Genomic DNA, 257647 nt, shown 5'->3' with positions numbered 1-257647 from the left:
CTAGGGCTCTGAGAAATAACTCGCAAATGTGTTGTACATTATTGCTGTGTGCAACATTCTCTATTCAAGTCTCCTATTGTACGAAGATGGCCAAACCTCCTCTAAATGTGTTTATTTCACTTGCAACACTAAAATGTGTGTAACTAGTAATTCAGAAATCTAAAGTGAAATAATAATTTAAATTTAAAAAACTGAAAATTGAATTGTGTACTTGGTATTGAACTTTTATTGATTTACACTGGATGTGAGCTTTTGAGTACATCAGTGGATGTAATAATAATCACAATCCAAACTGATTGCAACTGCAAAGTTATATGACTGTATGACTTACAATGTCATACCATCTGCCTGTATAAGATCAACTGGAATACTTCAATTAAGCTGCTTTTCTTTAGATAAAGATCTTTGTTAAAGATTTAACAAATTACATTCTCTCCAAAAGAGAGGTGATTGAGACTGTAGTCAGGAGCTGCTGGCTGCTTCATTGTCTAGGCCTTTAATTTCACAAGCAATGACCTTTAATTTGACAGAAAGGGCCTATCAAACTCTCAAAATCATACAGCATGGAAACAGACTCTTCTGTCCAATCATATTCCCAAACTAAACTAGTCCCACCTGCCTGCACTTGGCCCATCTCCCTCCAAACATTTCTTATTCATGAATTTATCCAAATATTTTTGAAATGTTGTGACTGTATCCACATCCACCACTTCCTCTGGAATTTCATTTCACACAGAATCCACACTGTGAAAGATTGCCCCTTTTATATCTTTTAAAATCTCTCTCCTCTCACCTTAAAAATGTGGCCTTAGTCTTGAAATCTCCCACTGTAAGGAAAAGACACCTTCTAATCACCTTATCTATCCCTCATGATTTTATAGACCTCATAATGTCACCCTCAACCTTCTACTCTCATTGAGCGTTGTGTTCCTTTGCTCCTGTTTCACACTTTTTTGTTCTTTTTCTGTTTTCGACTTTTTATACACACCTTTTTTGGTTTTATGTTTCTTTTATATCTTTCCCTTCATTCTCTCCATCTCTTTCTCTTCTGCTCTGCTCAGCATCAGCTTTCCAAAGTGTTGAGGTTTCCATTCCCTTGTCCCAGTCCACCCTGGGCATGAGAATGGCGCAAAACCGCTGTGTCTAGAGTCATTGAACTGCAAGGTGGTTTGGACAAATTAAGATCCACAGCTTCAGTTGGCTTATTTAGAAACTTGAAATTGTTCCACATATAAATAGAAGAGAAGACACAATTGCAGACAGTCCAACCCAAAAATTTTTCAATGGTCTGCCTGGTTTACACTAGAGGAAAAAAAAAGTTGAATGTGTCGTGGAACAACATTAGCTGCTACAAATAGCCAGTTATGTCAAATCTCTAGAGGCCTTCAAGCAAAAAAACACTGAGAAGTTGATTGGAACACAATAGAACCATAAGTGCCTTCAGGGCCAAAATCTATACAACTGTGACACAAAGAGTAGCTGCTTATACTTCTAAATAGGTAAGGTTTAAGTTTCCGTACCACCTGGGGTGTACCTGAACTTGCTGAAACAAATGCCTTGTGATTTTTAGGCATATTACCATGTCCACCAGTATTCTATAAGGTCATAAGGTCATTCTCAGTGCAATGGAGTTTTTCTGTTCACTATCTGTCCGTCTGTCTGTCTCTGTCATGTAACACCAACAGTAAGTAAGCACAGAGAGTTTGTGCATGTACATCACATACAATGTGTAAGTCTGAAATGCCATAATGCTGTAACTGGCTAGTGTTGCTAACAATTTTGTGTGTCTGTATCAACAAGAACCCAGTTTTTGTGGTCCATGTTATGTTAGCTTACAGATAGGGCAGCCCTCAGACTATAAATCATACTGGCAGATGATTGACTCAGAAAGTTGTGTCAGACACTGCTTCCAACAACATTGTACTCCCTTCATATTGTAATCAAGGCCGGAATACGAGTTGAACTCATAATCCTCTGAATCAGAAGTAACAGCCTAGAATTAAATAATCCAGAAATATCAAATTACGTAGAAATTTTAGATAAAGCAAAGATTTAGTGAATCCATACATTATGTAGTTTGATGCTAAATCACTCACATTGAGTATTGATGGCCAGACATTTGTGCTGCTTCAACAACTAAGACTCATGCATCAGGACCATGCAGATCCTGAGACATAGCAGACTCCATGGGAATTGTCTGAGGAAATTCAAGATTCCAATGGGTAATTCCCTCTGAGAGAACCCCTTAACCACAGAATTCAGGTTCCACTTCCATTAAGATGGTGGTTACCCTGCTTGAAGAGGAGGTAGACAATTTTTTAAAAATCTGGGTGATTATTAGGTTGACCTTGTCCAATTTACCACACACATTCACATATCCCAATTACACTTCTCCAACCCCTCTTACTCTCCAAGACTCCTGACCATTTGCCCCACACCCAACAAGATTCCACTGTGCCGCAGAAACTAACACTCACATTCCACTCTTAAAGGACAGAGTGAAATGGAGGCTTAAAGATTTAAGGCCTTATCTGCTAAGTTAACTGGGCAGTAAAATTGACCTCAGCTCAAATGGACCTGGGCTAGGAACCCAAGCTATGGCTCCCATTCCTGTTACCATCTGTGAAATATATTGAAGGACAGGGATTAGGTGCCAATGTTTCACACATTTGGTGATAGATTCCTGACAAATCACATTGGAGTTTGGGAAGTTGGCGAAACACAAAATGTCATTGATACCTGCAGAACCGAAACTCTGCGGATGTCAACACCTTCAGGAAAGGAAGGAAGGGAGAAGGTTCAAAGATGAAGACTGAATGAATGCTTCTCCTAGGTGGCTGTAGGGAACGATACTATAGCTGTAATTCAAAGGGAAGAACTAATAATATGCAGGCATGGATTTAAATACCACCAGCATCTGGAGAATGTGAATTGACAAAATATCTTAATAGTGCTGGTTTCAGTACTTTATTGTTGCAGAATATAGTATATCTAGTTCATTTAGTGCCCTTTTGTAACCTGCTGGTCTGGTCAATATGTGACTTCAGCAACATGCATGACTTTAAATAGTCTTCAGAAATGGCCTAGCAAGCCATTCAGTCATGAACAAGAAATGCTACCTTCTCCAGCAATACTCTCATTCCCCTGAGTGAATAAAGAAAAGGTAAGGGATGATGAGGATAGTAGCAAGCCTCAATTGCTGATCCAAGGCAGGTACATGATGCAAGTTTCCTGCAAGTATGTCCCAGCTAATTCTATTCTTTCTTCCAGTTTTCCCAACACCAGAACCAGAAATAGCCACAACGTCAAGGCATAAAAGTAAGTTTCAACTCAAATGAAGGGCATTAATTAGAACGCAAAGTTCAGAGTCATGCAGCATGGGAACAGACCCTTAAATACAAATAATCCACACTGACTATGATCGCAAACTCAACCAGTCCCATTTACCTATATTTGGCCCATATCCTTCTTTTCTATTTACGTACTTATCTAAATGTCTTTTAAATGTTTTAACTGTATCTACATCTCCACTTCCTCTAACACTTCATTCCACGAACAAACCACACTGTGTAAAAAGGTTGCCGTCATGTCCTTTATAAACCTTTCTCCTCTCATCATAAAAATATACGCCCACTAGTTTTGAATTCCCTCACAGTGGGGGAGAAAGATCCTTCCTATTTATCATGTCCCTCATGATTTTATACACCTCAATAAGGTCAACCCTCAACCTCCTACACTCCAGTGAAAACCATCCCAGCCTATCCTTACAATCCAAGCCCTCCTTTCTTGGCAACATCCTGGTAAATCTTTTCTGAATCCTCTCTAATTGAATGATATCCTTCCTACAGCAGGGTGACCAGAGCAGCGCACAGTCTTCTAGAAGAGGCCTCACCAAAATCCTTTACAGTCTCAGCTTCTTTATTCAAAGGTCTGAGCAATGAAGGCAAGAGTGGTAAACACTTTCTTAACCACCCTATCTACTGTGATGCAAATTTCAAAGATTATGATCTGAACCTCTAGGTCTCTCTGTTCGACGACACTATCCAGGGCCCTACCATTAATTGTATAAGTCCTGCCCTTGTTTGTTTTACTGAAATGCAAAACCTCGCATTTATCCAAATTAAATTTCATCTCCCACTCCTTACCCAATTGATTGAGATTTCTTTGTAATATTAGATAACCTTCCTCACTGCCCAATAACACCAATTTTGGTGTCATCTGTAAACTTACTAACCATGCCTCCAATATTCTCATCCAAATCATTTATTTAAATGACAAACAGAAGTGGTCCCTGCATAGATCCCTGTGGAGCATCGCTGGTCACAGGCCTCCTGTCTGAAAAACAACCCTCTACCACCATCCGAGATAATGGGAACTGCAGATGCTGGAGAATCCAAGATAATAAAATGTGAGGCTGGATGAACACAGCAGGCCATGCAGCATCTCAGGAGCACAAAAGCTGACGTTTCGGGCCTAGACCCTTCATCAGAGAGGGGGATGGGGTGAGGGTTCTGGAATAAATAGGGAGAGAGGGGGAGGCAGACCGAAGATGGAGAGAAAAGAAGATAGGTGGAGAGAGTATAGGTGGGGAGGTAGGGAGGGGATAGGTCAGTCCAGGGAAGACGGACAGGTCAAGGAGGTGGGATGAGGTTAGTAGGTAGATGGGGGTGCGGCTTGGGGTGGGAGGAAGGGATGGGTGAGAGGAAGAACCGGTTAGGGAGGCAGAGACAGGTTGGACTGGTTTTGGGATGCAGTGGGTGGAGGGGAAGAGCTGGGCTGGTTGTGTGGTGCAGTGGGGGGAGGGGACGAACTGGACTGGTTTAGGGATGCGGTGGGGGAAGGGGAGATTTTGAAACTGGTGAAGTCCACATTGATACCATTAGGCTGCAGGGTTCCCAGGCGGAATATGAGTTGCTGTTCCTGCAACCACCATCCTCTGTCTCTTACCGTCAAGCCAGTTTTGTGTCCAATTGGCAAGCTCACCCTGAATCCCATGTGATCTAACTGCACTAATTAGTCTAACATGTGGAACCTTGTCAAAGGCTTTAACTAAACAATGTCTACCACTCTGTCTTCTGGTCATTTCCTCACAAAAACTTAGTCAAGTTTGAGAGATACAATTTCCCTCACGTGAATCCATGTTGACTACTCCTAATCAGTCATTGCCTCTCTCAATGCGTGTAAATCTATCTTTCAGAATCACCTTCAACTTACCCACCATTGATGTCAGTCTCGCAGGTCTATCGTTCCCAGGCTTTTCCTTACAGCCTTTCTTAAATAAAGGCATTAAATAAACATTAACCACGCTCAGTCCTCTGGCACCTCACCTGTGATTACAGAAGATACAAATATTTCTGGTACAAGCTCTGCAATTTCTTCTCTAACTCCCCACAATATCCTGGGATACACTTGATCAGCTCCTGCCAATTTATTCACCTTTATATTTTCTAGGACCTCCAGCACTTCCTCTTATGTAATATGAACTGTTTTCAAAACATCAGTATCTATTTCTCAGAGTTCTCTAGCCTCCATTTCTTAATCCCCAGTAAAAATACACAAAATAATCATTTAGTATCTCTGCCATCACCTGAGGTTCAACACGTAAATCCTCTTTAAGGGCCCTATTCTCTCTCTCTCTCTCTCTATCTATCTCTCTCTCTCTCTCTCTCTCTCTCTATCTCTATCTATCTATCTATCTATCTATCTATCTATCTCGATGCTCTTTTACTCTTAATGTACTTATATATTGTCTTTGCATTATCCTTGACTTCATTGATTTGATTTATTACTGTCACGTCTACCAAGGTACAATGAAAAGTGTTATTGTCTCTGCTTTACATAAGCAAATAAGACAAGGCTATCTCATATCCCCTCTTAAGAATGTCCCTACACTCTATACTTTTCAAGGGATTCATTTGATCCCAGTTGTCTAAATCTAATATGATTCTTTCTTGTTCTTGACTAGAACCTCAGTATCTTTATACATTTATTTATGCACAGCCTTGACCCTATGTCATTCCTACCAATGTGTGCAGCAACTTCTGGCTTTTCACTTTCCCTTTTGACAATGTGCTTCAACCGTTTTGAGATATCCTTCATCCTGGCCCCAGAAAGGCAACATACTATCCTAGATTCACGCTCACAGCCACAGGATCTCCTGTCTGTGCCCCGAAAGGAGAATCCCCTGTAACAGTTATTCTTTTAAGTCTTGTCAAACACCACTTATCTTAAGATTCATCCTTAGTGCCCAAGATCTTACTGCCACTTCTGTTTTCATCTGAGACTATCCCTTCAAAAGTACCCAAAAAGAAATATCTGTTTGAGAGAAGAATAGCCGCAGGAGACTTCTGAATGACCTCATACCTTTCCTTACAGTCACCCATCTAACTGACTGATCCTGCTGTGTAACCACCTCCCTAAATCTAAGGACCATCACACTCTATATCTCTTGAATGCCCTCAGTAACATTAAGCCGAAAAAAAGTTCTTAAAAGCACCACATATAAATTTTAAAAAATTACTCTTCCTTACCCTCAGAGTTTAATCTTAAGCATGCAGAAGGTAAAAAGAATTAAATACTTAAGATCTTGATTTTTAAAAAAAATCAAGTACTTGGCTGTAAGTCTCATCAACTGGGGGGAAAAAAGCTTCCTCTTCAAGTCCTCTATTAGTCAGCTTTCAAATCTCCAGGTAAACAGAAAACAAAAGCTCTCTCCAGAACCATTGAACAAACACGGGGGCAGGACTCTCTCAATCAGTTCCATGTGTAAAACAATCTCTTCTTCTTTGCATGTTTTTTCATTTATATATTTTTTGGACTATATAAGTTTCACACGTAAAAATGTCCCTCTCCCGATCAATACTGGACAAACGTGTGGAGGCCTTTCCCACAAACTGTGAGAAAAATCTCTCCTTCGCATTCTTTTTGTTTCGCTTTATTTTTGACTATACATGTTCCAAAAATGATTTAAAATAAAACTGTTTTGGAGATAGTAGGAACTGCAGATGCTGGAGAATCTGAGACAACTAGGTGTACAGCTGGATGAATACAGCAGGCCAAGCAGCATCAGAGGAGCAGGAAAGCTGAAGAAGGGTCAGCTTTCCTGCTCCTCTGATGCTGCTTGACCTGCTGTGTTCATCCAGCTGTACACCTTGTCATCTAAAATAAAACCGTTCTGCTTCTGCTATATAATAACCATAAGAGATCCACAGAAAAAGCCTATACCTCAGCACCTGCAAGATTCACGCTACTCTTGTTCCACCATTTTGTTTTGGAGAACAGTTAGTCACGTTGACTCTTGCACTGAGAGTTTTTATTGAAGCAGGGGACAGTGTGTTAAGTATGAGCTTATAGACATGATAGCAATTACAAGTATATGTGTCTTCCTTGTAATGATCAGTAAGTGAACACGCCTACAGCATTTTTCAATGAATTCTCAAGGCCTTGGTGTCACGGGCAGACCTATTGCCCACCCTAGAATTTTGCTTAGCTGGTACATTTTCAGTCTTTGAATAATACCCTCGTATTTAACAAATTATAAATGATTTAAAACATAGTGACTTTAATATGCAATATTTTTTAATGCAATCTATCTGACCCTGTGATCTCATGAACACTGAAGCATCCTGTTCTTTGTTATAATTATAATGGTATCACCATTGTTACAATAGTATTATCTCTTCTATCTCCTTGCATTAGAATATAACTAGCTTTTAATGGTAGAAAATCATCTCCTTTTAGCTCTTTCATATATACTTTGCAGTTTGTTTTCCGAAATTGCTTTTGTCATATCACATATTCAGTTTCTTAATTTTAATTTTTAAAATATTGCTATTGTCAGTTTTGCCAATACTTACAATTAATAAATCCTTCAAGAATTTGGCTACATTGTCCTAACATGTAGAATGAATTAGGAAAGAATTGAGATGCAATGTCATGCTCTCGCACTCTCTCAATGAACTGTCCGGACTAATCTAACAATACAAAACTAAAGTTCAATCGCAGATACTACATAATTTTTTTTCCTTTATTCATTAATGGAATGAGGGTATCACTGACCAGACAGTGTTTATTGTCCAGAGGGTATTTCAGAGTAAACCACACTGCTGTGGCTGTGGAGTCACATGTAGGCTAGATGGCAGTTTCCTTCCCTGAAGGACATTAGTGATCCAGATGGGTTTTTCCCAACAATCAATTCATGTCATCATTAGATTTTTAATTTCAGAAATTTTATTAAATTCAGATTCCACTATCTGCCTTGATAAGATTTGAACCCAGGTCCCTAGAATGTTATCTGAGTCCCTAGATTAACAGTCTAGTGATAACACCACTAGGCCATCGCCACCCCCAAATAAATAAATAAGGCTTTTCAAAAAAATTAACTCCAAAAACAAGTGCCTTTTCGAAAAGGATATCCTATTGCTCTTCCTTAGCTGTACTTGTGAGTGTTAGATGAATTTCTCTCCTGAACTAGTGGAGTCCATGCAGTGAACATGCTCCCAGTCTATTGAAATGGAACAATTGGTTCTCTGGTTTTAATTCACCCCTACTTTCCATGAGGAAATGTTTGTTCTCCATTTGCCAACCTGCCAAAAGTGTCACACCTGAAATTGAGAGCATGCTCTGTGGGAATACTATAGTATTCCATCACTTGGTGTGGAAGCACATTGCAGGACTCTAGAGGATGATCCTGAAGCAAACATTGTCCAATTTCCATCCCTCACAGAAGTCCATATTAGGCTACATTACATCTAATATCACCTCTGGTGCAGTCATTGTTTCCCAACTTAATAAAGTCCTCCACTTATTCGTGTATCAACCATGAATATTCATCTCTATTGAAATTTCTGGATTCAGATTAATAAAATTCCTTAAAATAAAACAAAGATGTTGGAAGTCTGAAACAAAAGCAGAAATTGCTGGAGAAACTCAGCAGGTCAGGGAACATCAGTGGAGAGGAAGCAGACTTAACCTTTTCAAGTTCAGTAGCCCTTCAGTTCTGAAGAATTGTCACTGGATTTGAAATGTTAATTTTGCTTTCTCTCCACAGACACTGCCAAACCTGCCGAGTTTCTCCAGCAATTTATGTTTTTAATTAAAATTCTTTGTAGTCACCACTTTCCTTTTTTAATGAATTTTATTTCATTCTCTCTAACATGGAAGGCGTGGTTGCTCACTGGTTACCACTGCTGCCCCATAGCACAAGGGTCCCGGGTTTGAATTCACTTTTGGGCAACTGTCTGTATGGAGACTGCATGTTCTCCCTGTGTCTGTGTTGGTTTCACCTGAGTGTTCTGGTTTCCTTCCAAGTCCAGAGATGTATAGGTTAAGTGGCTTGCCATGATAAATTGCCCATAGTGTGCAGGCTCAGTGGATTAGCCACAGGAAATGTAGTTTACAGAGATAGGCTAGGGTCTCGGGTCTAGGTGGGATGCCGTTCAGAGGGTTGGTATGGACTCAATAGCCAAAATGACCTGCTTCCACTCTGTTAGGATTCTACAATTTCTTCCTATGAACACTGAAACTCTGCTACCTTTCAACAGAAGTATGTTATTTTTTATAACAAATCCCACAAATGCCTAAACTAACTGTTTATGATTTAATTGACTGCCCAACCATCAAAGCCATTTTGTCGAAGCTTTTCACTGTTTATTCAATCAGGACAATTTGCACAAAGTACCAATGTAAAGAGAAACTAACATTTATACTGAATGTGAGGAGGGTGCTGATTGGCTGGCAAGTAGATTGGTGGAGGCATTGCCCTTGAGAATCTAGCAGTATTGTACTAGAGTCCATTTGCCAGCTAGTCAACATTCCCCTTTCATATGGTATAAATGTTTTCCCTTTTACATTGGTACTTCTTGCCAGCTGTCCTAATGAGTGCAAGACAAAAAGCTTCAACAAAATGTGCGTTTCTTCAGCAATGCTCAGGCTCTGTAATAGCAAATGACTATTGACTGGATAACAATAAAGCCACTTGCCCTAGTTAAGACTGAAATGCCTTATTCAGACACACTTTTGAAGGACCCCTTTAATTGTTGACATTTTGTATTTCAGTAATCAAAGAAAGCATAAATTCTATCTTCAAAAGATCAAAGAACAGGTGAAAATCCCACAGTGAATGTGTCAATTCTAAGACCACACATGCCCCAAATTCTCCACAATAACATACATAGAGGCTGCAAGGAAGAATCTCATTGGTGGAGTTTGTGAACATCCTTAAACAGATCTTCGAGGAAGCAATGTATTTTCAAAACAGTCTGTACTGACAGAAATTTTGTATTCAATTTGATTATTCCAGATCTAAAATAATTGATACTTGTACTATAATTGCTATTGTTAAACATAAAAGTGTGTTTAATATACTGATATGGAAGTAAAGATCAAAAATTGAAAACATAAACCTTTTCCATTTGCTTGACTGCTTTGTGCATTGTTCCCTGTGGCACTGAGCAATGAACAACAGGAGGAAATAATGTGCCAGAAATTAAGCCTGTTGAATAGTATCAATTGCACCTCGTTCTGAGCAGAACTATTCTATGATTCAATCCAGTTAGTTATACAACCAGTACCACAATATGACACACACACTGTAGACCTCAGTGTCTATACCTCAATTGAGGCCATGCTGGGAGTGTACTTCCATGGATGTTGGATGAGGGTAGGATTTTGCTCAGCTATGAGTCCACAAAAGTCAAATCATATGCTAAGGCTTCCTGTCCCTGCTGACATTTCATGATTACTTGTTTGAAGTGCTATACATTAGCCAGCGCTCTTTGAACAGTCCACGCTCAAAGTACAGGAAAATTTAAAGGGAGAAAACACGATGCAGACATTTCAATTGCAATTTTGTATATCTACCAGTAGAGGCCATCAGAGTATTTACAAAGTGATAATGGGAGCTGCAGATGCTGGAGAATCCAAGATAACGAAGTGTGGAGCTGGATGAACACAGCAGGACAAGCAGCATCTCAGGCCCAAAATGTCAGCTTTTGTACTCCTGAGATGCTGCTTGTCCTGCTGTGTTCATCCAGCTCCACGCTTTGTTATCGGCGTATTTACGTAGCCTGCTTAGCGCTACTAAGAGCTGTGTAAGTGTGGAAATCATTGTCACAATTTAGGAGTAGAAAGTATTTAGGAATGTTGTGAAGAGATTAGCCACCTGACCAAAATGGTACAGTTTCCCCAGGGATTCAAATACCTCCAGCTGAGACAAGGAAAGGAATTTGAACCAAATTCACTGCTGGGAAAACTCTGGTGATTCAACTGGGTTCTACACACAGCTGAATGGAGAAGTCAATAGACAGCTAAATCACAGAAGGTGTGAAACCAGTATCCAAAGTGATTCAGTCAGTTTCCCAATGTCAGGTTCAGTTAAAATTGCCCCATTACATTCTTTTTGGAAAGGCTGCTGACCAAACTGGAATTGATATGCACCCCCAGAGCGGGAAGGAAGAAAGGTAACCAACATTAATACTTGGAAATGAACAGAGTGGTCTTACTGAAGTGTACAAGATAAATCTGGCTGGTATGTGCTATTCACAAGTTTTGCTGGCCTCTCTTTCTCTTTGACTCCAGCCAGATTGCACTCAACTGCTGTCCTGTTCCCATAGTGTTGAATATGCCACAGACACTTAAGTGTCATAGAATACCTACAGTGTAGAAAGAGGCTACTTGGCCCATCAAGTCTGCAGTGACCCTCCAAAGTGTATCCTACCAGGCTTGGCCCTGTAAATCTGCATTTTGCGTGGCTAACCCACCTAGCCCGTACACTACAAGCCAATTTAGCATGGCTAATTGACCTAACCTGTACATCATTTGACTGCAGGAGGAAACCAGAGCATCCAGAAGAAACCCATGCAGACAAGGAGAGAATGTGCAAATTCCACACAGTCAACTAAAGCTGAATTGAACCCAAGTCCCTGCCACTGTCAGCCCTCCATCCTGGTTCTCATATTAGAATGGTCACTTTGGGAGAAGCCGTTGTCCATTGTGTAAGTATTGTAACATTTCCAGAAGAGGAGATGGAAAATCTTCAATTCAAATACATTTAAGAAGTTAGATAATCAGATGAAGAAGAAAGGAATAGAAGATTATCCTGATAGATTGAGATAAGGAAGAGACTTGATGGGAAGCATGAATGGGCTAGGTCAAATGACCTATTTCAGTGCATCTATGTCATTCTATGAATTCTTACTTCTCCTTAAACTTACACTACGTACATTATCCTGACACACTGACTCCCTGACCATCAGGCCAAATGCTCCTGTAAATTGCCTATTGATTTTGAAGTATTTTGACATTGTTGAGCCTTGGATTGGAACCTTTAAGGATATGAACATTAATTTAATCACCAGAGTGTAACTACATGAAGCAACTGCATTGCAGAGGAGACAGAAGGTGAATGAAGGACAATGCAGAAAATGATTCCTGTCAGGCTGCCATTTATAACAGCTTCTTTAAAATAATAAAACTTAGAGAGCCTGGACATTGAATCAGTATTAATAAGTGTGCAGAGCACACTGCAGAAAATGTTTGCTTATGTTGAATCTTAGGTGAACTGATTTCAAAACCAATTTATAATGAGGTAGTGTTTTTCAGATAATAAACATTGTAAAGTTGCTTACTGGAGATGAGAGGGCAAGAGCAGGAAATGGGAAATGTATTAACTCACATGTCATTCCAATCTCTGTAAGTTCCAAATCATGTTTCTTTCTAAGAACACTGTTCTTCCAACTGGGAAAAACCATTAAAACTGGTGAATGAGACATAGTGGTCCAATGGGTCTTGGATACTTCATAATGATGGTCCAGTCCAACTAGTGCATTACTACTGAGATATTAGGAACTGCAGATGCTGGAGAATCTGAGATAACAAGGTATAGAGCTAGATGGACACAGCAGGCCAAGCAGAATCAGAGGAGCAGGAAAGCTGATGTTTCAGACCTAGACCCTTCTTCAAAAAAATTTTCAGAAAATTAGTTTTGCCAACTTGTTAAACTTTTAAGACAATCCTTTAAAACCTTGCATGGACAGTGTGGTTGTACATGAGGTGTTTAGGAAGGTCTACTACAGCAAGTAAGCCACTGGTGAAAACACTAAACACTCTAGAACATGTTTTTCACAGTTTTCACAATCTTTTAATACAATAATATTAAAACTAGCATTTTCAAAATTAGATAAATGTTTATTTGAAGTGTTCATTCACAATCTGTAGTATGTTTGTGTAAGGGTTTTTTAAAAAAATTCTGGATTTAACAAATTAGGATATCTGCAAAATGGTTCTAGCTAAATTTGTAACAATAATAAAGCACTATTACATTTTAGAATGGATATGGGAATGAGCTGTATTGAAATTATTACCCACAATTTAAAGTCTGTTCAATGAGTTGCTGAATCTGAGGAAAACACCATGGGAGATGCACAATTTATAACAGATAAGTTAAAGTCAATTAGACATTAATTTATGAAACAATACTTAGTTCAAAGTCTCAGAGATAGTAGGAACTACAGATGCTGGCGAATCTGAGATAACAAGGTGAGGAGCTGGATGAACACAACAGGTCAAAGCAGCATCATAGGTGCAGGAGAGCTGACGTTTCGGGCCTAGACACTTCTTCAGAAAATCTTCTGAACATTTTCTGAAGAAGGGCCTAGGCCCGAAACATCAGCTCTCCAGCTCCTATGATGCTGCTAGGCCTGCTGTGTTCAGCTAGCTCGACACCTTGTTATCTTAGTTCAAAGTCTGGCTTTGATCGCATTGCATACTGTGTGATTAGTCTTTCTCATTGACAAAAGTATCACAGAATGGTTTCAGTGCAAAAGGAAGCCATTCAGCCCATTATACCTGTACCGGCTCTCTACAACAGGAACGCAACCAGTCCCACTCTCCTACATTTTCCCTGTCATCCTGCAAATTCTTTTCTTTGGGTAATTATTAAATACCGTTTTGAAAGCCAAGACTGAATCTCATAATACAGAAAAAAAATGTGCAGCATCATATTTTAAGTCAGTCATCATTCCAATGCAAAACATGTTATTTCTAGCACCAGAAGAGTCTCAGTGGGTAGTGAATTTAACTATTGGGTCATAAAATTGTGAGTTCAAGATCCATTCCCAGAGTGTCCCCTAAAAATCAAAACTTGTCAATCCAGTGCATACTGGGCTGTCAGATGTGACATATTTTGAATGACACCTGAAACTTAGGCTCTGTCTGCTGTTGGGTGGATGTGAAATATCGCACGGCACTTCTTGGAGGAAAAGTGACGGAACTGCCCCACAGGCCGTGTCCCGATCCCCCGTGTTATTTGTCAATCAAGATGATAGTCACTGGATTGCTGTTCTGTGGGAATCCTGTTGTGCACAAATTTCTGCTGCATCTCCCACTTCACACCAATTTGCTTCATTTTTAAGAAGGTGCTTCATCAGGTTCCAAGCGATTTAGGGCGTGATGTCAATGCAGCACCTTTTTGTTGCTCATTGCCCATAGCATGGGCTTTCTTACGGGCATCTGTTACTCAAAAATAATGATGACATGGTGGTGCCCATGTTGGACAGGGGCAAAGTCAGAGGTGACACGACACCAGGTTATCACCCAACAGGTTTATCTGAAAGCTTGCAACACGCTACTCCTTCATCAAAAGAAAACTTCACCTAATGGAGGAGCAGTGCACTGAAAGTTTAAGATTTCAGATGAACGTGTTGGATTATAAACTGATGCCATGTGACTTCTGACATGAAAAACAATGATGTAGTCCTTAGGAATGTGTCAATATTTGTTGGGCCGAGCCCGAACAAATGAAGTTTGAAAACCTTATTTCAAGATGGCTCTGTTCTCAGGGCTGTGGGAAACAAATTAACACTGATAATAACTGCTGGATTAACAATTACAATAGTTAATTCTGGAATCTCGTTGAGTTGGGTCACTAATTTGAGTATTTTGGGTTGTACAATGATACAGGCAGGAGGGTGCAGCATTGCTTTAAGGGGCGTGGCCGGGCTGGTTGACGTTAGGCCGGCAGGCGCCGCCATTGTGGGAGGTAGGTGTCAGTTCCAGGCTCCACTGATACTCCGGGGCCTAGGCCTCTCCCTCCCGGTACGGAGCCGCTCCGGGGACCCTCACGGGACATTTGGATTGCCGCCTGAACTTTAGTTCGGTTAGTGCTCTGGGGCCTTTGTGCCAGGGTTAAACCTCAAACCTTAACCTTCTGTCCCCACCCGACACCCACAATCTACCCCATTCCCCACCCCAACAATCATCCTCCCCCCCACCCCCACAATAATACTCCCCCCACCCTCACAATCCTCTCCCCCCCCACAATAATCCTCCCCCCACCCCCACAATAATCCTCCCCCCACCCTCACAATAATCCTCCCCCCACCCTCACAATCCTCTCCCCCCCCCACAATCATCCCTCCCACCCCCACAATCATCCCTCCCACCCCCACAATAATACTCCCCCCACCCCCACAATCTACCCCATTCCCCACCCCTACATTCCTCCCCTCACCCTCACAATAATCATCCCCCCACCCCCACAATCATCCCACCCCCACAATCATCCCACCCCCACAATCATCCCACCCCCACAATCATCCCACCCCCACAATCATCCCACCCCCACAATCATCCCACCCCCACAATCATCGCCCCCCCCCCCAGCCCCACAATCATCGCCCCCCCCCCCCAGCCCCACAATCATCCCCCCCCCCAGCCCCACAATCATCCCCCCCCCCAGCCCCACAATCATCCCCCCCCCCAGCCCCACAATCATCCCCCAGCCCCACAATCCCCCCCGTCACTCTCTTCCCCCCCCGTCACTCTCTTCCCCCCCCCCCGTCACTCTCTTCCCCCCCCCCCGTCACTCTCTTTCCCCCCCCCCGTCACTCTCTTTCCCCCCCCCCGTCACTCTCTTTCCCCCCCCCCGTCACTCTCTTTCCCCCCCCCCGTCACTCTCTTCCCCCCCCCGTCACTCTCTTCCCCCCCCCGTCACTCTCTTCCCCCCCCCCGTCACTCTCTTCCCCCCCCCCGTCACTCTCTTCCCCCCCCCGTCACTCTCTTCCCCCCCCCCGTCACTCTCTTCCCCCCCCCCGTCACTCTCTTCCCCCCCCCCCGTCACTCTCTTCCCCCCCCCCGTCACTCTCTTCCCCCCCCGTCACTCTCTTCCCCCCCCCCGTCACTCTCTTCCCCCCCCCCGTCACTCTCTCCCCCCCCCCGTCACTCTCTCCCCCCCCCGTCACTCTCTCCCCCCCCCCCGTCACTCTCTTCCCCCCCCCCGTCACTCTCTTCCCCCCCCCCGTCACTCTCTTCCCCCCCCCCGTCACTCTCTTCCCCCCCCCCCGTCACTCTCTTCCCCCCCCCCGTCACTCTCTTCCCCCCCCGTCACTCTCTTCCCCCCCCGTCACTCTCTTCCCCCCCCGTCACTCTCTTCCCCCCCCGTCACTCTCTTCCCCCCCCGTCACTCTCTTCCCCCCCCGTCACTCTCTTCCCCCCCCGTCACTCTCTTCCCCCCCGTCACTCTCTTCCCCCCCCGTCACTCTCTTCCCCCCCCGTCACTCTCTTCCCCCCCCGTCACTCTCTTCCCCCCCCGTCACTCTCTTTCCCCCCCCGTCACTCTCTTTCCCCCCCCGTCACTCTCTTTCCCCCCCCGTCACTCTCTTTCCCCCCCCGTCACTCTCTTTCCCCCCCCGTCACTCTCTTTCCCCCCCCGTCACTCTCTTCCCCCCCGTCACTCTCTTCCCCCCCCGTCACTCTCTTCCCCCCCCGTCACTCTCTTCCCCCCCCGTCACTCTCTTCCCCCCCCGTCACTCTCTTGCCCCCCCCGTCACTCTCTTGCCCCCCCCGTCACTCTCTTGCCCCCCCCGTCACTCTCTTGCCCCCCCCGTCACTCTCTTGCCCCCCCCCGTCACTCTCTTGCCCCCCCCGTCACTCTCTTGCCCCCCCGTCACTCTCTTGCCCCCCCCCGTCACTCTCTTGCCCCCCCCGTCACTCTCTTGCCCCCCCCGTCACTCTCTTGCCCCCCCCGTCACTCTCTTGCCCCCCCGCCACTCTCTTCCCCCCCCCGCCACTCTCTTCCCCCCCCCGTCACTCTCTTCCCCCCCCCCCGTCACTCTCTTCCCCCCCCCCGTCACTCTCTTCCCCCCCCCGTCACTCTCTTCCCCCCCCCCGTCACTCTCTTCCCCCCCCCGTCACTCTCTTCCCCCCCCCCCCGTCACTCTCTTCCCCCCCCCGTCACTCTCTTCCCCCCCCCGTCACTCTCTCCTCCCCCCCCCACTCTCTTCTCCCCCCCCCCACTCTCTTCTCCCCCCCCCCACTCTCTTCTCCCCCCCCCCACTCTCTTCTCCCCCCCCCCACTCTCTTCTCCCCCCCCCACTCTCTTCTCCCCCCCCCCACTCTCTTCTCCCCCCCCCACTCTCTTCTCCCCCCCCCACTCTCTTCTCCCCCCCCCACTCTCTTCTCCCCCCCCCACTCTCTTCTCCCCCCCCCACTCTCTTCTCCCCCCCCCACTCTCTTCTCCCCCCCCCCACTCTCTTCTCCCCCCCCCACTCTCTTCTCCCCCCCCCCACTCTCTTCTCCCCCCCCCGTCACTCTCTTCTCCCCCCCCCACTCTCTTTCCCCCCCCGTCACTCTCTTCTCCCCCCCCCGCCACACTCTCCTCTTCTCCCCCACCCCGCCACCCGCTCCTCTTCCTCACCCCCCCGCCACCCCGCCTCCCGCTCCTCCTCCTCACCCCCCCGCCTCTCCCGCTCCTCTTCCTCACTCTCTTCTCCCCCCCCGTCACTCTCTTCTCCCCCCCCCCACTCTCTTCTCCCCCCCCCCACTCTCTTCTCCCCCCCCCACTCTCTTCTCCCCCCCCCACTCTCTTCTCCCCCCCCCACTCTCTTCTCCCCCCCCCACTCTCTTCTCCCCCCCCCCACTCTCTTCTCCCCCCCCCCCACTCTCTTCTCCCCCCCCCCACTCTCTTCTCCCCCCCCGTCACTCTCTTCTCCCCCCCCCCACTCTCTTTCCCCCCCCGTCACTCTCTTCTCCCCCCCCCGCCACACTCTCCTCTTCTCCCCCACCCCGCCACCCGCTCCTCTTCCTCACCCCCCCGCCACCCCGCCTCCCGCTCCTCCTCCTCACCCCCCCGCCTCTCCCGCTCCTCTTCCTCACTCTCTTCTCCCCCCCCGTCACTCTCTTCTCCCCCCCCGTCACTCTCTTCTCCCCCCCCGTCACTCTCTTCTCCCCCCCGCCACACTCTCCTCTTCTCCCCCACCCCGCCACACTCTCCTCTTCTCCCCCCCCCGCCTCTCCCGCTCCTCCTCCTCACCCCCCCGCCTCTCCCGCTCCTCCTCCTCACCCCCCCGCCTCTCCCGCTCCTCCTCCTCACCCCCCCCGCCTCTCCCGCTCCTCCTCCTCACCCCCCCCCGCCTCTCCCGCTCCTCCTCCTCACCCCCCCCGCCTCTCCCGCTCCTCCTCCTCACCCCCCCCGCCTCTCCCGCTCCTCCTCCTCACCCCCCCCGCCTCTCCCGCTCCTCCTCCTCACCCCCCCCGCCTCTCCCGCTCCTCCTCCTCACCCCCCCGCCTCTCCCGCTCCTCCTCCTCACCCCCCCCGCCTCTCCCGCTCCTCCTCCTCACCCCCCCCGCCTCTCCCGCTCCTCCTCCTCACCCCCCCCCGCCTCTCCCGCTCCTCCTCCTCACCCCCCCCGCCTCTCCCGCTCCTCCTCCTCACCCCCCCGCCTCTCCCGCTCCTCCTCCTCACCCCCCCCGCCTCTCCCGCTCCTCCTCCTCACCCCCCCCGCCTCTCCCGCTCCTCCTCCTCACCCCCCCCGCCTCTCCCGCTCCTCCTCCTCACCCCCCCCGCCTCTCCCGCTCCTCCTCCTCACCCCCCCCGCCTCTCCCGCTCCTCCTCCTCACCCCCCCGCCTCTCCCGCTCCTCCTCCTCACCCCCCCCGCCTCTCCCGCTCCTCCTCCTCACCCCCCCCGCCTCTCCCGCTCCTCCTCCTCACCCCCCCCGCCTCTCCCGCTCCTCCTCCTCACCCCCCCGCCTCTCCCGCTCCTCCTCCTCACCCCCCCCGCCTCTCCCGCTCCTCCTCCTCACCCCCCCCGCCTCTCCCGCTCCTCCTCCTCACCCCCCCCCGCCTCTCCCGCTCCTCCTCCTCACCCCCCCCGCCTCTCCCGCTCCTCCTCCTCACCCCCCCCGCCTCTCCCGCTCCTCCTCCTCACCCCCCCCGCCTCTCCCGCTCCTCCTCCTCACCCCCCCGCCTCTCCCGCTCCTCCTCCTCACCCCCCCCGCCTCTCCCGCTCCTCCTCCTCACCCCCCCCGCCTCTCCCGCTCCTCCTCCTCACCCCCCCCGCCTCTCCCGCTCCTCCTCCTCACCCCCCCGCCTCTCCCGCTCCTCCTCCTCACCCCCCCCGCCTCTCCCGCTCCTCCTCCTCACCCCCCCCGCCTCTCCCGCTCCTCCTCCTCACCCCCCCCCGCCTCTCCCGCTCCTCCTCCTCACCCCCCCCGCCTCTCCCGCTCCTCTTCTTCCCAATCTTCTATCCCCCTAGTCTTGCCCCCACCCTCAATATTCGTCCCCAGCCTCCAATCTTGCTTCCGTCAGCCCCTCCATCCTCCTTGCCCCTCGCCCAATCCTCCGCACCTCCAGGATGAGTTGTCATGAGTTGGACTGCTCTACCTGAACTGCTTTCACAGTAACTTCCAGAAGCCTGTTATTGAATGGGATTACTCTGCAGATCTCTGTTGAAATATTGAATATCATCATGCTCGTGCACTGCTGCAGAATTATGCCCCATGCTCAAAAGTCTTGGTGTATCTTTTGTCATCCAAACTTTGCCAGGTCACTCAATTCCTGAATATCTCCATGTGTTAATTTTGTTGTGTTGTGGCAATAAATTGTTTCCTGTGATGACAACACGGGCTTTCTCACAAGCATCTGTTATTTGAAAATAGTGATGTAGTCCTTGGCACTGAGTCAATATTTGTAGGGCCTAACACACACAAGAAAAGTTTGAAACCCTTATTTCAAGATGATTGTTCTCAAGACCTTTAGGAAACAAATTAACATAATAATTGTTGGATTCACAAATATAATTGTTAATTCGGGTGTCTCATAAACTGGGTCACTAATCTGAGTGTTTTGCTATCGGTTTGAACAATTCAACTGGAAATATTCCTATTCGACAGACGGTTTTATTTTGTTTAATGTATCTGAGAGGTGTGTGTGTGTGTGTGTGTGTCTGTGTGAAGACACTCATACAGGGGTATTGTGATGAGTAACTCACTGTGCATGGTTCTCTTTTTAGTTAAAAAGAAAATGTTACAATAGCTGATTGGTGTGTGTATGTTTCATTTTGCGTAAGATTCACATAAACCGAAGTGGTATGTCATCAAAAAACAAGAAGCGTGTCATTTTGCCAACTCGACCTGAGCCTCCCACGATCGAGCAGATTTTGGAGGATGTCACATGTGCCAGACCATCTGATCCAGTATTCACTTCATTAGCTGAAGGCTCTGAGGGTATTGTATTTTATTCCAATAAATTTATAAATTGTTTTATTCTTTTTTGTTTATATTTTAATCATCTGCTGTCTCATATTAGTCATTTCTAATCATCTGTTGTCCTGTGTGAATTTTTTTTATCCTCATGTATTAACAAAGCCAGTCTTTAGAAATAAATGTGCAGTTATAACTTTTTAAATGGCCTGCTCCATTGCTACACTGAAGCATGAGTCTGATTCAAGGTTAGCATGCAGTGTCCTGAAATTTCCTCGTGATTAGTTAACCCAGCAACTAATATTGAGGCAGAAGATCCTGCATTCATATCCCACCTCAGAGGCCCGTGTACAATATCCAGGCTGGCACTCAGGAATTGAAGGAGTGTTGCTCTTTTGGAGATGCTATCTTTTGAAAGGTGGAACATTATGCTCAGGCTCCCTATGCTCTTGGGTGAGCATAAAAGATACCACGGCATTATTTCAAAGAACTATAGGGGAGTTCTCTTGGATATCCTAACCAGTACCAATCCTCAACTTACGTTTAAAACAGACTAACTGTTCATTTATAGTATTGCTGTTTTGAGGGGTCACATTCTGTGCAGATTCGCTGCTAAGTTTACTTGTATTTGAACTATGCCTATACTTCAGAATTATTTCTTTTAACTGTTAAGTGGTTTGGATATCCTAAAATCGTGAACTGCAATCTGTGAATTAAAATTTGTTCCTTAACATTGGAAAGTACAGGTGGGAGTGTTTACTTTCTCCCAAGATTAAAAAGCTTTAAATAGTCATGGACTGCTTGGCCTATCCTGAATTTTAATTTTGAGTCTGTTCAAGTGGTCTCATGTTATTCATCCTACAGCACCTAGGAGTCAGATCACTTTTTTGACTTAGATTATGTTCTAGGCAAAAGTCAAAAGGTAACGTGTATTTGTCACTTGGCAGTATAGCTGCTGCCTCCCCCCGCCCCATGCAACTTAACTATAAGCTATAAAGCGGTTTCTGTTGGTGTTCACCAGATATTTGCACACCTCACTGACCAATCCCCACCTGCACTTGCCTATTGCCATCACACCTCCCTCCTCCAGTCCCTTATCCCCACCTCCTTGACCTGACTGTCTTTTCTCCCACCTATCTGCTCCTCCCATTTCACTGACCAATCCACACCACTACCTACCTGCGTTAACCATCACCAACCCACCTACCTTTCTCAGCCCAACACCCTGCCCATTTATTTCAGAGCCCACTTCCCCTCTCCCATTTCTCAAGAAGGGTCCCGACCCAAAAGGTCAGCTTTCCTGCTCCTCTGATGCTGCCTGGCCTGCTGTGTTCCTCCAGCTCCACACTGTGTTATGTCTGACTCTAGCGTCGGCAGTTCTTACTATCTCTGAAAAAAACTATGAATCCTTATTAGCATGTGAATGTAAAGGCTTCTGTTTGAAGGAAAGTGAGCTGCTGCTACTGGGAAATTTCCACTTCAGTTCCTCATGTAGTTTGGTTTAATACCGAGGTAAAAATAGTAATGTGTTTACACTTGTGGTAAGAATGGGAGTCCACATTGTGGGGCAATAAATAGAAAAAGTTGCATGCTATGTGGAAGTTATGTGAAAGAGGAAGGTGCTTGTAAATTTCTGGCTCCCAACTTGGAATAACTAGTACTAAATTACTTCTCTTCTTCCTTAATATTTTTTAATGTATTCTTAAATGCAACAGATATACTATTTTTATATGAATAGAAGGTGAATGTCTAAATTTATATAAACATCATAAGTCATTTCATATTTTCTGTACTGACATGAAGTCTTCCCATGACATCGTCTTTATAGAGGTGAAGAGTTTTTAAATGTTTTTTCAATCCAACCTTCCACTTGATTCCTTCATATTGCTGTTCTTTGAATTAGCACCAATGTTATTTGTATCCCTTTCTATTAGAACTGAGCACTGTGCATTGTAGAGTCTTAATATAACATCAGTAGAAGTCTGGCTACATTGCTGAACATTTATAAATAGTTCCACCACATTGTCTAAATATTACTGACATTAACAATTATTCTCAGCTGCCTCGGATTCAACTAGTGTTAATTTTTTTCCATTCACTGTGTTCATTTTATTTGTCTGCTGTTCCATCCATATGCAACATTTTGCATTTCTCAGTACCAAATTGCACCATTATACATAATTGATTCAAAACCCCTTGCTAGACTTCAGTTGTTTTTAACTTATAATTGTTCTCTCCTTTTTATGGCTATCTACAAATATAAATTTATTTGAAAGAAATGATCTTGTTTTAAGACACTTTAATTGTAACATTTCTGTATCACTGAGAGACTAACTATGACTGTCCTGATTTTGTTTAGAAAGTTGAAATTTAGGATTCTTAAGTTTACAGATGATCCAACTTTGACTGAACTTCCTCTTTATTTTGGAGTTTTATACCATGGCTAACTACAGAGTTAACTGTTACTTTTCTGTCTGTTGAGATGGATGTTAAAACAGTCTTCCCACACGTTGCGTTTTCCATTTGAGAAAAATGCTCTTGTATCCTTGTCATTCCTGTCATTAGCCACCAGCAGCATCTTAGCCCACTTATTAATCTAGGCCTGCAGCTGAGCAAGTCCATGTACCTAGGAATGATAACAACATAAAAACAGGAGGATGCATTTGACCCCTTGAGCGCATTCCACTATTTAATAAAATCATGACAAGTCTTATTGAACATCAATTGTTATTTGCAGAGGAAGTTCAAAATTTCTACCATTCTTTGTTTGTAAAAGTATTTTCTAATTTATGGACTACACATCATAATACTAGTGTCCCCAACTAGCAATACCAGTTCTTTGTCTGTTCCTCTCGATCTGCATTATCTGTTATCCTTAATATCTTTAAAAACTTTGTTCGAATCACTTAATCTAAATTCTGTGGACTACAACTGCAGTTTGTATAAGTTGACCCTTGAGGTTCCGGTATCCATCTGGTAAATCTATTTAAATATTGCTTTGTATATTCTACCCCTGGCCTTTCTTGTCCTCTGGATCTAATGGCCAGCATTCCATTAGCCTTTTTTGATTATTGTCTATTAGGATTGTAACATTTTAATGATTTATGTACCTGAACCCATGTGGATCTTTGGTTCTCCACTGTTTCCAGCTTTCTTCCATTTACAAAGTATCGTTTTATGTTAGCTTCTAGCCACAAAGTAGGGGATTTCACATTCACCTACATTGAATTGCATTTGCCACTATTTTTCCCACTCAAGTTATCAGTCATTTCTTCGTGTTGTCAGTGGTAGAGAAGTTATTGGAGAAGATTCTTGAATAGTATTTACTCATATTTGGGAAAATAGCATGGCCTTGTGCAGGGAAGGTAATGGCTCTCAAACTTGAATTTTTTGAGGAGGTTATAAAGATAGTTGAGGGCAGGGCAGTAGCTGATATAAAAAGTAAAGTCACAAAGAATCTGTGGTGAGCTGGTAAGATGTATACAGAACTGGCTTAGTCAAAGAGAGCAGAGAGTAGTGGCGGAAGGGAGTTTTTCAGATTAGCAATCTGTAGCCAGTGGTGTTGTGCAGGATCAGTGCTGGGACCCGTGTGTGTGTGTGAGAGAGAGAGAGAGAAGGAGATTTGAAGGAGAATGTAGGTGGCCTGATTAGTAAGTTTGCAGATGACCCAAAGATTGGGGGAGCAGTGGATAAACAGGATGGCCAGAGGATACAAGATAACAAGGTGTAGAGCTGGATGAACACAGCAGGCCAAGCAGTGTCGTAAGAGCAGGAAAGCTAACGTTTCGGGCCAGCTTCCCTGCTCCAATGATGCTGCTTGGCCTTCTCTGTTCATCCAGCTCTACACCTTGTTATCTCAGATTCTCCAGCATCTGCAGTTCCTGCTATGTCTCACCAGAGGATACAGCAGGATGTAGATAAGCTAGAGACTCGGGTGAAGAAATGAAAGGTGGAGTTTAATCTGGGTAAATACAGAGATTTTCTGAAGACGGGTCTAGATCCAAACATCAGCTTTCCTGCTCCTATGATGCTGCTTGGCCTGCTGTGTTCATCCAGCTATACACCTTGTCAAATACAAAGTGATGTATTTTGGGAGATCTAATGCAGGACCTTTTAATAGCATCAACATAAAGAGGGATTTAGGTGTATGGGTCCATTGTTCCTTGAAAATGGCAACACAAGTGGATACATTGGTTAAGAAGATATGGCAATCTTGCCTTCATTGATCTGGGCATAGAATATGAAAATTGGCAAGCTATGTTGCAGCTGTATAGAACTTTAGGCTCCATTTGGAATATTGTGCACACAGTTCAGGTCACTCCACTTTCAAAAGGATGTGGAGGCTTTAGAGAGGTGCAGAAATGATTCACCAGCATGTTGCCTGGCTTGGTAGATATTAGCTGTGAGGAGAGATTGGACAAACTTGATTTGCTTTCAATTGAACTTTAAAGGATAAGGGGCAACTGATAGAAGTTTTTAAAGTTATGAGAGGCATTGATAGAATAGAAAGTCAGAGTCTTTTTACTAGTGTCAATTACTAGGGTACACAGGTTTAAAATAAAAGGGGATAAGTTTAAAGGAGATGTGAGAGGCATGTTTTTATGCAGAGGGTAGTAAGTGCCTGCAGTGCACTGTTGGAGGGTGGTGGAGACTGATAGAGTAGCAAAGTATTAGAGGCATCTTCACAAGTATGTAACTAGATAGAAAAGAGAGAAATGGACAGCGTGAAACTAGAAGGTTTCTTAGTTTAGAAATGCATGATGTGTTGGTGCAGTCTTGGTGGGCCAAAAGGCATTTTCCTGTGCTGTACTGTTTTTTTGTAACATTATGCCATGTCTACAATGCTTACAATGGCACCTACCTTCTGTTATTAACAAATATTATACATTATTAACAACATAGAAGATAGAAAGTAAATACAGTGAGTAACTAAGGGCTCAACATTGATCATTACAATCACTTCTGCCATAACTGTACTCTATCATCTCTATCCTGTCTTTCCTCACTTAGACAATTTATTAACCACGTCAATGATCTGCCTTCAGTTCAATGAAGTTCAACTTGAACTAACAACCTGTGGAAGTTTATTGAACTAGTATTGGCAGACGTTCCCCTCTCCATGACTTAGGCTTCTGTTCAAAAAAACAGATTCCATCAAGTTTTTCAAATTGGACCTGTCCTTTACAAACCCATGCAGCCATCTTCTGGTGGGCTAGAAAATTTCAGACGCTGTATCCTCAATTATAAACATCAGTTTCCCCACAACATATGTCAAGGTGACTTATGTCTGTAACTTAATGTGGCAGAATGCCATGAGCAATTTTCCATTCTAGTCAGTTCAGCCATAAAGTTTTCTGTTTTCTGATGGAGCTGAAATTTGGAAACACTGAGGAGTTGTAGATGTAAAATTATAACCAACCATATGTATTTGGAAGTCCGTATCATTGAGAAATTGAATCATGTTTTTGTGAAGTAGACTTTTAAAAAGATCTTTCATGGGATGTTGGTATCAAAGGCAAGGCCAACATTTGTTGTCCATCCCTAATTGCCTGTGAGCTGAGTGGCCAGCCAGGCTATTTCAGAGAGTAGTGAAATGTGACTATTTCACAGTGGGCCTGGAACTACATGTAGGCCAGACCTGTTTAGGATTAAAGATTTTCTTTCCCGAAGGCAATTAATGAACTAGATTGATTTTGTTTTTATATGAAGTGATAGTTACACCATCACTAATGGTGCCCAGGTCAACTAAGACTAGATTTTAGTTCCAGATTTTGTTATTGAATTTATATTCCACTAGTTGTATGGTGGAATATGAACTCACGGGGTTCCCAGATTATTAGCCTGAGTCTGTGAATTATTAATCCAATGATGTGACCACTGTGCCACTTTCTGCTATGAAAGTTACGAAATCCAACTTATTAATTGGGTCAAATGATCACTTTAATCATAAGAATAAAACAACTTTTTTCTTTAAAATTTATTTTCAGAATTTCTGATTCCAGTGAGAGCAGAAGTGTCGCTGCCGGATGTTGAAACCCAATACCAGCAAAGCAAAGCTTATGTTGAACTGAATAAACGTTTACAAGTGGAGATTCACGAGTTGGCATCACGATCCAAAGAATTGAAGAAAGCAGGGGAACAACTTGATCTGAGTATTTCCGAAATTAAAGATAAGCATTTTCAAAACCAAGCAAATGATAAAGAATAATGATTAGAACTAGATTCTAGCTGATGGAAGTTAAGAAATCAGCTACTTTGACTGGACCGTTTTTGCAGTTTAAGTATGATTTTTCCCTCTGGTTTTGTGAAACAGATGAAGAGGTGGCTTTACATATTTCAGAGATACTGGATCGAAATGGTTATATTGGATTTGTGGAGCACCAAGATCAAATGGCTGGACGACTGATGATAAAAGAAGTAACTAATGTTATCCAGCAAAGTAAAATCACCATCATCATTTTGTCACAAAGTTCCATGGGCAATGGCTGGTGTCGCAGAGTCTCTGAGTGGAACTTGCAGCATTCGATTGAGAAGGGAAGCAAGGTTCTTCCAGTCTACTTTAATATAAAGACAGAACAAATTCCACCAGTTTTTAGACACATTAATGGACTTCATTACGATTCCAAATTTTTTACTAAAAGACTTCTGGATAGCTTGAAATCAATAAAGAAATCAACATACAAATCTGCTAATCAAATGAAAGATTGTTTAGAACAAAGCAAATAAATATCATTGGAGTAGAGTAGAAGCATCAATGATCATTACCTGTGATTTTCATTTGTGATGAATAAGTTGCATTGTTTCAAATTTGTTACTTTAAATTTAGTTGAATTTTTGACTGAATAACAGGAGGAATCAAATCAAGGTTATTGATATTAATTTTATACTTAACATTCCCTCAAGTGTCAATGGAATTTCTAATCAAATTCCATCTTCCTTTCAATCAAGGTTTTATCTCAATATTTCTAGTATGAGAGCATACCTCAGAGACTTACAATCTTTTCATAGCTAAACTAATCTCATCATCACACATGTCTCTGTTCTGAAAGGCAAGTTCAGTACTTTAATATGATAAGGCTGAGTATAAATAAGCAAATGTTATCTTGTAACAGAAACAACTTGCATTTCAAAAGCACCTTTAAAGTAGGGGTGTCCCAAGATGCTTCATGGATAAATAAGGGAAAGAACCTATATACTGTTGAAGAAGCTGATATGATATATTGTTTCAAATATCTGGAATTAAGGAGGAGTGGAAGTTTAGACACATATGCTCTGGGATGGAATCCTAGAACGGAGGATCTTACCCGTTATGTGAATGGGAGTGGAATGCATGAGAAGATGAGGCAGAGATGATGGCCTAGAGAAGTAGTCACAATATGAGTGAGCCAGGTAATGCCCGTGGCAGATGGTGGAATTTGAATCCAGTATGCCTAATGATGACCAATGTTGTAAAAAAAAAACTATCTGTTGCCCTAATGCCCTTTAGCAAAAGAAATTGGCTTCTCTGCCTGCCTGGCATACATATAACCCTATATAACACTACAGAAATATTGACTCAAATGCCCTCTACCCTTGAGCAATCCACTCAATTATATGAATTGCTACAGTCTGAAAATAAAAATGAAAATGGTGGGCAACCTTGGCACCAAAAACAACAAAATGAAACAGCCCTGCTAACCCTGCAAAGTACTCCTTGCTAACATCTGGGGGCTAGTGTCAAAATTGAGAGAGCTAAAGCCCAGACTAATCAAGAAACAGTCTAACACATTGCTTGTATGGTATCATTCTAAAAGAATGAACCAGAAAAGACCATTATTATCCCTGAGTATGTTTACCCCACTGGCAGGGCATTCGTAACAGAGTTGGTACGTTGCTATATTAGGAGGAGAGTTGTTCTGGAAATCTTCAACATTGACTTGCCCCATGGCATTGGGCCACACATGGGCAAGGAAGTACTAAAAGTGGCATGGAGGCAGAATGAAGTCTCCCATCCAGACATTGTCCAAGAGTTCATTGGCATTACCACTACTGGTTGGGACCTAAAGGGCAACTGCTAGACTGGGTCTGTGGCAGATGGTTTGGAGAATCAACAAGAAGAAAACCTTACTTGACCTCACCAGTTTACCAGCTGTAGATAGATCTGTCTATGTCTGTAATCAGTAAGCATGTCTATGCACAGTCTTTGTGGAGAAGTAGTCTCATCCTCATGTTGAGGGTATCATCCGTTACGTTGTATGGCACTATCACTGTACTAAATGGGATACACTCCAAACAAAGTGAGCTCATGTAAACTGGCCACACGTGAGACACTGTGCAGCAGCAGATAGAGGTTGTAAACACTGTGGCTCAGTCTGAGACTTGGCTCTGGGGGCAGGGATATGGATTTTATGATGGGGCCCAAACATGGCTTTGATCTTCCCACTGCTTACCTGGAGGAAATTGCAGTGATTGAATGCAGGTCGGAGATGTGGTCTGACACATAGGGCGGCTCAGTGGTTAGCTCTATTGCCTCACTGTACCAGGGAGCCAGGTTCAATTCCATCCTTGGGCGACTGTCTGTGTGAGTTTCCTCTAGGTGCTCCAATTTCCTCCCACAGTCCAAAGATGTGCAGTCTAGGTGGATTGGCCGTGCTAAATTACCCATAGTGTTCAGGGATGTTTTGTTTAAGTGGGTTAGACATGGAAAGTGCTGAGGTAGGGGAATGGATCTAGGTGGGATGCTCTTTGGAGGGGCAGTGTGGATTTGTTGAGCTAAATGGCCTGTTTCCACCTTTAGGAATTCAATGAAAACTAAAAGGAGGGGATCAGGGCAGGAGTTGGGGAGAGAGAGAGAGTGCCAAATAGGTACATTTCACATGAAAGTCCTATTATTCATTCTTGGGATGTAGGTGTGCTGGCAACATGGATGTTTGCTGTACGTCGCCAATTGCTCTTGTGAAGGCAGCAAACTGTCACCTTGAAGCACTGTAGTATTGGGTAGAGAGGATTTTGATCTCATGTCACTGAAAGTCTGGTGAGATATTCCCAAATCAGGTAGGTATGTTTGGATTACAAGTTTGAAGGTGGTGGCATTCCTGTGTGTCTACAGCAATTGTTTTTCTAGGTAATAGAGGGCTTGGGTTTGAAAGGTGCTGTTGAAAATCCATTGAATATTTGCTGCAGTACATCTGGTACATGGCACATGGTACCACCATTGTACATCAGTGCTGAAGGGAGTAATCATTGGTGCTGTCTTTGCCTGGATGCTACCAACCTTCTTGATTGTTGTTGGGACTGTATTCACCTAACCAAGTAGGGAAGATTCTATTACATATGCTTTTCCTGACGATATTTGTTTTGATGTGGATAATGTGAAGGTACAGAAAATATTCATGGAAATGGTTCCAGATATGAGGTACCTCAGTTACATAGATGCATTGGAAAAACACATGTAAGTGGATAAATCCCCAGGACCTGATAGGTGTGTCCCACAAGTTTGTGGGAAGCCAGGGAAATGAGTGCTGTGATATTTGTATCATCGATGGCCATAGGTGAAATGCTGGAAGATGGGAGGTTAGCTAATGTACTGTCATTATTTAAGAAAGATGGTAAGGAAAAGCCAGGGAACTATGGCCAGGTGAGCCTGATGTCAGTTGTGGGTAAGTTGTCGGAGGGGATTCTGAGGGACAGGATGTACATGCATTTGGAAAGGCAAGGACTGATTAGAAGTAGTCAACGTGGCTTTTTGTGTAGGAGATCATGCCTTGCTAACTTGATACTTTTGAAGAAGTGACAAAGAACATTGTTGAAGGGAAAGTGGGGGACATTCTCTATTAGACTGCAGCACGGCATTCGACAAGCTTCCGCACGGTAGACTAGTTAGCAAGGTTAGATCACCTAGAATTCAGGAATAGCTAACCCTGTGGGTACAAAATTGGCTCGAAGGTAGGAGACAGAGGATAGTGGTGGGGCATTGCTTTTCGGACTAGAGACCTGTGACCAGCAATGTGCCACAAGGATCAGTGGTGGGTCTGCTACTTTTTGTCATTTAAATAAATGATTTGGATGTGAATATAGGAGGTATGGTTATTAAGTTTGCAGATGACACCGAAATCGGTGGTGTAGTGGACAGTGAAGGTTACCACAGAGTACAACAGGACATTGATCAGATTGGCCGATGGGCCGAGGAGTGGCAGATGGAGTTTAATTGAGATAAATGTGAGGTAAGGTGAATCAGGGCAGATTTATACACTTAATGGTAAGGTCCTGGGGAGTGTTGCCAAACAGAGAGACCTTGGGTGCAGATTCGTAGTTGCTTGAAAGTTGAGTCACCAGTAGACAGGGTAATGAAGAAAGCGTTTGGTATGCTTGTTTGTTTTTTTTATTGATCAGTGTTATGCTTATAGGAGTAAGGATGTCACGTTGCAGCTATACAGGACAATGGTAAGGCCACTTTTGAAATCCTGTGTTCAATTCTGGTCTCCCTGCTATAGAAAAGAATGTAAAACATGAAAAGGTTCAGAAAAGATTTACAAGGATGTTGCTGGGGTTGAAGGTTTGAACTGAATAGACTGGGGTGATTTTCCCTGGACCTTCAGATGTTGAGGGGTGACCTTACAGCAGCTTATAAAATCATAAGGGGCATGAATAGGGTAAATAGCCAAAGTCTTTCTCCCAGGGTAGGGGAGTTCAAAACTAGAGGGCGTCGATTTAAGGTGAGAGGGTAAAGTTTTTTAGAAGGGACCTAAGGAGCAACCTTTTCATGCAGAGGGTGGTGTGTATATGGAATGAGCTCCAGAGGAAGTAGTGGAGGTTAGTACATTTGCAACATTTAAAAGGCATCTGGTTGGGGACATGAATAGGAAGGGTTCAGACAGATATGGACAAATGAGACTAGATTAATTTAGGATATCCGGTTGGCATGGACAATTCAGACTGAATGGTCTGTTTCTGTGCTGTATGTTTGTGACTCGATAACTAGGGCTGTTTTTCTTGGAGAAGTGGAGGTACCGAGGAGATTTTAAAGTGATGCACAAAATAATGGTGGTACGGGTTTTAAAGAATAAAGCTGAAAGATTTTTTTTCCCCCAAATGGTCAAATTGAAAACCAAAGACAGTGATTTAAGCTGTTTAGCAGAAGAAGCAATGGTGATGCAAGGACAAACCTCTTCACACAGAGAGTCATTCAGATCTAGAATGCTCTACCTGACGGCTTAGTGAAGGATGATTTGTAGTGATTTTCAAGACACTTGAAGTATTATCTGAAAAGCAAACATTTGTAGAGTTATTGTGAAAGACAGGAAGACAGCACTAGCTGCATATGTCTTGAAGAGGACTGGCATAAACATGATGGGTGGAATGTCCATCTTCTGTGTTGTAATCATTTTATGATTGTTCTGTTATTTGATGCAAACCATGTTTCCTAGCCTGAATTTACTTTGGCTCAGCCTTCAATAATCTAGTTTGTCGATCCACACTAGCACCCCATCTCTCCTTGTGCGTGAAATTTAAAATCTTCCTTCTTTTAAACCCTCCTCTGCTTCCTGCAACGTTTTCCAGTGCATTGTCTGTTGACCCTCTGATTTTGGTTGCTCGTGCACTTCCTGTATTCCTAGGGTCATCCTACTCTTGGTGACTGAGCCTTCAGCCACGTTGCCTGTATTTTTTCATGACTTCCTGAAAACCCCTCTTTCTCTCCCACCAATTTTTAAAAAAACTCTTAAAAGCCTTTTTTTTTGTCATTACTCTCATACATTGGTTTTAGCTCCTTTTCTTGTTTCATTCTGAATATTAAACCAGTCTCTGTTCCTTGTCACTGTTACTATCATTGAATGTTGTAAGGATCCATCTGGTTCAGTAATGTCCTTCAGTAAAGGACATATTCCACACACAACCAAAAACATAAGTTACTGGAAAAGCTTAGCAGGTCTGGTAGAATCTGTGAAGAAAAAAATCAGAGTTAATGTTTCGTGTCCTCAGAACTTCAGGATCCTATTCCATCCTTATCTAGTCTGACCTACATCTGACTCCAGACACATAACAACGTGATTTACTTTTAACTACATTCTGAAATGGTTTGCAAGCCACTCAGTTCAAGGACAATCAGGGATGGTAAAAATAGTGGCCCAGTCAGCGACACCCACATCCATTATACCCTAAGAAGTAGGAACAGGGGTAAGCATTCAGTTTGCTTAAGCCTGCTCTGACATTCTTTGCATCCACTTTCCTGCCTTATCCCCATAACCATTGATTTTCCCCCCTACTGATCAAAAATCTATCTACTCAAGCCTTAAATATAACAAGTACTCTACGTTCACAGCTCTCCATGAGAAGGAATTCCAAAGAAGTCACAACCCTCTGAGAGAAGAAATTTCTCCTCATCTCAGTCTTAAATTGATGCTCCTTTATTCTGAGACTGTCTCTTCTGGTTCTAGACTCTCCCATGAGGGGAAACATCCTCTCAACACTTATATTGTCAAGTCCCTTAAGAATCCTAGATATCCCTTCTAAACTGCAATGAGTAGAGTCCCAACCTGATAGCCTTTGCTCCGAGGATAACCCCTCCATACCAGGGATCATCCGAGTGAGCATTTTCTGAACTGCCTCCAATGAAATTATATCCTTTCTGAAAATAAAGGGACCAAAACTGCTCACAGTATTCCAGGTATGGTCTCACCAACACCTTGCATATTTGCAGTAGTTTTAATACTCCGCTCCCTGAAATGGCCAGCATTCTATTAGTTTTCCTGATTATCTGCTGCACTTGTATGCTAACCTGTGTTTCATGCACAGGTACCCCCCAAGACTCTTTGTGTTGCAGTTTTCCAGAGATTTTCCTCACTAAAATAATGGGGTTGTTTTTAGCAACAAAAAAAATGTTGCTGGAAAAGCCTTTTGTTCCTGATTTACAGCATCCACGGTTCTTTTGGTTTTTATGGGGTTTTTTTGTTAGTCCTAAAATTAACAACTTCATATTTTCCCACGTTATACTCCATTTGCTAACTTTTTGCCCACTTACTTAACCTATCTATATCTCTTTATAAACTGTTTCTAGCCCTTTCACAACCTGCCATTCCGCCTAATTTTATGTTGTCTGTAAAATTGGCTACAGAACATTCATTTCCTTCTTCCAACTCATTACTCTATATTGTAAACAGTTGTGGTCCCAGCAGTGATCCCTGTGGAACCCCACTGGTTACAAATGCCAACATGATAAGCAATCCATGATAGGATAAAGAAAATGTAACTATTCAATAATCACAGGATTTGCTTTCTTCTTTAATAATGTGGGAGAAAACACACAAGTACACAATAATTCAACATCACATTTGTTCATGGCAATGACTCAAAAGTTACACAAGAATCAAGAATTTAGAGAAATATGCATTATTTACATCATTTTTTCTTTCAATTATCCTCGAACTTACTGTTAAAAAAAATTCAATACTTTGATTAAATAAATCAAAAACAACAGCCTAACACAACATTTCAGAAAGATAATGATGCAAAATAATTTACTTCACAGTGTAACACTGTGTAAAGGTTTCTGGGGAGCACCAACTCCAACATAAACAGAAATTTATTGAAACTGTCCATTACAGAAAATTAATTATTCCTGTTATTGAAGTTGCAGATATTATACACAGTTCAATGTATGGAAATATTATACACTGCTTATATGATTTGTTTATTACACTGGACAAATCCATCAAAATAATCAATATTTAGTTACCCTACTCCAAGATTTGAGATGTTCAGGTCTCATTAAGACCAACTTGGCAGATCTGGATGGTAACATAAAACGTGTAGTCCTTGAAAGGTAACATGTTATATTTTAATCTTTTGTGTGTCTGCAGTAAAGTTTAAGAAAAGAAAGCTAACCCCCATCTATCAGGAACTAAGTAATTTTCTTCACAAAAGGTACAGTGACTTATTAAAATTAGTGACCAACATGTTTTGAATAATGATATTACATCTGAGTTTGGAGGGCTGGAGTAATCTGAACCAGAATACTAAGCAATGATTCGGTTACCATTTCAAAATCATACATTCCTGCTTTATTTCAACATTTCTGTTAGAGAACATTTGTATGGAACTGTGGCTATAAATTGTCATGCCTCCACTGGAAGTCCAGTGTAATTACATAAAATCATAGAATTTACAACACAGAAGGAGACCATTCAACCCACTGCCTGTACCGGCTCCCAAAGGAGCCACCTAGCAAGTCTCATTTACCAAAGCTATCTTGCCGAGTTTATGTTGGCAGTTTCTGTTATAAAAGTGGATGCATTAATTTATGCATAATGAAGCACATTGACAAAAAAATTAATTTTTATGTACAACTAAAAAATATCAATGCTTTTCAACAGGGAATTACGATAAGAATAGTCCAGGTGAAGCAAAGTTAGAGGGCAGATTATAATTGGACTAGGAACATGTATATGCCCTCAGGTGCCATTTCAAACCCATACATTCTTCCCTTATTTCCCAAAATTCCAACATTCAGAGTTATAATGGAAGCAGTATATGTAAATGTTTCACACTGTAATTACACCCTCCTGTCAATGGTACTGCTGCAATGGGCCCTCTGGCTAAAGAATGCAACCTCAGAAATGCTTACATAACCAGTTTATAATGAAGATAATTGGCACAAAATTCGCACAGACATAAGATGATTAATATATTAATTATTAATGGATAGAAATTGTGCTGCATGTGATTTTGTTCTTATATATAAAAAGCATTCTTAGTTTAAGTAAATCATGAATATGAAATTAGTGGACCAAAGTGTATTAGTTGGATCATTTGCTACTTAGTATTTACAATCACAGTATTTAGTACTTGGAATCTCAGTGCAGAAAGAAAAATGGCATTTAATACATCACTTAGATACTTTTAATTGCAAACTTAGCTATGAAAATCTAATTTCCTTGCCTTTTGCTTGTAACACCTTTTATTCTTCCTTTTCGTAAACACATAAAAATGGCATGGCTTTTACAGACTTATTCTGTGTCATTTTGAATGTTTGCTTTTACAGGACTGTGTATGATAAAGAGACATTGGATCCTCTATTACTGCGTATTGAAGAATCCCCACCCCATGCTTGAGACATGGTGACCTTCAGGTTGAACCACTACTAATTGTCTTTCTCTCTCTAATGAGAGACCAGCATTGTAGGACTATGGCAACTTTATCTGTACCTTTTATTGAGGAATTTATGTTGGGCAGTTTGAAAGGTATTTTCAGAAATAATAGAATTTCTGTCGTACCTACTGTATCACAGGTAACTATAACATAATAGTAATTCATACACTCATTGAATCGTAGAATCATGCAGTACATAACTGGTCCTTTAGCCCACTGAATCTGTACTGCATTAAGTTTAGCTCAATGTCATTTTTATTCACCTGATATTATATTTCATCTGTGGTCCTAGATATTATGAATTCCGTTTCACAAATTAATGCTTTGACATAGAGCTTAGCATAAGATTTCTGTGGGGAATTCACATGCAGAAACTTGCATGCACTGCAATTTTTATACTCATTATGCCAGAGACGGCTTAGCTTTGTAGTTAAATTCCTGATTCAAAGTCCCATCATGCAGGATTTGGGACAGGAAACATTAATTTGCTAAATGTAGTAAAAGATAGAAGATAACCTTACATTTATACAGTGTTTTACACAAACTCAGTATGTCCCAAAGCTCTTTACAAGAAATGTGTGCAAGGAGATGGAGAAGAAGCAGGCGGTGGTCAGGGGCAAGTGCAGGGAGTCGCTTTCAGAATCCATTCCCCCGAATGCCTACCTTACCAAACCCCAGTGATAGGCAGGTCACCCTGGTTTCTCAGGCATGAAATTAGCCATTTTATTTGCCTTCTGAGGAGGCAGGTAATCAGAAAAGAGGCAACTTAAGGCTCCTACTTGGCCATTCATTAACCACTTAAGGTTTTTAATTGTAAATAAGTTAAGAAAGTTGCCATGGACCTCCTCGCCCAGCATTTAATTGTAGAGGTGGTGAGAAAGGGGTTAGTTTCTCTCCAGGTCCAATTTGCGCAAGTATTTTCCAATTGTCCATGTATCCCGCTACCTCAGGAAAGTAAAAATTCCACCCTATGTGAAAATGAGAATGCAGTGTATAATGGAATGTACATTTAGTGCCAGTCAGCTGAGAGGAGAAAGAAAAATTGCACACTGTCATAATTGCCTAGTTTTGCCAAATGGCAAAGAACCAATATTTGCAAATTTCAGAATTTGTGACAACTGAACTGAAGCACCGACTTCTATGAAACATTGTACCGCAAAATTGTTTCAATTTACAGTATTTATATTGTTTTACTAATTAGACCACAGCTGGAATACTGTGAACAGTCTTGGGCCCTATATCTAAGGATTGGAGTCAGTCGAGAGAAGGTTCACAAGGCTGATACCAGGTATAGGAGTACTGTCTTATAAGGAGAGGTTTTAATAGATTGGGCCTTTTGTGAATAGAGAATGTAGAACAACAAGAGGCAGTCTTATTGACACATGCAGGATTCCTAGAGGATTTGACAGGGTATATGTGGAGAGGTTGTTTCCTGTTCTGGAAGAGTTTAGGGCTAGATGCATGATCTTAAAACAAGGTATTGCGCATTTAAGACAGAAATGAGGAGGAATTTCTTTTCTCAGAGGATAGTGAATCTGTGGCATTCTTTACTGCAGAGTCTTGAGAGGCTTGGTCAGTAAGTATATTCAAGGCAGAATGGACAGATTTTTAATTAGCAAGTGAATCAAGGGTTATGGGAGAGAGGAAGGACAACAAAGTTGAAGATCATCAGATCAGCCATGACCTCATGGAATTGCAGAGCAGACTCAATGGGCTGAATGTTCTACTTCTGTACCTATGTCTTAAAGTCTTATATGTGTATTGAAGTTTGTCATTAGTAAGTTTGCCTGCTCATATTAAAATACAACAGCCACTTTTAATGAGGTCTCAATTACAAACTTATCTTTCAATTCCTGCTGCAATTATAAGTTGTTACAACAGATTATATCTTCTTACACTGTCCAATATATTAATTTCAATCCAGATCTTCTCAAAATTAAGACAAATTATAAGAAATGAGCTCTCAGATGGTTTTGTTATGGTACTGGGCTGATCAAACAAGGGGTTTCCAAGACTCAATCGCTGGTTAAGCAAATTCAGATTGTAATGTAACATCAGAGTTGGATGATATAACTGGGCCTGGACACCTCTGGGTGAGAGACATTGAGAGTACGCTGGGGTGACGGCATAATCCGTCATAATTTGTATTCAGTGCTGAAAAGTATGTGAATGGCAGGTGACAACCAGAAGTGAAGTTGATTGTGATATCTCCATAAGCTGATCAGTCTATCCACATTCATTGCTTTAACTTACAGATGAAAAATTACCAACTGAGTATGAGCATCTGAGATATGCTGAAGAGGAGCATTCTTACAATGGCTGGGAAGTTAGAAATGGATAAATGGGTAGAAAGCATGGCATGATGTTTAAAAAGAATAGTTTCATTATAAATGGAAATGCAGCTTTTATTTTTAAATAGCCATCCCAACAGCATGTTACACTGCAGATCAGCTGAAGAGCTACTTTCCTGTGTGACAATCTGAGCAGAGTGGATAGCCATAGAATTGTTATTACGATAGGACTGATAAGTGAATCAATTTTAGGTGCAAGGTGAAGAACCTGCAATGAAACTGGCAGCAAAGATGCAAGTTATTAATATGCTGCTTTATAAGCATATGTAAACAAATCCTTTTAAAAAATGAACACGCCCATTGAACAAACATCACAAGACATCAACCAAAGTTGGAATAAGTAGGACAGAAGACAAGGTAAATCAATTAATATGAAAAGTTATGCCTTTCAGGATCTAAGTGTTCAGTGATGTGTGCAGTCTTATCAAAGGGAAAGCAAAGAACAGACACTGCATCTCGATTATCCAGCCCTCCCTGAATAGGACAAGTACATTAGCCCTTTAGGGACTGCAATAGTATTTCAAATAAGTAACGCAGATAACATGATTCAACTTACTTTGTCCTTACTTTGATAGCTCCTTCCATTTAAGAAGTTATTTTTCATTCTGCATATTTCACAAAGATAAATTTCTTATAACCGTTGGAAGGCTATTTGATGTCAATGCAAAAGAAAAAAGCATTTGTTGCAGAATCTTCTATAAAATGAATTAATTGAACATTGACTAGTTTGCAACTTTCTTCAATTCCTCAGAGGGTTAATGAATGAACTGAGCAAATATTAATACACATGGGATAAATGGTCTATTCAGTAATAACCACTGAACAAAACTACTTAATGCCAGAAAAGATTTGAAGCTAAAAATAAGAAAACTCAAAGGGATAACGGATGAGAAGCCAGATTGGATTGGCAAGAATTAGGGTGATATGTTAACCGAAGTTTGTGACAACAAAGTTCTGCTTGAATTAAATGCTATGTAAGATGCAGTTTATTTGTAAACGGACAAGGCACTGGAAAGGTTTCATCTATAAATGATGCTTATTTTGGTAGCAGAAGTTAAGTAGCTAAAGAAGAACAGAACACAGATGGTTAATAAGTAAAATTGATGGTAGGTTATATACCTTATTCCTAGTGATGGACACTTTTAGTATCATTAAGTAAGAATGAATTGAGCAAGACATTGCCAATTGTACATCATTGATCATATCTGACTTCTCCATGGCAACAATTGATTATGTCCCCGTACAAGTGAAATGTCCTGTTTCGCAATATTGAGTCCATATTCATCCATTATTATCAACCAAGTAAGTGGGTACATTGTTTTATGGGGAGATCATGTCCTTCAACTGTATGGAAGATTAATTCCAGCTTCCTGTCTAAATACCCATGATCACAACAGACTTGGTATGGAGCATCATAAGCAATTCTCCCTCTTCACACAATCTCAGAAATTATAGGAAATATTTGCAAGAAAAAGATTCCTTCCACTTGAAATGTTGTACAGGACAAATTTGTATGGAACTTGTGCCAATTTTGATGGACACACATTTCCTCTGGGAATGTAGGAGCATTGTAGCTCCCACTTTGAATACCACAAGGATTCAAAAATAGGAAGCACAGCTTTCTTCTAGATGGATTTTCTTAAGCGCTTTCAGACATGTTAACCCATGTCATTGTCCTATTGAGTCCTGCTGAATACAAGAGCTTTTTTTTTAGGAAACTGTTTGATTGAACTGCAGTTGTCAAAATAATATTTAAAAGATTTTTTTCTTTCAATGAAAATAAATAGATTTGAAGTTGCTTAAAGGTGAAAAATAATTGAAGTTTTTCATCTTGTAATCTTCAGACCCAAGACACAAGAAACAGACTTCAATAAAGCAGAGAAGATGGTGTTTATCATTGGCATTGAGATGCATCAATATTAGTTAACTATTAATCTTAATTCTCAGACCAGGCAAGTAGGCTGATTAGATGTTATCATTAGGATGCAGGAAAGATCGGCTAGCTTCCATGACTCCTTTTTTGGTATGAAAAACGTGTAATTCATGTACAACTTCAATTTGCCTGTGTAAAATATGATCTTGTGTACTTATATATGTGGCTTACAGTGCATGCAGATGTATTATACTGCAAGCCCAACTGACGATCCAAAGCTGCTTCCAGTATAACTCTTAGCACCGACGGATTTTTGAATAAGTTATTTCTAATTTTTCTTAGCAAACCCAATTTTACACAATTACACAGAAAAGGCCTTTTTTAATTTAAAAAACAATCATTTTCATTTTTAAAAAAAAGTGATCATGGAGATAACCAATTGTTGCTGCAAATCCTTGGGATAACATAAGCCAATCAGAATCTATCTGCCCTGGCTAAGAATTAAGATTGCGAGTTAAATATTCTTGCTGCATCTCCACATCAAAGACAGCCCAACCAGTCAACAATCACTCCTCATGCCGAATAAAACTGGTGTCCCTTTTGCCAGTCATCTGTCTTAATTCTGATAAGTTCAAGATGAAAAGCTTCAATTTCTTGTCTCCTTTTAGAAATGTTTAAGTTCTGTACTACCAAGAAATGGCTTGCAGTTTTTCAGTTTTTAAATTAAAAACCGAAAGAACTGTGGATGCTGGAAATCAGAACTTCAGTTCTGAGGAGGGGTCACGGAAGCAAGCGCAGATCATTAACTCTGTCCATAAATTTCTCTCCACAGATGCTGCCAGACCTGCTGAGCCTTTCCAGCAATTTCTGTTTCTGTTTCTGCAGTTTTTAAAATGTTATTCAATATATTTCTCTTGTACTATTTTTCAGTTCACAATTAAAAATAAATTCATCCTTCCACAGATATGATACAAAATATTTAAAAATGATACCTTAAAAGTCAGTGTCAAAATGCCTATTGCCCTCTGTGATAGACAAAGAGAAATGAATTGGCTTATTTTTGCAGTTGTCCTTTTATGTTTGTAACAAAAATCTTTAATTTCTTTTCGCCTCTTTTCCCCTTTCGAAATAAAGATGGTTGTGTCCTTCCCCAAATTTTGTTTGGGTGTCCAATTTTAAAATGACCCATAGCAAATTCTTTTGCACTGAAGCAGTATAGGGTTTATTAACACGTTCAAGAGCCCAGGGGGCTGTAATCGTCACACACACACGCAAACATACAAAAAAGAGAAAGGAAAGGAAAATGTTACAACTATAAATTACTTATAAATCAAAAATATTGACATTAATTCACATGAATTAGGATCCAATAAGGTAGTATCCAGGGAGGTCTTTCAGCTGGCTGATCCTCAGGATTCATTTTTCATCAAATTTAGGTGGAGTTAGTTGAGGACACAGTAAAATTAATCTTGTAAACTGGAAATTTGTTCACTCCTCTGGCACAATATTGGTTTCTTCCCAAAAATCCTACTTCAAGAAAGTTTGAGTTTAGTGGTAGGCTTTAGCTTAGCCTGAAGCTGCCATGCTGATTTCTATCCCAATGATATAAAGCACACTCAGGAAAGAAGTCACAGCTATGACATCAACGCTATTCAAATAGAGTTAGAAAGTCACAGTTAACAAAATGGCTTTGATGCTTTTCCGAGATTATTTGTCGGATATTAGCTCCAGCTCAAGCATAATGGGTTGTGATGGCTTTTTTCCAAACCAAACATTATCTCGGGTTTCTTTGCATCTGTTTGACTAGAATGTCAATATGATACAAGGCTGTGACACTCCAAGAGTTTTTTGCATTGCTTTTCTCAAAACAATGTTTATGGACCTCATTCTATGGTTTCTAGTAGCCATGTTGTGACCAGCATATGTGCAGTTCAAAAGAAAAGAGAATATAGTTTAAATAATATTTAGAATCTCTCTTCATGCCTTCTGGCTGTGATGTCCAAAACACAGAAGGATGGGAAACAATTATCAAAGCAGCAATATGTTTGCCGATCTGCCAGCAGGAAGGGGACAGACAAAAGTTAACTTATTTGTCAGTTTAGCAAATTAGTTAACCCAGAGATAAATTTGCAACTAAACTGACATTTTTAGCAAAAATAAATGTTTAAAGTCTGTTAACAATTTGAATTGAAGTTTTTTTAATGAGACAAACATTTAAAATACATGACTGTGTTATAAATAAATACTCCACATTTTTCTGATATGCAAAAGTTCCAATTTGCACATTAGTTCAATAAAACATAAAAATCCTTAAATGAGGCAGTGATAAAATGGCATCGTGTGTTGGCCTGAGGTTTCATTAGCCTCAGTGCTGCCCTCATTAGCCCAACGGCACTGCCTTCATTCTGTCTGCACCACGGTTAAACATATTTTCTGCTGAATTCCAGTGCGTGTTATGCCAAAGAAAACTACACATACTACTTAAACAGCACATAATTACAGAAGTGTCAGTCATGCCTATGTTGAATACTAGATTTTGTCCTTTAAAACCTTGGAGGTTAAAAATAACCAGCAGTGAATATGCTTAACGACATCAGCTCCTTTGCCATTGAAAACAACTGCAGGAACAGGACAGGCCTAGAGTTTCCATGATATCTATGGAGGCCATGTTTTAAATGGTTTCGGAGGCTTAATTTAAGCAATAGCAGTCAAAGATCAAGCATACATGAATATGCTGTTATTGGTTTTTGCTTTTAAAAATGTATTGTTCAATAAACTTTTGACATCTAGCCATTTTTGCACCAGAAGCAGAAATACAAGCTTACAACTGCAATTATTTAAAATTCGACTTGATCCTTTCTAGCATTTGGGAAAGTTAGAAACAGATACAATATTCTGGTGAAAGAGGGTTTGGGAACAGTGGATAATTAGACCATGTCCCATAGACATAATTCAATTGATAAAGGATTTTGTCCATATATATATAACAGGTAGACAATTTTATTTACAATTCAATAGACGTCTGTAATCAGAGATGGAGAATAAAATTTGTTAGAATTAAGGAATTTCTCTGCAGTACAGGATATGGACACAAGAGAGGCATATTTGGGATACAAAACTGTTACTGTTGGAAGAATGTGACACATTTACATAGGCAATTTCCATTATAAATGTGGAGGAAAAAAATTAAAATGAATAATCTGACAACAGAAGTGTAACAAAAATTTAACCACAGGAAGTACAGTTTTATAAACTGAAAGGGCATACAGGTTTTAAAAATTTATGCCAAAGGTAGCAGACAAGTGGAAATATTACTTGACCCCTAAGCTTCCCCTTGTTAAGCAATAGTAAGTATACAGGACTCCATTGTGATGCCCTTCAGATAGAATGGCCTTCAACATTTACGGCCTGGGAAGTGTGATCACTTTGGTAAAGATTCAGAGTGCAGCTGCAGAACCATACTTCAGAAATCAGCAGCAAGTATCGGCAGAAACAGTATTGGAACTAAGTATTCTCTCAATCAACACACCTTACTGAAAAGAAGATAGGACTCTTAAATGTCAGAAAAGGACTGTCTATTCTCTCCTTTCCTGCTTAAAGTGCACCATATAGAGTCATAGAGGTGTACAGCATGGAAATAGAGCCCTCGGTCCAACTCCTCCGTGCTGACCAGAAATCTTAAATTAATCTAATCCAACCTGCCAGCATTGGGTCCATATCCCTCCCAACCCTTCATTTTCTTACCTTCTCACCATTTTCCTCAATCCCTGTCATTTCCACATGATCACAAAATAGCTTTGGTTGAAACACCCTTTAGTTCATTTGTAATCATTCCAACACAGACATCCAGCTGTTTTTCAAACAATCCTTTAAATGCATGTAGCGGCTCCTTGAGCTGAGTCTACCTTTGTGAAGCCATCACGTTAGATCAGCAAAGGTTTAATTTTTTTTCGAAAAGGCTCCACTCAAAATGAATGTAATAGTGACTATTTTTTAATGCTTTCTCACTGCTGTAAATGTAAGCCTGAAATAAAATGCTGCTCATGAAATAAAACATAGAATAATTCTTACAAATCGGATTTCATAGGAGTACTTTTTCTGTGGGATATCTTCTCTAATTCAACGTGTCTTTAACCATATACTTTTCTCCCTATTAAAACATTTACTTTGTTTATGATTACAGTGAAGGATTTCCATTTGAGCATGACATGAACAAAGAGCGTGACTTAGGCAGCTTATTTAGTTTATTCCAGTCGATTAAACTCTGATGCAGAAAATCCTGAAAAAGTTCAGCTTATTATGCTAATACACAATTGTTCTCCTTCCTTTAATTTAAATTTAGTGGAAGTAAATTACATCACCCACTGATGAGCACAGTTAATTGCTTTATGTGTACGTAGCTTTAAAGCTGCTTTCCCTAGACATTTTCTGAAGAAGAGTCCAGGCCCGAAACGTCAGCTTTCCTGCTCCTCTGATGCTGCTTGGCCTGCTGTGTTCATCCAGCTCTACACCTTGTTATCTCTTCCCTAGACAAGATATCACCAGCAGACAATGAGTAGCTTTGAAAGGACAGCATCCCTCTGGTTCTGCAGTATGTTCTTACATAGGGAGCCGCATTTTACAGCACACCTTCAGGAATATTTCTGGTATAGGGTGGTAAGACTCCTGGCTACGGCTTTCCGTAATCTTAACCATTCCCTCCAATATGGTTTGATGATATGATGCCCACTAGGCCATCCACCTGTTAGCCCATTGGCACAGTGAAGCAATTACCTTGCCTGTATGCTCTCAATCTGCCTCCATAATGTGCTAGGCAGTGAAAGGTGTCTGTCTCTGCACCAACTTTAATAAAAGAGCGAGAAGGAGGAGGGTGCCCTTCATGATTGATGTCCCCTGTGCATCACGGGCATCCTCCCAACAATTCTGTCCACCCATGCATTCCCATCTTAGCTTCAAAAGCTCTCACATTCTCCCCTAGTCTCAATGCCAATACGTAACTCTCTCTACAATCTATGTCCTCCTAGTCCTGGAGACTGCCTACAATGACAGGTGGAGCTGCTGGACATTCTGATTGGCCGATCAGCCTCTCTCACGGTTAGGATGTCATTTTACTGATGGTAGGAAGTTCCACTCTCACCTCTACCATGAATGTGTTGTTAGAACTACATTATACATTTTGTGAAGAAGTTAACCTATCTTTGAAATAAATACTAAAATGTCTTACCAAATGGCTGTCAAAAACAGATGACTTCTCTTGAGGATTCGACTGCAGTCAAAGGAAACACTTAGGCAGTGCTATCTTAAAAATCGATCATAATGGGTAATTAAATAGTTCAAGGATTCCAGAATGGTACATTGAATCTTAAAAGGTGTGAAGACTCAGAGCTTTTGTCATGTTGAACAGAGGACAGGAAAAAAGGCTGGACAAGGAATTCCAGAATAACTGACTTTGCCTTGTTGCACAATGATTCATCAAAGTTAACATCTGCAGCCATTTTCTTTGATTGTGATCAAATGTGGCTAAGGATAGAAATTTAGAGAAAAAACATCTGATTCCCACTAGAGAGACATCTTGAAAATTCAGCTGCTTCTCAATGAAGCAACAGGCAAAGGAATCCAGGGCGAGATGAAATCTTCCTTAAGGACTGCTGTACTAAATCGACTACTGAGAGCTGCAATCTGCGAAGCCATAGAAGTGAAACAAACGGTCCTTCACTCACTTCCAGAACTAGTTCTGCTTATTGAATCCATCTAAGACAACAACTTATTTGACTGTGGAGAGCATTGCAGCTGTGGAATCAGACTTCAAGTTTCAACCCCTTCAGAAAGAGAATCTTCCAGCAGTTTAGACCTGAGTGATGCTGGATATTGATCTTATTTTCATCTTCATGTGTAAACTTTATCCCCATTTTAAGTCTTTATATATATTTATGACATATATATTTGTTAATCTAGTATCTTTACAATTTTTACCTAAATAGTTCCCATCAGTAGTTGTGAGGTAAACCTACATTTTAATCTTGCTTGCAATGTAAACCTTTGCTGCTGGTTATTTTCTAAATGGAATCAATCAAACGGGGCTACATATGAACCTATACAAACTCTTATTTCATGGACCACACTGAGGAAATTACCTGTTATCTGGTTGTGACGCTTTGTTGAGGTCGCCTGTAGTACGTGTAGTAGCCGTCTTTAAAACTGGCTGATTTATGACTGACACTTTTTGTGAGAGAACAGCAAGCAGTATATGTACTCCTTTTCCTCCTGCCCCTGTGAAGTTCTGTCCTGTGGCCAAGACACAAGTCTAAAGCCTTCAAGTAGCGCACAAGCTTAAGTTGAGTACAGTTTCATCCTAATGCTTAGGAAGTATAAAGGATTGAGTGAAGGGCTGATTTTACATTGTTGACATCAAACAGATTAAAAGTATGGGGGCTTGGGCGTGGGTGCAGGGTTTATGGTTAACATTGCACGCACGCCCATCTTTTCCCTGCTAGGCTCAAAAGATGCAGAGTGTCTCTTGAACAAGTGTTAGAGAAGCAAAATTAAATTTGCAACTACATGGTATCTTAAGGTGTCTCACACAGAAAATTATTTTCAAGTGCAGTGATTCCTGTCATGGCAAATACAGCAACCAGTTTTCACACTGTGAGGGATGAACATCCGCTTTAGCATTTTTGGCACAATTTGAGTAGCATTGCAGGAAAATTTCCTGTTCTGCTTCTCTCGGTCTTTATACTGTTCACTCAGCTCCAGCAGACAGAGGGAGACTGCTAGCAACTGTGCAACACTTCAGTTGAAATCGCTGTCAGGTAAAAGCATTATTAATAGCACACTAAGTACCAATCTGCTCTCAGTCATTTTTGGACCTAACTCTCTTACTATCAAAGATTACACTACAATGGCAATAATTTTATCAATTCTCAAATAAAACATCAACTTACTCATCATGTATTTTTTGGTAACTTTCCTTCCAACGTATGGTAGATGTTTCTCAATCATTGACTTGTTTTGCAGTTGCACCTCTTGCCAAAGTTCAATAATTATTTTTAAAAGATTTGATATCTTTTGCTAATTTTTTTTGGTGAGGAAATTTTTGGCACAAAACATGAGAACTGAATGATTCCAGGTCAGCTGCAGGTCAGATTAAATACAAAGTGCATCACATTACTCCCCAGCAATTTTAACCCCAAACTGAGCGTTGTGCCCACTTAGTGCGGTATTTCAATTTCCTGTGATAACTATCCTATTGGGCTCTTTAAATGGCAATATCAATTTTTGTGATAATTATACTAAATGCAGGTATAGATGTTGTGAACCACCACAGGCGTCAGCATAAGAGTATTCCTTCTGATCGAATTGTGTTAAAATCTAAACCCCAGATCGGAAAGGATAACATACAGAACGTATTCCCCATATTTATCCTTGCACAGCTCAAGAGTTATCACTGCATATCTCCCTGAACCACTAAGTTATCGAGTGCATTTTTAGATTGTAAGAATTCTGAAAGTTAAACTTTCAGCATTTATCTTTTCTAATAGTTGTCAAAAATTCAGCCAACAGTATTGCCAGCACAATGTCGGGACTGGCAAAAAAAGTCTAATCTATTTAGAACATCTTGAAAAAATGTAACATCAAACAAAAAGGGAAACTTTACATAAAACATTTTGAATTATAAATTTTAAAGATGAAATTTTTATGAAAACATTGAAGCAAGCTTGGTTAGAAAATGACACTACCCTTTCAAAACACTTTTTCTTTTGATTGTAACTCCCAGGTAACACATACATTTCTGCTCCTCAATTACTTTTAATCAATCTTTTGGCTATGTCTGAGACAGGCAGGATATGAACCGAGACCTTCAGGGGCACGGAGATAGGGAAGCTACCACGACACCACAAGACAGCCCATAATTTTAAATGTGTGTTGTGAATTAGGAATAAATTATGAGTGAACTGTTTCAATCTGCTTGTCTGTTTTTACCTTCACTTTACATTGGACATTTGGAAAGTACTGTTTTGTAAAACAAAAGACCTATGTTTGGTCACCAGTGTAAAAGAAATCAACAAATTACACTGCCTACTCTCCTTCTTTCCATTTAAACTGTGATTGCGCGTACTCATGGGACATATTAGCGAGCAGGATGGTGAACATTACTACATTAACCAATACTCCAGTAAGTGTTGTACACATAATTGAGTGCCTTAATTCAGGTTACACGGTCTAACTTCATTATTATTGGAACAAGTATCTAAACTGAGAAACAGGCCCCTTATTGTCACACATTGTAGCTGTCTTTGTAAGTTGAGATATTCATTGAAGTGGCAACCACTGCCAAATTAACTATCAGTTTTATAAATATCAGCTTAGATCCAGCAGAATCTCAGCAAAAACATAACAGTCTTAGCATCTGATTCACCAAATGCATTAACCAGCCAAATATTCTTTGTTCAGTTAAAACCTGCCAAACAACTGACCAAACAGAAACCAAACAAACTCATAAAGTTTGAATGTTACCATTCGTCACTCAGATCTCATTGGAATAATCCCAGTATTTATATGTGTAAATCACCTATGGATCTGTATCACCATTTGTTGTAGTCAGCTCATACATATAAATAAGTGGTACATTAACATTGTTGATATTAGGTGTCTTTGCAGGAAGTACCTCACCTTATTATGTCTTAATTAAAAGATAGTCTCATCATCAGATGGATGGCAGTAGAACTAAATTAAATGATGCATGCATTTTGTACCCCAATTAAGACTGATTGAGGCATATTTATGAATGAACACATTTTCCGCAGATTGTATCACTCAAATGAAAATTGCAAAGCAATAAAGTACTTAAGGTCAAGTAGTCTACTGATCAATTTGACTTTCAACTTTGCACTTTTCCCACTGTCTTCTCATTAATAATAGGCGCTCGTATCTGGGGTGGTTGGAGAGATCCACTGTCTGATCTTATTGTCTTGGGGCTAGGTATGTAGTTGAAAGGGGTCACTCGAGCCGCTCTGCTTGGAGAACCATGTCTACTTGAATTAAAATGCACATGCCCTGGGACAGTCGTATAGTTTTCAGTCTCAGCTGAAGTGGTTGTATTGTTCCTCATCAGCATTATCGTTTCAGGTTCCAGTTCATTGTCTGAATAGACCCTATATGCTGTCTCTGTATTCTTCCCTATAAATGATCTGCTCACGGCACTCCTCGGAATAGCCTGTGCAATGTGAGGGATTAGATCAAGTGTTGGTGATGTGCTTGAATTTGTTTTGGAGATGGGGAAATCTTCAGTTTGCACAAAAGCATCACTGGTTTTAGTTTCCACAGTCCCCACTTTGTTCAACTGCTGTTCAGACTCTGATTTATTTACCAATGCCATTGCTGAAGGTGGAAGAGAGTTACTGAGAAAATAGGGAATGTCTTCATCTTTGATTCTTCTCCATGTTCCTTTCAAACTTGGCTGATTCTTTCTCATCTGTGGTTCTTTTTGGTTTGCAAGCTGTTGTTTAGTTCGAGGCTCATCTTCACTTTTTGCTTTGTCGCTAGATTCTGATGAGGCTGAACGAATGGAGGATGGGCTTCCTGCCTGCTGTAATACATTAATATGTGGAGAAGATGAGTAACGTTTAAAATTATCCTGTTTCCAGGTGGCGCTGTTTTTCACAGGGAGCCTTGAAGGGCTCTCCGAACTTGGCCTCCTTGAAAGCTTCTCAGTTTGGAGTCCATCCTCATTACGCATGGCTTTTCGTTGACTTATGTTCAGGTTGGATGTTGTTTTAACGACTCTTAACTCTTGGCATTGAGAAGAACTTATGAAGGCCTTCTGAAAATCTGACTTGCTTCTTCTTGGTGACACAGACTGAGACAGTGATGAGACTGATTCAGACGAAGAAGCTTCAGACTTCTGTCTCATGAGAAGGCTAGAGGACTCTTTGATAAAGGTCAGCTGTCGCACAAAGCTGGACTTATCAGATTCGCTGCCACTTGATTTTGTTGATGACATTCTCACCAGGTCTAGCCTGTTTGGTGGTATCACCTTCTTAGAACCTTGACTCTTATTCGGTCCAAAAGATTCGTTCCTTTGAAAAGAGGGCATCTTCTTTGCTGGAGTTACCTGTTTAGTTGGTGTCTGAATGTTTGGTGGTTGGGCTGGAGATTTGCGAGGCTGTTTCCCTGAAACTGGAGATTTGATATTTGGAGTAGATGGTGTGGAAGTTGCTTGAGGTCTTGGTTTCTGTTCGAGCTTGTGGGTGCTGGGTTTTTTTGCATGTGGAATCCCTTGCCTATTAGATTGCACAGATGGTGTACCATTCTTTGGGGGCTGTCTGGAAGGTGTGGAATTCCTTGATGGACCTCTTGCCATTCTTGCCGGTGGTGTCACGCTTCTTTTTGGTAAAGTACTGTCAACCTTTTCTGTCATATTTCCAGGCCTGTGCAAGCTTCTAGACCTACACGTCTGGTTGGAATTCTGGGAAGCTGTGGTATTTTTAGGTGCTGCTTTCTTTGAAGCAGGAGTAGCATTTGCAGATTTTTTCCACATATCAGGCATGTAAATCACAGTCCTTCCTCGAAAAACCACAGGTAAGCTCACAGCCCGAGATGGTGGTTTAGATGCATTTGAAAATTTATTGGCAACTGAAGCCTTACTTCCAGTCACCTTACTATTTTCATTCTGTTTCCTTCCATCTTTAGAAACACCTTCTGCGCCCTCAACACTGCGTGTTTGCTCTTTCAGGGTCTTTTTCTTATCTTTTTGCTCGAGAGTGAAATGCAGTGTTGATCCAATGGACAATCCTGACACAAATGATAAAATGGAGTCGGATTCAGAGGAGGGCTCTCTCGAAAGGCAGGCTGCAGCCTGGTGCAAGCTGGTGACTATTGAGTTGGCACCTTCCTGAATAGCTTTCCACTCGATACTTTCCAGATCAGGAGACGTTAAATCTGACAGTGAGCCATAAACATCTTGACTTGTATCCTTCCTGTGGTCCAGGTCATAAGTCATGTTCCTCCCAGTGTTGTTTTGCACATTACTCTTCAGGTTTTGCTTTGCAGACCTCTCAGACTTTCGCTTTGAAGAATGTTTCCTCTTCTTTGGCATTGCTGAGCTGATGCATTTCTGCAAAAGATCATCTTCTGAATCACAGCTCAACGAACTGGGTGAACTATCTCGTCTTGCTGATAAGGATGGGCATCCATTATTAAAAGATTTTGAAGTTGTAGAGACTTGAGACTTTTTCCTTGATTTCACAAATGCTTTCCGTGTTTTCACATGGGTGTCCTCTAATTCCATGTCACTTAGTGAACTTAGTGATGAACTAAGGGAAAAGCAAAGAGGGCTTTCATCTGTTATATTTCGTTCAGTTTTACTAGCCAAATTGGTGGTTCGGAACTTTGCCATCCCTTTATTGTTCTGGTTTGGTTCATTCTTTGCTACTCCATTTTGGTTAATGACTTTTTCCTCATAGTCACTTTTTACTTCAGTTTTTGGGTTCACTGTATCTTTTGCAACAGTAAGCATATCTAAAGAGTCGTTTTCATAAAAGCAGTAAACAGCTTCCTCAGTCGGTGTCGTGTGTCGCATAGATTGAAATGCATAGCTTCCATGAATATATTCTGCACAAGAAATGTCCACTCCTTGCTGTCCTTCTTCTGACCTCTTACAATTGCTCTTCCTTGTGTCCAACTCCAGCACATGTAGTCCTGATGTAGTTTGATCCTTTCTTAAGCTTTTTGCAATCCCACCTGATTGAAAAGCATGGCCTTTCTGGCCGTGATATGACTGTGTTGGGAGGGAATTCTGATTTCTTTTCAGAACATCCTTCTGGTTCAGATTAAGCGAATGCGATTGCACCACCAGCTTTGAATTATTTACATTTAAGTTGTATTTATTTCCTTGTTCAAGACTTCTGTCGTGCATCCTTACAGCTATAGGCACCTCTAAGTCATCAGAATTTTGTCCTTCTGCGGGGAGTAACTCCCTCCTCTCAATCACTTCAGCCTTAATGTTTGTCAATTTGGGTGATTCTTTTTGAGGATACTCTAAGGTCTCATCGCTGAGTGAAGCTGAACTGGAAAAATTGACCGGAGTTCCGTCAACAGAATCTGAGTATGAGGAATCTTCTTTGAAAGTGTCATTTTTTGAGGAGCTGTGCCCAGATGTCTCTACCTGAGAGTGAGCTGGCAGTAGCATATAAACAGGCAGCTGAAGAGGCTTCTTAGCTTGCAGGACCTGAGTGGGCAAACTGGGTATAGCAGAGGTTTTCACTTTCCTGAATTTGTTTGGCATTGCAGAATTGATGCATTCTTTCAGGATCTCAATGTCATCATCAGAGTTTTCCAGGATGCTGTCCAGCTTATCAACTTTTTCCATTCCGTCTCCATTCCGTTCCTCTCTGAAGTCTTCTGCTTGCGCACGGCAATTAAAGCAGCTCTTCTCTTGTAGGAGTGGCATTAACTTTAACTCAATATCCTTCTGAATATATGGCTCATGAAGGGTGAGGGCACTCAGACTTGAAGCACATGAAAAGTTTTCATTGGGTTTCTCTAAGGTGAAATACAGCATAGTGTCAATATCTGGAGGGAGGTGAAACCGTTCCTTAAAATCATTGATATCCATGTGTTTTTTCATGTCACCATCCCAATGGTTATTGCCTTGACTGGCATCTTTGTCTCGTTGGTCAAGCAATGGTGTTTTACTACGGCTGGGGGGCATAGTTTGACCAGGGCTGTCGGGCAAGTCACTGGGACTGATGGTACCACTAATCATTTCACTGCAAGGGTCACTTTGAATAGAGCTTACAATTGACGGGCTTTCAAAACTTCCAAGTGAACTGACTGAACTGCATCTACTTAAGACCAATGGGGTTTCTTGCAAATAGGTTTCTGATGGACTTGATGGACTGGAATCCACATTTCTAGAAGATAACTTTTTCCTTATCAGAAACTTTTCATGCTTTGGGCAAGGTATTTCTATAGGTTGAGATGCACAGCTAAATGGATGATCCCTGGACTTGATCTGTATATCCTCTGAGGCAAAGGATTCATCATTTATTGTCTTCTCAATGGGCAGTGGTGATTCTTTCTCTACGCCAATGATTTCCAGAGAAGAGTCACTATCGACCTCATTTTCACTACCAATTTGGACATCTGATATGTTTTCTGCAGATGAGAGTGATGAGAGTGAACTACATCTTGAGAAGCAAATTGGAGTGTCTTCCACACAGTAGGTTTGCAAAGTTTCCTGGTCATTGGAAATTGGTGTAGAAGTAGATGTGCTAGGCACACCTGGATTTACATTTCTGCTACTCTGTGAATATCCAGAATGGACCCATGCTTGCTTTCTGCCACTCAAACTCTGAGGTGTCAGAGAAGCTCCTGGACTCGGGCTTTGACTGCTTCCCGTAGTAACTGAAGCCATGTGGATCTTTTCATAAAAAGGTGAGAATCGTTTCTTACTTATTTCATCTGGTTTTCTTAGCCCCCAGGCTTCATTCAATGTAATTCTAGATTCTCTGGAACTCGGTTGTCCATCGGGATCTTTTCCATCTCTCTGATTGTTCTCCCCATTCTTTAAATCTAAGTTGGTCGGCCTTTTCTGATAAATAGGATGCTCGCCTTTTGGGTCTGCAACTGAGGATTCCTTTGCGTGGCCTTTTGTGTCACATTCGCCAGCATTATTAACACCGTCCAGACTATCACTTGATAAGTTTGAGTAGTCTGTTCTTGCACCCAAAAACGTGTGCACTTTGCTACAATTTTCACGTTTGCCTGAATTAGCAACATCAGTTGGATGACAGGGCGATGAAGACTTTGTCCTGGTTTCATTCAAGGCATCTAATGCACACTGCCAGTCAATGCATTGATCTTCAGAACTAAGACTGAAACTGTCTTCTGAGGATGTGTGCATGTTAGACATATCTTCCACAATTTTGTCAATTCTGGCTACTGTTGTAGAGATCTGGTTTACCAACCTCTCTGCTGCAACAGATACATTATCAGTGGCAGGATTGAATTTTTGAAGATTTCCATCGAGATCTTTCTCTGATTCGGAGCATCTTCCACTACTACGACACCTGGACATGCCTTGTCCTTGAAGAAAGGAAGAGTTCAGGTACATGGAGAGCACGCTTAAGCCTCCTGTTTCTAACCCAGTTGATATATTGGGACCCTCATCGTCATCAAAGCAGCCAGAGTCAGAAGCATAGTCTTTGGCCAGGTTTTCAATGTGCCTGAGGGGTTTGTTGATATTGGGATGCTTGGGGCTAAGTTTTTCAATGCTGTCAAATGTCTCTGTTAAATGTTTAGCATCCAGTTCAGCTTCCAGAGCTTTCTGCTTCCTCATATATAGAGAAGGCATGCAAGAACCTGGGGACACCATGCTAGTGTCTTTGTACTTGGCTGGCCGGTTTGTCAAAAGGTTCCTCAGGGCAGCTGCACTCCCCATTGCTATCATCTTGTGCTTGGAATGAATCAGGTTCCTCAACATGCTGATGGCTCCCAGGTCCCACAGTAGTTCCTGGTCCTTTGAACTGCGTGCTGAGAGATTCCACAAAGTTCCACAAGCATTGCTGACAATAGTCAAACTATGGGACTTCAGGTGCTGCAACAAGGTCTGCAGGCAATTGTAGTCACGTAGAATTTGCCTAAAAGAGAAATGAGGCTATTAAATCAGGCACTTATCTTTTTTAAATAGAGGAAGAAAAAGATCCAAACTTGAGGATTTTTCAAGGGTAGATTTGACATTACAGGAATGGTTGATATTATTTAAATATTGTGAATTAATCATCTGTGTATTCATAATTTGAAATTAATAAATATTGTACAATATATGAGACAAGATAGAATTAAAAAGAACTCACAGGGTTGTTATACAGTCATTCAGTTCTCAAGAAATTCCATTGTTCTCCCTCCTTGCTTTGCTCCATTTAGAAGTTAGCCACATATGTATCAACCCCAGAACAATTAAACATTAAAAAAAACAAATACCTGACCTGATAAAGGTCACTGAATTGAAAAATTAACGCCGTTTCCATCTCCAGAAATGCTGTCAAATCCACACGGTATTTCCAGCATTTTGTTTTTATTTCAGATTTCTGACTGACTCCAGTTGGCCCAGACAGTTGTGAAAATCCATCAAACGTATACCTTTTTTGAAGGAGGTAAGTGCTGTACATTATCAGAATTCATGACAAAACATGCTCCTCTCACACTGGCTGTAGGAATACAGTGGTTGCAACTTGTGAAACGTGAGCGCTGAACCAAAGCAGCACCAACTCGCTATTTCTATAGCCTTCAGTATGTCTTTCACAACTTCAGGATGTCCTAAAGTATTTTACAGCCAAATAAGTAATTTTGAAGTCATCACTATGACATGTAGAAAGTGCTAGAGCCAATTTACCCACAGCAAGCTCCCATGGGCAGAAATATTGGCAGAATCAGTTTATTTGTTTCTTTGTTAATAAGATGTTGAGAGATAAATACTGGATAGGTCACCAGGAAGAAAATAAGAAATCTGACAACAGACCTTCCCCTGCCCCACCACTCCTCTCTGATTTATTTCAGAGCTCCCTATCCCCTCACCCATTTCTGAAGAGGGGTCCCAAGCCGAAACGTCAGCTGCCTGGCCTGCTGTATTCATCCAGCTCCCCACTGTGTTACCTCTGACTCCAGCATTGGCAGTTCTTACTGTCTCTGAACAATAGTAAGTCATTTTGGCCTTTGTGCCTGTTGCACTATTTGATGAGATCATGGGTGAGCTTTTACTTCAACACCATTCTCTTCCACTATCTTCACGCTCCTTGATATTTTCAATTTGTAGAATCTTATCAATCTCAATATAGGAGATTTAAATATACTTAACAATTGAGCCTCCATAGCCCTTTGGGACAGAGAATTCCAAAGATTCATCACCTTCTTCCTTCATGCTGCAGACCCAAAAGGATTTCCCCTTATTCTGAGACTATGTCCCCTGGTCCCAGGTCTCCAGCCAGAGTAAATATCCTTCATGTATCCACACTGTCAATCTCTGTAAGAGTTTGCATATGTTTGAATGAGATCAGCTCTTGTGCTTCTGAAGTCCAGAGAACATAAGCCTAGTCTGTATAATGTTTTTCAGAGGACAATCCCTCCACATCCCACAAGGGAAAACAACCTCTTCACATCTACTCTGTCCAGTCCTTAAGAATTTTGTATGCGTCGATAAGGTCACCTCATATTCTTCTAAACTTCATTGAGTACAGGCCCATCTTACTCACCCTCTCCTCTGAGTCCCTCTATATCTGGTATCAGCCAAGTGAACCTTCTTTGAACTGCCTCCTTTGCCAGTATAACGTTCCTTAGGGAAGTTCCCTAAGGAGGGCCAAAACTGTTCATGGTATTCCAACAATAATCTGATTAGTGCTGTGTATAGTTTTAGTAAGACCCTCTCTACTTTTATACTCCATTCCTTTTATTGCACTCCCTCCATTGTGAGTATATATTTCCTTGGATAAGGAGACCAAAACTTTAGGCAGCACTCCAAATGTGGGTTCAGCAAGGCTCTATATAATCTCAGTAAGATATCTTTGCTACAATTTTCAATTCCTCTTATGGTAACAACCAGCATTATAGTTCTTTTTCTTAAGTTCTTGCTTTGGCTGCACATTTACTACTGTTAACTCATGAACAAGAACCAAAGTCCCTTTGAAATTCAACAATTCCCAGCTTCTCATTATTTATGAATGCACTGTAGTTCTGTTTTTGCAACCTAATATTTCTCAACATTGTATTCCACTGGCTAAAGTTTTGCTTCCTCACTTAGCCTCACTAAATTCCCCATCTTTGAAACTTCCTCACAACTCAGAAGTTTTCAGTTGTCTGAAAACTTGAAAATATTACAGTAACTCCCACATACACATCATTGATATATATTGTGAATAACTGCGGCCCAAGTACTTATCCTTCATGGTTCACCACTATTTATAGGCTGCCAACCTTAATATGTCTCATTTATTCCCACTACTTGCTTCTTGTCCATTAACCAGTTCTTAATCAAAACCAGTATATTCCCTCTAATCCCATGTGCTCAAATTGCAATTCCCAAGAACTTCCCTGGCGTTCTTCAAAATAGTATTAGGAATCTTTAAATTCCACCTGAGAGGGAAAAAAACCTTGCTTTAATGTGTCATCTGAGAAGTAGCCCCTCTGACAGTGCAGCACTCCCTCAATATTGCCTTGGTTTTGTACTGGTCTTGAACATATGACTGTCTGACTCAGAGGCGAGACGGCTGCCAACATACTTAGACAATGCTTGTGGCGATTACTGAGTAACATTCTTTTAAAAGATGCTAATAATTTCTGTACCTGTACTCCTCATTTGTTGCAATGAGACTGGAAACATTTCGCAAAATACCTCCTCCGCTCTCAATGATGGCAAGTGAATTGCTCTGACACTTGTAGGTCAGGGTTCCCACGAGGAAGACCAGAGCCCCTTCAACAGAGCAGATGGCCACCTTGTTCTCTGTGCTGTGAGCTGACAGGTTCCAAAGAGCACTCAGCAGGCTTTTCAGTGTCGACTCCTTGAGAGGAACACAAAAATGCAAAGCAAAAAGATGAGTCTAGATGACAGCAGACATTCAATTCCCTTTATCTCATCCTACTGAAAAGACAGAAGAACTGCAATCCCTTTGTCACATCACTCTATAATCTCTTGGATGAATGAGGTCCTTCTGGAGTTCTGCTCCCAATCTTCATATTCAATTTGTAAATAAATTAGTCCCAGCTTCAGACCTAAATTTAATTCTACATTTAAAGAAGAGACTGACAGGTTTTTAACTGGCAATAGATTGAAGGGTTATGGGCAGCAGGCAGGAAAGTGGAGCTGAGAACAACCATGATTGTATCACAGAATGAACATTTTTATTTACAAATTTTTGTTTTTTGTTATCTACTTTTTGTCATATTTCTGTATAAACATTTCTGTCAAAATTCCAAGCCAGTGTTTAACTTGTCCGTAAACTTATCACATTGTAATTACACATATTGACAATAGGACATAGCCACAGCTTTTGGCTACTCAAATTGTAAAGTGAAAGTATAATTAACTGTTCGTATCTGCACCCAGATTGTCAAACATTTTCAACATTAAATAATATAATTAGAGCTTTACAACAAAATATACCTATACAGCATCCGAACATGATAAACTATACCAAGGAGTTTCATAGGACCATGACAGAGCAAAGTGCAACTGAGCCACATCGGCTGCTATCGGGCCAGTTTGCCAAACCTCAGTCAAAGCAATAGGTTTTTAAGCAGCGTCTTTCAGGGTGGAAAGGCAACGTAGGGAGATAGAGAGGTTTAGGGAAGCAAATGCAGGGGTAAGGCCCGAGCTAGCTGAGACATGAACAACAATGGCAGAGTGATCGAAGTCAGGATACACAAGGCGCAAAAACTGGGTGAGTGTAAAGATCTCAGAGGGTTGTGAGACTGAATAAGATTTCACAGACAGGGGAGGATGAGACCTGAGAGGGATTTGAAAACAAAGATGAATATTTTAAAATTGATGTTTGACTGGGAACTAAAGGGACGCAAGAGGCAACTTTTTCAAGCACGTATGGAGTGAATTGCCAGAGGAAGTGGTGGAGGCTGATACGATTACAATTACAACAATTACATGTAATTGTATACGCTGGATGAGTATATGAATAGGAAAGGTTCAGACCAATATGGGCCAAATGCTGACAAATGGGTCTAGATTAATTTAGAATATCTGCTCAACACGGATGAGTTGGTCAGAAAGGCCTGTTTCTGTGCAGTACAACTCTATCAATCTATAATGTGGGCCAGTGGGTCCAAGAACAGTGGGTGAGAGGGATTTGGTGTATGTCATGGCATGGACAGTAAAGTTCCGGGTTAGCGTAAGTTAATGGATTTTATGTAAAAGCATAGACAAGATGCACAATTTTTAAAGCTGGATAGTCAGGTCCACTTATCACCCAAGAAGGGTATTACATAGAACTTTACAGCACAGATACTGACCCTTTGGTCTCTGTTATTGTTTATACTGCACAAAAGCCTCCTCCTTTCACTTCATCCTGTCAAATATATCAAGACAATTTTAAGCGAGATGAGACGATGCTGTAACATTACGATCAAATTGGATTGTGTCTTTCATTTATGGACACAATGTTATTCTTGATAGATTGTCAACTGGTCCCATTTTTTCTGCTCCCCTTGTACTGGCTACATTTTAATAGTAATATTCTTCTCTTGAATCTTGGGTTAACCAAGGATTGTGAGTCAGTTAGTCAGGAACGCACCTTTTTGGCCTTCAGAGCACACTGCATCAATGCGCTTACACTTCTGACTTCCCGTAGAATCCTCTTGCTGTTGACATCAGCTCTCCATGAAAGATTCCTCAGAATGCTAGCCACAACCTGGAACATACAAGCATATTAAGGCCTGAACCCATTCAGCAAACCAGTCCTTAACTACGTCTAGAAGGTGCTGGTAGGAAACTGGCACACAGTAGTATGTTCAGGTTCATGGTTGTTTCAGCTGCGACCTGATTTCCAGCTCAAGGTTTAAAAATCAGTCTCATTCTCCAAGTCTTTCCCCATCAAGGCAACTAATGCACTGCACTAAGGCTACTTTGAAAGCACATTCCAAACTAACAATCTCTACCATCTAGAAGGACATGGACTGTGGACGGATGGGAGTACCAGCCACAATGAGTGTCCCTACACCAAAAGAACTGCAGTGCTTCAGGGAGGAAGCTCACCACTACCTTCACCAGGGGCAATTATAGTTGGGTAGCAAATTGCCAGTGATGCCCACATCTGATGAATGAATGAAGCAATACAATTATTTCAAGTTTGACAACTATATTATCAGACATACAGACATTATTACTTCAGTTCCACATTCATACATGGTCAGACATGCATTAATGTGATATGTTTCAATAACTGAGTTTCATTGTAAGTAAGAGTAACACTATGAACGCTTCCCATGTATGCAAGAATAACCCTTGCCATTATTGAAATGATTTTGAATTTGTCCTGGTTGGAATCCACTGAGTGAACTTTTGGGTCTTGATGGCAGCAGGCAAGGAACGAGCGACCACTGAATTTTGTGCCACCAACCAGTTCGCTGACTCCATCCTGCTCCTGTGCTACTTTCCCAGAGACTGGAGAAGGGTAGGGAACACTCATTAATGGTCTTTTGTCAGAGGCTGACTGGAATATTCCTGGTTCCACTCTTGTGGAATAGTCAAAGTTGTTGAGTGTCTTATTATTTTTGTTTTCAGGCAGCAAAATATCTGCTCTCGGCATATGTTTTATTTCTCTGTTTCTTTTCTTGCCCCATCACTATTCTTTTGGCTCTGTAGGACCAACTTTTCAATCATTCAATCTTTCCTGTCTTCCACTCTATCACAAACACTCTTAGCTTGTCTCGTCCAGCCCTTGCTCAAAACCTCTTACATTTCTAACTTTTCCAGGCTGATTAAAAGCCACAAACCAAAAATGCTGGTTGTTTCTTTCTTTACAGATGTCGTACAACCTGCCAAACATTTCCAACATTTTCTGTTTAATATTTGATTTCCAGAACCCCCCATTCTGCTTTGCAATTTGAAACAAAGTTTTTTTTACTTTAAAGTTGGCACCTCCGATTGGAAAAACTGAAGGTTAGTCTTTTTTTCTCAAGTTGTAAACTGTTTTATATATAAACAAGGGATATTATTTGGTAATAAGGTAGACAGGGTGGTTATGAAGGCACTTAGCATGCTTGCTTTCATTGTCCATGCCACTGAGGTTTAGGAGTTGGGACGTCAAGGTGAGGTTGCACAGGTCATTAAAGAGGCCTCTTTCGGAGTACTGCGAATGGTTCTGGTCATCCTGCTATTGGAAGGATACTATTAAATTGGAGAGGGTTCAGAGGAGATTTGCCAGAATGCTGCCAGGACTGGAGGGTTTGGGGAGAGGCTGGACAGGCTGGGACTTTTTTCACTGGAGGTTGAAGGGTGACCTTACAGAGGTTTATAAAACCATGTGAGGCACAGATAAGATAAATAGCAAAGGTTTTTTACCTAGAGTGGGGGTGTTCAAAACTATGGGTCATATTTCTAAGGGAAGAGAAGAAAGACTTAAACGGGTCCTGAAGGGCAACATTTTCACACAGAGGGTTCTTCAAATGTGGAATGAACTGCCAGAGGAAGTGGTAGATACAACATTTAAAAGACATTTGAACAGATACGTGAATATGAATAGTTTAGAAGCATATGGGCCAAACAAAGGCAAGTGTAACTAGTTTAGTTTGGGAACCTTGGTTGGCATGGTTGAGTTGGACCAAGGGATCTGTTTACCCTCTGTATGACTCTATGGGTCTACTTCTGTGAAATATTTTTGAATGATTATATTCCTTAAAACTTTTACCAAGTAGTGTGAGCTTACCTGCAACAAAATATTTTACCTGATGCAATAATGGTCATGTTATCTCTCGTAACATAATAATCTGGGTGTGGATATTGTGGTATTGAAGAATTCAACAGACATTGACACAACAATTGTATATTAACATTATATTCTTCAGGCACATAAGTGTCTTGACAAACCTAAAACTATTAGGTTACTCAGAGCAGCATGCTTCTAGTAGAATGCTATGGTTCAAGTGATCTCAGGTAAGATGGAGTATGAGACCTTTACGCACATGGGTCACATGCTATGATAAGTGATATGTCTCATAAAGACATACGGACACATTGACTGTGAAACAAAACACAACATCCCACATTTTCCAAAGATTAAAGGTTATACAACACAGTTGTATATGGTTTACATAAGCGCAGAGTTGTCAATGTGTAATTATACAAACAGGCAAACACAGTCTAGAAGATTAACATTTCAAACTTTAATGTCGTACTTTGAAGATTTGACAGCTTGTTGCAATCTGCTGATTTTGCATCTGGAAAACAGTATGTTATTCTCTGCTTCATTTGTTTAACAACCTATTAGTCTTGCTGCTGGTTGCTGTCATTCAATATCACTGTATAATCACCGGCATCAAAATGTTCTTCAATTAGTTTTCCAAATATCTGCCTGCAAGAATACTGGAGTCTTTTGTAGGTGATTACTGCTGCTGCCATAGTGTGAGTTTGACTCAAAATTGGTGATTTATCCAATTCAGCAATGCTTATGGTACACTCCAGAACATTTGAAATTGGACACAGATATCATGGTATTGAAGAATCCAACAATTATTTACAGTTAATACAGTTAAGCGTTTTGTAAGATCATTATATTCTCCAGCCATATAAGTCTCTGGCCAAACGTTAAGCCATTAAATTGCACAGAACATCACACTTCCATTGGAATACTATTCCGCATGTGATTCAAGTTAAGATGGATTATGAAATCTTTACATCCTCAGGTCACACGCTACGATACAGTGATGATATCACGAGCATGTCTTGTAAAGGTATGCAGACACACTGAATGTGAGACTTATCACAACACAAAATGCTTCATAATTCACTAACCTGATGGATATCTTCACTTTCAGACTCTAACTGGGCCACAATACTTTGCATGCAGCCTTTTCTGGAACACAGTGTAGCCTGTAAGAAGAAAAAAGGCACAGAAAGATGAACAACTGAGCACATTTCACTTACTGAACAATCTGATTCTCTCCCTTCTAGCTATTTCTGATCAAAACAAGGGTTCACACCTGTTATCAGCTGGCTTATGGGATATGGTGGTTCTAAAGTAAAGCTGAAAAAACGATTCACTGAAGAAACATCTTAATTCTGCCTATTTTAAATGGACTGGTTTTGTGCTAAGGATTAGGTGGGCTGAATTAGCTGAGCTGAGCTGAGCCATGTATCAGGGCATTATAATTGGAGTCCATGCCCTGATCTCAGAAAGAAGCGAGGACATGCAGCCAGGATTTCCATTCTGATGATATCAATTGGGCCCTGTTGAAAACTTCAACAGCTGTGATATTGTCAAAGGTTTAATAACCTCTTGAAACACGCTAAATACATTCACAAGAGAAATGACCCTTCTGAAGTTCTGGGTGGTGCCAAAATTCAAGGACCAATATCTTGACAAATGTCAGCTTCACAAGGGAAGTTGAGAGATCGGAACGAGAGATCCATGGACGAATACAGCCATTACCCTTGACCAGTTTGTTGCTAGTGATCTATCAGTATCTTTTAGAAAAGGCTGTTCTTGACCTTGAAGATTGTGTTTCCAAATGGATGTCACAGATTAGGTTATCAATTATTTCCAATGTATGCACATCAGTTACTAAACTTAAAAGATTGATCAACATATATTGACAAAATGTAAATGAATTTCATCCACTCTTCAACGGCTAACTACCAAATGGATATAAGAAAATGCTGTGTCGATGAAATTGACCTCTATTCTGTTCATAGCAGCTTCTCATTAGCACTTCCTTTTAAATTAATCTTAGTGTGAACATTGTAATGTAAAAATTGGGTATATTGGGAACTCCCGCTGGACAGCACTAAGTAAATGATAACTTTCCTTCTACACTTCACCACATCACACATTAATTTCTGAAATTCAACAGTTATTACTAACATACACAAATTATGTTAATGTATTGATTTTCAATAACAGCGAACCTTTCAAATTCACAGCAGCATATAGAATATTATATTTACTTGTATGTCCCCTAACAGGACAGGTTAGGCAATATGCACTGAATTTGTACTGCTTACAAAATAGAAGAAATCTATCATCAGTTTAACTACCGATCATACATTGATAATTTGTTCTTGGTGGGGTAGGGGGGTGATGAAGTCATTAACACAAAACATGGAAGCATAGTAAACATGAAGGGGAACAGAATTATATTTCATGAGGATGTAGATAGGCTGTTGGAATGGTGAACACATGACAGGTGAGACTCAGCTCCTTAATGTAATGTCCTTGGCCCAACCACCTTCGGCTTCTTCGTTGATCACATTCGCTCTGTCATCAAGTCTGACGTGGGGACTTTCACCGATGATTGCACAAAGTTCAATACCATTCATATCTCCTCAGATACTGAACAGTGATGTAGCTTTGAAGCAAGACTGAGGCTTGGGCTGAGAAGAGGCAAGTAATGTTTGCAAAATACAAGTGCCAGACAACACAGAATCTAATTAATGGGGTCTGCTAATATTCAATAACATTAACCTCACTGAATCCCCCACTCTGAACATTGTGGGGTTACCACTGACCAGAAAGTGAACCAGATAAATACTGTAGTTCAACAGCACCTAAGTACAGTGAGAAACTCACCAGCTGACTCCTAAAAGCCTTTCCATCATCTACAAGGCACAAGTCAGGACTACGATGGAATACACTCCATTTGTCTGGATAGGCACAGTTTCAACATCACTGACAAAACTTGTCACCATTCAGGACACAGTGGCCTAACTGATACGCATTCCATCCACCATTTCCAACATTCAATATCTTCACCACTAATGCACAGAAGCAGCCGTGTGTAACATCTATATGATGTAATGCAACAGTTCACCAAGGTTCCTCCATTAGCACCTAGAGGAGGCAATGGCCCAGTGGTATTATCACTGGACTGTAGACCCAGAGACCTAGAGAACTTTCTGGGGACCCGGGTTTGAAACCCGCCATGACAGATGGTGAAGTTGAATTGAATAAAAAAAAATGTGGAATTAAGAATCTAATGATGACCATGAATTCACTATCAGGAAAAACCCATCTGGTTCACAAATGTCCTTTAGGGAAGGAAGCAGCCATCCTTACCTGGGCTACATGTGACTCCAGACCCACAGCAATGTGGTTGACTCTGAACTGCTCTCTGGGCAATTAGGGATGGACAATGAATACTGCCTAGCCAGAGATGCCCTCATTCCATTAATGAATAAGGGAAAAAAAATCTTCCAAGCGCACAATGTCTATCGTCTAGGACAAGGCAGCATGAGAACTCCACCAACCAAAGTTCCCCTCCAATTTACACACCATGCTGATATATAGAGTTCAAGAGCCGTGAAGTTAAGCTCCAGCTATACAAAACCCTGGTTCGGCCACATCTGGAGTATTGTGTCCAGTTCTGGTCACCTCATTACAGGAAAGATGCAGAAGCGTTGGAAAAGGTGCAGAGGAGATTTACCAGAATGTTGCCTGGTATGGAGGGAAGGTCTTACAAGGAAAGGTTAAGAGAGCCAGGGCTTTTCTCTTTATAATGATGAAGGATGAAAGGTGACTTGATAGAGATGTACAAAATAATCAGAGGTATAGATAGAGTGGACAGCCACAGACTTTTCCCTCAGGTGGAGGTAGCTATTATGAGGGAGCGTAGTTTTAAAGTGAGTGGAGGTAGATATAGGAGACATCAGAGGTAAGTTCTATACTCAGAGAGTGGTCGGGGTGTGGAATGCATTGCCGGAGAGGGTAGTGGAGTCGGCCTCATTTGGGGCATTTAAGCAGCTATTAGATAGGCATCTGGATGATAGTATAATGTAGGGGGTGGAGGTTAAATAGACCTTAGGTTTAGGGTAAAAGATAAGCACAACATTGTGGGCCGAATGGCCTGTACTGTGCTGTATGGTTCTATGTTCTATCACTGTTCCTTCACTGTTATTGGGTCAAAAATCCTGGAACTCCGTTCCTAACACAGAATTATGGGTGCCCCCACACCTCAACAAATGCAACAGCTCAAGAAAGTTGTTCATCACCACCTTCTCCAGGGAAATTAGGGATGGGCAATAAATGCTGGCAGAGCTAAAGGTGGCCACATCCCATGAAAATTTTTGTTTTAAAAATAGTAGCATGGTGATTCAATTTGTTGGGGAGAACACAGGTTAAATGGTCAGAGAAAATGGGAACTGCAGATGCTGGAGAATCCAAGATAACAAAATGTGAAGCTGGATGAACACACCAGGCCAAGCAGCATCTCAGGAGCACAAAAGCTGACGTTTCGGGCCTAGACCCTTCATCAGAGAGGGGGATGGGGTGAGGGTTTTGGAATAAATAGGGAGAGAGGGGGAGGCGGACCGAAGATGGATAGAGGAGAAGATAGGTGGAGAGGAGAGTATAGGTGGGGAGGTAGGGAAGGGATAGGTCAGTCCGGGGAGGACGGACAGGTCAAGGAGGCGGGATGAGGTTAGTAGGTAGGAGATGGAGGTGCAGCTTGAGGTGGGAGGAGGGGATGGGTGAGAGGAAGAACAGGTTAGGGAGGCGGGGACGAGCTGGGCTGGTTTTGGGATGCAGTGGGGGGAGGGGACGAGCTGGGCTGGTTTTGGGATGCAGTGGGGGAGGGGGAGATTTTGAAGGTTGTGAAGTCCACGTTGATACCATTGGGCTGCAGGGTTCCCAAGCGGAATATGAGTTGCTGTTCCTGCAACCTTCAGGTGGCATCATTGTGGCACTGCAGGAGGCCCATAATGGACATGTCATCTAAGGAATGGGAGGGGGAGTTAAAATAGTTTGCGACTAGGAGGTGCAGTTGTTTATTGCGAACCGAGCGGAGGTGTTTTGCAAAGTGGTTAAATGGTGCAATGTTAAAGCCAATGCTAAAAAATTCTAGGGGATGTTTGCACACAAATTTTTGAAGGTAGCATGACAGGTTAATAAGGCAAAAAAATACATCATATGGGATCCTGAGCCTACATTTCGAAGCAAGCCTTGCAAAACATGGGGGATTATGTTAAAACACTCCGTTTGCCTGAGAAAAGAGCAATGGTCTCTCCAAGCCATATGGCTGTGCAGCTAGTGGGAAGTTCTCTGCATTTGCCAACATATTGCCATAGGAGCTTTCGGAAGATGCTGTTTATCACGGACCTTGAGGGGCTAGTGCAGCAGAATTAATAATTAGAGAGAATGCCGGATGGGAGAATTGTGTCCAATTATAGGTACCACACTTCAGGAAAGATGTGAAAACTCTGGAAAAGGTACAAAAGAGCTTTGCTATAGTCTTGCAGATTTACAAGCACATTGACATACTACGACAGAGGCTCATCTTCTGTGGAACAGAAAAGGACAAGAGGTGTTTTGGTTGAGTGCAATGAGTTAGGCAGGCTAAACAAAGAGAAACTGTTTCGATTTGTTCAAGTGTTGCGAACTAGATGTTACAGATTTAAGTTGATTGAGAAAAGGAACCAGAGGCTACATGAAGGTGCTTTTTTTTCATTTAGATATAGCTGGGATTTGGATTGCCTGGTAGTGATAGCTACACATTGAAAACGGGACCATGAAAATGGAACTAGACAAATACTTGAAAGAGAAAAAAGGTGCATGGACAGCCAGAGACTTTTTCCTAATTTGTGGTTTGCTTTTTGTAAGCATAATACCAACTGGATGGCCTACATGGTCTCTTTCTGTGCTGTACACTTCTGCCAAGGCACCTAAGTTGTTGAATGTTGTTCTCCAGTGCATTGTCACAATACATGTGCCCAATATCCCACTTATGCATAAACATTGTGACACAGAAACAGATGCATCATGAAGACAATAACTACAGCTGTGAACACAGAGTTGGTGTGAATCTAACATACTAACTTTTCAACATGCAAAACAAATTGCTGGAGAAACTCAGCAGATCTGGCAGAATCTGCAGAGAGAGAAACAGAGTTAATGTTTTGAGTCCTGTGACCTTTCTCGCTAAATCTCTACCCATCATCCTTCATAAGTGTCCTTTTGCCCAGTAATTTGTGGGCATGGGCGAGGTATGGTTACTCACTTTGTTGACGACGTCCCCAAAGGTGAGGTTAGTTAATGCCATGCCTGCATAACGACGCAGGGCTGAATTCAGAGGATCATTGGTAGGTCCATACATGTCACAATCAACCTGAAGCAGCTCAGCAACTGCCTGCAAACCTCCTGCATCAAAAATGGGAAGAGAATAAATGCTGTGAGCCCTCCAAAAGTCTTAATAATCAACACAGAAAATGTTTGAAATGCCCAGCAGGTCAGGCAACATGGAACCCCTACAAGTGCAGAAAGAGGTCATTCAGCCCATATGTCTGCACCAACTCTCCAAACAGCATTGCACCCCATCACCGCAACCCTGCATTTCCCGTGGATAGTCTATATAGTCTGCATATCCCTGGACACTCCAGACTATTTAGCATGTCCAATACACCTAACATCTCTAGACTGTGCAAAGAAACCAGAGCACACTGCAGAAACCCATGCAGACACAGGGAGAACAAACAAATTCAACACAGGCAGACAACCAAGGCTGGAATTGAACTCAGGTCCCTGGCACTGTGAGGTAGCAGTGCAAACCACTGAGCCACCATAACATCTGTGGAAAGGGTAAGAGAAATAGAGTTAACTTTTCAGGTTAATCACTTCTCATCAGAACTGAATAAAGGTTAGAGAGCTAAAAATTATAGGTGGGGGCTCAGGGGCACACATTGACCACTTAGAAACAAGCCCCTTCGCCAAAGCACTACTGGTACATTTCCCAAACGCCTAGTGGGACATACGTACCTGTCCGGGAGAAGGTCCCATCTTCAGGAGCTGCTGGTCGATCTGAATAGCCAACAGCTCCAGCAGTCCAGGCAACCCTACAGCTTTGGTGCAGACGCTGCCAAAGACTGCATGTAGCCCCAGGAAGAAAGTCCCATGGATTCCAGAGGCAACTGAGTCCTGCAATTTTCAGTGTTGGGGGACATGTTTCAGCACTTCAGTGAATAGAGCAAGTTGGGTCGAGTTCTGGATTCAATACAAGCACGGGCCAGAGAGAAGAAGAGTGTGGTGGTCTCAGGAAATGCCCCTTTTGGGCAAATAGCACACTCCAAGGATTGCATGCCTTCCTCCTTCCCACTGTTTCAGGCAGTTTGGAAAAGAAAACGGATTGCCCATTCCTGCCTGGCTACTTTTTGTACGGGCAACATGACAATTGGATCACTTGACCCTTAAATCATTTACTTACCATCTTGGCACCCACCCACCCTCTATTGTTTGTGAGTGCAGGGATGGATGGGAAGGTAGTGAGCCAGCCACCTTCCCTAAATTACAAGCCTCTCCATGCTAAACATCTTCGCAGGGGGCAGATATTATCCAGCCTAGGGAAGTAACAATTGAGGTCTTGTGGAGTTAGTTACATTCCAGCAGATGGAATTGCTCCATGCTCTGTTTGAAAATAAGAATGATTCCTTTTTAGAACTTGTGACATCAGCGGCAATGAACAGAATCAAATGAGTTGGAATTGGAATTTGCATTTAGATCTCCATATGTTAACTACGGGTTCAAATTTTTTCATCAATTCCTCTTGAAGTAACAAATTTGTTTGAAATAAAAGTTAGAATCTGACACTGAAATCTAGTAGTTTCCTAATTACACTCCGGAAGCAATTACTTCAAAGGTTTTACATCTAAAACCTCTTGAAGTAAAAGCAGCAGCATAGTTCTAATTGATGATTCACTGCTATAATGTTTTTTAGCTAGGTGTACAGACCAATAGGGTCCTGATAGCAAGACATACTACGTTTGCAAGGCTTTTTGCTTTATTAACATTGACACTGCTTCTCAAGAATAAAATCAATTATGTTGGGTTGTCCACTTAAAATGAAACATTTTTTCCTCAAGTTACTGAGGTGGAAGTTGATTCTATAAATAAATATTTATAGAGAACTACATAGGTACTTGAGGATGAGGAACTTACAAGACCAAGGACGGGAAGCAGAGATACAAAACCAAGCATGACTGGTCTTTCTTAGCGCCAAAAGTACCACAACAGTCCAATGGCCTCATTCTGTAAGCAATGATCCTACAAAGCATCAGGTCCAGTATCCAAATTGAAAAGAGGCTTTTGTTGGCTGGTATTAAATGATTATTTGCATTTCAAGTCAAACCTATAACCATGCTGAAATGAAATTCTGTTTTTTGTCATTAAATGTACTATTTCTCCCAAGATAAGGCAGTAGGAGATTTATACTCATGTCCTAAAATGCCCCTCTGAAGTAGAACAGAAGGAAATGTTAGGTTCCATTTCAGTTCAGTAAATCCAATATCAATCACATTATTGAAGCAAAACTTGTTAGCTATTTGCTCCCCTCCTCCTCTGTAGTCCTTCCACAACCCACCACAACCACCAAATAGCCTCTGATTGCCATACTAGTTCAATCTGAAATTCTCATAGCATTCCCTCTACCTCAGTACATTTCTAATGACCTTCTCAAAACCTAAATTGGTCACGTTGTCTCCTCAATGCATTTCTTAGTGTCCATTCCACCTTACATGAAGCATTTTGGGATAATCTGCTATATTAAGGCACAATGTAAGTACAATCTGTAATTACCACTAGTAACACTTTTCTGGCCAGAGCTGTGGTCTATCCATACAACTATAGCCCGATATAATCTTCTTATATCCGTGTTCTGTGTACTTCTTAACAGGTATTTGGATGACTAAGCTCTAATTTGTACAGGTACAAGCTCAGGTCTTTTACATCTAACCCTCCCTTTGCAAAGACTTGATCTTCGGAAATGCTCCAGAAAATTCAATCTCTAATTCGCTACAACCAGCTAAAATTAAGAATTAACCGGAACATGGAGAAAAAGCCCAAATAATATTTATGAACAATTGCTACAACTTGCCAAGTTCATTCATGGCACGCCGATATTCTTCATCAAAGGACAGCTTCATGATTGCACACATCGCTTGGCAGATCTGGGGCTCAATAGGCAGTGGCACTACAAGGGGAAAGAAGAACAGAAGCACTTAGGTTCAACATTTAACAACAGCCGATTACAGCTTCTGTCCCTAACCATCTCTTTTATCTCCTTTTTTTAAACATTCATTCTTTGAGTGGCAGCAATTAACTCCGAGCTCAGTCAAGGGATTTATTGAGATGAGCTAGGCAATAACAGACTGAGGACCTTCAGCAGGGGAAGCTGGAGGAGGGAAAAGGGCTGACAAATTTATGCTGATAGAGTTAAAGGAAGTAGGCTGGGAGGATTCTTATGTGGAGCTTAAACACTGGCATAGATCAGAATTAGCTGCCTGATCACATCAGGCATGTTGAATATTGACCTCCAAAGCCCCCCAATATGCCGTTGGAATATGGTCAGTGCTGGAGAGTCTCCTGGTCACTCAGAACCCCAGATGTGACAGCTGCAGCACAACAGCCTTTGTGCCTTAAACAGCTCCATGCCTGGGTTCTTGCCACAAGCCATACTCTTGTAACAAACATCCTCTTTGCTTCCAAGTACGAACAAAAGAAGAGGGATAAGAATACGTGTTTCTGTGCTTTAAATTCTGCAAAACCAGGAATCTTCTTGTTGGTATAACTTAATACAACATTGAAAAGTTCCTTCCCCTACAAACTGATTCCTTTAGAGAGTGCACCTTAGACTAAGGGTTATTGATCAGAAAATTGATCAAGTTATTTTTATTTGTTGCCAGAATGTGGGGACATGGGCAAGGTTACATTAGTTGTTCATCCTTCGTTGAATTAAGAAGGTGTTGGTAGACTTTCTCCTGGCTCAATGACTTTACAACTGAAGATCCTACTAGGCCACATCAGTGGCCACTAAGAGTCAACTATACAGTGCTCAAGACACATATTTATATACATTTAACTAGGAGTTTAAAGGAAACTGTGTTAGATATACCAGTGTCCCTGTTGACATAAGATATTTTATGATTTGCGTTGCATGACTGATTCTCACAGAGGGATCCTCATCAAGTTTAATAGATGGCTATAAAGGTTTAAGGAATATAAATGTTTGTTTTCAAAGTGGTGAGGCACTTAATTGAAATGTTTGTTTTTTATAAGAAATTATTTTGAAGAAATTTCATTGTATTGATTTTTTTGTGCTGATGAGTGTGTTTTTAATTTAGTAATACACGACTTTATGTCAGCGTAGTTCCTGAGATTTGTCCATTGTGCATACTGGGTGTGTTTTTATGGAGCGCAAAGGGTAAAAGGTACTATGAGTGGATATAGATTGACAAGAGGTTTTACAAAGCTGGAAAAGGGGTTATGAACAGCCATGGGGAACAGTGGAGGGCACAGCTTTAAATTAGGAGGACTGGCCATTGGGCTTGGGTGCAGGAGCATAGGGTGGCATAAGGACCAAAAAGGACCATGGGGAAGAGTAGAGATCATAGGGTGGCGATGGGGAATATGAGAGACCAATGGTGGGTGGGTAGAGGAATGTAGGGTGGGGAGATAAGGTGACATGGATTAGCATGGGCAGTGTGTCTGAGAGGGAGGGAATATGAGGGTGAGGCCTGTTTTTGGTTTCATTAATATTTTTATTAATCTTCCACTCAGTGTTAGTTCATGGAGCCAGGCCCATGATCCAGTTCACATCAGCAGCCAGCAATCTCTGCTCTCATTCTGGGGTCACTCTGCCCAACTGCAAGGGACCAGCTCCACCCCTGGATGAAAGTCTGACCTCCCGGGCCAGGTTTTCCCAAATTGGGTTTGTGGAAATGTCAGTGCCCTGTTGGGCATTATTTTCCTCACTTCAAGCATTAGGCCAATCAACAAGTGATAGTTTGATTTGATTTTCTATTGTCACATGTACCGAGATACAGTGAAAAATCTTGTTTGGTGTGCTATCCAGACCAATCGTACCTTACATAAATACATCAGGGTAAAAAAACAGAATGACTATAGTGTTACAGCTGCAGAGAAAGATTGACTCTGATATATGACAGGTCCATTCACTAGTCTGATGGCAGCTAGGAAGGAACTGTTCTCGAATCTGTTTGTACAAAGGTTTATATCTTCTGCCTGACAGAAGAGAGTGGGAGAGAGTATAACCAGGGTGGGAGGGGTCTTTGATTACGTTTGCAGCTTTCCTGAGGCAGTGAGAAGTATTGCTGTGGAGGAGATAAAACTCTCTTGGGACCAACCAAAAGCAAACACAAGTAAAATTTCCAACTGAAATCAATGATAAACACATAGGGGTCCACACTAGTCCAGGGGACAAAAGGTCAATTGTAACATCCCCGAAATGACACTTACGGTTGTTATATTCAACATCATTGCTTTGTCTGTTTGTGTCCAACCATTCCCAGCAAGTCTCACAGTACAAGCGCACTTGTTCCAGCACATGCAGGGCACGCATTTCTCTCTTGGCCTGCCCTTCATCAGGCTGGGAGTATATGATGTTGTGGAGGGCCGCACTGGCACGGGCTCGGGCCTCCTTGCTGTTGCTGGCGTTCCTGCTCGGTCCTGAGTCCCTCTCGCTGTCATGCAGGAGCTGAATGAGGAGCGGGAGGCAGCCAGACTTGCGCATGGCCATACAGCTGTCCTGGGAGCTGGACATGGCGAGTAATGTCCTTGACATGTCCTCTTTGTCACGGGTGGCCAGCATGGAAAGCAGCCAGAACACCATCTCCACCTGCAGACACAGAAATTCAGAAAGGCTTCATCTTCTCTTTCTTCAAATATTATTTCGTCTTTATCTCATCTCAATTTTACTGGACTTGTACCAATTCTTAAAATAATTCCATCTGATTTTACCCTCTATATTGAAGGCATTGAGGGTGTTAAAATTTTCCCAAAGAGAAAAGAAAAATGTTGGAAACACTCAGCAGGCCAAGCAGCAACTGCAGAGAGAGAACTAGCCAACATTTCAGGCTGAAGATCCTCCACCTACCTGCTCAATGCACACAGGGAGGCATAACTACAGGTGTGTTGTTGGATCTCTGTACATATAGAGCTAACCGGGGTCAGTTAGCTCAGTCGGGTGGATAGCTGATCTGTAGATCCAGAGTGACACCAACAGTGTGGGTTCAATTCCTGAACTGGCTAAGTTCTCCACAAAGGTCCTGCCTTCACAACCTTCCCCCTCAACTGGGGGGTTCTCAGGTTTAATTTACCACCAGTTGTCTTGCTAACGAGAAAGCTGCCCTCTGAGACCATGGCAACTTTACTACATACTGCTTTCTTGTCTAATAAGGAGAATGCAATTGGTTCTCCAATAAGAAAACAGCCCTCTGGGACTATGGCAATTTTATATATTAAAGTGGCCAGAGCCCAGATGACTATGGGGCTTCACTCTCAGTACAGTGACAACTGGTGGTGGGTTTAACATGAGGGTCACCAGGCCTGAGGCAAGGGTGAAGTTGAGAAGGAGAGTACTTCATGGTAATGTCTGCTTTACAGGGGTCAGTTAACACAGTTGCCGGATGGCTGGTGAATGATGCCAACAGTATGGGTTCAATTCCCACATCGGCTTTATACAGGGCAGTTTTGAATCACAGAATTGCTACAGTGTGGAAACAGACCCTTCGGCCCAACAAGTTCACACCGACCCTTGGAGCATCCCAACCAGACCCATTCCCCCGTAACCCATCTAAGCTACACATGACTGAACACTACGGGCAATTTAGCATGGCCAATCCACCTAACCTGCACATCTTTGGACTGTGGAAGGAAACCGGAGTATCCGGAGGAAACCCATGCAGACACGGTTGAGGAACGGTCACTCACTGGTCAGTTCTTTGAGTATAGGAGTTGGAAAGCAATGTTGAGATTGTACAGGACATTGGTGAGGCATCTTCTGGAATATTGTGTCCCAGACTGGTCATCCAGTTATGGAAAGGATATTAGCAAGCTGGAGAGGGTTCAGAAGAGAGCTACCAGGTTGTTGTCAGGGATGTAAGGTTTGAGTTATAAAGAAAGGCTGGATAGGCTGGGGCTTTTTTCACTAGAGCGTAGGAGTTTGAGAAGTGACCTTACAAAAGTTTATAAAATAATGAGGGGCATGGATAGAGCTAATTGTAGTTCTTTTCCTAAGGATGGGGGATTTCAAGACTAGGCAGCACATTTTTAAGGTGAGAAGAGAAAGATTTTAAAAAGATATGAGGGGCAAATATTTTCCATAGAGGGTGGGTTTGTGTGTAGAATGAACTTCCTGAAGAAGTGGTAGATGTGGGTACAATTTCAATGTTTAAAGCACATTTGGATAAGTGCATGAACAGGAAAGATTTGGAGGTATATGGGCCAGGAGCAGGCAGGTGGGATGAGTTTAGTTTGGGTTTTGTTTGGCCTGGACTGGTTGGACCAAAGGATCTGTTTCAGTGCTGTTTGACTGTATGAATCTTTGACCCAAAACATTAACTCTGATTTCTCTCCACAGATGCTGTCAGACCTTTTGAGCTTTTCCAGTAATTTCAGTTTTTGTTATATAGGGCTGCATTGAATGTGGTTTGAAGTCTTTATATCTTATCTTAAATCTTTAAAATCTTATTCCAAACCATTCTTAAATTATTACACTTACCTTACTGCCCAAGTTGTTCAATCCTTGAGGTAAATTATTCATTGTGCTCTCTGCACCTTGATCATTTAATTTTCCACAGCACTGCAAACACAGCAAATGATTGTCTTTTCAGAAAGAAATGTGACAGTCTTTCTTTATTTAGATTCAGAAAAATGGAGCAGAATTAATTCTTCTCATTTACGTTTCAGTCAATGTTGTGACCATCAAAGGATGGATGATCAAGTCCCACCTTTCTGGAAACATTTGAGATTTTGCTATTTAGGGTGTGATTTCTCCCCTTTCCAGAAGGGAGGAAGAAGGGGAAATAATGGGAAAATTGGCCCTGGAGAGAAAATTTCCCCTCCCTGCCCCCTCCTTAATGAATTGCTGGGCAAGAAGGTACATTGAAGGTTTGATGGTTGAAAGGTCAATTAAAGACCACTTCAGGGTTTCAAACTTTCTGAACCACTGCCTACGTAGGGGGTGAAAAAGGTGGCTGCTTTCCTCACTGAGAAATTATGCCAATCTGCCTGCCAGGTTAGGAGGGGGAAGACTCAAATTGCACTAATTTGGGGAACATGAAGCAATGATGGGAGACAAGATGGTGGCCTCAGTGCTTCCTCTCTCCCTGCAACCTTCACGTCACAAGAAGATGTAAACGCACTTGACTGGATCACCTGAAGAGTCAACTTCGACTGGAGGGCATTAATGACCAGAAATTGTTGCCCCCGAGTGGCCAGCAACATCTGGAGACCCAGGACACTAGTGCTGAGGTCTTTGATAGGGTGCGGTACTCTGCCTCATTTGCACCCTGTTGGTTCTTAATAAGCTGGTTGGTGGGCCATCAGATGAGTGTTATCTTGATGATGACGGTGGGGTGTTAGGTGCCAAGTAACTTCCTTGCCCTGCCCTTAGAAGGAATATGGGAGAATCTCACCATTAATTTCCTTAAATTGACAAGCCTGCTGTGGAACACTGAAGATTTGGGTACTCTGTAGGTTTGAAGAGATCAGCAGTATCATTTAAAGGTTTCTCTAGGCTGTCCATTATATTATCTTTTTGCGTCCAACAGGCAATAAATCCCACCTTGCCATTAATTGCAGAAAAGCAGCCACAGCTTGCCTATAGAGTCTTAGAGTCATAGAATCATACAGCACAGAAACAGGCCCTTCAGCCCAGCCAGTCCACGGCAAATATAATGCCAAACTAAATTAGTCCCACCTGCCTGCGCTTGGCCCATATCCCTCCAAACAATTCTTATTCATCTACTTATCTCAATGTCTTTTAAGCATTGTAACTGTACCTGCATCCACCCCTCCCTCCGAAAATTCATTCCACACACGAACCATTCTCTGTGTAAAAAAAATTGTCCCTCATGTCTGTTTTAAATCTTTCTCCTCCTATCTTAAAAATATGCACCCAGTCATGAAATCCCCATCCTAGGGAAAAGTCACCCACCATTCACATTATCTATACTGTTCATTAATCCCATACCCAAAACCGACACAGGGTAACATATAAAATAATCTGCGTAGACTGTGAGAAACCCTACATGGGCCAAACTGGAAGAAAATTGACTGGATGGATACATGAACACCAACTAGCCACCAAGAGACACAACCGATTCTCACTTGTCTCACTGACAACGAGGGACACTAATTAAACTGGGACAACACATCGATAATTGCAGAAGCAAAACAGAGACTCACTAGGGAATTGCTGGAGGCCTGGTAGTCCAACCAGAACTCCATCAACAAACACCTTGAATTAGACCCTGTGCACAAACCACTGAGAAACAGAACCGGAAATAATACCAACCACCCAACAAACCGAGGCATATAAATAACAAACAGGACAGAACACCAAAGCTTCACTGGAGGCATGCTTACAATGTTACCGAGCAGGGTGATGGAATGTTTGCAATCAAACCCACCTTCTCGGCATGCACGTCGACAACCTCATCCACAACCCAAGCTACACATCTTCTCGAAAAATTTATATACTCCTCATTATTTTACAAATCTCTATAAGGTCACCCCTCAACCTTCTATGCTCCAGTGGAAAACGTCCCAGCCTATCTAGGCGCTCTTTGTACCTCAACCCCTCCATTCCTGGCAACATCCTGGCAAATCTTTTCTGAACCCTCTCCAGCTTCATAATATCCTTCCAGAATATAGGTCAGCTGTGCTTAAAGCAAAACCAAGAAAACCAGACTTAGGGGTTAGGGTGATGGTAGGGGTGGTGGAAAAGCTTTCTGTTTTGAAACTTTACAGTTTCTGGATTTAACATTGAGTTCAAAGACTTCAAACCATAACAATGCCCTCCATTTCATTTCCACTGCTGTGCTTTTCTGATGCTTTAAGTTTTTATTAACTTGAACAGTCATTTTGCAATTTTGCACTTCCAACAACATTAACCATAATGCTGTTATCTCTGTGTAATCCACAAATTTGGATATGTGGCTTTCACCATCCACATCATTAAACAAAACAGTAAATAGATGAATGCCAACACAAATACAGGATGCCATTAGTCATATCCTATCAAATGCAGAAACAGCCCATCATTTCTATCTGACTCCTTCTGCTCCGCTAATACCCTAAATGGAGCAATAATTTTCCCTCAATTCCATAAGATTCACCTTTAGCTAACAATCCCATGCTGGGGTGGGGGAGAAGTGAATTTAATCAACTGCATCTTTAAAGGGGGATTTAATCAACTGCCTTCTTAAAGTTTATAGATAATCAACATCTACAGACATTTCCCTCGTTAACTCTGCTTCAAGAAAATTCAAGCAGATTCATCAGGCATGGCATATCCTTTACAAATCCAGGCTCTTTCTGATAGAATGAACACTTTCAAAGTGGTTTAGCCACCTAATTCTTATCTAAAACCTGTAGATAACAAGGTGTAGAGCTGGATGAACACAACAGTCCAAGCAGCATCAGATGAGCAGGAAAGCTGATGTTTCGGGTCTAGACCCTTCTTCTCAACCCTTCTTTCTGAAGAAGGGTCAAGCCCCAAACTGTCAAACTTTCCTGCTCCTCTGGTGTTGCCTGGCCTGCTGTGTTCATCCAGCTCTACACCCTGTTATCTCAGATTCTCCAGCATCTGCAGTTCATACTATTGCTCTAAAAACTGTAGAAACTTCCTAACAATATGTATCAGGCTAATCAGTCTATAATTCCCTAGTTTTCTTCTCAGCTTTAAATAGTGAGTGGTCAAAGATGTTGGTTTTAACAAGTATCTTACAGGAGGAGAAAGAGGCGGGGAGGGAATTTTAGAGCTCTGAGCCTTAATGTCTAAGTGGCATAGTTCACAATAATGGAACAAACGAAGTGGGAGATACATGAGAGATCAAGATTGAAAAAACGTACAGTTGTTGGAGGGTATTTGTTTCTAATGTTATATAGAAAGATTATGCTAGTGTAAGTTTAAAAATTGCATGAATTCTGATGTTTTGCCTCTTAGGTCCATTCAAGATGCTAGTTGAAGCTTTCATTCACAGATATCAGCACAGCACTTTACAGAGGAGTCAAAGTGGAGCCAAAGCTTTTCTTCGCAAGAGAGGTAAAAATAATAGTCTACTAGGTCTTTTCATGCCTCTCTTACAGGTCAATCTGCAGTCAGTTATAAAAGTACGGAGCTGCTGCTGGGGAGTTTAGAGAACAAAACTTCCTCGACCCGAAATGTCAGCTTTCCTGCTCCTCTGATGCTGCTTGGCCTGCTGTGTTCATCCAGCTCTACACCTTGTTATCTCAGAGTCTCCAGCATTGGCAGTTCCTACTATCTCAGTAAAAACTTTCAGTCTGTTGATTTGAGTTTTTCTATCCACTCTACAGCACGAGGGAGTTGTATGAATTAATGCTAGCTGTGATCCACAAGCAATGACTTCTGCTAGAAACCCACAGTGTCTCCTGAACGGCTATACTTAATAGGACTCCCATGGATCTATTTTTAAAATATATTCTCAAGTTAGATATATTCTTCTATAGACTAATTTAATAATGGGGAAACTGCGACATAGGTTCAAGGGTGTCTCTCTGACAGATAAAACAGCCTAATAGTCCAATAGGATGAAGGGTCTAGGCCCGAAACGTCAGCTTTTGTGCTCCTGAGATGCTGCTTGGCCTGCTGTGTTCATCCAGCCTCACATTTTATTATCTTGGAATCTCCAGCATCTGCAGTTCCCATTATCTCTAATAGTCCATTCCTTGGATTTTTTAACTCCATCGACTTAATGGTCTGAGCCATTCAGTCCCAGCTGCAAAATCAGTTAAAGAGATCCCCCTAACCTTTAAAACTCAGGAACACACAATTTAGGCAATAAATTCAATGTACTCATTCAAATGAAGTTTCATCTCCAACTGCCGTCGAGACATTAACCACCTCAACCTCTCCACCCCTCTCATCCACTCCAACCTCTCCCCCGCAGAACGGGCAGCCCTCCGCTCCCTCCGCTCCAACCCCAACCTCACCATCAAACCCGCAGACAAGGGTGGCGCAGTGGTAGTATGGTGCACTGACCTCTACATCGCCGAGGCCAGACGCCAACTCTCCGACACCACCTCCTACCGCCTCCTCGATCATGACCCCACACCCGAGCACCAAACCATCATCTCCAACACCATTCACGACCTCATCACCTCAGGGGACCTCCCACCCACAGCCTCCAACCTCATTGTTCCCCAACCCCGCACGGCCCGTTTCTACCTCCGTCCCAAAATCCACAAACCTGCCTGCCCTGGTCGACCCATCGTCTCAGCCTGCTCCTGCCCCACCGAACTCATCTCCACCTATCTGGACTCCATTTTCTCCCCTTTGGTCCAGGAACTCCCTACCTACATCCGTGACACCACCCACGCCCTGAACCTCCTCCAGGACTTCCAATTCCCTGGCCCCCAACACCTCATATTCACCGTGGACGTCCAGTCCCTGTACACCTGCATTCCGCATGGAGATGGCCTCAAGGCCCTCCGCTTCTTCCTGTCCCGCAGGCCCGACCAGACCCCCTCCACCGACACTCTCATCCGACTAGCTGAACTCGTCCTCACACTCAACAACTTCTCTTTTGACTCCTCCCACTTCCTACAGACTAAGGGGGTGGCCATGGGCACACGCATGGGCCCCAGCTATGCCTGCCTCTTTGTAGGTTACGTGGAACAGTCCTTCCTCCGCACCTACACAGGCCCCAAACCCCACCTCTTCCTCCGGTACATTGATGACTGTATCGGCGCCGCCTCTTGCTCCCCAGAGGAGCTCAAACAGTTCATCCACTTCACCAACACCTTCCACCCCAACCTTCAGTTCACCTGGGCCATCTCCAGCACATCCCTCACCTTCCTGGACCTCTCAGTCTCCATCTCAGGCAACCAGCTTGTAACTGATGTCCATTTCAAGCCCACCGACTCCCACAGCTACCTAGAATACACCTCCTCCCACCCACCCTCCTGCAAAAATTCCATCCCCTATTCCCAATTCCTCCGCCTCCGCCGCATCTGCTCCCACGATAAGACATTCCACTCCCGCACATCCCAGATGTCCAAGTTCTTTAAGGACCGCAACTTTCCCCCAACAGTGATCGAGAACGCCCTTGACCGCGTCTCCCGTATTTCCCGCAACACATCCCTCACACCCCACCCCCGCCACAACCGCCCCAAGAGGATCCCCCTCGTTCTCACACACCACCCTACCAACCTCCGGATACAACGCATTATCCTCCGACACTTCCGCCATTCACAATCCGACCCCACCACCCAAGACATTTTTCCATCCACACCCCTGTCTGCTTTCCGGAGAGACCACTCTCTCCGTGACTCCTTTGTTCGCTCCACACTGCCCTCCAACCCCACCACACCCGGCACCTTCCCCTGCAACCGCAGGAAATGCTACACTTGTCCCCACACCTCCTCCCTCACCCCCATCCCAGGCCCCAAGATGACATTCCACATTAAGCAGAGGTTCACCTGCACATCTGTCAATGTGGTATACTGCATCCACTGTCCTCGGTGCGGCTTCCTCTACATTGGGGAAACCAAGCGGAGGCTTGGAGACCGCTTTGCAGAACACCGCTCATTTCGCAACAAACAACTGCACCTCCCAGTCGCAAACCATTTCCACTCCCCCTCCCATTCTCTTGATGACATGTCCATCATGGGCCTCCTGCACTGCCACAATGATGCCACCCGAAGGTTGCAGGAACAGCAACTCATATTCCGCCTGGGAACCCTGCAGCCATATGGTATCAATGTGGACTTCACCAGTTTCAAAATCTCCCCTTCCCCTACTGCATCCCTAAACCAGCCTAGTTCGTCCCCTCCCCCCACTGCACCACACAACCAGCCCAGCTCTTCCCCCCCACCCACTGCATCCCAAAACCAGTCCAACCTGTCTCTGCCTCCCTAACCGGTTCTTCTTCTCACCCATCCCTTCCTCCCACCCCAAGCCGCACCCCCAGCTACCTACTAACCTCATCCCACCTCCTTGACCTGTCCGTCTTCCCTGGACTGACCTATCCCCTCCCTACCTCCCCACCTACACTCTCTCCACCTATCTTCTTTACTCTCCATCTTCGGTCCGCCTCCCCCTCTCTCCCTATTTATTCCAGAACGCTCTCCCCATCCCCCTCTCTGATGAAGGGTCTAGGCTCGAAACGTCAGCTTTTGTGCTCCTGAGATGCTGCTTGGCCTGCTGTGTTCATCCAGCCTCACATTTTATTATCTTGGAATTCTCCAGCATCTGCACTTCCCATTATCTCTCTCAAGGGCAACAGAACATCATGTTTCACTTGATGACCATTTTTTCCACATAAAATTAATTGTAAATTTCTGTTTATTTGTTAGATTTATGATTTCCAAGGTAATAGTACCTGTCACAATGTAGAAACTTACAGGATTATTTTACACAATTGAAGAATATTTCCAGCACAAAATGAGGTCATCAGCCCATTCAGTCTATGGCAACACTCTGCAATGGCAGCTTAGCTAATCTCACTCACTGGCCTTTTCTGCATAATCTCGCACACGATATTCTGATCAGATAATTCTCCAATTTTCTTTTGAAGGCTTTAACATAGAACATAGAAAAGTACAGCACAGTACAGGCCCTTTGGCCCATGATGTTGTGCCGTGGAATATTCCTAATCCAAACATAAAATAACCTTACCTACATTCCTCTCAATTCACTGCTGTCCATGTGCATGTCCAGCAGTCGCTTAAATGTCTCGAATGACTCCGCTTCCACGACTACCACTGGTAAACTATTCCATGCGCTCACAACTCTCTGGGTGAAGAAATGGCTTTAATTGAATCAGCCTTCACTGCACTCTCAAACAGGGCATTCCAGATCCTAATCTCTCACAGTGTGAAAATTCTTTCCTCCTTCTGTTGCAATTGCATCTTTTGCCAGTCAACTTAAATTGGTGTTCCTTGGTTCTCAATTGATCCACAACTGGGTAACAGCTTCTCCCTATCTATTTTGTCCAGGCCCAAAATAATTTTAAATATCTCTGTGAAGTCTCCCTTAATTTTCTCTTCTCCAAGTTGTACAGCTCCAGATTCTCCAACCTATCCACGTAAATGAAGTTTCGCAAACCTGGGACTTTTCTCCATTCTGTCCAACATCTTCACTTTCTTCACTTTCTTCCTAAAGCGTCTAGGTCATTAACACAGATGAAGACAAGCAGACATCCAACTCTTGGTAAACACAATCTATGCCCTCCTCCAGCCAGACAAACCACGCACTTGTGCTCCTGAGATGCTGCTTGGCCTGCTGTGTTCATCCAGCTTCACACTTTATTATCTTGGATTCTCCAGCATCTGCAGTTCCCATTATCACTCACACACTAGTACTCTCCAGTTCCAGTCACTCAGTCAATTTCATTTCCTTAAACTTTGCTAAAACGAGGCTGGAAGTTGAAACTTTGCACATTGCACACTTCAGAACGAAGTTGCAAGAAATAGACTTGAAAAAAAGAGATAGTAGGAACTGCCAATGCTGGAGAATCTGAGTTAACACGGTATGAAGCTGGATGAACACAGCAGGCCAAGCAGCATCAGAGGAGCAGGAAAGCTGACATTTCAGGTCGAGACCCAAAACGTCAAACTTTCCTGCTCCTCCGATGCTGCTTGGCGTGCTGTCTTCATCCAGCTTCATACTGTGTTATCTTGAAAAAAAGAGACACCATTTGTAACAGAATGAGAAGAGGAATTAGTTAAGCTATGATTGATAAAGAGGTACAGTATGAACAGCTAACAGTCTCAGACCAGACAGGTAGTTTCTGAATGACCAAGGTGTTACCATGGGGTTGTTGCAAAGTGTGTACAAACTGGCCCATGTAAAACAGGGTCATTTTTTTACATATGTAGCATCTAGCATAGTCAAAGGCATAAAACTATGAACCTGGCTGAAGATCTTAAATTAGCACAGATTTAATTATTTAATAAATGATCTCCGATAGCAGAACCACATCTCATGGTACACGTATTTGTCTAAGGCTTGCAAATATGGCCTGTCTGAGCGTGAGTGCCCTGCTGCCCACTGCGAATGGCCAATGGGACATGTTATTTGATACAGTCTGGCAGCTGTTGGAGTATACAATCTCTTTACCTGGCAACACGCTGACACTGAAACTCATACCTCATCTTTATTTGCATGGTAGGTGAAACATCTTTATGGCTAGATGGCAGCATCCTATCAGTGGAGAAAACTACTCGTATTGTAGCATTGTAGCAGCATAAGACAGCTGGTTTTCACCTTTTATTCAATACTGCACATGCTAGAAGCTAGGTACATAAATGCTTAAGAGGCAAGCAAAAAGAATTTGAACATACATTTCAACTCTATCACAAAAATACCAAGATAAAAAGCTTCAATTCTAGTCTCCTTTTAGCAATATTTAAGTTTCATTATGTTGCTGCTACTGTCCCTTTTATTCCACAAACTCAAATGTTGCTTACAGGCCTATTATGTATCACTTTATAAGATGCTTTTTGAAAGTCCGTGTGTATAACATCACTTACATTACCTTCATCAACTGTCAATGTCACCTCATGGATAAAACATGAGCAAGTTTGTTATACATGATTTATTTTTAAGAAATCTGCACTGGCTAACCTTTCCAAATCCATATTTGTCTACGATAGTTAATTTTGTTATTGTAATCCATCACCAAGTCACTCTCTATTTACTTGTGCTGTGACCAGCCAGCTCTGAACCAGTTCCCTCTACTGAGGAGATTCTAAATCCCCTATTTCTATCAGTCAGCCAGGGCTTCTTGATTGGTGCAGGTTGACAGCCCCAATCAAGGATCTCATATTCAACAAGATCCACCTGGTTTTAATGACTGCAGTCACAAATGATCATTTATCATTTTATTTAAAATTCACTCACAGCATGTGGGCATCACTGGGTGGGCCAGCATTTATTGCCCATCCCTGGTTGCTCTAGAGAAGGTAATGTTGAGCTACCCTATTGAAACACTGAAGTCCATGTGCGGGTTGACCCACAATGCCTTTAGGGAGGGAATTCCAGGATTTTGACCCAGCGACAGTGAAGGAATGGCAATGTATTTTCAAGTCAGGAACAGTGGAGGGGAACTTGCAAGTGATGGTGTTCCCATGTATCTGCTGCCCTTTTCCTTCCAGCTGGAAGAAGACATCTAAGGTGCTTTAGTGAATTTTTGCACCGCATCTTGTGGATAATGAGCACTGGTGCTGGAGGGAGTGATGTTTGTGGATATGGTGCCAATCAAGAAGGCTGCTTTATCCTGGATGGTATTCCGCTTCTTGAGCATTGTTGGAACTGCGCTCTCCAGGCAAGTGGGGAGTATTCCCTCACACTCCTGACTTGTGCCCTGGATAGACTTTAGAGAGTCAGGAGATAAGTTACTCATTGAGAGTTTCTCACCTTTCTCCTGCTCTTGCAGCTACTGAATATAAATGATCAGTCCAGTTTGGTTTCTTATCAATCATAACACCCAGGGTGTTGAAAGTGGGGAGTTCAGGGATGGTAGCACTGTTGAATGTCAAAGGGTAATGGTTAGATTATCTCTCAATGGAGATGGTCATTGCCTGGCATTGGTGTGGTGTAAATGTAACACTGCCCTTCTATCAAAGGAGAGTTGAATGTATTCTGGTCAGTGCTTCTGTAATTTCCACCTTGTTTCTCATAATATCATTGAATGCATCTTATCCACTCCTGATGGCTTGTCAACTTTAAGTATAAGTCAACCCATCTAAATGACCTCTTTATTAATTTTTAGCCCATTTGACATTTCAACTATTTCCTCTTTCAATGTGATTTGGACAGCATCTTCTTTCTTACAAAGGACAGTTGCAAAGTTCTTATTTAGTGGGGCCTTCATGCAATAATGCCCTTTCTCATCCCTATTTGTTCCCTTTTAACACCCTTTCGATTCCTTTCTATGTTAGTTTCCAGTACCTTCTCTTTGCTATTCTTTCTTTGCTTTCCTTGCTTCTTTTCATTTTCCCTCCGAACACTCTATAGTCAGTCTGATCCTCAATTATGCTACTCACCTGATATTTTTGCAGCTTGTATTTGTTCTATCTCTTCCTCTACCAACTTTGCCAATCAGGCAGATCCTGTTTTGTTTGTCTTACCTATTCCCCTCAAGGCAACGTAGCTCGGCAGTGTCTGAATTATCTCCTCTTTGAAGGAATTTCATTGTCCTGGTACAGTTTTGCCTTCCAATCTTTGATTCCAATTTACCTTGTCTCAACTCCATTTAAGTGGGCCTTCCCAAATTATGTTTGTTTTTTTACCTGGATTGCCCTTTTCTATTGCTAATTTAAACCTAATGATAGCACGAGTATAACCTCTAAAGGTTCCCTATTGTCACTTTATCTGCAAGTATGATGTGCAACCCTGACACACCCCTGAATTGCTTTGTCTACTGATTATGTACCTGAGTCCTTCCCAACTCTACCGATATTACAATTCTTTTAGCCTTAGCCTCAGTAGATTTGCTGCTATATGATAGAGGCCTATTATTGTAATATTAATATCTTTACTTGGAGTTTAATTTTGATAAATCTGAGTTACTCCATTTTGGAAAGGCAAATCAAGGCAAGACTTATACACTTAATGGTAAGGTCCTGGGGAGTATTGCTGATCAAAGAGACCTTGGAGTGCAGGTTCATAGTTCCTTGAAAGTGGAGTCCCAGGTAGACAGGATAGTGAAGAAGGTGTTTAGTATGCTTGCCTTTATTGGTCAGTGCATTGAGTATAGGAGTTGGGAGGTCATGTTGCGCCTGTACAGGATGTTGGTTCGGCCACTTTTGGAATACTGCACTCAGTTCTGGTCTCCCTGCTATAGGAAGGATGTCGCGAAATTTGAAAGGGTTCAGAAAAGATTTGCAAGGATGTTGCCAGAGTTGGAGGTTTTGAGCTATAGGGAGAGGTTGAATAGGCTGGGGCTGTTTTTCCTGGAGCTTCAGAGGCTGAGGGATGATCTTATAGCAGTTTATAAAATCATGAGGGGCATGGATAGGGCGAATAGCCAAGGTCTTTTCCCCAAGGAGGGTGAGTCCAAAATTTGAGGGCATAGTTTTAAGGTGAGAGGGGAAGGTTTTCAAAGGGATCTTTTTCACACAGAAGGTGGTGTGTGTATGGAGTGAGCTGCCAGAGGAAGTGGTGGGCATCTGGATGAGTACACAAATAGGAGGGGTTTAGAGGGATATGGGCCAAATGTCGGCAAATGGGAAAAGATTAATTTAGAATATCTGGTCAGCATGGGCTGAAAGTTCTGTTTCCATGCTGTACAGCTCTATGATTCTATGTAATCTATCAGAATGCTCTATAATCAGCAATTCCAGACTCGTATTCAATTAATGAAAACTCGAGCCTCTATTGTTTTACTAAACTTTGGGTGATAGAAGTGCTGTAAACTAGGACTTGAAGGTGCTATCTTTGTGATTCGAATGGAAATGAAAATAAGCAGAGCCCACTGTATGGAACTCAGCAGTACGCTTTTTCCTTTCATTTCTTATGACATTCAGTTATATGTTTCTAGTATCGATGGGCATATTAAAGATATTGGTTGCGAAGATGATGATGGAAAGTAAGCAATTTGAAATTGTAACAAAGAGTTTCTTTGCTCAGTGGGTTGATGGCATATGGAATGTTTAGAGCAGGGTGCCATTGCAGCAGCAAGCAATGTCCCTTTTAAAAAGCAGTTGGATAAATGAAGTGTCTTGCTTTGCAACATCGCTAGATGTCTCTGGAGATCTTGGTACAAACTCTTACAAAATTTAATTATTACATTTCTTCTCTGTTTCATTGTATATTTAAAAGTTATATTATCTCAAACAAATCCATTTCAAATGGATTGTAATTGTTTTACATTGTAAGAGGACATGTGCATGTCGAAATGTAGGGGCCTTGCAACTTGGTGTTTTCTATATCTCATTCCTTGAATTCATGAGATATGGGCATTCCTGTCAAAGCCAAAATTCATCGCCCGTCCCTAACTGTCCTTAGGAAATTGGTTACGAGCAATGTTCTTGAACTGCTGAAGGCAATGGCCAGTGGTATTACTGCTGGACTGTTAATCCAGCGACCTGGATAATATTTTGGGGGCCAGGATTAAAATCCCACCATGGCAGATGGTGGAATGTGAATTCAATAAAATATCCAAAACAGTGAGACAATATAATCAGGTATGTACTACAGCTCTGTTTAATTCTAGACTTTATTTTCCACTGAACAAAATAAAATTTATATGGCCTTTTCAATGCAGAGAGCTCCTTTGATATCATCAACAAGGATGCACCATCATGACACCAAAAATCAAACACACCGTCTTCTAAAAAGGCATTGCAGGAAACATTTGATTAGATGTTCATCAAAGCTAAGCTGAATTCACTCAGAGATAGCAAAAACTGCAGATACTGGAGTCAGAGATAACAGTGTAGAGCTGGAGGAACACAGCAGGGCCAGGCAGCATCAGAGGAGCAAGAAAGTTAATGTTTCAGGTTGGGATCCTTCTTCAGAAATGAGGGAGGGGGGAAGGGAGCTTGGGAATATATAGAGACAGGAAGGGTAGGGTTGGAGAAGATAGTTGGGATGGTGATAAGTGAATGCAAGTAGGGATTGGCGGGGATTATTCAGGGAGGTGGGAGGAGCGGATAGGTGGGAGAGAAGATGGACACGTCAAGGAGGCGGGGATGAGAGGGGCTAAGGAAGATAGGTGGGATGGTGATAGGTGAGTGCAGGCAGGCAGTGGTGGGAATTGGTCAGTGAGGTGGGAGGATTGGATAGGTGGGAGAGAAGATGAACAGGTTGTTTCAGGTCAAGGAGCTGGGGATAAGAGGAAGGATTGGACATGGGATGAAATTTGGGGTGGGGAGATTTTCAAACTAGTAAAATCCATGTTTAGGCCTTTGGGAACAGTTCAATGTTTATTGACCTGGGGCTGGGTAGTGGTTTGGAGTTGGTTAATGCTGTTACCATGTTAATACGAGTCTTTCTGTGATCATCAGTGAAGTGACTGTCAGGCAGCATATGTAGAAAATAGCTCTAATATTAATAATTTATGAACTGCCAGGTTGTGTTAGTGAAACATTTCATAAGCCTTTTTGAAAGGTTATCAGTGATGAGGAACTACACTATTTCTTGTGTGGGATATAAAATTTAACAAGATCCAAACATTTTTGGTGTCTGATGGGATAAGTGCATTTAATGGGAAGGTAGTCCTTGGAAGTACATCTGATATATTGCGTCAGTTCTAACCACTGAATACTTAAGTAAAGATATAATTGATTTGGAAGCAGTTTCAGAGAATGAAGGTCTTATACTGTAGGGAATGGTTAGACAGTTTGGGCCCGTATCCATTTGAGTTTAAAATGAGAGGTGACATCGTTGAAGATATGATTTTGAGAAGACCTGACAGGTTGGATTCTGAGAGAATGTTTTTTCTTATTAGAGGAACTAAGACTAGGGGACATAGTTCATTTGTCTCTCCCCCAAACCAGTGGAGGAAGCTCCATTGAATATTTTTCAGGCTCTTATGGGAGCCAAAAGATATCGGACATAGGCAGGAAAGTGGTGTTGAGTCCACAACCAAATCAGCTATGGTCTCAGATGGTAGGGCAGTCTTGAGGGGCCAAATGGCTTACTCCTGTTCCTAATTCATATGTTTATAAGCATTCCAATTCATAAATTAGGTGTCTAAATAGGTGTATGAACATGGGAAGCTGAGGACAAAGATGCTCAGACCATTAAAAGTAGCAACATGGTTTAATAAGGCCATTTTTTTAAAAATGAAAAATTGGGATTCATTCCTGGCTATCTTAAATTTGTACAGAACATTAGTTAGACTACATTTAGAACACTGTGAAGAGTCTTGTCTTCATATTATAAAAAATGATATAGAGGCACTGATGAAGGTGAAAACAATTATGAGCTGAAATTATATCATAACCAGGAAGTTATCTCTATCAGAAGGATTGATCTGTTCTGAGGAAGGGTCACCGGACCCAAAACGTTAATTCTGATTTTCTCTTCACAGATGCTGCCAGACCTGCTGAGCTTTTCCAACGACTTCTGTTTTTGTTCCTGAGAAAGATTGATCAGCCTGACTGTTTTTTCTCAATAGAAGTGGACACGAGGGGCAATCTGATGCAGCGCTTCAAGATTGAGAGAGTATAATAGTGTAAAAATAGAGAAGGTAGTTCCACTGATAGGTGATGTTAGAGCTAAGTGCTGTATGTATAGTCAATAATAATTCCAATATGGAATTCAGGAGAAACATCTTTATCCAGACAGTGGCTAGAATGTGGAGCTCACTACAACTGGGAGTAGGGGCTGATGTAAGAGATTTGGTCCCTTGAGCCTGTCTCCTATTCAACTAAATCCTAGATGATCTGATGCTTGCACACTCCTGCCCACCCCCAATAATCATTCACCTTCTGTCTTATCTATCTCTGCCTTAATAATAGTCAAGGGCTCTGCTTCCACTACCCCTGGACGATGAGAGTTCCAAAAACGCATGATTCTCAGTGAGAACATTTTTCTTCACATTTCTGTCTTAAATGGGCTAACATATTTTTAAACAGCGACATGTAGCCCTTGGCTTTCATATCCTCTCCATAGGTACCCTGCCAAGATCCTTCAAGATATTACATGTTTCAACCATGTCACCTCTTACTCTTCTAATATCCAGTGGAAACAAGCCTAGCCTATCTAACTTCCCCTCATAAACTAGCTGGCCATTCCAGGTGATAGTCTAGTAAAGCTTGTCTGAAATGCTTGCAATAAGTTTACATCTTCCCTTAAATAAAACAACCAGTAGTGTATACGGCACTCGAGATGTGGTCTTGACAATACCCTGCATAACTGAAATATAACATCCTTGTTGTATTTAATTACCTTCACAAATGATAGTATTCACTTTCCTAATTACTTGTGCTCATGCATACTAACCTTTTATGATCCATGCACTAGGAGTCCCAATCCTTCTGCTTTCAGAGTTCCTCAGTCTCTCACATTTAGCTATATGTTTCTTATTTCATTCTCCAATCCAAAATGTACAATTTCACATTTTCCCACATTTCCCCCACTTGCCAGATCTTTGCACATTCACTTAACTATCAAAATTCTCTTATGGTCCCCTAATGTGCTTTTCACTACATACTTTCCCAGCTATTGCTTGTATCTTCAGCAAATTTAGCAATTATACCTTCAATCCCTTCATTCAAGTCATTGAACAAAAATTTGAGGTCCCAGCAACAACCCCTATGGTAGACCATTTATACATCTTACCAAACATAACATTGTCCATTTATATCTATTATCTGTTTCTGGATGTGAGTATGCTCACTGAGCTGGAAGGTTAGTTTTCAGACGTTTCGTCACCATTCTAGGTGACATCATCAGTGAGCCTCCAACGAAGCGCTGGTGTTACGTCCCGCTTTCTATTTCTCTGGTTAGGTTTCCTTGGGTTGGTGATGTCATTTCCTGCGTTGGTGATGTCATTTCCTGTTCTTTTTCTCAGGAGATGGTAGATTGGCTCCAAATCAATGTGTTTTGATTTGATGATGATGTTAACTAGAATGGTGACGAAACATCTGAAAACCAACCTTCCAGCTCAGCGAGCAAACTCACATCCAGAACCTCAACCTGAGCTACAAATCTTCCCAAAATTATCTGTTTCTTGTTAACTCACTAGCACAGATGCTGGTAAGAGGAAGCTAGACAAAACCTGATAGAAGAACATAACTGAAAGATATGTTAAAAACATCAGATGAGGTGGGGTTAAAGGACTCGAGAAGATTTGTAGCTCGGGTCGTGGCTTGTGCGATTATCGATGTGTTGTCCCAGTCGAATTGTGTCCCTCACTGTCTATGTGTAATGAGACAAGTAAGAATTGGTCATGTCGCTTGGTGGCTAGTTGGTGTTCGTGTATCTGTACAGTCAATTTTCTTCCAGTCTGGCCTATGTAATGTTTCTCACAGTCCTTGCATGAAATTTTGTATATTAGCCCAGTTTTGTTTTTTATGGGTATGGGATCTTTCACATTTGACAGTAGCTGTCAGAGGGTAGTTGTCAGTTTGTGGGCTACTCTGATACCTGGGGGTCTGAGTAATCTTGTGGTCATCTCCAAAATGTCCATGATGTGTGTTAGGGTGGTTAGTGATTCTGGTCGTGTTGGGTCTACCTGTTATGATCTTTTTCGGAGGTAATGGGATTAATGGATGTTTACAGAGCATAAAGGTCAGTATGGACCACTTGGGTTGTTTTTCTTTGTTTATTCATGGGATGTTGACATCGCTGGCTGGCCAGCATTTATTGCCTGTCTCTGGTTGCCCTTGAGAAGGTGGTGGTCAGCTGCCTCCTTGAATCACTGTTGTCTATCTGCTGTAGGTTGACCTACAATACCCTTAGGGTGGGAATTCCAGGATTTTGATCTAGCCACAGTGAAGGACCAGCGATATTTTTCCAAGTCAGGATGGTGAGTGGCTCGGAGGGGAATTTGCAGATCGTGATGTGCGCATTCATTCCCTTGACCACCTAGACGGAATGGTTATGGAGTTTGAAGGAACCTTGTGTATTTTCTACAGTACATCTGTAGATAGTACACATTGCTGCTCCTGTGTGTCAATGGAGGAGCGAATTGATCCTTATGGATGTGGTGCCAATCTGGGTGTGGTGCCTCCAAGGTCTGTTTCTGTGCTGTCTCTGTAACGTCATAAGGCTAGCTCTAATTAAGGGCATACCAATGCCAAATCATTGAATCATAGGAATACAGACATAGAATCCATATTAACAAGGTTCATGCAGATCAGATCACAGAGTAGTTTCTGGGTGAAGGAAATAATATTGATTGCTATATTATGCAGAACTTACAATGCAGAAAAAGGCCAATCAGCTAAAAAGTCCATTACAGTCAACATAAGCTTCTTATTAGCTTACTTCAGCTAACGCTATTAGAAGGTGCTTTATTTTTTTCTTCCTCATATATTTATCTAGCTGCAGTCAGGCAGCCATAGACCATGTCCTATGCCCAGTCCGCCATCTGTGCCACACTGCCCAATGCCCTACAAAACCAGCGGGCCTATGCCCAAACCTTCTAGAGGCAAGTCCTTAACAGCTACGCCCTTTGAAGGTAAGTAACTTTGTGAAAGTAACCAATATCAGTGTGAACAGCAAATGGGAAGGAGAGCGCAACAGTAAACACTGTAAATTCTCTTTCACCCATGTTCAGTTACTGATTCAATAAAATCCCAACGAGGACCACAGCATGTTTACACTTTTATTTTAAAAAAGTTCAACAAACAGGAGAAGGGGCCTGCATTACATGCCCCCACCTGGAGTGTTTTCAGCAGGGGTTGTATGCTAATTAGGGTAAGTGTCCAACTAGGCCTCCTGAGCTCATCCCCATAATAAGAATACTAGGCAGCCCTCCCACCCAGTATAACTAAATGGTAAAGGGTCAACTGAACCTGGCAAAAGTTCAATTAACCCCAATTTTAATCTGGCCATGCCTTAGCATCAGTAATGACATGATTGATATGGACAAAGGGGTGCTATCTGTGGAGGTTGCCATTGCCAACTAGGGACAGCCCACCCTTCCCAGGCAACAGTACCACTCCTGCCTTATATGTACTTTAAAACCCATTCTCTCTGCCTCCGCTGGCCTCAGCCCATAACTGGCAAAACTCTTCCTGCGTACCACCCCTGATATAACTAGGCCAACGGTTCAGTCAGGCCTTCTCTTTGGGCCTGCCTGCAATCCCATCAGTGCCCACTATTGAGTTTTTGCACTGCCAGGGCTGTTGAAGATTGTGGCCAATGTGAGCAAACAGCAGCTTAGGGTGAAGCTCCCTGCCGCTGAGGGTACAGGACATTGGTGGGGCCTCTTCTGTGATACTGTGTCCAGTTCTGGTCACCCAGTTACAGGAAGGATACTATCAAGCTGGAGAGGGTTCAGAAGAGATTTAACAGGATGTTGCCGGGCGTGGAAAGTTTGAGTTAGTAAGAAAGGCTGGATAGGCTGGAACGTTTGTCGCTAGAGCGTAGGAGGTTGAGAGGTGGCATGGTAGAAGTTTACAAAATATCGAGAGGAATAGATAGAGCTGGTAGTAGTTGTCTTTTCCCTAAGATGGGGGATTTCAGGAGTAGGGGTCACATTTTTAAGATGAGAGGAGAGAGATTTAAAAAACAGCATGAGGGAAATTATTTAGACAGAAGATGGCTCACATGTGAAATGAACTTCCTGATGAAGTGGTGGATGTAGGTACAATTACAACGTTTAGAAGAAGTTTGAATAGGAAAGGTTTGGAGGCATATGGAGCAGGCAGGTCAGACTAGTTTAGTTTGGCATGATGTTCGGCGCAGACTGGTTGGACCCAAGGGACTGTTTCCATGCTGTATGACTCTATGAGTGCTGTCCTACTCTGCATGGATTTAGCCAACTTATGGCTCTGGGGTGGGTTTAGAACATAGAACATAGAACAATACAGTGCAGAACAGGCCCTTCGGCCCTTGATGTTGCGCTGAACTGTGAACTAATCTAAGCCCCTCCCCCTACACTATCCCATCATTATCCATATGCTTATCCAAGAACTGTTTAAATGCCCCTAATGTGGCTGAGTTAACTACACTGGCAGGCAGGGCATTCCCCACCCTTAACACTTGTTTGTTGTGTGTCTGTTGGCTCTCTGCCAAATTTTTGATTTTTGCCCTAGATTTCTGAAGTTCCTTTTAGTTTCCCGAACACAATTCACTTTTTTTAAAAATTCATTTACGTGATCGCATTACTGGCTAGGTCAGCATTTATTGCCCATTCCAGAGGGCAGGTAACCTCATTGCCAAGGGTCTGAAGTCATATGTAGGCTAGACCATGTGAGGATGGCAGTTTTCATCCCTAAAGTACACTAATGAACCAGATGGATTTTTTAAAACAATTGACAACGGTTTCAACTTCATCATTAGATCCTTAATTGCATATTTTTTTAAAAAATTCAAATTCCAGGATTTGCCATTGGCAGGATTCAAACCCTGTCCTTAGAGCAATACCTTGTGATCTCCGGATTAACAGTCCAGCGACAATTCCACTAGGCCTCCCCACTTCATCCACTCTATGTGGTAGCAGTTTAACCACTCTCTGGGTCACGCAGAGTCTGGGAAGCTACCTCATCTGGACCCACGGACTATGTGTTTGGTCTGTGGCTCAGAATACAGTCAGCATCAATCTGAGGTTTCTATTTTACACTGCAGTGCCAGGTTAGAGAAAGTCCCACATGTCATTCCGTGATGGCTCTCCAACAGGGGCCATTGAATTCATTGGCAATTTATAAAACCCACAAACGGGGGCCTTTGTTAACGCTGTGAAGTTCACACCTCCACTAACAGTGAGTAACTGTGCTCGCATTCAACTGCAGTTTTCAAGTATTAAAGTGTCTATGACCACTTATCAATGAATCTGGCATTGTCAATTGAAGAAGGGTCACCGAACTCAAAGCATTAACTCTGCTCCTCTCGCCCAAGATACCATCAGACCTGCTGAGTTTCTCTGGCAATTTTTGCTTTTGTTTTAGATTTCCAGCATCCGTAGTTCTTTGTAGTATCTTGTATCATTGTCAACCTGATTCTGGAGCTTCTAGCAATGAATGAATCATTGATGGATAGAATCTTCCATAAAGTCATCAAAGTACACTTGTGTATGGAGCTCACAAGCGGAAAGTTCTTTATTTTCAATTTCTGCATTTGTTCAGAAAGTTTTATTCCAGTTACATTAATCTCCACAATAAACAAATATTTGCCTTCTAGAAAATATACCTTGTTACATGTTAAACATTGTGTTTCTTTACTGGGCCTCTTAAAATGATACCACCTGAAGCCCCACAAATTTATACTTTCACTTCCCAATACAAAGAGGTAACACAGTATTTGAGACCAGAGTCAATCTCTTGAGATGTTTTTGAATAAATCCAATGTTAGCTCAATTCCAAATGTGTCCCTCAAAAATTGTACTTTATGTTTCCAATCAGTTGATCCCGGGTGGTGGGGTGATGCACAGTAAGCCGAGTGACTTATTTAACAATTACTTATATATTGTTTCCTGCTATTGTTGAAAATGCATTTTCTTTCCTCATTTTTTAAATCATTCTTTGAATGTGGGCAGTGCTGACAAGGCCACTTTGTACGCCACTTCAGGGCCATGGATAGAGCTGAACAAAGATGGCAGGCTTCCTCCAATAAAGGACATTATTGAAAACTATGGATTTTGAAGGGCAATCCAACAGCTCCATGGTCATTTTAACCACTACAGTGGGAAATGAATCTCCTCTTGTCTGAACTACTCATCTGGGAATGTGAATCCTAGCCCTACTGTGTGTTGATTGATCTGCTGTTACATGACCCAGGGAAGCATTTTGCTTGAAACCTGGAGACAGTTTCTCTACAATCCTATCGTATAACAGAGGGATACTTGAATTTAAATTTAAACCTATTTCAAGATAATGGGGGAGGATTGACAGAATATTTAGTGAACCACCCAAGACAACTGACAACTCGGTTTCTTAAATGGATTGGTGAAGCTGAGGTTGTTCTCTACAGGGAAGGTAAAGTTGAGGACAGATTGAATAGAAATGCTCAAATGCGTGAGGATTTGGACAGAGTAGATACAGGTATCCGTGACAGGAGGGTCAAGAAGAGAGGTCACTGTTTTAAAGTCATTGGTAAAAGATTAACAACAGGTGACATGAGGAATACTTCTTAATACAGTGGGTGATTAGGATCCAGAATGCACTGGCCAACAGAGTGATGGGGGCAGATCCAAGTATGACTTTCAAAAGGGCCTTGGACAATTATCTGAAGATGAACAATTTTCAGGATGACGAAGGTGAACAAGTAGGATTAGCTTTATAGCTCTGACAAAAGGCTGGCATAGAAACAATGAGCTAAGCAACTCACTTTTGTGCTATAACCATTCCACTATTTTACATTTCTATGATTTTGATTTTAGGCTTTGGAATTTTAATGCAACATGACTTAGCCAAAGATTCCTCCTTAGAAAAATTTAGGAAATGATAAAGAATATAGAAACAATGTGAACATATTGGGGAGAGTGCAGAAGCAAATTACAAGGATTATTTAGGATTGAAAATTTTCAGCTACGAAGATAGATTGAAGAAGAGAGGGCTGTTCTCCTTGGAAAGAAGAAGGCTGACAGGAGATTTGATAGAGATTTTCAAAATCATGAGGGGTCTGGGTAGAGTAGACAGGGAGAAGCTGATCTCACTTGTAAAGGGAACAAAAATAAGAAGGTCTAAGTTTAAAGAAATGTGCAAAAGAAGCAAGAGTGATGTGAGAAAAACAAGTTGCCATTCAGCGAGTAGTCAGGGTATGGTTTGCACTGCCTGGAAACATGGTAGAAGCAGGTGCAAGTGAGGCATTTATGGGGGCATTGGTTGATTATTTGAACAAAAGTACTATGCAAGGGCATGGGGGCAAAGCAGGATATTGGCACGAGGTATTGATGCTCGTTTGAAGAGAAAGGTCAGGCATGATGGGCTGCATGACTCCTTCTACACTATATCCAATTATTCTTTGAATGTGGGGCTGCTTCCCATGGTTTTTCAATGGCCTGATTAGCAAAAAGCACCACATAGAGGAGTGGTGAGCCACAGAGATCAGGAGGACCCTGGACACCTCCCGGTATCTGCAAGACTGGCTATCTTCAGCCAGCTTGTGCCAGGACCACCACAACTGGACACAATGAGCCACTGTGTGGAAAATCAGGCACGGTTCCTTCTCCCAATGGCTAATAAGAGATTTCTGTGGAGTTTGCACATTCTCCTCGTGTCTGCGTGGGTTTCCTCTGGGTGCTCTGGTTTCCTCCCACAGTCCAAAGATGTGCAGGCTAGGTGGATTGGCCATGCTAAATTGCCCATAGTGTTCAGGGGTGTGTGGGTTATAGGGGGATGGGCCTGGGTGGGATGCTTCAAGGGACAGTGTGGACTTGTTGGGCCAAAGGGCCTGTTTCCACACTGTAGGGAATCTAATAATCTAATTAGTGACTTGCGCAGTGTTAGGGTTTGCTGCGAACCTGCTTCACAACCACAGAGTTGGCCAGCCAAGCATGCAAGTTTGTCCATTTTATGTCAGCTCATCTGAGGCGTTTGATAAACTCCTAATGAATGGGGGTTACATTAAGTGCATTTCTCTAATCAGCCTTGAAAGTGCCATGCAATTGTGGAAAAATGAAAATGCTGATTTAAATTGGTCAACCAGTGATGCCTGTGGCTATTGAGAAAACCAGTGACTAACCATTCCATGAGTGTGGAGCCTGTCTGACAAGCTTCACACACAAATCCCCTTGTGAGGACTGAAGGAATGTAAACTTCATTTACTGTGTGGAGTCTGTGTCTACCTGGGATCATATTAAAATGGTTTGAGGTACAAGCGGGTTGAATCTTCGCTCCCCAGGACATGTTTCAAGATGAGAAGGCAAATAATCCGGCACAGGGATAAAGACCTGCTCAAAGCTGTCCATTTTAACAGAGACTGGACAAGGGGCAGAGGATCAATGCACTCACTTGAAGCAGGTTTCACAATGTAAACATAATGTTGTACACATATAATGAGGCTGCTTGCCTTCATTTTAACAGTTGACCTAGTTTTAACTCAGTGTGAGTGGTTTTCCCAGGCACTGGAAAATTCTGCAGGTAGATAGAGGTAGGAAGTGAAGACAGGACTTGTATTTTAGAGATCTCTTGTGGTGTTGTCCCTATCTGAGGGTGAAAAGGCCTGGCTTCAACTCCCACCTGCTCCAGCAGTAAACTTTTTTTTTAAAGTGAGGACTTGCATTTATAAAATGCCTAGCATGACTGACAGAGTTCTCTAAGCGCTTTATGGCCAATGAAGTATTTTTTGAAACGTAGTCACAGTTTTATTGTAGAAAATGCAGCAGCCAAATACAGCAGTCAAATTCCCAAATACAGCATCGTGATGAAAAATCCGATCTGTTCTTTACGATGTTGACAAGATAAAGGTGGGACAAGGCAACAGGGATTACTCCCCTGAACCTCTTTGGAAAAGTGTCATGGAATCTTTTACATTCAACCAGTAGGCAGACTGGGTCTCAGTTCATTACTGCTGCTCAAAGAAACTTTCCCTACACTGAATTGTCAGCTTTAAGGTTTGCATTCAGGTCTTGGAGGTCGATTTAAATCTGAAATCTTCTAATCTAGGGGCAAGAGTGCTGTCAACAGAGCCAAAGCTGACCTACAGGTGGTCTGTATCAGGTAAAGTGCTTTGAAAGCCGAGGTTATGGGCCAGGAGGGTTGCCTCCTAGTTCCATGAAATATTCACGCAACTCCTCCTGGCCAACCAGAACATATCTCTTCCCTTCTGCCTTGTCCTGTGGGTGTAGTATATTCACACACTGAAGGGGGAATGGTAGAACAGTGTTGGTGCAGTACTGAGTCATTGCAATCAGAAAAGGTGCCAAGTCCACATTCCAGTCTGTGATGAGGAGCCTGATCACAGCCAAGGCTCTAACAATTTGTCGCCACACTCCTGAGGTCATAAAAAGGGGAGAAAAATCATTAAGCCTGAAGTTTCTGCTGCTGATCAGTGGAGAGGAGATTGGGTGAGAAAGAGATAATGCTTATCAGTGATAAGCCCATGATTAAATACACTACAGATACTCATTCCCTCATCTCACAAGATTTGTGCGAAGGATCTAATGCCAATTGCCACTGGAATAGACAAAGAGAGAAGAGTGGTTGAGTGGGGAATTAAGGCAACCAGTTCTCCATATAGCGGCCTTCCAATCTCTGATCTCTGCTCTGGCAAGTTGCTACTTGCCTGGAAGGTGTTTCAATTTAATAGCAGGATGGTGGGCACACCCTTGTCAGCAGGTATAACAGGCACTGTGGAGAAAGGCCTGTAGCTTACCTGCCTCCCTGCTCTAGGAATATAGAGGAGGAGTAACAGAAATCAAGAAGCTTCAGTTATAAGAAAGGAAACAGAACAAAGGACAATTCTTTTTAAAGAAGGATTTTATAACTTATGAAATGGCATTTGAAATGGCATTTAAAACTAAGACATTTAAAATACCAGTTGAAATAAAGGCATTAAAATATGAACTGTTGGCAAAAAGGACTTTTTTTTAACAAAAGAGAATTTTTAAAATCTGGATTTGGATCAGATCTGCCTCAAATTTTTGCATTGTACTAGTTATGACTTGTTTGTTTTTCATTAGATATGAGAAAATGTACAGCCACATTAGAAAAATACATTGGTCCATCCTCTAAGATGGTGCTATCACATAAAATACCAGAAGCATGCTGTAGTTGCCAGGCTGTTTTACACAATAGATTAAGAATGAAAAGCCGGAAAGCAAAACAAGAACAGAATGTGAAAACTGTCTGAATTATGCAGCACAGCTATGGTCTGCATCATGAATTCAGTTGAATGGGAACAAATGGAAATTGATCTGGCACACTGACTGAGCCCACATGCAGGCCAAGTCTGTGTGTCTCTGCTGTCTGGCATCTTGGCAATTTTATTGTTGGAAAGAGGAGAGAAGAATGGAAGAGAGGTGGGAAGAGGAAAAAAAATGTCACGACTGCAAAATCCTTTCAACATTAACAACGAGGACACACGCTCGTCTTCATCCATCATGTCCTGAGCCCTTTGCATTTGACTAGATCTTAATGAAAAATAACATTATGCAAGACAAGGTTTCCTCAGGGTTATACTAATATTGTAGGGAGTTTCAAAGCAAAGGTTACTGATAATAACAATTGTTGACAGCAGTGGCATTTAGGAGGGAGATTGGCCAGGAATATAGAACCATGTATGGCTTCCAAGGAAAGGGATCTGGATCTGTTGATGTTTAACAAAGGAAATTGTAAAAATCAGAAAAGCAGACACTGACAAACAGAAAAGCTAACAGCGCTGGTAAAGCACTGCTCATTAGCATGCGACTAAAGCTTCATGTTTAGTACACCCTAGGGGGTTGTGCAATTTAAAATTCCTACCTGACTCCTTTCATGGGAGCACGGGATGGATTCCGACATCCCCTGTCCTAGTTTTCAGCACCATGTGACCCTGTTCCCGTTCCTCTGAGCTTCAGGTCGAACAACTCCCACTGCGCCTTAAAAATCCGTCTACTGGATCAACAGCATATTCCATCCAGACACTCACATTAACCTTCCAACATTAAGAAGAAACAACACACTGGGTCTTGTCAAGAATGAGAATAGCTGTGCCCTCCCTAGCCTCACAGGGAAGAAGTGAGGAACCAAAAAGACACACACAAAGGAGAGGCTGGGTACAAATCTTCACTGATTCCTTTTCACTCGCTCCAGTGCACAGTCCCTCAGCTTCCACACAATTCTGGCACAACCCTTAAGATGACAGCTGAAGAAGAGAGAGGGAGAAAGAGAGAGAGAGAGGGGGGAAGAGAGAAACCATCCACTGCCTGACTGCTACATCCCTGATGTCATCTCCAACACCCAATCACAAAGCAAGCAGTTAATCTTTTCATAACTATCCTTCTTTTCACCCTGGCAACACAGGGCAAAAAGCAAAGGCCTGCAAATTGCAATGACCTAAAAGGTATATTCTTCAATATTTTAATATTTGTTAGGCATGACTGCAATGTGAATGCAGCGGTTCCTTTCATACTCATGACGCTTTAATTCTTTAAAACGTATGTGTGCATTTCCCATCATGGAATTACACTTGGTACCAGCCTGCAATTCTGTTTTGTGAAATATTCAGTGTCTGAAACTTGCATTGAGGGGAACCAGTGCTATTTATTCCCTTGTGAGGAGGGGAGGGAATGCAAAATGTAGTTAGAGCATAATGTTAGATTTAGAAACAGCACTAAATATTTCCAGTCACTGGACATTTCATTGTCTTTCCTTGCAATTTGAAAGATGGATTTTTATTCATTACAATCTGAGAGAAATATTTCTTTGTTACTAATTTGTTTAGCGGCTTCCTAATGAAGGAGAATCAGAAGCAGACAGAAATTCCAACACTAGCGATAAATATTTTGAATTATTTAAATCTCTGTGTCTCCCTCTTTCTCCTTTGGTTTTGGGACAATGGTCCAGAGGGAGCGGTTACTCTCCATTGCAATAATAATGTAGGCACTCTTCAAATATTTGTTTTGTCAGTGAGTGGCAGCAGATTTTGCTACCACAAAAGGCATCACAGCCAGTTACACTGACTTCCCAGGACCTAAATGATTAATTTTCTCCCAAACCATAGGCAAAGTAGTCAACAGAACATAGGAACATTCGGCCACATGGGGCTAGGAATGTACATTAACATCTATCCGGCCAAATCCCAATGGCTCATGAAAGATCCCGTCCTTTAATCCAGGGACAAATCCAGGGATTTCTTTGAACGCAATCTGCAGGACAAAGGGTATGGACTACTTCAGATGGGTCTCTGCCCCTTCTACATTGGCCCAGGAATTTAGGGAAGAAGCTGAGCTGGGATTTCCCTCAATGTGTGCTCGGCCCTTAGTTGAGATGGGGCCCTATAAACTCAAGTTCTAGTTTAAAAATAATGGGGGGGGGGGTGGATCCCCATTTGAGAGATGAGGAAACTTTATTCTTCTCTCTCAAAGTTTTGTGAGTTATGGGGTCCCTTTCCTCAAAAGGCAGTGGATGCTAAGTCCTTGAATTTTTTTTAAGGCAGAGAGAGAAAAGAATCTTAATTACAGAAGGGACAAAAGATTGTCAAGAACATGCAGGAATGAAATCAGATCAGCCACAATCTTAATGAATGTGAAGCAGGCTCGAAGGGCTGAGTGGCCCACTCTTGTCCCTGGTTCTTATGTTCTTGACCTCCTATTCTCCTGGAGGACTGCTGGCATGTTAGAATCACAGCTTTGGGACACAAACTGAAGACCTGTGTTGCACCACTCCCCTTCCTCCCACCCTCCCCATCCTGAAATTTAGGTGCAAATGGGGCCTTAAGGTGCCAGAAGGATCTGGTCCCACAGGCCCAATAGACAACATTAGAGTTCAGCGAATCTCATTGTTCCACCAAGTGCAGCTCTGCCACAGAGAGGCAACAAATCAAACAATATTAACATTCAAAGGCCTGGAGGGCATTGTGGATTTACCCTACAACAAAAGGCAGTTCCAGAAGGAAGCTGACTGCCACCTCCTCAAGGGTTTCTAGGATGGGCAATAAACTCTGACCCATCAGTGATGCCCATATCCAATGAATGAATTAACAATAAAATAGGAACTCTAGTTGCTCTGCAAATCTTGTTTGACAATTCCCTGCAAGAAGGAAAGACTTACATTTGTACAGCACCATGCATGAGTTTTGGACAGTACAAGTAGTTTTGAAATTTGATGCCAGCTGCAGTGGAAATAGTGGGGCAGCCAATTTATCAAACCACTAGCTTCTACAAACCAGCTATGTGGTAATGACCAGATAATCTATTTTAATCTGTTTTTGGTTAAGGGATAAACAGTTGAGTTTAGAACCAGATGTGATCTCATTGAAGCATGCAATATTCTGAAGGGGCTTGATAGGGTGGATAGTGAGAGGTTGTCAGAGAATTTGAAATGTGGGTACACAGTCTGAGAATAAGGGTCCAATCATTTGGGACTGGGATGAGGAGAGACAACATCGCTCAAAATGCTGTGAACCTTCAGAATTCTCTACCTCCGAGAGTTGTGGATGCTTCATCATTGAATACATTTAAATTGGGATTTTGGGGTCTCAGTAGTGAAAGGGATATGGGGACAAAGTGGGAACCTGGAGTTGAAGCCCATGATTAGCTATGATTGCATTGATTGTTGGAGCTGGCTTGATGGGCCTACTGGCTTCTTGCACCTATTTTTGGTGTTCTTACCAAGATACCAGATAAAATAGCCCTTTTCATCTTCAAAATAGTACCATAGGAAATTTTACTTCTAGTTAAGAAAATATCTGATCTGAAAAGTAGCATCTCTGCTTTAGCAAGGTACTGGAACATCAGAGATAGCAAGAACTGCAGTTGTTGGAGTCAGAGACAACACAGTATGGAGGAACACAGCAGGCCAGGCAGCATCAGAGGAGCAGGAAAGTTGACGTTTCGGGACAGGACAAAGAAGGGTCCCGACCCGAAACATCAACCTTCCTGCTCCTCTGATGCTGCCTGTGTTTCTCCAGCTCCATACTGGAACATCAGATTAGGTTTTGTGCTCAAGTGTTTAAATTGGGATTTGAACTTGAAACCAGATGAATCAGAAGCATAAATGTTATTGCTGTACCATAGTGCCACACGTACTGACTCCAGCTAAGGTTATCCAACATAGCAGAGATCAGAGTGGAGTCTGCAATCGTTATGACCCACAGGATAGACATCAATCTACCAAACTTAAGCAGGCTGGTGAATTGTTCCAAAGGACCTGACAAATCATGGGTGATCAACAAATACAGCTGTATAAAGAGCTGGGAGATTTTGAAGGATAAAGTGGGTACAAACTGGTGAGTGGGCGTATAACCAGAAGTCGTAAATATTGATCAATTGGCAAAGTGCAAGAGCAGAAACAAGAAATAATTTCAAAGTTAGTTGTTCCGAACATGCAGAAAAGGCAATAGAATCGGATTCAAGTGAAAATTGCAATGACATTTGGCTATGCATTTAAAGAACAGGGGTGGCTCAGTGGTTAGCACTGTTGCCTCACAGTGCAAGGGACCTGGGTTCAATCCCAGCTTCAGGCAACTGTTCGTGTGGAGTTTGCACATTCTCCCCATGATTGTGCAGGTTTCCTCTAGGTGCTCCAATTTAGTCCCACAGTCCAAAGGTGTGCAGGTTAGGTGGACTGGCCATGCTAAATTACCCCATAGTGACCAGGGATGTGCAGACCCTGGGTGGATTAGCCACGGAAAATGCAGGCATGGGAATGGTGAGGTCAGGGCAGGATGCTCTTCAGAGGGCTGGTGTGAATTTGATGGGCTAAATGGCCTGCTTCCACACTATAGGGATTCTACAAATGCTGTTTTTGCAGGGTTACGTGGTGATTAGGCAGATTCTTCAAAGAGCTGGCACAGGTACAATGGGCCAAATGGCTCTGATCTACATTGTGAGATTTGATCAGAGGTTGGTTAGTGATAAAGAGTGATGTTAACAGCACAGTTTTAATTCCTGTACGAGCTGAGGTCACCATGAAAACATTGCCCTCTCAACCTTGCCCCTTGCCTGATGAGTGCTGATGTTCAGGTTAAACACAACAAATGTGATCTTTTCCTCAATGAGAGAGGGGACAATGGCAAATTTCATTTTGTGAGATCCTTCGATTCAAACCCAAAGAATAACCTACTTTGAATAGAGGACCACAATCAAACCAACTCATTCTAGATGAGGTAATAGTTCAAACAATTTTAGATTTGAGGCTCTCTCTGGCATTTTGGGATGACATTCAGCAATTTAGTTTGCTTCTCTGTTGAAACTGAAAAGCAATGTGCTGAGGTGACCCTTCCTCAGAAGCTTTTCCAGCAACTTCTGTTTTTGTTTCTGATTTACAGCATCTGCGGCTCTTTTGGTTTTTATTTGCTGAGTTGTAAATAACCGTTTCCAGAACAGACAACAGATTGCGTTAACTCTGGCTATACAAAGGCTGTGGCAGAACAATGGATCTAGGGACTGCTAACTCCTTAGTGTGGCTGAGACCCACATATCCGCTGACTCACAGCAAGAGTGACAAGAAAGGAACCACAATGGGGCCTTCACATGCTTACACAAACTGGTTGCTCATAGGGAACCTCAAACTTCACTGTCTCAGGGACTGTGAGACTAGCTGAGTCCTCATAAAGAGCCAGTAATGGGCTGAACTGGTATCCTTGTGTTTTGTTTGATGATACGGTAGTGCCACAGGATGGTCACTAGTGGCACTGGAATCATAGAATCCCTATAAAACAGAAAGAGGCCATTCAGCCTGCAGCAACCCTCTGAACAGCATCCCACCCACACTCAGACCCCTACTTTATCCCTGCATTTCTCATAGCTAACCTACCTAGCCTGCACACCATAGCGTGACTAACCCACCTTAACCTGCACATCTTTGGACTGTGAGAGTAAATTAGAGCACCGCAACACGAACACAGAGAGAAAGTGCAAACTCCACCCAGACAGTCACTAGAGAATGGAATCGAACCTGTGTCCCTAGGTCCCTAGCACTGTGACGGTGCAGTGCTAACCATTGAGCCACTGTGCTGCCACTAGGTCATGTCTGGATTGAAGTCCTCTACCTACACGCTCTTCTGCACTTTTCTCAGAGGCATATCCAACCCACGGCATTAAGATCTCCCTGACGGTTAGGATGAGGAGGGATGTCCTGAATTTGTACCAGAACCCCAAACTGCTGGCACCAGACCAATTGCCATGAGCCATCCAGCCAAATGAGGTAACCAATCCCCCACAAGCATCCAAGTTGTCATGGCGACATACACTTTTACATGCATGTTCTAGACTGGAATTCTGGACTGTGACAATGAGACATCGATTTCTTTCATCATCTGGTTGACCAGGAATCTCTTGTATTCCTCCTGCCCACCATCATTGTAATTATTTTGAAATTGACATGTTTGGATATATTATGACATATTTCCATGGCAGGTGGGGCTTGAACCCAGATTTTTTATTCCAGAGATATGGATATTAGCACTACACCATATGACTCTCCATCTCTGGCGTGCGCTGGGAGAATTTGCAAGTACACACTCAATCTGTTTGGCCACATTATGAATGCACCTTCCTTGGCCAACAGGTCGTGCAGTGGGACTTAAACCCAGGACTTCTGGCTCAGGGGTAGTGACATTACAAAGTGCACCAATTTGAAAAACAAAAGCTTGAAACGATCAGTCCAAAGGTTGTAGCAGCTGATATTTTTGTAGTTAAAGGGAAACAAACAGTGTTTACAGTTTGCCATTTAGTACCTGTTACAGGTCATCATTAACTCTTCACAGATTTCTGAGCTTCAGGAATGTTATTCGGTCTTTCAAGCCTGTTCCACCATTACTTGAGATTTTGGCTGGTCCGTATCCATTCTCCTGCTTTGGCTCCATATCATGTTAAATTTGTCACTACCAAAGAAACAATCTAGATCAGCCATGATCTCATTGAAAAGGTGGAACGGGCTCAAGGGGCAGAATGGCCTACACCTATTTCTATGTTTTCAAATTCCTATTAGGGATGGGAAGCAAATGCCAATTTCAAAAGCTTCCCCAAACTTCAAAGTCATCGCCAGAGGAGCATTCTACTCAGGCTAAGGTGTAACAGGAAGGGTCTGATTTATTTTTATGATTCATTGTGAAGCTGGTTCACTGATAAGGTCAGCATTTGCTGCACATCCCTAATTGCCTGAAAGAAAGTAGTGGTGAACCACTCTCTTGAATGTAACTTAACAGTTGGCTCAGTTGTTCCAGAGTCAATCACATTGCTGTATGTCAGCAGTCACACATAGGCCAATGTTCCTTCACTAAGTGACATGAAGGAAGCACATCGGTTTTGACAATAATCCAGTGGTCACACTGGTGTTATGAGGGTTTCTATTCTAGGTTTTATCTCTTTATTAAACAAAGTTGAATGTTCAAACTATCATGATGGAATTTGAGCTCACGTCACTTAGAGCATTAATCCATTGAAAAGCCACAATCCTATTGTAACCAGCTTGAAATAGCTATGCAGAGTGCAGCAATGGCATGTGAATTGATTCTGCTACATACAGTTAAAAATGAGAATTAAGATCTCTCCTTCTTACCAATAAAGGGAGGCAATGGCCTCGTGGTATTATTGCTGGGCTGTTAATCCAGAGGCCCAGGTAATGTCCCGGGGATCCAAGTTTGAATCCAGCAAAGATGGAATTTGAATTCAATAAAAATATCTAGAATTATGAGTCTAACGATGATCATGAATCCATTGCTGGTCATCAGGAATAAAAACCCATCTGGTTCACTAATGTCCTTTAGGGAAGGAAACTGCCATCCTTACCTGGTCTGGCCCACAGCAATATGGTTGACTCCTAACTGCCCTCTGGGCAATTACAGATGGATAATAAATGCTGACCTAGCCAGCGACACTTATCCTATGAAAGAACATTTTAAAAACTGCAGATATCTAACTGGCAGCAGTGATTTAGTGGCTGATTGAAATGAGCTTAACAATAAAGATGTAGCCATGACATGGAGGTGCTGGTGTTGGACTGGGGTGGACAAAGTCAGGGGCACATGACATCAACAAGTTTATTTGAAATCACAAGCTTTCAGAGTGCAGCCCCTTTATCAGGCTCACCTGATGAAGGAGCAGCGCTCCAAAAGATTGTGATTTCAAATAAACCTGTTACACCATAAACTAGCGTCGTGTGACTTCTGACTCAACACAGACGTAGTGAATTAAATGATATCTGCATGTACATTTAAAGCCAGTAACATTATTTCTTTGAAAGACTGAATTTTCCTGATTATCTTTTACCTGGTACTTTGTGCAGTTCTTTTTGTCAAAATAATCTTTATTATTAACACTAAAATCAGAAAATATTATTTATGTAGTGATGAAGTTAGATTTTAACAGCTGTATCAAGTAGCTTGTCAGCTCTAAAGATTCCTCAAGTTGTGATAGCACTTCTTTGAAAGCACAAATAAATCACTCTCATTCATAATTTCATGACTCAGAAATAATTTCTGTTTAATTTTTATCCCATCATTTTTTCACAATCTTCTCACATTTATTATTCCTACACCACTGCCAAACCAAAAGGATGGAATGAGATTCTGCTTGTATATCTCCGATTTTCTTAATCTCACCCACTATCAGTCATGCCTTTGGCTGCCTTGGCCCTATCCTCTAGAATTTCCTCCCTAAATCTTTCCATCTTTCCACCCTTGGTCATTGCGATAGAAAAGTTTCAATTCTGTCATCTCATTTACTACCTGGGACTTTTCATGGACAAAAATCATTCGAAAATGGGTCAAAAACACTCACATAGAATGATCCACACGTTGACCACATTTCATGAAGCCAACATGAACTAGACATGAACGAGGCAGCACAGTGGCTCAGTTCAGGGCAGCACGCTGGCCTAGCGGTTAGCACTGCTGCTTTGCTGCACCAGGTGCCTGGGTTCTATTCTCCCTTGGATAACTGTCTGTGTGGAGTTTGCACATTCTCCCCATATCTTTACGAGTTTCCACCCACAGTACAAAGATGTGCGTGTTAGGTGGATTGGTCATGCTAAATTACCCAAAGTGTTCAGGGATGTGTCTTTGGGGAATGAGCCTGGGTGGGATGTTCTGAATGTCAGTGTGGACATGTTGGGCCAAAGGGCACATTTCCACACTGTGGGGATTCTACGGAAAGATAAAAACTGGAAGAGCTGTGGATGTTGCAAGTCAGAGGAAAAAAAACAGAAATTGCTGGAAAAGCCCAGCAGGTCTGGGCAGTATCTGTAGAGAGAAATCAGAGTTAATGCTTCAGGACAAGTGACCCTTCCCCATTTCTGTTTTTGTTCATGAACTAGACAAGAGTCAGCCTGAGGTGAAATTAACAATTTTCCCCATGACAATGAAACCAGTCAAACCCTCCATGAAAAGAGTGAAAAGGTCCATGTCCATCATGGGCCTCCTGCAGTGCCACAATGATGCCACCCGGAGGTCACAGGAACAGCAACTCATATTCCGCTTGGGAACGCTGCAGCCCAATGGTATCAATGTGGACTTCACAAGCTTCAAAATCTCCCCTTCCCCCACTGCATCCCAAAACTAGCCGAGTTCTTCCCCTCTCCCCACTGCATCACACAACCAGCCCAGCCTGTCTGCTTCCCTAACCTGTTCCTCCTCTCACCTATCGCTTCCTCCTACCTCAAGCCGCACCTCCATTTCCTACCTACCACCTCATCTCGCCTCCTTGACCTGTCCATCTTCCCTGGACTGACCTATCCCCTCCCTACCTCCTCACCTATACTCTCCTCTCTACCTATCTTGTTTTCTCTCCATCTTCAGTCCGCCTCCCCCTCTCTCCCTATTTATTCCAGTTCCCTCTCCCCATCACCCTCTCTGATGAAGGGTTAGGAAAGCAGAGACAGGCTGGGCTGGTTTTGGGATGCTGTGGGGGGAGGGGACGAGCTGGGCTGGTTTTATGATGCAGTAGGGGGAGGGGAAGAACTGGGCTGGAAGCACTCGATGAAGGGTCTAGGCCCGAAACGTCAGCTTTTGTGCTCCTGAGACGCTGCTTGGCCTGCTGTGTTCATCCAGCTCCACACTTTGTTATCTACAGTGTCAGTTTAACTCATTATTTCTTAAGGACAGCAAAGGGGCTCTAACCTGTGTCTGTATGGGGGAGTGCGCATGTGTGTGTGTGTGTGTGTGTGTGTGTGTGTGTAAGTGTGTACGTGTGTGTGTATGTGTAAGTGTGTCAATGTGCAATTTGTGTGTGGGCATGTCCATGTGCATGCATGTGTGTCTGTGTGAGTGTGTATGTGTACTTGTAGGCTGCATACTTGATATTGCATATTTATTATCTTTCTCACCATTTGCATGTAATAAATTCAATTCATTCAATGAAACTTGCAATTGGCTCCTAACTGCTACATTAAAATAAAACTTAACTGAGAAAAGATATAACCATAAACGTCAGTTGCAACCCAATAGTATAGGTTGAAAGAAGGCGTGCTGATTCACCCATCCTCACCTGAGCACTTCTTTTGAAAGAGCTTCACAAACTTACGGTGACAAACCTTTGGGGATTTAGGAATAGAGGACAGGGTCACAACATCACTAAGATTGCACCCCACGCTGGCACTGAGGCCCAGGCAGCAAAATCTGATACATGGAGCGTAAATGTGATATTTAGGCAATAACCTGGCTTGAACCTTTCAGGTCTTTAATCAAATACTATCCAGGTACATGTAGCTGCTTGTAAGTTAGCAAGGATGAAATAACTAGCTTTCCTTCTCCCTCTTAGGCTACTTTTATGTCTGTAACAAACTGCGGTGTCTGAAGTAATATGAATGCATGTTAGGTATAGGATGTTTAAATATATCCAACAGCTCACCCATGGTTCTTACACAAGGACAATGACATGAAATGTTAACTCTGTCTTCTTCTTGCAGGTGCTGCCTGACCAGCAGTATTTTGTTAAATTTCAGATCTTCTCAGGAATTACTCACAGTGAATAAGAGACTATTGGGTAATAAGAATTCGAGGGTCTTATTGCATGCAATGTCCAATGAATTGTAGGGTCAAAGGGAAAATTTGGTAAAATGTGCATATGAGACATTCTTCAACACACTTCAACTTTTTGTTTGATTTTTGATAACTAAGTAACACATTCTTCAAAATGATAGTGGGTTACAGATCATTCTGACACGCATGTTATAGTGTAGAGCTGTGGCAGTTGTTACAACTTTTTTCTATCATATGGCTGGCCAGGAATCTCTTCCATTCTTGACGCCTGGCTTTCAGTGTTGTATGGAATTGAAGATTGATAATCAACCTGTTTTTTCACGTTACATATGTCAATTTTTTGTCCTATTGAGGTACTGCGGCAGCAGATTCCAGAAATGAAAGCCAATACACTGATATGTCAATCCACTTAGAGGGAACATTGGTCATGAATATACTTGTATTAGCCATCAAGTCCTGGGTTGGGACTCGAAACTAAAGCTCCTGACTCAGAGGCAGGCACATAGCTACATAAGCTCCCTACATTAACAGTAATTAGACATTATTCGAGAAACGTCTCACAAACAGCATATTTGAAAACTTCAGGTCAACAATATAAATGGAAATGGATAAGCATACTTTTCTATCCATTGAGTTTGTCAGCTGTCATTTTACACCTGAGAACAGGTGATGTGCAGTTGAAAATCTCAGGAAAATTTATATCTTTTTTTTAATTATACAATGAAAAGAAAGTGAAGAGTGTGGTTGAACAGACATACCTCAGAATACATATTCCCTAGAATATACATGTACATATTCCCTAGAAATCCAAAGCCTAAGCCATTGAAAAAAGGCCAATAACAGTCTTGACATTATAAATGGGCCACAGAGTAAACAAAATGAAAATATGCTTGATGTATTCTTCCCATAGATGCTGCCAGAATTGAATTTCACCAGAAATTTCTGTCTGTTTCAGATCCCCAGCATCCTGCAGATCTTTGCTTTATTATATTATTATGGAATGAAGAACACCTCAGTATCGAAAGGACGTATTAGCCACAGGAAATGCACAAAGTAATTTCACCCAGGGCTTGTGTCAAGGATGGGAAACTATAATTGTTGAGGAAACACTTGAAACGTAAGCCTCAATTTTGAAATTCTTCTCCTTATTTCCAAATCCCCCCCTGGCCATACCACTCCATTATCGCAGTCCTACTCCCATCCATGATATCTCTGCACAGTTTCAACTCTGGCCTCACTAGCATCCCCAACTTAGGGGCCTGGATAATCCCAGCTCCAATAAAACCCAAGAAGCTCAACACCATCCAGGTCAAAGCAGTCAGTTTGATCAGTACTCCTATCACTATCTTAAACATTCATTCCATCCACCAACAGTGCGGCAGCAGTGTGTACCATCTACAGGATGTACTGCAGTAACTCATGAAGGCCCCCCTCTGGTGGCTGTGCCTTCAGCAGCTTAAGCCCGAATCTCTGGAATTCCCTCCTTAAACCTTCTTCCCTTTGTGAATTTCTCTCCTTTTATGGGCTTCCTTCAAAACCTACCTGGCTTATTATCATCTGTCCTGTTACCTCCTTATGTGGCTTGGAGTCACATTTTATTTCTTTAAAACACCTTTGAATTTTTTGTTTGGATTGTGGTAAAGCCAATACATAAATATAAGCTGTTGTTGCACTTAATGGATCCAGAAATTTGTTATTTACGCTAGAACAGAGGTGGAGATTTGATGAAGAATTTCAATGGATTGCACTGGGAGAAAATATTTGCTCAGATTAGTTGATCTGTATCTGTGCAAAATTTATTAAATGGTCCCAAATTTATTAGTCCAGCCTATCTTAGAGGCCTACAAAAATCATGACATCTGATTTTTAAAATCGTTTTCAGGTATCAAAGTTAAAGCCCAGAAACTTGTATTAGATAGTGTACACATCAGGAAGGCAGTAGACAAAAAGCACATGTGGAATGTTTATGTTCTAGTTGGATGTAAACCAGTGCACACAATTGTAACCTAATAACAATATGTAAGAGCACGGACAATTTCTCAACATAAACTCCGCTGTTATGTGGTGGATCCTAGAATAATAGGGAACAAATGTAATGTTCCTTCAGATCCAATCTCATAAAAGTCTTCATCACATATCATCTGAAAATGACAACAGAGCTAAAAATATTATGCCACAGGGTGGGAAGGTAGTTTTACAACTCTCAAAAAAGTACAATCTAATGAATTCAGTGAATTGAATTCAAAAATTCAGTCTCCAATTTCAGTCTGTGGCACATTAAGCATTCCAGCTGTGTATCTGAGGTCAGGTAGAGTTTTGAGTGAACTACACAGCCTTGCTATTTATGGGCATCTTTTAGTTTCCAGATACTACAGTGTGATAGGCCATATAAACTGTGGCAATGCCTTTGAATCTGACCTCTGTATCTCTCCGACGTGCCTTCTGCTGGAACTGAAGAATTTCCTTTTCAATTTGTTGGATCCGGTTCATTCGCATCTGTCAGAAAGAAAAAAGCAGAAAGCAAAGAGCTTGTTTCTTCAGTACGCCAAAGGTCATAGACCAGAGAGTTGGTTGTTGCTATCTACAGTTAGAATTGGCACATCAGCTGCAAATACATGTAACAGTCAAAGCTCAGATTCATTATGTGTTGCTATCCTGTGCTTCTGAACATTCAACCACATTGGGAGATGTTGGCTACAAAGTAACATTAAGGATAACCGTGAAGCCACATAAATACCGTGGTTACAAGAAGAGGTCAGAGATTGGAAATTCTGTGTTATGCAATTCACCTCCTGACTCCCCAAACCCTGTCTACCATCTACAAGGCTCAAGTTAAGAGTGTAATGGAATATTTCCTACTTGCCTGGATAATCCCAGCTCCAATAAAACTCAAGGAGCCTGGCACCATTCAGGTCAAAGCAGTCAGCTTGATCAGTACTCCAACTGCTCCCACTCTCTCCACCAGCAGTGTGACAGCAGTGTGTATCATTTACAAGGTAACTCATCAAGGTTCCCTTGACCTCCCAGAGGGACGAGGACAGCATTTGTAATCACATCCACACCTTCAAGCTCCTCTCTGAGTTGCACACCACCCTGAATTAAAACTCCATTGCCATTCCTTCACTTTTGTTAAGTTGAAAACCTGCAACTCTTAACAGAACTGTGGGCATTCGCCTACACACATGGGTTCAGTGGTTCGAGTCAGCAGCTCACCTTCTTCTCAAAGGCAATTAGGGATGAGCAACGCTCAAATCCCAGGAATAAATTTAAAAATACAGCGTGGATAGGAAGCCTTTCATGCCATCACTATTCCCAGACTGAATGTATAACTAACACCTGTCACTTCCCCACCAATCCAATAATTCACTGTTTAAGTCACTGGGTTAATTTTCTTTGTGGAGCTGGAGTACCACAGCAGGTCAGGCACCATCAGAGGAGCAGGAAAGCTGACATTTTGGGACCCTTCTTCAGAAATATTTCTTTTCTGAAGAAGGGTCCCGACCCAAAATGTCAGCTTTCCTGCTCCTCTGATGGTGCCTGACCTGCTGTGTTCCTCCAGCTCCACACTGTGTTATCTCTGACTCCAGCATCAGCAGTTCTTACTATCTCTGATTTTCTTTGTGTTTTGGAACTATTCCCACTCACATCAGTTACATTGAATTCCTCACTAGGGATTCTATGAACTCTACAAACTCACTGCACGTTGTAAGAGAAATCGCGATGTTTTATTAATTGGGAGACATTGCTTCACTTTCAGTCTTGAGAAACTTCTTAAACACATTCGTTTACTCAGGTCAGTTTCTTTTATTCACTCATGGGACGTGGGCATTGCCATCCCTAATTGTCCAGAGGGCAGTTACAGTCAACCACATTGTTGTGGGTCTGGAGTCACATGTAGGCCACACCAGGTAAGGATGGCAGTTTCCTTCCTTAAAGGATATTAGTGAACCAGATGAGTTTTTCCAACAATTGACAATGGTTTCATGGTCACTGTTAGACTCCTAACTAAGGTTTTTTTTTATTGAATTCAAATTCCATCATCTGCCTAGCTGGGATTCAAAACGGATCCCCAGAATATTTCCTTGGTCTCTGGATTTACAGACAAGTGATATTTCTGTGAAATATACCATCTTCTACAACTTCTGCCTCACCTCTAATGAACAGGCCAATATAGTGACATCAAAAGGAGTTCCCAAGATCATTCCCTCATATAGATTTCTCTCTGCATTGTCCTCCACAGCCAACAAATTTTTAATACCTCTTGGTTAATTTTCCTCAGTCCTCCAAGAATGGGGTAAAAGAAACATCGGTCCTTGCTGGGCAGAACCCCAATGTGGGGTAATCCAGGAGCAACCCCACACCAGCCTCACAGCACAACGCCAATAAGTGCATTTAGGATTTTCCCCATTCCGCATGGAATTATCCACACCAACTACAGTGGTATCAAAACCACAAAATATCCCAGAGGTCACTCTTATTCTGGAGCAGGGTTTCATGAAAGACGGGATAAGTGGATAATGCGCCTAACAACAGGACTAGCCTGTCTTAACATTTGGATTTCCATGAAATGCAGCTGATCTCGGATTGGAATATGACTATGTATAATCTTCATGTAAATACTGACTTTGGGTAGATGGAGAGTATTTCAGAAGAGTCAGGTGCTAGGGTAGAGGACACATCTTCGGCAAGGGCACAAAGCTGGGAAGGCTATGATTTTACTTGTTAGATTTGTTGATATAGTTGAAAAGTGTCTTTATCTTTCCAAACAGATACAAATTGAGTTCAGGATTTTTAATGGACAATTGACGTTCCTTTCAACAATGTAAATTAATTCTACAAGTTTTGGGTTGCAATGTTTGCAGTTTTAATTATTAACTAAGGCTGAAGAGTCAATTACCATATTCTTGAGCCAGATGAAAGCTGACTGTTTACTGAAGGCAGACTCTTCCTGTGAGAGACAGCTCCTGTGCGATCTTATAGACCCTCAGCAAGTAATGGCCAGAAGAAAACAGCCAGTAAGACTAGCGACTAAAACATAATGATCTGGCTTGTCCTGTATACTTCAGACTGGAGCTCCAATATGACCAGTATGTTCATTTTCAAGTATTACTGTTTATTTTTCCCTCTGAACATCCAACCATTTCACAGAGGTGTAACAGCACAGAGGTGGCCATTTGGCCCATGGTACCTGCACTGTTTAAACTAGCAGATGAAATATGATGCATTAATGGCCCATGATTTCCCAGCTGATCAATCCCATGAGCACTGCTTACCACCAGGAGTATAGATTTGAGATCTTATTTAGTTTTCTGTTAGTAGACACAGAACTTCCAACAGTGAGTTAGCAACAGTTTAAGATGAGAGGTGTTCAAATGAAACTATGCTACGATAGGGTAAAAAAACTTCTATGAAATGAACTACTACTTCACACTTGGTGAAAACCCTCTTTACAGTTTTAGTATAATTCCATTGTGATTCTATTGTTTATCTGCAGTTCAGCTTCATTTTGATCTTAGCAATGGTCTGAATCTCTGGCATTGCACATTTGCTTGGTAAAGTTCACTAAGATTTTACATAGAGTGAACCTGCAGCTGTCTGCTGTGCTCACAATCTCAATTGGTGCTGTGGTTCCTTTAGGTATGTTAGTTTCGCTAGTTAGACATTGACTTTATGAAACTCAGGCAAGATCCTTTAATGAACTACAAGAAGCTCAGTAGGTCTGGCAGTATCTGAACAAAAAGCAGAGTTAACATTTTGAGTCCTGGGACTCTTCTTCAGAACTGAAGGTCCTGAGGAACAGTCACTGGACCTGAAATATCAACTCTGCTTTCGCTCCACAGATGCTGCCAGATCTGCCAAGTTTCTCCAGCAAATTCTGATTTATTTGTTTCGGATTACCAGCATCCATAATTCTTTAATTTCTCAAATGTTCCACCGTACTCTTATTTGAGCATTATCAAATGGTTCATTCTTTTGAGAGCCATAAACCAGACCTACAGGCAATGAAGGAGGCAAAATCCAAGGGCTGAGGGTGTGATGGAAGAATGGGATGGCTCGGAACATGAGCTCACTTGGAAAACTGCATTCCCAGAGGATGTCCCTAGATCCCAAATACTCCAGAAGTTTCAGAAGGCAAGTGAGGGCAGGGGGAGCTGGGGGAAACAGCTCATCTCCAATTAACATCCTGTTAAACTCCTCAAGGTGCATGCCAGGTGGGTCAAGAGGTGATTCTCCCATTTGAAGCTGCAAAGTCCAACAGCCCAGTGCAGATGAGTGCACAGCTGCCAGGCTCAATGTGGGAAGCTGCAAAAGGTTCCTTTTTTGGAAACAGAAAAGTTTCAATATCCAGAGTTTCACTGCAAGATTGGTTGCAATACTGTTTGCCAGGTAGGTTAGCTAATTCTCTGAGTACAGAGGCTCCTGGCCCTCTGAATTTCTGCCTTTTCTCATGCCCCCACAATAATGGAAATCTGAGTCCGTGTCTCAAAAGTATCAACAACTTATGCACAATATCTTCTGCTTTTCTCTAGTCCCCCAGTCTATTGATACCAGTCGGCAGAATGTGCTCTAGAGTGATAAAAATGCATCGTTTCATCATTTGTAGATGGCCTGGTCACACATCATACTCAGACAACGGAGCTCAATAATCCAGTGTCTCAGTTCCATTTTAACCAATGGCTGGGAGGATAGTGGAGTTCATATAAGGGCTATGTTACTGCCAGTAAGTTTTCATTATCAACTACAAATCCTTTCTTAAGATGTATTAGTCATAACCTTTCTGAGCTCTAAAGATGCAGGGATTTATTGATTTTCTTTCACGGAATATAAGTACTGCTGGCCAGGGGAGCCACCAGAAGCTGCCCTTGTGAAGGTGAACAGCTGCAGTTCACAATGTGCATGTAAACCCACAGTGCGATAAGGAAGGGAGTTCAAGCAAGTTAAAGCATATAGTTCCAAGTGCGGCTCAGAGGGGAATTTGAAATTATTGGTGTTCTCATGCATTCGCTGCCCTTGTCCTTTTCGGTGTTAGAATGCCATGGGTTTGGGAGGTGCTGTTTGAACGAATCTTTAAGAGTTGCTGCAGTGCATCTTGTGGATGATACACACAGCTGTGTGTTGGTGGTGGAGACAGTGAATGTTAAAGGTGGTTGAAGTGGTGCTGGTGAAGAGGCCTGCTTCGTCCTGGACGGTGATCAGCTTCTTGAGTGTTACAGTTGCACTCATCCAACCATTTATGTAAAAAATTTGGATGAGAATATTAAAGGCTTGGTTAGTAAGTTTGTAGATGACACCAGTATTGGTGATCTAGTGAAGACCTTTATCTAAGGATACGCTGAGATCTTCAGCGACTGGGCCAGTACATTTGCCACATTTAAAAGACATTTGGACAGGTACAGGGATAGGAAAGGTTTAGAGGCATATAGACTAAATAAAGGCAAATGGCATACTATTTGAAGACCAAGGAACTAACATGAGATATGGTTAAAATCAACCTCTAACTAATACTATCCAGTCTTTGTCTCATTGTCATTTTTGGGATGGTGTAAGTACACATCAAATGCAGTTGTGTATGTGACAGTCAAAGAAATTGTAGTGCCTGATCACAAAGCAGGCAAAAAGTTACCTAAATTACTGATAATAAAATAGTTACTTTGGGCAAGGAGTTTAATAATATTAGTTCTTTTTATCATTACTGAAACACTGAAAGCTAATTATTGATTAAACAACCTGGCATAGCCTATGACAATTTTTTGAAGGGGCTCACTAGATTGTCCACACTGGTGGAAAACTCTATGAACCCCGCCTTATTTGCGTAATCTTATTTATTACTCCACGCTCCCTCCCACCCCCGCAAGACACTTTCTTAGACTGTCATGGCCTGATCCTTGATATTGAAGCTGCCATTATAGCATTGAATCATAGAAATCTATTGCGCCGAAGGACACCATTCAGCCCATCCTATCCATGTTGTATCCAACCAAATCCCAATTTCCAGTTCTTGGTCTTGGTCTGTAGCCATGTGTATTTTAAATTATATGATTGTTTCCGCTTTCCCAACATCTGCAGAAGTTCGATGTTTCCACTATGTCCCCTTCAAAACCCCTCCTATCTTTTACTTGACCCATTATTGCAATGATAATGTATCTAGTATGTTCCATGGAGTTGCTTACTGCATTACTGCATTAATATAGTCATTCATCCGAACACCTTAAATTGGTGTAAGCACAAACAATGACTTCCCATCTTGGATTTTTTTTTAATCTTGCCTGTTGTGGTTGGCTATTGTTGGCATCATAGTCCAAGAATATTTAAACGTGATAGAGAAGGAGATGGAGAAGGAGAAGGGGAAGGGGAAAGAGATGGAGCAAGTGATGGAGAAGGAGAAGGGGAAGGACATGGATAAGAGGAAGGGGAATGGGATGGAGAAGGAGAAGGAGAAGGGGAAGGGGAAGGAGATGGAGAAGGAGATAGAGATAGAATGTTGTGAGTTAATTAGAATATTTTCAGTTGTGTAATTTGACATTTCCCTGGACCCCATCAGTTATTTTCACAAATTACAAAAACAAGATAAATTCAAACACTTGGAATGAACCTGACCAATGAATTTAATTTACATTTAACACTCTAAGTGGAAGCAAAAATTATACACTTGGATTAAATTTTCACTTTGTGTCTACAGCCTCCTCAGATGAGGAAACAGGATTTTCCAATCTCTTTAAGGTCATACAGTGCCTGCAGCTAATGCCTTGTCAAATGCATTCAGTTTGTACAAATGAACATACAGTGGGTGCACCGATTTAAATCATTAAACCTTAAGAGTAATTCTTGACCTTACATCAAATTTCATCACAATTCCCGATTCCAGCTGAGTTTTAACTGTGACAGAAAAATAGATGTTGTTCTCTTTTCTCTAAGTTACAAAGTCTGCAGTCTGCAAGAAAGGTACACTCTCCTCATAAAGTCATCATGTGAACAGCCAACTCAAAACACCCATCTATTAGCAATAAGGGATGCTATAGCCTCATGGTGCTATTGCTAGACTATTAATCCTGAAACTCAGCTAATGTTCTGGGGAGAGAGATAATGGGAACTGCAGATGCTGGAGATTCCAAGATAATAAAATGTGAGGCTGGATGAACACAGCAGGCCAAGCAGCATCTCAGGAGCACAAAAGCTGACGTTTCGGGCCTAGACCCTTCATCAGAGAGGATGTTCTGGGGAACTGGGTTTCAATCCTGCCACAACAGAAGATGGAATTTGAATTCATTAAAAATATCTGCAATTAAGAATCTACTGACAACCAAGAAACCACTGCCAATTGTTGCAAAAACCTGGTTCACTAATGTCCATTAAGGAAGGAAACCTGCCATCCTTACCTGGTTTGGTCTACATGTGACTCCAGACCCACAGCAATGTGGTTTACTCTCAACTGTCCACTGAAATGGCCAAGCCAGTCAGTCACTCAGTTGTATCACCTGCTATGATGTCTCAACAAAGAATGAAACTGGATCATCTAGCATCAGCCTAGGCCCCAGAAATGACAATAGCAGAAACAGCCCCATCAACCCTGCAAAGTCCTCCTTACTAACATCTGGGGGCAACGGTCAAAATTGGGAGAGTTGTTTCACAGACTAGTCAAACAATAGTCATACTCATAGAAACTTTCTTGACAATATTCCAGACGTCCACCATATCTGGATGTGTCCCACCAGCAGGTGGAGGCACATTTGGGAGGGAGTTGCCCTGGGAGTCTTATCTTTCACTCTGGACCCCACAAGGTCTCAAGGCTTTGAAGATGGTGGACAGGCTTTGTCTCATGGTCTCATGGTCAAGGAAACCTGTTGCTGATCAACATATACCGTCCTCCCTCTGCTGATGAACCTGTACTCCTCCATGTTGAACAATACTTGGAGGAAGCATAGAGTGGCAAGGGTGTAGAATGTACTGTAGGTGGGGGATTTCAATGTCCATCACCATCAGCAGCAATGCTGATCAAGCTGGTCAGGTCCTAAAGGACATAACTACTAGACTGGGTCTATGGCAGGTACTAAGGAAACCAACAAAAAGGAAAAACACAGTTGATTTCATCCTTGCCGGATGCATCTTCCCGTGACAGTATCAGTAAGAGCGACCAATGCACAGTCCTTGTAGAGACAAAGTCCTGCCTTCACATTGAGAACATCATCCATCATGTCATGTTACACTATCACCAAACTAAATAGGATAGGCTTTGAACAGATCAAGCAAGTCAACACTGGGCCTCCATGAGACGTTGTGAGCCATCAGCAGCAGCAGAATTGTACTCCAGCACAATCTGTAACCTCACAGCCGACATATCCCCCCTTCAACCATTACCATCAGGCCAGGGAATCAACCTTGGTTCAATGGAGAGTGCAGGGGGGAGAGCCGGGGCAGCACCAGGCAGAGCTGAAGATGAGGTATGAACCTGGTGAAGCCACCAAACTTGTGTGTCAAGCAGCATAAGCAGCAAGTGAGAGACCTAGACACAGCAGTGCAAAAGAGAAGGCTGACTTCAAGTAGCCCTGGCAAAACTGGAATTAATGGGTTTCAGGGGTCAAAGTGTCCATTGGTTGAAGACATAACTAGCACAAAGGAAAATGGTACTGGTTGTTGGAGGTCAGTCATCTAACTGCAGGACCTTTCTGCAGGAGTTCCTCAGCCTAACCATCTTCATCTGCTTCATCAATGACCTTCCCTCATCACAAGGTCAGAAATGGGGATGTTCGCCGATGATTGCACAATGTTCAGCACCATTTGCAACTCTTCATATATTGAAACAGTCCATGTTTAACTGCAACAAGATGTAGACAGTATCCAGGCTTGAGCTGACAAGTTGCATGTAACATTCACACCTCACAAATGCTAGGCAATGACCATCACTGAAAGACACAAAGCAACCACAGTTCCTTGACATTCAATGATGTTACTATCACTGAATCCTCCACTATCAATATCCTGGGGGATACCACTGACCAGAAACTCATCTGGACTTGTCATATAAATATTGTGGCTACAAGAACATGTCAGAGGTCAGGAATACTGCAGTGAGTAAGTCACCTTCTGACTCCACAAAGCCCGTCCAACATCTTCAAAGCACAATCAGAAAATAATGGAATACTCCCCAGTTGGCTGGAAGGGTGCGGCTCCAATAACATTCAAGAAGCTTGATACCATCCAGAACAAAGCAGCCTGCTTGATTGGTAGCACATCCACGAGTCCCTCCATCACTGATGTTCAGTCGCAGCAGTGTGTACTATCTGCAAGATGCACTGCAGAAATTCACCAAGGCTCCTTAGACAGCACCTCCCGAATCCATGAACACAACCAGCCAGAAGGATAAGGACAGCAGATCCATGAGAACTCCATCGCCTGCAAGGTCCCCTCCAAACCACTCAACATCCTGACATGGAAAATACTGCTGTTCCTTCACTGTCACTGGGTCAACATTCTTTAATTCCCTCCCTAATGGCATTGGAGGTCAACCCATAGCACGTGGACTGTGGTGGTTCAACAAGGCAGCCCAGCACCACCTTCTCAAGGGCAACCAGGGATGGGCAAGAAATGTTGGACTGGCCAACAAAACCCACACCCCACGAGTGAATAAAAACCGTCAAAGTCCAAGGGAGACGTGGGACGGCTGTCTCATTAGCAAGAGCCAACAATTGTTTTTTACCCTAAGGGTCAGCATAACTAAGGTGGTGGGGCAAAGTCAAGAAGGCAGCAGCTTCATTGTCGCCTCAGACAGTGTGGGAAATAAAGCTGTGCCACTGGCATCACACTGCAGCGACAGTGTGGGAAATAAAGCTGTGCCACTGGCATCACACTGCAGCGACAGTGTGGGAAATAAAGCTGCACCACTGGCATCACACTGCAGCGACAGTGTGGGAAATAAAGCTGCACCACTGGCATCACACTGCAGCGACAGTGTGGGAATTAAAGCTGTACCACTGGCATCACACTGCAGCGACAGTGTGGGAATTGAAGCTGCACCACTGGCATCACACTGCAGCGACAGTGTGGGAATTAAAGCTGTACCACTGGCATCACACTGCAGCGACAGTGTGGGAATTGAAGCTGCACCACTGGCATCACACTGCAACGACAGTGTGGGAATTAAAGCTGTACCACTGGCATCACACTGCAGCGACAGTGTGGGAAATAAAGCTGTACCACTGGCATCACACTGCAACGACAGTGTGGGAATTAAAGCTGTACCACTGGCATCACACTGCAGCGACAGTGTGGGAATTAAAGCTGTACCACTGGCATCACACTGCAGCGACAGTGTGGGAAATAAAGCTGCACCCGCTGACATCACACTGCAGCGACAGTGTGGGAATTGAAGCTGTGCCACTGGCATCACACGGCAACGACAGTGTGGGAATTGAAGCTGTGCCACTGGCATCACACGGCAGCGACAGTGTGGGAATTGAAGCTGTGCCACTGGCATCACACTGCAGCGACAGTGTGGGAATTAAAGCTGTACCACTGGCATCACACTGCAACGACAGTGTGGGAAATAAAGCTGTGCCACTGGCATCACACTGCAGCGACAGTGTGGGAAATAAAGCTGTACCACTGGCATCACACTGCAACGACAGTGTGGGAAATAAAGCTGCACCCGCTGACATCACACTGCAGCGACAGTGTGGGAATTGAAGCTGAGCCACTGGCATCACACGGCAGCGACAGTGTGGGAATTGAAGCTGTGCCACTGGCATCACACGGCAGCGACAGTGTGGGAATTGAAGCTGTGCCACTGGCATCACACTGCAGCGACAGTGTGGGAATTGAAGCTGTGCCACTGGCATCACACGGCAGCGACAGTGTGGGAATTGAAGCTGTGCCACTGGCATCACACGGCAGCGACAGTGTGTGAATTGAAGCTGTGCCACTGGCATCACACGGCAGCGACAGTGTGGGAATTGAAGCTGCACCCGCTGACATCACACTGCAGCGACAGTGTGGGAATTGAAGCTGTGCCACTGGCATCACACGGCAGCGACAGTGTGGGAAATAAAGCTGCACCCGCTGACATCACACTGCAGCGACAGTGTGGGAATTAAAGCTGTACCACTGGCATCACACTGCGGCGACCGTGTGGGAATTGAAGCTGTGCCACTGGCATCACACTGCAGCGACAGTGTGGGAATTGAAGCTGTGCCACTGGCATCACACTGCAGCGACAGTGTGGGAATTGAAGCTGTGCCACTGGCATCACACGGCAGCGACAGTGTGGGAATTGAAGCTGTGCCACTGGCATCACACTGCAACGACAGTGTGGGAATTAAAGCTGTACCACTGGCATCACACTGCAGCGACAGTGTGGGAATTGAAGCTGCACCACTGGCATCACACTGCAGCGACAGTGTGGGAATTGAAGCTGTACCACTGGCATCATACTGCAGCGACAGTGTGGGAAATAAAGCTGCACCCGCTGACATCACACTGCAGCGACAGTGTGGGAAATAAAGCTGCACCACTGGCATCACACTGCAACGACAGTGTGGGAAATAAAGCTGTGCCACTGGCATCACACGGCAGCGACAGTGTGGGAAATAAAGCTGTACCACTGGCATCACACTGCAGCGACAGTGTGGGAATTAAAGCTGTACCACTGGCATCACACTGCAGCGACAGTGTGGGAAATAAAGCTGTACCACTGGCATCACACTGCAACGACAGTGTGGGAATTAAAGCTGTACCACTGGCATCACACTGCAGCGACAGTGTGGGAATTAAAGCTGTACCACTGGCATCACACTGCAGCGACAGTGTGGGAAATAAAGCTGCACCCGCTGACATCACACTGCAGCGACAGTGTGGGAATTGAAGCTGTGCCACTGGCATCACACGGCAGCGACAGTGTGGGAATTGAAGCTGTGCCACTGGCATCACACGGCAGCGACAGTGTGGGAATTGAAGCTGTGCCACTGGCATCACACTGCAGCGACAGTGTGGGAATTGAAGCTGTGCCACTGGCATCACACGGCAGCGACAGTGTGGGAATTGAAGCTGTGCCACTGGCATCACACGGCAGCGACAGTGTGGGAATTGAAGCTGTGCCACTGGCATCACACGGCAGCGACAGTGTGGGAATTGAAGCTGCGCCCGCTGACATCACACTGCAGCGACAGTGTGGGAATTGAAGCTGTGCCACTGGCATCACACGGCAGCGACAGTGTGGGAAATAAAGCTGCACCCGCTGACATCACACTGCAGCGACAGTGTGGGAATTAAAGCTGTACCACTGGCATCACACTGCGGCGACCGTGTGGGAATTGAAGCTGTGCCACTGGCATCACACTGCAGCGAAAGTGTGGGAATTGAAGCTGTGCCACTGGCATCACACTGCAGCGACAGTGTGGGAATTGAAGCTGTGCCACTGGCATCACACGGCAGCGACAGTGTGGGAATTGAAGCTGCACCCGCTGACATCACACTGCAACGACAGTGTGGGAATTAAAGCTGTACCACTGGCATCACACTGCGGCGACCGTGTGGGAATTGAAGCTGTGCCACTGGCATCACACTGCAGCGACAGTGTGGGAATTGAAGCTGTGCCACTGGCATCACACTGCAGCGACAGTGTGGGAATTAAAGCTGCACCCGCTGACATCACACTGCAGCGACAGTGTGGGAATTGAAGCTGTGCCACTGGCATCACACTGCAGCGACAGTGTGGGAATTAAAGCTGCACCCGCTGACATCACACTGCAGCGACAGTGTGGGAATTGAAGCTGTACCACTGGCATCACACTGCAGCGACAGTGTGGGAATTGAAGCTGTGCCACTGGCATCACACTGCAGCGACAGTGTGGGAATTAAAACTGCACCCGCTGACATCACACTGCAGCGACAGTGTGGGAATTAAAGCTGCACCCGCTGACATCACACTGCAGCGACAGTGTGGGAATTGAAGCTGTGCCACTGGCATCACACTGCAGCGACAGTGTGGGAATTAAAGCTGCACCAGCTGACATCACACTGCAGCGACAGTGTGGGAATTGAAGCTGTACCACTGGCATCACACTGCAGCGACAGCGTGGGAAATAAAGCTGTACCACTGGCATCACACTGCAGCGACAGTGTGGGAATTAAAGCTGTACCGCTGGCATCACACTGCGGCGACCGTGTGGGAATTGAAGCTGTGCCACTGGCATCACACTGCAGCGACAGTGTGGGAATTGAAGCTGTGCCACTGGCATCACACTGCAGCGACAGTGTGGGAATTAAAGCTGCGCCACTGGCATCACACTGCAGCGACAGTGTGGGAATTGAAGCTGTACCACTGGCATCACACTGCAGCGACAGTGTGGGAATTGAAGCTGCGCCACTGGCATCACACTGCAGCGACAGTGTGGGAATTGAAGCTGTGCCACTGGCATCACACTGCAGCGACAGTGTGGGAATTAAAGCTGTACCGCTGGCATCACACTGCGGCGACCATGTGGGAATTGAAGCTGTGCCACTGGCATCACACTGCGGCGACCATGTGGGAATTGAAGCTGTACCGCTGGCATCACACTGCAGCGACAGTGTGGGAATTAAAGCTGTACCGCTGGCATCACACTGCGGCGACCATGTGGGAATTGAAGCTGTGCCACTGGCATCACACTGCAGCGACAGTGTGGGAATTAAAGCTGTACCGCTGGCATCACACTGCAGCGACAGTGTGGGAATTAAAGCTGTGCCACTGGCATCACACTGCAGCGACCGTGTGGGAATTGAAGCTGTGCCACTGGCATCATACTACAGAAACAGTGTGGGAATTAAAGCTGTACCACTGGCATCACACTGCAGCGACAGTGTGGGAATTAAAGCTGTAGCACTGGCATCACACTGCGGCGACCGTGTGGGAATTGAAGCTGTGCCACTGGCATCACACTGCAGCGACAGTGTGGGAATTGAAGCTGTACCACTGGCATCACATGGCAGCGACAGTGTGGGAATTGAAGCTGTGCCACTGGCATCATACTGCAGCGACAGTGTGGGAATTGAAGCTGTACCACTGGCATCACACTGCAGCGACAGTGTGGGAATTAAAGCTGTACCACTGGCATCACACTGCGGCGACCGTGTGGGAATTGAAGCTGTGCCACTGGCATCACACTGCAGCGACAGTGTGGGAATTAAAGCTGTACCACTGGCATCACACTGCGGCGACAGTGTGGGAATTAAAGCTGTACCACTGGCATCACACTGCGGCGACCGTGTGGGAATTGAAGCTGTGCCACTGGCATCACACTGCAGCGACAGTGTGGGAATTGAAGCTGTACCACTGGCATCACACTGCAGCGACAGTGTGGGAATTGAAGCTGCGCCACTGGCATCACACTGCAGCGACAGTGTGGGAATTAAAACTGTACCGCTGGCATCACACTGCAGCGACAGTGTGGGAATTAAAGCTGTACCGCTGGCATCACACTGCGGCGACCATGTGGGAATTGAAGCTGTGCCACTGGCATCACACTGCAGCGACAGTGTGGGAATTAAAGCTGTACCGCTGGCATCACACTGCAGCGACAGTGTGGGAATTAAAGCTGTGCCACTGGCATCACACTGCAGCGACCGTGTGGGAATTGAAGCTGTGCCACTGGCATCATACTACAGAAACAGTGTGGGAATTAAAGCTGTACCACTGGCATCACACTGCAGCGACAGTGTGGGAATTAAAGCTGTAGCACTGGCATCACACTGCGGCGACCGTGTGGGAATTGAAGCTGTGCCACTGGCATCACACTGCAGCGACAGTGTGGGAATTGAAGCTGTACCACTGGCATCACATGGCAGCGACAGTGTGGGAATTGAAGCTGTGCCACTGGCATCATACTGCAGCGACAGTGTGGGAATTGAAGCTGTACCACTGGCATCACACTGCAGCGACAGTGTGGGAATTAAAGCTGTACCACTGGCATCACACTGCGGCGACCGTGTGGGAATTGAAGCTGTGCCACTGGCATCACACTGCAGCGACAGTGTGGGAATTAAAGCTGTACCACTGGCATCACACTGCGGCGACAGTGTGGGAATTGAAGCTGTACCACTGGCATCACACGGCAGCAACAGTGTGGGAATTGAAGCTGTGCCACTGGCATCATACTGCAGAAACAGTGTGGGAATTGAAGCTGTACCACTGGCATCACACTGCAGCGACAGTGTGGGAATTAAAGCTGTACCACTGGCATCACACTGCGGCGACAGTGTGGGAATTGAAGCTGTACCACTGGCATCACACGGCAGCAACAGTGTGGGAATTGAAGCTGTGCCACTGGCATCATACTGCAGAAACAGTGTGGGAATTGAAGCTGTGCCACTGGCATCACACTGCAGCGACAGTGTGGGAATTAAAGCTGTACCACTGGCATCACACTGCGGCGACAGTGTGGGAATTGAAGCTGTACCACTGGCATCACACTGCAGCGACAGTGTGGGAATTGAAGCTGTACCACTGGCATCACACTGCAGCGACAGTGTGGGAATTGAAGCTGTACCACTGGCATCACACGGCAGCAACAGTGTGGGAATTGAAGCTGTGCCACTGGCATCATACTGCAGAAACAGTGTGGGAATTGAAGCTGTACCACTGGCATCACACTGCAGCGACAGTGTGGGAATTAAAGCTGTACCACTGGCATCACACTGCGGCGACAGTGTGGGAATTGAAGCTGTACCACTGGCATCACACGGCAGCAACAGTGTGGGAATTGAAGCTGTGCCACTGGCATCATACTGCAGAAACAGTGTGGGAATTGAAGCTGTGCCACTGGCATCACACTGCAGCGACAGTGTGGGAATTAAAGCTGTACCACTGGCATCACACTGCGGCGACAGTGTGGGAATTGAAGCTGTACCACTGGCATCACACTGCAGCGACAGTGTGGGAATTGAAGCTGTGCCACTGGCATCATACTGCAGAAACAGTGCGGGAATTGAGGCTGTACCACTGGCATCACACTGCGGCGACAGTGTGGGAATTGAAGCTGTACCACTGGCATCACACTGCAGCACAAACCAGCAGTCAAGCCAACTGAGCTAAGCAGCTCCCCACACACAGTTTCTCAGACAGCGAAGCCAATTCAGTGGCACTCCAGAGTTTGTCAAAATATTTTCTAGGCAACAATATTTGCTCTTTGCTGAAACATGAGAACTGAATCCATCTCAAAACTGATTTCTGCATCCCTCAAATTCTGGCCTCCAGTTTCCATCATTAGTGCCTGTTCCTTCAGTTACCAAAACACAATGGTCCCTACCCACAGCAGGCACAGTTGGCAGTGGTGGGTCACTGCAGCAGTAGCAGTGCCTGGAGCGAGGACTCCTGGTTGCAGAATGCCTGAAGTGATGGCTGTTGGCGGGATTACATTTGCTGTACCTGGAGTGGGAACTCCTTGAGGGACTCTTTGCAGAATCCCTGAGGTTGTGTTTGAAGACCCCCTTGTCCAGAAGAAGAACTCTATTATGTAATTTCCTTTTATTCTTTCTGCAATTCAAAATTGGTGCCGGATTGTGGCAAGAAAACACATTTCACTGTATCTTTCAAGATACATGTGACAATAAATAATAATTACTACATTTCCACTTCTCTCTGCACAATTACTACCTCGTTACATTAAATATTTTTAATAATGCTCCCATGGACAGTCTTGGAATGTTTTGCAACCTGGAGGGCAAAATGTAAATGTCATTGCTGTTAGCCTCCTAAGAGGAATAATATAAAAGTACAAGAAAGATTGCCAAGTAGTGTTAGTTCATTTTGCACAACAGATTTTGTGTAAAACCTGAGTAGGTGTAGGACTATGTTTATCTCAAGCTTTCCCAAAAGCAATTGAAGGATCAAATCTTGGTCAAAAAAAGCATGTATTGCTGATATTACCTGAACCCGTTCTGTCATATTTTCACTCGTCCCATACCTCTCCTCAATAATGGCTTTGATTTGATGAGCTTCGTACTGTAACTGTTGCCGAATCAAATCCATATGCTTTGAAACCTTGAAGAAACAAACACAGATAAACTAAACAACAAGGCCAATGATGGTCCAACAGCACAGCCCAAAGAAAGTGCAGCTTCTTTTAGTTTTAGAGGGCAGAGAAAACTAAGGGGAGAATTAAATGATGGAAGGTTCTGAGAGGGAGAAGCCGTTTCCTATAGCAGTAGAGTCAGTGACCAAGGAAATATATTGAAGATAACTGATGAAAGAACCAGAGGAGAGATAACAGGGAGGACTTTTTAATGAAGTGATTAGTTTTGACCTGGAATGTACTCGCTGAAAGAATGGTGAAAGGTGGTTCAATAGTTGCCTTCAAAAGGGAGCTGGATCTATTCTTAAAAAGATAGGGCATAACAACATGGAACTAACTGGAGCATTCTTTCATAGAGTACAAGGTTAAAGACCAGAGATGAGGGATGATTTGTTTTTTGTTTCTTGTCTGGTAAGGAATTTTAATACAGAAGCTCCTTTAAAAGTGAGAATAGCCTATGTGCTGTAAGACACTTTGATTCTGTCATGTTTTGAAGTGTTATGAGGTTATTCCTTATTTAAAATGTCATTACTGTATTGTATAGTAAATCTTAATAGTTTTTTGTCTTGTAGAGTGTCACCTAAAAATTCCACCGAAGACTACATTGAAAAAAGTCCAATAAAATGGTGTGAAACAAGACACAGTTTTGTGAATGCCATAAGATCAGAGGATTAAGAGTAGGTGGCACAAGATTACAGTCCTGCTTCACTTTGCTACCATCCCAAAAGATGCGAGGTGAGACCCACTCTAAAAGGAGTTCTCATATTGAAATCCTTTATCAGACAGACACAAGAAAAATCATCTCTCACCTCTTCACTTCAACTTCTCCTGATATTCTGTGACCTTTCTTTCATTGGCTGTCCCTCTGCTTAATCAGCATTCCTATCCATCTGAATGCTTCCATCCTCAAGATTATTTGCCAAAACATTTTTCCATTTCCATAACTTCATTGAGTTGAAATCAAGATTCATTGCAAGGGCTACCATGTCAAAACTGCAAAGCTATGAAGCTCATTAGAGCTGAATTATCAACATGCCAAAGCTTTCTGCCTGGGTTGACCATGCACAGATGAGTAGATTTAACTTAGTGCAATTGTATGAATGGAAGATTCGACAAGTCAGCACCCAGTTTTACATTACTCCTCATCTGTACTTTCACTGGTGTCAACAGGGGGAGATATAAAGTACTGCAGTAATGGAATTCTTTGATGGATTTAAGCTTTTGCAGTGGCCACTGTAAAATAAAATGCAGGATGAACATAGAATCCCTACAGTGTGGAAGCAGTTCATTCAGCCCACTGAGTTCACACCAACCCTCTGAAAAGCATTCCACCCAGACCCAACCCCCTACTGTATCCCTAACTTTCCCATGGCTGACACACCTGACCTACACATGCCCCAACACTGTGGGCAATTCAACATGGCCAGCACCTAACTTGCACATCTTTGGACTGTAGGACGAAACCAGAACACCCCCAGACAGACACAGGGAGAACATGCAAACTCCACACAGATGCCCAAGGGTGGAATTGAACCCAGGTCCCTGGTGCTGTCGATTCAACAGTGCTAACCACTCAGCTACCGTGCCAGAAATGTCTGTTTGACTAATTTGGTCTTTTGCCTCCGATCCCCGGTCATATCTTCCCAGTACGCAATTTTCGGGGAATTTCTGTAACTCCATTATTTGCGTTTGTGTAGGCACTGGCCCCAGAAACTGCATCTTTTGTTGTTGGGGCTTTCCAGCTAAAGTGTGGCCGATGTTCTATCAAGCGTTACAGGATTCCCGGTGGCTCACCCTGCCACAGTGGTAATATTATCCACTTCCTTGAGCATGGTTTTTTCCAAGTGCCTCTGCCCTGGCACAGATACCCCTCTTCTTCCCTTGCTCTCAAAGGTCTTATGGTGTCTGTTAATTAATTGCTGAAAGCTGGTCACCCTGTTTCCTGCTTGCACTCTCATCATATGAAGCAATATGTGTCAGGAAAGCTACTTTAGAAAATCTGTCCCTTTGGGTCCTTGGATATTGACTACAAATGGACTGGTAATCTAAAAATGAAAACAGCTGTTACAAATAAAAATAAAATCTCGCAGTTAGTTCACGTCTTCTATGTTCCAAAGTGCACTAATAGCCAAACAAGTATTATTTGAAGCATTGTCCGTATTGCAAGAAGCTCAAGAGCCAATCTGCACATAATTCCCACCAACTGCGATATTAAACTGGCAAGATAACCTGTTTTTATGATCCTGATTGAACAATAAATGTTTGAGTAGAACACCTCTTATCCATCTTAGTCATTTGCATGTACCTGAAAGGGCAGATAGTGTCTGGGTTTAATATCTTAGGTGGCATGGTGGCTCAGTGCCTCACAGCACCAGGAACCCAGGTTTGATTCCACCCTCGTGTGGCTGTCTGTGCGGAGTTTGCACATTCTCCCTGTGTCTTTGAGGGTTTCTTCCGGGTGCTCTGGTTTCCTCCCACAGCCCAAAGATGTGCAGGTTAGGTGGATTGGTCATGCTAAATTGCCAATTGTTCAGGAATGTGTAGATTAGGGGGATGGGTCTGGGTGGGATGTTCCGAGGGTTAGTGTGAACTTGTTAGGCTGAAGGGCCTGTTTCCACACTGTAGGGATTCTGTGATATCATCTAAAAGACAACACAGTATCCCCAACTGTGTAGTCAATGTCATATTATTTCTTTACCCCCTTTGTGTTAGTTTATCAACTCGAAATTAAAGGTTAACTTAATTGATCCCACACTCAAAGCGTGTATGTATTGTTCCAAAACTGCAGTGCTGATTCTCTATCTCCTTTCCAGCTTAGGACAGGACGAGTTAATCAAACTGAAATACAACCATCACATTATATGTTTGAAAGCAATAATGCCTTCTTCGAGGCTAACGGTCTTTCCACATAACAAACTGTTCTTGTGTTGCGTTTACCATATGCATGCTGAGAAATGGAGTTGAACCAAGACTCCCAAGCCATATTTCTATTTCCACTGATACTCACAGTCTTAATTTGTGAGAGTTCATCTGCCTGTCTGCCAAGATTTTGGATCTGAGTACAATAAAGGGCTTTCTCTTTCTCTTCCTTTTCAATCTCGGAAAGGAGCGTTACCCTGCACAGGAAGAAATCAGACAACTTAGTGTTAGTGAATAAGTGGCTATTTTCCACAGAATATCGAGATACGAATGGTGTTGAAATTAGGAACATCTTCCCGAAACTCATTAGGACAAAATGCAAAAATGCCAATTTTCAAGTGATCTCGGTACAAATTGTTGCAATCGGTGGAAATTTGGTTTTCGTGTGTTTGCCCTGATGAGTGTAACACAAAGTGCTTTTGCAACTCTCTTTCCAGAAATTTTCAAGTTCAAAGCAGCTTTGCTGCCAGTTTTTAGCTCAGCGTGGACTGTTCATCTGCATTGGGAAGCACTTGTTAGCTGGCCATCGCATTGGGTTTCACCCAGCTATTTTGGATTGTCGTCCCTCTCTGCAGCCCCTGCAACGTGCTAAAGGCCAGTTAATCTGAGAGACTGCTTCCAACAGTGCAGCGCTCCCTCAGTGCTGCACAGCAGTCTCACTAGGCGTTCTGTTCAAGGCCATTTAGGGAACAGCAATCCCTCGCCAACCCTCCAGCATCACCAATGTCCCATGAAGTAATATAAACAGTTAAGTTTGCATCGGTTGCTGTATTAAGGTAAATTTGGGGAGTCTGAAAACACAATTTGAGTGTGAAAAGTGGCAGTCAGCAGGCTTGATCTCCAGTGATCCTATGATTGTTTGCAATGGGCCATGAATTCAGGAACACAGAAAATCAGCCCTTTCCAACTTCCCTACACTCCACGTTTGTTTCTCCAATTCATATTGCTCAATTGGCAAGCTGGATCTGTTGTTAATTGTAAATCTGAGATAGATATATTTTTATTAAGCAAAGGGATTAAGTGACATGGGCCAAAGGCAGGATAGGCCACAGATCAGGCATGAATGGCAGAAGAGACTCGAGGAGCCATATGGTTTATTCCAGATCCTATGTTACCATGGTCAAAATACCAGCTTGTTTCCAAAGCCACGCTTTCAAAGCAGTTCAAACTGCTTTTGAGCTGCCTAGAAATACTGTTAAAATGCAACTGGGATCTTTTTGATGCCAAAGCTAAAATTTCAGAAGTAATGACCTGAGTGACTAATGATAAATCTCTCCCCTTCGCTCCAGTGTTGTTCCATGATTTACCTTTCTTCACTAAGTTCCCCTAGGTACTCCACACTTCCACGCGGCACCAGCAATGAATCCTGTTCCAGTGTTATTCCACCATGTTGTGTCTGTTTTCTCTCAGTTGGTTGCTCCAATCCATGCTCATTCTGTCCTGAGCACACCATTTTTGATTGCCATTTTAAGTCACATAATTTGGCAACATCGGTATTCAACTCTACACAATGAAAGAGGAGAATATTTGACCATGAATCCTCTGGAATTGATAAAACACAAGCTTATTTACAAATGTGCCATTCAAACTGGCAATTCCAATTTTTCCACAATCAACGCAACTTTGCAAAATCCTTCCTCTGTCCAACACTCCAATTTAATAACGTTCTAGAATGTAATCTATGCCAGACGTTCATTACTTTTTGCTTCAAGAGTTCCTCTCATACCCTCAGATTTCCAATGTCAACATGAGTATTTGAACCTCCCATTCAGTGCCAAAGACTTGAAATTCCCTTCTTAGCTGCCCCTTTAATTACAGGCAGAATTGTATTCTATTATTTATCCCATTTATGTTATTTCTTTTCTGGAATATCAATTCAACCACATTTTGGATTTATCTACCTTTCTGCATCACACATAGTCCCTCAGCTGTGGGAGTTGCATGGAAAATACATTTCACTGTTTGTTCCCCCTTTGTCATTTCTGGGAAAAGGGAATATCTCATTTGACTTTCAAGTGATGGCATGATCTTTGTTGTACCTCACTTAATCTGTAAAAACTGGCCTGACTTAGCTAGCAAATCCATCACATTGACAGAAATGGAACCTGATCTGAGATCTATCACCTTGGAGTGTTACTGAAAATATACTGGTCGATATGCATTGATAACAGGCAATACCGCAAAATTTTCACCTCTGCTTATTGGGGTACAGTTACATTAGGGCTGTGTATCTTATTCTACAAACTATTTAGAATAAATAATTTGAAACAATTAGGGATTCAATTTCATCAGGGTTCAGGAGAACCTGCAGAACTTCCATATCTGAGTGTGGGTAAGTTATTGTTTTAGACTCCCTATAGTGTGGGAACAGGCCCTTCAGCCCAACAGGTCCACACCGCCCCTTGCAGCCTTCCACCCAGACCCATCCGCTTATAGCCCACACACCCCTGAACACTACGGGCAATTTAGCGCGGCCAATCCACCTAGCCTGCACATCTTTGGACTGTGGGAGGAAACCAGAGCACCCAGAGGAAACCCACGCAGACACGGGGAGAATGTGCAAACTCCACACAGACAGTTGCCCAAGGCTGGAATTGAACCCGGGTCCATGGTGCCATGAGGCTGCAGTGCTAACCACTGAGCCACTGATTGTGCATTGGGTTATGGCAACTGAGCCCTGCTGTAGGCTCACTTGACACATACATGCACATTTTCAATAGACTAGTCTTGGACTGTTTTCATTCATTCAGCAAGGCCAAGTTGCTGTGGCAGCATGTACCTTTACAAGCTATAGGTTCCAGGTCTATGTGTTATGATGGTAGAGGAACCACTTTGTTTCCATCATCGGGCAGACCAGGAGTCACATTCACTGCCTGCCATTAGCATACATTAGAAGGATTTGCAGGCTGATAGTTAACATGGTTAGCTGTGTTATGAGTGCATCTTCCTAGGCATTCAAGTCTTGCTGTGGGACTAAAATGCTAAGTTATGTCTCAGAGACAAGGATCTACCCAGTAAACCACAAGATCCCACAAGTTACACTGACTTATAGAACATAGAACATAGGACATTACAGCACAGTACAGACCCTTCAGCCCTCGACGTTGTGCCGACCTGTCATACTGATCTCAAGGCCATCTAACCTACACTATTCCATGTACGTCCATATGCTTATCCAATGACGACTTAAATGTACCTAAAGTTGGCGAATCTACTACCGTTGGAGGCAAGCGTTCCATTCCCTTACTACTCTCTGGGTAAAGAAACTACCTCTGTCATCTGTCCTATATCTTTCACCCCTCAATTTAAAGCTATGCCCCCTCGTGCTCGCCGTCACCATCCTAGGAAAAAGGCTCTCCCTATCCACCCTTTCTAACCCTCTGATTATTTTATTTGTTTCAATTAAGTACAATTAAGTAACAGAATAGTAATCAGACTTTCTCCTCTGTGCTAGCATTACGTCAAGCCATAACACTTCCCAAACCAGGACAGCTCTGTTCAGACCATGCTCAGACCTGGAACCTATAGCTTGGAACACTGCTGAGTGTCTACTCTTACCCACTCAATCATCTTCGACTCGTTTTTAACTTTCTCAAAACCTGACCGTCCCCTGCTTTCCTCAGCATGTGATCATTAGCATCAGAAACATGACCCAATGAGAAGAAAAGGAAGAAACAGGTTTGCATTCATATAGCACCTATCATGACCGAAGAACATATCATCTCTATAGAAGATTTGTTACAGTCAATGAAGTCATTTTTAAGCATAACCACTGTGGTAAAGTAGGAAATTCAGTGGCCAATTCGCACGCAGCAAGCTCCCACTCAACTATACTTTCTATGATATTGATTTAGGTGAAAAATATTTACCAGGACACTGGGGTTCAGTCCCCGGCTCTTCTTCAAAATAATAATAGGAATATTTTACATCCAGCTGAAGGGGTAGTAGGGCCTCAGTTTATTGATTGATCCATGAGACAGAATCTCTAACAGCACAACGCCTCCTGTATCTTAAACTGAAGTGTCAACCTTGATTTTTTTTGCTGAAGTCCTGGAGTAGGACTGGAACCTACAACAACCTGTTTCAGCAGCTACTGTGCAACTAACTGAGGTATTGGTTGACAACAAATGAAAACAGCATGATGATTTTTTGCCTCCGAATATGAAGGAGGCATTTCTGAGGAGGCACTGTAACCTTCAGATCAGTATTAAATTATCCAGAGGAAATCACTAATAATGCATGGTATATTTGTATCTGAAAGCCTGATGATGCATAAAATAAAATCAATCCTGACACATAATTGAATTCCGCACATCATTGAGTGTCCACGGAACTTTGAAATTAACTCTGCCACATGTGAAACAGTGTATTTTAAAAATTTACTACTAATTCATACATGGGATTGCTCTTGATAAATCAGGCGATCATGCGCTTTGTGATAGGACAGGCATGTTATACTTTGTAATTTGCACATGTGGCTTGAGTGAGTGATGTTCTTGCATCTGTGCTGATAGCATTGGGTTCCGGCCCCACTTAAATGGACAAGGAGCACTCATAACATGGTCAAACAAGTTGACTACTACCTTGCAAATCCTTCTAACATATGGCAGGTGATAAGAATAAGAAGGATTCCTCATCAGCCATGTGATAGAGAGAAACTGGATTCTCTACCATCACTCTCCATAACTCCAAGATAACGACGTACATGTAAAGATGGATTTTGTCACATAAATCCTAACTCCTCAGAGGAGCCAGTTGGCCTGACAGACAATGTGGATCAGACTGGTGTTAAGAGCACTGGGTTTTAGTTCCTGGTCTGCCTAAGTAGGATTCAGGATGTGCTTCTTCACCTACAGTGAAGATAACAGTGCTGTGGGAGTGCATGAAGAAGAAAACTTCTGTGATCAAGGTTAATTTGTGTTTTGCAGGATTAACCCTCACAAGATTGTGGGGCTGTAAAAAATTTCATCCTAAAGTCAATTAAAGACTTCATTCAAACTGGGAGTAAAGTTAGCAGACTGACAATTGTAAATCCCAAAGAAATCAGCCCAATTCTCTATTTTGCCTCTTCTAATACCTTGTTACTTGGAAATCCAACATCCCCAATGAAGTTCTACGATCGTTGTGGGTTGGGTTCAGAGATCAGTGGAGGTGCCTGCCTCAAACTATCTGTATATCAGCATAGACTTCTCTTAGTCCCCATCAACAACATCAATAGCCCAGTTACTGAGGTCACATCATATCAATAGTGTTTACAGGGACCAGATATTGCAGGACCAAAACTCACTGGTATTGTTAATCAGGTTAGTTTAATTATTTATCAGTAAGAAAAACACATTAACAAATCCATATTGGTGTAATGTTTGGTGCATCATGCATGCACATGATCTCATTAATGCAGACAATGTTACATAACCAGATATAGATGTTTCTAATGCATGGCACACCAGCAGTGTAGGTGGGACATGAACACAAACCTTCTGTCCCAAAGGCAGGGACACTACCCCTATGCAACAAGAGCCCTCATAACCAGATATGAGCAGACTTTCTGGGTCCACGATGACTTCAACTAATGGAATCCTTAATTCCAAAATTCCCTCCATAAACCTCTCTATCTCACTTTTTTTTAAAATTCTTCGTAAAACTTGCCTCATTGACCAAATAGCAGGTAATATCTCCCTCTGTGACTCAGTATGTGATGTATCGAAGAAGACAAGGGCAGAGGATTATGGGGTTTTCACCACTTGCAAGTTCCCCTCAAAGCTACATGTCATCCTCATTCAAAAGGCAACATGGTGACTCAGTGGTTAGCACTGCTGCCTCACAGTGCTAGGGACCTGGGTTCAATTCCACAGTTGGCAACTGCCTGGAGTTTGTACATTCTCCCCTTGCCTGAGTGGGCTTTCCTCTGTGTGAGAGATAATGGGAACTGCAGATGCTGGAGAATCCAAGATAACAAAATGTGAAGCTGGATGAACACAGCAGGCCAAGCAGCATCTCAGGAGCACAAAAGCTGACGTTTCGGGCCTAGACCCTTCATCAGAGAGGGGGATGGGGTGAGGGCTCTGGAATAATTAGGGAGAGAAGGGGAGGCGGACCGAAGATGGAGAGAAAAGAAGATAGGTGGAGAGGAGAGTATAGGTGGGGAGGTAGGGAGGGGATAGGTCAGTCCAGGGAAGACAGACAGGTCAAGGAGGTGGGATGAGGTTAGTGGGTAGGAAATGGAGGTGCGGCTTAGGGTGGGAGGAAGGGATGAGTGAGAGGCAGAACAGGTTAGGGAGGCAGAGACAGGCTGGGCTGGTTTTGTGATGCAGTGGGGGGAGGGGAAGAGCTGGGCTGGTTGTGTGATGCAGTGGGGGGAGGGGACGAACTGGGCTGGTTTTGGGATGCGGTGGGGGAAGGGGAGATTTTGAAGCTGGTGAAGTCCACATTGATACCATTGGGCTGCAGGGTTCCCAAGCGGAATATGAGTTGCTGTTCCTGCAACCTTCAGGTGACATCATTGTGGCACTGCAGGAGGCCCAGGATGGACATGTCATCTAAGGAATGGGAGGGGGAGTTGAAATGGTTCGCGACTGGGAGGTGCAGTTGTGTATTGCGAACCGAGCGGAGGTGTTCTGCAAAGCGGTCTCCAAGCCTCCGCTTGGTTTCCCCAATGTAGAGGAAGCCACACCGGGTACAATGGATACAGTACACCACATTGGCAGATGTGCAGGTGAACATCTGCTTAATATGGAAAGTCATCTTGGGGCCTGGGATGGGGGTGAGGGAGGAGGTGTGGGGGCAAATGTAGCACTTCCTGCTGTTGCAGGGGAAGGTGCCGGGTGTGGTGGGGCTGGAGGGCAGTGTGGAGCGAACAAGGGAGTCACGGAGAGAGTGGTCTCTCTGGAAAGCAGACAAGGGTGGGGATGGAAAAATGTCCACTATTCCCAATTCCTCCGCCTCCGCCGCATCTGCTCCCAGGATGAGGCATTCCACTCCCGCACATTCCAGACGTCCAAGTTCTTCAAGGACCGCAACATTCCCCCCACAGTGGTCGAGAACGCCCTTGACTGTGTCTCCCGCACTTTCCGCAACACATCCCTCACACCCCGCCCCCGCCACAACCGCCCAAGGAGGATCCCCCTCGTTCTCACACACCACCCCACCAATCTCCGGATACAATGCATCATCCTCCGACACTTCCGCCGTCTACAATCCGACCCCACCAGCCAAGACATTTTTCCATCCCCACCCTTGTCTGCTTTCCGGAGAGACCACTCTCTCTGTGACTCCCTTGTTCGCTCCACACTGCCCTCCAACCCCACCACATCCGGCACCTTCCCCTGCAACCGCAGGAAGTGCTACACTTGCCCCCACACCTCCTCCCTCACCCCAATCCCAGGCCCCAAGATGACTTTCCATATTAAGCAGATGTTCACCTGCACATCTGCCAATGTGGTATACTGTATCCATTGTACCTGGTGTGGCTTGCTCTACATTGGGGAAACCAAGCGGAGGCTTGGAGATCGCTTTGTAGAACACCTCCGCTCAGTTCGCAATACACAACTGCACCTCCCAGTTGCGAACCATTTCAACTCCCCCTCCCATTCTTTAGATGACATGTCCATCATGGGCCTCCTGCACTGCCACAATGATGTCACCCGAAGGTTGCAGGAACAGCAACTCATATTCCGCTTGGGAACCCTGCAGCCCAATGGTATCAATGTGGACTTCACCAGCTTCAAAATCTCCCCTTCCCCCACCGCATCACACAACCAGCCCAGCTCATTCCCTCCCCCCACTGCATCCCAAAGCCAGCCCAGCCTGTCTCTGCCTCCCTAACCTGTTCTTCCTCTCACCCATCCCTTCCTCCCACCCTAAGCCGCACCTCCATTTCCTACCTACTAACCTCATCCCACCTCCTTGACCTGTCTGTCTTCCCTGGGCTGACTTATCCCCTCCCTACCTCCCCATCTATACTCTCCTCTCCACCTATCTTCTTTTCTCTCCATCTTCGGTCCGCCTCCCCCCTCTCCCTATTTATTCCAGAGCCCTCACCCCATCCCCCTCTCTGATGAAGGGTCTAGGCCCGAAACGTCAGCTTTTGTGCTCCTGAGATGCTGCTTGGCCTGCTGTGTTCATCCAGCTCCACACTTTATTATCTTTCCTCTGTGTGTTCTGGCTTCCTCCCGCAGTCCAAAGAGGTGCAGATTAAGTGGATTGGCCATAGGAAGTGCAGGGTTACGGGCTGGGGTGGGATAAGTTCAGAGGGCCAATGAGGACTTGATGGGCTGAAAGGCCGACTTCTGCAACTTGCAGATTCTATGATTTGGAACTATATCACCATTTGTACAGTGTTGCTAGGCCAAAATCCTGGGACTTGCACCTTCTTGGTATTGTAGGTTTACTTACAGTGCACGGACTTTAGTGGTTCAAAAAGGCAGCTCACCATCACCTTCTCAAGGGAAACTAAGGTTTGGGACTAAATTCTGACCCAGTCAGTGATGCCCACATCCCACTTTGGGATGTTTTAAAAAGAAAATTAAATATTTAAAAAATATTTTTAAAAGTTATTTAAAAACTTGTTTTACAAACATATGTAAAACTCATGGAAGCATTTTATTACATTGAAGGTGCTAAATGGCTACAAGCTGTTATGTCATAATTAAATATTTCTTTACGCTAACCCCAATTTAGTAAAACCCCACAATATACTGGAAAATAATCAGCTCCAAACCACAATCACCAGCTTTTGGTGAGCAAAAAAGTCTTTTTTATTTACCCACTGATTGTAAGCATTGTTGGGATTGATTGCCAATTCCTAACTGCCCTGGAGAAGGGGACGGTGCGCTGACCTCTTCAATAACCACAGTCAATAGGTGCACCCACAAAGTTTAGGTCATCAGCCCAGACTAAAGCATCGGTGTAATAGAGAGAGTAAAGTTTTAGTTGGTACACTCTGTTAGAACATCCAGTTGCAGATGCACTTCTCAAAGGTGAAGCCATTGATCAAAGCTTGTTTGATGAAAGCAAGTGCTGCGTTGATCCCAGTAACCCTCCCACCTCCCCCCCACCCCCCGCCAAACGGTGGGAGTGAGGGACTGGTGCGGGGTGGCAGGGATGTTGGACAGCTACACGATATGAGAAAAGATAAATTGTCAAGGTGGTAAAACCTAGAACTGGAAAAACAGGATTTGGATAAAATCACAGGGCAGGTAAAATGAGATTACTTTTAAAATAAGGCCTTGATTTAAATACTGGTTAGATTTAGGACAATAATACTAATGCTGTTTGCCAGATCACTGCCAGGTATTGCAGAGCTGCACGCCCAGCGCATTTTGTGGAATTGCTGCAAATTAAATCGAGCAGCAGACGTTTTCACCTCTGATATAGCCCTGAAATGTGTCCTGTATCACATTGCAGACGAGTGCAGATAACATCTTGTACCGTACTTGAAGCTAGACAGAAATTGCACCAAATTTTGGGTTTCTCTTGTTTTTAACACAGCCTTTCCCCCTGCAAGACTTGCATTAAAGACTGACTTGCATTTATATAGCACCATTCATGATGCCAAGATATCCCAAGTCACTGTACACTGCCAATGAAGTATTTTTCCTATTGATTATTATACTATCAGAAAACAGACAGACAATTTTCACTGCATCAAAGTCCCAGAAGCAGCAATGTGAAAACGGCCAGGATTTTAGGTGCAGTTGACAGATAAATATAAGCCCAACACAAGAGAGAATTTCTCTGTTCGAAAAAAGTGCCATTGAACGTTTTGCATAGATCTGAAAAGGCAGAAGAGAACCTGGATTTACACTTCATCTGAAAGGCAGAACGCCCAGTTATGTTGCACTCTCTCAGTACTGCACTGGAGAATCAGCCAAGCTTTTACAGTCAAGGCACTGAATGGGGCTTGACCTACCTATAACCTTTTGGCTCTGATATCAGATAACCCTTCGGGGTGGACTTCAGCAAGTCTGAAACTAACTTATTTTGATATTTGTCCCACTCATTCAATTTGGAGGAAGGAATGTTATGATGGAGAAACCTTTCATTCTTTTTAAATAGCAAGCAAACACAGAATGCTGGAGAAACTCAGCAGGTCTGTGGAGAGAAACTGAGTTAACATTACACATCTATTGTTTCTCTTCTTCAGAAACGAATACTTCTATCAGATGGATTTCCCATCATTACATTGCATATGATGATTTCAATCCTACCTTTCAGCTGGTCCAGGATTTCAATTCTTCCAGTCGATGCTAAGTTGCAAGCTTCTTGCTCCAGCTTGGTCTGGAGTTGCTTTAACATTTCCTGCAGTAGGTAATTGAGGGTAATCAGTACACCTATCATACTGGTACAAAAGGTGGGACATACACAGAAAAATTGGACAGGCAGAAGATCTTTTCCAAAAGAGGATCCTGTCGTATCCAAACTGCTCGAGGGTGTGACTTTTAATTTCGTTTTCCTCTCAGTCTCTGCCAAATTTGCCAACGCCAAATGCACCATCCATCCTGTTTGTTTATAGTACCCAGCGCTGGAACGGAGGCATTTATTGGAGGCACTGTAAAAGCAACAATCAGCTGTGCATTAAATCTGTTTAGGAGATCTCCTCAGCCTCATTGGTGAAAGTTCTGTTTGGTAAATGTCTGATTTAGGTCACTTTCATCACCCTTAATACCATGCCCTCTGGCTGCGTACAAAATCAGTGTTGCCATAAAGGATGTGCCCTTGTAATTGTAAATGTTCTCCTATCGATCCTGTGATCCTTTACCTTTTTTCCGCCTACATTCCCATTTAAATATGCTATACACCATTATAACTGCAACAAATCAATACTAAACACATCCTGTTCTGCAGAGGCAATGCGTGATGCTGTGAGAACTCTTGTTACCTTCCAGGCTGAAATAATGAACAGGCCTTTACTCTTGGCAGCGTCCAAAAGGAAGTGGATGTGCTTAGTTCCTGCTTAATAACATTGCTGCTACATAGGGATCAGCATTACACAGCCTTTTACTTTCAAATGCACTGCCTCTTAACTCCAAAGATTAAGCCAAATATTATTTAGAGCAGGGATTGAGACTGCAATGTTAATGAGAAAAAAAATCAAAGACAGCATTAAAGCGGCCACAGGCTGGATTTCAGCACCTTCCTAGGCTTCATTAGTTCTTCAGATCATTGCAAAGTGCTCAGAAGAAGATGCTGCTCCAGTTGGTGATTAAAAAGCTGCTTGCTGTATCTAGCTCCTGTGTGAATTCCATCGATCACTTTGAAAGCGCTATGCTGTCTGTGCTGGTATTACCCAGGATAGACACAGTAACTAGTCTATAGTCTAATTCCACAGCAATGCCACAGTACATCCAATGTTCACTCCCAGCAATAACTGCTCTGGAAAGGATTATTGCACATGACATCAACTTCCAAACGCATATGCACCAGCTGCATCCTGCCGTTTTATGTTTTAATTGGAAGGGGAAATCACATCAAAGCACGGCTAAATGTGGAGTTTCCAGGTTGCTACACATTTTGGCTTGCATGTGCTGTTCTGCAGATGGACTGTGTTGAGCGTGATTAAATCAGAGAATCAAGTTGCTTTAGGTTTGCTGTTTCGGAACAAGATGCAGCTGCACATAGCCCTATATCCTGCTCGGTTCCAAACACTACATCAAAACCAGCAGGCAATGGATCTTCTGAGATTGGGGCTCTGTACCTCTCAAAAGCACCGCCCAGGAAAGATTTAAAATGCAATTTCAGAAGTCTGATGCAGTACATCAATAAAACACCAGAATCAATGCATCAAAGTGACATCACCTGACAGTGAAACAGTTCTCAGAAAGCAACACCAGGATAGCATTATTGATAGCTACAACAGAGAAGGTAATCCCGCCAGCTAGCTCCATGTCTCTCTTAAAGACCATTCAGCTGATTCCACAATCCTGCCTTTTCTCAGTGTTTGCTTCCCTGCTGGTGCTTTTTCAATGATCTTTTGAAAACCACAATTGAATCTACGTCCACCACCCTCTCAGGCAGTGCATTCCAAATCAACAATACTTTCATGGGTTAAGGACATGGTCAGACTTCGGTGCTCATCCTCAGCAGTCCTGGTGGTCTTGAGATGCAGGTATTAGAGTGTAGGGATAGTTACAATGCTGTTAGTAACGGAGTTCCAGGATTCTGAACCAGGAACAGCAATATATTGGAAGTTGGCGTGGTGTGTGACTGGTAGGGAACCTGTAGTGTTCCCAAGCACGTGCTGCCCTTATCTTTCTATGCAGTGGAGGCTGCAGATATGGAAAGTGGTGTCAGAAAAGCTTTGGTGATTTACTGCAGTGCAACTTGTAAGATGGTCCAGAGTGCTGCCATTCTTCATGGATTTTAAAGGGAATCAGTGTTTGTGGGCATGCTTCCAATCGAGCCATCTGTTTGGTCCTGGATGACATCACGCCTCTTGGAGCTGCACCCAGGTAAGTGAAGTATAGTCTATTCCATTCCTAGTTTGTGTCTTGTTGATGGTGGACAGAGACGTGGGAGACAAGGCGCGAGTTATTTGCCATAGAATTCCTAAGCTCTGGCCTACTCCAGTATTTACAGTATTTGTACACCTGGTCCAGTTCAGTTCTGGTCAGTGGTAAGACCAGAATGTTAACAACAGTGGATTGTGTGATGGTCATTGACTGTCAAAGGGCAATGATTTAGATTCTCTCTTATTGGAGATTGTCATTGCCTATTACCTGAGTGGTGCTGACGCAGCGTAAAAATGTTTTCTCTTCACGTTGCCTTTGGTTCTGATGTTGTCACCTTAAATCAGCGTCCATGGCCCTTTGACAATGGGAACAGTTTCTCCCAATCTCCTTTGTTTGACCCCCTCATTACCACGTACTCCTCTGTCAGATCTCTTCTTTTCAGGTGGCAAGGGCAATTAAACCTGCTACTTGTTTATGTTTGTCTTTTGGGGAATTTGAATCTAACTCAGAAAGTAGGAAACACTTGGGATTGGGCAGAAGATTAGTATGACAACACATTGAAGCAAAACTAGACCATTCAGCCCATCCAGTTTCTCCACCATTCAATAAGATCATGGCTGATCTGATAATCCTCAACTCCACTTTCCTGCCTCTTTCCATAGCCCTTAATTCTTGTATTAATTAAAAATCTGTCTGTCTTAGGCTTGAACATACGTAAGGATTTTTTTATAGTCCTCTGCAGTCAAGAATTCCTCAGATACACTAAGGTCTGAGAGAAGGGATTTCTTCTCATCTCTGTATTATGTGACCCCTTACTCTGAGAATACGCTCACCGGTCCTTGGCTCTATCACAAGGGGAAACAACTTCTCTGCAATAATCCCACAAAGTCCCCTGTGAATTTTGCATTCTTCAATAAGGTTTTCTCCCATTTTCTAAACTCCATGTATAGGACCAACTTACTCATCTTTGCCTCATGAGGAAAGTCCTCCATACTCAGGATCAATCCTGCTTGTTATCTCATGTAAGAATTCTAATAATTTTGTCAGATGTGATTTCCCCTTTGTGAAAGCAATCTGATTTTGTTTGGTCAGAGTACGGTCATACTCTGCTACTATACTCTTTATACTAGACTCAAACATTTTCTCAATAACAGATGTTACGCTAACTGTTTCTCCATGCATTTCTGAATAAGGGTGTTACATTGGCAGTTTTTCAATCCTCTAGAGCTTTTCCAGAATCTGAGGATTCTGGGAAGATTACTGTCAGTGCATTCGCTATCTCTGTAGCTACTTACTGTAATATCCTAGGATGCATTCCATCAGGTTCAGCGTACTAATCAGCTTTTAGCCACATTATGTTCCCACTCCAGTGAGATTTATTGTATTTATTTAGTATTTTTGGAATGTCATTAGTGTCTTCAGCCATGAGGTTTGATGGAAAGCGTTTCATTACAGAATCCCTACAGTATGGAAGCAGGCCATTCAGCTCAACAAGTCCACACTGACCCTCCGAAGAGACCCACCAGTACCCCTCCACAACCCTATCCCTATAACCCTACATTTCCCATAGCCAATCCACCTAGCCTGCACATTCCTGCACACCACAGGCAATTGAGCATGGCCAATCCACCTAACCTGCCCAATTTTGAATTGTGAGAGGAAACCAGAGCATTCAGAAGTAATCCACACAGACACAGGGAGAATGTGCAAACTCCACACACACAGTCGCCTGAAGCTGGAATCGAACCTGAGTCTGTGGCGCTGTGAGGTAGCAGTGCTAACCTCCGAACCACTGTGCTGCCCTCCTCTGCCATTTCCTGGTTTCCTATTATTTCCCAACATTATTTCTCCAGCCACATTCCCTAATGGGCCTATGTTCATTCTGGCCTCTCTCCCTCTTCTTTTTTTAATACCCCACCCAATGAGCTCAATAGGGGAGTAGAATTGGGTGTGGTGGAAAGCCATTTCTTTTTCCCCAGAATACTGCCAGAGTTTTAATCAGCATATTAGAATAAAGTTACCCACTGCTGTGTTAGCTTGGTTAATATTTTGTCTGTGCGATCAAGTATTAATTGCTTGCATGATAGATAAGGAGAATTTTGTCATCAAAAACACTTTGTAGGATTTCCATTCAAACGCTAAGTCGGTGCTGCATCGCAAATTCTAACATATGCAAACTGCAGGTACCAACATTCTGAAATGGAGTTTGTCAGTCAAAACAAAACAAAGCTCTTTCTAGAGGTCAAGACATTAGACAGATTGCATTTACATAGCAGCTTTAATATAAAAATGTACCATGGTGTCTCACACCAAGAATACACAGAGGAATGGATGATAGGCTCCAGAGAGCAAGACTATGAAGGGAGACCAAATATATGATGAAAATTATGAGTTGTGCATGTGTTTTTCATAAATGGAAAGAGAATTGAAGAGGTGGCTACATTTCGACAGGAAACAGCATAAAACAGGGCTACTGTGGAATCTAATGAAAACTCATTTATGAATTCTAATATTCCCACCCAAATCTCTCCAGTTTAGTAGTTAGTGTAGTTTGGGGTTTGGAATATACGAATATGAGAAACAGAAGCATGAGTAAGCCATTTGGTCTATTAAGCCGCTCTGCCTTTCAATAGAATCATCATTGATTCTCTAGCTCAATCCCACTTTCTTGCCTATCTCCAAATCTTCTCATTGCTCCAGTGCACAAAACTCTGTCACTCTGTGCCTTGGGGTAGAGACTTTGAAGAGTCACAGCACTTCAAACGAAGAGATGCCTCCTTAGCTTAGTCCTAAATGGCTGACACTTTAGTACAACATTGTGACCCCTAGTTCTGGAATTCTCAGCCAGGAAAAGTATCCCTCCGGCATCTGCAATCAAAAGTGTTGCATGTTTCACCTAAGATCACCTCACATTCTTTCAGAATCCAGGGAATACATTCCCTGTCCATTCAACCTCCTCAAAGGACAATCTTTTGATTGCAGGCATCAGTCTTGAGAACCTTTGTTGTATTTTCTCCAAGGCTGATACATCTGCTGTTAAAACACAAATGGTGGGGTTCAAGCTGGATTGTGTAAATGAGAAGACCCCCTATCTCTACTTAGTTTTAACCACTGAAATCAAAATTTAACTAACAATTTACCTCTTTTGGGAGCCACGGGACCCCCGTGCTATACTTGCATTCACATTATAGCAGCAAACATCCACTCCCACCACCAACGCTCAGTAGCAGAAGAGTGTACTATCTACAAGATGCACTGCAGACATTCACCGAAGATTCTCAGACAGCATCTCCCAAACCCGAAACGTCAGCTTCTGTGCTCCTGAGACGCTGCTTGGCCTGCTGTGTTCATCCAGCTCCACACTTTGCTATCTTCCAAACCCACGGCCACTTTCATCTAGGACAAGGGCTGCAGGTCCATGGAAATTTCACAACCTTCAAGTTCCCTTCCAAGCAACCCACCATCCTGACCTGGAAATATATTGCCATTCCGTCACTATCTCTGGGTCAAAATCCTGGAATTCCTTCTCTAAGGGCATTGTGGGTCAACCCACAGCAGGTGAACTGCAACGGTTCAAGAAGGCAGCTCACCACCAACTTCTCAAGGGCAACTAGGGATGGGCAATAAGTGCTGGCCCAGCTGATGATGTCCACATCCCACAAATGAATAATAAAAATGAATTGAATTAAATTAAAACCAAAAGACTGCCACTGTGTATTCCTCCTTAGAAACAGAGACCGATCAAACTGTATACTGTATAAGATTGTTTAGTTGTTAACTGGTCAGTCTGTTTAAGATTATAATTCTATGCACCCCAACTCTCTTTGAAGCACCAGCAGCTCCGTGCTGTTAAAATAGAGACCAATAGAGTGGGAGTAGAGGACAAAGATAGGGATGCAACAGCACAGTCCTTTTTCCCTAACCCACACACCTCATGAGAAGGGCTCCATTCTATAAAGTTGCTCTGAATGAGACCTTGCAGCTAAAAAAAATGTTGTTGCAATATATTTCCCTTCAGCAGAAGGCATGTTTCACCAAGTTCATAAATCATGGGCGTCAAGGTATAACCTTGCGGAAATGGGGGTCCCAATCTTAGCCAGTAGTAATTTTACACCTATATTTCCCTAACCAGCAATCCTTACAGACTGTCAACGTGACATGCCAATTTAATGCCAGCCAATATAGAGTCATTAATGCTTTTATACTGCAGACCTGTGTGCCCTAAGAACTTGCAGTCCTTAAACCTCACTACTTCGCTTCACACACTATCCCTATAATATCTTGCTATTATTTTTACAATAGATTTGATCATAGGGGTAAAAAAAATTCCAAGGGTTTCGATTGCATTTCTTAAGTGGAAGGAGGCACAGATTTTTTTAACCATTTTACTGACTTGCATGATATATTAATTACTGCTGTGCACTGACAGGTCATTCCTGCAGCTAACATCAACACCTACGGCAGTTTAACTCGGCCATGGGAACTACAGAGGGCCCAGTCCTAGCAGCTTTGTGGATCCTCACAGTGTCCTTTGTGCCATATGCAGAGGCCAGTAGACCAAACTCTTTAAGTAAATGGTTAACATGTTCCAGTTTGAGCCACAGAAGGAACCATTTCTGCTTCCTCTCTGTAGCACAGCTGGCTCATCATTTATTGAAGTGACACTTGGTGCTAGTAGAAGCAGTATTTTCTGCTGATTCATGTTGAAGTGCTCCAGCCAAAGGCAGGGGAGCTATTAATAATGGTTAGGTCCATCTCACTGCAGCTTAATAAACAAAATGCAATTTTGTTACTGCTTCATTTCCTCATTTGTCATGTTTTCTCCTTCAACATTGAGTTTGGTTGGCATATTCCAGTAATTTCCATGCCCATAAGAGTCCACTCTTTATTTTAAAGAGGGTGTGCATGATAGGTTTACTGGTATAATAACTGGACTCCAAGGTCTGGATTTCAAGGAGAAATTACTCAAACGAAACTTCATGTTTGCTTCCTTTGCAGGAGTGCTGCAAGTTTGGCAAAAGATTACTGAAAAGGTGCGGCAGAGTCAATCATAATGGCATCCTGAGGGCATGAAATCCATCTCAAAGAAAGGTAGTCAGCAATATCTGCTGCATTCCGTCATCCAAATCATTTCTTAATGATGTTACATTAATGTTAAACACTAATGTAGCTCTTATCAATGCAAATTCAGAGTCAGAAAAAGAACCAACAAAATCTTTTGATATAACAAAGTATGGAGCTGGATGAACACAGCAGGCCAAGCAGCATCTTAGGAGCACAAAAGCTGACGTTTCGGGCCTAGACCCTTCATCAGAGACCCTTCAGCAACAAAATCTTTTATTCAGATGTACCCTGTGGTCTAAAAATTATTAATATTTCACAGATGCTCATTCTGCAATCCATGTTTATATTAGAGTGGGAAAAAGACCAACTATCAAGACTATAAAGTCAACAGGATCCACTTCCTTAACATTCTACAGACTGGTTGACTTAACACTTCATTCAACAATTGGATGGTGGAGTGTGGGATCGAGCATCTCAACCCATGCTGCTGAACAGACAGAAGTACAGCTCAGTAATGCAGAAGTGTGGTGTTATATCCTGTCCATCCCACATTCCTTTCAAATGTGGCTGGTTGGGTGGAATGATGAAAACATTCTTTACATCTACTAATTAAATGTAGTGAAATGTGGGAAGGGAAATCTTTGCGAACAAATAATTGATCCCTTCACTTTCTTCTTTTAGCCAGTATCTTCCTTCCCTGTCTTCCTGGAAACAGTGGTGTAGAATTTAAGGTGTGCCCAAGAGGCACCAGATACGATCCCTGCCCTTGAATGGTGAGAGCGCCAATACTGAGCCTCATTGGAAATGAATAGGTGAGTTGTACAGAGCAGCTGGGAATCAGCGGTGAAGACAAGTTCTAAGGAAGGGTGATTAGACCCAAAACATTAACTCTGCTTTCTTTCCACAATGGCTGCTGAGTTTCTCTAGCGCTTTCTGTTTTTGTTTAAGATCAGACCATTGCTGGTTTCCTAGATTGAGGCCGTAGGTCAATGAGGAAGTTGAGGAAGCAAACAGGCATCAAGCTGGATGGAGGCAATTGGTACCTGGGAAGGGGAATTAGTGCCCATGTGAGGAATAAGCGTAAGGGAGGTGGGGCACAGGCATTGTTCTTGGGGGGAGGAGGTTAATATGACAGTTTGAGGGAGGTGCATTTGTTGATCAGAGTGAGGCAGTGGAGGGAAGACCAAAGGGACTGGTGGAAGATTAGTGAATGACAAACTATGATTGGGCAGGGAGACCAATGGAATTAGTGAGCGCAGCTCATTACTTTAGAATGAGTTTGAGAGGAGCAACCCTACTCCATAAATCTGTTAACATTTTGGGGGAGTGTGGTAAGTCTTTGTGCCATTTTGTGCTTTGTCCCAGTTTGCGAACTCAATACATGACAAGTGATGCTTAGATAAATCACACGGCAGGACGTCAAACTGAGTGTGCCCTCTTGGCAGGTGGTATAAAATCCTTTTAAATAAGATCAAGGACCGTTTATTTAACATCTAGTACACTGCCATCTGCATCAAACAATAGCAATTATTTTTTGGTCATTTACCTTATGGATGCCTGTGGGACTCTGCTGTGAGCAGACCTACTGCTGTTGTTGTGATGTGGCTTTGGGACATTTTGATGTGCTTTATCAATGTCAAATCTTTCTTTCATGATGAGTTAACAGAAGCTCATGGTTAAGTTATAATTTGTGCCTGCTTACCCAATACACTGATTTTTGTGGTTCACTGGTAGTGTTCCTACCTCTAACCCAGGAGCCTCAGGTTCATATCCCACCTGCTCCAGAGGTATGTAATAACATCTCTGGTTGATTAGAACATACCTACAACTGTGCTTTCCATAACGAGGAAACATTGCTTGGAATGCTTTGATTATTTTACTATTTTAGTTTAATTTTGCTACCTTTGATAGTAAGTTGTCTTTAAGATCAGCTTGGCTGGGACCACACCTTCACCCCTGAATTTTAGTGGAGCATCTCTCAAAAGAAATTCACCAACAATGAATGAAGAGCACATTTCATTAGGCCATGTTGGTGTGCCAATGGAGCAACTAGACACATTGGGCAGAATTTCTGAGCTGAGAACAAGGGTGGGGCTGAGGTTTGGTGTGTGTTGGACTTAAATTGGACGAGTTAGTTGATGCACTAATACGCAGCTCCACTGTTAGACTGCAGACTGCAGTAATTCAAGACCCACTACAAATTAGTGATGGGCAATACGTGTTAGCTGCTATCCCAAGAATAAACATAAGGAAAAATACTGCTTCTTCTAAATTATTGTTGTTTTGCCAGTGCACTGCTTGGATGACAGGCAAATTAGAACATTAGTTGTCATAGACCTGGTCTGGCACATTACTGTGGAGGTGTCATTCTCAATTTGAGCATGAGTTGATAGGGGGATTGATCTCAAATCTGAATATTGCAAGATCAGAATCATTTCACTATAGGTTTCTCACATCTCTGAGACTCGGCTCAATTACATTGGCCCAAAGATGAAGGTGAATAATGCAAGAATGTTTCATAGTGTCACCTTCTTGCCTCATTTGCAACAAAACAGCCTTCATTATTACGTACATGCATTTCCTGTTTTCCACTCCCATCCCTCGAGATATTTGAAATGGCAAAAAACAGAAAACTGCTTTCTTCCCCCCAGAGTAACCATCAAAGTGTATGACATAAACCTAAAGGGGATTATGAGCGAAAACCAGTCTGCTTGGTTCCCATAGCTCAGAGAATTAATCTCTTAGCGGCGCAGTATCCTGTGAACAGAGCAGTAAATCTTTGATCCCTGAAACATTTACTGTTGTGTGCTAGAAAGAGTACAGGGATCCATGACAACGAGCAGACATCACAAAGCCTGAGCTGCTAATTCATCTGCAGCATCCTGAAACCAAAAAGCAAAATTCCCACATAAATAATCAAAGCAATGACTGAACTGTTGTAACAGAATAGTTGTAAACTTCATTTGTTTCAGTGATTGGCCTCCAACAAAACCATTAGTGATCCTCCAATGTTGTCTTATTATCAGACTGATTACCCAACATGCAAACATTGTCTGATTAAGTGTTAGGAAGGCTGAAACCATTGTTTTCAGTCTTTGCTACCAAACTGTTCTGTTCCTGATCAATCCCTCTTCTAGCAACACTTTGAGTTTATAGCAGACATATTTTTGACCTTGGTGCCTTATTTTACCCATAGATGAGCTCCCAACCACATACACTGCTAAGGGATGTGACCGACCAATACTGTCATCCCCAATTTCACCAAACAATTTGCATTAATCTATCATCTGCAAACAGTAAAATGTCTGAAGACATTTCATAGGAGATTTCATAGGAACTTTATCAGACAAAGTTGACACCATACCAGGGAAGGAGGTGATGTAGTGTTAACATCACAGATTATTAATCTAGAACACCAGGCTACGATTCCTCGCACATAGGCTTGAATCCCACAAGGGCAAATGGTGAAATCGGAATTCAAATAAAAGTGGGCCTAAGTAACATGATTGAGCCCATCTGATTCATGAATGACCCTTACGGAATACCATAGCAATGTGATTGGTTCTTCAGTGCCCTCTGGAAAATTAAGGATGGGAATCAATGCTGGTTTACGGGATGTCCACATTCTTGTAAGTGGATATAAAAATTAAGACATTAAGACAAATCACCAAAAGGATACAGTCACTGTGTAACTTTTTAAAGAGCATCTCAAAGCAAGAAGCAGAGGTGGAGGAAGGGCTATCCAGAGGTTGGAACCTACTCAGCTCGAAGCATAGCTGCCAACACATACAGATTCCATTTAAGACTAAGTTGTTTCCTGCCCCAAATGGCTAATGATGTCATCATAATGTCACGTGATGGGGCTCTTAAAGTGACAACATGCCACACATACAGAAATACATAACATTGGTGTTGTCTAATTCTTAACGCCTCTGAACAGGGAACAGTGTCTCCCCATATATCTGGACTCCAAACCCAGTTTGGCTGCACGTCCTGTTTTTGTGAGTATATTCTATGTAATCCTATGTTGTATACTTATGCAATTAATATGTTTTGCATAGTGAGGTGAGGAATGTTTTGATTTGTTTAACATCAGGCATCATGCATCAACACAAAGTCTCTCCCAGATCAGATGTATAATTATAACACTATATTGAAGTAAGCTTGGGGATATTGGATGTCCTAATTGACATCTCACACAATTGGTTGGGAATCGTATGTCAATCCCTTCCACTCCTGAACATACTGGAGGGAAGTTTTTCTAGTTCAGGAGTGGAAGGGATTGACATACGATTCCCAACCAATTGTGTGAGATGTCAATTAGGACATCCAATATCCCCAAGCTTACTTCAATATAGTGGTATAATTATACATCTGATCTGGGAGAGACTTTGTGTTGATGCATGATGCTTGATGTTAAACAAATCAAAACATTCCTCACCTCACTGCCAAAGGCTGTAGTTTTCTCACTGCTTGCTGGGAGCCTGACACTAGTGCTCTCCCACAATTCAGTGGGCCTGTCTGCCAAGTTCCCCACTGCAATGAGCTACACAGCATTCAGCTCAAGGATTTCAAAATCAAACACTCCCACAAAAGAACCATTCTCACAGACAGCATAGTTTGGAAATGCTATTATAATAATGTGGCCTTGATTCTGCACATTAAACAAAGGGAGATTCTCACTAGGAGGTGGTTTCACAGGATGGTTTATGTACTGTGATCCAAAAGCCAGTCCCACGCTTCCTTGCAGAATCTTATTGAGTGAGAAATTCATGTTGATGATGTTGGTTCCATTTTTCATTTTAAAGAAGGCACTAAACCATTTACACTAACCAGCCACAAATTGCCAGTTTGTCTGAAGCCATTAGATACAAAATAAGTTGCATTTATGCAGCTAGCTCAGGAAATGACAAAACATTTTGCACCTAAGAAGTACATATGAGGTTGAGCCACTGTCACATTTTAAGAAATGTGGCAGCCATTTGCTAGTTCCCAAAGCAACAGGCTAACAGACTAAGCACTTTGTCTTCTGGAAATTCAGTAATAATTCTATTGCCAAGGTGAGGCAGAAACTGAGCTTATGGGACTGCTGCTTCTCTCCATTGCAAGTAAAAACCTGGTCATCAGGTGTGAGGTACTATCGGCATTACTGCATGTAGCACAGGTCTGGCCCACTGTCAGAGCCAGCTCCAGGTACAGTCACCCGAGTCACCTTCCAGTTCACCTGGAGGTCTAAGATGAATCGTGTTTGCAGGGACACCTTGTACAAAGCTCTGGATTAGGTGAGGAAGGATGAACCCAATGCTGTCCTTATCCTGATGACCACCTTTGTAAGAGGCTGCATCAAGCTGTGTGTAGACCTTCAGTAGACAAAAACCAAGCATTACTATGTATTGAGGTTCTACCTGTCTACAGTGTTGAGATGGATGGGCCTGCCCTCGTTGCTGCAGAATGCTCCAAGTCATTGGATTGCTCAGTATCACCCATCCCTCATAGAAACATTTGTGAGAGAAAACACCTTTGACCACAAGTCCATCAGGAAGTGGTCAGCATGTAAAATCCTCAAGATCCTGTGGGAAAAGGAGACAGTGAATCCCATTGGGCAGTTCCCTGAGCAGGCTGTCAAAGCCAATTGACAGAATGCCTCATCGCTAGAACTTCCCAACAAGCATCGAGACATCGCTAGGCTGGCGGTGAGAAGAGCATTGCCTGTCACATTGTCTCCACCACAGCATGCTGCCCTCAAAGTATCTGCAGAGGGTAGAGACTATCTCACATCTCCAGCTGGAATGTGCCTTTGCAAAGGGAGTCTGGAGAGAGATGCAATGTTTTTGTGAAGGTTCATCCCAAGCAGCTCCATGATACAGGACACTGTGCTCTACAGACTGTTCCCTGGGACACACACTGAGACAAACTTTGACTACTCCTGGAGGACCGTAAACTCGGTGAAATTTGCCCTTTGATCTGGCTGAAACTTGTTGGTCTTCCACAGCAAGTAGTTAACTGTAACCGAGAGTTGAAGATTGAGAGTTCAGATGGCTTCCCAACAGTCACTCAAGGTGGTGATTGGGATCTTCTTTTCTGGCTGCTCAGTGGTACTAACCTTCTGGCATTATCTTCCTGCTGCCAAGACTCCAACACTATCTCTAGCATGGTCAACCCGCAGATAGCTGGGACCTGCCAGCCAGTTTCCTCCCATTGTCCAAAGATGTGCAGGTTAGGTGGATTGGCCATGTTAAATTACCCATAGTGTCCAGGGATGTGCAGGCTAGGTGGATTATCCATGAGAATTGCTATGTTACAGGGATAGGGAAGGGGGGATGTGGATCAGAGTGGGATGCTGTTTGGAGGGTTGGTGTGGACTCAATGGGCCAAATAGCCTGCTTCCGCACTGTAGGGATTCTATGATGGTAAATGTGATTTAAAACGTGCCACCAGTATATCCTGCACAATGTCTATGTGTGTTTACAGTCAACTCTCAATCTCAGTGGAGTGGCTTTCCCTGCTCCAAGCACAATTCAGCACAACATTGCAGGTCTGTGACCCTGTTTCCGATCTGGATACTGTTCGAGAAGCAATTGCCTTTAATCAGGCATAGGTGCAGGGAAAGGAAATGGGACTAAAGAACTATGTGGAAGGATTATTAGGGTGAAGGCAGGGAGATTAAGTGAGGTACAGGGAAATAGGAGGTGATAATGGAACAAGTAAAAACCGATAATATGAGTCTAAAGGAGGTGTGAATGGCAACAGGAGGATTGTTAACGTCAGGTTATGGCTTCAAAAATGGTATTAGGAACTTATTAAAACCATAATACATGAGAACAAGAGGTAGGCCATTCAGCCATGAATACTAGGGTGTTAATCAGAAAGCGCAGAAGTTTGCAACACAATATGAGCTGTAGATCTGAGTGCCAATTATCCAAGGTGACCTTGCTGCATGGCCCTTTATAAACAAATTGATTCTAAAGCTGCACAATAATTTCAGCATACACATGGACAATTAAGGGTTTTGAACACAAACTAATCAGCAAATCCATGACTGACTTTTATTTTAATTTCAAAAATGTACTTTATTCATAAAATCATCTGTAAGTACTTAAAAATGTCCTAAATTAATTCTGTAGTCTTTGCAGAGACAAAAAAAAACAAACAAAACATTGGAATTCGACACTTCTCAAAGTTTACCAAAAAAAAGGCATTTTCTACTTATTAGATTAGATTAGATTCCCTACAGTGTGGAAACAGGCCCTTTGGCCCAACAAGTCCAGACCGCCTCTTGAAGCATCCCACCCAGACCCAACCCCATCCCCCTATTACCCACACACCCCTGAACACTACGGGCAATTTAGCATGGCCAATCCACCTAGCCTGCACACTTTTGGACTGTGGGAGGAAACCGGAGCACCCGGAGGAAACCCACGCAGACACCGGGAGAATGTGCAAACTCCACACAGACAGTCACCCGAGGCTGGAACTGAACCCGGGTGCCTGGTGCTGTGAGGCTGCAGTGCTAACCACTGAGCCACTGTGCCACCCTTGCAGGAAACTTTTAAGTTCATTTTGAGGTGCCAAGCAGGTCTGACAACTTAATAGACCCTTGTTATACTTTGGCAGAAAGGTCCTAGATGGTGGTCTTTCCCCACTGTGCATTGGCAGCAGCTGCCCCAAGCTTTAGTGCATCTTTAAGCACGTAGTCTGGACCTTCCCAATCCCTACCTTGAGTGACTGTTGGGAAGCCATCTGAACAGACCCAGTAGATGTTACACTTGACAAAGGCTATCCCAGCACTGGTAAAATACAGACATGTGTAGTAGCATTAGTTAGCCAGTTTGCTTGAATAATAGGCCACTTGCCTCCAGTATCAGGAGGCTGAACCATTGCCAGTCCTTGTATTAAATACTAAGAGGCCTAGATAGAGCAGACATGGAGAAGATGCTTCCACTAGTAGGAGAGACTAGGACCCAAGGGCAGAGCCTTAGAGAGAATTCTTTAGAACTGAAATGAAGAGGAATTTCTTCAGCCAGAGGGTGGTAAATCTGTGGAACTCGTTCCCACAACTGGGTGTGGAGGCCAAGCTATTGAGTGCATTTAAGACTGCAATGGGTAGGCTTTTGTCAGCAAGGGGATCAAAGGTTACGAGGTGAAGGCAGGAGAATGAGGTTGAGAAACATATCAGCCATGATTGAATGAGGAAGCAGACTTGATGGGCCAAATGGTGTAATTCTGCTTCTATATTTTTGGTATTGACAGAAAGACTTCAGGCTTCTCTATCATTGCCATTTCATAAGCCTTCCTGCCTCTCAGCCTATCTCCACAGGAATGGTAAAATTCCAGCCGACAACTGTTTTCGCCTCACCAGAAATGCTACCTAACCTTCAGAGTCTTCCCAGAATTATATTGTGTTAGTTTACATTAGCCCCTAATATGTATTTAGCCTAAATAAATCAGATGAAGAACTAGTTAGCAAGAGCCCTTATTTTCTATAGTGTGACATTTAGTGGCCATTCTGCACTATTGATCTTGGTTCTTCAATATGGGATCTCAATTCATAAAAAATTCTCCAATATAAAAAGGTAACATTAGACAATGGAAGTGAAATTATCCAGCAACAAACATTACTAAGAGCAGCTGTCAGCAGAAACCCTAAGTTGCATCACCAAGACTTAAATAAGATGTTAGAACATATTACTGGAATCCAGATTGCTCTAGATATTAAATAGAAGATCGTTTTGAGATTGAAGTAGTTCCACAGAACTGGTATCCTGTCACCAAGTCACACTTTATTTACATATACATGGTACTTGACAATGATCCAGCTCCCTCAGAGCCAGCTCTCAGAGTGAACAGAATCCCTAAGACAACAAAGCGTGGGGCTGGATGAACACAGCAGGCCAAGCAGCATCTTAGGAGCACAACAGCTGACGTTTCAGGCCTTGACCCTTCATCAGAAAAGGGTCTAGGCCCGAAATGTCAGCTTTTGAGCTCCTGAGATACTGCTTGGCCTGCTGTGTTCACCCAGCCCCACACTTTGTTATCTTGGATTCTCCAGCATCTGCAGTTCCCATTATCTCAGAATCCCTAAGACTTATGTTTGTATCTGTCAGCCAGAGCTCCCTGATTGAACCAGGTTAACAGCCCCAAACAGGGAACTCATATTCTCTGAAATCCACTTGACTAATGTTACAGTCTCCAGAGAGACTATTTTAAAAGGGATGAATTCATTATTGTTTTGTTCTCACAAAGCAATGAAATATCTGAAGATATTTGCTCTTTTCAACTCTCTTAAACTGAACAAATTAGAGGCATAGAATCATCGAAGTAGGCAGCACAGCCAAAAATGCACTTTAGCCCATCAGGTCTGAATTGGTCAAAACCCACCTAACTATTCTATTCTAATCCATTTTCCAGCACTTGGCTCATTGACTCATATGCCTTAGCATGACAAGAGTGACATCTAATTACTTTCTGAAATTTCATGAAATGTGACCATGCTTACAGGCCACTGGGTGGTGAGAATTGATTTGATAGTGTCTACTCAAATCTGCCAATATCATGGCTCAGGTTCTGTGCCCTAGGTGATCCATGCTGTGACCTCACAGGCTTTGCTGAGAGTACAGTGGAGGGCTATCCCTCAAAGTGTGGCAATATGTGGTGTTACTGAGTGTTACAGTCTCACAGACAACAGTTTAGGTTCTACTACATCTTTATTGAACTGGCTGTGAGACAGATGTCTGCAGTGAGTATCTCACGTTGAAGTCACATGACTATAGAAGTCTTCAGTACAGGAGCAATGATGCTGGAGTGTGATGGTATTTGGATAAATTTGTAACTAACTCTCAAAGTGCTGAAGTAACAAATATCATCCAAGGTTATCTCCAGTCAGGAGGATCTGTCAAGTGCTCAAATAGAACAAGTCATTTCTGATAACATTCAATAGTATTGGGCAGGAATACAGCAGTGACAATGCTTCACCTTAGAATGTCTCACAGGTCATTCCCAACTCTCACACACACGCAGTAGGCCTCGCGAAAGAATATTAATGTTTCAGCATCAGAAATCACTTAACATCAATGCAAGTTAATGGAATTGCTCAGCCAGCGTGTCTACTCCGTAAAGGTGGAGAACGTAAAAGTAATAGCTCAATTATGTAGCACCCCTGCTAGCAGTGATTTCCACCTCAGTGGCAAAGTGATATAAATCAGATGGTGATATTTCAGAGACCCACATCACATGCTGAGCTTCCTAAGCTCTCTGGAGGTAGAAATAACACTACCAGAAGATCTAAGTGTAGATGCTGCTAATTTGTTTGCTAACTGTGCAGCAACCCTCACTCTCTCTCAGTGTTAGTCCATAGGGAGTGGGAGGCACAGTAGAAACAGTGTAACAGCCATAGGAGAAAGGTATAAGCTAGAACTGTCTTGATGGCTTGTATTTAAATTCGGTGTCCAGATGTTTTTGGCCACACTAAGGGGAAGGGGCAGAAACATGAGAGGGTTCCATGTTTGCTGAGTACCCATTCTGTACTTTCAGGGTTTTCATGTGAAAAAGGAATAAAGTTGAGTCATGATAGTGATAAGATATGGATTACCCATTTTCAACTGCCTCCATATAATTTTAGTACCTTAGAGCTTCATGGTCGAAAATGAATTTAAGAAGGAGGAAACGTGAATCTAAAATGGCTTCAAAAATCATCTGGCCACAGATTAATGCAAGTTCAGGAAAACAATATGGAATAAGCTATCAAAATTAGCATTTTTTTTCTAAAACCATTGAAAATCAGTCAACTGAGTCAGGTATCAAGAAACTCATGTATAGTCATAGAGATGTACAGCACGAAGCAGACCCTTTGGTGCAACTTGTCCATGCCTACCAGATGTCCCAAACTAATCTAGTCTCATTTTTCCTTTGGTCTATATCCCTTTAACCCCTTCTATTCAGGTATGCATCCAGATGATATGTAAATGTTATAATTGAACCAGCCTCCTCTGGCAGGTTCACACACCACCGTTTGCATGAAAATCATCAATTTTAATTTACACTTGTATGTTCATTTGCACATATTGCACATGAAAAGTTGCCTGCAACTATTCAGATAATAGAGCCAGACTCAAGAATACATTAATGAACCATATTTCTGTAGCTGCTTATCAGAGCACCAGACAAAGAAGGATTTTAAAAGGATTAAAAAAAGCTCTCTTGTTCTCTTTCTTTGTCTCTCTGTTTCCAACTCACAAAAGCAAGCACTGGTGATTAAACAAATCAGAGAAACATCCATTCTCTCGGAACTCAAGGACTCTCAACAAATTTAGTTCCTGCTGAGAAGGCAAGATGTCAATAAAACTATGGTCTCATGTTCAAGTATAAGAACTTAAGGATTCTACGACCTTCCAAACACTTATTCATATGTTTGTCTGTGTGTGTTTGATGTGTATTATTACCTTTGTTTAGGTTAGTAAGTAATAAAATCTGTCTTTCTTTCACAAAACCTGAAAGGGTTCAGAGATGATTTACAAGGATATTGCCGCGGTTGGAGACTTGGAGCAATAGGAGAGGCTGAATAGGCTGCGATATTTTCCCTGGAGCATTGGAGGCTGAGGGGTGACCCTGTAGAATTTTATAAAATTATGAGGGGCATGGACAGAGTGAATAGCCAAGGTCTTTACCCAGGTTAGGGGAGTCCAGGGCTAAAGGGTATAGGTTTAAGGTGAGAGGGGCAAGATACAAAAGGAACTTAAAGGGTGGCTTTTTCATGCAGACAGTGGTGCGTGTATGGAATGAGCTGCCAGAGAAAGTGGTGGAGGCAGGTACAATGACAACATTTAAAAGGCTTGGGTACATGACTCCAGACCCATAGCAATGTGGTTGAGTCTTATCTTCCCTCTGGGTAATAAATCCTGGCTAATCCAGCAAAGCCTCCATTCCACAAATGAATAAAATAAAACAATGATGGAGGCCAAAATGCGCAGGCATCTTTTGGGAACATCTGTTTGGGTACATTTAATAGAAAGGGTTTAGAGGGATATGAGCCAAATGCCAGCTAAATAGGACTAGATTAAGATAATAAAATGTGAGGCTGGATGAACACAGCAGGCCAAGCAGCATCTCAGGAGCACAAAAGCTGACGTTTCGGGCCTAGACCCTTCATCTGATGAAGGGTCTAGGCCCGAAACGTCAGCTTTTGTGCTCCTGAGATGCTGCTTGGCCTGCTGTGTTCATCCAGCCTCACATTTTATTATCTTGGAATTCTCCAGCATCTGCAGTTCCCATTATCTCTAGGACTAGATTAATTTGGGATATCTGGTCAGCATGGACGAGTTGGACTGAAAGGTCTGTTTCTGTGCTGTACATCTCTATGATTCAATGACAAAAGAAAACCTTGAAGCTAGATCTATCATTTTGACTTCACAGTCTATATTTTAATTGAAGAGTTACATAACCACATGCTAAAAAGAAACAAGATATTTGCTGTCAATGTTTCACGTTCAGTGACCCTGTGAAGGACCAGTGGACTGGAAGTATTGACTCTTTTCCTTTTTACAGATCCTGCCAAACCTGTTGAGATTTGCACTTTATGTTTCTGCTTCTGATTTTACTTTATGAAAACTTTGGTGTGAATGGTCGAGAGGATTAGAAAGAGGGTAGCTGATTCATCCCTCTTCACATTGTCATTGCCAACTGGGACACTGTTACCAAAAGATCTCGGCATATTTTGGCCTCCATCATTGTTTTATTTTCTTTGTTTGTGGAACCGAGACTTTGCTGGATGAGCCAGCATTTATTGCCCATTCAGAAGTTAAGACTCAACCACATTACTACGGGTCTGGAGTTATGTGTAGACCAGACCAGGTAAGGTCCAGTTGTCAGAGGCAGTTAGCCAAGCTTATTGTCAATGGGTGTCAGAAGCTGACTGTTGCTTATGGGACCTAACTACAGGATAACAACTTCAGGAAGGAACGGAGAAAACTGGAGAGAAAAATATAAGTCAAACATCATCAATAATTACAAATCTTATAAATGTGCAGTTGCTTTTTTTATTGCTAGCAACATTATGGATAATGTGCATCCTTCCATCTCACTAAACTCATCCACTAATTCAAATACACCTTCCATAAAGGTAATAACGAATTCATTGAATTCCCACAGTGTTGGAAGAAGCCATTTGGCTCATCGAGTCTTTTCTGCCCCTCTGAAGAGCATCACATCTAGAACCAGCCCCCTACCCTATACCCAAAACTCCGGATTTAAGGCTAACCCATCTGGCCTGCAAATTCCTGGACACTACAGACAATTTAGCACGGCCAATCTACCTAACGTGCACATCTTTGCATTGTGGGAGGAAACCGGAGCACTCGGAGGAAATCCACGCAGGCACTAGGAGAATGTGCAAACTCCACAGAGAGGGTGACCCAAGGCTGGAATTGAACTGGGGCCCCTGGTGCTGTGAGGCAGCAGGGCTAACCACTGTGCAACCAAGCTGTAATAGTTGGAAATTATTTCTTAAATTCCCAGGACTGCTACAAAGGAAATGTCTATGAGAATCTTTGTTGATATGAAACAATTGGCCTGTATGATACAATTGCCTCCGAGCATGACTACATTAACAGAAATTCCACTATATAACCTATCGACAAAATCATGAACTGGGAATATTTGCAGGAATTACACAATTTGTTCACTCATTTCTTCAAAACCAATGGTCTGAATGGATTTGGCTCTGCTTTTCAACATGCAGCTAAGTTAATCTTCAGCTTAACCCAAGGACAAGTAACAGAATCCTCACCTTCATATCCATGGTCTCTGTCTCCAGTTTTGATAGATGACAGGAGTTGTTCTCCAACTCTTGTCGTAGGTGAGAGTTCTCCTTTCTAAGTGCCTCAACCTGCCTCACCAGATGATCGTAGGAAGATGTAGTCCCAGGCATCCTGAGCTCTTCCAACACCTAAACAAGAAAAACACGTCAACATTAATTTCACCCAGACCTGCAAAACAACCACCTCAGCCGCAAAGCTCCAGTACCAACCCAGATCCAGAATTCACGGGAATCCACCTGCATTTCACGAAGGCACAACAGCACCTCTTCTTCCTCAGGAGGCTAAGGAAATTCAGCATGTCCATAACGACCATTACCAACTTTTACAGATGCTCTATAGAAAGCATTCTATCTGGGTGCATCATGGCTCGGTACGGCCACTGCTCTGCCCACAATCATAAGAAACTGTAGGCAGTTGTGAACACAGCACAGACAATTACTCAAGCCAACCTCCCATCCGGGAACTCCATTTACACTTCTCGTTGCCATGCAAAGGCAGCCAACATCATCAAAGACCCTTCCCACCCTGGTTATATTCTCTACCAACTCTTCCATCAGGCCGAAGCTTAAACACACGTACCGACAGGTTCAAAAACAGCTTCTTCACCTCTGTTATCACACTGCTGTCCAATTTCAAAGCTAATGTTGAGCTTGCTTTTGTGCACCCCTTGTGTAGCCATAACCTTGTATGCCTCGCTCTTTTTAATCAACCCATGATCTATATATCCTTACATGTATGATCTGCCTATACTGCACGTAAAACAAAAATTTTCACTGTACTTAGGTCCATGTGACAATAATAAATCAAATCAAATCACATGTTCAACAGTGCCGACTAGAAAACTCAGGCACTGCCAGGATGTTTGGAACTCCCAGCTCTAGAAGGTGGGTCTTCTCCTTGCGAACTGTGTGAAGTTGCATAGCCAAGCTGCAGTAATTACAAACCCTCCTTCCTCCCATAATGTTACACCCAACATTTCATTGATAAAACTTTAGAACCTCTCAACTCCTGCCTGTCCCTAAAACGAGGGAAAGACACACTGACACCATCAAACAACTCAGTGTGAGTTCTGAAGAAGGACCATATCCAACTCGAAATGTTAACTTTTGTCTCCACAAGTGCTGCTAGACCTGCCGAATATTTCTAGCATTTCTGTTTCTGCTTCAGATTCCCAGCGGTTGCTGTATTTTGTTTTTGTTTAATTGAAAGCACAGTCTCCTGCTGAAAGGTAGCAAAAACTCTGCGTGGACTTTGCTGGAAATGTTTTTGTATTGCATTCCTATTGCCAGCATCTCTTGCCATAACCACGCAAAAGTAATGGGTGCAGTGGATTTAAGAAAAGACACTCTTCAGCAAGTAATGCATTGAATAGCCTTTGAGGCAGCCCAATCTCCTACTTTATAAAACTCACAAATAGTACGAAATGATTGAGAGTTCAATGAATTCAATCTGACAACATGCAATCTATGGAGTTTAATAGAAAATGCAGCATGTGGGTGAAACATTTCTTTATATTCTATAAATTAAGGAGGCACCATTTTGCAATGTATTGTAATTATTTGTGTGCTTGTGCAATCTTTTTCTTATTTTATATTTTATTTGTCCATAACTATATCATAAATTGTGCCCACCCTGTTTAAATTTGCATCAGAATCACAGCCCATTACCTGCCACAATGATCATTTTTAATGAACAAGTTTCCTACTTATTTATTTCATTTCGTCTGGCTTTTACTTTGACAACATTTTCTGTTCATTTATTTCAGACTTCCCACATTTCTAAAAATTTATTTTGCTATTAACTAAGGAGAAAAGGGCAGGAAACCTGTCTAAAGAGAAAAATAGAAAGAAAATCTTTAAAATTTGTGTATGCCTAAGTTACATAAGGAAGCTATTAATAGCTTTGGGCCAGACTATTATAACAGATGTGTCTCTCGCAGCTATAATGAGTTGCAAACTGCTATTTTTGCATTTATCTTAGAAGCAACACAATTTAGTAAACAGATCTCCATTCTATGTGATAGAAATGATGCTGGTGTTCATCAAGCTCCGTTCTTAGTTGTCTTGAGGAAACCTGACAATACACAGACAGCTGATGCTCAAACCAGAGTGTTTTTGCCTAAAATTCATTCTTATATTTCAGCATCGCTAACAAGGTCAATATTAATTGCACATTTTCAGTTTTACACTGAACGGCTTGTGTGATAACTCCATCAAGGCCCATGGGGAATCAATAATTACTGTCCTCATGGACCTGGTTGAGTATGAGTTCCCTTGGTAACAGGCAATGGCCTGCCCACCTGGAACTCATCACCTGAGCCCTTGACTGTAACAGAGTGGAAATGTCCATACCCATGGATGAGAAGTATTAGGTTCGAGTGCCACCTGTTCCAGAGGTGTGTAATATGATCTCTGGTCAGGTTGGTTAGAAAAATAGATTTTTTTTAAAAACCCAAGTCTGAAAAAAGTGTTGTGGTGCAGTGTCCCTACCCCTGGACAAAGCCCACCTGCTCCAGAGGTGTATAATCTCTGAACAGGTTGATTAGGAAAATAGACCAAACAAAAAAAATTTAAAATTTAATAGAGCAAACCCATGACCTCTCCTTCACTTACATTGTCATTAATGGGCTTTGCATGTAAATTTCTAATTGACTACATGAGAAATTTACTGGTGGTGGGTACTTGTTAAAAATAAAAAAAGAAACAGACCCTTGGGCCCTTGTGGCACAGTGGTAGTGCCCTCACTTCTGTGCCAGGAAGCCTGTATTCAAATTCCAGACATTCTAGAAGTGTGTCATTACAAATCTAAAATCATGATGCTTAATAAGATACATAAATCAGACTCAGGTGATTTGGTGACAGGGAAGATGTTCGGTTGTGTATGTGATAACACTTCTGGATATTAAAACACACAAATAAACCAGACCTCCTGTGGTGCAGTGGTAGCGTCTCTGCCTCTGAACCAGAGGACCAGCTTTCAAGTCCCTCCCATTCAGAGGTGCTTAATAACATCTCTTAACAGGTTGATTAGGGGAAAAAGAAAGATAAGGCAGACCCAAACACGGGTGAATTATTGGTGGTGGTCAATGGTTTAAAAAAATGTCACGGTGATGTGACGGTGGGAAAGCTGTTCAGTTATGTTTAATAGAAATATAGAAAAGAAAAAGACCCAAGGTCTCTTGTGGTGCAGGGTAGTGTCCCTACCTCAGGGCCAGAAGGCCTAGGTTCAAGTCCCACCTGCTCCAGAAATGTTTAATACCATCTCTGAATGGGTTGATTAGAAAATACTTTATAAAGCAGAACCAGCCCCTTCCCTCTCTCTCTACTCCTCCCTCACCTCTGATGGCTTGCCTTGCCAATAATGGGCTTTGCCTGTAAGCATCTGATTGTCTGCACATAACAAGGTGTAGAGCTAGATGATCACAGCAGACCAAGCAGCATCAGAGGTGCACAATTGTAGTATTGGTGGCGGTTAATACTTTAAAAAAAATTCATGGTGATAAAATAGTGAAAGAAAACATGCAGGTTGGTGTGATTACACATCGGGATATAAAAAGAAAAGCAGACCCAGCAGCGATTTGGTGGTGGGAAATCCATTCGGTTGTGTGTAAGAGCATTTCCAGATGTAAAAGAAAGCAGACCCAGGCTGCTCTGTGTCTCTTTCTGTAACTAGCACCGGGGCTGACATGTTCTGTCATGTTAATGTCGATGACTACAATGAGAATAGCTGTGTGGATGAGGAGGAAGGAGGCAAGAACTAGCTGGGACCTGACAAAGCTAAGGTGGATACACGCATCAGGCAAGATTATCTGAACGCTGCTCTCCAGACAAGACTGAAAAAATCCCCAAATTAACACGAAGGTCCAGGCTATTAAGGACTGAGCGGAAAAAGTCACTGATATTTAGTGTTGGGGAAAAGAAATTTGGTTAAGTGTGACAGCCCTTTCAGACATGAGAAAGAAGGCTCAGTTTCAAAGGCTACCTCTTCCAGAGGTGTGTAATGACATCTCTGAACAGGTTGATTTCAAAAAGATAAAGCAGTCCCAGTCCACTTTGATTAACCACCTTTCCCTCTACCTCACCTTTGATTATTGCATTGCTCTTAACAAACTTTGCACCCACACTGTTCAATTGGAAGCATGTGCTGTTTACTGGTGTTGGTGGTTAATTGATGGGAAAAAAACCAAGACGATTTGGCGACGGAGGAAAAGCACTGGTCTGTTGAGTGTGATAATACTTCTGGACATGAAACAAAATAAATCAGACCAAGGATGGTTGCGGGGTGGTGGGGGGGAGCGGTTCTTGTGGTGCAGTGATAGTGTCCCTGTATTTGAGCCAGACAGATTTAGGGTCAAATCCCACCTGCTTCAGAGGCATGTGATAACATCTCTGAACAGATTGATTAAATATCTAAAGCAGACCCAAAACTGTCTGACCCAATCTGGGACTAGCCTATGAATACCACCAGTTGCAGCTTAATTTTGGTGTTCAAGAATAAATACCTTCCTTTCTAGTTAGGTTTCCTGAGTTATTACAGTTTGCCAAACCACTTTGTCAATATTGAAGAGCCAATCACACTTGTGAAGTACTGGAGTCACTTGGAGGTGAGACCAGGTAAGGACAGGAGGTTCACTTCCCTAAAGGGCATGAGTGAATGAGTTGGGTTTTTCCAACAATCCAGTTAATAGTCGCTCTAAATGATACTGCTTCTATTTAATTTGCATATTTTTTTCCCAGTTGAATTCTAATTCTATCTGTCATGATAGAATAATGAACTTGAATTCTCTTGGATAATCAGTTCAGCTTTCTAGGTTACTGGTCTAATAACCACACCACAATACCAGATTAGTTTGAATAAAGCAGGTTACTATTGATTAAAAATATGCAAGTTTTAGAAATTGTTATTGACAGAAAAATTTGTTTTCATGTAGCGTGTTATGTGTCACCAAACCAGCTCAGAATGCATCAGGCAGCCCAGAAGGACTTTGAAGGACAAGCACCATTATAATGTTGAAAAATGCAGTAACTGTCAATGTGCAACAAGATACTATTAATGCAATGGCCTAGATGGTGTTCCAGAGTTTGTGAGCCAATATACAGCAGGAATCGTCACTTCACCCAATTATCAATGTACATATGGACTTTATCATTCAGTGTTCATGGGGTATGTCATTATTGCTGTACCGAAATCATCAGCTTGCAACGGTACTTGGAACCTGTAGCTTTCCCGCAATTTTCCCATTTTATTTCCTTTCACAAATGAAAAAACAAGCTCTTGACATTCTAACACTAACCGCTAAGAGCCAGAATCTGAGCCACACTGGACAGATGAATTAACACAGTGTGGAGCTGGAGGAACACAGCAGGCCAGGCTGCATCAGAGGAGCAGGGAAGATGACATTTCAGGTCGGGACTCTCCAGCTCCACACTGTGCTTTCTCTAACTCCAGCATTGGCAGTTTTTACTATCTCTGGACAGGTGTGTGTTAAGTCATAGCTATATAAGTAACAACAGGCTAATTTTCTCTAACAATAATAGGTTAGTTATTGTCTTCCAGCTTCACAAGAGGAATTAAATTCTCACTTTATAATTTCAATGTTGACTAAACATGTCTGAAGATGAGTAAACCAGATTTAATTTCAAAACCAACATAAAAATAAGGGAAGGTCTCTTGTGAAGGAGAACAAGTCCTTTGCTCAGCACAGATTTCCCTTAGGCCCAATGAATCATGATGCTCAAGGTTATTGCTTGACCGACAGAATAACTCTGGTGTGCACTCACTGCCATAGTAACTGTTACTAAGAAACAGAATATAGTTCGTTAGTCAAGAGAAAATAAAACTCCCAAATGAAAATGCAATGACCATATTTTGTGTTTATATTTACTAGGAACACTTGTAAATAACTCAGATGTTGTCCCAAAGCCATCTCATTTGCGCATATAGAGAAGTTGTGAATGTTCTTGGTGGGTGGTTCATCATTAGGAAATGAGCTAGGAAACTGAAATGTTCCTCACAGTCCCATTGATTGAGTTCCCCAGATGTGTGTAAATCATGTTACATTCACTGAAATCCTGTTTTCAAGGTCCCCACATGATACAGAAGAGAAAGGAAAAACTTACTTGTACAGGGCTTTCCACAATGTCAGGACATTTGAGAGTACTTTCCAATCGATGAGGTACTTTTGAAGTGTAATCACAAGTAATATTCAGGAAAAATAACAGCCAAACTTGTCCCAAAAGTATCATGGTAGTAATGGCACCTGGTCAGATTTTCCTGATGTCTGAACACCTCTGGAGCCATGTGGAAGTGGCAGGCAGGATCTGATTTCATAATTCCCACCCCAGTCCTCTTTGCCACAGAGGATCTATTTTGCAGGTACACGCTTACGACCCTGCACTCTTGCTCTGGCCCACTCCCATTGCATGAGCACATATCTCATAATCCGCACAGTTTTCCTGGAGGTGTGCAAATTTCACCATGTCGTGTGGTTCATGGATCCTCAGAAGAGTCATGAACCATAATCCGAATTTTGTAAACTTTTGAAAGGTAAGTTCAAACCATGACTTCCAGCTGGTGCCATGGCAGATGGATACGTGAGCGCCCAATTCCCAGGGCTCCAGGGGGACCTGTGTACTCAGGTTGGGAGTTGGCCTAATGTGCCCATGTTGGAGGCTAAGGGCACGACCCTGGGGTACAGGCCAGGAGTAGTCACGGGGAAACTATGTTCTGTCACTGCCATTGTTTCCTGTCACTGCATATGGCCCCGCACACTGTCTATACCAACCCAATGATGACTCATTCCCCCAACCACTCCTTGTGGTTATCTGTGCTCTCCATGCCAACTCAATAACAGCTGATACCCTTTCTGAGCCCATTCATTCACTATGCAACATACACATAGCCAGTGGGTGAAAGAATTGAATGTAGGGTTGTAAAATAGGCTGATGGTACTTAGATAGTTAGGAAAGCAGGAAAGCGAAACAAAAATAGAAATTGCTGCAGAAACCCAGAGGGCTGGAAGTATCTGCGAGGAGAAAACAAAGTCAACATTCCAAGTCTGGTAACTTTTCAGCAGGACAGGAAGTAGGAAAGTGAGTTGTAGTGAGTCTGCAAAAGGATAAAGGCAGGTTAAGTGAATGGGTAAAAAATTGGCACATAGAGTCAGAAATGTGAAGTTGTTCACTTTAGCAGGAAGAATAGAAAATCAGCATATCATTCAAATGGAGACAGATTGGAGGACTCTGGGGTATGCAGAGATTTATATGTCTTGGCACATGAATCATAAAAAGTTAGTATGCAGCTACAGCAAGTGGTTAAAGTAGGCGAATAGAATGTTGTAAAAGGAATATAACATGTAAATAGGGATGCATTGCTGCCGATTCATAGAGCAATTTGGATATTATGAACAACAAATGTAATGGTTGAAAAGCAATAGCAGATGAACAGGAAGCATTCAATTATTTAATTTGCATCCATTTTGCCTTTGATCTTAAAGATAGATCAGTGGGGCTAAATGGCCAGTTTCCATTGCTTTGTTCTCTCAGTGGTAGCAGGAGAAGATATGATTGTACATATTACTGAAAGATTTAACTTTTGGCCTATGTTGGATACAACATTTCCGTCAGCCAATTAAACACAAAATAGACTCCACAAAAGCACTTTAAACACGGTTTCACATTTGTCATTATTTTCTATTACACTTGCACTATCTCCAAAATACTGAAAAAGAAGACAGAAGTGGGGAGGATGATGATGCCAATGAATGAACTATAGTTAAGATCAATTGATCCCAATGTGTAATGTAGCAAGTAGTGACTCAGTCATAATGGATCAAAGTCAGAATTTTTTCTACCACTATACCTCACTGATGTTCCATTCTCTAGCTTCACAAGCTCTGCATGTTATCAATGTCATTTTTTTCCAAAAGCTTGTTCCTTCATTTTTGCCCTAGCTGACTCCAGTAAGATCATCCTTGAGCTTCCAACACTGTGATTTCTAAATCTTCCTCAGTTACTTAAGAACCATTCCTGTGTCTTTAGCTCACCCTACTCTGCAACCGCGTCCAATCCAAATTCTACTTCATGCTCTCTATCACTTCCATTCCTCTTCCTCACCATTAATGGTAAGACCATCAGCATGCTGCTTGTTCTTAAAAGTTCTCTTTCTAAATCCATCTGCTGTACCCCAGGCTTCAAAGTCTCCCTGATGATGCCTTCTTCCATTCACATAGCACATTACTCTTAAATCCGATGTCAAAACAAATTAAAAATAACAATAAAGCAGGAGGTTGTTGAAATGAGGCAGCAAGTCCAAGAGAGGGAAAACGTTAGTTTGATTAATGTCTCTAACAGATGAAAAGTGAAAAAGGAAAGGGTTTAGGGCAGAAAATTCAGAGCAATTACAAGGCCATCAAAGTTATCATATAGAGTGGAAAAAGCCAAGCGAAAGGAATCAGGAGATCAAATTTAATATATTGGGGTCAAAGGACCAGTATCACTCAGAAAGGACAAGAAGTGAAGGGTGAGTGGAATTTGGTAAAGGCCAGGGTTTTAGAGGCTATATTTCTGGACAAATTGGAATGTGTACAACAGAAAAGGGAACTGAAGTAATGCAATCCAGAAGTGTGAAAAGCTTGGTTTGGATTTCATAAGTGCAGTGATTGAAATGAGGGCCAGGTGGTTCCTATTAACTATGAGCTGCTTGATTGGGGGCTGTTAACCTGGGCCAATCAGGGAGTCCTGGCTAACAGATATAAATAGGAGGTTCACAGTCTATTTATTGTAGGGGCTAGCTTTGAGTTGGTTAGTTAGCCAGGGTGGGAAAAAGGGGGTGCAGTTGTTTCAATCAGCAAAGAAGCTGAGGCAGAGATGGAGTTGCACAGTTGGGGAAAAAGGCAGCCTTGCCTATCAATTAAGGAGTGCAATTGAAGCTTAGCTGATATCAAGATATTAACAGAATGCTAAGTTATTGTTTTGATTCACTGGAGAAGCAACCAAGGAAGGGATTTGGTTTTTTTGACAAAGGCCAGAAATAATGGTGTTACTTTCCCTGGTATCTGGTTGGAAAAATATTTGGTTAATATCACTTGATGAACATACTTCATTATCTGTCTCAGTACTGTGTCCACATCCATTTAATACCATGGATGTGGACACAGTACTGAGACAGATAATGAAGTATGTTATCCTTATACACTTTGGAAACTACTCCAGTGTCTTGGAGAATGGCTGTTCAAGCACAAAAGGAAGAGGCAGAGGTCAAAGATAGATGTGTTTTGGATGTATGTTGGAAGGGCAGGAAGAGGAGTTATGGCTAGAAATAAATTTGATTGAATTATTTAATGGCAGTCCTATGAAATGGATGATATCATGAGGTTGTGAAGGAATATGATATGGACTATCTCCAGAGGGCAAAAGTGGACAACTGTGTGGGTGTGGTGTGAGAGAACTTGCTCATCCTTATGAACAAGGAGAGAGCATAACATAAATGATTCAAAAGAAATTTTAAGAAACAAGCACATGACAATGGGCAGGGTCTTAGTGGTCTGAACAATGTGTGCCCTGTGTGAATTATGGCAGAATCTGAAGTTTGGTGAGACTTGTCTCAATGCCAGTATCATCATGTGCTTTTGTTGACTAGGAGACAAATTTCTTATCAGGCTGTAGCAAGTTTCCAATTACTGGGGGCTTGTGTTCATTAAACATATTAATTGAAGATGTCCCCTCACTAATATTCTGCCTCTGATCTTGCCATAAGTGCCAAACTGACTGGATGTTCAAAATTCTTGATGTGGTAGTCAGAGCAGCCACCTGGTGGCTTCAGCCTTACTTACTCTAAACTCCATATGGAAACCTGGCATCAATATCCCAGGGCATGCACCAGGGGTACTGGCCACACATGGATATTGGCATCTGACAGGGGTCAGCTTCTAAATAAACATCACTGATCTGCAGGGTGCCTCTGCACTGGTAACTCTTGTTGTAATGCTGCAACGAGCATTGTGTGCTCAGGGATGTGATCCCAATTGTGAACTGAGCTAGGCTACCCCTCCAGTCTGTTCACTTGCTGTCACATGCCATGAGTCTGCCTGGGTGCTTACAGAATTCCTGCCTTGTATTGTCTTGCTTTACCTTTTTGCACTTTGGTGAATCTATTTGAGGGGGCAGTCTTGCAGTATTGTTGTGCAATGTAGTGCTGACACAAACCCTGGAAGTTAGTCAGCAACCCTCAGTCAAGTCAATGTGTGCCATAGTGTGAATTGTGGTGAAATCCCTTGAAGTTCAGCGAGACTTATCGCAATATCAGGATCTTTGGTCTGGGGTCCTGGTGAAATAAGTCAAGGATTGTTTCCGATACCAATCCAAGAGCTTAGAATAGTGTACCAGCAGACTCGGGCAGGCCTGGGACAGATACATTCTAGATAAGGGATGTGAAGCCAAATTTTGGGCAATACAATACCTGCCTTTACTTTTTCTGCCCTATTATAGGCTGTTTTCTTCCTGGAATGCAACAGAATCAGCTTTGAAAGGAGATGAGTGTGTGGCATAGTTATTTATTTTGGTTCAGGTGGGCAAGTGCCCCAAGTGAGTGAGTGGCAGTGCAGGAGGGTTAATAGCATTGGGGTGTTGGTGAGAGCAATTGAAAGATGTTGCAGGCAACAGTGAAGTGTGTTAGAGCATGAACCTTTTGGGAGGTGGGAACAACAGGAGAGATAAAGTGTGAGATAGCAGAGAGATGATGGTGGTGCTAGTTCCTTCCTATAGTGATATTCCACCAGATCAGAGTGCTTTAAACCAGGAGGCAACCTTAGGCCAGGCCAAGATGGCTTGGAATCCATGATTGTCACTGCTCCTGGGGGAGTAGAAAGTCCCATATGTGCATGGCCACATCCAGCTGGACCTCCACGTCCCCATTTGCAAATCGAGGGCACCGTGTCTCCTTTGTCTGGGACTAAAATCTCAAACCATTCAAGGAAACTGCCTAACAGGCTGACAATGTTTGTCTGGGTGCACAATGGCCTTTTAAAGATTGTACCAGCAAATTCTCTTACATCTAGGCAGCTGGGCATGGCACGTGGCCACAGGGCTGGAGTAGGTATTTAATGAGGACAGTTAGTTTAAAAACTGGAGATAAAGCTCACTGGGCCTCGTGCCAACAAACAACGACAAAAAATTCAACACAACTCTCACTTAACAAAAAAAGCATAAAATTCAACAAAAGTGTTCAGAAATCTCAGAATGGTGACAGCTGAGTACCAGGTCAATCAACAGGGCTACAGAATGGTTTTCTGAACACACCATTAGGTAGGAAGCATTGAAGGAAGAAGTGTCCTGCCAACACTTTGTTGAATTACTGCTGTAGAGTTTTGCTTCACTGACTAACTTACCTCCTGTGAAAAGGGCTGTTTCTTGTAGATTTCCTTTGTGTATAGAAACATTGCTGACAAAGTCAGTACTGTACAGTGAGAGACCATTAGCATAAATATTCTTCAGGAACATTAGAGGACAAACCAAAGAAAGGTGAGGGAATACAGCCAGACAAACACAAATGGAATAGTGTTAGAAAGGAATCACTGATTTCAAATGCAACTGAGGGAAAACAAAACAGAGTTTTAGGAGAAGCAAGGGATCATTTTTGACATTGGGCAATCTTAAATTTCTGCTGATTTTAAATTTCATTGAAGTCAATGTAGATTTTGATTTTGTTTCACCTAGCTTATCAGAACACCTGAACCTCTGGTTAGGTTGTTCTCTGCATGTCAAGCACTGCAACAGTTAGTTCAGTATAATTAACCTCTACCACCAACGAGGTGTATAAAATCTCTTGCTCCAGTAACTCTGCTGCAAAGTTTCTAAGTATGGACAAAGAAAAAGAATAAGATTCATCTCAGTTGTGACGCCTTCCACAGTTGATAGAGTGTGAACACCCATTGCCGATAGGCTCAGTAACAAAGTTGAGCCACTTGGGTGAGGTACAGGAGGATTGATTCTGACTGTGCGAGACAACTACATGGCAGTAATGTTACTGGCCTTGTAATCTAGAGGCTTGCACTAATGCTCTGATGACATAGGTTCAAGTCCCACAATGCAAGGCATATGTAAATTCAATAAATGAATAACTTAGCAATGGAAAAGATAATAGTAACTGGATTGTTATATAAACCCATTTGATTCACACCTCTTATGAGGGAGGAAAATTGACTAATGTGATGCTGTACAATACTGCTGATACCTCAGTGTTGTCTGAACTGACCTTTGCCCTCTAACTAAATCCAGATGACCCACCTGGCATCAACCTAGGTCCCAGAAATGACAAAACAGTACCCCACACTGCAGGAAAAACTTACACTCCTGAACATAGGAACATTATCACCAGCAAGATCCCCTTCAAGCCACTCACCATCTGACTTGGAAATATTTCACCGTTCCTTCACTGTTGCTGGGGTCAAAATCCTAGAATTCCCTTCCTACAGCAATGTGGATCTACAACATGGACTGCAGCAGTTCAAGAAAGCTGCTCACCATCAACTTCTCGAGCAACTAGAGGTGAGCAATAAATGACGGCCTAGCCAGCAATGCCCACATCCCACAAGTGGAGAAGAAAAAGCACTGTTTTTGTACTTAATGAGGACAGTTCAGTAAGAAATGGAAATAAATCTCAAGAAAGCAACTCACCACCACCTTCTTAAGGTTGCTTTTGCCAGTGCATTCACACCTCTGAGTCAATACCTTCAAGGTATGAGGAGAGAAATGCTTCCAGATAATTATCGGTGTGAACTAATTTATTTCTAACCTTAATTATTTTCCCAATTAGAGTTACTATGCTGAACAAGCCAGTGGTTACGAGGGTTTGCAGCATTAATTTTATTTATATATAAAACACTTATTTAGTGCTCCATTTGGGAATGTGACTCATTATTCAAACTAAGTAAATAGAGATAGTTACTAGATTCATTTAAAATGTATGGAGCTGACAAGGAGAACAAGAGGAATTGAATAATGTGAGCTTCAAGCTTGAATTAATTATGATAAAATTTTAACAATCATGATATATAAAGCTACAAAGGTCTTCCGCAGAGCAATGTGCAAATCTCTCTCACTGTTTTATATCTGGCTTATATTCACCCATATTCTTAATGTCATCCACTGCATTCACTACAACACTCAAATGTATACCTTCAGGAGTTTCCCTGTCTTTGACAAGTTTTATCACTATTTTGAACTAGAAGATGCAGGATTCTGAGAGTTCTGTTAGCCAATAAATTGGGTGCACTTTTAACTCAGATATAAAGGAGTTTTGAGAAAGTTAAAATTGTGCCTGAGTTGGAACTGGGGCAGGATTTCCAGCAAAACTTGTTGCAAACAGGATATTTTACACCTAACTTAGACTATTAATCAAGCAGGATCAGCAGAAACAGCACTGCACATCAAATAGTCTACAGACTCTAAATACTTCTTTCTGAACTACAGCAAACAGAACTCATGACTGAAACAGCAATGCTTTCTCCAATTAAAAGCAGAGGTTTTCTTTCATTTTTTCTTTCATAAAAGATGTATTGCAGGTTGACCAAGCATTTATGGGCCATCCCTACTGTCCTAGAGAAGGTGTTGGTGAGCTGCCTCTTCAAACCACTGCAGTCCATGTAGCGTAAGTACACCCAGTGCTATTAGGGAGGGAGTTCCAGGTTTTTGGCCCCAGCAACATTGAAGTAATGGCAATTATAGTTCCAAGTCAGAATGGTGTGTGGCTTACAGGGAAAATTGTAGGTCCTGACATTTTCATACACCTCTGCCCTTGTCCTTCTAGACAGTAGCAATCACAGTTTTGGAAGGTATTGTTGAAAGGAAGCTTAGTGAGTTCCTTGAGTACATCTTGTCAGTGGTGTATCCTGCCACCTCTGGACCAGTAGTGGACAAAAGTGAATATTGAAGGTGCAGGATAGGGAGGCAATTCAGCACATTGCTTTGTTCTACATGATGACAAGCTTCTTGAGTATTGTGGTTCTCTTACAGCACTGAAACAATTCTATAGACAAACAGTAGAATGGAATGTCCTCCCATGGAGACATATTTGGAGATGGGGCTCATTTAACTGGCTGGGAATACCACTGCCTTCCCACCTCTTCCCTGATAAAGTCTATGGCCAGAAAGCTCATGAATGACCTTCCTCATCCAGACTCATCCTTCCTCATCCATCCAATTGAGTTTCTTAAGTAGGCAATTAATGTTTACTCAGGGTCTCATGCCACTGTTACTGGGATTGAACCAGTGGCAGACGGGGACACGACACACAGCCTGAAAACCACACACAATCAAATATGGTTGCTCGTTGCCAGTGGTAGCTCCTCCTACTCAGTGTCTAATTGAAGGACTCCTTCAGAATGGGGTGGGGAGCAGGAAGTTACCCATCTGCCCCTACTGCTGACAAACCTCTGTTCCTCCCCCTCACCTTGAGACCCTCCAATCCATCCTCACTCACTCTTTGGTCATCTTAGGTCTCTCCCTGGGGGCTTCACCAGCAGTACTAACACTCCAATTGATTCTCTAAGGAGCTGAGTGTCCTTAGACCTCCTTGATAAGGCCTGACACTAGCCACTAACACTCTTGGAAGTATCATGAAATTCTGGCCTGGTCTTCAGCTGGTGGGTTAGACCCCTGCCAGCTGCTCAAAAAACTTCTCAAAGTGAGGGACAACTGTTTTCTGCAAATGGCAATTGATGCTTGAGTAATTGTAAATCTTAAGAGTTGGCGTTGACAAGAGATGGGGAAGAGCAGGCATACAAAATTGGACTACACATGATCCCATGATGACCTGAAATGGTGGAACAGGCTTGAGGCCTGTTTCCATGCTTCATGCTCCAGTCCCGCTGCTGGAGTAGTGACCTTGGGAAATGGACAAGGCAAAGTTGAGTCAGAGATAATGGGAACTGCAGACGCTGGAGAATCCGAGATAACAAAGTGAGGAGCTGCATGAACACAGCAGGCCAAGCAGCATCCCAGAAGCACAAAAGCTGACATTTCAGGCCTAGACCCTTCATCAGAAAAGGGGGAGGGGAAGAGGGCTCTGAAATAAATGGGGAGAGAGGGGGAGGCGAATAGAAGATGGATAGGGCAGAAGATAGGTGGCAAGGAGACAAACAAGTTTAAGAGGCGGGGATGGAGCCAGTAGAGTTGAGTGTAGGTGGGGAGGTAGGGAGGGGATAGGTCAGTCCGGGGAAGACTGACAGGTCAAGGAGGTGGTATGAAGTTAGTAGGTAGGAGATGGAGGTGCAGCTTGGGGTGGGAGGAAGGGATGGGTGAGAGGAAGAACCGGTTAGGGAGGCAGAGACAGGTTGGACTGGTTTTGGGATGCAGTGGGTGGAGGGGAAGAGCTGGGCTGGTTGTGTGGTGCAGTGGGGGGAGGGGACAAACTGGGCTGGTTTTGGGATGCCGTGGGGGAAGGGGAGATTTTGAAGCTAGTGAAGTCCACATTGATACCGTTGGGCTGCAGGGTTCCCAAGCGGAATATGAGTTGCTGTTCCTGCAACCTTCGGGTGGCATCATTGTGGCACTGCAGGAGGCCCATGATGGACATGTTATCTAAAGAATGGGAGGGGGAGTGGAAATGGTTTGTGACTGGGAGGTGCAGTTGTTTATTGCGAACCGAGTGGAGGTGTGCAGTTGTTTATTGCGAACCAAGAATTTTCTTTGTCATAAAGTGACAATGGATATGTATTTGTTCTCAGGGAACTAAATTTGTTAGCAGGGTAGGCCAGTGTTTCTCAAAGATAATAGGAACTGCAGATGCTGGAGAATCCGAGATAACAAGGTGTGGAGCTGGATGAACACAATGGGCCAAGCAGCATCCTAGGAGAAGGAAGGCTGATGTTTTGGGCCTAGATCCTTCATCAGAAATGGGAGAGGGGAAGAGGGTTCTGAAATAAATAGGGAGAGGGGGGGAGGCGAATAGAAGATGGATAGGGGAGAAGATAGGTGGAGAGGAGACAGACAAGTTTAAGAGGTGGGGATGGAGCCAGTAGAGTTGGAGTGTCGGTAGGGAGAAGATAGGTCAGTCTGGGGGAAGACAGACAGGTCAAGGGGGTGGGATGTGGTTAGTAGGTAGGAAATGGGGGTGTGGCTTGAGGTGGGAGGAGGGGATGGGTGAGAGGAAGAACAGGTTAGGGAGGCAGAGACGAGCTGGGCTGGTTTTGGGATGCAGTGGGGGAAGGGGAGATTTTGAAGCTGGTGAAGTCCACATTGATACCATTGGGCTGCAGGGTTCCCAAGCGGAATATGAGCTGCTGTTCCTGCAACCTTCGGGTGGCATTGTTGTTGCACTGCAGGAGGCCCATGATGGACATGTTGTCTAAGGAATGCAAGGGGGAGCTGAAATGGTTCGCGACTGGGAGATGCAGTTGTTTATTGCGAGCTGAGAGTAGGTGTTCTGCAAGGCGGTCCCCAAGCCTCCGCTTGGTTTCCCCGATGAGTCATCATGTTTATTTGTGGCATTTTGCTCTGAACAAACTTGTTCTCGGGTTTCCTACTTTATAAAGGTGCACACACTTCAAAAAGTATGTCATTGGCTGTAAAGCACTTTGGAACATCATTTGAGGTTACAAATAGTGCTACATAAATCCAACTTTATTTATACATAGATATACAACACCCACATGCCTAACATATAAATAATTAAAGAATATTTGTAACACACAGACATCTCACTTATCATATCACAGACTTTATTATCTAAATATCAAAGACGATAAAGGAAACAACAGACAAGTGATTTCTTGTTGGTGTTATTAACCTTAAACAATTGAATTATCTCCAAGATAAGGAACCAGGGATTTACAAGCAGCTGTCGACCTACTGAACCTTCACTCTGCAATTAGCCTCAGGGTGTGCTAACTTACCCACAGGGAGTTTCTGAACAGTTTCCATCAAAAGGACAGTCCAAGTTAAACATCACATCCATGCTCCGGATGTGATGCAATTGACTCCTTGCTATTCACGAATATGACTGATCTGCAACTGGCTTCTGAGGGTCCTCTCATGATTGAAGAGTCTTTAATCAATCCACTAGATATGGGTGTCACAGACTTAGCCAGCATTTATCGCCAATCCCTAACTGCTCAGAGAGTAGTTAAGAGTCAAACACATTGCTGTGGATCTGGAAACATTGTAAGGATGGCAAATAACCTTTGCTAAAGGACACTAATGAACCCGATGAGTTTTCAAGATTATTGAGAGATCACCATTAGTCTTATTTTTAATTCCAGACTTTCATTGAATACAGATTTTAACCATCTGCCAGATAACTAGTCCAATGACATAATCACCCACCTCCTCCTCCAGTTCACACTGTCACTGTTGGTACTTGATGGGACTTTATCAGTTCTACCACTCTTGACCCTTCGCTGGGCACCACAAATGTTGGGTGTTTGTCATAGATGGTCCTCAAAACCTACAGAACCAAATTTCAGTGGTTGCCCCAACATGGCCCCGTCAGCCGCAATGTGTTACTAAAACAAGACACACATGAGCACAGGAGGTCAAGGTGAATCAATTAATGTTCACAAAGGTATATAAAACAGATAATAAATAATAGATAAATAAAAGCCTAGTTTCTCAAGTCACTCCATATAACCAAAGTTTCTCATCCTTGGAATAATTCTGCTGAAGTTTCTCTTCACAGTCTCCAAGACTGGATTTAAATACAGTATGACATCCTAAGGCCTAACCATAAACTTTAATACTGAATGCATTAACATAGAATCACTACAGTCACAAAGAGGTCACTCAGCCCATACAGTTTGTAATGATTCTCCACATAGCATCCTACTCAGACCCAGCCCCCCACCCTTTTCCCCTCAACCCCACATCTACCACAGATAACCCACCTAGCCTGTACAATGAGGTAACTTAACATGGCCAATCCACCTAGCCTGCTCATAGAGTCATAGAGATATACAGTTCGGAAACAGACCCTTCGGTTCAAGTCAACCATGCCAAAGGACAAGGGCAGCAGACGTATGGGAACCCACCACCTGCAAGTTCCCCTCCAAGTCACTCACCATCCTGACTTGGAAATATATTGCCGTTCCTTCAATGTTGCTGGTTCAAAATCCTGCAATTCCCTCCCTAACGGTGGGTCAACCCACAGCGGGTGGACTGCAGCAGTTCAAGAAGGTAGCTCACCGCCAACTTCTGAAGGGCAACTAGGAATGGGCAAGAAATGCTGGCCCTGCCAGTGACGTCCACACCACAAATGAATGGAAAGAAAAGACCTTCTGAGTTTCTCCTGTGATCTCTTTTTGTCTGATTTCAGATTTCCAGCATCCACAGTATTTGTTTTTAACTACTCAAACGTGCCTTTGGAAGTGTGTCCCTGTCCCGCGGAAATTCCCCATAGCTCGCATTTTCCACAGAAGGTGATTACTTTGAGACATACAAGATTTCAAATAAGCTTGACAGGATTCTTATTTTCTTTATTCCTTTATGGGCATGATTAGCTTATGAGACCAGCACTTAATGCCCATCACTAATTGCCCTTGAACTGGGTGTTCCTTTTTACTTCATTCATGGGGTGTGGGCATTACCGGCTGAGCCAGCATTTATTGCTGATCTCCAATTACGGTTAAGAGTGAACCACATTGATGTCTGGAATCACATGTAGGCCAGACCAGGCAAGGGTGGCAGATTTACCTCCCTGCATGACATAAGTGAACCAAAGTTCTTTTATGACAGTAAGCACTGTTTTCATGGTCACCATCAAACTAGCATCTACTTCCAAATGTATTAATTGTGCTTCTAATTACTACTCCAGTAATATTATCACTCTCTCTGGTTAGGTGTGACCTCAGGGTGGGCACTTAAAGTTGTTTCTAGAACATTTCGAGCACAGTCCCAGGATAAATGGAGGATCATTTGGGATTAAGATGCTTTCAGTCGAGGGTTAGGAACCTTTGATACACCTTAAGGAACAGTGGATGCTCCATCATTGAGCATACTAAAGAGTGAGATAGATTTTAGACATCCCAGGAAAGCTGTGATATAGGGATTAGGCTGGAAAGTGGATTTAATCCGGATCATAATGGATGACGGAGCAGGACTGACAAACCCCACGGTCTACTCCTGCTCCCATTTCTTGAGTTTTTATTTTGTATTCTTGCTACAAAATACTGAACGCAGTAAGCCTTTTAGCTGTGATGTTGCCTTTTATTCTGATGCAAAGACTGTACTATCAGAAATAAATTATGGTTAGAGGGTTAATCCCAATCATGTGACACAAGTTCACTTGACTAAGGAAATGGTTAAACAATCTCCTTCTTTGTCCAGTGCTCTATTTAATGTAACTTGAAGTGTGCAGGGGGATTAATCTTGCTCAATAGAAGCTCAGTTGCCCAGCCACAGATTTATCTTTTAATCTGAAACACAACAATCAAAAACATTTATTATCCTGCAGATTTCTGCAGCATTAATAAATTTGAGTCAAAAACAGACTGGCAGGATGTGTGCAGAAAGAGACAGGGTTGATGTTTCAGATCTGTGACCTTCAATCAGAAAGACGACAGAAGGTCTGTGATAGGGTTAGAGACAAGAGGGATTCAATGAGAGGAGAATTACTTTGACCCTGTAAAGTGAGTGGAGACGTAGAAAGAATAGAAGAACTTTCAATGTGCCTGAAGCAGATGCTACTGTTTTCCATGTTGTCGATCCCAGACCAGGCAGTCCTGCATCTTTAAGACAGTGCTATTCAGGTAAAGAGGAACATACCTCACCTTTCAGTCACTCTCCCTGCTTCATGGAATCAGTATGGTGTCCTCAGTTATGTGTACATAATTAATAGTAACATCAACAAGCACTCAATCTAGCCTATTTACATAAATCTGTGATACTGTAGGCATAGAATTACTTACTGCTATTAATAAACTTCAAGATATCTGACTCTCTGTGATCAATCTGTGCAGCATGCTATGACATACACCTGGAGTAGGTGGGTTGCAAATCCAGGGGTCCTGGCTCAGAGGTATGACTACTACCACTACACTACAAGAACCCCATTCTGTGGTAAATGTTATCCAGTCTAACATACAGAAGAGAAAAGCACATCAGTCATGACTTTGTCCAGCCCACTGCTTGCTCAAAACCAATTATACGTCAAATCGCTCCCATTTCTGATAAAAGATCACAAATCTGTAATCTTAAATCTGATTCCCTCTCCGCTAAGTTTACAAGCCCTGCTCAGTAGTTGAGAAATTTTCTGTTACAATTTCATATTTCCAGCGGCTGTGGTATTCTGCTTATCGCGTGGGCATGCCATTTGTAGACAAACAACTGGCAAATTTTAGATACATCCGTTACGTTTGGGTCAGTGAATCTACTACATGACTATGATATTTCCTATATGGTAAAACTGTAGTGAATGCTGGCAGATCCAGAATGAAAAAGTGCTACATGGCCCAAAGACTGACAACCCTCACTGACACATTTACAAATGCTCGCATCAAAGTAAATACCTGCACAATGTACAGTTGCTTTTGTGGTGAACACTTGTTCACAAAGACCCATAAAAAGATGGAACTGTACAGACAGCATTTAAGACTCCACAAAGTCTAGAGGGTGGGGGTCATATGAATAATGTCCCAGAAAGATTACAGCTTAGTCCAACTCAGTTAGCACCATGCCATAATTTCATTTTTGAAAACAAAATGATTCTTTACTTTTGAAAGATTGTTTCCTGCGAGAAATAACGATGCTCATTATTATCTCTGAATGGCAAGGTTCCGAGACGTTGACCGCAGTGAGAGATTTCTGAAGCATATCTTTGAAAGATGGACAAGATATTTATGGGTCAGCTTTTCCTTAGGGGTTTTCTTGATTAACCACAGAAACCTCAGTGGAAGATAAATGGAGAATACCCAAAGAAACAGTGTAAACTGTATGAAAGTGATCATTTGTACTGAGCAATAACTGCGATGTAAATTTCTGTGAAGGGCAAAATGTTCCCTGTGGGTGTCTGAACCCCTAGGTCAGGCAGAAGTCTGCACTGTCTGAGAAATGGTCACATTCCACATTCACTCTTCTAGAGCAACCAATTAATGGCCAGAGGGCAGGCTCACGATCTAGCTGAGGGCAATGGGAGTGCTCTCAAACAGAGGCTCTCCAGGTCTCAAAAAAATTGTCAAGTCCAGTATTTCTTGTCCATCCCTAAGTGGCCTTGAACCATTTGACCACTCCACAGGACAGTGTAAGAGTCAGCCACATTTCTGCAGGTCTGGAGCCATACGTAGGCTAGACTGGGTGAGGAAAGTAGATTTCCTTTCCCAAGTGATATGAGTGAACCGGCTGAGTTTTTAACAACTGATGATAGCTGTCATTGTCATCATTATTCGGACTAACTTTATAATCCAGATCTATTAACTGAATTTAAACGTCACCATTCAACATGGTGGGATTTGAACTCATATCCCCAGGGTCTTGTCCTCCAGATTATTAGGCCAGTGAAATTACCACATCACCTATCTTCCCAGGAAAGCGGTGTGTTAACAGGATAGACCCAGGGAATGAGTACACAGGCTGAGGACTTGATTGTCAGCTCCAGTGTGCCTTCATGCAACTTTGTAGCAAGTGCTTCTTACTAGGCCACAGCAATAACTGCTTTGTATTCTGAAAAGATCCACGGCACAAGTCTTCACTCTACTGTGGGAATGCTGCACCGTTGGAGGTGCTTCCTTTCAGATGAAGTCACAAGCGTCCTGTCAAGGGGATATAAAAGATGCCAGGGTACTGGTTTCAAGAAGAGCAGAGAAATTCACGCCAGTGTCCTGACCAATATTTATTCCTTCATCAAGGAGGTCAAAGCAGTTTAACTGGTCATCATCTCATTGCCACTCGTTAGATCTTCCTGTGCACAAATTGGCTGCTGTCTTTCTTACATTGTAACAGGCACTAGAGTTAAAATGTTTCATTGACTGCAAAATGCTTTAGGAGGGTGTTGAGATCACGAAATATGTGGTAAAAATACAAATCTTTCCTAATGAACATAAACAGAGAAAGCAAAGTAAATCATTTTGACTGTTTTGTTGGGGTCAGTTGGCTGAAACAAATGCACTTAAAAAGGAACTGGTGATAATCTTTCTCCTTGACCTGGGGCTTGTGTTTCCCACCTTAAAGTGAGCCAAGTTCAGAAGAGGTTTCCAGCTCCCCCATCCAGGAGAAGCAAGAATGCTCCTCTGGGCTTGACATAGCAAATTTGGACCGGTCCTGGTCCTCAGGTTGGGATTCACCTCCTGGAATATTTATGTGTGCACCATTTGTGCATATTCCTACATTGGCTATCAAATCTGAAAAGATAGAGCAATTTCCAACAATGGTTCACCATATTTTAAGCAGATTAACATTCCTGGAAGTTCTCTAAGCCTCACTAAAACAGAAAAATAATTGAATGTATTCAACAGACAACTAGATATAGCACTTGGGGGCAAATGGGGTCAAAGGCTATGGGGAGAAAGCAGGATTTGGCTACTGAGTTGGACGATCAGCCATGCTCATGATAAATGGTGGAGCAGGCTCGAAGGGCTGAATGGCCTCCTCCTGCTCATATCTTTGTTTCTATGTAAAGTAAGATAAGTAGTTTCTACCCTATAGGTCATCAATTGTTGTTACAGATTTCTAAAATTTTACGTTTTGTTTTTTTAGAATCCTAACTTCTCTTTCCATCTCGTTTTCTTCTCTCTTTTAATCCAATCTTTTCACTACCTTGTCTTATCTCTGTCTTATAAGATTCAAATTTGTTCTCTGTTGCTCCTCTGTTTCAGTCACATCCTTTTGAGGTTAAGAATTTAAACTGCTGGTCACTTTGTGTACCAAGGGCCCAGAAGCTTTGTTGATCTCACCACAAGGTGATCAACTCACACATCTAGCAACTTTCAAGGCAAAGTATTTTTGAACTGAAAGGTGAGGGAAATATCAATGTTATGGAGCAGACTTAAGGATTTTTCACTGCCAAATTCTGGGTCAGATATGAAATCAGCTGTGCCATCCCGTTGGGGACTCCTGGAGAGCATAAGGCTTGCAGTATGCTTTTCCATTTCTACCCAGGAGGTTAAATTTAACCCTATACAGTGAGAGAGGAAATTCCCAGAGAATTCAAACATTGGCCTCATTTTCTTTTGTGGCAATGCTGATGGCTGTGGTGGGCAGAACGAAATGTTGCAATGTCTTATATAGACCTTAAAGGCCTTGTCTCAATCTGCTCATGGTACAATGTGGTGGAATGGTCAAGAGCTGCATGATAAACTGAGTAATTCCACCATTAACCTATACAAGTACAGAAATGTACTTTATTTAATATACTTTTAAAAGCATGCATTACATAACAAATCAAAGTTGACATTACATTGGAAAGAAACGGTGTGCTGGGATAAAGGGAAAAAGCAGATGATTGACCCTAGCTAATACAGCCATTATAGGATCAAAAACAGAAGTTGCCAGAAAAGCTCAGCAGGTCTGGCAGCATCAGTGAAGGGGAAAAAAAAATCAGAGTTAATGTTTCGGGTCTGGTGAGCCTTCCTCAGAACCGGGCCCGAAACGTCAACTCTGATTTTGTTTCCTTCACAGATGCTGCCAGATCTGCTGAGCTTTTCCAGCAACATCTGTTTTTGTTCCCGATTTACAACAACCAGTATAGATATGATGGGCTGAATGTGCTGTATAACAATTCTAACATCATGATTTCATGAAGCAGTAAAGAAATTAATTTCTTCCCATACGATACTTACTGCATTTACGTTTAATAATTATACACCCATATAGCCCAGGGGATTTGGCCCGCTGTCCAGCCTCTGGAATTACCATGGTTGTAGGACCTATCCCCACAGCACTTTTACAGCAGCTGTCCCAAGCTTCAGACAGCCCGTCGGCACCAATCATCAATCTCCAAACTAGGAGAGCCACACAACAGAGACCAGATCAGTAATTTTCAAATAAATGCTCGACCATTTTGGTGCCTTATCCTGCCAGTTAAAATTTCAGATGGGCTTACTTTTATTTTGGTTCTTTTTTTAACAATTTGTGTTGGGGATAGCTAGGCTCCACAGTGACACGAAGCAAGACTGACCTCTTGTGACTGTACTGGCATTTGCTCCGATGAACTGAGGCTATTTTTAAAATTCCTGACACAGCCATCTCTCACCAACGAAGATTATAACATAACATGATCAACACTCCCTGCATATCCGCTCCACGCTCAGTGCACACTGAAGGCTGCTTGTAAGTAATTCAGCTTCTCCACCGCATCATCCCCACAGTCCTAAACTGTCGCTCCAGCCTCTGAATCAAAGGGTCATGGTTTCAAATCCCACCCTACAGACTTGGAGCGCCAGATGTTGGCTAACATTCCAGTGTCCTAGTGAGGAGGGGTCATCTTTCGCATGAGGTGGATAGAATAGATCCCCTGACACTTTTTGAAGAGGGGCAAGGGAGTTCTGTGCATTGGTTTGATATTTATCATTTAACCAACATGACTAAAGGCACCTTGTTATCTTATTGCCATTTGTTAGGCTTTATTACATGTACACTAATTTTTGTGTGTGTGTGTTTCTTACATTACCATAGTGACTGCACACTGAATAACACAAATGATCCTCATCATTTGAATCACCATAACTAAAAAGGTAGGAATTCTTGCGTAATTTAAGATCTTAAAAATATAACACTGTGATAATGGAAAGTTTGAACTGTACATACAATAACAGAATGGTGCTGACTGTGTACTGCAGTGGATCTATTACACTCTTAACAAAAGGCCTTCTAATTCATTTGCACCCAAGGAAAAATGAAGTGAGCCGCTCCACAATGGAGAGGTTGCGGCACGGGCAATTTGTCCTACACACGATCGACACCATTGTGCCACTTACCCTGTCACAAATGTATGGATTGAGTTGAATCATTTTCAATTTAGAGTTCAGATGGAGACTTGCAATTGAGAAAAGAAAGGTATGTTTGATCCTGAGTTCAAAGCAACTTATTTCCATTAATGACTGATGGGAATTCTTAATAGGCATCTGTGCCTTCCACAGACGGGTATGTCTAATGTACTATGCACATTTACTGCACTTGTATAAAAAACTATTGCGGTATTGTGGACTGAGCAAGGTTAATCATATTTCAGGATGGAAACTGTTAAGTTTCATCCGATTTCCCAAAATCATTTGGTAGACAAAGAACAGGAGACTGGAAAAACATTGGGATTCAACTTGGCTGTCAGTGAGGATTGAATGAAAGTAAAAGAATAATGGAGACTATTTTATTTTTAAAGACACATTACCCATGATAGAAAAGACTTTTAAAGAGTTTTAGGACACGTTAATAGAAAGAGTAATTAATCTGTCACAGGTTCTTTCTCATTGTACCTGGTATCGTTTAGCATTCTTCAATTCTTTTTGTCATCTGTTCAAATGAGTAAATGGTTTGGTTGGATGATACTTAGCCTTAAGCCATGGTTAATTCAGCTTGAGGATTATTGCCAACAGTTCACTTATAATCTTAAAGCATTGCAAAACTACAAGGACAGATGACTGAGATTATAAAGCTCTTATCATGAGTAACAAGATTTACTTGCAAAAGCTACTGTGAAATAACCAAGAGACAAGACATTCTATCAAAGATCTAAATTTCAGACCACTCCATCACTAATCTTACAGTGATAATAGGAACTGCAGATGCTGGAGAATCCAAGATAACAAGGTGTGGAACAGGATGAACACAGCAGGCCAAGCAGCATCTTAGGAGCTGGAAATCTGACGTTTCGGGTCTAGACCCTTTCTGATAAAGGGTCTCAGCCCGAAACATCAGCTTTCCTGCTCCTAAGATGCTGCTTGGCCTGCTGTGTTCATCCAGCTCCACTCCTTGTTATTACTAATCTTACAGTACTGGTAGTGCACATTTTCATGGGTGAGAAGGTCTGGGTTCAAGTCCCACCTAGCCCAGATGGGGGTCAGTTACTCAGCTGGCTGGATGGCTTGTTTAGCAATGCAGAGTGATGCCAACAGTGTGTGTTCAATTCATCCACCTACTGGGCAAGGCTCTCCTTCTCAACCTTGTCCCTTGCCTGAGGCATGATAACCTTCAGGTTAAAGTGCAAGCAGTTAGTTGTCTCTCTAATGGCAGAGCAGCCCTTTGGTAATCTTTTTACCCCAGATGTCTGTCATCACATGTACAAACAAGTCAACTAAAACAGCCACAGTTCTCCCACTCTGTGCTACAATTCCTAACTCCCCTCCCAAATTTGGAAGCCATTTTTCTAGAATACTGGAAAGCACCAACTTATGGCTCACTCTTCTGGTGTCAGGTGTCAAGATGGCTCATTCGTCAGCACTGCTGCCTCACATTGGAAGGGATCTGGGTTCGATTCCAGCCTTGGCAACTGGCTGTGTGGAGTTTGCATGTTCTCCCTGTATCTGTTTGGGTTTCCTCTGGGTGCTCTGGTTTCCTCCTGCAGTCAAAAGGTGTTCAGGTTAAAGTGGATTGGCCATGCTAAATTGCCAATGGTGTGCAGGCTAGTTGGGCTAACCAGGGAAATACAGGGTGGCTGGGGTAGGACGCTTATTGCAGGGTCAGTTAGACTCAATGGGCCAAATGGCCTGCTTTCACACTGTAGGGATTCTATATAAAACAATAACAAGCATTAGTCTCTGTTATCTTGAAGCTGTTGTTACAGCTAGAGATTTGTTCCAAGGAGCAACCATTGATGAATATTTGATTGAACACTGTGCAATTAAGTGCTGAGGCATTTTTTTTAAAGTGCTCCTACTCAGGTCACACTGAGAGAGACATTATTGTTTCATCTTATTTCTAAATGTTTGTAAAGTCCATTGATCATACAATTTTGTTATCGATTTACTCCAGCAAACAGGTTTTTGCATTACAAACCTTGTGTCATCTCCACAACAATTTGAGAACAGGAATAACAAAATTTAAGGAGAGATTCTCTATTCGCTGTCTCATTGAATATAGTTCACCTCACTGTACCCAACACCATTTTCCTCCATTTCTCACCATATACTGATCTTTCTATGAGAAACATGGATATATAAATTGCTGTTGTTCAGAGTGACAAGTTAGGACTCATTCTCGCTAGACCCTGAGACATTTCACAAAGGATAATGAGAAGTAGCACGCAGAGAATTTTTTCGGTCATATCAGCTTAGATTGTTATAGAGTCTTCGAGATATACAGCACAGAAACAGACTCTTTGGTCCAACTTGTCCATTCCAACCTGATATCCTAAATTAACCTAGTCCCATTTGCCAGCATTTGGCCCACATCCGTCTAAATCCTTCCTATTCATCTACCCATCCAGGTGTTTCTTAAATGTTGTAACTGTACCCATCTTCACCTCCTCCTCTTGCAGCTCATTCCATACACGCACCACCCTCTGTGAAACAGTTGCCTCTTAGGTCCCTTTTAAATCATTTCCGTCTCCCATTCAACTTATGTCCTCTAGTTTTGGATTCCCCTACCCTGGGGAAAAGACCTTGACTATTCATGCTCCTCATGATTTTATACATTTCTATAATATCACCCTTCAATACCTGATTGGATTTGACGCAAAGCTCAGGGATCGGAGGCGACAGTGCTCACAGCAATTTTCACAATGGCTGCTATATTCACAGCTTGAAATACAAAACAGAACGAGTGCTTATAGTGGATGCTATTCATTTATACTGCAGTGCAAAGTGGGTTTACATTAGATTAGAATCCACCCTTCAGTCATTTGAAACCTTTGAAAGGCAAGTATCACAATTGTATCAGTCCTGCCAAGTCAAAACTCACAGCTTAAAGAAGGTTTTAAATGTTGCACTGCAGGATAATCAAGTTACACATACATACATGCTCCTCTCAACCTTGTTAACACAATATATGCAATCAGTGTCCTGATTGGAATAAGTGGCAATTAGTTCTGTGAAATTATTCATTTTGATTTTGCTGGCTCTTGAGAATGGTAACACACGATCTTTTAAAGAGGTCATCATTAAACCTGGAGACCTGTCATGTGCAACTGGAGCATTCTTGACAGGTCAGGCCACAAGATGTCCACAAACCCCGATCTATGCAGAAGCTATAATTTAGGTTCTGCTACGTTGGATTTAATTGTGTTGAACCAAGAGAAAAGCCGGCCAACAGATGTGGAAAAGAAAAGGCCATCCAGCAGACTTTGCAAGGTTTCACAGAGATTTCAAATGGTGCATTTTTCCAAATGATGATTCAATAGACTGGAATGTTGCTTTGTGATTTACTGGACCCGTATTCAAATACTAATCACAGCTGTCACTGAAAGCCTTAATTGTATGGGCTTACAAAGCATGAGTTTACTGTGCATTAAAATGGCAGAAGGAAATGAAATTCTATTTTTAACAAAATATACTCTGTTCATAAAATTTGCAACAAAATGCAAAATATTTGACTCAAATATTATGTTTGCAAGAAAAAAATCAATATACCCCAATACAGCATCTTTGGCAATGTAAGATTGTAATAGTTTACAAGATTTACAAGTTTACAAAAATGATGAAGGGATTGTCATATGAGAAGCAGTTGAGGACTTTGGGATGTACTGCATGGAGGATGAAGTGAATCTAATTGAAACTTACAGAATACTGAGAAACCCTGGATAATGTGTGTGTGACAGATGTTTTCACTGTGGGAGAGACTAAGAGCCGAGGGTACAGCCTCAGAGTGAAGGGACAATCCTTTAGAACCGATGAGGAGGAATTTGTCCAGCCAGAGGGTGATGAATCTGTGGAACACATTGCCACAGAGAGTTGTGGAGGTCAAGTCATCAAATGTTTTTAAGACAGAGATAGGTTGTTGATTGGTAAGGGGACTAAAGGTTACAGGGATAAGGCAGAAGAATGGGGTTGAGAATATATTAACCATGATTGAAAGGCTAGGCAGACTAGATGGTCAAATGGCTTAATTCTGCTAATTCCTACATTTTAATCTTATAGTCTTAATATTTACAATATACATTCCCTGTTACTTACACTGTCCAAGGGAAAAAGATTGAAATTGTAAATTACAAAAGGTGCAACTGATACAAAATATTCCTCTATGGAGAAATGAAGGGTAAAGGGATGAATTTTTTCTTGACCAGGGATGTAAAATACATGGATTTGCATTTACAATCAACAGGAGACCATACCCAATATCCAGTTCCCATTCACTGGAAAGTAAATTTTACAAAAAACCTTGTGTCTCTGTTGAAATTAACAGCCAAGATGATTTTATAGACAACTTTCAGATTTATGGCTCACACATGGAGAAGGAGCCCAGATCTTTAAGTGGATTGACAAATCCTTATTGAGGAGACAGAGCTAAGGAGACACAGTCCCCTGCGTAACCTGCCAGGAGGCACACTTGTGCCATCCATTTGTATGGGACCACAACATAAATGCAGCTCTTTCATCATTAGTACTGCAGATTATTAATGCAATACGTTTAGTAAAGATTAAGGTAAAGTTTCCATAGTCAGAGAGGATCGTATCGCTCCTCGCTCAGAGAGAGAGAGAGGGACCAGTGGTGGTTTAACTGAGGGTGACCATGCCTTGTGTGAGGGGAGGCGTTGAGAAGGAGAGTACTTCACAGTAACCTTGGCTCATTTGGGAATTGAACCAAAGCTGTTGCATCAGTGAGTTCAATAACCTCACCAGGGCAGGCTGGTTAATAAACAAAACATTCAACCTTTACTTTTTTGAATACCCTGAGCACCTGCATGTTCTTGCATAGCAACAGGAATAAGACAATATTAGTGTGGGTGGAAAATGTTCTCTGATGTCACTCCTAGATCCTCTACCTCTAATTTAAAATAATGGCCAAAATTTTCCATTTTCTTTCATGAATTAAGTTTGGGGTGGGCAAGTTCAGTGGCTTCTCAGCAAATTGGAAGCCAAGAAATGGAAGTCCCGCCTTTCCAGAAGCTTCCAGTCAATCAGAAGCCTGGGTCCTAGAAGTCACTTCTGGAGTTAATCCAACAGCCAGAAGATTAGAGATAACAAAGTGTAGAGCTGGATGAATACAGAAGGCCAAGCAGCAACTTAGGAGCACAAAACCTGACGCTTCCGGCCTAGACCCTTCTCTTTCTTTCAGGTCTCCTGGAGGTGGGGAGTATGGGGAGAGGGGGGCTCTTCAGGTGTTACGTGAAGGCAGGGCGTAGCTTTCGGCCCTCTCTTTCTTGCACCTGATTGGCTCCAGTTTGGGCAACAGTCCTCCCCACCCATCACCACCATCACCATTAACAACCTGACAGCTAGGTCGTCCTGAATTCTTTGGGTAAACAGCCACCTTTCTCACTTGCCATTCGTGCAAGGCCAGTGGCTAGATGAGGTGTTGAGATGGCCATAAATTGACTGGTTCAGGGCCTTTGTTGCTGATGAGTTGAGAAAGTTACCATTGGGCCTGCTCACCCAGCACTTAACTACTGAAATAGTAAGAATTGGCTAAGTATCTCTCTCAAGACAACCTTCTCCAATTGTACGCTCTTCTTGCCACCTTCATACTCACCGCCAAGGAGGGGGTTTTCTTGTTGTCTATTGCCCCACTAAAGGTCAGTTTTCCCTGTATTTAAAATATTTTATTACTTAAAACACCTCGATTTAATTCAGCTTTCTAAACTCAAGAGAACACAAACAAATTTATGTGAATTGCCCTTGGAATTAATACTTCAGGCTCTGGTGAATTCTGCACTTTACGGCTTCCTACATCAAAATATCTTTCCCAAAGTTTGGAACAGTCCGTTGAATGCGGCATTCCAGATGTGGTCTGTCTCTGTGCAACACTTTCTCACCTTTGAATTCCAACAGCTGTGAGGTAAGGACGAGCATGATGCACTGCAGCAGTTTGCCCTGGTTTCTTTGATAGTGTCTTCCAAACCCACAACCTCTACTGCCCAGAGAACCAAGGGCCCCAGTTGCATGGAAACATGCCACTTGCAGGTTCTCACACCGTGATGATTTGTTTCATTGTCCCTTCATCAACATTGGGTCAAACGCCTGCAAGTCACTATCTTTTAGGTATATGTCCCTACACCACATGGTCTACAAGAGTTCAAGAAAGCAACTCACCACCACCACATTCTCAAGGGCAATTAACAATAGAGAATAAATGCTACAGATGAAAGACTTTTAAAAAAATTTGATTAGTATTTTTGGTTCCACTTGACCCCCTTAAATACATACATGCAACCTACCCTTAATATGTATTGGATGAAGGGGCTTAAACTCAAGGTTTTATACACTATGACTTAGCAAATAGGTAACTAATATTGTCTAATGGGCCTTTCCATTCTGTTCTGTGCTGTTCCTTCCCAGTGATAATGGCACCCAGGTGGATGCCCATTGAGAATTTCATTCCAAATCTTGGAGACCTTGGCAGTGAAATGAACAGCTTTCCAGTAGTCGGCCTTGTCAGAAATAGGAGGAATCTGGTCCTGATTTGAGCCAGGAATAGTAGCAACCAGGTGCATGTAGGAAGAAAGATAATGAAAAAAAATGTTGCTAGTCACCCTCCTCATGCTGTTCAGAGCCAGAAAGTCCTCACTTCTCTCCACTGCAACAGATCATTCTCAGTCTGTTATTGTAAGTGTGCCTCAAAAGCTGTACTTCAGCTGAGACATTAAACCTGAGGCCTCACCTTCCTCCTCAGGTGGGTATAAAAGATCTTGTGGAATTATTTCAAGAGGAATGGGTTGGGGGGAGAATCTTGGCTAATGTTTATTCTTCAAGTAGTGTAACTAAAAGAATAGATCGTTAGGTAATTTATCTAAGGGATGTTTGAGGGATCTTGCTGAGTAAACAAAATAGCTGATCTATCCCTATATTAAAACAACGTTTCATTGGTAGCAGTGATCCCAGAAGGAAATCCTAGTATAACTGGTGAATGACTTGTCTTGTATAGCTCAAAGGCAGTGTCTCATGATACTGAAACCATGGGGTAATTGTACATGTGCACTCAACTCAGAAACAGTTTGACACACTGTATGGCATTGTCATACATAACGACCGCACTGCACATGCGTACAGAATAGGCAGGATACTGAAATAGGAATCAGGTAGATCTCTCCCACATCCCAGGCAGACATTCACCACCCCAACCAACACACAATATCCCACACCAACCCCCAGCCCGATCTCTTCCACACCCTTCTGCCAGTCCATCCTTGTTAACGGCCACTATCTGTTAAAATGCATGTATGCATTCACAGGGCAGAGTGCACATGTCATGTGGTGCTGCCAAATGTAGCCTACCTCAAAACAGAGCTCCAGTGCAACTACGGCATTCATTTCTAACTATCAGTGTTTCTTTTATTGGTTTTTGGGATACCCTCAGGTTGTGTAGGTCACTCCCGGAATACATATTATTTCTTTAAAGGGAGGAAACTCAAGAGTGCGAGTCACAAGACCACTTTATTGGTTATTTTAAGAAAAGGGGGCTCCAGAGAAAACTTGCAAGAAGGGTCAAGAAGTACAAAGGAACTCAGAAGTGATTCCATGACACAGAACTGGGAGAAACAACTTCTGCCTATCCAGAAAGTAGCAGAAAAATATATTGTCTCAATCATGCTTTAGAGAAGTGTGCTGAAATTCACCTCTGTCTCCTAGCACCTATTTATCAAGTTTAAGCTGGACAAACATGCTGGACTATATTGATAATGAAATGTGAGCCTGGATGAACACAGCAGGCCCAGCAGCATCTCAGGAGCACAAAAGCTGACGTTTCGGGCCTAGACCCTTCATCAGAGAAGGGGATGGGGTGAGGGTTCTGGAATAAATAGGGACAGAGGGGGAGGCGGACCGAAGATGGAGAGAAAAGAAGATAGGCGGTGAGGAGAATATAGGTGGGGAGGTAGGGAGGGGATAGGTCAGTCCAGGGAAGACGGACAGGTCAAGGAGGTGGGATGAGGTTAGTAGGTAGGAGATGGAGGTGCGGCTTGGGGTGGGAGGAAGGGATGGGTGAGAGGAAGAACAGGTTAGGGAGGCAGAGACAGGTTGGACTGGTTTTGGGATGCAGTGGGTGGAGGGGAAGAGCTGGGCTGGTTGTGTGGTGCAGTGGGGGGAGGGGACGAACTGGGCTGGTTTTGGGATGCGGTGGGGGAAGGGGAGATTTTGAAGCTGGTGAAGTTCACATTGATACCATTGGGCTGCAGGGTTCCCAAGCGGAATATGAGTTGCTGTTCCTACAACCTTCGGGTGGCATCATTGTGGCACTGCAGGAGGCCCATGATGGACATGTCATCTAAAGAATGGGAGGGGGAGTGGAAATGGTTTGCGACTGGGAGGTGCAGTTGTTTATTGCGAACCGAGCTCGGTTCGCAATAAACAACTGCACTCCTCCACTCGGTTCGCAATAAACAACTGCACACCTCCACTCGGTTCGCAATAAACAACTGCACTCCTCCACTCGGTTCGCAATAAACAACTGCACACCTCCACTCGGTTCGCAATAAACAACTGCACCTCCCAGTCGCAAACCATTTCCACTCCCCCTCCCATTCTTTAGATGGCATGTCCATCATGGGCCTCCTGCAGTGCCACAATGATGCCACCCGAAGGCTGTAGGAACAGCAACTCATATTCCGCCTGGGAACCCTGCAGGCCAATGGTATCAATGTGGACTTCACCAGCTTCAAAATCTCCCCTTCCCCCACCGCATCCCAAAACCAGCCCAGTTTGTCCCCTCCACCCACTGCATCCCAAAACCAGTCCAACCTGTCTCTGCTTCCCTAACCTGTTCTTCCTCTCACCCATCCCTTCCTCCCACCCCAAGCCGCACACCCATCTACCTACTAACCTCATCCCACCTCCTTGACCTGTCCGTCTTCCCTGGACTGACCTATCCCCACCCTACCTCCCCACCTATATTCTCCTCTCCACCTATCTTCTTTTCTCTCCATCTTCGGTCCGCCTCCCCCTCTCTCCCTATTTATTCCAGAACCCTCACCCCACCCCCCTCTCTGATGAAGGGTCTAGGCCCGAAACGTCAGCTTTTGTGCTCCTGAGATGCTGCTGGGCCTGCTGTGTTCATCCAGGCTCACATTTCATTATCTTGGATTCTCCAGCATCTGCAGTTCCCATTATCACTGGATTTTATTGATGTACCTTATTAACCTTTCTATAACTCTAGTTCAATTCAATCCAGAGAACAGCAATTCCATGTCTCCTGAGTTTTGTGTTCCCCAAGGTTGCAGTCTCCCTCTTAACTGGTACATACTTCTCTGACAAATTGCATTGGGACGCAATCTGACACAAACCGTAATTGAAATGTTCGAATAAATAACAGGTTAATACCACCCCCAAACTTGCCCCAATTGATTGTCCATGAATCTATTTGAATATTTAACAGGAATTTGTTTTCTGTGAAATATTCTGAGCATTGACCAGATTTGGTATCACTTGTCTTCATGCAATTTTTCTAATTCTGTCTACATTTTCCCTCCCCCTCCTGTCCTGTTCTCTGTGCAAATTTTGAAATTAAATCAATTCGCAAATAATCAATCAGACAAAACAATCAGTCAATCTGTCTCCTAGGAATGATCTAGCATCCATGCTGTAGCAATGATTAAAAGGAATCTCAAGGCTAAATTATTGCAATCCTCTGTAGGTTTAAAAAATTTAGCTAACACAACTTTAAGGTGTTACTCCTATTTCAGGACTTCCAGAATAAGGAAGGAGCTCACTTTTACTTGGTATTCATTGTATATATCAGTGGCACAGGTGGAGGGTAAATGGAGTTTTGCTTAAGCACATACAGGAAGATACTATGCTGTGGGATATTTAGCTGGTGTAAGAGGTAAGTGGTAAAGTCACCATTGTCCAGTTGGACCATAGGGCAGCTTTCTCATTGGAGAAAGACAACTGGTGGTGATTTAACCTGAGGGTCACCACTCCATATGTGATCGGGGAGTTTGAGAAGGCAAGACCTTTGTGTTTACCTCAGCTGTAGAACTGAAATCACATTGTTTGCATTGTTCTGCATCACAAATGTCCAACCAACTCAGCTAACCATTTCTGTTTAGGAAGTATAAATTTGTAATCTTTCACTTCGTAAAAAACTGAGACTGAGTGTCACTTGGCTGTGGTATTATCCTTCAGCAAACAGCTTTCCATGATACAACTCTAAGTAAATACAATATTAGATAGGCTAACATTTGATTATTCATCTCTTCCACATTTGCTGATGTCAGCCCTGTCTCCCATTGAATATTAACACTGTACTCACAATCGCTGAATACTTTGCATGTTACTTCGTTATGTGGCTCAATATCCAATTCTGTTTGCCTCTGCAGGACCTTTTGCTGCATTAAAGTCACTATACCAAAGAAAGATGATGTTCTCTCAGAAGGACAAAGCAATGATGCCGTCTGTTGTCCAGTAACTTACTGACAATCATTCCCTTGGTGTGGAAGTGAAAAAGAACATTTCAATACCAGATAATGAAATGTGAGGCTGGATGAACACAGCAGGCCAAGCAGCATCTCAGGAGCACAAAAGCTGACGTTTCGGGCCTAGACCCTTCATCAGAGAGGGGGATGGGGAGAGGGAACTGGAATAAATAGGGAGAGAGGGGGAGGCGGACCGAAGATGGAGAGTAAAGAAGATAGGTGGAGAGAGTATAGGTGGGGAGGTAGGGAGGGGATAGGTCAGTCCAGGGAAGACGGACAGGTCAAGGAGGTGGGATGAGGTTAGTAGGTAGATGGGTGTGCGGCTTGGGGTGGGAGGAAGGGATGGGTGAGAGTCCTCTCACCCATCCCTTCCTCGCACCCCCATCTACCTACTAACCTCAACCCACCTCCTTGACCTGTCCGTCTTCCCTGGACTGACCTATCCCCTCCCTACCTCCCCACCTATACTCTCTCCACCTATCTTCTTTACTCTCCATCTTCGGTCCGCCTCCCCCTCTCCCCATCCCCCTCTCTGATGAAGGGTCTAGGCCCAAAACGTCAGCTTTTGTGCTCCTGAGATGCTGCTTGGCCTGCTGTGTTCATCCAGCCTCACATTTTATTATCTTGGAATTCTCCAGCATCTGCAGTTCCCATTATCTCTGATACTATTTCAATACCAGAGTTATTTGTGGAAATGTGAAACAGCAAAAGCAAGAGCCTGTGGAAAAGAAAGGGGCAACTAGGAGCTGCAATGGCAGGTAAAGAAGTACATTTTAGATATCATAAATCTTAGTGTACTAAGTGGAATCATTCCATTCAGGTGAGTGAAATGAAATGAGACAGGTGAGACGGTAGCTACAGCAAGTCATTTCTCTTTAAAGTACTCTATCCAATTGCAAATGTAATTTAATCTTTCACTATGCTGGTTAATGATATAATAATTGTTTTTTCAAGATGATTTGTTGCAGTAATAAGTTTGTCATGGGCAACTAGGCCAATATTGTGCCATGTCTCACCTATATGTGCTGAGGCAAGTGGAGAAACTTGCCACGTAGGTACTTCACAGATTCCAGGACCAGTGTTGAATTCCACTTCTTTAGAAACTGACCATAAGATATCTGTTGTCCATTTTTCTTACGTTCTCTCCCCATTTTCCAACCTTCTTCAGTTCTGATAAAGAGTCATACCAGACTAGAAACGTCAACTCCATTTCTCTCTCCATAGATGCTGTCAGACCTGCTGAGTTCCTCCAACATTCCCAGGCTTAGCCTCTGATTTCCAGCATCCACAGTACGTTGCTTTTATCCTTTTCCTTCCAGTCTATCCTTCCTAGGAGTCAAATATCCTTGATTCAATTCCCAGTCCTGGACACCATGCAGCTTTGTTTCTGTAGTGGCAATTCAATCATACCAATTTACCTGTATTTGTGAAGGGATTAAAATTCACCTTACGCTGGTTCCACCAATCTACAGATATTACACACAACCTGGGGGTGCAGAGAACGAGTTCTTTGGAGGGAGTTGCTGGATCTGGCCCAATTCTTTAAGATTTCTTAATTATTCCTGACAAAATGCAGTTGTAATTATATCTTTCATTCAATAAATCTTCATGTTATCTAAGAACCAAGCCTCTGTTACATTCACCCCATGCTCGTGTATCTTCTGCCACTAATCACCAGCAAGATTGGTGACAGTGAGGTGCCTCAAACAACCCTTATTCAGTTCTACAGACTGATAGAGATGGCAAATAATGAGAACATATCAGGAGTGGCCATATCACAATTTCAACAAGCAGCATCAAGAATTGATTAACCAGCGTTGTATCTCAATCTATTTAATGGAATCTTTGAGGTGCACAAATCATAGAATCACAGAATCCCAACAGTACTCAAAGAGGCCATTCAGCTCATCGATTCTGCACCAACCCTCCAAAAACCATCCCACCTAATCCCAGCCTCCACCCCTGTCCCCCAGTCCCTGTAACCCTGCATTTTCCATGGCTAATCCACCTAGCCTGCACATACAAGGAACAAAGAACAATACGGCACAGGAACAGGGCCTTTGGCCCTCCAAACCTGTGCTAACACTTTTTGCCCTTCCGTGCTAAAACTGTCTTCATTTACAGGATCCCGTATCCCTCTATTCCCTTCCTATCCGTGTATTCGTCCAGGTGCTTCCTGAATGCTGCTATTGTGTCTGGTTCCACCACCTCCTCTGGCAGTGTGTTCCAGGCACTCACCAGCCTTGTGTGAAAAGCTTGCCTCACTCATTTCTTTTAAACTTGCCCCTCACACCTTGAACCAGTGTCCCCTAGTAATTGACCCCTTCACCCTGGAAAAAAGCCTCATGCTTTCCACTCTATCCATGCTGTTCACAATCTTATAAACTTCTATCAGGTCACCCCTCAATCTCCTGCATTCCATTGAAAACAAACCCAGTTTATCCAACCTTTCTTCATAGCTAAAAGCCCCCATACCAAGCAACATCCTGGTAAACCTTTTCTGTACCCTCTCCAAAGCATCCACATCCTTCTGATGGTGCAGTGACCAGAACTGTATGCAATATTCCAGGTGCATAACTGGTCTATCCTTGTACTCAGTGCCCCTTCCAATAAAGGCTAACATGCGATTAGCCTTTTTACTACCTTATCTACCTGCACTGCTACCTTCAGTGACCTATTGACCTGCACACTAGAATCTGTCTATATAAGGGTTCTGCCATTCACTGTATAATTTCCACCTGTACTTGACCTTCCAAAATGTATCACCTCGCAGTTGTCTGGATTAAACGCTGTCATTTTTCTGCCCATGCCTCCAACTAATGTATGTCATGCTGTATCCTCTGACAGTCCCCCTCACTATCCGCAACTCCATCAATATTTGTGTCATCTGCAAACTTACTAATTAGACCAGCTACGTTTTCCTCCAAATCATTTTGTTTAGATCATGAACAGCAGAACACTGATCACTGTAAAACACCACTAGTCACAACTCCCTAATCTGAAAAGCATCCTTCCACTGCTACCCTCTGTCTCCTATGGCTAAACCAGTTCTGTATCCATCTTGTCAGCTCACCCTTATACCATCCCCTTTTGTACCAGTCTGCCATGAGGAACCTTGTCAAAGGCTCCATATTGACATCATGAACCATTTTCCCCTCATCAATCATCTTTGTCTCCTCCTCAAAAAACTTGATCAGTCCAGTGAGGCACAACCTCTCCTGCACAAAACCATGCTGTCTATCACTAATAAGTCCATTTGCTTCTAAATGTTTATAGATCTTGTCCCTGAGAATCTTTTCCAATAATTTCCCTACCACCAATGTGAAATTCACTGGCCTGTAATTTCCAGGATATCCCGGATACTCTTCTTAAACAATAGGACAATATCGGGTATTCTCCAGTCCTCTGGAACCACACCTGTAGTCAAAGAGAGTACAAAGATGTTTGTCAATGCTCCAGCAATTTGTTGTCTTGCCTCCCCCAATATTCTGGGATAGATCCCATCAGGATTTTGGGGACTTATCTACCTTAATACTTTTTAAGATACACAGAACCTCTTCCTTTTTAATTAGCAACTTGTCTTAGAAACTCGACACTTGCTTCACTGAGGTCATTCTCAATCAAGTCCTTCTTCTCTTTGGTGAATACTGGCACAAAATATTCGCCTAGGACCTCACTTACCTCTTTTGGCTCCACACATAGATTCCTTCCTTTGTCCTTGAGTGAACCATGCCTTTTATATATACATTTGACATATATTACTGAAGATTATATACATCGCTGGACACTTTGCACAATTTAGCATGGCCAATCCACCCAGTTATGCAATAGCTAGCATAGCAACAGTAACATTTGAAACTCATTGATACAGTTTGGAAAGATGGATAAACTGCAATGACAGGCCTTTCTTCATTTTTGGGTATTGAAACAGATTGAATGTTGTATGTCGGTTAACGTAGCTTTGTATGTTCAAACAACAACTAGTTTATTTTATATTAAGGAACTATGAACAAATTTAGGAAACTAGGAGTACATTTACCGAAGCCAGGGTCAAACTCTGTTGAAATTCCTAGTTATGTGACCTCTGACATCATCATTATGGGAGGTGCTACTCAGACACAGTTTCTGACATCAACCCCTTCAAACTTTAACACTACAACTGAGGTGTTTGAAATGATCAAATGCCAATAAGGTGTCAACTGAGGTCAAGAGACAATAGACAATAGGTGCAGGAGTAGGCCATTCGGCCCTTCGTGCCAGCACCACCATTCATTATGATCATGGCTGATCATCCACAATCAGTATCCTGTTCCTGTCTTATCCCCATAACCCTTGATACCACTATCTTTAAGAGCTCTATCCATCTCTTTCTTGAAAGTATCCAGAGACTTGGCCTCCTCTGTAACGAGGTTTCAATTTTCTTCACGTCTTTCCATTCTGCAGTTTCCTGCCATCTGTAATCTTCTTTGCTTAGTTCCTCATGCTGTGAAGTTCTAAACTACTTTAAGACAACCTCATTAAGAAATCTAGTTTGCAACTCACTGAGCTGGGGAGTGAGACTTCTTCTGGTGCTACCGCAAACCACAGCCTGAAGCAAGAACTTTCATAAGAACTTTTAACTACAACTGCTACACATGGGACTGTGGCAGATTGGAAGACTCTCTACTTATACCACCTGCATTGGGTATATCAGAAGGATTTGCAGGCCGATAATCAACCTGTTTGAACACACCACAAATGCACCTTCCACAGCCTGCAAATCCTAGTGCAAGACTCAAAGCCACAGCTTCTGACTCAGGAGTAAAACAGCACCCACTGCACTGACTGGATAGCTTTCAGTCAGAACAGATATGATGGGCAGAGTGGTCTCATTTCGCACTGTATCATTCCATGATAAAGGAGAAAATATTTCAATTTCAATGGATCCTTGCACTCTCTAATATATTGCTGGAAGTGAGACCTGCTAGCCAGAAAAACAATAATCCCATCACAATCTTTTGCAGGAAGATTTAATAGCTTCATTAATCATTCTTTCCATTTGTAAGAGTGGGCAGGGGCTTCTATCTAATATCAGTTTCATGCTCCACAACAGAATTAAGAGGCCAACCTAATGGATGCTCTTACAGCTATATCCAGTTCCAGGAGCAAGGGTCATTAATTTTAACAGCAGAATCTCTGGCCTGTAATGCCTTGCGTCATTAGGAACTGTTAGTATTGCTGATCAAGGGAAGATTGACTGTGTAAGATTGACCCTGGTATTTTGTTAAAATTAATCATTTTTCTTCATTAATTTGTACAGCTGAAATCATTGTTGTTGTGGACTAAACAGATAATGTGTTCCTATAACACATTCGTTAGATTAGCATTTTCCATTAGAAGCTACAACGGATAAATTATCCACCCAAAAACAAACCATTACAAGATGAGACAGGACTCGCTGCCATGGGTAAACAGAAAGCATTGCTTTTGTATCATCTTTCAGAAACGTAGGACATCTCAAATCAAAAAGCAGTATTTTTGGAGTGAAGTAGGAAACACACAATAGTTACTTTTTACACAGCAAGCTCCCACAAATGACCATATAATAATAACCGGTTTGTTTTAGAGATATTGATTGAGGGATAAGGCCTGAGGGATAAAGGGGCAACTTTTTCACGCAGAGTGTAGTGTGTGTATGAAATGAGCTGCCAAAGGAAGGAGTGGCAGCTGGTATAATTACAACATTTAAAAGGCATCTAGATGGGTAGATGAATAAGATGGGTTTAGAGGGACATGGGCCAAATGCTGGCAAATGCAATGAGATTAATTTAGGATCTAGTTGGAATGGATAAGTTGGACCAAAGGGTCTGTTTCCGTGCTGTACATCTCTATGACTCTGTTAGCTGGGATGATAGAGTCCTTCTAATATTCTTCAAAAAACAATGCTTTGGGATCTTTTACTTTTACTTGAGAGAACAGGTGAGGCCTGAATTAAAATCTCATTGAAAAGACAACACCTCAGGTTATGCAGCACTCCCTCACTACTGCACTGAAGCAGCCAAGTAGTGGGCTCAGGTCATTGGAGTGAATTTTTAAATTCACAATGTTCTCACTTATACAAATGGAATGAATGACTAATGAAGCTATTGAACCTTCCTGCAAAAGGAAGCCCCCTGAGTAAAATTAGGGCACATGGTATTGGGGGCAAAATACTGAGTTGGATTGAAAATTGGCTGGCTGACAGGGAGCAAAAAGTAGTGATAAACAGGTCCCTTTCGGAATGTCAGGCACCAGTATCCAGTACCCAGTGGGGTACCACAAGATCCGGTGCTGGGACCGCTGCTGTTTACAATATACATTAATGATATAGACAAAGGCATTAAAAGTAATATTAGCAAATTTGCCGATGACACAAAATTGGGTGGCAGTTTGAAATGTGAGGAGGATGTTATGAGAATACAGGGTGATTGGACAGGCTAGGTGAGTGGACGGTTGCATGGCAGATGCAGTTTAATGTGGATAATTGTGCGGTTATCCACTTTGGTGGCAAGAACAGGTGGGCAGATTACTATCTCAATGGAGTCAAGTTAGGTAAAGAGGAAGTACAACGAGATCTAGGTGTTCTTGTACATCAGTCAATGAAAGCAAGCATGCAGGTACAGCAGGCAGTGGAGAAAGCTAATAGCATGCTGGCCTTTATAACAACAGGAATTGAGTATAGGAGCAAAGAGGTCCTTCTGCAGCTGTACACGGCCCGGGTGAGACCGCACCAGGAGTATTATGTGCAGTTTTGGTCTCCAAATTTGAGGAAGGACATTCTTGCTATTGAGGGAGCACAGCGTAGGTTCACGAAGTCAATTCCCGGAATGGTGGGACTATCATATGTTGAAAGATTGGAGCGACTGGGCTTGTATACACTTGAGTTTAGAAGGATGAGAGGGGATGTGATTGAGACGTACAAGATTATTAAGGGATTGGACACTCTGGAGGCAGGAAGCATGTTTCCACTGATGGGTGAGTCTAGAACCAGAGGACACAGTTTAAAAATAAGGGGTAGGCCATTTGAAACAGAGTGGAGGAAAAACTTCTTCACCCAGAGAGTGATGGATATATGGAATGCTCTGCCCCAAAAGGCAGTGGAGGCCAAGTCTCTGGATATTTTCAAGAAAGAGATAGATAGAGCTCTTAAAGATAGTGGAATCAAGGGTTATGCACATAAGACAGGAACAGGATACTAATTGTGGATGATCAGCCATGATCATAATGAATGGTGGTGCTGGTTCGAAGGGCCGAATGGCCTACTCCAGCACCTATTGTCTATTGTCTATTGAGTCACGGTTTTATTACATGAAGGAGTCCCAGAGACTGGCACCAAAGAAAATTGTGTCCTGGCATTTGTTGACCAGGGAGTCAATATTAAATGGCCAGTTTCACTGGTGCAATTGCTTTTTCATAAATGATGGGCTGAGGACCGTACCCTTTTCAAATACATTGTTTCATGAGTTGGCCCAGAACCATGGGCCCCATTAGCTGTAGAGACCACACATTGACTTCAGGTAGGCATTCAACTGGCACCATTAGGGATCCTGGTATATATTCTAAATATGGCAATGACACTAAGTGGGGAAATTGGCATACAGATTATCCCTGAAGCACATTTTAGGATTACTTATTATGTTTGAAAATATTTTCAGAGGTTGCAGCATATCACTTCCTGCCTCCAACTGTCCTGCCCTGTAAAACATCATTAACCTCAATCTCCAAATTCTTTTGTCATTACCAGGTGAGGTGGGGTAGATTGGCTGCCATCTTTTTTACATCTGTTGCAACAACATTTTTTTAAACACAAAATAAAGATGCAGTTAACTAGATCAAAATTAAGGAGCTGAGCGAAAGGAAGAAGAATTTTATTACCTTCTAACCCCAAGAAAAAAATAATTAGAACATAGTATTAGATACACACAAAAACACAGGTAATATGTTCAAAAAAGGGAGCATGTCTAGTGCCGATAGGAAGAATAAAGATTATGTAATTTAAAAGACCTTAAAGTCCTTTCTCAGTTGGATTTTAACCTGTGAGCATAGATTTTGTTTGATGACTTGCATCCTTAGCAGTAAAGAGGTCTATAGATATCTTTTGAGTTCTCTTTGAAAGATCCTTTCTCACTTCCTGATGAGAGGAACAGGAAACTTCCAGCTCTTTTTAGTATGAATTCATTTTTCTTTTGCACCTCCTCAAACACATCTACAGAAACACGGTTTGTTTGTATATTCCCAAGTCTGGCTCCATTGTCTTTCCAGGATTGCGAAACGGCAGGTGAGCCAACAGGTGATCTACTGATTAAATTATTATCGAAGCATAAATTAATACAGGCCATGCAAATCTCTTGACATTGACTGTAGTTTCTCCAGCATTCTCTGTGTTTGTTTCAGGTTCCCGGAATCTGCAATATTTTGCTTTTATATTTGTGCATGGTTATTGGTCACACCAGGGGAAGAAAGGATATTAAAAAGGTGATTTAAAAGGAAAAGGGAGAATGGCAACTTGCATTTGGTGCTGTGTTCAGAATTTTGAAAGGAGCAACTGGAGCCCTGCAACAATTTCCAAGGCTTACTGCATCCTGATTAATTCAGTGGAATGCTAATTTGTTGACGAATTTAATACCAGTGAAACATTAGCAAACAAAAGAAATTTAATGAAGATTCACAAAGTGTTGAGATTGCATTAAACATTCTCTGCTTTGGTTAAACAGAAGTGAATAAATTTTGATTATGTGTACAACTGTAAAATGATTGATACTGCAATCAGCATTATTAATTGGTCACTGCTGTTTGTGGGATCTTCCTGCATTTATATGGGAAATTTGTTTCTTACGTTACAACAATAATTACACTTCAAAAACAGCGTTCCTTCTAATTTTCTTTCTGGCTGCACAGGATTCTAGAGGCCTGTGCACAGCAGTGACCTCTGGAACCGGAAGTCAGTGCTATGAGTGGTTGGCTGATGCCAATAAGCCCTGCATGGAACATCACAGCAGCTGCACATGCACACTGCCACACAGTTTAGAGGGAATGGTGTTCAAAAGTACTTCATAGCTTGTAAAGTGCTTTGGGGCATCCTGACGTTGTGAGAAGTGCTGTTGTATATCCAGGGCAATTTCCCTCTTGTAAATTTATCTCCTGTAACTACAATGTTATCTATGACATGCAGACTCTAAAAGAACTTTTATCAATAGCAAAATACCAAAGGCAAATACCAATGATAAAAATGCTGTACGTCATTCAACCGACGTTCAAAGATTAGTTGCCTTGGCAAATCAGCACACGTTGCTGACCGCTTCCATCCAATAAACACAAACAGAAGTTGCTGGAGAAACTCAGCAGGTCTGGCAGCATCAATGTTATTTACTAGATCGGGAAGAGGTAACCATAGCCAGGATTCCTACTTCTGGTCATTAGCTTGTGCCATCTCTGTGCAATTGGGAATTGGGTAAGATAGCTTTAGACTCAGCTATAATGCCCTAAGATTGAGTAATCCATCTGGCAATGTAGGTACTGCAGGCTGATCAGTGCCTATGGAATCATGTTCCTGTGAGAATCAGCAACTGGGAATTTATACAGATGTAGAAATTAGAAGAAGAAGTCCACTCAGGTCCTTGAATATGAACCACTGGTCAGTAAGGTCACAGCCGATTTGCTTCCTCCACATTCCTGCCCACCCCAAGTAATCTTTCATCCAGGATAACAAGGTGTAGAGCTGGACAAACCAATCAGGCCAAGCAGCATGACAGGAGCAGGAAGACTGAAGTTACGGGCCTAGACGCTTCTTGCTGCTCCTCTGATGCTGCTTGGCCTGCTGTGTTCATCTAGTTCTACACCTTGTTATATCAGATTCTCCAGCATCTGCAGTTCCTACTATCTCTAATCTTTCATCCACTTGCCTTTCAATAATTTATCTACCAGAGCCTTAAAAATAATCAAGCACTCTGCTTCCAATACCTCTTGAAGAAAAATTTCAAGAACATAAGACACTGAGTGAGTAAATTTTCTCCATATTTCTGGTGACCCCTTATCCTCAATCAGTGACTGTAATTCGAGATCCTTCAACATGGGGGAACAACCATTCCACATCCATCCTGTCAAGGCCCTTCTGGATCTTGTATGTTTCAATCGAGTTACCTCTTGTTCTCCAAACTTGAACAGATACAAACCTAGCTTTCATCATAAGACAACCCATCCACTCCAGGGATTAATCAAATAAATCATCTCTGAACTGTTTCTACATATTTCCTTTAGAAAGGACATTAGTACCCTATACAGTACTCTAGATGCAGTCTTACCAATGCTCTGCATTTCTGAACTGCTTCTGACTCATTTATGGTTACTTTTTTAAGGAACCTCTTTGGACATGTTATGACACACACCTGGGATAGTTTAGGCTTGAACCTAGGGCACCGGATCAAAGATAGGGACACCGCCACTGTGCAGCAATTCAGTTAGCTCTGTCATTAAATTTAGTTTCTTTGCCTTACTTTTTCAATAGTCATTTTATAAGCAGAGCCCAATGCCAATTACATTCCACCAAGGCACATGGTGAAACTTGAATGCAATTTTTTTAAAAATCTGGAATTAAATTTGTTTGTTTAATATTAACAATTGTGATACAACCTGCTAAAACCGAGGCTCATTCATGTTCTTCCTCGCAGGAAGAAAATCTGCCATCCTTACTTAGTCCGGCCTACATGTGACTCCAGATCCACGGTAATGTGGTTGACTCATTACTGCCCTCTGGGCATTAAGGAATGGGCAATGAATGCTGGCCCCGTCAGTGATGCCCACATCCCATTAACTAATTTTCAAAAAATGCAGTGGTTGAGCAAGCACAAAAACAGAAAGCCACAGCCTGCATCTTTGCATCTTTGGGAGAGGAAATTAAAACAAAAAAGGAATTGAAGAAAAGAAGGTTTGACAAGCCCGTATGCAAAAAGGTCTTCCTTCATAATGGACGATTGGTGATTCTCTGGGAAGGACAAGCTGTGTAATTCTGACTGTCTATCACTTCAGATGCAAAAACAGACGTTTTGATTGAAGCTTGCTTCAGAAACTTACATCTTGCAACATTAAAACAACATGCTTTAACTTCCCCCCTCATGTAATGGAATCATTTCAACAGCAGTTTAAATGGAGTGCCTGCCCTCCCCCATATCACATCATTTCTGCCTGCGGGCTGATGAAGATCACAAGCAGGGTTCATTTAGCAAACGTCAGCCAATTTACGACATGAAGACTCCTTCTTTTGGTTAAGGTTCAATGATTAGCTTTTCTTCCATTTTGAAGCAATTTTAATCTATCCCTGATTAAGACCCCAGGATCTCTTTGGGTTGCTTTAGACACATATGGAATTGAGTGGCTTTTAATGATCCTGTTCCACGCGCTCAACAGCCAGCCTTTCAACCTTCAGCAAATGTCAATTATTCTGTCAGAGAGAATTACAGCCAAGGGTTCTACAAACTTCACTCACTGCCATGGGATTTCATAACCATGGCAACAAGAGTGACATGTTTAGTCCCAGCAGGTTTCTAAAGCATCTACTCTCCTTTGCTTATGTAAATCAAACAGTTTACGGTCACAATTACACTGCAATGCCATTAAATATTAATGATCACTTAGTTTATGGCCCAAATATTTTGAAAATTCCATCCTTTGGTTTTAAGTGTGTCAAATCAATAACCTCCATTGTGTTTTTTAAAAAAAGGCAGAAATTAAACTCTGTACATTTTGTGATTACAACACGAACAATACTGAGTTACAGCCTCTGAGGCTGGTATAGGTTTAGATTTGTAACCTTGCACATGGCAGAATGGTGCAAGCATTGACAAGGTGGATTGTTTTAAGATGACAGAGGTGACTTCGTCCCCATCAACTGGTACTCACCTCACAATGAAGGAAGGTGAGCCTGGGATGGGATGCAGTTGATGGATGTTGGGGAGGAGTGCTATTTTACAGCAGTACAAACACCATCCCAGGGTTTCCTATAAGGTGCTGGAATAAAGTACCTGATTGCACATGGGCCATGTCAACATCTTCTACTCAAGGTTTCGATCACATAACTAAATCCCCACAGTAAACTTCACTGCCAGTCTTTTTATTTTAATGAGGCCTGCCTCAGACAATTGGTGGACAGCAATCTCCGTACACATTCTAAGTAAATTTTAACAGCATGGGGTTCATTGCATACAGCTGCTGTCTGGCAAAGAGCTCTTCATATAAATGCTAGAGCATTTTTGAGCCATCTGACTGTCAACTATCTCTCAAAGCCAGTTTACCTCATTTGTCTTGTGTTGAAATGAGCAAATGCAAACTTTGACCAGTCATTTTCACTGAATGGCTTTGTTTGTGGCTCCAATATCAACAGCGAGTCCAACATACTTTTTGATACAAAACCAAAAAAGTGTATCCGAGACAAGACTTAAAGTTCTTTCCCTGACCAGCAGAGATTTTGACCAGACTTCATGTATGGTGTGACTTCCTGAGGGTAATACAACATTATCAGAATGGCACAGCCTGAGTCCTTCCTGATATGTTAGCCCCATATAACACATACCACAAGGACTGGACTCTTGTTGAGACATATGGCCTAAAGTTTATTAACAAATTTAACTATGAATGTTGACACAATTTCACAAATTTGCACATAGTCTGTTCTCTATGCTTAATTATGTTACTGACACATTGCATTGTTTAACTGACACTCGAAGTAAGAAAGGGACATTTTATAGTGTCATAATCCCAACTATGTCTTATAGGTATAATGACTTTTTGAGATCTGTACAATAATACAAATCATTCTCCATTGATTTGCATGTCCCATATTCTTCCAACAGATTTTTTTTGACCATTACTACACTGCGCACCACAATGATTTTAATGAACTATTGTAGCTAATGGGCCCTATCAAAGTTTTTCCTTCCACTTTAACTGACATTCTTTATTCATTTGTGGGATGTGGACATCACTAGCTGGGCCAACATTTCTTGCCCATCCTTAGTTGCCCTTGAGAAGGTGGTGGTGAGCTGCCTCCTTGAACAGCTGCAGTCCTCCTGCTGCGGGTTGACCCACAACGCCTTTAGGGAGGGAACTCCAGGATTTTGACCCAGTGACAGCGAAGGAACAGCGATATATTTCCAAGTTAGGACGGTGAATAGCTTGGAGAGGGACTTGCAAATGGTGGTGTTCCCATACATCTGCTGCCCTTGTCCTTCGAGATGGAAGTTGTTACGGGTTTGGAAGATGCTGTCTGAAGGTGAATTCAGTGAATTTCTGCAGTGCACCTTGTAGATAATACACACTGTTGCTACTGCGTATCGGTGGTGGAGGAAGTGGATGCCGTGGATGTGATGTTAATCAAATGGGCTGCTTTGTCCTGGATGACATCAAGCTTCTTGAGTGTTGTTGAAGCTGCACCCAATCAGACAAGTTGGGGGCACTCCATCACATTCCATACATGTGCCTTGTAGATGGTGCACAGGCTTTGGGGATTTAGGAGGTGAGTTACTTGCCGCGGTATACCGAGCACAAACAGTTGAACAAATCTGTTCTTATAGCCACTATGTTTATGTGGTGTGTACAGTTGAGTTTCTGCTCAATGGTAAACTCCAGGATGTTGACTGTGGGAATTCAGTGATCGTAACACCATTGAATGTCAAGAGGTGGTGATTAGATTGACTTTTGTTGGGGTGGTCATAGCCTGGCATTTGTGTGGCTCAAAACTTATGAGCCACTTGTCAGCCAAAGCCTGGGTACTGTCCAGATCTTGTTGCTTTTGAACATGGGCTGCTCAGTATCTGAAGATTTGCGAATGGTGCTGAACATAGCACAATCATCAGCAAACATCCCCACTTCTGACCTTAGGATGGAGGGAAGATCATTGATGAAGCAGCTGAAGATAGTTGTGCCTGGGACACTGTCTTGAAATGACCTCCAACAAACTCAATCACCTTCGTATGTGCCAGGTATGACTCCAACCAGCGGAGAGTCTGCCCCCTGATTCTCATTAATTCCAATTTTGCTAGGGCTCCTTGGTGCCACACTCAGTGAAATGCAGCCTTGATGTCAAGATCTGTTGCTCACGTTACCTTATTGTGATTTGTCACTTTGGCATACTTCTTAAATGTTATGTTTCTTTCAAAAACTCCCAAAGATATTCATACAGAATAAGTCTGAACATTCAGTTTGTTCTTCCATTTATGCTTGGCCTTGGTACTGAGGCAAAAATTAATGCCCCACCAGTTGACATCAAACTAAATCACAATTGTAACAGAAAGGAAAAGAAATAAAGAAAGATTTGCATTTACATAGCACCTTTCACATTCTTAAGACATCCTGAAGTTCATAACATGAAACAAAAGTTATATGTTTGAAGTTAAGTGAGCTTCACAAACAGCAATGAGATAATTGACTGGTTTAGTGATGTTTATGAGGGATAAACACTGACCAGGGAGAGCTCTCTTGCTCTTTTTCAATGCAATGCCATAATCTTTTACATTCAGACGGACGGTCTGATTTATTACCTCATTAAAGAGAAAAAACAATATTATTTCCGAAACGGCAACATTCTCTTAATGTCACACTGGAATATCAGCCAAGACTTGGCATTCAAATCTGAAATGGAACTGAAATCCAAAATGTTTGACTTAGAGGTGTCTTCCACGAGGCACAGGGATGTTGGCTGGTATATATGACTTAATATTGCAACCTAACATCCTTTTAACCCTGTAAAGATTAAAGATACCACAATGAATTAATGGCTGTTACATTTCTTCTGGAAGGATCAAAGTTAAGTAGAAACATTATTACGATGTAATTAGTGCTGACAATAATATTTTTTCCTCTGGTTGCCTCATCTGTTTAAGTACTCATTAAAAATGTAAAGCACTCTACAGGATAATGGAATGCATTCTACAATTGCATAGTTGCAAACCAGCACTGTTTGTGCTAAGCATGAAGATCATGTATTTAATGAATCTGGGCGGTAACTATGCAAATGAGTTGACAGGACAGAATTGATAAACCCACTCAGTGAGATCAGTAGTAGTGGAAAATGGAAAAATGTCACACGAAAGATGAAATGAGGTAAACTTTTGAGTAAAGTAAACGGAACTTTCCTCTGTTATACCAGACCTGGGAGCAGTCAGTGCTTGGTGCTGAGACAAGGTAGTTACAATAGGAGACGTTTCACTCTTTTCACAACACCGAGACATTCCAAAGTTATGTACGCACAATTGTTTTGTTTAAAATACAGCTAATGTGGAAATGCAGATTTCCTTCCCTGAGGGGCATCAGTGAACCAGAAGGGTTTTTATGGCAATTGACAGTGGTTACATGGCTAACAACCAATATGCACACAGGAAATCCCACAAACAGCAATAGGAAAAATGGCCATAAGTTCTGTTTCAGTGATGTTATTGTGGGGATAGCTATTGACTACCATTCAGTAACATTCACTTCAAACATAAGAACATGTAAAAATTACTTACGGGTCACATATAGTGACACCATAGGTCCCAGACAGAAATTTTGGATAGTTTTCCTGTCATTCATGAATACAGCCTGCACTCATATAAATTAATGGAATTAATTTAAAGCATAATCATATGAATCATGAAACTAGCCTCTACTCATTGTAGTTTGCTTGAGAATAAACTGCTTTTAGCCTCAAGCCTCTACAATAATTTTGGCTATCTATTTTGTTTACTGCAGTTCAGAGTTTGTGATTGCTGGGTAAGTAGATTCTCGATGCTGTAATGCAGAAAGTCACCGTTTAATTAGACAGTGTTTGTTGTTTGTTGACTAAGTTAACTATGTTTGTCATAAGCCTCAACCCACCACAAACTCATTAGTTTTGTTTTAAATTCATCCATGGGAGATGGGTGCTGTTGGCTAGGCCAGTACTTATTGTCTATTCCTAACTGCCCAAAGGACAGATGATAGTCAACCATATTGCTGTGCGTCAAATCAGGTATGGATAGCAGAAATTCTTCGCTAAAAGGGAAATGGACCAGAGGGCTGATTATGACAACCAATGATGCTTACATGGTCACTGTTAGGTTAGCTTTTTATTGAATTCTAGTTTCACCAAAATTTCACCATGGTTAGATTAAACTCATGTCCCCACGGCATGAGTCTGTGGTTCTGGCTCACTAGCCCAATGACCTTATCACAACATCATCATCATCATCATCCCTTACTGATGCAATTGTTTAGATCTTTCTCTTGGGCTGGAAAGAGAGGTTGGGACAGTTTCTGAGCCCCTAATATAATACAAGGAGTGGGGCAAGGATGGTCCAGGTATAGTCACTCGTTGGAATTTTCAAGGTGATAGCCAATTAACTGGAAGACATGTTGTCCAGCTAATAAAAGAAAGTGGATGGGTTCTCAACTTTGGAAAGCCATTTAACTTGAGAGGAGAAGCAGGTTGCAATGCGTAAGAATTGGGAGTTTCAAACTGGAGGTGCATCTCTTCAAATATTTACGATATTAAAAAATACATTCAGCGCCATGTCGGGGTGGGGGTTGGTGAGAGAAATCTATCAATAAGGTAGCCATGATTGGTCCCATACCATACAGACTGTGGCGGCCTCTAGGCCCCTGGAAGACTAATATTAAGCATCAAATTCGGCCATCAAAATGTTGAGGAAATCTAGAGACCAACTGAAAAATCCCAGTCAACATTCTTTAATTGCTCTCAGTTTAGCTTCCAATTGGCCATTTATTTCAGTTGACTACATGGTTAGCCTGCGATTCAGAATGAGGTGATTTCAATTCCCATCTGGCCTGAGCTGTTCTTGGGGTCCACTCTTTGTTTGTATGATGCAATATGGTGCCCCTCAAACTACATAACCAATCATGTCTCTCTATGATATAAAGATGGTGATGAACTCTTGGTGTTTAAGGCTGGTTGCTTACCTGTTGAGTCTGATGGGCTATCCACTACATTGGTAGCATCTGAACTGCCTTCATTCAGGGAAGAAACTAGGAAGCCAACATGTCAGCCAACAGCTAGTTTTAGCCTCTGCCTGCCTCTGATACTGGAGAAATGGTGTTTATACTCACTGTGTTCATTATACCAGGACACACAGAGCTTAACACATTTGCAATTCACCCCTCCACGTCGAGCCAAGCTAATGGATTAGCACACCTGATTAAATAGTAGAACAGAATGGCTAAAGAAGTTAGGGAAAGCATCAAACTTAAGGAAAAAGCATATAGCTGCACTAAGATGAATGGCAGTTTGGATGATTGATCAGAATATAAAGAAGGACTAAAGAGTGATATGCACTGGATAAAGTAGAGTCTGTAGAGAAACCATACTTGGGCTTTCAGAAACATTCCAAGGGCAGGACAGTAGCTCAGTGGTTAGTGCTGCTGCCTCACAGTGCCAGGGACCTTGCTTTGATTCCAGCCACAGTTGACTGCCTGCGTGAAGTTTATCTGTTTTCCCTGTGTTTGCGTGGGTTTCCTCTGAGTCCCCTGGTTTCTTCCCAATGTGCAGATTAGGTGGATTGGCCATGGTAGAAAATTTCCCCATATTGTCCAGGGATTTGCAGTCTAGGTGGTTTAACCCATAGCAAATGTGAGGTTATGGGAATAGGGTGAGGGCTGGATCTGGGTGGGATGCTCTTCAGAGTGTCAGTGTAGATTCGATGGGCTGAATAGCCTCTTTCCACACTCTGCACTATCAAAGGTTATTGCAATAAGTAAAAGCTCATGGTGCAGGCATAGCATGTTAACATGGATAGAAGATTAGCACAAAACAGAGAGTATGCTTAAATGCATCTTTGGCTGATTGGCAGAAGTGGACCTGTGCAGCCCTGTAGGGTCTGAATTTTTACACATTTTATCAGTTCCTTAGATGATTGGAGCAAAGCCATAGCTGTTAAATTCACATATGACACTAAGCAGATAGAAAAGTGTGTTGTGAAGAAGACAAAGAGAGGATGCATGAATGGGCAAAAACCTGGCAGTCATGTGGCAAAATGTGAAGTTGGTACACTTTGACAGAATGAATGAAAAAGCACAGTATTACTGAAACGGAGAATGACTGTAGAATTCCAAAGTGCAGAGGGATTTAGGTGTTCTGTGAGAAATTAGGGTACAGGTACAGCACTAATCATAAAGACTAATGGGATCCTATGCTTTATTACGAGAGGAATTGAACACAGAAGTGAAGGGGTCATGCTTCCGTTATTCGGGGTCCTGTATACAGAGATCACATTTTGAATACTGTGTGCAGTTCTGGTCTTCTTAGAACCATTGTCATACCACACAGAAACAGACCCTTCGGTCCCACCAGTCCATGCCAAACATAATCACAAACTAAACTAGTCCCACCTGCCTGCTCCGGACCCAGTTCAGATACTTATCCAAATATCTCTTAAACATTGTAATTGTGCCTCATCCACCACTTCCTCAGGAAGTTCATTCCACATGTGAACCACTCTGTGTAAAAATATTTGTCCATCGTGACTTTTTTATTTCTCTCTCCTTTCACTGTAAAAATATGCCCCTTAGTCTTGAAATCCCTTAGCCTTGGAAAAAGACACCTACCATTAACCCTATCTATAGCCCTCATGATTTTATAAACCTCTGTAAGGTCACCTCTCAACCTTCTATGCTCCAGTGGAAAAAGTCCCAGCCTATCCAGCCTTATGTTACGAGTCAAACCTTTCATACCCAGCAATATCCGGGTAAATCTATTCTGAAACTTCCATAGCTTAAGAATATCCTTTCTATGACTGGCCATCCAGAGCTGACATAGAAGAGGCCTCACCAACGTAACGCCCCATTCCTATACTCAAAGGACTAAGCAATGAAGGCAAACGTGCTAAATGCCTTTTCAGCCACCCTGACGCAAACTTTGACGTATTATGTACCTGTACCCTTTCTGAACTGGAGGAGGTTTGGAGGACGTGTACTAAATTGAGACATGGAAAGACTGGGTTATCTTAGGAGGATAGATTGGAAAACCTAAGCTTGTTCTCACTACAAGAGTGAAGGGTGACTGAAGGAAGTGCACAGTATCCTGAATGGTCTGGACATAATGAACATGAAAAGGATGTTCCTTTTGTGGGTCAATCCAGCACTAGGGGTGCTGTTTTAAAATTAGGGATCGCCCTTTCAGAACACAGATGGCAAGTCTCAGACGGTTGTGAGGCTTTGACTACCTGCCTCAGAATGCAATGGAAGTGATGTCATTCAGGTTTTTTTTTAAGGCAGCAGTAAATACATTCTTTTTAGGGGAATCAAGGGTTATCCGGCCTAAATGGGAATATGGAATTTGGAACACAAACAAACCAGCCATGATCTTACTGAATGGTGGAGCAGGCTCAAGATGCTGAATGTCCTACTTCCATTTTCTATGTTCTTATGACAGCATTCACACCCCTAATATATTATAACTTAATTCCAGTGCCAGGAACACTCCTGAAGGAATGTTTAGCTCTATACATTCAATTCCTCTTTATTTATGCTTTGTCCTGTGCGGGATGATTAGCAAATCACATAATTAGCAATATTTGCCTTTCACTACTCCTTGTTCATTTGCAAATGTGACCATTTCAGGCAAGGTCAGCAGTTTCCATGCTCAACTCCCCAAGGAGGCATTGGACCTTTTTCTATGGAAATTTTTGTAGAAATGTTTGAACGAGGCAGTGCAGATTCCACTCCCAAATAATTAAACATTTTATTTCATGTTTTTAAAGCTATTCTGGGATCTGTTCTAATCAAAATCTTAAAATCCACACATGCATCATCGAGAAAGCAAAGGTTTAATCAGGTATTGTTTTCATAATCTATAAATATTCAGAGCATTCTTACCGAAGGATCTATAACACAGCAAAGGGAGGGAGGATTTTCTATAGAAATGTCTTGATATTAATTTAGCATATTCATACTAAGCCTGAATCTCTCCTACAGAACATGTTCAAAGTCATCCTTTGGCAGTGTGATCCACATTCCCAGTGACAAGACTGTGAGAATATAGGTCAAAGGGAGAGAGAGACACAATCTGACCAGATTCTACAACCTATAGATTCTTTCAGTACAGCATCAGATAGGCACAGCAGAGATAGGCTTACTAATCTTCTCAGCATGGCCCTGGAATCTCCAGGGTTTCTTTTCTTTTTAGTTCTTTCATGGGATCTCAGCATCACTGACAAGGCCAGGATCTGCTGGCCATCCCTAACTGACCTTGAACTAAGTGGTTTACCAGGCCATCAAAGGGTCAACCATACTCCTGAGAGTCTGGAGTATCATGAAGGCCAGATTTCCTTCTCTAAAGTATATGATTTTTGTGACAATCAACAGATGACATGGTTACCATCACTAAAGACTAACTAACACTTCCACATTTACTCATTGACTTCAAACTCCCTTCCCAAATGCCATTTGATCCCATGACACCAGTGCCTTAGCTTCTGGATTACTAGTCCACGCACATTACCTTACTCTACTATCCTCCTCGAGTAAACATCACCAGGACATCAATTGCCAGTAAGAAAAAGCAGTGGCTCTGAAAGAAATTTTGCATTTTTAGTTTGTGTTGTGAAAATGTTGGCGGTTTAAATTGGTGGGATGGTTGAAGTTTGGGTGTCCTGAACGAACTGTCAAATAAAGTTGACCACTAAGATTTTAGAGCAGATTTGTAGCTCGGGTTGTGGATGTTGTGGTTAGTTGTCTCACCAAGCTGGTCCATTGCTCTGCAGATGTTTCATTACCCTGCTGGGTACATCAGTGCAGCCTCTGATGAAGCGTTGTGCTTTCTTGCCTGGCACTCCACTAAGAAAGCCATCACTTAAAACATAGAGCTACACCCCATATACACTCCACTGCAAAGGAAAACCAGAAGTGAGGTGATCCAGGTCAACAGACACCAGAGTTTAACTACCAGGTGGGAAAACACAACAGCGCTTCATCGGAGGCTGCACTGATGATGTTACCCAGCAGGGTCATGATACGTCTGCAGAACAATGAACCAGCTCAGCGAGCCCACCAACCTCAATAAAGTTGACTGCTTTGCAGCTTTATTCTGTCCATGTGGCCTTAAACAGCAAGAACTGAATTCTCTTTCTCAGTGGAAGGAGGTTCTGCCATTATATAGATTGGCCTGCAGCTTAGCACTCTCAACAGCACCAGAGATCAGTAACAGGCACCTCTGCTACTGCAAGGAGATCCACAAAGAACATCCATCATCTCCCAATCCTGGTATATCTCAAGCTTTTTCAATGACAAGGCACTAGGGATCTACGGGAGGATTGATAAGGGGGTAAGAGTTTGGGTTTTGGTGGCTGGGTTGAAAATAATGGAGAGGGATGGGATAATAACTTAAAGGCACAGGACACACATTCAAAATGCATGAACCAGCCCCTTCCATCCTTCCTTTTGAAAGAATTGGATTAAAACAAACAACCATCGACTCCTATTTACCAACAGCATTATGGCGAAGGAACCAAAATACAGAGCAATATTATGGACCATAATATTTGTGTCAATTGCCTGTTGGTTTTTGTTTTAATAATGGCAAATGGACTACCAATTTCAGCAACTATGGTAGGATTTCAACGTGTCCCCAGAGCATTAACCTACACCTCTTGATTTACATATCCAGTGATATTACTGCATCTAAAATAATGGAGTGATAAAAACCAGCTGGATGGCGAACGTTATAAGGACAGTAGTGTCAGTGATGCTTCATTATGCAGCAGAGGAAAATGAGGAGGCATCTGGGGCCTGGTGGAGATAGAGTTTTCCTGGGATTCCATGAGAATATTGTGGACTCACCCTGGATCGCACACTCCTCTCCTGGTCTTGAGATCAACTTGCTAACCCAAATCAACATCCACACTGCCCAATATTGCACAAACTCCACCTGGCCTTGGAGATGGGCCAATCCTCCTGCCTGAGGGATCAGGCACCACTGTTCAGTTGACAGGTAAAATCCACCCTCCCATCTCATTATTTCCAAGTAGGTCAGGAAGATTCCCAGTCTAACATTCTTCTGGCAACTAACAACACCAAAGGAACAAAGAAAATAACCTTTCACTCGACTGGCTGATATTTCAGGGACCTTGTGTTTAGGATAGTGGTCATTTTCTTCATGTTGTAAAGTCTTTGCGAAGCTCTCTAAGGTGTGTCTGATATCCATAATAAGGTGTTTTATATCAATGTGTATTCTCTCTTTTAATGATATTACTGGAATAAATTACACAGTAACTGATACATTAGGAATCCCCTATTGTCGGCTGGTCTCAGCAGGTAATGGGTAATAAGCTATGAGATACCATGGCAACAAAAACCATGTGATTTATGGTATGTAATGTTTAATCAACAAAGCAGTGGGGGAAATCTTTTATTCAGGAATCTATGACTTATTCACAAAACAAAATTATGCTTAAAGGCATGAAGCCTTGTCCTCATGGTATTAATATTTTCTGCTTGGCAATTAAATCTTCAAAACATGCTGTTCCATTGCTTCCCCGAACCAATTAAATATTCCAGCAGAAGGAGGAAAGATGATTGGGATTTATAAAACACACACAAAGGATTCAGAGATTGAGCTTTGCACAGCGATGTTACGCCCAACAACAGCTTTTCCTGCAGTAGCTCATTCTCCCCTCCGTTCAAAGCAGCCTCCTCACTCTCTCTACAATGCTTCATCTTTCCACACAGTCCCAGATAACAGTGATTTTACAAGCGGCAGCTGAGCAATGGAGTCACTGTTTATACACCAGGCTCTTGTTGCCAGTGTTCTTGTTCGTTACTTCCAAAAGGGAAGGGCTTCGGTGCCATCAATAAGAACAACTTGAATTCATACAAGTCCCATAATGAAATAATACTGTACCAAAGTACTTAGGAACGTAGGAACATGAATAGGCCATTCAGCCCCTTCAGCATGTTGTGCTAGACAAAGTGATCATGGCTGATCTGTGGCCTAACTCCATTGACGTGCCTTTGGTCCGTTTGCCTTGATAGCTTCGATAAACAAAAAAATTTTCTAAAATTTAAAATTAACAACTGATCCAGCATCCATTGCCATTTGTGGAAGAGAATTCCAAACCTCTACCATCCTTTGTGTGTAGAGGTGCTTCTTAATATCTCTCCTGAAGAGTCTGGCCTTGAGTTTTCAATAATGCCACACAGTTCTAGAATCCCCAACCAGTGAAAATAGTTTATCTTTACCTGCTCTGTCTTTTCCTGTTAGTATATTGGAGGTTTCACAGGAATGCCTAGTTTGAATCCTGCCACAGCAGATGGTGTGGAATTTGAATTCAATAAAAATCTGGAATGAAGAGTCTAATCTTGGCTATGAATCTGCTGCTGGTTGGTTCACTAATGTCCTTTAGGGAAGGAAACTGCTGTCCTTCCCTGGTCTGGCCTTACATGTGCCTCCAGACCCACAGCAATGTGTGTTGGCTCTTAACTGCCTTCTGGGTAATTAAGAATGGGCAATAAAAGCTGGTCTAGCCAGCAACACACTCATCCTGTGAATGAATAAAATACAAACAAGAACCATCCTTGTACCACACAAACACACTATCCAGTCCGACTGGGTGTTAAATAAACAGGGTTTGAGCCTGTGTACTTTCCTGGTTTAAAGTCTCTGGTCACCTTGGAAGCTATTGATATTAATCTCAGAGCTGTTAGGTTAAAATGTCCACTCTTTAATTTGTCCTTGCTCTGCAAAGCCACTTCTGTGTCTGATTCAGTTGGCTCTCCCACTGCAGCATCATTATCAGAATCAGCTCTTGACTCAATCTGTGTAAATGAAATCTGTTCTAATGACCCTGGGAGCTGAATGGAAGACACCAGACATCAAAATGACTGTGACAGCCGTAGAAAGGGACTACAGATTCAAAATGTCTTTCAAGAATCAAGGCTGGAAGATTATCGGCTAAATTACGTTTTCCTTCGCACTAACATAAAATCAAAAGAATGTATCAAAACATATCTGTCACAGATAACCACATCAGTAATTTATTTAAAGAACAATATTCTCCCTTCCATGACATTGCATATAAGGGTCAAATCTAGTGTAGTTTCAGGTTAAGGTGTTGAACAATCAGGATATTGTTTAGTTGGGATACACAAATCAGACCCTATTTTAATATCATGCACTGTTTCCTTGTTTAGATATATCATCTATTGTCAATTCCTGGGGTCACAATCATAATGTCTACATAAACACATAACATTTGCAAATTTTTGCCAGGGCGTACAACAAAGCATTCTACTAGGAAGAGATTTCAATTGAAGAGTAGAAATTGCTACACATTGTCCCCATTATTCAGGCATAAAATTGCTGCAAAAACATACCAACTTATTGATGTGATAGACTGCGACCATTTCATATAGAGACTGATCTCACTGCCCATATCGTTTGACTGAAAGTACCTCATGGATTCTTTAAGGTCTGGTCAAAAAGACATGCACATTAATACAAAGTAAATTTATTAGCTTATTCTGCCTATTGGAGACAATTGCAAACTAATGATGCAATTAGTTCCCCCACTGGAGCAAGGTGCTGAGACAAGTCCCAGCAACTCACCCCAAGCTCACAGAAAAAGGCCAAAAACTAACTTCCAATTACACCCAATTACACTCAGGCTTTATCCTTTGGCACTAAGTCTGCCCTCAGAGTTTAACAAGTTCAAATCATCAGTTCCCATCATAAATATGAATATAGGGACTGTTAAAAGGAAGGTTGAATGGAAAAGTTGGAAAGGAAATGTGAATAAATTAGATTCCCGACAGTGTGGAAACAGGCCCTTCAGCCCAACAAGTCCACACCACCCCTTGGATCATCCCACCCAGACCCATCACCCTATAACCCACACATCCCTGAACACTACAGGCAATTTAGCATGGCCGATCCACCCAGCCTGCACATCTTTGGACTGTAGGAGGAAACTGGAGCACCCGGAGGAAACCCACGCAGACACGAGGAGAATGTGCAAATTCCACACAGACAGTTACCCGAGGCTGGAATCGAACCCTGGTCCCTGGCGCTGTGAGGCTGCAGTGCTAACCACTGAGCCACCGTGCCGCCATAACAGTAAGATTTTTAGTATTTTGTAGATTTATGTTTGTGAATGGAAGCAAGTTGTAAAATGTTAAGAAACATTCTTATTATAATCCAGTACAAAAGCCATAAAACAAACCAAATATCCACAGTGGAAACAGAATGTACAGGAGAAACTTGGCAGCTTCTATTGAAGGAGAAACAGAGTTAAAGTTTCATGTCCAGTATGATAAAGAGAAAGGTGATAGGTCTTATACTGTCGATAAATGTGGGGAGCAGCATGTAAGACAGAAGGGAAAGTCAGGGGGAAGGAAAACTAAAGCCATGCTGGATTTTGGTTAGATGTTGTTTGGCATGTTGCTAAGGCATGCTAATCAAGAAAAGCTTGGATTTCACTGCTACCTTACAGGGTGTTAGCTAACCTTGGGCAGGAAAGCTTGCAGGAGAAGAAAAAATCTGTTCTGCTCCAGAGATACTCAACTGTAAATATGGTTTGATACATTTCATTAGATGGCGGTTGAGATTAATACCTCAAAGATCAATATTTCAAGATCCACTATGGTTGTTCTCATTGTCACAAGAGGGTTGTTTAAATCACTTACTGGGGATATTGAAGGAATTTTGCTGAACATACCTTTTCACATTTAGTACAGAAGATGTCAGCGAAATCGCACAGTCTTTTTTTAACCTAGTGAATTTGGAATAGCTCCTATACCTTAACTATTAATGGAGAACCAAGGTGTGTTTTAACAAGCGTCCAGCACGTTAAATGAGTTGGGGAGCTTTGGAAATTAACAAGAAAAAGAAAATAACAGAAAGCTGAGGCAGAGACCATAAGCACTGGAGACACTCAACAAGTCTGCCAGCACCCGATCACATTGAGTGCGATTGTTCAGTTACTCCTGAAGAAGAGTTGCATGGCCAAACGGTTAAACTCCCATTTTTTTTTTACTGAAGCACGTTGACGTGTTGTGTAATTCCATCAATTTTGACGTGCTCCACAAAATGACAAATAATCACTTAGACAAATAATCAATCCTAGCCCCTACCTTAGAGCTACACCATTATTTTATTGTTTTCTTCCATCTATGTGCCATGTCCCTTCATTTTCTTACTAACAATCAATATCAACAATCAACAGGGTGGCACAGTGGTTAGCACTGCGGTCTCACAGTGCCAGGGACCTGGGTTCGATTCCAGCCTTGGGCAACAGTCCGTGTGGAGTGTGCACGTTCTCCCCGTATCTGCATGGGTTTGCTCTGGTTTCCTCCCACAGTCCAAAGATGCATAGGTTAGTTGGATTGGCCATGCTGAATTGCCCGTAGTGTTCAGGGACGTACAGGGTGTATATTAAGTGGGTCTGGGTGGGATGCTCTGAGGTTTGGTGTGGACTTGTTGGTCCGAAGGGCCTGTGTCCACATTGTAGGGATTCTATGATTCTATAATCTCAGTCCTAGAAGCTGCAACTGTCACCTCAGCACTTTGCAGACAGATTTTGACTGCCTTTGCATGAATAAGAGTTTGTGGGTTTTCCTCCTAAATGATCCAGTGTTAATTTTATAACGATGTCCCTCACATTCATCAAATATGCCATGACAGGAAATAGATTAACATTTTAACATCTTAACATTTAAAACATCTCAATGAGATCACAATTTGATTCTTCATACTCAAAATAAATGCAATTCAAGTTTATACAACCTGTCTTTGTGGCTGAGTCTCTAAACCTGGTACTATTCTGTTTGGATCTGTACTGCACTCTCCCCAAGGTTATTGTATCACTAATTTTTGTGGTGGGTGGCCCAAGATTCAGCAATGTATTCCAGGAAGTCCATTAGGGACGCAGTTAGTTCAGTTGTCTGGACTGCTGATTTATCAATGCATTGTGAATAACAGGGGTTCAATTCCTGCACTGGCTGAGATTACCATGAGGGACTCTTCATCCCAATTTCTTCCCTCATCTGAGTGGTGGGTGACTGTCAGGCTAAACTACCATCAGTTCATCTCTCTTTAATGAGAGAATAGGACGACGATTATTTTACTGTTTACAGCCAAGAGTCTGCATGGCTGAAGCATAACTTCCTCCTTGTCTGACCATTGTGCGATAAAGCTGAAATTAACTGCATAATGACTAAAGCAAAAGAAAAATATTGTGGATGCTCGAGATCTGAAATGAAAACAAAGTGCCGGAGAAGCTCAACAGCATCTGTGGAGACAGAAACGGAGTCAACATTCTCTCTGGAACTTCAACACTGCAGAAGATGTTCCAAAGCAGAGTCAAATGTGAACACTGTTTCTGTCTCCACAGATGCTGGTAGATCTGCTGAATTTCTCCAGCATTTTCCATTTTTTAAAAAATTGTTTTTTTTGACTACTTTTCAAACCTATCCAGTAACATTAAATGAATTTCTGAACGTGGACTCCTAAAGCTGTTTACTTTTCCCAGTTCCCAGCTTCTCACTATTTGGAGAAAACTCTGTTAATAGCTGGAGGTATAAACCTGGCCTTTGAACATCAGAGCGCTCTGCATTTCACTGCTTTGACACTGAGCTGCTCAGTGTTGTAAGCACAATCAATCTTAAAACGTCCTCATTCACCAAGCATGGAGAAGGCTCGTTCTTGGGGAAGACTTGTGATAAATTACATGATAATGATATGATAACAATGTAAATCAAATCATCATAAAACTCTACGGGCTCGAGTAATTTCCTATTCATCTGGACATAGTGTCAGCCTTGGCTCAGTGATAGCTCCTTTGAGCTTACTCAGAAATTCTTGCGCTCAAGCTCCACTTGAGCACATAATCTGGTTTGTCACTTTAACGCAGCACTTGGGAGGTGTAAACGCTACCCTGTTAAAGCTGTCTCCTTCAGCTGAGGCTTCATCTGGTACTGCATCCCGTTGGAAGAGGAGCAGCAAGACTTCCAGGTGTGATAATATGTGCCTTTAGGAGGGATTTGTTCTGTCCTGGTTCCCTTGAAGAGCAGTGTTGTAACTCTGGCGCCACGGTGTCTGCTCTTTGGAAAACAGAGTAAATAGCTTTATATCAATCACCCCAAAACCTGCCCCTCAGAGCATGCAGCCCTCTGCTCCAATCCCAACCTCACCATAAAACCAGTGGTCAAGGGAGGCGCAGTTGTAGTATGGCACACTGACCTCTACATCACCGAGGCCAGACACCAGTTCTCTGACATATCCTCCTTCAGACCCCTTCATCATCAAACCACCAAAACATCATCTCCCAAACCATCCACAACCTCATCGTTCCCCAAACCTGTACCGCCCGCTTCTACCTCCTTCCCAAAATCTGCAAACCTGACTGCCTTGGTCGACCTTTTGTCTCCGCCTGCTCCTGCCCCACCAAACTCATTTCCACCTATCTGGACTCCATTTTCTTCCCCTTGGTCCAGGAACTCCCCACCTACGAACGTGACTCCACCCCCCCCTCCATCTCCTCCAAAACTTCCGATTCCCAGTCCACCAAGCCCTCCATCTCCTCCAAAACTTCCGATTCCCAGTCCCCAACACCTCATCTTTACCACGGACATCCAGTTCCTATACATCTGCATTCCCCATGCAGATGGCCTAAAGGCCCTCCGCTTCTTCCTGTCCTGCAGGCCTGACCATTCCCCCTCCACTGACACCCTCATTTGCTTAGCTGAACTCATCCTCACCCTTAACAACTTCACTTTCAGCTCCTCCCACTTCCTACTGACGAATGGGGTGGCCATAGGTATCCGAATGGGTCCAAGCTATGCCTGCCTCTTTGTAGGATACATGGAACACTCCCTCTTCCGTACCTCCACTGGCCCTATACCCCACCTCTTCCTCCATTACATTAATGACTGTATCAGCTCTGCCTTGTGCTCCCACAAAGAGCTCAAACGGTTCATCCACTTCACTCACACCTCCCACCCCAATCTTAAGTTCACCTGGACCATCTCTGATACCTCTTTCTCCTTCCTGGACCCCTCTGTTTCCATCTCTGGCAACCACCTGGAAACTGATATCCATTTCAAGCCCACCAACTCCCAAAGCTACCTAGAATACACCTCCTCCCACCCACCTTCTGGCAAAAATGCCATCCCCTATTCCCAATTTCTTTGTCTCCACCTGCTCCAGAGATGACGCATTCCACTCCCGGACATCCCAGATGTCCTCATTTTTCAAGGACCACAATTTCCCCTCCACAGTGGTCGAAAACACTCTCGACTGCATCTCTCACGTCTCCTGCAACTCATCCCTCACGCCCCCTCCCTACAATAACAACAAAAACAGAACGCCCCTCATCCTCACGTACCACCCCACCAACCTCAAAACATCAAACAGATGTTCACCTGCACATCGGCTAATGTGGTATACTATAACCGCTGTTCCTGATGTGGCCTTCTCTACGTCAAGGAAACCAAGCAGATGCTTTGGGACCACTTTGTGGAACACCGACGCTCGGTTTGCAACAAATGACTGCATCTCCCAGTCGCGAACCAATTTAACTCCCCCTCCCACTCCTTGGATGACATGTCCATCCTGGGCCTCCTACAGTGCCACAACGATGCCACCCGAAGGTTGCAGGAACAGCGCCTCATATTCCACTTGGGAACCCTGCAGCCCAATGGTATCAATGTGGATTTCACATTCTTCAAAATCTCCCCTCCCTTGACAGCATCCCAAAACCAGCCCAGCTCATCTGCACCTCCTTAACCTGTCCTTCCTCCCACCTATCCACTCCTCCCACCTCAAGCCCCACCCCAACCTCCTAACTACTAGCCTCATCCCACCTCCTTGACCTGTCTGTCCTCCCTGGACTGACCTATCCCCTCCCTAACTCCCCACCCACACTCACCAAAATTTGCTCCATCCCACCTCTTTGACCTGCTGTCTCCTTTCCACCTATCTTCTCCTTTATCCATCTTCTATCAGCACCCCCCCCGTCTCTCCCTATTTATTTCAGAATCCCCTTCCCCTCCCCTATTTCTGAAGAAGGGTCTAGACCCGAAACATCAGCTTTCCTGCTCCTCAAATACTGCTTGGCCTGCGGTGTCCATCCAGCTCTACACCTTGTTATCTCAGATTCTCCAGCAGGTCCCCACTATCTCTAAATAGCTTAGTGATTTTTTTTTAAAATTAGACAGAAGAGGCATGAGTGGGTGGAGTCGGGCTCATACAGATCCAGGATTTAAGTTTTTGGTTTCAGTCGTTAGAGTCAATAGATGTGAAGCTGACAAAGCATAGCAGGTCGGACAGCAGACAATGTTTTGGGCCAAAGCCCTTCTTCAGGACTGGGAGGGGGAGTGGAGACTAGAGGTAAATGGAGTGAGGGGGTGGGTCAGTGGGAAGGATAAGTGGATGGTGATAGGTGGATGCAGGTAGGGGGCTATCGTGATTGGTCAATGGGAAGGGTGGATAGGTGAGTCGGAAGATGGATAAGGTTAAGTCAGGTCAGGGAGGCAAGGAAGAGAAGGAGGGCTGAACATAGGGATAAGGCTGGTGGTGGAGGGATTTTGAAGCTGGTGAAGTCAATATTAAGGCCATTGACTCTAAGTTTCCAAGGCGAAATATGATGTGTACTTCCTTCAGGTTATGTTTCACTTCAATCTGACAGTGGAGGAGTCCAAGGATGGATGCCATCAGGGGAGTGAGAGGGGCAATTAAAATGGATGGTAACCAGAATGTTAGGTTGGTTAATGTGCGCAGAGTACTGATACTCCATGAACTGGTTCCCGAGTCTGCGTTTGGTCTCCCTGATATACAGGAGGCCACTTTGGGAACAACAGATACAATAGATCAGGTTGGATAAGTGCAGGTGAATCTCTGCTGGATATGGAAGGATTGTTTGGGACCGTGGATGGAGGTGAGACAGAAGGTGCAGGGGCAGGTGTTGCACTTCTTGCAGTTGCAGGGAAAGGTACTGGCCATGGTGGAGAAATTGGTGGGGAGTGGAGAGCTGATGAGGGAGTCGCGGAATGAATGGTCTCTGCGGAAAGCAGAGAGGGGTGGGGAAGGAAATATTGTTTTGGTAGTGGGGTCCAATTGTAGGTGGCGGAAATGTCGGAGGATGATACAGATGTTGGTCGGGTGGTACATGAGGACTAAGGGGACTCTATTCTTATTGTTGTTGGGGAGAATAGATTCGAGGGCAGAAGTGTGGGAAATGGAGGAGATGCAGTTGAGGGCATCCTTAATTACAGAGGAGGGGAATCTATGGTCCCTAAAGTAGGAGGATATCTGGAAGAGAAGTCACTGGAGTCTGGGAAACTCCTAGATGATCGGAAAATTGCTGTTGTAACCCCCTTGTTTAAGAAAGGATCAAGGCAAAAGATGGAAAATTATAGGCCGATTAGCCTAACCTCGGTTGTTGGTAAAATTCTGGAATCCATTGTTAAGGACGAGATTTCTAAATTCCTGGAAGTGCAGGGTCCGATTAGAACAAGTCAGCATAGATTTAGTAAGGGGAGGTCGTGCCTGACAAACCTGTCAGAATTCTTTTGAAGAGGTAACAAGTATGTTAGACCAGGGAAACCCAGTGGATGTTATCTATCTAGACTTCCAAAAGGCCTTTGATAAGGTGCCTCATAAGAAGCTGCTGAGCAAGATGAGGGCCCATGGTGTTTGAGGTGAGCTACTGGCTTGGATTGAGGATTGGCTGTCTGACAGAAGGCAGAGAGTTGGGATAAAAGGCTCTTTTTCAGAATGGCAACCGGTGACGAGTGGTGTCCCGCAGGGTTCAGTGTCAGGGCCGCAGCTGTTCACCTTATATATTAATGATCTAGATGAAGGGACTGGGGGCATTCTGGTGAAGTTTGCCGATGATACGAAGATAGGTGGACAGGCAGGTAGTACTGAGGAGGTGGGGAGGCTACAGAAAGATTTAGACAGTTTAGGAGAGTGGTCCAGGAAATGGCTGATGAAATTCACCGTGAACAAATGTGAGGTTTTGCACTTTGGAAAAAAGAATACAGGCATGGACTATTTTCTAAACAGTGAGAAAATTCGTAAAGCAGAAGTGCAAAGGGATCTGGGAGTGTTGGTCCAGGATTCTCCAAAAGTTAACTTGCAGGTAGAGTCCATGATTAAGAAAGCAAATGTAATGTCGTTCATCTCAAGAGGGTTGGAATATAAAAGCAGTGATGTGCTTCTGAGACTTTATAAAGCTCTAGTTAGGCCCCATTTAGAATACCGTGTCCAATTTTGGGCCTCACACCTCAGGAAGGACATACTCGCGCTGGAGTGTGGCCAGTGGAGATTCACACGGATGATCCCTGGAATGGTAGGTTTAACATACGATGAACGGCTGAGGATCCTGGGATTGTATTCATTAGAGTTTAGAAGGTTGAGGGGAGATCTAATAGAAACTTACAAGATAATGTATGGCTTAGAAAGGGTGGACGGTGGGAAGTTGTTTCCGTTAGGCAGGGAGACTAGGACCCGTGGGCACAGCCTTAGAATTAGAGGGGGTAAATTTAAAACTGAAATGAGACAACATTTCTTCAGCCAGAGAGTGGTGGGCTTGTGGAATTCATTGTCACGGAGTGCACTGGAGGCTGGGACGTTAGATGCCTTCAAGGCAGAGATCAATAAATTCTTGATCTCACAAGGGATCAAGGGCTACAGGGAGAGTGCAGGGAAGTGGAGTTGAAATGCCCATCAGCCATGATTTAATTGGTGGAGTGGACTCGATGGGCCAAATGGCCTTACTTCCACTCCTATGTCTTATGGTAATATCCTGGAGTGCAATACCTCATCGTCAGAGCAGCTGCAGCAGAGTTTGAGGAATTGGGGTTTGATGTATTTTGAGAGTGTTTGGTCTTGTGCATAACACAGGCCAATATCTATCAATTAGTTACCGTCATTAAAATAAATTAGTGGCATATCTGATTGTGAGGCTATGATTGTTTGATTTGGTTTGAATATTGTAGTCAAATGTACCGAAGTACAGTGAAAGCTTTGTTTTATGAGCAGTACATAGCAAACAAGGATGGACAGATTATACCTTGCTTAGATACAGCGAGGCATACAAGGTTACAGCTACACAGGACGTACACAAAGCCAAATCAACTTTAGTAAGCTAGAGGGGTCATTCAGCAGTCTCATAATTGCAGAGAAGAAGTTGTTCTACAACAAATTTAGTGGTTAAGAAGGGCTCTATCTCGATGCATGTTCTTACAAAATATTTTAGTTCGATGTGATTTTTGAAACAACTGAGGTGAAGTTCACAAAGCACATCCATAGCAGCTGTTTCTGCATCAACTATTACTGATGTAAATCTAAGTACAACAGTATTGGGTCTCCCTCAAAGAACTATTGTTACTGCATCAGGAGTACCTTCAGTAAAGAGTCAATTGGCCACTGAGATTGCTGAGAGACCTTAAACCTCAGCACAGTCCAATTAAAAAGTTTCTCGGAAAGTAAATCCTGGTCATAGAAACCCTATCAGAGTGGAAGCAGGCCATTCGGCCCATTGAGTCTGCATGACCCTCTGAACAGCATCTCACCCAGACCAACCGTCCCCCACCCTATCCACGTAACTCTACATTTTCCACAGCTAATCCACCCAGCCTGCACATCCCTAGACATGACTATGGGCAACTTAGCATGGCCAATCCACCTAACCTGCACATCTTTGGGCTGAGAGGAAACTGGAGCACTCAGAGGAAACCTACATAGACACAGGGAGAACATGCAAACAGTCACCTGAAGGTGGAATTGAACTCAGGTCCACAGCACTGTGAGGCAGCAGTGCTAGCATACTCAGCCACCATGCTGCCCTAATGGGCTGCCAACTCATGCAGCAGAGCTCTCCACATCTTTATTTGTTTATGAAATGAGGGGGTCACTGGCATTTATTGCCCATCCCTAATTGCCCAGAGAGCAGTTAAGAGTCAACCACATTGCTGTGGGACTGGAGTCACATTTTAGGCCAGCCCAGTTAAGGATGGCAGTTTCCTTCCCTAAAGGACATTAATGAACCAGATGGGATTTCCCAACAATTGGCAATGGATTCACAGTCATCATTAGACTCTTTAATTCCAGAAATTTGTTGAATTCAAATTCACCATCTGCCATGGTGGGATTTGAAACCTGGTCCCCAGAACATTGTCTGGGTCAACACTGCAGGCATAATACCACTAGGCCATCACCTTCCAGGTACAATCGTGGCCTAAAGTGGGCAGACTGCTTTTTGCAGTCAGTAACTATAACTTGTGTTTTAGCAGCTGCAAAATTCACTGCACACAAAGCAATTCCATACTGGTTGCGAAATACATTGGAACACAGGTGTGTGGGAACAGGATTAGGCCATTCAACCCTTTGAGCCTACCTTGTCATTCCAGATCATTACTGCTCGTCTGCTTTGGTGCCACATTCCCACATAATCCACGGATCCCTTGATGTTAATAGTAACGAGGAATCTATCAATCCCTGTCGTGAACTTACTCAGTGCCTGAGCTTCCATTATTCCCTGATGAGATAGTTCCCAAGGTTCACTGCTTTCTGAGTGTAAAGAAGATCCCCCTCATTTCAGTCCTAAACAGCTTGTGGTTTCATAGATCATGGATCACAGAATCCCTACAGTGTGGAAAAAGGCCCTTTGCCCCCGCCCCCCTCCCCCAAGTCCACACTGACCCTCAGAGCATCCCATGCAGGCCCATCCCCTATAACCCACATAAGCTACACATCCCTGAACGCTACAGGGCAATTTAGCACAGCCAATCCACCTAACCCGCACATCTTTGGACTTTTATTCTCACATTTAATGGGAAACACCCTATTCTGCCTTTCTCGGTCAGAAGTTTTGAAGTTTCTTTGACAGCTCCTCTCATTCCTCTAAACTCCACTGAATACAGGGCTAGTCCTTCTGAACTGCTCTTCGTTGAGTCCTGAGATGATGAGACGCACCAACCTAGCACAGCTTCATTCTTATAAAAAATTATTTCATTGAATGAGGGCATCTCTGGCTAGGCAAGCATTTATTGTCCATTGGTGGTGAGTCAACCCCATTGCTGTGGGTCTGGAGTCACACATAGGCCAGACAATCGTGGCAGTTTCTTTCCCCAAAGGGCATTTCTGACATTCAGCATGAATCCATGGTCAGCATTATTGAAATCAAATTCCATCATCTGCTATGGCAGGATTTGAACCCAGATCCCAGGAACATTATCTAGGTCTCTGGATTAACTGTCCAGCAATAATACCACTAGGCCAACAACCCTACGTTACACTCCTTCTTATGGAAAATATATCTTTCCTTAGGTAAGAGGGCCAAAGGTGGACAGAACACAATGACAAACTAAAAATCATGTTTTCTTCTAACTTTATTTTTTGTCTCATTAAATTGCCCTTCTTTACTTCTATAGCAGAGGAGGCCATTCAGTTGAGTCTGCACTTTTTCCTACAATATTCCTACAACTGCATCTCCTTCAGATCTTTATCCAATTCCCTTTTGAAAGTGACTGTGTAACCAGAACAATGTGTTTTTATGTATTGAGCCATAGTGATGAATCCACGGTAAATTATAGTCAAACAAGATATTGATGCAGAACAGCACAGCACCTTTAATTGTCAATAAAGCAAATGACTCAATTATCATTAGCAGCTGCAGTTTGACACTAATCACTGCTGTGAGGATTTTGCTTGTGGCATAGGTCCAAGGCAGGAAAATAAACACATGAAATCAGAATACTTCAGGAAAGACTAAAGTATCCGGACTACACATTCTCACCCACTGTTCTTATTCCAACATGGGAATGAGGTGGGGGTTGATGTCAGGCAGAAATTAGGCAAAGTCAAGGACATCAATATACATCATTTAAAGTCATAGATGTTATGGAGGGCTTTAAGGCTGCAATGTGGTCTCAGTGCTCCCACCTTTGAATAAATCATCAGCACTCTATGACTGCCTTGAACCCCATCCTGCAACCACAGGCTTATCCTTCACACTGCGAGATCAGAAGAGGAGAAAATGCCCCTTTTCATCTCACCCTTCTAGAATAAAGACGCAAACAAAAGCCCAATGGAGTTCTGGTCATCTTAAACTTCAGAACTGCTTTAAGGATAACTACGTGTTCCAAAGAGAGCATGACATGTTGCTTGGGTTGTCCTTTGGGACACAATAGCATCAAGCCCATGACTTTCCAGAGTTTAAATTTAAACAGATGGTGCACACCCATAATCTCTTGAGCCAGGCTTCCCACCGGATTTACCACATCACGGCATCACTAATATTATCAAACAGGCAGATTGAAGCCAGGCATCCTGCTGCTCGTATTTTATCTTAAAGTGTTTCAGAGAAAGAAAACATTATCAAATAAACCTTTCTTTCTTTGGGCATGGATGATCTATTATTGTCATCTGATGGATGATGTGCTTTTTTTCACAACTTACATCACCGCGTTGTGTGTTTGTGAAGGAACACCAGGAAACGGCTGATGAACATGATCAAAAGGGTTGATTGTGTTCTTATTTTGTCAGCTTCCAGCTTCTGTATAAACAGCAGCCAGGAAAAAAGGAGCTGCAAAACTTAAACTGATATACATTTCACAAGCTCAGGACATCTCCAGGTGGTTCACTACATTTGAAGACAAAACTCCTAACCCTAAAACTAATTTACCTCAGCTTGGTGCCATCTTTCCAGTGTGGAGTGTGTAGAACCCCCACTAGGAAGTGACACACTGCTCCTGTATAATATATGCACCCACCCTCACATTACAGTGTTTGGTCTGCAACACGATAAATGCTTCCAACACTCATGATCTCTGCCTAAAGCCAGGCCCTTGGCTGGATTCCTGCTGCTGTTCATTCTGCAGTTTCTCATCAGTGGTGACTTACTGTTGCCTTTCTCTCTCAGGGACGGAGCGACAGAGAGCAGGAATCAAACTTGCTCTGCTGGGGTTAATTCTTAAACATGCAATAGCAGCATAGCCAACTGTGCTAACCAACCACCCTCAGACTACAACAGGATGGAAAGTGTTTTCATTATTCTGTAACTATATGGATTTTCTCATATTTAACTGGTCCAGGCACTGCCTGGAAGAGGTAGAGACAAGTTCAACAGATGCATTCAAGAGGGCATCAAACAATTGATTACGCAGAAACAACATGGTAGTGAAGATAACATTTGGTACGCTTGCCTTTATTAGTCAGTGCATTGAGTATAGGAGTTGGGAGTTTGTGTTGCGTCTGTACAGGGCATTGGTTAGATCACTTTCGGAATACTGCATTTATTTCTGGTCTCCCTGCTAAAAGAAAGGTGGGGAGGTTTTATTCATTTGTGGAACAAGGGTGTCACTGGGTGGGCAACTTTTATTACCCAGAGGGCGGTTAAGAGTCAACCACATTGCTGTGGGTGTGGAGTCACATGTAGTCCAGACCAGGTAAGGATGGCAGTTTCGCTCCCTAAAGAACATTAGTGAACCAGATGGGTTTTTCCAACAATTGACAATGGATTCACAGTCATCATTAGATTCTTAATTCCAGATATATATTGAAATCAAATTCCACCATCTGCCATGGTGGGATTTGAACCCAGGTCCCCAGAACATTATCCGGGTCTCCGGATTAACAGTTCAGTTATAACACCACTAGGTCATCGCCTCCCTTCTATTAAGATTTACAAGGATGTTACCAGGTTTGGAGGGTTTGAGCTATAAGGAATATCTGAATAGGCTAGGGCTATTTTCCCTGGAGTTTCTTAATCCTACCTGTGGCCTATATTGACCTCAATTACTGAATCCACCATTCCAAGTGTTTAGGAGTCACACCCTGATTTCACACACGTACATGCACTGCCCTACCTGCTGGTGACATTGGTCATAAACAAAGCGTAAACATCTAGTTTAATAATTTTACATTTGGAAAGGGCTTTAAACCCTGCTCCCCCATTTTCAGTTGGACATTCCATAGCCAAGTATATCACTTCTGGATCCATCCTTTGTTTCCATACTTGCCCAGTTATCATTCCTGGCACCACCATCACTTTTTATTCCTTGCCTACCCCAATAAGAACCTAAGACATAGGATTAGAAGTAGGCCATTCAGCCCATCAGTTCAGTTCTGCCATTCAGTGAGCTCTTGGGTGATCTGATAATTCACTCCACTTTCATGACTTTCCCCCATTTCCCTCAATTCTCTTACTAATTAAGACTGTATCTTTCAGCTTTGAATATACTTAAAGATTCAGCTTCTACATCCCTTTGCAGTACAGAATTCCACAGATTTACTGTTCTCTGACAGAAGAAATCCCTTGTCATGTCTTTCCAAACTGAGCAACCACATACTCTGAGAATACTCCTTCTGGTTCTGGACTGTCCCACAAGGGGAAACGAGCTCTCTGCATCTACTCTCTCAAACCCACTAAGCATCTTGTACATTTCAATTAGGTCCCCCCTTCATTCCTCTAAATTCCAGTGAGTCCAAGCCCTACCTCCTCAACCTCTCCCCATTAAAAAAAAGCCTCCATTCCCAGAATCAATATAATTAGCCCTCTCTGACTGCCTCCAAAGCCAGTATATCTTTCCTATGAAAAGGGGCCCAAACTGTTCATGGTATTCTAGGTCTGGTCTAGATGTGGTACCTTGCAAAAGCCCTTTTCCTTCCAGTTTATTCTCTGCCCATTCCCCCCAACCACACTTGTTTAGATTGCTGTTGTTTCTTAACCAGTTCTAACCAGTTTTTTTATGTCCAGTTATAAGTAAAGTCCATCGATCTGAAATATTGACACCCCACTCCTCACTCACTACAAATGCAGCTTGGTTTTCATAGACTCATAAAATTGAATCCCTACAGTGTGGAAACAGGCCCTTCAGCCCAACAAGTCCACACTGACCCTCGGAGCATCCCACCCAGACCCATCCCCCTTAACCCACCTATTCTACACATCCCAGAAAACTACTGGCAATTTAGCATGGTCAATCCACCTAGCCTGTACATCTTTGGACTGTGAGAGGAAACCGGAGCACCCGGAGGAGACCCACACAGACACCTGGAGAATGTGCAAACTCCACACAGACAGTCGCCCGAGGCTGGAATCAAACCCGGGTCCCTGGTGCTGTGAGGCAGCAGTGCTAAGCACTTTCTAGCATTTTCAATTGTTGTTAGGCCTCATTCCTAGTAACTATCCTCATTGCAACTGTTCAGACTAAGGCACTTCATTGGCCAAAAAGTGCATCATTAACTGAAAAACTGCACTAAATAAATGAACGTTCTTTCTTTCAAACTCTTTGATACAGCAATCAGTGCTGTGAAGGAACTTTGTTTCCAAGCAAGACAGTTGGCCCGTTCACACTTTGCTACCTGCTGTCCTCTATCAAGCACAGTACCCACGTTATCAATGGAGTCTTACCAACAATGAGCATGCTGTCCCCCATGCATTCAATTAAAGTGAATCCCAGCTTTCCTGCTCTGTGCCTGATCAACAAAATTCTGCTTTAGACAGAAACTTGCAAATAAAGAAACAGGCAAGTGGAACTTTCATAGGAATTCATTCAAATACATTAAGTCATTTATTATTTATACTATACAGCGTGATTGCAGTCCATTAGCAATTTCATGTTTTATGCAGGCAATATTCTGGTATTGCGTTAGAGTAAGCATACTGTTCTGCTGCTCCCAGGGATCACTGCAAGTTTTGTGACCAGCCAGGCATCTTATCCAGGATTCCACCCCACCCTGCCCCCTGATGATTGCATATGAATGGAGGAGTGGTCAGGATATGGGCATAAATGATGGTGAGTGATGCTAGCTGCAGTTGAATAGTTTGGCCTGACAAATGGTCACTACCTGCACATGTGAAATATTTAGTCTAGAAGGAGCCAGGGAAGAGATAAGAAAGCCAAGGGGCAGTGGGGAGTGGCAGTGTGTGTGTTTGGGAAGAGTCAGATGGAAGCTTGCGGTTCCTCTCTTTTCTACCAATTATTTTTGGTTCACTTCCTCCACATATAAAATAAAGCCACATAGCACAGAAACAGGCCCTTTGGCCCACCATGTCTACATCAAACACTAAACATCAAACCAGACATCCCACTTACCGGCACTCGGCCCATAGCCTGCTACACCCTGCTATTTTACAACACCTTATCCTATCCCAAACATCCAATATTGTGTACAAGGTACCCTGCAAATAATCAGGGGAATAGCTGGCCTGGTTCCCAATTTTCATAACACTATGTCAATGCAAAAATAGCCCCTAAACAAAAAAGTGGCAGTACATAGCAATTGTCAAAATTGAGGGAAGACAGACAGCTAACCTTCCAGTTACAGAGAATGCCACCTACTTAACGCCCTTTAATTTTTTTTAAAGACAATGCTGCGCGTTTCCAGAATTTTCCCATATTTTCTATTATTTTTAACCTGGTCCAACCCCCAGTATAGGGGGACAGCTTCCGACCCAGGGATAGATATTAGCTTTGAAGAGAGAATAAAAGAATGAACAGAGTAGCCTTGGGGAGATAAACATCATTCCACGCGTGGATGAATTCGGTACAGATGCATAATTTTATCCTGTCTACACAAATCTGTGGCTCGCGTTGTCAAGACTTGTCACTAAATGGTTCCAAATATGCAACTCACAAAAAACACACTGACTGATCAGCACAAGGAGGATGAGGAGAATCACACAGGGGAACAAAACCTTCAGCATCTCTCCTTGGGTGCCGCTGTTCATGAGCGAAGCAATAACCTGGAAGATAGCTCTTTGCGATTGCTAATTAACTGTATACATACACAACAGCGAACCACAGACATAGTGAGAAGCACACTCACTTCAGCACAGAAGATATTGAACAACTGCCTTACCTCATTTCCAAAGACAGAAGAATGAAGGAAAGAAAGAAACCAAAGCAACCCCATAAAAGATTGTCTGGCCAGGGGCTGCCTTCAGCAGCTGGGAGACTCGCTTACTCCTGCAGTAGGCTAGGTTTGCGTCTCTTACTGCTCCAGCCTAGTGTCCCTCCTGCCTCACTGTGCTCCCTTCCCCAGTAGATGGCAGAATTTGTGCTACATCCGACACTGCCCATGCACAATATATAAAAACACAAAATCCATTCACCATCAATAAACAGTCTGCGACCAAATAAATTCACAGCCTGAGAAATGTATCCATGCAGGACAGGCAAACAGAATGATGTAATTATTCGGCGGCAAAATACTTGCATGGACAGCAATGCAGAATTGTTGGGTCAGAATTCAGCAAGTTAACTGTTTCAGTGGAGGATTTACAAAATAATTAATTGGTCCCACTCGAGTTAAAACTGATCTGGGAATTGAAGAAAAGCGAACATTGGCACCATCCAGTGGTCATAGAAAGTATTTGCACCTCTAGTTCACTTGTTTCTTTTTCACGTTGACCTCTAAAGCATTCTAAACAGCAACATTTCTAAAATGTAGACATAATATTCTTTTAATCTTCTGCACGAAGCCTTTCAGACATAGCAATAAAGATTTTGTTATTTTCATTTTGAATTCTGAAAAAGTCATATTGGACTTAAAACTTTAACTCTGGTTCTCTCTTCACAGATGCTGCCAGACTTGCTGAGTTTCTCTCGCAGTCTCTGTCTTTGTTTTCAGATTTCCAGCATCCACAGTGTTTCACTTTAACTTGATATTTTCATCCTTGCTTTGTAATCACTCCATGCTATCTCTGTTATATTATCCAGCTCTCCAATCTGTGAGATCTGAATGCTCCTCCAGTTCTGGTCTTAAGTTTCCTTGCTCTGCTGACAGTAGGTTATGTCTTAAACAACAATGACTTGCATTCACATTGCACCGCCAACATAGCCTCGCTTCCCAAGGTACTTAAACAAGAAGCATTAGCAATAATTTTTTTTCTATATTCATTTGCAGGATGAGCGTGTCACCGACCAGGCAGCATTTATTGACCTTCCCTAAGTGCCCAGAGGGCAGTTTAGAGTCAACCACGTTGTTGTTGGTCTGGACTCACATGTAGGCCACATCAGGTAAGGTTTGGCAGTTTCCTTCTCTAAAAGGACATTAGTGAACCAGGTGGATTTTTCTGACAATCGATCATGGATTCACAGTCATCATCAGATTCTTAATTCCAGATATTTATTGAATTCAAATTCCACCACCGGCTGTGGCGGGATTCGAACCCAGGTCCCCAGAAAGTTATCTGCATTTCTGGATTAACAGGCCATTGCCTCTCCCAAATGAAAACATTTCAGGTGCCAAATCACAGAACCAGATATCAGAACCAAAAGCTTCATCAATAAAGTAGGTTTCAATAAGTAACAAAGGAGAAGAGTAAGGCAGAGAGAGAAGTTTAGGGGGATAATTTCAGGGCCTAGGACTCAAGCATCTGGAAGCAAGGCTACAAATGATGGTATTACTAAAATCAGGGATACTTAAGGAGCTTGTAGCAAAAAGTGTCAGTGATCTCAAACACGTTCACTGTGGCCCTGGCAGAGCTTACCGATATAGGGACAGGGCTTTGAAAACAAGATGATAATATTAGATCTGAGTTGTGATCAGACTGTGAGCGATTATCACTCAGTAGAGTCACCAGATGCCTTTTAAATATTGTAATTTAACCTATCTCTTCCACTACCTCTGGCAATTCATTCCATACACGCACCACACGCTGGTCTTTCTTAAATCTTAAACCTATATGCCTTCAAGCTTTGGCCTCACCTACCATCGGAAAAACACTTGGGCTATTCACCCTATCTGTGCGCCTACTGATTTATGTAGGGAAGTACTAGCTGAACATAGCAATGATGGAGCAACAGAATTAATGGAGGGTACGGAGGGAGCTTGGAGGTAGCAAAGGTACAAGCAGGGATTTTGGCATCTGATAAACTGAGGTGGTGATAGCATCTGGTGGTATTACAAAGGTGGAAGATGGCCCGTCTTAGTGATGGAGTAGATACATGGTGGGATAACAGGATCACAACGTAAGGGCTGTAAAGAGTCTGGCTCAACAAACAACAGTTGTTAATGATGAAAATGAGACTGCAAAAAACAGTGCCTTCAATCTACCCAATATCTTGTTCGAGAAATGTCCAACTCATCCAGTCAGACAACCAAGGAGACACATCAGTGACAATGTCCAGTCAAGGCCTGAAGCTCTGTAATGTCTTCTTTAGCACTTTGTGTGAGATGGTGGTGTATTGCAAAATTCCTTGAGCTTGAAGACATAATTTAAAATCCCACCATTGCAGTTGGCAAAGATAAAACTAAATTAATAAACTTCACCATTTTTAAAAAGAACTCTGGAATTAAAAGCTAATCTAGTGTTGTAAAATCGCATCAGGTTCACTAATTCTGTTTCTAACAGCACTATGGGTGGCCTTACAGCCCAAGGGATGCAGTAGTTCAGGAAGGTAACTTGTCACCACTTTGTCCAGGGCAATTAGGGATGGGTAACAAATGCCAGCCACCAACACCTACATCCCATGAATGAATATTTTTTAAACTTGATTTTTAGGAAGGAAAATAACCTCCTTGAACTGCTCGAGTCTACATGTGACTCCATATCAAGGGTTGCTGTCTCTCTAGAATTGGCCTGGAGATTCTAGAAATTGGAGATCAATCCCCAAAACTCGGTGCAATTCAGGAGAAAAGTCTTTTTGTTAAGTTGTTTAAAATAATTTTCTTTCAACTTTTCTATTTACTGGATATAAAAATGTTGAAAATGAGAAACAAAAAATGATCGACATCACAAACAGGATAATGACATTTTCTGCTCTGAAATTGGAGTTGGGAGACAGCATGTCACAAGGGCAGATGCACTGTTGACCAATGGCTAGAGTTCAGGAATACATCATGTGAGGAAACCTCCAGGAATACATTTAATCACAGCTGGCAACTCTACCCAAAACAATATGGTTAATTGTCAGGGTCAGTTTGGGATAGGTAATAACTGCTGACCTTGTCAGCAAAGACAACATCCTATGAATAAGTAAATAAATAATGCCAATGGATCCAATACATGGGTTTTGTGGTATGAGAGCCATAAGTAACATACATTTAAGGAAAAGAGGCCCAGTACATTTAGTCAAGAATAAAGGCTTGTATCAGAAAACTAAGTGGAAGCATTCTGGACTGTCGTTGACCAGAAATTGAATTGGACTCGCCATAGGCGACTACAAAAGTAAGTCAGAGGCTAGGAATCCTGCAGCAAGTAATTCACTCTCTGACTCACTAAAACCTGGCCACTATCTACAAGGCACAAGTCAGGAGAGTAATGGAATTGTCCCTACTTGCCTGAATGGATGTAGCCCCAACAACATTCAAGGATCTTGACACCATCCAGGACAAAGCATCCCAACTGATTGGCAGCATATCCACAAAACATTCACTCCCTCTGCCACTGACACTCAGTAGCAGCTATGTGTAACAAATACAAGATGCACTGCAGAGATTCACGAAGGCTCCTTAGACAGCACATTCCAAATGACTACTGCTATCAAGGAGGTCAAGGGCAGCAGATACATGGGAACACATTTGCCTACAGGTCCTCTCCAAGACACACATCCGCCTGACTTATAAATATATCGCTGTTCCTTCATTGACATTGGGTCAAAATCCTGGAACTCCCTCCCTAATGGCATACCCGTACCAAATTGACTGCAGCAGTTCAAGAAGGCTGCTCACCCATCACCTTCTCAAGGGCAATGAAGGATGGGTAATAAGTACTGGCCCAGGCAGTGATGCCTAAATCTCCTTAACATTTTTTAATAAGTGGGACCAGAGTTACAGCTGCTTCATAAGCGAGAATCCAACTGGGCAAAAAAGGCTCACTTCTCACAATTAAGAAATCAGACAGGAAATATGAACAGCCCCTCACCTGTACCAACAATGGCTCAGTTGAGAGTGCACTTCCACGCTAGATCACAAAGTCTGAATTCAAGTGCCACTTCAAGGTTTGAGTGAAAATCAATGCATTCCAGTACAACACTGACAGAGGTGGCTTTTGGATGAGATTAAATTGAGGACCCCATCAGCCACCTCAGCTGAATCTAGAAAGTGTGAAAGAGTTCTTTTAAAGTGGAGCAGGAGAGTTTAGCCTGGCATCTTGGTCCATGTTTATTCCTCAATAATTATCACCAGGAACAAATTAGGCATGAACGCACTGCTGTTTATGTGGCAAATTACTTGTCATGTTTCCTACATTACAATGGTAACTGCACTTCAAAAATTACTTCATCAAACACTTTGAGAAATCCAATTAAAAACATTTCATAAATGCCTTTGTTTAGGAGATTGGTGGCTTTTTCCGACAGAGATTTTCCCATATTTTGAAAAACAACCAATGCATTTTGGATTCATGGCGATGTAAATTTTCCAAGTTCTGGGTTTGATGTGGCTGACAGTCCTCCTGAATCCCTAATTACTAAAATAATGTTGAGGAGCAGGAGTCAAAGGTACATAATTGAAAAAGTATCTCTTTGAAATTGCACCTTAATCACCATGTGTTTCACTTCTTCTAAGTGCATTGCATCATAGCAAATTCCTGTAGTTCCCAATGTTTGAAAGGTTATCACTGTGGCATAAAATAAATCAATTTATGCAGATGAAGGATTTCAGTGATAAATTTGTGTATTCTGATTAAATTATTTGAATAATGTACATCCAACATGACACTAAGAGAATATTAAATAGTTAAATGCCTCTTCAACCTAAACCTGAAAACATACTAGACAAGCTGCAAAGTCTAAAGGCTGAATTTTCACTTTGACAGTGAAATACTGGAAATGCCTGTCTCCCCAAGAGCCTGGTGTGAGTGAGGCACTCACTGGATTTTGATTAGCTTGCTCCCTGTAATTAGCATGGAGGCTGGTTTTCTATCCAATTAAAGTAAACAGGAAAGGCTATCTGAAATAACTGCACAAAGGCCGGTATCCACCACTAAGTCACCTTTTATTGACTTGAGCACAGAACACTGACTGTGGCCAATCAGCTCTGAGCCAGTCCCTTGAATGGAGGAGATTCTAATCCGCTGGTTATATTGGTCAGCCTGGGGGTCCCTGAATGGCCCAGTATAACAACCCCAGACAAGGATCTCACAGTCAATGAGGTCCACCTGGTTCCGATCACTACATCCCTCCCCCCACTAAGTTCAGGGATGTAGGCCTGATTGTTTCAGAGATGAAAGGAACTGCAGATGCTGGAGAATCTGAGATAACAAAAGTGTAGAGCTGGATGAACACAGCAGGACAAGCAGCATCTTAGGAGCAGAAAAGCTGACATTTCGGGCCGAGACCCTTCATCAAGGGTCTAGGTCCGAAACGTCAGCTTTTCTGCTCCTAAGATGCCACTTGGCCTGCTGTGTTCATCCGGCTTTACAGTTTGTTATTTAGGCCTGGTTATTTGTAGCTTTTCTTGCGACATTATTGCCCTGTGATTTGGATGCCGATACAAGCGGTATGTTCTGCACTGCAGCCCATCTCGTGTGTCCGGAGCCTATTGGGAAATTTCCCTCCTCTTCTTCCAGTGGTAAAGATATCGAGGCTGCATCCAACTGGGACTCTGAGGTTTCCTCCATACTAGACAGAGTGGGAGAACCTATTGTTTCTGACAAGCCTTCCGGCTGTTCTAAGGGACCAGGTACGTTTTGCTCCTGTTCTGCTTGTGAGGTAACAGCTTTCAGGTGATCCACATGTTTCTCAGGGCTGCCTCACCTCCCAAAACTTTGTTAAGTCATGGGATCCCACTCTTGTCACCACTGAACTAACTGCACAGAGGCTGGTATTCCATCACCAAGTCCCCCTTTATTTACTCGTGCACAGTACACTGGCTGTGACCAGCCAGCTTGGAGTCAGTCCCCTAAACTGAAAGGATTCTAAAACTCCTGTTTATATTGGTCAGCCAGGGCTTCCCCGTTGGCCCAGGTTAACAACCCCAGGCAAGGATCTCATTGTCAACAAAATCCAGCCAGCTATATATTTAAAAGGACTAAATGTTAAAAAAAAATTGGGTAAGTGGAGAAACCAGCCAAGAGAGGATCATAGTCATACAGCACAGAGTAGATTCTTTGGCTCACAGTTCAGCATAGAATCACTATATTAATCTTACTTTCCAGCACTTTACCTATAGCCTTGAATGATCGTTATTTTAAGTGCTCATCCACAAAATACATTTTAAAGGTTTCCTGTCTCAACTACTCTGCCAGGCAATGCATTCCAGATTCTTACCACACTCTAGGTGAGAAACCTTTCCTTTCAAGTTTGAGGGCAAGATCAATACATTCCAATGCAGGACTGAAGCAGATGCACTGTCACAGGTGTTGCTTTTTGGGTGAGACATTAAACTGAGGACCCCATTAGAGTCACAGAGTCATACAGCATGGAAACAGACCTTTCAGTCCATGTCAACCATGTTCCCAAATTAAACTCCTCTTAATTGCCTGCATTTAGCCGATATTCCTTCAACCTTTCTTATTAATGTACTCATCCAAATGTTTTTGGGGTGGCACAGTGGTTAGCACTGCTGCCTCATCGTGCCAGGTACCTGGGTTCAATTCCACCCTCGGGCGATTGTCTGTGTGGAGTTTGCACATTCTCCCTGTGTCTGCGTGGGTTCCCTCCCACAGTCCAAAGATGTGCAGGCAAGGTAGAGTGGCCAAGCTAAATTGACCACAGTATTCCGAGACGTATAGATTAGGTGGATGGGTCTGGGTGGGATGCTCTGAAGGCCAGTGTGGACTTGTTGGGCCGAAGGGCCTGTTTCCACACTGTAGGGATTCTATAAAAACAAATGTTGTAACTGGACCTGTATCAACCACTTCCTCTGGCAGCTCATTCCACACACAAATCAGTGTAAAAATATTGCGCCATGTCCTTCTTAAAACCTTCTCCACTCAACTTTACATTACGCACCCTAGTTTTGAACACCCAACCCTAAAGGAAAAGAGCCTTGCTATTCACCTTATCTATACCCCTCATGATTTTATGAACCTCTATAGTCACCCCTCAACCTCCTATACTCCAGTGAAAATGTTCCAGCCTATTTTTATAACTCAAACCCTCTGTTCCCAACATCCTGATAAGATTTTTTTTCCGAACTCTGTCCAATTTAATAATATCCTACAGCAGGCCAACCAGAACTGCACACCGTACTTCAGAAGAGGTGTCACCAACATACTGTACAACTTGAACACGATATTCTAACTTCTATACTCAAAGGTCTGAGCAATAAAAGCAAATGTGCTAAACACTTTCTTAACCACCCTGTTTAACTGAGATGCAAATTTCTAAGAATTATGTACCTGAACCCCTAGGTCCCTCTGTTCCACAACATAACACAATTAATGGTAGGGCCCTGGGTAAAGTCCTACCCCCTGTTTGTTTTACCAAAATGCAATACCTCACATTTATCCAAATTAAACTCCATCTCCCATTCCTCAGTCCATTGGCCCAATTGATCAACATCTCTTTGTAATCTTAGATAGCCATCTCAACTGGATCTAAAAAGTGTTATGGAGTACTTCAGTCCAGGGATGTGAAGGTTAGGTGGATTAGCCATGGGAAAGGTGGGTTTAGAGAAATAGGTTGGAGGAGTGAGGTCTGGGTGGGGCATTCTTTGAAGGCTCAGTGTGGTCTCAGCAGGCCAAATGGCCTGCTTCCACACTACAGGGATTCTATGATTTTCATTATTTCAAAGTACAGCAAGGAACTTTACCCTGGTGTCTTGGTCCATATTTAATAATAATTAATAATTATCACCAGAAACTGATAATCAGACATGAATACACTGCTGTTTGTCGGTTTACTATCGCAAATTATGTGCCACGTTTCCTACGTTACAATGGTAACTGCACTTCAAAAAGTGCTTCATCAAACACTGAGAAACCGTGTTAATTAAAAGAATAATATAAATAATTTTTTTAAAAGGAGATTGGTGACTTATTTGTGACTTGAGATCTTCCTATACTTTGAAAAAGAAATACTGCATCTGAAATTCAGGCAGCTGTAAATTTTCCAAATAGCATTTTATTTACCGCAACCGAGTTGCAGTTCTTGAACCTTCAAACATCCTGCCCTCCACCTTAGAGCAGTTGCTTCCTATCCATAATCATATACACATCAATTATGTCCCCGTCAGCCTTCTCTGCTCCAAGGGTAACTGTTGGCAGCATTAGTGTAAAGATCCTTTACAAGGTACAAATTTTGACAGCACTGCTCAGGTAGGAATGGGGGGTACTTTGGGTCTGCTTGGAAATCATTCTCCCCAGTCCTCACTTGGGGCACGCACCCTTCCACTCGGAGGTGGTTCTACTCCCACTCTGTGCTTGATAGGAAATCGGAAGACCCCAGACTGTTCATAAACTTACCCTTGACAACATTCTCAATAAAACCCATTGGCTGCCCAACACCTGGTAGTTCTGTTGGCCCCAGACCTTCTTGACCAAAATAGGTGGTGCTGGGAACAAACTTAGGAAATGTGGGGCCTGTAAACCCTGTTGATAATCTAATGGCAATGCTGTCCTGATATAATATTATGGTTTAATGAAGTTATCGGGTCTGCACTATATGGGCTAGAATATACTATAACCATCCTGTTAGTGCTTCTTTCATATTACCTTTGTGGAGTATAACACCAGTCTGGTGTGCTGCTGGATTTCAAAAAGTTAAATCTCTTGAATACATCATACCTCTACCAGATTCTTTGTTTAAAATGTTAAAGAAGCAAACTTAAAAAATCAGCTGGTTTTGAAACTACGTGTATATCTGTAATTATGTATACGCTGAGTTCTTTTGAATTAGCTGATCTTAACACTGTATATCCACCAGTTTGATATGTGTATATTGGTACTACTTCCAGACAGATGGAGGTATGGTGTTGACAGATGTGCCATTTTCCTATGTGTTTATAAATTACTTTCAGTGAATCGGTCCAGACTAGATTAGGAGACATGGATGAGATTTTACCTGGACCTTCTAGCACAGAGGTAGTGATGTTACCACTGCATTACAAGACCACCCCTCATTAGAACCAGATGTGTTTATTTCCTTGACATGCTATTTTACAGAACCAAACTGCATTATAAAAATATTTTTTACAAATAAAATATATTTTTGAAATTTAAACAAAAACACTTGAAATTGATTGCCCAGGCTGACCCAGTGGTTTCCAGAACATTACCACAAAGGTAATAGGAATAAGAGTGGGCTTTGCTATCTGATGAGCCGGTTTACACAACCATCAAACTGGGAGTCAAATTATCCTGAAAACCTGGAGCACTTTCAGAAATATTACAGCCATCCAACTGGAGATTTGAGTCAACCTCCCACTGATGATTCAGATCACATGGTGCAAGTGAAGATTACAATGTACTGGAAACAGACCACCTTAATATTCCTTACATTGGAAATAAAGACTTGCATTTTTATAGCACCTTTCATAATCTTAACCAACAAAAATAAAACTACAGCTCAGAAAAATAGATTTGATTTCAATGTAGTCACTGTAAAGTAGGAACCCAACACCTATGCCAACACCACCTTTAGGTAGCCTTGTATCAAATGTTGTCTCATTACGCTTCAGCAAAGCATTTTTCCATTGTTTCTCTTCTGCATGTAAATTGCAGGGTTATATAAATGAAAGGTGGAGTTGCAGCAGAGGTTTGCAGTGCAGCACTGTTTACTGTAAAGCATCATTCTCTGTACTAAACAGTAATCACTAACTTAAAAGGAGAACTGGAAATTCATTTTCCTTCACAGGATGTGGACATCATTGGCTGTGGCAGCATTTATTGGCCTGGGAAAGGTGCTAATGAATCACTGCAGTTCTTGAGGGAATGGAAGGCAAGGGGAAGTTTATAACCATAAAAGAAGAGTTCCAGGTTCTGGCAACAATGAAGGAGTAGTGATATAGTTCCTGGTTAGGCAGACGTGTGGGTTGGAGGGGGTCTTGCAAGTGCAAGTTGTTCCCATGCATCCTTGTCCTCCAAGGACGTATAGGTTTGGAACATGCTGAAGGAGCCTCAGTGAATTGTTGCAGTGCACTGGTAAATAGAAGACATTGCTGCTGTGCGTTGGCGGTGAGGGGCAAGGAATGAAGGTGGTGGTGGACAGAGTCAAACTTCTTGAAGCTGTTGGAGCAGCATCCATTCAACATCCTGGGGGTTATCAATGACCAGAAACTGAACTGGAATAGCCATTATAAAAACTGGCTGTGTTCAAACACTAGAGCATGTCAGAAGCTAGGAACCCTACAGCAAGTAGCTCACCTGACTCCCCAAGCCTATCCACCATCTACAATACACAGGTCAGGAGTGTGATGGAACAGTGCTCACTTGCCTGAACAACTGCAGCTCCAACAATACAATACTCAAGAAGCTTGATATCACCCAGGACAAAGCTGCCTCCTTGATTAGCACCATATTCATAAACATTCACTCTCTCCACCACAGTGAGCAGTAGCATCCACAAGATGCACTACAGACATTCACCATGGACAGAAATTTCCAAACCCACTACCATTTTCATCTACAGACAAAACGTTGCAGATATATGGGAACACAACCACCTGTGAGTTCCTCTCCAAACCGCTCACCAGCCTGATTTGAAAAAAAAAACACTTCCAACATTCCTTCTGTGTGGCTGGGTCAAAGTCAGGTTGATAGATATACGTGATCTAAGGTGAATGTGCAATGAGTTTCACTTGACAGGAATATTGGAGAGATTATTGGAAATGCTGGTGATAATGCACAGGACATAAAATGTACACAACCAAACAAACATTAGCTGTGACCAAAAAAAGTGTGTTTGGTACTTTGAACATCAGAAGTAAAAATGAAACTGCTATAAGCACAGTCTTTTACGGGAAACAGAATGCTGTACTTCAGCAAATACTGAGGTACAACTATTATGTTTCAAGTTATCTTACCTGAAATGTTATCTTAGTTAATTGAAAACATTTTTCCACTTCATCCACTCATATACTGACATTTTTAAGACTCAAACAGGGAAGTGAATTTTGCTTTTAATTTCAGTTTATAGACAGAGTTGGTGGCAGTAAGCTACAGCCCATTCTGGGAATTGCATAATCTCATTTGAACATTTTATAGGTAAACATACTGCCTCGACTTTGTTCACATTTAAACAAAGCCTGTCACTGGAGAAACACGCAGATACGCAGAGTCCACGTTATGAGGAGCAAGAATACTTTAATTCCAAATCACCGTCAACAGGATTGAAAGGAATTTTGGAAACGCTTAGGTGAAGAATTAGAAAAATTGCATCCTCCATGTTGAATACTACAACTCCAGGTAACTCTGACAAAATTGAGTGAAAACATTTTAGGTTCCAGTTTCTTCCTCAAAGATGTTTGCTCTCAATGAAAAATCACAGAACTGAAAGGATACCCCTATTGTCTTTCTCTTACAGAGCGGACCTGCCGAATATTTTTGTTTGAGATTGTGGGTTGCTATGATATTTTATGTTTTGCTTTCAGTTAATGCTTGTCATTTCTTTCTCTGAACATCATCAACCTGCTCTATTATTTCTAGTATTTTCTGTTTTCATTAACTTTCAACTCCAAACCCAACCATCTATTTTCCAAAATTATCTTATTTTTAGTTCAGCGTGGCTTTTCTACCCACTTTCCATGCTGTTACTTCGAGTCTCCCCAGGACATCTCCTTGTCACCCAACCAGTTTTTTCTCACTTACATGCTGCCCCAAGCAGCAAGAGATGTCACGTTCCACAAATACATGAAGCTCATCCAGCTCTAGCTCAAGTCCATCTTTCTTAAATTTTTCATTCCCCATAACCTATCACACTGCTTTTCAGACATCTGGTTTTGGATGAGCAGAAATTTCCTCAAAATTGTGATGTCAAGTGCTGAGCTGTTATGTTCTATGACAACAAGGTGTAGAGCTGGATGAACACAGCAGGTCAAACAGCATGTTGGTTGACATTTCGGTCCTAGATCCTCCTTCAGAAATGGGCTTCGCAGTGTGGTTAAAATTGTTTCAGAGATAGTAGGCTGTGTTCTGTTAAAAAAAAATGCCCATTCCCTAGCTATTTATTTCATTATTCCTCTCCCTTGCCACTGTGAATGGCCAGATTCAATTTCAGAATCACCAGATGTTATTTCACTTTGAGCTGATCAAAATTTGTACTAACTGTACCCAAATTCTTACCAAGGCCAGACCCCCATCACTGAACTGTTCCCAGTCTAACAACAGCTTGATTTTAAGATTTTCAGCTTTGGAATGAATATCCTCCATACTTTATGCCCTTTTGGCTCTCTGACTCATTCACACAAAATGTTAACACGTTCGCAGATGCTGCTTGACCTGCTGCAAAAATTCAACAGATCTGGGAGAAGTTTAGTTTAGGCTTTGATTTTTTAAGTATTTTAGATCAATAGAAAACAGATGATAATTCCCTAGGCAGCATGAACAAACTTGACCTTAAATTGTGTAGAAAACATTGAATTGGAAGGCTTCAATGTTTGCAAAAAGTAACACAGAAAAATGCTTAAAGAGATGCCAATGCTAATCTGCTTTTTTAAAAAATTTCTTTCTCTAAATAGAACTACAGAAGGGTTCAGTCATGGAGATGACCTTGACATTCCTGAGTGGCACTGGAGCCCATGTCTCATCCCGTGTCAGAAACTATTTGGCTCTAATCTTCGGTATTCGTTCCCTCATTCTTATCATCAATGCATTCACCATTTGGAAGGATGACTTTTTCGATCTGAAGTGTAATTCCACCCGGGTGGGCTGTCACCACCAATGTTATACGCAGTTTTCACCTATGTCACCATTTACCTTATTCACACTGCAAATAGTGTTCATTTTCACCCTCTCGACTGCAAACTATTTATACAACAGAGACAGTCTGTATGTGTCTCAGACCAAAGAATGGACAACAGGCTTTATCAACATGATTGCCAAAACACTAATTGAAGGATTCTTCCTGTTTTTGCATCATATGCTCTACCCAAATATACTGAGGCCACACTTATTTGAATGTCACATAACTCCCTGTGAAAAGACTGTGATTTGCACAATGTTGAAAAGCCAACAGAAAGATGTCTTTGTGATATGGATGTACATATGTTCATGTGCTTCTCTCTTGATTGGGGTTACAGAGATATACTCTTCAGTAGCAAAATGTACTTTTAAAAGCGGCATATATCACCTGTAATTTTTTTTTAAACATGCATGGTATACACAGATTGTGTGTATTGAGTAAGCTTGTCTCCTGTTCATTAATTGGTCTGATAGCAAATAAATTTTCCGGTCATAAATCAGGGTTATGATGTTTGGTTAGCAGTTAATTGGGTTTATGTTCAAGTGTGTTACATGAAGGATGAAGATTGGGTATAGTGGTGGAGAATTGTGTAATAATTGGATTCTGTTGCAATAACTAGTGGTGATGAAAAACTGTTGGAATGATCAGGCAATCTGGTTATGTACTAAACTAACAATAAAAGCTGAAGAAAGCGTAAAAGAATAGAATGGTCTTCTCTTCATAGACATGATTACTGATTTCCCAGCCTTTTCACCATATTTGACACCGCTCCCTTCAAACATCTGTCCAACTTCCTTTAAACTTTGCCCATCTATTTAAGAAACATTACTAAAACCTTGGTCAGAGACAGGCTTCAGGAACCATCATAGAGCAGAGGGGAAAGGAAAAAAAGGTAGAGTTTGGAGGGGGGAGAGAGTGTGGAACTGACAGTTTTTGGACAGAAGCAGCTGAAGGCAGAGTTACCAATGGGAAACAATTAAGATCAGGATGTGAAGTTCAGATATCTGATAATTAGGGAGAAGGTAGCAAGAGAGCTGGGGAAGAGCAATGTAGTAATTGCACTTGAAAATGATGTATAAGGTACTCCTTCACTGGGGGCTCATGTCGGTCAACAATAGCAGGAACATAAAGAAGAGTAACCTGACAGTTTTTGCAACAAGGTCTCCCTTTACCTTTTTAAAATATTTAATACTTTGGAACTTGTTATGTCCCCCTCATTACCTATTCCCATGAGCTTCAACACTTAGTGAATTTTCACTGTATTCCCATTGTTTAGTAAGTGCGCAAAAATATTGCAACTGGAATCTTGCAACTTTTTTTCTATAACAAATTTACTTTATTTGCTTGATGCATTAAATGTGTCAATACGTAAAATCACCTGTATCCACGCTTCTACCTGTAAAGGACTAACATACTACAGACTACAAGGCAACGTGCAGCAGAGGGACAAACTGATGTTCATAAATAAGAACTTTTCAAAGTGGGAGGATATTATTTGCTTTCATCCTGAAAAAAGTACACACCTATTTTGGTTGCGATTTGTTTTGCAAATTATTACAGCTTTCAGGTTCAAATGAGGTATTCAAAAGGGTACAAGGCAGTTATTTGAAAAAGAACAATGTGCAAGGCAATGGAGAAGACAAAAGAATGGCATTAAGTGAGATATTCATTGGACAGTGTTGGCGGAGGTATGACGGGCTGAATGGCCTCTCCCACACTGTAACAATTCCATGTATCCTCAGCCTTAACATTAGAACAAGGAATTCACATATAGCATTCACTGTGAGGGTGACCTATCATTCGGGTATATGCTTAACCTACTGCTGCCACACTTAGAAGTATAGAAACTAGGAGCTGGAGTAGACTATCCAATCTTTGACCCTGTACCACCAGTGTAAGTACGACTGCTCCTCTAACTCAATGCTGCATTTTTAGTCACTTTCTCTCCATTCACAGAATCAGAGAATCCTTGGAGTGGAAACAGGCCATTCAGCCCAAGAGGTCCACACTGACCCTCTCAAGAGAATCCCACCCAGAGCAGTCCCCCTTCCCTATCCCTGTTAGCACACATTTCCCATCGCAGATGCACCTAATTTACACATCCCTGGTCACTTTTGGCAATTCAGCATGGCCAATCCACAGCTTGCACATCTTTGGATTGAGAGGGGAAAACAAAACACCTGAAGAAAACCCACGCAGACAAAGGAAGAATGTGCAAACTCCATACAGACAGTCTATACAGTGAGTTGGAATTGAACCCGGGTCCCTGACAGAGGCAGCAGCCCTAACCACTGAGTCACCATGCCAGTGCCACCTTTTCCACAGTTTTAATAACAAGTGAAGAAATATTTCCTTATCTCAGCTGTTGGAATTTTGCACGTTTTCATCAGATTCCCTTTCAACCTTCTAAACTCTGGTGAATACAGCCTAGTCAAACCAATCACTCCTCATTAGAACAGTCCGGCAAACCCTGATATCAGCCTAGTGAACCGCAGCAGTGCTTCCTCTACAGCAAAGAAATCGTCTCTCCAATACAGAGAAAAAACTGCATGCCATACTCTTAAGGGGTTCTGGGTGGAATGCTCCTCAAAGGGTTGGCACAGACCGAATGGCCCAAATACCATCTATCTGCAATGTAGGGATTCTATAATTCTATTTCCTCAAAAAAATCCCAGTAGATTTGTTAAGCATGACTTGCCTTTCATAAGCCCATGCTGGCTGTCGAATCTCATTACTGCTTTCCAAACATTCTGTTATCACATGTTTTACAACAGAATGGTGAGAGTTCAATCTTCCCACACTGGCCAAGGTTACCAAGAGGTAGCCATCAGGCCACCCTCACTTGAGATGTCGTGATCTTCAGGTTAAAAATCTACCAGGAATCTCTCTGATGAGAGACCAGCCTATAGTATGGTAAGACAAAAGTGACTTTAACTGTGTGCTAAATGAATCTGATTTCTCATTTAATGCCTTCTCTGACATTGCAAACACTGCATATGGGCATTTTTTGCCCCTGGGTGTTTCTCATCTCTCCCTATACAGATTCCACATCATGCATATCTAAACCAATAGCCTGTTTCACTACATTGAAACAACTTTGCCAATAATGCTACCCGACCTCCTTTCCTTCATCAGCCCTTCCTAAATAATGAATATGTCTGGATGCTCGGTTCCCATCCTTAGTAATCCTGCAGCATTGCCTCTGTAACTGCACCTATATAACTATATCTATCTGCACTGCTAATTCATCTGCTTTATTGAAAATGCTTCACACATTACAACATGAACTCTTTAGACCTGTCTTTTTAACCTTGTTTGTCATTGTAGCTTTATTTTGCACTACGGCCATTTGTTTTTCAGATCTGTTTTCTCATCTTTCCAAATTTGTTTATTATATTTGTCTTCAGTTTCTATCCTGTCTCCCTGCTCAAGTTAGCAACTGCCTGCCATTCTAGTTTAAAGCCTCCCCTAAAGCACTAACAATTCCCCTTCCCTCAACATTCTTCTGGAATATTTTCTGTGGCTACAGAAACATCTGCCTGTCCACTTCACTGTAGCCCTGCCATTCCACTTCCTCCTTTGTGCAGTAGAGCTACACATAATGCTATGGGCTTGACCTCCATTGCTATCCCAAGAAAGTAATTCTCACAGAAGTATTTAAACATGTACATCTCAACAAACGCACTGTCCACAACAATCTCAGCATCACTCGAGACCATCTGCTACTCCAGCTCCTGGCTCAATATGGTTAGCACTAAGCCTTCCCCTGTGCCAACCTCTACTATAGAATTTCTTTACAATTATTCTCAAATGACACCACTTGAAACAGATCCACAACCCCGCAGACCACCTCACAAGCAATTCTAATGCAAATTATCAGACATCCACTCAGTTTCACCAAGTCATCAAATCTAGCCTCTATGGATCTGGTACATAAAGCTAGACAGAATTGGTCTACTGCTCCAATTCCCGATCTATCTGCTGTGGAAGAAAAGGCTCATAAGTCATCAGCCATGTTCCATTTATACAAAAGTCCTCAAAGATGTTGCGGAGCAATTTAAATGTTGCAAGTTGCGCTTGAATTCGCAAATAAAGGATCAAAGCAAAAATGAATCTTTCATTTAAACATACTGCAAAAAGAACTATGCAAACAAAAAACAGAAATGCCTGATAAATACATGTAGAGAAAATATTTACGTTCCAGCCTACAGTGCAAGAAGTGGGAAAGTTGTCAATCTGCTCAAGAATAACCATGAAGTTAAATTCAGTGAAACAAGTTTTATTTACACATTTCCATTGCAAACTGTTTACTTCAGTGGAATGAACCTGGAGGAGTGAGTGGCACCAATACCAGGTCTGCCATGCTTGACAGGCTTGTAGGTGATGGAGAACTCGCCGAGATAATGGCCAATCATTTCAGGCTGTAAAATAACAAAAAAAGGAGCAAAAGTTAGCAAAGAATTCAAAGCAATTTAATTTAACCTCTAT

General features: G+C 42.6%; 4 protein-coding genes across 8 annotated transcripts in view; 2 read left to right on the top strand and 2 right to left on the bottom strand.

Annotated features, from left to right (window-relative positions):
- The first annotated feature begins 15012 nt into the window (after positions 1-15012).
- Positions 15013-35452, top strand: c30h19orf25 (chromosome 30 C19orf25 homolog). Its single transcript, XM_048559936.2, has 3 exons — positions 15013-15154; positions 20344-20500; positions 26464-35452. Exons 2-3 carry the CDS (start codon positions 20365-20367, stop codon positions 26682-26684), a joined length of 357 nt encoding a protein of 118 aa, XP_048415893.1. The 5' UTR covers positions 15013-15154; positions 20344-20364; the 3' UTR covers positions 26685-35452.
- Positions 33720-240374, bottom strand: apc2 (APC regulator of WNT signaling pathway 2). Of its 5 annotated transcripts, XM_048560209.2 has the most exons (15): positions 240231-240374; positions 163942-164100; positions 142857-142947; positions 133956-134151; positions 132737-132845; positions 129585-129698; positions 113108-113185; positions 75041-75121; positions 72778-73156; positions 70397-70492; positions 67532-67671; positions 62337-62414; positions 59119-59235; positions 57161-57375; positions 33720-54462 (listed from the first exon to the last, which is right to left on the bottom strand). In XM_048560209.2, exons 1-15 carry the CDS (start codon positions 240282-240284, stop codon positions 48702-48704), a joined length of 7668 nt encoding a protein of 2555 aa, XP_048416166.2. In that variant the 5' UTR covers positions 240285-240374; the 3' UTR covers positions 33720-48701. The 5 variants fall into 5 exon arrangements, with proteins under 5 accessions (XP_048416166.2, XP_059494510.1, XP_048416167.2 ...); XM_059638527.1 differs by lacking the exon at positions 75041-75121; XM_048560210.2 differs by lacking the exons at positions 163942-164100; positions 240231-240374 and adding an exon at positions 143528-143641.
- Positions 240375-251508: 11134 nt separating this feature from the next.
- On the top strand, positions 251509-253788 carry LOC125465827 (gap junction beta-7 protein-like). The gene is made up of 2 exons (XM_048559715.2): positions 251509-251664; positions 252936-253788. The coding sequence occupies exons 1-2, from the start codon at positions 251643-251645 to the stop codon at positions 253550-253552; spliced, it is 639 nt and encodes a 212-aa protein (XP_048415672.1). The 5' UTR covers positions 251509-251642; the 3' UTR covers positions 253553-253788.
- A 3629-nt stretch (positions 253789-257417) lies between these two features.
- rps15 (ribosomal protein S15) overlaps positions 257418-257647 on the bottom strand; it is a 9114-nt gene continuing 8884 nt past the window's right edge. Inside the window, exon 4 of the mRNA XM_048559714.2 lies at positions 257418-257580. Within this exon, the coding sequence (XP_048415671.1) occupies positions 257467-257580 (114 nt within the window). The 3' untranslated portion in view covers positions 257418-257466. The remainder of the gene's footprint in view (positions 257581-257647) is intronic.

The sequence above is a fragment of the Stegostoma tigrinum genome, chromosome 30 (genome assembly GCF_030684315.1).
Source record: "Stegostoma tigrinum isolate sSteTig4 chromosome 30, sSteTig4.hap1, whole genome shotgun sequence".
In the NCBI taxonomy this organism is placed as follows: domain Eukaryota; kingdom Metazoa; phylum Chordata; class Chondrichthyes; order Orectolobiformes; family Stegostomatidae; genus Stegostoma; species Stegostoma tigrinum.
The sequence above is the reverse complement of the archived record's forward strand: the minus strand, read 5'-3'. Positions and strand labels throughout refer to the sequence as shown.

Bases quoted from the DNA above. Each gene is read 5' to 3' on its own strand.
- c30h19orf25 (XM_048559936.2), top strand. From the start codon at position 20,365: ATGTCATCAAAAAACAAGAAGCGTGTCATTTTGCCAACTCGACCTGAG. The intron at 20,501-26,463 runs GTATTGTATTTT...ATTTATTTTCAG, and splicing joins ATTAGCTGAAGGCTCTGAGG to AATTTCTGATTCCAGTGAGA.
- LOC125465827 (XM_048559715.2), top strand. From the start codon at position 251,643: ATGTTGAATACTACAACTCCAG. The intron at 251,665-252,935 runs GTAACTCTGACA...TTCTCTAAATAG, and splicing joins GTTGAATACTACAACTCCAG to AACTACAGAAGGGTTCAGTC.
- apc2 (XM_048560209.2), bottom strand. From the start codon at position 240,284: ATGGGGTTGCTTTGGTTTCTTTCTTTCCTTCATTCTTCTGTCTTTGGA. The intron at 70,493-72,777 runs GTAAGTGTCATT...TTCCCCTTGTAG, and splicing joins TGATGTTGAATATAACAACC to TGCCACTGCCTATTGAGCCC. The intron at 54,463-57,160 runs GTACAGAAATTA...TTTCTCTTTTAG, and splicing joins GCAACAAATGAGGAGTACAG to GCAAATTCTACGTGACTACA.